We start from the raw sequence: 255,000 nt of genomic DNA, 5'->3' as shown, positions 1-255,000 counted from the left end.
ATGGTATCCCTTCACAACAATAGGACACAGACCAAGACACACATTGTATATAATTTTTAAAAACTGACAATGTGCCGTCACACCAGCATTACAGGGTAAGACCTTCAAGATGACAGACTGTAGGCTACAACAGGAAGAAGGTACTATCTCAGATGGACCAGTGGTCAGAGCAGGGAGCATCTGTTCTAGGGTGTTCTAGGACAAGCACTGATATCTCTCTCTCTCTCTCTCTCTCTCTCTCTCTCTCTCTCTCTCTCTCTCCCTCTCCCTCTCTATCTCTCTTTCTCATGCTGTGTCACACCCTCTGCCATGTTACAATACAGGGGGGTAAAGGGTAAGCAGGGCTTTACCAGATGCTGTAACCACATGGTTTTACTTCTCTGTCTCCACAATTGTGAGCCAAGTCAATTTGTCGATCACAGAGACCTGTCTGTGACACTTGGCCGAGCATGTAGTAATTTGACAGGTTGCTTTATATCTGTGGAAATATGTATTTTGCTTCTTGAGATAGCTAGGTGCTGGTGAATTATATTACTATAATCATCTATGTTTTTGCCTATTTCTGCCTGCAGCCTAGACTAGTCTCAAAAGTGATTATCTAGCCAAGTTCATCCACTTATGAACTCCTGATCCTCCTGCCTCTGCTTCCCACACACAGAGGTCACAGTCTCTTAGAGCCACCACTAAGTCATTTATTTTTAAGAGGTATATTCATACTTTATATGTCTTTTTTAGCTCTCACCCTGCTCTGTAATGGTCGTTTTATGTGCTTTTGTGTTCTGTTGTTAGGACATGCATACTCACTGTCATTATATTTCTTAGTCTTGTACCTATTTCGCCAATATCTAATGTCTTTGTTTCCCCTTCTGTTAATTTATGACTTGGCTTACTATTTCTCTGACATTAAAGTGTATCTACCATGGCTTACTACTTGGTGCTTGCCTTCCTAACTTCTCTACATCCCTTAGTTTCTAAAACATATCCTATCAATGTACTGCTGGATATTAAACATCTTTTTTGATCCATATTGAGAGCCACTGTAGCTTTATTAATGAGTGTAAACCACTTACAATGACTGCAATTCCTCCTTAATTAACATTTACTTCTGCTGCAGTCTGATGTATTCACTTCCCGTACTTTCTTTGTGTCCCCTTTTCTTCTCATGGCTTGCAAATTAAACATTAGCCTTCTCTTCTTGCTGGGGCTGCCCCTCTGGTATCCAGAATGGTCTTTGGGGGCTGAAGAGGTGGCTCAGCACTTAAAGAGTCCAGCTGCTCCTGCAGAGGACCAGAGTTCAGTCCCTGGCACCCATATCTACAGCCTGCAATACCTGTAACTCCAGCTTCAGAGAATCTGATGCCCTCTTCTGACCTCCATGGGCAATGTATTCATGCCCTTGCACGTGCGCGCGCGCACATACACACACACACACACACACACACACACACACAATTAGAATATATGTAATACAAATAGCCATCTAATGAGTCCCACAACTTGAACCCATCCCATATGAGAGAGCTGACCCCTGACACCATTAATGATACCCTGCTATGCTTGCAGACAGGAGTCTAGCATAGCTGTCTTGCGAAAGAGCAGGGCATAGAAGTTAGTGAGATGGAGGGGTCAAGGACACCACAAGACCTACAGAGCCAACTAACCTGGGCCCAGGGGGCTCGCAGAGACTGAATTACTAACTGAAGAGCATGCAGGGGCTGAACCTCTCTGATCCGTAGCAGATGTGCAACTTGTTCTTCATGTGCCCCCTAACATTTGGAACAGAGCTGTCCCTGACTTCGTTGCCTGCCATTGTATACCCCTCCCCCTACCTGGACTGCTTGGTTGGGCCTTAGTGGGAGAGGATGTGCCTAGTCCTGCTGGGACTAGATGTTCCAGGGTGGGTTGGTACCCAAGGGGGGATTCCCCTTAGGAGGTAATGGGGTAAGGGAATTTTAAAGACAGGGCTGGGAGGAGAGGAAGGAAGGGCTACAATATTGATATAAACTGAATAAAAAAATAAATTATTGAAGAAAAATTTTTAAGTAACTATATTTTTCTCCTCTTTAAATTCATTAAGATACTAATATGTATTTTCCCCATAAAAGGAATGTCTGCAAAAGTCAGGCACTGTCACGTGCACCTGTTGTTGTGGGGTGGACATAGGTGTGTCCTGGGGGTTTACAAGCTGGTGCAGCTGAAATGGTGAGGTCCCCTGAGACCCATCTCAAAAACTAAAGTAAAAAGTCTGCAGAGATAGCTCAGATGTTAAGAGCACTTGCTCTGACAAAGGACCTGTGTTCAGTTCCCAGCACCCACATGACCCTTAACTACCCCTAATTCCAATTTCAGGGGATCTGGTGCCCTCTTCTGGTCCCTATGGGTAGTGCATGTACATGATGCACCTACATGCAGACAAAATATTCACATAAAAAAAAACCTTTTAAAAATATGTGGAAGAGATATAATTGAGGAAGACAGCTTGACTTTATCCTCTGGCCTCGTGTGATGTCAAGGATGTATGTGTGCACACAAAAAGACCTACACACAAATGTCAGAAGCATAGACAAAACTTAAGAGACAGGAGTGGAGGGAAGGGGATAAAGAAACAAGAGGCTAATGAGGAAGAGAAAAGGGACAGAGAAAGATGCCTGATTGGCAAGAAGGAAAGTGTTGGGGTTTAAGGGAAAGGAGCTGAGATCTTACATTTGTAATGAGGCCAAAGTCCAACAGTGACCCTGATGCCTCTTTATACAATACTCTCAATCAAGAAAACAACCCAAGCTGTTTTGATGTTTACTTACAAATGGTCACTGCGTTCAAGGCCATCTTTCAGACCCAGCAACGAAATAAAGCGAACAAGGTTCTGTGTGTCCCACGAATTCCCAGTCAGGTGAGTAGCTCCAAAAACATCCCCACAGAGTGCGGAAGCGTGGTGCATCTTGGGAACATCCAGCAAAAGATGCTCGCCCTGCCTGTGGGGTCGGGGAACTTCTGTATAAAGTGGTATCTCAGCTAAGAGTCAAAGGGCACGACTCTGACACCAGCACCATGACAGAGCTGGCCCCACTGGTTCTCTGCATCTTGCGGGCTGCACGAAACCACCCTAGATGTGACCAGGGCATGGGGTTTGCGCTCCTATTGGTTTAACCCCTTATCACAGTCACAGCTTGGAAAAACCACAGAAGCTCCCAAGCCTCTGTTTCCTCATCTTTAAAGACACCACAGTAACTTCTCAGGGGAGTAGTGACAATTAAATGAGGCCATACTGGGACACAGGAAACACAGCCTGGGACTCAGTGAGGACTTTGCTGGTGAAGTGCTTGATTAGCATCAGGATGTGTGATAATGTTAGCACTGGTGTTGGTATTGCTGGGCAGTGGGCTAGTAGCTCTCATGGAGCCGATAGATAATGCCGTTATTTTCTCTGGTTAAAGATACATTCCAAGTATAAATTATCTATTGTTACCCAAAGCACAGAGAGAATGCCAGAAGTGGTTTCCAAGAACTATGTAATACCCAGCCAAGAGTATTTAACGCTCATTTCAAAATTTGACTTGAAGAATATAGCAAGTTCTTAGCCAGAAAGATCATTTTCTATTAAGGAAATTATCCTAGGTTCTTTATGAATTTTTGTGTTTTCCTAAGGTTTATTTAAGAGTCTAAAATGGTCACATTTTTTTCAGCTTAAATTTGTTCCCTCATTCATTCATTTATCCGTCCATCATCCATTCATTACCATTCATTATTTATTTACCAAATATGTCTTGGCTGTCTATCAGAGAGCACAAAGTTGGCATTTAATTAATGTAGTGATTTAAAGAAATTAATTACCAGTATCTAACCATATGTGTGTGTGTGTGTGTGTGTGTGTGTGTGTGTGTGTGTATACAGAGAGAGAGAGAGAGAGAGAGAGAGAGAGAGAGAGAGAGAGAGAGAGGATATTCACAGAGCCTGCACTAGGTCATTGTGGATATTGGAGGATCTGTGGCCAGAATTTTGGCAGCTCTGGTATATCCATGCCAAGAAGCCAGGCTATTTGCCCATTTCAAGTCCCCTCACACGGGAAGTCCATATAGTTTATGAGCCCTGAGCACTTCCTGGCACAAGCTCCCCCCTGTGGGAATCACTTCTCCTTTGCAGCTTGGCCAGAATTTGGGTTTCCCACTTAGTTCTCATTGAAGTAGCTATCACGGTTACAGCTCCCTAGAAAACACCATACAGAAACTATGTCAGGTTTTTATTTGCTTGGACGGATTGTTGTATTTCAGCAAGGTATTTTATTACCTTAGAGAGCCATGAATCACTCCAAAGGTAGATGAATGAGGGATGACCCTCCATACAATTTATACAGGAGGCTGCTCTTCCTACCACAGATCACATGTGATTAAAATGTGAGAACAGCTTCATTTCCTACGTAGCTTGGGAAACAGAAAATGGAACCCACCACGTGTCCATGTGTCCACCAGGGCCAGAGCTAAAAAGTTGTCTTCCAGCCATGGGAAATTGTTCACCACCAATGCAGGGCACTGATGGCCCCAACCAGGGCAATAAGAGGTTCTTCTTGAAGCTGTATCTTCCCGGTCAGAACCATGCCAATGTCTAAAGACCCTAGGAGGCTCAGGAATAACATTGAAAGGGGTCGTTTATCAGTAAAGAAATGTTTCTCTCTGCTGCTATAAGCACCAAGCCGATCACTTTCTGTGGTGACTTAGGAACCAACTGGTCCTTTGCAGCAGGAAGAAGAGAGGAAATAAAGAAGTTGGGGGGGGGGGCTCAATTGGTACAGTGATTGATTGCCTTACAATCCCAGGGAACTGAGTTCAATCTCCTGAATGTGTGTGTGTGTGTGTGTGTGTGTGTGTGTGTGTGTGTGTGCGCAAGAGAGAGAGAGAGAGAGAGAGAGAGAGAGAGAGAGAGAGAGAGAGAGAGAATATGATTGTTTAGCCCCAGTTCTGAGAAGACAAGAGATAGATTCCCCAGGGCTTGCTGGCTTACCAGTCTAGCCCTCTTAGTGTACTTCAGGCCAGTGAGAGATCCTTGTATTTAAAAAAAAAATCCAGAAAGCACCAAAAGGACAACCAAAGCTGTCCTCTGCCTGCCAAATGTGCACATGCACACACGAGCAAACACACACACAACTCCACCTACTTTGAAATGTCATCATCTTCACTCACACCTCCCACAGGCCAGAGACAAGTTCCTTGGGCTTTCCTTGAGAACACCTTTCCCCATGCCTGGATTCCATTTTGGCCTGCCATTACCTGGGACTGATGGCCAGTGGGATGCAGGTTTGCTCTAGCATGCAAGCAGACTGTGTTTCTATGGCTAAAGGAGAGTCTGGTTTTCCCCCTAGAAAGCCTGTCCTAGACACAGAGGCCAGGGTTGGATGTGTTGAACCCAGGAACACTGGGTCCACTTTCGGGTAGCTCATAGAATCCTCTGCATCCTAAATGGGCAGCCCCATCTGTAGGGTAGCAAGGAGCAGGTGGACCCAGCCCTGCCTCCAGAGCCATTTGCCCAAGGGTCTATATGGAGCAGCCTTGGTTGACACTAGCATAGCATCCCGTGCCTACACTGCTCAGGGTTTGGGGGGGCTGGGCAGCTAAAGTACCTGTTAGCCCAGACCTTAATCTCACTGGGCTCACAGTAACCAAAGTCTTCCTAGAAAAGTCAGACACAGGAGTATTTCCCCACATCCTTTAATTCTCCAATTAAAAGCAAAACAACAAAACGTAATTACCAAAGAAAAGCTTCTAATCCCCAGTTCCTGAACCTGCCAAGCTGCTAAGATATCATATTATACCATTAAGAAATTTACATTACAGCATCTTCAACATAAAGAATCCATTCTAGTGTGCAAGGTACTTTCTTTTTCTTTTCCAAAATCCTGCTTTAATTAGAAAAAAATTGATGGAAAATACAGAACTACCTCACCCCATAACTACTTTTAAAAAAATCTATTTGGGAGCCTTGAAAATATTGGTGAATTATAAAAGAAATTGAACTCTGATATTTTTCTCCCATTTTATTATTCCCTATTCCCCAGAAAGCCTCCAACATCGGATTTCTATAGCTGAGGAAAAGGATGTATTTCCCCCCTTAGAACCTGTAGATATTCTAATTATATGTAAATCAGTTCACAGAAATAAATAGCCGTGGTTAAAGGGTATTTAAAATGTTACAAGCTTTTTCTCAACTGTTGGCTGTTTTTTTCTTTTCTTTTCTTTTCTTTTTTTTTTTTTAAATGAAAGTCTATTTCTAGAACCCTAGAAGCTCAGAGGATGTGTTTCCCTTTCACGGACGCACATGAGAATCTTCCCAGGCAACATCCACTCCTGGCTGCTTAGTCTAAAAGTGCCTCAAGTGGGAACCACAGTTTGATTCCCATTTTGAAGCCATTCTGTGTTAATCTCCCCCTCTCAATGCTCGAAACCCTCCCTTCTTTACTCAGATAAAATATATAGCAGGGCAAAGAAACAGAACAGAAACTAATTCGTTTTGATATTGGAAGAGTATCTTACCAGATGTGTGGGTGGGTGGATGGATGGATAGCTGATGAGAGGGTGGGTGGGTGGTTGACACAGGTGGTTGCTCTTTAACTTGATGAACATATTTTTAAAGATGTTTTTAAAATTGTGTACGTGGGAGGGTATGTGTACAGCAAGGCTGGTGCCTGTGGTGGCCAGAAGAGAGTGTCTTGGAACTAGAGTTACAAGCAGTTGTGAGCCGCCTCTGACGTGGGTGCTGTGAATGGAATGTGACCCCTCAGCTAGAGCAGTAAGGAAGTTCACTCCTAAACGGAGCTGTCTCTCCATCCCTAAGACAAATACACTTTTGAATAACTGTGATTTTCTGATACCTGAACTACAGGTATCCTACTATATACAGATATTCCAGGCTCCTAGCTATAAACACTAGCAAAACGTTAATGCTTCCTAAATTCCCACCTCTGGGTTTCGATCCCCCCTGGCCATCTGTATGAAATCCCTACACCTGCCACTGCAAACAGAGAACATCAAAATCCAAAGTCTTGGTCTCTGGTTAAATGGTCCCTCCCCACCAGGCTCCACCTCAGAGAGTGGGCACCATGCCTGCAGTTCATTGAATCAAGAGTTGTTCTCTCTGGTTCTGCTTAACTCTGTCCCTTCTCTACAGTCCACTCTCAGGTGGTTCCTTGAGTTTTATTGGCCCAGATCTTAGAATACGTCCATTAGTGATTAGTCTTGACCATGCCTACCGAGCCACAGTCCTCAGGTCTTGACAGTGCTCATTCTGTCCTTGCTGTCCTGCTCAAATGTCAGCATCACAGCGGAGAGCTTCTTCAACACGAAGACAGTTTGAATCCTAAACCCTCTTTGATATCTCATCTCACCCGGCATTAAATAAAAGTCATCAAATGGCCCCTAACACCATCTTCTGCCTCATCTCCTACCACCAGTGCTGCTGCCCCTGCCGCCTCTGCCGCCACCACCACTACCACCACCTGGGGGCTTCCTCTGCTGCAGTTATGAGTTGGCTTGCTCCTTAAGCACACCAGTGTGCCTTCTGTCACAAGACGTTTGCACTGACCATTCCTCTGTCTGACATGTTCTTCCCCAGCTATCTGTTTGCCAACTTGATACAACCTACAGTCACCTGGGAAGAGGGAGCCTCAGCTGAAGAATTGCCCTGGTCAGATAAGCCCGTGGGCCTATTTATGGGCTTTGGTTTGACTGATGATTGATGTAGGAGGGTCCAACCGACTTCCGGCAACGTCATCCCTGGACTGATAGGCCTGTCCCGCTGTACGAGAACACACTGAATGAGCCAGAGAACAAGCCAGTAAGCAGCCTCTCTCCATGGTTTCTGCTTCAGTCTCTGCCCTGGCAACCAGGATACTATGTATCGAGTCTGCTCAAGTATCACTCTGCCTATTTCGAATCTCACCCGCATCACGGCTAGCCCTTTTCTTCTGTACTGAATCTTCCTGTGCTCTTGCCTCGGATACCCCTCCTTGTTTGCATTTGTTCATTATCATTCCTACTGGACGATAAACTCCACAAGAACAGAGTTCTGATTTTTGTATTTTTTGTTCGCTACCTCCTTGAAGAGCACCTGGCATATCACAGACAAAAAACACTTCCTGAATGAATTAAAAAAGATACAAACCGGGGTTGGGGATTTAGCTCAGTGGTAGAGGCTTGCCTAGCAAGCCCAAGGCCCTGGGTTCGGTTCCCAGCTCCGGAAAAAAAGAAAAGAAAAAGATACAAACTGTGCTAACTCCACGCATTTGGCTCACAGTCACCTTTTCTGCCAAGTAACATTTTTCAATCAAGTATTTATGGCTGAGGGACTCTTTGTGGCAGGACTAATAGGTGGCCCAACTTCCAGGATGACCTCAGTGACTCAGCAGGCCTTTGTGCTGTTTACTGCACCCTGGAGTGTAACCCTACAAGGAGCTGGCTATACGAGATCTGTCACCACATTAAGGACTAGGGGAGCCTAAGTCTGTCCCTGAGTTACCTTTTAGGAGATCACCCGTCTTTAGGGGAGGATGGTGTCATGAGCTATGTATGTGTTAATTAATTTTCTCATTGCTGTGACCAAACACCTGACAAGAAGCGACTTGGGAGAGGAGGGTTTATTTTGGTTCACAGTTTGACTGCGTACAGTCCATCATGGTGGGGAAAAAATGGTGAAGGAGCATGGAAGATCTGGTCCCATGGATCCACAGTCCGGATGCAGAGAGATGAACGCTGGTGCTGGCTTTCTCTCTTTCCCCTTCCAATCTGTGATGGCTTGTATATGCTTGACATAAGGAGTGGCACTATTAGAAGGTGTGGCCTTGTTGGAGTGGGTGTGTCACTGTGGGTGTGGGCTTAAGACCCTCACCCTAGCTGCCTGGAACTCAGTCTTCCACCAGCAGCCTTCAGAGGAAGATGTAGAAGTCTCAGCTCCTTCCCCAGCACTATGCCTGCCTGCATGCTGCCATGCTCCTCTTGCCTTGATGATAATGAACTGAATCTCTGAACCTGTAAGCCAGCCTCAAATATATGTTGTTCTTTATAAGGCTTGCCTTGGTCATGGTGTCTGTTCACAGAAGTAAAACCCTAAGACACAATTCCAGTTCCAGTTCAGCCAAACCTCTCAGAAACACACTCAGTCACACCAAGAGGTATATCTCTTAGGTAAACCTAACTGTAGTCAAGTTGACAATAACAGTTAACAATCCCAGGGTGGTGTGGCATAGAGCTCCTACCCCTGGACTGAGCAGGTCACAATGCAGACTAGTTTCATTTAATGCTGGCACACACACCTGTGGACAGACCACTTGACAGTGGAGAGAAGCAACGTCTTCTTCTATCCCCCAACCACACACAGCTCCAGCTACTCCAGGCTCAGTGAAATACAGGAACAAACCAGTTTGTGAACCTTGGACTTCCATTGTGTGTTCCAAAACACATGGAAGGGTCAAGAGCCTGAGCTATCAAGGATATGCAGGGCACTCTGACGTCTATCTGCCTTATGTTATTTATATGACTTTACAAGTGTCCGTCAACTGGTTTGGCCTAGGGACACTGGGACCTCTCCTAGGACATGTCAAATGGCGGGGCGTCGAAGAGTTGCATCAGGGTCAGTTTCCTCTGCCCAAGTGATTCTTGGACATGAGGTCCAGGTTCTCAGAGCACATGAGCGTGGACCCACTGGGCAATGATGCCTTAGACAGGTCCTGGAAAACTCGAAGACGTTCTGAAACCTGACTAACCATGCCCTGAGCAGAAAGGGCACGAAGGCCCTCCAGTGTTGCACTTGCCCTTAATGAAGTGACATCGACAGAGAAAATGAATCAGATAAAAAGGGAAAGGTAAATTATGATATTAAAAATTCATTTCCATTTAGAAAATTTGCTATTAGCATCACAATTCGGGATATTTTAATAATTATAGCCTCAGATAAGTGGCATAATTGGATGCCTCGCTGATAGGATTGAAGAGGCACCAAAAAAAAAAAAAAAAAAGTCCACCCACATAGCTTCCCTACCAGCCACCGAGCTCCCTCTTTCTCCCTGCTCTGGCCCGCCCAGGGATGGACCAGCCTGGCCCTTCCCCACTTCACTTCGAGACAGTTGACTTCTCCAGCTCAGTCAGCAGAGGCCCAGCTCCTACCGGTGAGAAAGGACACAAATGAGGACCCAGAAGTCCAAGACTAAGATAACCACAAGACGGAAAGGGAGGCTCCTGGTGTACCACCCCAAACTCCCAGGGTGTGCCTTCACACACTGCCCTCAGTTTGCTGGGACACAGCCCATTTTCATTCAGAACAGAGGAAGTTCACAGGGGAAAGGCAGGATCTGCGCAGCAAGCCATCAGTTAGCGGACAGCCGTCCTGCCATAGGGTGGCATCAGGAAGGCCTGGGCTGCACCCTGTCTTCTGTGGCTGGGCCTGATGACACCCATGCACCAGGTCCTGGGGGCCACCTGCCTGTATCTAGCATCTATGGAGCTTCTGGAACAAGTACAAGAGCCTGCTGCCCCTTCATCTCCAAAAGTTCCACACGCTTGACAGAGACCAGGCGATTCCAGAAGGAATGAATGCTTGGACCAAGCTGAGGAGCTCCAGCCTGCTAATGATGTCTAGGGGAGGGAGAGTGGTTTTTCTTCAGTGGTGCAGCCACTGGTCAGGTGTCCGTGCTCCCATAAATAACCCCTCACCCTTATCAGCAGTCCTAGCAGGACTCATTGAACCACACGTACACACAAAAAACGTGGAAGCAGGGAAGAGAAGGTAGGTAATGGGGGGGTAAATGTGAACAGAGCACATTATATGCCTGTACGGAAGTGACAAAATGAAACCCATAATTATGCGTAACTAATATATGCTAATAAAAGCTTCTCTTAAAGAGGAGGGAGGATGTTGGTGTTTTCCTGCACTCATTCGTCTCACTACCGTCACAGGGAAGGTGTCTTCCTCCAAGACTTGCCACCCTCCACTCCCCATTCATGGCCAGAATGATTATATTGTGGCAAAGAGCCGGGCTTCTGAAGAGCAGGCCTGAGTTCCGATCACGCAGCCAGCAAGAGCTTCCCATGAGGCACACGATAAAGATCTGAAGCCTGGTGCTGCAGACCAGGTGTGATCACCCGGGGTACCTCAGTCCTCCCATCAGTCCTCTCTCCCCACCGCTGCTCCGTTCCCATGGGCGTGTGCTTAGCTGCATGTTCAGCTCTTCAAACAAGCCCCACCCCCAACTATGGCAGGACTCCCTGGACTCCATACTCTTCTCCCTCTGCCCCAGTCAATGGGACTGCTGCTCAAGCCCGGCTCCAGAAGCACAGGAGGAAAATAGAAGAAGCTAAATCGTGAGAAAGTTTATTTCCGTTAAGATTTGTTCAGTCAGGTGTCTCTGCAGGAAAGGAACTGATCGAATGTATATACAGAAGAGGGAATCAACTCACCTACACAGCAGAGTCTGGGTAGGTCTGAAAACGGTTGTCTCCCACCAGAGAAGTTGAGGTTCTGGTAGATGCTCGATCCACAAACTGAGCACCCCAGAAGTCCCAATCTGGCACAAAGGGCCCAGAGAATCCCTGGAGATCCACTGGTCTTCCATCCATGCTGGAGGGCATAAGCTGGGTCTTAATATCAGTTAAGGAATATGGCAATGGCAACAACAGAGTAGATGAACTTGCCAACAAGAGTGAAGACAGCCAGGCAAAATCGAAGTAGCTTGACTTCTCTCATTGCAAATCTATCTGAGCTACCATTCAAAGCTTCTGCCCACATTATTTTAGGGTGGCCATTCTTAGCTTAAACAATCTGATCAGAGGGGCTGGGGCTAAAAAAAATCTGATCAAGGAACTCCCTGAGGGGAGTGCCCAGTGGCTTTCCTTTTAACTGATTTTAGATCTGGGCACATTTATAGTTAAGACTAAGCATTAGAAAATTCAAATATCCTCCTTTAATAAGCATTCTTTGTATTTATTTGCAAGCCTTACATTTTCCAGAGATGCGACAAAGCTAACAGGAACAAGATTTCCCAGAATTCCTGTTGTGGGTATATAGGAACAGACATAGAGGTGCCTTTTCTGCTAATCCAGATATCCCCTAGCCAGAGACCTAAGCCCTGACAAAGGTGCAACATGAATTCACTGGGTAAAGAGTAACCTTTCCAGAAGATGGTCTGGAACAATGGGAGGTCCATCTGCAACCGGCTCATCAATAGACCAATAGAAAGAACGTTGATCTATACCCTAGATCATAAAAAATAATTAAAATAAATTGATTGGCCCAAATGCAAAGCCATAAATCTTCTGGAATAAAATCACTGAAAATCTCCACGACCTTGAATATTTCTTCAATGCAACATATCCTTGGTGTAACACTAAACACATAAGAAGCTACTAAACTGGACTTCATAAAAATTTAAGACCGTCTATCATTCTAAAGCACTGTTGAGATCAAAAGGAGTGAAAAATGGCTCGGCAGTTAAAAGCACTTGGCGTTCTTGCAGAGGACCCCAGTTCTGTTCCCAGCGCCCACATCAGATGATGCACGGGACTCAAAGCCCACACTTCTATTCACCAATAAATGAGTCCTTAAAGACTTGGTTTTTGTGTAAAGGATACGACCAGTATTAGTGCCCTAAACGACAGCAAAGACAGAGATGAGAGAGATTTCAAACAACAGCAGAGGTCAGAGTTGAAAGTATCCAGGAAGACATAGGAGAGTAGCAACTTTGTTGCTGAGGAGTCTGTACACTCTTTCACCTCCCTCCCACAGAGTCTAGGAGAACTGACTCACAGCAGGCCCACTGGGGTTACCCATGGACACACCCGGCACTGCTAGTCCCGCTCTGTGAAGCTGGGGCCTCAGCAGCCACAGGCAGAGAGATAGCTCAGCCTTGGCCATTCAAAGTTTCTCCCTAACACTGGTCGCTGACCATTAAGGATTTCTGTCTCCTAAGTGATATGTTGCACACAGACCTCTTATACTCAGAAGAACCAAGGATGGTCCTTAATTTGACATTGAGAGTGTCCACCAGTTCTAATTGGATTCCTCTGTCTCTACTTTGAGCTGTTCAGCTCACTCTCCTCTTACAGGTATCAAACTTTAATTCTATGCTAATGAACAAATGCTTATCTGGGGCATATTATATGCTTGGAGATATGGCTGGGGAATCAAGAAAATGTCTGTTCTGCCCACTGGGACTCATGATCTAGTGAGAAAGAAAGATACAAGCAAAGGGGCCATAATTCTAGGCAGAACGTGATAAGTGCTGCATTAGAAAGACCTGGACAATAAAGACAGGGAAGGAGGGGCAAGATTAAACTCTGTAAGGTTTTCAGTGCCAGTCTCTCTCTCTCTCTCTCTCTCTCTCTCTCTCTCTCTCTCTCTCTCTCTCTCTCTCTCTCTCTGTGTGTGTGTGTGTGTGTGTGTGTGTGTGTGCGCGCGCGTGTGTGTGTTCTGTCTGTGAGTATGTGTGTGTATGTGTGTGTGTCTGTCTGTATGTGTATATGTGTGTGTGGTAGTGTGATATTCATGTTTATAGGTCTACCCATATTCACAAATATTCATGCATGTGGAGGTCAGAGGTCAACCCTGGGTATCACTCCTCAGGATCTATCTGTCTTGTTTGTTGAGACAGGGTCTCCCAGTCTCCTGGGGCTCACTACTAAGTAGGCTGAGATGACAGAGCAGCCCCAGGGATCCTCCTGTCTCTGTCTCCCTAGCACTGGTCTTACAAGTGCCCACTGCCACACCTGACCTTCTTTACATGTGGGTTCTGGGGACTGAACTCAGTTCCTCATGATTGTCAGGCAAGTAATTTATACCAACTGAGTCACCTCCCCAGCCTAAGCATGCGTTTTCTACAATTAATTGTTATTATTTGTCCTTTAATAACGAGTAGCCTTAGGACACAAACTTTGGAGGTGACTATTGTAATTACCCTAACAGCTAAGCGTGGCATAAGGCTGTGATGGACACCAACAAGGGCCACTGCAGGGAGTGCTGGCTTTCAGGAAAGCCCCAGGTCCGTACCCATCTGAGGCTTCCCATTCTCTTTCCATAGCTTGTTCTAGTTTGGTTCCAGTTGCTGTGATAAAAACCATGACCAAAAGCAGCACATGGAGGAGGAAAGCACTTGTTTCTGCTTACACTTCCAGGTAATAGTTCATCACTTAAGGACGTTAGAGCAGGAACGCAAGCCAGGACTTGAAGCTGAAACTCTGGAGGAAATACCATTTGCTGGCTTACTCATGGGTTTGGCTAGATTTCTCATGTATCCAAGGACCACCTTTCTAGGGATAGTTCTACCCACAGTGCACTGGGCTCTCCCACATCAATCCTCCATTAAGACAGCCTCTCACAGACATGACCACAGGTCAGGGCAGTTCTTCAAGTGAGACTCCCTCAAATGACTCCTGGCTATGTCAAGTTGACAGTACAAGATAACTAAGAGGAGATACCTTGTGATGTCACCTGACAACCACTTTTGTCACTGTTTGTTGTCTGAGACAAGAATTTCACATAGCCCAGGCTGCCTGTAAACCCTCAAACTTGCTATGTAGCTTTGAAATTCTGATCCTCCTGCCTCCAGCTGCCAAGCACTGGGATTGCAGGGGTGTGCTAGGATACTCGGCCCCCGATATATGGCATTTAATTTTGCACTGAGAGCTACTCTGTCTACCACTCAAGTGAAATGCATCCGTCCACTGCCTAACCACCACTCTCCCCTCTGCTAGAAACCTTTTCTCCAACCTACTTCAAAGCGTTTGGCTATCTTCTAAATGGTGAGGGTCATCGACATCCAAACCTTCAGACAGCGGAAGATTGCAGTGTCAGCATGGCTCGGCCAGGAGAGACCGTCACCAAGAAGCCGGGACAGGAAAGGGATCTTTATAAGCTATGACTAACAAGAAAAGCAAACTTTAGTAATTCAGAGGCTGAGAGACAGAATGAGACTTTGGCCAGCTACACAGGGAATGGAGCAAGCAGGAGCTGTGACACAGCCCAACGGTAGAGTACCTGCCAAGTACGAGGAAGTCCTTGGGTTCGATCCCCAGCATAGGAAGAGAGCCACACTTGGTTGTATCCACTCACAATCACAGAACTCCGAAGGTGAACGCAGGAGGCTGAGGAGTTTAAGGTCAGCCAGGACTCGACGAGACCTCTTGAGAACGAAAGGAAAGAAGGGGGGCCGAGGCATGAAGCAGGTAAGAGCAACATACAGCTTGGTTTTGGAGTCAAATATGTACATGGACCTGGACGGCACCACAGAAGGAAGGAGACGGAGCAGGGAGGGAGGGGGACGGAAGGAGGAGAAGGGAAAAGGGAAGCATCCAGACCTAGGAGCCTGCTCATAGGTTGATACATGCTGCGAGTTCCTAACACGTTACAGATCAGGAAGAGATCTTCCGCGTTCTGCTGCATGAAGGTCACAGCAAGTGTGTCAGGACATCGTAGCCGACACAAGTGGTGCTCAGTAGATGCAGAAAGATGCAAGACGTTGCGTGCAATCCTTGTGGCCATTCGAACAGAATACTGTGCTGGCTGATTTCTCATTGTGGTAGCCAGGTCACCGGTTCCGCATTCATGTTGTGTCCACACTATATATCCGGCAGCACCCGGACCTGAGTGGCAGAGATTAATTTCTGCCCCGTTGTATTTGTTTGGCAAGAAATATCTCATCCTAAAGTTAATTTTTAAAAAAGATTCCAGTACTGAAATTAGAGTGGAAAATGAGTCTCCCCTTGTTTGGAACCACCACAGACTCTGAGGTTCTTCGGTATTTTCTTAATTCCTTCCACAGGGGCGGAGAGAGAAAGCCTGTAACAATTCCCTTTGTCAGAAACACTTTATGTTCCAAGTATCCCGGCTCTCTGAGAGTAATCCCTCCTTTAACAAGACTGTTTATCAATTAGTTTCCTCTTCTAGACTCCTGTTCTCCAAGCTTGCTTTGAAATACAGCTTCCTCTGGACTGGTCCTCCCCACAGATTAGGCTTCTTCCTGGCCTTTGTACGAGCTCGGTAACAACCGATTTGGAACTTAACAGCAAGAATTAGTACTAATTCCGCCAATTTTTCTATGCTGTGCAGACACAATTAAATTTGATTTGAATTAAATCTACAAGCTAAGATGCCTTTTAAAAAATAGATCACTCTTTTGGGTTTCTTGGGATAAAACTGAGTCAAGTAAGTGTCAGCCTGGAAATTAAAATGTGAATATTGTCATAATGAAAATTTCTTACATTCATAAGCTAGTCGAGAATCTAGAAAGTGTGGGGTTGGGGGAGGGGGACCCTCTCTAGTCCTCTCGCCTAATTCAGTACTCTGTTTCGACTTTGCTGATAATAGTTTAAATTACTCCTAGCCTTTTTCCTGTAGGGAGGGTTTTAATTCCCTCTTCCAGATGCCTATGAATACAAAAACGTCATGCTTCCCCAGGTGCCATGAGAAGTTTTATGAACTCTTTTAGTGCCCTTCTCTGGAGAAGGTAGGTTTAATAGACGAAAATGTCATGTTTCATTAGTACATCCCCGCTCAGACAAATTTAGATTTCAGAAGAGAGAATGCTTGTAAACTGAACCCAAAATTGACAAATTGTGGCTCCATCTAAAAGCGGAGCTCCTCAAATAGAGGCTCATGCTCACACACACGGCAGCCTGAGTCCACACCACATTTACTTTATCCTGCGAAGACTCCCTGGCAGGCCAGCAAATCTCGACAGACACATCCAGGCACTGAAGGTCATCTGGTTGGATGCTGGGAGCTGGCACACTTCCAGCCATCATTTGTCACCTACAGGGATGGGGACATAGAATCGGGGTGTCTTTCACCTCATTTGTGATGTCTGAGGCCTTCACGTGGCCTTCAGGTGCCCATTCAGACAGTACAGACATAACTGGCCTGGCAGAGGTAAAATAATATTTAAAAGAGACACTTACATCCCTCAGTTTGGTTATCAAACTACTGAAACAATGGACCCCATGAAGCTGGAATTCCCCTAGGAATCTCATGCTGGGAGAGAGAGAGAAAAAAAAAAAAGCTTAAACCCCAAGCCTGGCAGAGAGGAAACTGCAGATGACCAATCAGAAGAGATGATGATGACGATGGGTCCACGGTGGGCGGAACCACACCTAGGTTCAGGTAGGACTGCTTAAATGCTCACATCTCTGCTCATATACCTACCTCAGGACCCTGGAGATGGATAACAGTATGGGTTCAGGGTATGAATGGTCTCTTCGTCCCTGTTCCCAATGTGGCCAAGGGGCTAAATCTCCCTTTTAGCTTCTCACTAATCATTCGGCCATCGTAATTGGCTTCTGGAGAATGAGTGGCTAAAGATGGCTGTGACCCAAACTCTGTCATGAATTGCCTCGTGCGGAAAGACCATAAAGTGAAGGAACAGAGAGACCCCGTCCACCGCAGACACCCACCAACAGGCTGTAAAATGGATCATACAACCGAACAGTGCTTCATCAAAAGGGATCAACTCCCTGAGCTTCTAATTCTAAGACCCTCATCTCAGGCTCTGAGCCAGCCTCGCCAGTGGTTAGTGGAGCAGCACCTGAGGTCCCGGACTCTGCCGCAGATTTAGATGCTGTCAGACACTTGAGAGAGCAGCCACCATGGACGAGCGTTTGCATCTTCGAGTTTTTATTAGTAATTAAGATGTGTTTATTCTCTTATTTCACAAATGATTACTGAAAGCAGACCGTGTGCCTTGGCCTAGTCTCGATACTGAGTAAACAAACACTGGCGGAATTCACAATTCATGATTTGATTTGACGTTTAATTACATGGATAGTGTGTGTGTGTGTGTGTGTGTGTGTGTGTGTGTATGTGTGTGTGTGTGTGTGTTCCTATGGATATATATATATGCAAGTACTGGAGACTAGAAAAGCCAGAGGAGGATGCCAGGTCCCCTGGTAACTATGAGCAGCTGATCAAGATGCTGGGAACCAAACCCAGGTCTCTTAACCACTGAGCCATCTCTCCAGCCCGCGTCCTTTATTTCACTTAGTTTTATATAATTTAATTATTAGCTCCCAGTCCCTTAGGTGCTGCTATGAGGGTCTTCCAAATCTGGCCCTTTTCTGTGTCTTTCTGCTCCAGGTCTTGCCATCAAGAACTGGCAGAGACGTTCTCCTCCCACTCCTGTCACCTGCATCAGAAATAACCTGATTACAGGCACACAGCATACATAACCTATGAACCACACCCATGCTCTGGAAGGTAGGACCTCTCCGCTTCCTCCGAAACCCTTATAGGTAAGTACTCTGCTCCCAGTTCCGCTTCAGATCCTGGCTGCACTGTCAACAGCATTAATAGCCCTTTTTATAACACTCTCACCCAAAGGCTCATCTACTTTTCTGTCTCTCTCTCTAGAAAGTCCTCTCATCTAAGAATCCAGTGTATCATTATCGTGAACACTCGGGCATAGCCAACTTGTGACCTGAAATGCACTGTGTAGTGGAGATCGGCCAAACCCCACTAGAAAAGACCCCCCCAACCAGATGAGGGGTGGGAGGATGGACAGGCTAGCAGAAATGTCAGCAGTGACCTTGTGACCAGACACAGCGCCAGGTGTACTCTGCCTGTGTCCTGCCTCTGGACCCAAACTTCCCTACTCCTCTTCCTCTTCCTCCCTATGCTAATTAACACGAGGGTTGACTGGTGATAAACCTCCACTTCAGTCTCTTATATGGCAGTGTCACTGAATGGTAAAAAATTATTAGTTTTTTTTTACCAGAGATGGATCCAGCGACTGCTGGGGCTGTGTTCTCCCTTCATCCTGACAGGGATGTATTTGTACAAGGGATAATTTCATCTTGGGAGGTGACCACACAAGGTAGAGTGTGAACGTTTAGATATGCACGTAGCTGTCGAGTCACCAAGGAGGTGGACAAGGCAAATCAGCTGTCCACTCGGTCCCCAGCCCTCTGGTCTAGATTCCTCTTTGGGATCTGGTTCCGCAACTGGAGGTGAGGCTTGTCTGCTGCTAACTGCAGAGGCCCTTTCGAGAAAGAAGCGGATCTAGTGGAAGGGAACCTCACCCCAGCAGTGGCCTTCACCTTGGTTTAGCAGTTGAGCTTACTCGACTTTAATGAAATCCATTGGGCAGACATGGTGGGGGCTGTGTCCCTGCTCTGGAAGACTTTTAATAACTTCGGTCCTGGTAAACTCCTCCTCCCTCCCTTTCCAGCCTTAGACCAGGGTCGCTTGCTGCTCTGACTGCTGGTGACAATAAAGTACTCTGTTAATGGATTCCACTTTCCCCACCTGACTAGCTAAATCTGACAGTACCAACCTAGCTGCTACATGAGGAAAGTTCCAAGAAGCACAGTGATCAACACTGTCATGCATTTTAGTGTGTGTGTGTGCATGTGCCTGTGTGTGTGTGTGTGTGTGTGTGTGTGTTCACACTCATGTGATTTTGCATACTTTTGGAGACTGGAAGACAACCTCAGGTGTTCCTCAAGAACTCCCCTCCTCTTCTCAGTTTAGAAAGGATCTCTCCCTGAGCTGGAACTCACTAAGTAGGCCTAGTTACCCAGCAAGCCTTAAACATCTGCCTGTCTCTCTGGCATGGGGATTGAAAGCATTCACCATCGCACCTGGCTTCTTCTTGTTGTTGGTTGTTGTTACTTTTTGTTTGTTTGTTTGTTTGTTTTTATGTGAGTTCTGGGGACTCAAACTCAGGTCCCCATACCTGCGAGAGGAGCACCTTACCAACTCCACCATCTCTCCAGCCTCCATCAACACCATCAAAGACCGCTCTGAATGAGTGTCAGCGGTCACCTCAGAAGCCACTCGAGCTGTTATACAGTAGAGACAAAGGGCTTAGCACAGGGCTCTCCCTACATAGAGCAAGTTCCCAGCCCCTGGCTGGCACTACGGTTTTAGATGCTTCCACTCTTGTCATTACTTTCTTCTGTGAATCGCCTTTCTCTGATCTCACCTCCTAGCCTCATCAGACTGGCCATCATCAATCAGACTCTCCGAGGCATGATGAGCAGTGACCATTTCCATGGTGTAGGACCCATAGGGTCAAGGGACAATGGCAAGTGAGATGCTTACAGTCTGGTGGGGAGTCTGTCAGTTGTTTCAGGGACACATGCATGCTCAGAGATGCACTTAGATTCTCAGTGGGAAGCTCTGTACTTAGTGCAACTAAGATTTGCTACAATACCATGGACAGGTTTAAGTACTACTAGACCACAAAATAAAACAGCCCAGACCCACAAGCAGAAGTCCACCTATTCTCCCACCATGAGGGGATCCACAACCCTCTCTCTGTGCACCCCGTAAACCCTATTTCAGCTCAGGGAAATTCGTCAGAGACAGAGATGTTCAGTGAAGGGCTGGTCACCCAGGCAACCTCTGCCTAGTGTGTATCAAAAGCCCAGGCTGTCGGGGAGAAAGCAGATGTTGGAAACCAATTGGCACCATTTGTACAAACAGCACAGGATCCCTCTTCTGAGCGATTATTGCCTTTTATCCTCTGGCTTCTTCTCCACCAAAATCTCCCACAAGGCAAGAGACAGCCTGGACATTCCTGTGACAGGAGAGCTCCACTCCCTTTGGACCATGAGCACATACCCGCCCAGTGGAAACTCCTCCTGAGGAAAAGGCCCCTCCTTACAGGTACCCTGTCCTCTCCCTCTGGAACAGAAAGCACAGGGTACCTGTCATTATCTGGCTCATTTCCCCACCCCCAAATAAATTCTGAATTTATGAAGCCAGCATTTGCCAGGAATTAACTACATCCTAGGTGCTCTGCTGTCTTTCTAGCACTCTCACCTGGTATAGGTGTGGAAAGTATCCATCGGAAAGACGAATGACCCCAGTGGCACAGCTGGTCATGGGTGGAGTCAGAAATGAACCCTAACCTGGGCATCAGCGGATTCCCCATCATGTGCTATGGCCTGGATGGATAACAGCCTAGGAAGGGGGGAGGGGCAGCCAGGTCAGACAGAGGTAAGCATGACACAGTCAAGTCTGGGTATAACAGGCTAGCCTCCCCCTCAGTGATCCCTAGGTTCTGGTGACATTTGATGAATGACTTGACACGTTTTCTAGAGCAGACGAATGTGATAGGTTTCCTCACAGAAGCCCCTGGCTTCATTTTCAATGCCTTGGTGTCCAGGGAAGGCAAATCCTGAGGCAGACCTTGGCAAATAATTGCTCTATCTACAGATTCCCTGCCTCCAAATGGTGTGAGGAGGGGTCAGGAGTGAGGAAGGGAGAGGGCAACCCCTTTACCTTGAGCCTAGGTTCTCCAAGCATAGACATCAATGGGGCAGTCCTTCTTCACTCCAAGACCCAAGACACACGCTAACATCTAGAGCCTCAGATGGACTTTGCCGCTAGCCCTATTGGGTCTGTGTGATCCATCCATGCCTGGGTATGTTAATATATTCTAAAGCCAGGGTGTAAAAGTGATTTCCTCATTGGAAATCAAAGGGGAGAGTGTCTGATGGTCCTATTACTGAGGGTAAGAAGAAAAAACTTGACAATTGTCCTTGATAATGGAATGTACTTGACTTACATTATCCTGGGGGTGATTATTGCAAATTGTGATTTCAGAGATGCTGCTAATCAGAGGGAATTGGGGGGAACAGGGGGAGAACTAAACTAGAGGTTACTCCCGCTGTGGGGACTTTGCACAACAGGAAAGCAAGAAAAATCCTCACCCACAGAGGAGTCGGCCTGTTCTCTGGGACTCAGTGGTCCAGATTTAGACTTTGGACTGCCTGTTCTAGAAGAGGAAGCTGGAAGCCATACTATGGCCATAGCCAAAGCCACAGCCAGCCCTGCTCTGACAGCCTTCCCTGAGTCAGACCCAGAATTTGAGCCAAGCCACACTGAAGAAATGAACTCCTGCTGTAGAAAAGGTAACAATTTGCTGTTTGGAGTGGGGCAGGGAAGAGAGGCCTCAGTCCTGCCTGCAGAATGGCTAACTGACACTCTTGGCACTTCTGTGCGAAGTGGGAGATATTCCCATTACATACCGCCTCTCCCATTCATGACTCCTGTGTCTAGAGGAAATGGGGCACATTGGGCTAGGCCTTATCCAGAAATGATACATTTCAGAATGGTTTTATTATTGAGCACTAATGTGTGTCTGTGCGAATTCATGCCACACGAGTGGGAGGTGCCTACAGAAAGCAGGAGAGTTGGATCCTCTGGAGATGGATATGCAGGTGGTTGTGAGCTGCTCAATGTGGGTGCTGGGAACCAAGCCTAGGTCCTATGGAAGACCAGCAACTGCTTGTAATGGCTGTGCCATCTCCCTAGCCTCTAAACTGGTCTTTGATGCCATGAAAACCTTTTATGGGCAGAAATATGAGTGCAACCTCTCAGGGAGGAGCATGAGAGCTTCTATGATCCTTGGGAATCTTCCAAGATCTGGTCTGGTCTTGAGCTTAGCTCCCATCACACTGCATGGCTATCTTCTACTTGACCCACAGATGTCAGGAACTGTCTTGAATTCACACCTAAAACACACACACACACACACACACACACACACACACACACACACACACACACACCTCTATGTGTATGCTAGTGAGCTTTCCCTCACTGCCTCACTGTAATGAAATACCCGAGCCTATTAGCTTCTAAAGAGAAAGACTTGCTTTGGTCACAGTTTTGGAGTGTTGATCCATGTTTGGTTGGACTCATTGCTTTGGGCCTCTGGTGGGTATGAGGGCAATGTCCCAGGGTACAGGACAGAGCTATCTGATCACCTCCTGGCCAGAAAGCAAAAGAGAAAGAGAAAGAGGGCTGGCTCCCCCGGGCTCCTTCAAGAGCGCATCCCCATGACCTCAATACTTCCCATTAGTCCCCTCATCCTGAAAACTCACAACATCTCCCCTAAGTGAGAACTACGCCTTTGGCACATGGCCTCTAAAGATGTCTGACATCTTGACTTGCTGAACTTCAGTGTGGTTACATGTACAGCCACATCTATGAATGAAAGATTGAGAATAGGATGCCACTCCCTCACTCCATTCTGACCACGTGGGCAGAGATGGAGCACAGTCCAGCTAGAGTGCCACTTGATCTGCCATGATTGCACCATACCTACCCACTCAATACATTTGACCCAGCCAGGGAAAGCAGGTAGTCAGGTGACCTGTTGCAGAAACAGAAGGTATGTAATAAATCCAGTGTGGGACCAGAAGACTTGGCACTCTGCAGAATACCTTCCCTTCTGCTGGCCTGTCTCGGTGCTGTGGCCCACATGAGGACAGAAGCCCCAGGAAAAAAAAACCATCAGGTCCTCCCACTAGCAAAGTCGGCAGAGAGCCATCTTGAGGAGGAATCCAAGAGACTGATGTCAAGTTGCTTGGAGGAAATTTGTATTCAGTCTTTGGGATGTGGTACACATCATGAAGAAGCAGAGAAAAGAGAGCTGAACACCATCCATATCGTCTTAAGTGGTTTCTAGGCAGGTTGGTTGAGGGAGGCTGGAAACATACAAACCAGCAGCCAAGGTGTGCATAGCTCGAGAATAGCTCCAGGCCCAGGAGAGCCCTAATGACAAAAGATGAATGCTATGTTTGCTATTCAGGGAGGGCACCAGCGGACAGTTACATATGCCATCCCCTAAATTAGAGCTATTTGTTCTCATAGAATTAATTGTAGAAATAAATAAAATTTATCTTCAATATTTGACACGTGATCCTAAAAATTAGAATTCATGAGCTCACGTTTTTCAATAACTCACATATAAATATAGACAAACGGATGTTTTAATGCAAATTTAATATACAGTAGTTAAATTAATGATTTTTCTCCGTTCGGTTTTAATTGGGAAAAAAACCCTCACTGCCACACCATATAAATCAAACTAGCTCAGCGTGTTGGCGTGATAGAGAAGTCGGCACGTTCTCGGCCATGTGTCAAGATCCGATTTGTTTAAAATAAATGGCTCCTGTTCCCAGTTCCATACACAGCACCATGTTAATGCATATTCATAACCGGGCATTTCTCTACCATTTTTTCTCTTTTGAGTTTAATATTTTCTGTATTAAAAAAAATAAGTACTAAGATCATCTGATCCCAGGGGCCGTGTAGGCCACGGAGGCCGTGTTCACTACTAGTAAAGACGTGACAGGGGCTGAGGAGGTGGCCTGATGGGTAAATGTGTTTGTCACACAAGTGTCAGGGCCTGGGTTAGAAACCCCGGAAGCCCACATAAAGCTTTGTGTGGGTAGGAGTGTGCATAATCTAGGTTGAGGTGGAGACAGGAGAAACCTATAAAGCCTCAGGCTAGCAAGCCTCATATTATGCAGTGCCTCAAACAAGATGGGAGGTAATGACTGACACCTAAGGTTGCCCCCCTCTTCTCTCTCTCTCTCTCTCTCTCTCTCTCTCTCTCTCTCTCTCTCTCTCTCTCTCTCTCTCAGTCTCTCTCTCTCTCCACACGCATGCACACACGCACAGCTTAGATAACATGTCTCCCACTGCCCTACCATTTCCTCCCTCAGGACTGGACATGGGTTACAGGGTTTCGTGTGAAGTCCTTCTAGGCTAAAGTGGGCCAGGTGGTGTGGGTGTCAGACATTGTGGTTAAAGGACAGGACCCAGGACACGCAGATCTGTTAATTGCTCCTACATTGAGCTCATCTCGTCTCATCTGAGGTGATTGCCTCTTGATTTCATGCTAGATGGCTATACTGCTACCGAGAGCCTCTTGGTGAGTTTGTGGACCGTACCAAAAAGGCATTTTTATCACCGGTTTAATGCCCCATAGCTGACAGGGAACAGGCGAGAGAGAGGAGTGATACCGGTACTCCGGCATTAAAGGGATCATTAAGCGCTTCGATGGGGAGAGGGCTTGTTGTCAGTTACATGGCCAGCACAGGCCTGAAGTGATGCGTAGGCAAAAGATAATGGGGGGGGGGGACATTCACCTTGCCTTACCAGCTGTGGCCCTGTACCCCCTCACTGTGTCCTCCAACCACTCTGCCAGGTCAGTTCAGGATGGGGGTAGCAACTCCCTTAACCGGCTGTACTCCCTGGGCAAATGACACAACCTGTCTCCTTTATCTAACCTGTTGCTTCTCACCACACTGAGCAGCCCAGAGAGACGGCTACTGCTCCTGACCTCTGTCTTACCACAGACCATTCATGCATCAGAGATTTTTGCAAATTCTTCCCTCCTGGTGCTCACAGAGGCCTCACTTTCCGGCCTGGCAGAGAGGCGTGCTGGGGTTCTCCATCAAACCTGAGCCCTGCTCTTTCTTTCAGCTCTCCAGTATCTAGGGACTCATCACCAGGAGGCAGAGTTTGTGGAACATAAGCACTCAACCACAGGACTGGAAGTGTTTCAAGGAGTGGGAAGCCATCCAGGTAGCAGAGCAACTGATGCATGGATATCGTGGATGGAATGACAGTGTGGAGAGACAACTTCGCACGAGAAAGAAAGAAATCAGGCAGAAGTAAGGGCCACATAATTTACTGACGACCCTGGGCAGCTGTAAATAACGAATATCCCCAAATTATTATTCATTGTTTTATCAGCCTGCTCCTTCCCAAAGAGAGGCTCCAGGGATTGAGACATATCTGTGACGAGATTTAAATGGCAGCCACATCTCCAGAGTCTACAGTCCTGCAGGGGCCCTGCACCAAAAGCTCATATATTGTGTCCTTACAAATAGTTGGGAGCATTCAACTCCAGACCATGTGAACAGAGGCTGTCCAAACTCTGGTGATAGCCCTGATTTTGAAGACCAGTGACTGTGCGGGTGCATTCAACTGTTAGGAACTTGCCCAAGGAGACCCAGCACTGCCTCTAGGATTGGGGGGGGGGTGTCTGTCTACTCTCCTAATAGTCACTGCAGTGTGTGTGTGTGTGTGTGTGTGCATTTTTTCTCTCTCTGTTTCTCTCTGTGTCTCTCTCTGTCTCTGTCTCTATCTCTGTCTCTCTGTCTCTGTGTCTCTCTGTCTGTCTGTCTGTCTGACTCTCTGTCTGTCTGTGTGTGTGTGTGTGTGTGTGTTGTGTGTGTGTATGTGGATGTTTCTGTGTATGCAGGTGGTGTTCAGGTGTATGCAGGTGGTGTTTGGGTGTGTGTAGGTACATGTACACCTGTGTGGATATGTGTGTGAAGATTAGCCTTGAGAATCATTCTTCAGTTGCCCTCCATCATGTTTTTTTCCAATGTCATGTATGTCTCTGTGTATATATGTTTTGCCTATGTGTGTGTTGGGGGGAGGGCTGCCCATGTGTAAACTTGCACGGAGAGACCTAGGCTTGATGTCAGTCTTCCTCGATTGCATTCCCCTACCTTATTCCCTGAGGCAGGCTCTCTCCCTCAAACCCAGAGCTGGTGTCTGGTTTTGCTGGCCACATGGCTCTCTCTCTACCTCCTGAGGCTGGAATTCCAAGCAGCCGACACACCCGCCCGGGTTCCATGTGGGTTCCAGGGATTTGAACTCTGTTCTTCGCACTCGGAGAGCAAGCCCATAAACATCTGAGCCATCATTCTAGCCTCCACCACGTTTTATATAGTTCATCAATTAGGCTAGGCTGGCTGGCCATTGATCCTCCCGACTCTGCCTCCCTCCCCAGCACACACCACCGACAATGCAGCTTATTTTCACACAGTTTCCGGTTGTCTGCCACAGACACTAGTGACCAGGTCACTGTGGGTTTTTGTGAGAAATTTGACCTTAGGATCGCAAACCCTGTCTCTTTCCTTTCTGTTCCAAGCCCACAAATTTTTTGCATATGGCAGCTTGTGTGGACTCAGCAACAAACACAGAGGTAAGGTCCTGGGTTTGCTGAATTGGGAAAGGAACAAAGAAATGGTCCAAAGAGACCATATCTTTCTGCACAGCAATGGCACCAAAGGCCTGGCACACACTGTGCCTATGGAGAGAAAAAAAGAAACACAAGTTTTAGTCATGTCCTTGGAAACAGTGAGACACCCCATGGACATAAGGGCCAGCTGCTCGGAGAACTTGGTGCTGATGCTGGCCCTGTCCTGGATGGAGCTGTCTTCCTTTCTACCATCCACAGGCTACTAGGTGGAATTCTCTAGGGCCTACCCCGTGGGTCACAGTCATAACGAAGCCTGCAAGCACTAGACAGGCTATAGCCAGCTGCAGAGCACCCTGGTACCCTGGCACCCAGTCTGCATCCTTCTTGTCAGGAATCGTCTTCCAGACACCCGTCCTTGCTGTGATCCAGCCATGTCCGGAGGCTTATCAGCTCTGACATACTCCCGACTCATTTATTTTTCCTACTCTTCCCACAATCACTTCTAGAGGGGCATAATTTCCCCAGCAAATGACGCAGTTGTCAGCGTCCCCTGATTAAGAGGTCTGCATTCATTACAGCAGAATATTGTCTACACCACGGTTGCAAAGAACAGTACCCAAGCCTGGAGAACCCTGTTTTCTGATGCCAGAGAAAGTCAACATTCAGATTTTCCCGTATGATTTCCTTGGCCAAGCAAGCAGCTCTGGTGCCCAGACCAGCTTGGGGATGTCTTATATGTCAAAAGCCACAGCGAAAGACCACGCAGCCAGACTCTGCCGCATACGCAGTGTTTTCTAAGTTCTTTTTAAAATTTATTTTTGTTTTTATGTGCATTTGCGTCTTGCCTGCATGCACGGGGGTGGGGCGTGCGTCAGATCCCCTGCAACTGGAATGACAGACAGTTGTGTGCTAACATGTAGATGCTGGGAATAGAACCCCGGTCCTCTGGAAGAGCAGCCAGGGTTCTTACCTGAGGAGCCATCTCTCAAGTCTTGTATGCTGTTTTTCTATCTCTCTCCAGATCCTCAGCTATCAAGTAAGGCTAAGAGAACAGGCTACCTGACTGGGAGGAGGTGATGGGATTAAGTGAGATAATAATATAAGAACACTTCAGTGCTGTCTGGCACACATTAGGTGCTTTGTAGGTGCTGACACATGGAAGTGGGGTTCATTTGTTTCAGCATCCGAGCTGACGACAAACCCCAGTAACACGCCTCCAGAGTCTGATACGCGTGACCACGGGCATACTGAAGGTGACACCCACTCGTGTTCCCTCAGGGTTGCAGGGGACTGGCAATAGAAACATCATTGCCTCCATTTCACACTCACAAAGACTAAGGTGGGAGGGGTAAAGGAAATGACGTACTCAGCATTACAAGGCACCATGTTTCAAATGTCAAACTGACCCTGAGTGCTCACATATTCAAACACTTGGTTCCCATCTGGTGCCATTGTTTGGGAAGGTGGGGGAACTTTTAGGAGGTGGAGCCTCATCAGAAGAGTGAGTTACTTGGGGCGGACCTTTAAGTTTCAAGACCCAGGCTCTACTCCCTGCTCCTTCTCTGCTTCCTGCTCACCATGCCTTACCCATGCTATCTTCACCACCATGATAGATTACATCCCCTCTGAAACTGTGAGCTAGAGAAAATCCTTTCTCCCCTAAGTGGCTTTTGTCAGGGTATTTATGGAGGCAACAGAAAAGTAGTGAAGACCCAAGGAGAGAACGAAGCCAGGCTCTCACCTCCGTTACCACCTCCGTTGATTTTAACACTCATACCCACATTCCAGGAATTCAGATGTAGGCAGTCCTCTCTCTGGCTTCAGGCAGCCATGGAAACAGGGATGGCTGGCTTCTACAGAAGCCCATCCTACCGTGGAAATCAGGTTGCACTGTGGGACGGCAAGGCACGGGAGCATGGAAGGTGGTTGGGAAGATAGCCTTATAAATAAGAAAGTTGGCCAGTGAAGGCCTTGGGAGTGGCACAGGGAACACACAGCAGCCTGATGTAAGTGATGGCATCACAGGCTGGGAGCCATAAGGGCACAGAGCCTGGGACTGAGGAAGCCGCTACATTCCTGCGCCCTTATATGCTGACTATATGCTGGATCGAGGGGCTCAGTTGCGTGAGAAAACACGTGCAACAGGCAGATGAAGGAACACGATGGGAAGGGCCAGACCCGGGAAGGGTAGTGGGTTATCTACTTCCCTCGCTGTTAGCAATACCTGACAAGAAATTTAAGGGAGGAAGGCTTTATTTGGGCTCATGTGTTGAAGGGGTTTGACCCATCATGGTGACTGCAGCCATTGTCAGATGCAGTGAGACGCATGCTTGCATTCAGCCAGCTTCTCTCTCTTCATTCAGGGTAGACATTTTTTTTTCCCCATCAGCTAAACACATCCGGAGACACATGCCATCAGAGACAGGGCCAGAAGCCTGTTCCCTAGATGATTCTAAATCAAGCCAAGGTGCCATCTCAGGAAATGCTCAGAGGCTGGGACACCAAGTTTGAGCCTAAAGACTGAGGCCCAGCTATCTAGATTCAAGTTCTTGTAGTTCAAGAAGCACTTGGTAATCACATAGTTTCTGCTGGATCCTCTGTGTAATGATAAAGCCACAACAAGAACAAGCACTCTGTCCCTTAGAGCTTACAGTTTATTAGCAAGAGGTGATCAGCCCTTCTGGCAAAGTAGGGGTCATCAGACAGAGAAGGACAAGCAACAGGTACACCTTCAAGGGGTGAGGGGCATCCGGAATGGAGGTCTTTCAGAACTCTGTGACCCTGCAGGTTTAGAAAGGCTTTCGTCCCTCCTTTCACAAAGGAATATGCCAAACCATACATTCAAATGTTTGTATGTGCATTTGTGTGTAAGTAAACATACAAGCATATGGAAGCCAGAGATCAACCTTGGTGTCTTTCTTCAAAAGTTGTTCACCTTGTTTTTCGAAACTTGGTCTCACACTGAGACCTAGACTTCCCCGATTAGGCGGGGCTGGCTGTCCAGTGAGACCCCATGGTCTGCCTTTCTTTGCCTTCCCAGCATTCAAATTCCATGTTCATAGCACCAAGCCTGGGTTTCGGCCTGGGTACCAAGGACCAAATGAAGACCATCAAGCTTGTGTGCAAGCACTTTTCCAACCGAGCCACCTCCCTAGCCCTACACATTCAAATATTCTTAAGTCATAAAAACCTTCAGGTGTCTTGTTTATACCCTTTCTGTTCTCTATCTACATTCGACTCTCAAAATTAAAAATACTGAGGGTCCAGTTATAGTTTCTGAGAACAGATATCCAAAATTTTCCTAGCTGCAGTTAAGAGAAGTATTCTGACTTTGCATGATTATGTGGCCATTATCTGTCCAGGCCGGTGTGGCAGCTATAAGTGTTGGGGCCCAGACTTTTGAATGTTCTACCCTCCCGAGGGCCACCACCACCCCAACCACTACCACCACCACCACCACTTCTAGATGAAATTGGAAAGAAACAGGGGAAGAGAAAGCATAGCCTTTCAGAGAACATCCTAGAAGAGCTCCCTCCCATTGCTGACCTTGGCTTCCATTGGCTAAAACTCAGAAAATGGCCTGATCTACCTCTGAGGATTAGAGAATGGAGTGTGGGCCCTGCTAACCACTGATGGCTCTCAAGAAGAGAATGGCTCCTGGGGACAATCACTTCTCTTTAACAACAAAGGGTTTCGTGCTTTGTCATTGACTTGAAAATGCTTTAAGACTTAGCTGAGAGCAGCCAGCCTTCTCAGCCTTTCTCTTCCTGGTCCTTCTGAAGACAGCAGAGAGGCTGTGGGCAGGACTCACACAAAAGCCAGATGCCCGAATTTAACCTTCAAGGGGGATAAATAGGTCTCTTGTGGGACTCCTTTTTTTCCAAATGCAATTACCCTGACTTCCTGTATAAACAGGTGACTGATGGGAACTGGTACGGGGCCCAGAGCTGAAATCCAGACTGAGTTACTGGCTTTCCTTCACTTTATGTTTGTCCCCACACATGGCCTATGATTTCAGTCTTAGTCCCAAGCTTCTGATAGCCTCTCTCACATGACTTTGTCCTTTTGTCTCCCGGGAATGGGTAGCGACCACTCACTTTCGTGTTGCTGTGGTAAAACACTCAATAACATCAACTTAAGGAAGGAAGAGGCTGTTATTTTTGTTATCGTTGTTGCTTGTTTTGTTTTTAGCTCACAGCCAGTGGCCCAGAAGTTGAGGCAGCAGGGGCTTGAAGCAGCTGGTTGCATTATGCCCCGAGTGAGAAGAAAGAGCAATGACTTCTAGCTCAGCTCAGCAATTCTCCACCATACATGACCCCTGCCTAGGGAATGGTCCCACCCATAATTAAGATGGGTTTCCCTACTTCAGTTAACCTTTTCCATCTCCCACAGGCATGCCAAGTGGTATGTCTCTCGGGACATTCACACCTCTTAGGGAGTCATATTCTGTCAAGTTGACAGTCAATGCTTAGGGTCACAAAAGCCCTGGCTGGAAGTAGCATCACTAAGAATATTGGTGTCCTTGCTCAGTGTCAAGACCACCTGCTTACCCTCTGCCCTCCATGTAGTTCTTAGGACTTCCATCTGCTATCTAGCCAACCTCCCAGCCTACTGCCTTCTTCTTCTCATAGTGGCTCTCCCCATAAGCTAACCATCCCCCATAACCCCTATGTCTCTAATTGTCCCTTGACTCCTCTAAAGTACTTCTCCAGAGTCTGTCCTGGGCCGCCACCTCCCTTAGGCACACATGCCCCAGAAGTACCATCCTCCTAAGGCAGGAAGTCCTCAGCCATAGCAGACTAACTCCTAGACCCCACGGTCATTAACTCTATTCATAACACGATGCTTGAGAGAAATCACAGCTTAGCAGCAGCTCCTATTGTCAATCTTCGCTGCAGGCCTGCATCTTCAGAGGGCAGTGTCTGTGAATCCGAGCGCAGCTGTGAGAACGCGTGTGAATGCCGCCACTCATCCTGTCTACCTAGGAGCTGTGTTGGGCATCCAGGTGAGAAGATGTTCTACATGAATTCAGCCACTCTAGGGGCCTCTCACTAACGGGGAAACTTGGCTTGAGGGTCTGAGCGTTCTACACATTCCAGCACGCATCCCCTTCTTCCCCAAGTTCAACCCACAACTGCACCAGATGACGGTTCGTTAATCTCGCCGCCCCAGTGAATATTCCCTCATGGCTCCCCTCTCCAAGTCATTTCCCTTCCCAGTACCACACCACTTCCCTTGTCTTGCACAAAAGGACCCTTTCCCCCATCCTAACATGGGAAATAGATCTAAGCATCCTTTCCCAGAAGCCCTGCTGGGTCCCCAGCCATTCTTGGATCCTGTCCTAAGCCCAAGAGGACTTCCCAGTTAAGGCAAGGAAAGACCCCCCCCCCCGTTTGGGTTATCCCATGCTTGCTGGTTCAGTTTCTGAAGCAAGATGCCTCTCTCTTGAAGTCTCGTACGGTGGCATATGTCACTTGTACTGTGCATATGGCTCACAAAAAGAGATCAATAAATACCTGATGGTTGATTATAGTTATTGACAACTTGCAAGTTGATTACAGTTATCAGAGAAAGAATAAATCAGTTTCAGTTTTTGTCTGGGCGTTATGGCTGGCCCCATGGAGGGGCTCTCAAGCATCTGGGCAGATGATAAATTCTGATGACAGCCCAGCTGTCTCCAAATACAAAAGATGTGCAGCCAACACTCACGGTGTGAACTGAATTCTTGACTTCTCATATGAATATTTTAACACCGAGTGAGCACCACTTAAAATCTTCTCTGGAAACCTTTGCCCAGAGAGATGGTGATCGGCAACCCTCTTCTCCAGCAATTTCCAAATTCAAAACTTTCCATATGCCTCTAATAATTTTCCTCTGCACCCCTGCCTGCTGCTCCATTGACAGAGATGACTAGGAAAAAATCAAGTCTGCCTTTGCTGTCCCATTTCTTCCACTTCAGCCAGCACAGTCTGCTCTGTGGCATCTCCCAAAAGGCTCTGTGACAGGGAGGCTGGAGCAGGAGAGATGGCTTAGTGGGTAAATCACTCATTAACTGTTGTGGTTTGTTTCGCCCACTAGACAGACTGTAGAATTACCTGAGAGATGGCTCTCTAGGCGTGCATGCCTGTAAGGATCCTCTGAACTATGTTAACTAATGGGTAAAAACTCAGCTTAATTGTGGATGGGACCATGCCATGGGCGGGGCATCCTGGGTTGTATAAAACAGAAACATCCCAGCTGAGCAGTGACCAGCACTCATTCACTGCTCTCTGCTTCCTGACCAGGATCCACTGTCTCAGCTGTCCTAAGCTCCTGCCCCTGTGACTTTTTGACCATAATAGAATAAGCCCTTTTGTTTCTCTCATTTGAGAGTTTATAGTAACATCTGAAAAAGCAACTAGGACACTAAACATGTGTGAGGTTGAGTTTGAATGTCCAGAACTCACATAAAAGGCAGTAGAGCCCATCTGTAATCCCGGCACTTCTACAATGAGCTGGGAGTCAGAGGCATGAGAGTCAACAGGCCAGCTGCCCTGACATAAGCAGGGGCCAACAAAAGACCCTGCTTTAAAGGAGATGGGAGGTAAGGACTGACACCTGAGGTTGCCCTCTGACCTCCACATCATGTCAGGTACATGCTTGAGTGAACACACACACACACACACACACACACACACACACTCAAACACACACCATGATGGGGGAGGAAGAGAGATAATTAAAAGAGAAAAAAGCTAAGAAGACTGTGGGGACTGGGAGTGTCCCAAGACCAGTCACAAATACACCATGTTCTGTGTCCAAGGCCATAGAATTGGGCCTTCCCTTTAAACCACTTTGGGTTTCACAATTTGTCTGGGAAAAAAAATCAATTTGGAAAGGCATTTGGGGGGGGGAAAGCAAATAAAATTTTGTTACTGAATTTTATTTAGAGAAAAAATGTAGTACTTTCCATAAAAATGCAATTTGATTATATTGCAATTTCATTTCTAATCTGTATTTCCTATGCCAAAGCATTCTTTAATGGATCAGAAGTGCATAACTGCCAACTACAGATTCTGCAGCAGCCTCCAGAAGCATCATGGTTCTCATGCCTTCTCTCCATGCTTTGTGCCACAGGCCAGGACCCATCAGACTCTCAAGAGAGTCCTGTGGGCAAGTCAACTGTGGCTAGGGGCTGGTTCTCAGATGCCCTGAGCTTACAGACTGGGGATTGGGGGCCTTTCAAGACATTTCCTTGCTCAATTGTGGATTGTTCAAGAAAGAATAAAGGCTGAGCCCCTGGTAAACTCCTCTTTGATGCTGCCACAAATCACAGCCATCCCTACAGGGTTGGACTCCTGAGGCCAAGGTCAATGGAGGGAACACTGCCCATCCTCCAGACTAACAAGAAGAAGAGTGTGGCACAGGAGCCATTCTGGAATTAATATCCACATCAACCGGGGGCCACAGCCTTTGCACAGCTAAGGGAGGATGGGGACATTTCCTGGAAGAAACCACTCCAAAGTGTTGGACGGCATCCCAGTGAGAAGGGACAGGTGAGCGACTCAACTGTGGCCTAACTCATGCTCTTATGTGTGTACATGTGTGTGTGTATGTGTGTGTGTGAGTGTGAGTGTGTGTGTGTGTGTGTGTGAGTGTGTGAGAAAGGGGGTGGGAGAGAGAATGTGGAACCCAGAGGGTGTTGTCCTCAGGAATACCTTTTACCTCTTTTAAGACAGATTCTTTCATTGGCCAGTGAGCCCTAAAGATCCACTTGTCTCTGCTTCCCCAGTACTGGGATTACAAACAGGCACATTCATGTAGGTGCTGGGGATTGGACTCAGGTCCCCGTGCTCATAAGGTAAGAACTTTATCAACTGAGCACACACACAAACACACACACACACACACACACACACACACACACACACACACACACACACACACACACACCAGCCCCTTCACTCTTTTCTTGTTGGAAACTTTCCCTGAGCCAGGCAGTGTATAAACACAAATATCACCCTTCACCATAAATAAAGCAGGTATGTGCTCGGCCCCATGCAGACTACAGAGCGAAAGCAGTAAACAGAGAAAAAAGACACAAGTAAGGGCTAGACTCACAGAGAACAAGTAACTGGAGAGTGGTGTACGTGGAGCTGTGGGAAGCCTCCCTGAGAGAATGGAAAGTGAGAGAATGTTTGAAGATAGGTGATAGAGCAGGAGCCTGTTGGGGCATGAAGAATGTTCCAGAAAGAATAAATGCCGGGCCACAGGCAGATGAGCTGGCAGCCTGAGCCTACAACCCTAGCCCTGACAGGCTTTGGTGGAAAAGTGAAAAACCGGGCCCACAACCCCGGCCTGGATTCAGAGCAGGGACTCAGCAGCAGAGTCAACAGACGGGCTGAGTCAGCTGGCCTGCAACTGTCTGTGCCCTGGCTGTGCCCTGCTGAGGGCCAGGATTATGTCTGTGGGACATGTTAATGGCTGAGGGCCATGCAGACCTCCATGGTCTGCCCTGCTGCAGCCTGAAGCCTCTTCTGTAGACTGTGTGCTTCTGGGAGGGGGCAAACTGATCTGAGTGGCCCATGCTACTACCTGAGGCTATGGTGATATCCAGGCCTGTGCTGCCACCAAGGGCCACATCTGGGTCTGAGGTCTGAGTTTCCAGCAAAGGCCATGCTATGGTCTGTGATCTGTGCCACCACTGGAAGCCTTCTCAGTATCTGTGGGCTATACTGCCACTGAGCGCCATACTGTGAGTGGCTTGGACTGCCACATGAAACTCTGTTGACATTTAGGCTGCCTCAGAGGGCTTTACTAGGGTCCTGGGTCATCCCTGCAGCAAGGGGCCATCTTTGTGTTCTGTGCTGTTGCCCGAAACTGTGTGGTGGCCCGTGATCCATGCTCCCTCTGACTGTGAAAATCAAGGAGGCCACTTCTTCTGTGATCCATGACTGCAGATGCACAGTTAAGAGGAAGGGAAAGACATGGACATCTTCTATGACAACCCTCACCACCACCACCCAAAAAAACAACAAGGGTGACCACCATTACAAGAAGTCGGGTGTCTAGAATGTGAGTCCCCGGGATTCAGGGAACTTTTAGACTGGCAGACCCTGAACAGGGGCTCCATTCTCTATCTGTAGGAAATGCTGGAGAGTTAGAACAGGACAATGGTATACTTAGATTTGCCCTATGTAAAGTCCCTCTGCATGTGAAGGAATGTTGGGGGCTGTTGTTGACTTTAGGTGGGATACAGTGAAAGAGGAAGGGATTCATGCATGTGTCAAAAGACCTGAGTTCAGTCCCTGGCTCCATACTTGCCAAAGTAGAGAGCCGGACCTAAGAATCCCTTTCACAGAGTGCTGATGAAAGTGGCTGGACTATGGTTGGGGGCTGGGTAGCCATACCTCCCTAGCAGAGTACAAGTTCTATGAGATTCTCACAGATCCAGCCAGGAGAAGGACCAGGAGAGCATGAAAAGGGGAGGGCAGACTCCTCCATCTGCAGGTTGTTCCCTTAGCCCATCCCATAATACCCTTTATTTGATGATGTCCTACTCATCTTTCAAGATTCTACTCACATGTGCTATCCACATTCACAGCCCTGTGCAGGTCACATCGAAGATGTCGTGATGTGCTGCTACTTAGTGAAATCGCCGTCTATAGGTCTCACGCCCTATACGTTGGGGAGCCCCATAGCATGGTGGATCTATGGCCAGGGTCCAGCATTTAGTAGGTGCTCAATAAATGTAACATTGCATGTGTGGGATGAGTACAATCCTACTATGGTTTAGATGGCATCTCTGGCAGGCAAGGGAGTAGTTCCATGGTGAAATGCTGTTGGGTTATGGGTGCTGTGTCCATTCCACTACAGGCATGGCTGCTTGGGGAAGTTTGACTGCACTTATCCCACGCTGCTTGGGCGGGTGTGCTGGGCCATCTGGGAGCCCTGAGGTACCACTAAACGGATGGGAAAGTTCAGTCTGAGACGTGCTAAAGCCAGAGCTGGTTCAGGGATCCCTGGGCCTGTGACGAGGCTGGGGTGTGGGGTTCTCAGGCTCTTGGATATCCAGGAGCCACTGGGAGTTACAGAAGAGCTGAGAACTGAGTGGGGGCCCACAGGCAGGGGACAGCTTCTAGCCTGGGGCTGAGGGACAAGGGGAGCTCTAGCTAGTCCCAGCCAGGAAAGTCCTTGGCTGATGGCAGGCTTGGTGGCTGCTGTGGCTAGGAATACAGAAAGGCCTACAGGAGACCAGGTTCTGTAGGCGAAGGCCTTCTCCATGGTTCTTCACAGCAGATCTTGATGAGAAGAGGCTGTCCATGGTTCCAAACAGTTTATCATTGTCATGGTGGAAAATGGATACGTAAAACCAAACCCCACTTCTCAGGGTGGGTCTCAGATTAAATACCGTTTTCAGGGAGGAATGTCTGGGAAAGGATGCTTTAGCAACATCCTCCAGGCCTCTAGGTACCTCACTAGCATGGAGAACCCTGTTTTGAGCCTATTTGACTGTGGTCACAAATCTTTTCCCCTTGTCTTGGTCTGAGATCTTAGGGATGCCTCATCTACATGTGAAGGACTTGGGGCATTGCCCTTAGTGACTGATGGCCACAAATCTATGGGGCGGGGTATGGTGTGTGTGCACACAGGGTTGGGGGGAGGCATATAGTGACAGGGGCCTGGTGCCTGGAGCAGGCAAAGCTCCTACCATCTCTTCAGGGTCTCCAGAGCTTCAAGCCTTTGGCTGGGCCTTACCAAGCTTCCCCTCATGGTCCACCACCCCGCAAGATGTCCCCACATGATCCTGTGGATGTGGCCATTGTCCCTGGAAAGATCTAGAATCACTGAAAAGCATCTGTCTAGCAGAGTCCAAGCTGTCTGCTAACTTTCATCAGAAATTTTAAACTGGGAAAAAAACTCTCAAAGATAGACCATCCTGGAAGGTTTTTTTTTTTTTATGTACTACCATAATTAGAGGATTAGGGAGTCTTTTATGGAAACAGAACTATAATCATCATACTCTATTACAAGAAATTATATACAAATTACACAATTATAAAAAATTTGTTGCTTCCTCCAAAATTATAACACCCTACCTACCTTCTGAGGAAAATTGTATCTCAGTTTCCACCCGGAGGGGAAAGGACATCTAATTTGATGTTCTGAGGAAAAATCATTTAGTTGGTGTCAGTAGGGGCAGTGGCTGACAGAAAGACCCACTGGGTTATGTCAGCTCTGTCCTCCAAAGGGTTCTGAGCTCCATCTTGATGTGTATAACCGCTCCCTGTGCCAGGCCTATGAGTCCCAGCTGGGATCTGTGTGGAGGTCAGAAGACTACAAAACCCAAACATTTTCGCCATAGAAGATTTTACAAATGAAATAGATGCCTAAGACGGCGTGTCTGGGAGAAGAGACCCATTAACCGGACCTCCAAAAGATGACACATCTGTGTCCCACTGTCCCCTTGGACCCAAGCGGCCCAACGGTGAGTGCTGCCAGATCTGAGATATGACAGAGAACCTACTAAACTCCTGGGTCCAGCCCCATAGGAATTCTCTGTCTTCTCTGAGCTAAGGACAGTCAACCTACTGTCTTGGTTTCCTTTTTGTTGCTATGATAAGATACCCTGACAAAATCAACTCAAAGGACAAAGAGTTTACTTTGGCTCACAGTCTCAGAGGGATTAGAGTCCACCATTGTCTTCTTCAGGTGAATACATTCAATGACCTAACGTCCCCCCCAAGTTTCCTCCAAAAGATTCCACCACATCCCAACAGCACTGCAGCTGGTGTCCAAACCTTTAAAACACTGACTTTTAGGGGTCTCCCAGACTCAGGATGTAGTCCATGGTTCCTCCTTCTGAGGGTTTACAGTCTAACATCCATCTGTGAGGGACAGGCTCCTAGTGCCTTTCCATATCCTCCTGGCCAGCTTTGCTTCCAGTCCCTGTCATTTTGACAGCTACCATCACTATCAAAGGCCCTGTTGCATTCCATGATCTCAGTTTCAACAAGGAATTTGGGAACAAACACACACTGAGCCCATGACATTTCATGTTGAGCCATCATTTTGTGACGTTGGAAGAGGCTTTTGGGAAGTGATTACAGGTGTCTATGGGGGGCAAGTGAGCACCATAATGACCTCTGTGGCTTGTAAAAGCAAGGAGACCTGAGATAGCCACACTTGCTCTGTCTCCTACATGATGCTTTGTATTGTAATGACGATTCTGGAAACTTGGTTTTAAAAAAAACACAAAAATATTATAAGAATATGTTTTCATTTTAATCTCACGTGTGGGATATGGGGCTGCTTCAGAGTGTCTACAGCAGCTGACTACGATTTGCCTCATGCTCTACAAAGGTGTGATGTTGCCAGCTGCAGATAGTTTCTGTGATTGTGTGATTCTGGGGACTTTTTCAAGGGTATATAAATGCTAGGGTCCCCAAGAGGTGGGGTGGGTTGCTGGTTGGTTGTTATTGGTTGATGTCGGCTGTTGTTGGTCATGGTTTGTTAAGTAGTAGTGGATGGAGAAGCAACAAGAAGAAATTAGATATCCTAGCAGTGAAGATTAACTTCCCCAAGGAACTTGACACCTCTAATCAACATCTCTAATGATAATGTCACCCCCTTACCAACCCTTCACTTTATTCAGGGATCTCTTCCCTTTCCTCTCTATCCTTTTCTGTCTCTTACCTAGTGTTGGGGGGTTGAAAGGGTAAAAGAAAATGGATGGAAAATGGTGAAAGAAAGAAGAACCCACAACATAGCAAAGACCAACTATACCGTGGTGTGACACAGGATAAAGCCTCCTCCAGATGCTGAGCAAATGCCACACCATGCTCTTCCCTTCTTACCACCCAGAACCTCAAAACAAGTGAAGTTCTAAGTTTATAAGTCTCCCAGCCCTGGGTACCTTGTTATAGCAACTCCTTAAAAATTATCAGTCAAAATGGATGACCGGGTGGATATACAATGTCTTAATAAGGGTTTTAATGCTATGAACAAACACCACGACCAAGGCAACTCTTATAAGGACAACATTTAATTGGGGCTGGCTTACGGGTTCAGAGGTTTGATCCATTATCATCAATGAAATCTTGTTCAGAAGGCAAACGGAAGTCTGGCTTCCAGGCAGCTAGGATAAGAGTCTTAAAGCCCACACCCACAGTGGTACACTTCCTCCAACAAGGCCACACCTACTCCAATAAGGCCACACCTCCTAATAGTGCCACTCGCTAGGCCAGGCATATACAAACCACCACATATGGATTCCTCGTGTGGCTATTGTTCATGTAGATCAGGCAAGAGAGACCATGGGGAGTGTATGAGTTACTTTTCTCATTGCTGTGACCAAATACCTGAAAAGAAGCAAAAGGAAGAAGGGTTTGTTTGGGCTCACTGAGGGTACAGTCCATCATGGTGGGGAAGGCACTGTGGCAAGAGTGTTAGACAGCTGGTCATATTCTGTCTGCTGCTGCTCAGCCTACTTTCTACATTTTATTCAATGGAGAATCCACATTTATGGATGGGGTCTTTCAACCTCCATTAACCTAATATAGAAACCCCTTCATAAACAGGTCAAGAGGTTGGTCTCCTAGGCGATTCTAGATCCATCAGTGTTAAGCATCCTAGGGAGAGAAGTCAGAAAGTCCACACTGAGGAACTTCCTCATCAAGAACTTCACCCCCAACAGTCACTACATTCCCTGGACATCAAATGAGTGTACATGAGTGTGCATGTACATACACACACAGGCAGATTTCTGAGCTTCAACTTGGATTCAACAATCTGAATAGTACTGAGCCTGCCCAAAAGGGCACTCAATGGAAGAGGATTCCCCAGCACCCATTGTAAGCTCCTGAGACCAGACATCACTGTGTTCAGCTGAAGGGCCTGAAATGCAAGATGATTAGGAGAAATTAGCAGAGGGCAAAAGGGGGGTTTGGGAAGCGCCATGGCAACGGTGGGCACATCTTTTGTACAGCTCTCCTCTTTGTCTCTGTCAATGAATAGTGAAAGCATCACATAAGGAAGAATGTGCTTCCTGCAGGGGCTGCCCTGCTGGACAGCCAGGGACTGGGAGATGTCCTATGAGAATCCTCCTCTTACTGTTCACTATGAGAAGGAAGAATGCAAGGAGCCTAGAGCCAAGGTCAACGTGAGCCAAGCTCGGGGGAAACCCTGCCTATCCAATGTCCACAGCCCGGATGCAGTCCCTCCATGACCCTGCTGGAGAGCAAGACTTGATACCAACAGCCTCCTCTTACCCAGATCACACTGCTGTCTACTTGCCCCAACAAATGCACACATTCTCCCTCTCAGAAGTAATGAAAAAGACAAACTCCCATCTCCTCCCTCATTTACATAAATTCACCAAGAAAACTCAAGCTTACCAAGGGCTAATGAGGAGTGAAAATGGGAGCCCCCAGTTGTCAGAACCTATTTCTTCTTAAGAAGCTGAATTTATCAACTCAATCTGAAGTGGGCGCCTCTGGCACTGCATAATTCATGCAGATCGGTTTTGGTGAGTCTCTTTGCAGGCTCTAGCTCCCAGGGCCAAGAGACAGTGTGGGCCAGCTGCCTATGCCCCAAAGGAAGGCTGCCACCTTCCAGGGACCTTGTGAGTTAATTCAGCAGCATGGACTTGCAGAGTCCCCAAGGCACCGGGGAAAAAAAGGGTGACTCTCACAGTGCCATTCTTACTGGGGAACACTTGTCCCTTGGCATCCTCCCAGCATCTGTCTCTGTCACTGGGGAAGAAAAGTCTTCAAAAACAAAAAAAGAATTCAGCTAGCTGCAGGACTCATCTCCAAGTCATTACCCTCAGCTCTACACAGATTTCTAATTGAGTTCTAGCACATTCTAGGTGGCAGGCTCTGTCCATTCCTTCGCATTTAACTCAATGTGAGCACGCACACACGCATGCGCACATGCACACAGACGCACATATACAGCTACATGGAAGAAATCGAATAGAAGTACGGTCTCAACCTTCCGATGACAAAGTCAAAGTCACAAAGGGAAAACAAGCTGCTTGTTATTTTTGTCACTATGACACATTCCAGGGTCAGCTGGGAAGAGGGGACCTCAGATGAGGAAACGACCCCATCAGATTGGCCTGTAAGCAAGTCTGTGGGGCATCGTCTTGATTAATGATCGATGTGGGAGTGCCCAGCCCACTGTGTGTAGTGTCACTCCTGGGCAGGTGGGCCCTCAATGTAAAAGAAAGGAGACTGAGCAAGCCATGAGGAGCAAGCCATTAAGCAGCATCCCTCCATGGTCTCTGTTTCAGTTCCTGCCTCTGGCTGGGTTCCTGCCTTGAGTTCCTGCTTTGATTTCCCTGGATGATAGCCTAAAACAGGAAGTGTATGCCAGGTACACCATTTCCTCTCCACGTTGCTTCCAGTCATGGCGTTCGCAGCAACAGAAAGTAACTAGAACACAGCTCTTCAAACCACTGTGTACAATGCTTTCCATGCTTGCCTACAAGGAGCATGCAGATATCACCATGGAACACCCCTAGGATGCTACTCCAAAGCCTAGAGCCTGAAGGAAACTTCAAGAGAAGAGGCCTATGCACTCATACTGGAGACTGTTCATACCCCTGCTGGCTAGTCTTATGTCAACTTGACACAGGCTAGAGTCATTCCAGATAAGGAAGCCTCAATGGAGAAAACACCTCCTTAAGATCCAAATGTAGGGCATTTTCTTAATTAGTGACTGATACTAGAAGGGCCCAGCCCATTTTGGGTAGTACCATCTTTGAGCTGTGGTCCTGAGTTCTGTAAGAAAGAGGGCTGATCAAGCCATGTGGAGTAAGCCGTAAAGCGACACCCCCTTCATAGCCTCTGTATCAGCTCCTGCCTCCAGGTTTGTTTTCTTTTGAGTTCCTGCCCTGACTTCTTTTAACTGGGTTGTGGAAGTATAAGCCAAACAAACCCTTTCCTCCCCAAGTTGTTTTGGTCATGGTGTTTCATGACAGCAATGGTAACCCTGACTAAGACAACTTTTATTTACAGAGAAAACAGAGGCTCCTAAGTTTGCGCCATGCAACAAGCAAAATCTTAAGACACTGTACAGCATTTTCTTTTCCAAATCTGGAGTCTGGCTGAAGTCTAGCTCATGCAGCTGGGGTTCACCTGCCCCAGACTGTATTCCACGGGTCTTGATAGGTGTACTTTTGTCCTTGGTCCTTATTCTGAAGACCCTGTGCAGGCTCAGCAGCTACCTATAGAACCTTCTAAACCACCTAGCCAATGATACAAGAAAACCCACACATTCAAAAAGCATACTGGAAGTTTCTGGTCACACTCTGCTGGCTCATGTTCCATTGGCCAAAGCAAGAATACCTGGAGAAGCCTTGTGCTCTGCTGAGCCAAGGATGGCTAACTATATCCCAGGATAGAGAAAAGACTCAGCCATGATACCACCATCTGCCAGCTGAAAAGAGCTCCAATATGGCTGTGCAGTGTCGTGTAGCAATTTCCTCTGAAACATTCCCTTCCTGGAAGGAAAGAAGAGACTCATTAAGACTCAGGGAGTAAACAAAACATAAAGGTGCCAGAAGCTCCTGAAATTGAAGGCCCCCCTCAAGGTTACACAAGAGGTTAAAAAGCAGTTGCTACACCTTTCTCGCTCCCCGGCCATCTTGGCGTCTGATCTTGGTTGGGGCTTGTCCCGCACCTAAGGCAAGAGGATGGTGGCTGCAAAGAAGACGAAAAAGTCTCTGGAGTCAATCAACTCTAGGCTCCAACTTGTTATGAAAAGTGGAAAGTACGTGCTGGGGTACAAACAGACTCTGAAGATGATCAGACAAGGCAAAGCGAAATTGGTTATCCTCGCCAACAACTGTCCAGCTTTGAGGAAATCTGAAATAGAATACTATGCCATGTTGGCTAAAACTGGTGTCCATCACTACAGTGGCAATAACATTGAATTGGGCACAGCGTGTGGAAAATACTACAGAGTATGCACACTGGCTATCATTGACCCAGGTGATTCCGATATTATTAGAAGCATGCCAGAACAGACTGGTGAGAAGTAAACAAGAAAGTTCTCCTTTAATAAAACTTTGCCAGAGCTCCTTTTAAAAAAAAAAAAAAGCAGTTGCTACAATGGGGATAAACCTCCAATGGAGCTGCCTTCAAGGTGTGCAGGGTGCTCTGGGGAGATTTCACGGGTCCTCACCCATGCTAGGGTGAGCCTTCTGATGATACAGCTGTTTTAAAGTGACCCAAGTTCCTGTAAATAACCCCTTCACCCATAGTTCTGGAAGTCTGGTTCACAGAGCCAGACCAGATATAGTTGTTACTTTGGTCTGTCTTTAGTGTCCTATCGGAGGTGAATAGATGTTTGTTCAACCTGCCCAGGGAAATCACATAACATAAAGCCAGGAAATGACCCCAGACATCTGCCATCATTCTGGTGACCCAGTGCAAAGGCAGTCTCTCCTGGCCTTAGTTTACTTATCCATGCAAACACTGGGCGCCAGATCTTTGCATGTACGAGTCATGCTCCAGAGACAGCTCAGTCAGTTCAGTGCCTGCTTTCCAAGTATGAGGACCTGCCCTGTTCCCCAGGCTTTCTGTGGGCGAGAAAAGTAGAATAGCTGAGGAGATCCAACTCTATTCTGGAGGGCACCACTTCCAGGCTTCATTTGTAAATTCTACTGGATTTTTGACTCTGTGGGAGACAGACAATCTCAGAGATGTAAGAGTGGAACTTCTCATAACCTTTGAAGGATGGGTCTCTCTGCAACTTCACACACATATGGATCCTGAATATATTCTGTGTGAATGAGAAATGTCAATGTCTCCATCAAGACTGTCAAGACTTGGTCTTGTTGGCATTCCACATTGAGTGGATGAGTCCTCATTCTGTCTCTCTCTCTCTCTCTCTCTCTCTCTCTCTCTCTCTCTCTCTCACACACACACACACACACACACACACACACACACACACACACACACACGTCCCAGGTTCTTTAGTGGCTAAGCACACACTGGCATTGCTGGGCAGTGCATTTAACCACAGAGGACACATCTTAGCAGTCTATGATGGTCTGTCACCACTTGTCACAGATGCTTAGTTCCCTTGCCCATATCCTCTGATTGGCATGCGTTGACACCTCATTTTCAGATCAGAATAAGAGCACAAGGCAAACGTCTAAGAAAGAATGGCGGTGGACACATAGAAAGCACATGCTTGCTTGGCGTGTTCACAGTGGAAACCATTCCCAGTTTAAGGTGAGAGTACAGGCCTCATTCTGATACACAACCAATAGCTAAGAGAATATGTTCTGTGGGATCCCTGCCTGGGCTCGGGTGACATGAAGATCCCCTAAGGATATCCATGTCAGCCACATGGTATGACTTCTGGCTCCTGGAAGCACTTGGTAAGCACTACCATCATCACCAATATCATTGTGGCCCAGTTCTAGGCAGTCCAAGAGACCAGCCCCCAAGCCCAACTTCTCTCCAGCTCGTACACATTCTGGGAAGCAGATACTCACACGTCCCTAAGGAGCCCATTTTAGTACTGAGCGCCCATCACTGCAATCTGATTTTAGGCATTGCTGTGTAAACACACGACCCTTTAATTCCATTTCAATTCAATTATGCAAATCTAATCACACATTCCGCTTCAAACCATTTTTCTTTCCTCTCAAAAATCTGTCTACCAATGGCTAACAGAACCTACTACCAGTCCAGGAACTCAAAGTGAGCATAATCTTAGCGTCTTAATTAAAAACTGGAAAATGCTATTGCTTCCTTCCCGAAGCAGCAAGTGCTAGACAAATGCATTGACAAGTCCAAAACTTCACGTGTCAGGGCTAGGGCCAGGACCAAGAACACTCTGCCAGGCACATTCCCACTCTGGTCCTGGGGTCTCAAGTGTCTAGGAAGTACCCTGGGACCTCTGTACACAGGAGCACTGGGGTCCTGTGTGAACAGGCAGGAATACAGGGATCCATCCTCTATTTGTCTGCCAACACCTCCATTTACCTGTCCCACAGACTGGGGCTCCATGGAAACCTTGGCCTGAAAGAAATGGTATGTGTGTGTGCACATAAATATGTACATGTCTGTGGTGCATGCATGTATTGTGTGTGTGTGTTTAAATATGCATGTACACACAAATAAAGTGGTCAGATAATGAACCTTGTTCTAGAGTGCCTGTTTTAGAAGTTCCAAGGACAAAAAGGAATAAGCATGGGTCTCTGCAGCCGGGGAAGCCAGAGCCAGGAATAAAATCCAAATGCTGCCAAATCAAAGGAGGGCTGGAATATTGGTGCCTCCGAAGGCAACAGAGACACAGCCACGATAGGGCACTTCTTGCCCATGGCTCCTGTCTCGTCTACATGGGGACAAGGAGTGGAAGGAGCTGAGGACAGGGCCTCTCACGTAGCCAAGCTTCTCAGTCTGCTCTCCCTGCAAGGAGGCCTGGAGGCAGGGCATCAGGACTGCTGAGGTGAGCCTGCAAAGTCTTAATACGACCTGTCTTAGCTTATTAACTGGAGATGGATAATATCTGACAAATGACAGGAGATAAATTGTTAAGCAATATGCAAATATGCCTGCAGCAGAAATGGAAAATTACTATACAGTAAAAAGCTTTTATGGCTGCAAGAAAATTCAGAGGTAATTTGTCTCTGCGTCTCCTCAAATTCCAATCTCGCTGTTAGCGGTGGTAGAATGCTCCATCCGTTACCACTCCAATTAGATCGCCATAAAGGGGCTCCTGCACAGGCTGCCGCTCGGATGGGCAGGCTGAGAGAAGATATTCACAAAGTCAGGGTCAGGCTCAGTCACAGAAGCCCGGGGCTCTATGGTCTCCTTGGACAGTCACTTACACCAGAGCCCGCATCAGATACCAGGAGAGTCTCTGCTGAATGCAGGCCTTGTGATCCACTTCCTAGCCCTGCAGCAGGCTGGCTGGACCATTCCCCATCAGACATTTCTGTAAAACATTAGATGGGCTGTGCAAACGACCACAGTCTGTCCTGACCACATGGAGGAGAGATAGAAGAGGAAGTGGCTGGGGAAGTTTCCAGAAGTGAAACAGCTTACAGAGGGAGGTCTCACAGTTCCTAAAGAATACACGGACCGAGTGATACAAGTCACAGATGAACTAGAACCCTGCAGGGTTCTGAGCAGAAGGGTGGGGAAGTCCAGGAGTCCTGCAAGGTCACTCATCACAGGACCTTCTGGAGACATGAGTCCCTGGGGAAGTGGAAGAAATTGTCTATCCAAACGAGAGGCACTGATTGCTCCAGAACATGGGGTTACACTAGACTGCTCTGCTCGTTCCAGCCTCTCTTGGTCTCCCACGGAAGACAATGTAGGGACAACATCTCTGCAGGGAAATAGCAGTATTCCACGTATGCATCTACATAGCCACCACTTACATGGGATTTGAGACAGCTGTCCTGTAATGGGCGCGGTGATGGGCAGAGGGAGAAGTACGGAACCGTGGCCAGGCGGAGCCTCAGGAAGAGCCACCAGAAGGATGCAGGGGGGGCTTGGGCTGGAGATCAGCTGAGTTCAGCTCTGTGGGCTTAAACAGAAGGAAGGGGGGAGTCTTCCTCCCCACCACCACCCCTATACCATAGCTCCCTTGTGCCAAGTTTTGTATTTGATTGTTTCGATATTTGAGCTTTGTTTTGTTTTGCATTTTTGTTAATAGTAAGGAACTGTGGTGGTGGTGAATGCCTTCAATCCCAGCACTCAGGAGGCAGAGGCAAGCAGATCTCTAGAGGTTTGAGGCCAGTCTGGTCTACAGAGCGGGTTCCAGGACAGTCAGAACTACACAGAGAAACTCTGTCTTAAAAAACAAAACCAAAAGAAGGAGAAGGCAGAAGGAGGAGGAGGAAGAAGAGGAGGAGGAGGAGGAGGAGGAGGAGGAGGAGGAGGAGGAGGAAGAAGAGGAGGAGGAGGAGGAGGAGAGAGAGAGAGAGAGAGAGAGAGAGAGAGAGAGAGAGAGAGATTGGCTCAACCAGAAGCCTTAGGTAAGTGACTGGTGGTTTGGGGGTTTCTATGAGTACAGCCCTAATAACATATCTAAAGCAATAGAGACCCCTCGAGAAAATCATTATGTTTTCCATACCTCCTTACAGTCACAGTGACCAAGACACAACACAGACTAACATGCAATATAATGCTAGCCTTAAATTCCAGGTCCTTACCAAAGAGAACACAAAATATAAAGTTATTAGTGTTCATATGAAGAAAGGCCATACCCAGATATGTCATGGAACAAATGCACAGATACTCAATGGGTCCTCTTCCAAGAAGGTCCCCAATGTAGCCACGGGCAGGCACCATCACCAAGGTTGTATACCTGTCGTTTATACCTTATGGTCACTGAGAAGGGGACCAGATCTGAGAGTGGAAGGCCCTGCTTCATGCCAAATGTGGTGTCAGATGGGCCACATGGGGCCCTAGTGGTACACATTGCCATCCTGGGATGTTAGAGCATTGTGAAGTGGTTTCCTGTGAGTTAAGTCAAAGCCTTCCATTCTGGAGAGAAACTCCACAAAAGTCACGGAGTTCTAAAGGGAGGTCCATTAAGACTCTTAGAAGGTCCCTAAAACTAGCCCTATACACAAAAATCCTCCCACACCAAAGCTATATAAACAGTAAGAACTGCTGATCCAGATAAGGTGGAGCAGCTTGAGAGACTCTCAGACCTATTGAGCTGTCTGTAAGCCATGCAGAGAACCTGGGGAGTCCAGGTTTTGTCCCTTTTCACCCTTGCTGGGGTGAGCTTTCAGGAATAGCGTTCTCTCTCTCTCTCTCTCTCTCTCTCTCTCTCTCTCTCTCTCTCTCTCTCTCTCTCTCTCTCTCGTCAGTGTTCCTGCAAGCAGTCCTCACCCATCCCTGTAAGTGCGTGTTCATGTTAAGACACATTAGCCATAGCTTCCTGAATAGGTCTCTGCTAGCTCTGGAAGTGAGGATGAGAACTAACAGACTTAAAATACGTGTGCAGAGTAAGGAATCCATTAACAGACCAAAGAGACAAGTTACAGAATAGAAGGAAAAATCTGAGCCAGCTTGTCCTCGTCGATGGATTAACACCAAGAGAATATGAAGAATTCAAAAAAAAAAAAAAGAAAGAAAGAAAGAAACACCAACAGAACAAGTAATCCATGTTTTTTAAAAATGGCAAATTAACTGAACCAACGCTTTTCAAAAGAAATACAAATGGCCAATAAATTCATGAAACTCTATGTTCAATATCTTTAGAGCTATAAAGAAACACAGCTCAAAGCTGTATTGGTAGGCTAAAGACAAGACACTGAGACTTCAAAGAATTGATTTTAAAAATTCAGAAGTTCCATTAAGAAAAATTCTAGGGGGCTGGAGAGATGGCTCAGTGGTTAGAGCACTGACTGCTCTTCCAGAGGTCCTGAGTTCAATTCCCGGCAACCACATGATGGCTCACAACCACCTGTAATGAGATCTAGTGCCCTTTTCTGGTGTGTCTGAAGTGAGTAAAGTGTACTCACACTAAATAAATAAATCTTAAAAAAAATTCAAGGAAATTTTTTTAATTGATATAAAGCTGGGTGAGTAAGAAAGGAGTATGGGGAACAAATATGATCGAAACACATTGTGTAAACTTCTCAAAGGACTCATGATAAAAGAAATGTAAATCATAAAATATATGTATATTTGTTTATTCTTTGAGAATTTTGTACACAACATACTTTGATCCTCTGACCCTCTTCCTCCAATCCTTCCTGGATTCTCATCTCTTTTATCAAACCCATCTCTCGCTCCCCCAAATTCATGACTTCTTTGTTATTTACAAACCACTAAGTTTAATTACTGTTGCCTATAAGTTCATGAGTCTAGGACCATAGAGTATGGTCAACCTACCAGGGACTACACCTTTAGAAACTGACTGCTCTTCTTCTACCAGCCATCAACTGTCAATATCTTCTCAGTTAGTACAAGGAGCTTGTGGCCCCTCCCTCATCAGTGCTAGAATGCTGACTGGCTAGATGTTATACAGGTCCTGTGCAGACAACCACAGCTGCTGTGGGTTCGTGATTACAGTGGTTCTGTCTTGATAGATATTCTCTTGCCCAGTCCTCCTCAACCTTATGGCTCTTACCAGTCTTTCTGCGCCCCTCCCCCTTTCTGGGACATTCCATGAGCCTTGTGTATGGGGGTGTGATATAGGTGTTCTGAGCAGTCCACAGATACTTGCTCTCTGCACTTTGACTAGCTTGGCTAATCCCTGTCTTCTTCACTTCTCTGTTGAGGATTAAGAGCTTCATTCCTCTATGTGGAATATAGATATAAAGATATAGATAGGTAGATAGATAGATAGATAGATAGATAGATAGATAGAGGTATAGATGATATAGGTATAGCTATCGATAAGATGATAGATTATAGATATTAGATAGATATAGATATATACATATATATTTAGAAGACAGTTTGAAACTGTGTCTATATAATGAAATAATATAATAGTAATAGGCTTTTCCCTAGTGCCTATGAACTTCTAGCCTTCAGTTCCCCCCCCCCCTGTGGAATGGCACTCAAATCCAATCATAAAGCAGTTGGTTACACTCATAACGTTTGTATTATTATTGTACCCAGTGGCCTATCTCGCCAGGCCACTTGCAGTATATTATAGGGGTTTGAATATTCCACTTCAGATTTTATTCTGACTCCACAAGCAACTGTCTGATATGCAATTGATGTTGGAAATAAATCTCTCACTTGGGAAAGAAAAAGGTACTGAGATTTCACTTCATCCCTGTCAGAGTGGCCGTCATGCTTATAATTACTTGTGTGGTGTTATTGTAATCAATACTAGGAAGTTGATTGGTAATATTTCATTTACTAAGTATGGCTACCAAAAGGATTTCCTGGTTGGTTAAGCATGTCAGCGAAAAGAAAAACACTAACGTTGATGTACTAGAATTACCAGTTTTCTAAAGAATAAAATAAAATAGTCTACGCCTTGAAGAGTGAACAATCTGAAGACAGTGAAGACTTACCTAAAGACCTTCACATACCATGTATTGTGTTGGTCTGTTGCTGTTGCTATAACAAGACGCCTTAGGTTGGATCCTTTATAAAGCGGAGAGGTTTACTTTGCTCGTGGTTTTGGAGGCTGACAGTCTAAGATATGGTGGCTTCAACTGTTTGCTTATGGCTAAGGCTTAGTGAGGGATGAGGGTGAGTAATGCCAAAGACATTACACAATAAAATAGGAAGACAGAGAGGTAGGCAAGGACCACCACCACCACCACCACCCCTTTAAAAAAAATCAACTGGCTCTGACAGGAAATAACCAGGGTCCCAAAAGAATTATACAGCACAATGGACCAAGTACTCAGCATGCCAGCCTTTGGGAGAGGGAACAGACAAAATGCACCTGGATCATAACATTGCCAACCATTGTGTTGGGAAATTTCCTAAAAGTCACTTCCCAGAACGTTTTATCGTTACATCCTGGTTCCCTGTGAGCATTACAGAACACACACTGAGACACTCATGAGCATAGACTGTTGGCCATTGCCTTTGGCATGTCAGGAAGCAAAACAGTTTAATCTCACTCTTCTCCCTTGGTCTGACAAAGCCTTTACATTTGGAAGCGATGTAGGACTCAGGGGCCATCTTTTAAAGCAGGAAGAATAGTTCCCAATGAATGGTGATTTCCATGATTCTCTGGAAGCCATTGTGGCTACACAGGGGCTCTTGTCAGGCCACAGTCACCCATGAAGGAACTGGGAGTGTCCAAGAAGAGTGTGGGAGGGGCTCATCAGCAGGTCATGACCACAACACCCTGGTTTTAGCAGGAAGTAACCATCTGGGATAGTTCCCATGGGAGAAGAGTTTCTCTCTTCTGAAAGGAGTGTGTCAGGAACTGAATTAGCATCCAGCTCCATAACAGACTGGCAGCTTCTTGATTCCCTGCCTTCTTGCTGCCACTCTCCTGTGCTCTGACCCCACATCAAGGCAGGATTTGTTCAAACTCTGTGGATGATTTTATGCCTCAGGTCCTCCACTGCAAGCTCCCCCCTTGCTGGTATCTCGCCCATTAGAGGAGCGCCTTGCTAGCGTGGATGCACAAGGCTCGCAAAATCCCCTGGAGCCCCGGAGCAGCAGCTGACATTTCAAAAGGTCAATCAATCACTCCATTTCATGAAATGTAATCATCTCCCAGGACCTAATGTAACAATAAAACCAAATAGAGCCAAACAATTAGGACAAAGCAATGATGCCCACACCAGGAAAGACTCGGAAAACAGCTCATACAGTTTGGTGCACACACAAGACCCTGGAGCCCAGAGCTCAAGGCTTGAGTCCCACCCCCTGCCCTTAGCTTTGAGAATCCTCTTTCCACAGAGATAAAATGAGCTGCCTTCAGGATGAATAGAAGTCCCTTCCTAGTGGGCCTTGTAGGAAACAGAGGGAATTCTGTAACTGTCTTTTCTAAAGATGGGATCCAAGGAGGAGCCCCTGAGCCCCATTTCACATGCTATGAAGAGCTAAGGCTCCCTGTCTGTCTGGGACAGGGAAGTAAAGGTAAACCAGCCTGGGAGAGGCTCAGAGCCAGCAGGCCTCTTAGCAGGAGACCTGGAAGTCAGGTGGGAAGGGGCCATTTACATCCTGTCCCTTCCCCGAGTCTACCTGCTTGGTCTAGGGGATATTCTTTCTACCTTGTATCTTTTGGGACCTTCTATATGGCACAGTCTATTACACACTGGACCTGGTATTACTCATCTGATGTAGGGTATCACCGTGATAAGGATCTGCTAGAGACAGGGCAAAATAAGAGTTGGTCTTGGCTTCTATGGGAAAGGGAAGCTGGTGATGTTTGTAGAATACATATTCCATGAGAATAAGAACCTTGACGTTCATAGTCTCTGCTACATCCCCCCAGGCAATCTCTAGCCCACAGTAGACGCTCAGTAAATATTGCCCATCATTATTGATCACAATATCAATGTATCACCAGATGCCTAGAGTGTTAAAAGAGATTCAGCTTATAATGATTTTAGACACCACATGTTAAACACATGGCTAAGCTGAAAGTGAGGATGGCTGTTACCAGTGAGCAGGAGGGACATCTGTCCAGGTGACAGAGCACCTGTGTCAAATTCATTCTGACCACATTCAGAGTCTCTGGGAAGACAGGAGGAAATGGTGAGTTTCTATGAAGACTGCATCAAACCCCGCCCATGAAGGAGCCCAACTATTCGCTGGGATTAGCTGGCCTTGAGATAGCAGCTAGTAGCTTTCTCAAAGCAGCTACTACACTCTCTTCCATATGCACAAACTCTGTGTTTGATTTCTGCTTGGGATATGAGCTCCGCTACACCTGGTTCTACTTCATCTAGAAACACAGGCTTCGGTTTATTTCCCCATTGTGGTACCAGAAAGAAGATTCTCAGAGATGATTATGCACCCTAATAAAATACAGCGAGGGTTGGATAGCTCAGTCAGTGAAGTGCTTGCCACATGAGCACAAGGACCTGAGTTGAACTCCAGACCCCACGTGAAAAACAGAAATATAGTAACACACTGTCATAACCCTAGAGCTGGGGAAGCAGAGATAGGTGGACACCCCTGGGGTTTGCTGGCCAGCCAACCTAACTGGATCAGTGCTCTCTGATCAGAAACTGAGAGACCCTACCTCAAAACACAAAGGAGAAAAACAGAGAGACACACAAGGCTCTAGCCTTTATAAGCACGCACACACACGAGTGTACAGATAACACCATCAGCCCTCTACACATTGCACTCAGACTACTCCATAGCGCCTCAGAGCAGCCTTGAGGCTCGTGTGTCCACATTCTTGATCCAGTAGATGTACGGTCACGCCATCTTTCCATCCTGTTCCACACGCACAGCCCAGATGCCTGAAGAAGTGGCATCTCCATCTATAGCTACCTGAAGGTCCAGAGACCCCACTGGCAATCAGGTTCTGGCGGATCTATTAGATATACACCTCACCCAGTCAGCTCTAAAGGAGCCATCTGAGAACAGAGCAATCATTTTTATGAGGGCCATCAATTTTATTTTTATTGGCTTGGCGATGAAGGGACTTTGACACATCTCTGTAAATTTTCAGGTACCCAAAGTGCTCTCCTTGGGGAATGCTCAGCAAAGGGGGCTAGAAAGACCAGAGAGTAATTCCCACAGAGCCTGGGCAGCTCATTCCTTGCTGACATGGTGGGGCTAGGAGGTGAGGGCCAGTGATCCAGCCTATCACACAGGAGATGAGACTTTTCCACATCAGTCCTCAAGGATGCCTAGTCCTTAATAAAAGAGCTGGAGTCTCCAGCATGCTCACTGAGATGGCCAACACTAATCATAGTTTGATGGGATCTAGAATCAAAAGTCTGGATGTGTTCATGAGGGAGATTCTAGATTAGGTTAATGGAGGAGAGAAGACCTACTTTAACTCTAGGTGGTACCATTCCGTGAGTATGGGTCATGGGATGAATCAAAAGAGGAAGGCAAGATGAACAATGGCAATTAGCCCTCACCACTTCCTGACTGTGGATAGACTGTGACCGGCTGCCTCATGCTCCTGCTGCCCTTCCTTCCCTGGCACAAAGGACTGTATACCCTCGAACTGTGAGCCCTCAACCTGTGAGCCACATAAGCCTTCCTTCAAGTTGCTTTTTGTCAGGATTTTGTCACAGCCACAGAAATGAACTGAGTATTCACCATCACAATTGTTTGCATGAGACCAAACCATCCGTCCTGGGGACTTGCAGCCGGAAGACCATATCCTGCCTCCATCAGACTCCACCTTCCCTAGCTGGATGGGAAGAGCTCATATTGAGTAAAAGTTTAGTTACCAGCTGGCGGCACTGTTGGGAAATAATTGAACCCCTTGCAGGTAAACCTTATGGAAAGAGGTTGACTCCTTCTGTCTCTCTGTTTCCCAGCTGTAATGTGGTGAGGAGCTTTGCTCTAACACATGCTATCTGCCTCCACCTACTATCTGCCATGATGATCTCCCATATCAACCATAAATCAAGAAAATGTCTCCCACAGACCTAACCTACAAGCCACCTGATAGTGTCGTTTTCTCAGTTGAGATTCTTCTTCCCAGATTATTCCATCTTCACCAACTCACACACACCACACACACCACACACCACACACACACACACACCACACACACACCACACACCACACACACCACACACCACCACACACACCACACACCACCACACACACCACACACCACACACACCACACACAGACCACACACAGACCACACACACACCACACACACACACACCACACACACACACACACCACACACACCACACACACCACACATACACACCACACACACACCACACACCACACATACACACCACACACACACACACCACACACACCACACACACACACACCACACACCACACACACCACACACACCACACATACACACCACACACACACACACCACACACACACACACACACCACACACACACACACCACACACACACACACACCACACACACCACACACACACACACACCACACACACCACACATACACACCACACACACCACACATACACACCACACACACACACCACACACACACACACCACACACACACCACACACACACCACACACACACACACCACACACACCACACACACCACACACACACACCACACATACACACCACACACACACACCACACACACCACACACACACACCACACACACCACACACACCACACACACCACACACACCACACACACACACACCACACACACCACACACACACCACACACCACACATACACACCACACACACACACCACACACACCACACACCACACACACCACACACCACACACACACACCACACACACCACACACCACACACACACACACACACCACACACCACACATACACACCACACACCACACATACACACCACACACACACCACACACACACCACACACACACACCACACACACCACACACACCACACACCACACATACACACCACACACACACCACACACACACCACACACACACACACACCACACACACACACACCACACACACCACACACACCACACACACACACACACACACCACACACACACCACACACACCACACACACACACACCACACACACACACCACACACACACACCACACACACCACACACACACACACCACACACACCACACACACACACCACACACACCACACACACCACACACACCACACACACACACCACACACACACACCACACACACCACACACACACACCACACACACTCACACACACACACACCACACACACACACACACACACATCACAGAGAGAGAGAGAGAGAGAGAGAGAGAGAGAGAGAGAGCGCAAAACAACAAAACAAGCACCTTCTCACACTTTCTCCCCTGAACCTGGATCGAGGGTGGCAGTCCCCTGTCTCAGTGACTTGTGCACTGCTTCACGGAACACAAATCCCCTCTCTGGATTTGGGTGTGCTTAAGGGAATGAACACAGCCTTCACCTTTGCCATCCGCTCTTTTCTTTGTATCACCAGCCCCATGTGACCATGTGAAATGCCCACAGAGATGGTTAAAAAGATCATGGCCAATGGGGCTGGAGCATTGGCTCGATGGTGAAGAGCACATACTGCTCTTCTAGGGAATCCGAGTTCAGTTCCCAGCACCCACATCAGGCAGGTGACAAGCGGCTGTAATGCTCATGCCGAGGAGCATGGCCTTCACAGGCCCATGCACTCATGTACACAGAGGCACACAAACACACATCTTTTCTAAAAAGCATGGTCAAGGCTAGAAATGCCACCCAGTTGACTATGTGCCTAGTACACACAGGGTTCCTGCCCCAACACAGTATCAGTCAGGTAAGGTGATGCCCATCTCAATCCAGCACTCAGGAGATAGGGGCAGGAGGACTGGGAGTTCAAGGTTATCCACAGCTCTGTAGCAAGTTCAAAGCTAATCTGGACAACATGAGCGCATCCGTTGTCAGATGTTAGCATCTGGCTGGCTATTAACAATAGATTTGAGGAAATAGCAAAAGAAGTGGACTTCTGAAGGCCAGCTTCCACATCTCTGGCCTGGAAGACAGCAGAAAGGCTCAGGAAGTCTCAACAGATGTGGGGTGACATGTCTCACCCCATCAGGACACCCTTTGTTTCAGCACTGAAATACTTTTGGGAATGCCCATTGCCTCAAGCCATGGCCACAAGGTTCACCTCTCTTCTGAGGTACTCAACTTCTGGCTTGGGCTGTCAGGTCAGGACCCCTGGAGTTCTCTCAGTCAAAACCCTCAGGTACCAAACCCACAGCGATAAACCTCTCTTGGGTCACTGATGGAAAAACAGAAGTCTGCATTTCCAGAAGGCTGCACTCCCAGAGGAAGGAGGGCAATGCTCCTGATGAGTCTTACCTTGAAAGCATTCAGATTTTTCTGACTGGACATTACTGTGATTTAAGTTGTAAGCTACCCCCGCACCACACACACACACACACATCACATCTCTCTCTCTCTCTCTCTCTCTCTCTCTCTCTCTCTCTCTCTCTCTCTTTCTCTCTCTCTCTCTCTCTCTCTCTCCCCCCACCCCCCACCCCAGCCTCCTGTGCTAACACCTGGTCCCAGGTGGTAATACTGTTGGAGGAGATGCTAGTGCCTTGAGGAAGTGAGTCTTAAGGTGTATAGCTTTCTGTTCACAAAGATCTGAGGAGTTCCAGCTACAATGTCCTGCCACCACAGAACCACCGGTCACTCTGCAACCAACCATTGGCCAGCATGGAACCACAAAACCACCTGACACCACAGAACCACCTCCCACCATTCCTTCCCTCAAACTAGGAGCCAAAATAAACTGCTCTTCCCCTGAGATGCCTCCTGCCAGGTGTTTGGTCTTTGGCGGTTGGGCAGATTGAGAAATTCTTGGCTTTTTGAGTGCCTCAGAGGCTATGTGTAAATTCGGCCCTCACACAAACACAGTGGGAACACCCTGACTCAGCACTGATAGGAATCCGGGAGGGGACTGAAGGAAAGCCAAGCAGACCTGAATGTGTGGTCCAGGGGCAGAGAACACAGCAGTCTGGACATATTCAGGTAAAGTGGAGCGTGCATTGTCTTACACAGTCAGGTTCTACTGGAGGCTGGCACAGAGCACAACACTGGGAGATTAAGGAGAAGAAAATGACGGCCTGGGGAGATGGCTCAGTGGGTAAAGCACTTGCCACACAATCATGAGAACCTGAGTTCAAATCCTCAGAGACCAAATAAAGCCAAACACAGTCAGTAGAGTGAGGGTTCTCTAGTGTCTCTAGTGTTCTCATGAGTCAAGATGTGAGTCAGAGAATAAGAGACAAAGAAGTTCCCAAGCAGCTAACCTGGAGTAGTCATGATGAAGAGGCCCTGTCTCAACCACGCTGGAAGGACTGGATCAAAATCCAATGTTATCCTCTGAACTCTATACACAAAGTGTAATGCATGTGCACACATACACACACACCCCTCACGTCTGCTGGCTAGTCTTATATCAACTTGACACAAGCTAGACTTATCTGGAAAGGATGAAACTGAAACTTCAACTGAGGGAAAAAAATTCCTCCATAAGGCCTGCTGTAAAACATTTTCTTAATTGATGATTGATGGGGATAGGGCTCAGCCCATTGTGGGTGGGGTCATTCCCTAGGCTAGGAGTTCTGAGTCTATAAGAAAGCAGGCTGAGCAAGCCATGAGATGCAGCAACCCAATAAGCAGCCCTCCTCCATGGCCTTGGCATCAGCTCCTGCCTCTGGGTTCCTGCCCTGCTTGGGCTCCTGTCCTGATTCTTTGATGATGAGGTAGAATCTTATGCCTACTAAACCCTTTCCTCCCAAACTTGCTTTTGGTCATGGAGTTTCATCTCAGCAGCAGAAACCCTAACTAGGACATCATGTTGGAAGCTTCACAACCATCCCCCATGCCCACCCACATCCCACAAGGAGGGAGAAATGGTGGAAGGAAAGGAGTGTTGGTTCTCACTGGGCTCAGGGCCTTAATTCTCCTGGCAACAGCAGCCTGAGATGTGGGTTTCATTGTCCAGATGGGAAGTCTGAGTATAGCTCAGAGAGGTTGCATAATTTACCTGAGCACACACAGCTACACAATACCCAGAGCCCAGGGCTTTGGACTTTTCCTCCCAGCTCCAGGCTTCCTCTAGGAAACTAGCAAGGGGACGCGTGCTAGTCAGAAAGGATGAGTGCTTCAATTCAGTGCAGGCAGTTAAAATACACCAAGGGCGACTTGGAGCTGTAACTCCCCATTGCTACTCATGATTTATGCAGGCATTTCCCATTAGCTCTAATGGATGTGGGGAGCATAAATCTCGGGGCGCAGCTTCAGACAGGCTCCTGTGATCTAAATGCCACTAAAATCAATGGCATTGTCCTGGTATTGATACGGCTCTGTGTTGCTTCATCAATGAGCCTGACGGGGTTGCCTGCTGCAGCCTGTGTCTGTAGTGCTCCTTTTGAAGGAGATGGTGCTCCAAGACAGAAAGACTAAGAGCCTAGACTAGGCGCATCATTCCAAAGCCAAGACACCAGGTTCAAATCCTGGCCCCACCTCTTGCAGTTACTTGGCCTAACAAGCTACTGAAGGATATGTGAGTGTCCTTGGGATGGGCATCAAATGCATAGCCCCTGAGGCAATTCCTCACCCCAAGGTAGGATTTGTGACAGCCATTCTCAAGGAAATTATCCGGCTTGGTCACAAACACAGTTGAGCCCAAAAGTCATTAGGTTCCTCTGGCCACCTTCCAGGTAGAATTTACCACCAAAGCCCAACTGGCATAAAGGCCTCAATTTACCAAGGAAGCCACTTTGAAGGGTACTCCCCTGAGGTTGTACAGTGCCTAGAAGATCAAGTGTGGGATGACCAACCACCTGGCTCCGTCCCTGAATGAAGACATGGGTGGCATGTGACTCTTACAGCCACTTGCCTCATTGTTTTTCTTTCTTGGGTCACACATCAGACAAAGCCTCTGTGTAAAGACCCTCTCATCAATAGCCACAGGAAGTATAGATCAAACCCTGCTTCTGATGTCAAAATCTAACAAATGCTTAAATATTTGAACAAGAAATCTACAGGGCTGTGGACAGAGTTCTGTGGACAGAGTTCTTGTGTGACTTGTGCAAAGCCCTGAATTGGACACCCAGCTCTTTACAAAGACCAGGAGTGGTAAAGGTCTGTGGCACCAGCACTCAGGAGGCAGGAGGATCTGAGTTGAAGGTAATCCACTCAGCTGAAGAGCAAGTTAGAGGCATGCTTGGGGTGTGTGAGAGCTTGTTTCAAAAAGGGAGGGAGGGGGGAAGGGAGGGGAGAGCGAGGGGGAGGGAGGGAGGGAAAAGAAAGGCTAGGAGGTGAGAAAGTACATAGTGAAGGAAAAGGAAGGAAGGGAGGGAGAAAAGGAAGAGAAAGAAAGAATAGAAAAGAAGGGTGGGAGAGAGACAGGCAGGGATCTACAAAGAAATCCTCCTTATTTCAAGGACAAGAGACTAAATCTAGAGGCCTCAGTGAATCATCTCAACGTCAACAATAAAGAGAACCATTTGTTATGTTTTATCTCTAAAAACTTAAAGCTAAAAATTCATGAAGAGATGCTCACTTCAGCCTTATTTTAAAATTTATGTGATAATTACAACCCCGCTAACTATCAGAACAAACATAATAGATTGTAGGTTGGCAAAACCATTCCCTAACCCATAAGGACAGCAACGCCCAGGGTATGAAATAGCTAAGGACCTCCTCTTCTGGCCTTACTGACCTCTAGACAGGTCCAGAACTCATTAATGTTACTTTACGCCATAGAAAACCACCCACAATGGGGATGTACACAAAGGTCAAAGGTGCACAAAACCCCACAGACGTACAGAATCCCCAAGAAGGAAGGATACATACACTGAATCAAGCCTTACCCTCCCTCCAAAAGTCCTCTATTTCCATAGCAGCCCTTTCTTTTCCCTCCCTCCCCCCTCACTCCCAATACAACCTCCAGTCAGCAAGTTTTCATCTGGCTGCATGAACCAAGCAGCTGGGTCCTAGTGGCAGTGACAAGGAGTATTCTATCTTTGGTCTCTGCCTGATTGAGATCTTAAGACTTCAGAAAAGAAACAACCAAGCTAAGATGTGATCTCTCTTCTCTCTTCTTCTCTCTTCTCTCTTCTCTCTTCTTTTCTCTCTTCTTCTCTCTTCTCTCTTCTCCTCCTCCTCCTCCTCCTCCTTCTTCTTCTTCTTCTTCTCTCTCTCTCTCTCCCTCTCTCTCTCTCTCTCTCTCTCTCTCTCTCTCTCTCTCTCTCTCTCTCTCTCTCCCCTCCCCCCAAACTGAAGTCAGGGACAGAGCTAGAGCCATGGTCAAGACATGTTGACCTTTGGTTGGTTTGAAATCCCCTTTCTCCTTCCCAGGCCACTTCATTTGAACTCTTGGTCCCTGACTGATGGTGCTGTTTCAGAACCCTTAAGAGGTGGAGCATTGCTGGAGGAAGAGGGTCACCAAGTTTGGGCCCCATTCCTGTCCACATTCTCCTTTTCTGCCTAGATATGAAGTTAAGTGGCCCAGCTGCACACTCCTGCCACCACAGAGCCACCAGCTGCCATGCCTTCCCCTCCATAATGGACTGGATCCTCTCAAACCGTGAGCTAGAACAAGCCCTTCCTCCCTTAAGTTGCTTCTGGTTGGGTGTTTGATAGTGGTATCAAAAAAATAACTACTGTATCCTTCCCCATGGGCATGGGAACTCCTTCCGTCCAGCTCCATCAGGCACTGGATGCCTTACCAGGTAGAATACCAGAGACAGAGTAACAAGGCAGTGGTCAGGGACATTTGCTTCTCCTAGACATACAACACTAGAGACCCAGCAAGACTCTAGACTGAGGACACACAGTAATAACATGGGCAGAGGCCATGCCACAAAACCCTCCATCTAGGTTGGACACAGTGTGGACCCAGCACCAGTAGCTGCAAAGACCAGTAAACGCATGGTCCACTTTATCAATGGTAGAGCACAGGTGTGGCAAGCAGCCTAGCCCAGATTCTGGCAGGCTGGCTCCGAAGCCCAGTCAGTCACCTCACGAACAACAGAGAGCTTTATATATCGGGTGGCTGCACAGTGTCTGGCCCAGAATAGCTGCTAAAAACTAACTGCGTGCCATTCCTAATTAGGCCACGTCTACACTTCCCAGCAGCTTAACAACACAGAAAAAAAAACATGGCAAGTGAGCTGAGGGCCGTAAAACTTTTGCCAAGCCTATCAACCTCAGCTGTGTGGTTTTTGAAGGTACGAATCCAGTCAGGTCTTCAGTTCCCCCTCTAGGAGTACCATGTGTCTCTCCTGCTCCGTGTTCTACTACGGCTGCATAGCACACTTCGTTGTGTCTGTTCCCCATTTGGGCGTGTTCTTCCCTGGTACTCTCTCAACGACTAGTACATGGTAAGCAGATAGTAGATACCATTGCAGGGAGACAGAGTGGCTGGACAGCTTAGAGGCTGTGAGACATGGCAGAGACAAGAGCCCTATGCCAACCTGTAGCTCTATGTCCCTTAAGGACTTGAGTTGTCCCATCTCCTTAAGGGTCTCTGCATGGATTCACAGCAGGGATAGCCCCATCTCTGCTCCTTAAGCCTAGACTCTATTCAGTCAAACCCTCAAAATGGTTCTCAGTCATTTTAAATATGGAAATTTTATCCCAAACAGAATAAAGTACTCTGGGAAAAAAAAAAAAACTACATTTTGCCTTTCAAATGAGCAAAGATTTTCAGAACTATGAAAGCAAACAAATTAGGGTAGAAGATTCCCAAATAATCGCATAAACTCCAATTTCCTATGTTTTAACATAAACATCAAAATAATAAACTTCAGGCATGTTCGGGGAGGGGAAAAAAAAATCTACAGCCTGACACTGTTGCTTCCTTTCGAAGCCGAAACCTAAATGACTAAATTGGCAGTTTATTAACAGGGAAATTATGCTAAGTAGCTTCGTGTTGATGTCAAGAATTTTATGCAGCGAGTTATGGCGCAATACACTGAGTGCCTCATTTGCATTTTCTCATTTAGAGAGAACAATGGCTGCAAATGAGTGCTGTGCTCACACCACACACCCAAGAACTTTGGCACAGACAGGGAGGAACAGCTCCATGGCGCACGATTACCGCTTCCCTTCATTATGCCCCAGCACGGACTTGGAAGGTTGGGGGTAGATGAATCTCCTCAGCAGGTACTCAGGGGAGTCTGGGGCCAGAGCTCTTCAACCTTGCAGAGAAAACGTGCCCTCACAGCCTGTGATACCTCTACACGGTTCGCTTTTGTACAGTGAGAATTGGTAGATGTGATGAGACCAGTAAAGAAATATCTACCTTGGTTGACGTCGTGAAAGGTCATTGGCCCCAACCGCACAACATTCTGAAATAATAAAAAAGGAAGGTCCTGGTGGAGCGTTTACCTGTCTGTTGAGCTGGGCAGGTTTGCTTTTCTAACTCCGCCCCTCCAGCTGCTTGCTCCAGTCTCTGGTTTGTTCGACTGATGCTCTAGGAAAATACAAATAGATTGAGTACTCACCATGCACCGGGTCCTCTTTATAAGATATCTGGTCTTGGGTATTTGTTAGGGTAAGGGTAAATGCATGAGGACAGCTCTAACCGTATACACAGTTAGAACAGGCCGTGAACCACAGATGGATCACTTGAAGCAGAAGAAAGCATGGGCTGACTCTTAATTTCTGGGCTGGGGAAAGAATTCCAAGGCAGAACTGTGTAGCAATATTAGAAACAGTGTGGATATACACAAGCATCTGGCAATGTTTAGTCTTGGTTGTCACCTTAATTGCATTTGGAGTCACGAGGGAGGCACCTCTGGGTGTGTCTGTGAGGGTTCTTCCACACATATTTAAATGAGGAAGAAAGACCCACTCAATGTGGGCGGTACCATCCCCTGGGCTGGCGTCCCAGACTAAAAGTAGAAAGTGACCTTGGTTTCTGCACTTTCTGACCCTTTCTGCTTCCTAGTGGCCAACACAACACAACCCCTACCCCACACTCCTGCTGCCAAGGTTCTCCCATGATGAAGGACAGCGGGTCTACAGACTGATCAGAAATAGACCTTCCCTTCCTTAAGTTACCTCTCATCATGTACTTGGTCTCAACAATGAGAAAAGTAGTTAATAACTGTCTGCTATGCTTTGGATGTATAATTCAGAAGTTCATGTATTCATCCCACATTCCTCTCTTAATGGTACTTGGAGATGGGTCTCTGGGGAGGGAAGAAGAATTAGCTGAGGTCATGAGGATGGGGCTCTGTGGCATCACTGATGGCTAAGTAAGAGGAGAGAACAGAGCCAGCATTCACTATCCTCTGTCATGTTACAGTGTCAACCAGAAGACTTTCACAAGATGCCAGCACCATGGTCTGGACTTTCCAGCTCCTGGATCCATAGGTCAAACAACCGTCTATTCTTTTGGGGTTTCTGCTTGTTTGCTCACTTTACTTGCTTATTTAAAACTGTACCTCAATAGCTGAGTGGTTAAATGATCTACCTTAACCTCCTAGGCTAATCTGGCTACCTCCCACCCCCATCCTATGATACTTGCATATCATTCTTGATCTTGCAACTTTCTATTCTTTATAAGGTCTGGTCTTGGGTGTTTTGCTATAGTGAAGGCAAATGAACTAAGAAGGTATCTAAGGTCATAGGCCAAGGACCATAGATGGATCACTGGAGGAAGTAACTCCTAACTAAACATCTAAGAATGTGCGTGAATTGATGTTCACCCAACAAGGAGATGGGAGGCATCCCAGAAGGAGGGCTTCGGATAATCCAAAGTGTATTCATAAACAAGCATCATGTCCATGTGGCCCCATCAGGAAGACAGGTTCATTTCATGCAAGACACATTTCTCTGGAAGCCTCAGGCCATGTGTAGATGTGGGGGTGATAGAACCTAATCCATGAGACAAAAAAAAAAATGGTGTTGGGCGTTCACGGAATCTCACCTGGCAGCCCTCGTTTTCTGGGAATGTGTAGAACTATAATTGTGGCCACCAATCTCAGCAGCCCCAAGCCATAGAACTAATTCCGTGTGACAGATACACTTTGGCCATGGAATCACACAAAACTGGAAGGAATGTTCGTCACTTACAGCAAGATCTACTTTATACTGACTGATACCTCGGCTAAGGCACGTGCATTCCTTAAACCCCGGACTCCACAAATCGATGCCATTATTTTCAAAGGTGTCACACCAGGGCCCGTTGTGGGCCAGAGACTGCACTTGGCACTAGGAACCAAAATCCAACAGAGGTTTGTACTCGAGTGGAAACAAACTCTGAATAATCACTTATTTATAAGAATCATAAGATCAAAACTCTGCTTTTAAGAAAAGCTAGGCACTTTAGATACAGTACTTTTTGACAAAAGTACCCTCCGAGCATCCTTAAATGCACGAGTCATCCATCTAAGCGTCTATCGCTCGGCCATTGGCTAGTCTGACTTTTGACATCTCCTGGTTTCTGAGAAACCCCCAACCAGAGTGTATCACAAACCAGAGGGACCCATTAATTTTTCTCTCACAAATGGCTTCTTGTGGCTCCCATCTACAAAGCAAGCTCTGGGGGGTTCATTATCACAGACAACCACTCAAAATAGTTGGAGACTAGAAATAATCCAAATACCTAGCACTAGGCGAATGGATGAGCACATTGTGGTACATCCCAACAATGGAGTACTACGCAGCCACAAAAAGGCCTAACAACTCCTCAGAGAGTCCTAACTACAGAAGTCCAAAGGAAGCCTGTAGGGGTAATATGGTGTTTTTCTTTCAGACTGAGTCTGTTGCTTCGTTAGGACAGAACAAACATGTTCTCACTGTGCTTCATACTGTTTAGGTTTGGGGATTAAGCTTTGATTTACATTAAAATTTTGATTTGGATTAAGTTTACATACCATACCTATTTCAGTAAATATTTCAATGAGTTTTGACAAAATTCTACATGTATATGTAACTACCAAATACAGTAAAACTATAAAAAGTTTCATCTACAGTGTAAATGTCCTTTGTGCCTCATCCGACTTAACCCTACCCAGGTCAACGCTCATCTGCTTTCTAAGACTCGACATTAGATTTGCTTTTTCCTAAAACTTCAAGTAAGTAAAACCATATCATAAAGGTTATCTTATGCCTAGCTTCTTTCATTCAGCATGCTTTTTATTTTACATCCATTTCCTCCTCACCTCCCAGTTCTCCCTACGTATACCCCCACTAGCTTCTCCTCTGCCTCTGCCTCTGCCTCTGCCTCTGCCTCTGCCTCTGCCTCTGCCTCTGCCTCTGCCTCTGCCTCTGCCTCTGCCTCTGCCTCTGCCTCTGCCTCTGCCTCCGCCTCTGCCTCTGCCCACCTCCCCTCTGCCCTGCCCCATCTACTTCTCTATTTTCTTCAGAAAACAACAGGCCTCCCACAGATATCAACCAAATAATGAATAGCAAGTTGCAGCACGACCAGACACTCCCTCTCATATCGAGGCTGGACTAGGCAACCCCATAGGAGGAAAGAGCCCAAAAAGCAGGCAACAGAGTCAGAGACAGCCCCTGCTCCCACTGTTAGGAGTCAACCAAGCTACACAACTGTAACATATATAGAGCCTAGGTTAGACCCATGAAGCTCCTGGCTGTTGGTTCAGTCTCTGAGCCCCTATGTACCCAGGTTAGTTGTTTCTATAGGTTTTCTTGTGGTATCCTTGACTTCTCTGGCTCCTACAACCCTTCCTCCTCCTCTTCCACAGTATTCCCCAAGCTCCACAGTTTGCTGGATGAAGCCTTTCTAACAACAATTGGTCTAGGCACCCATCTAAGAGTATAGGAGAATATCATTAGGACTCATTTTATTCACATTTGGTCTATCCTAAGACTCTGGGCTACCCAGCATCTAGGTCCTGGCCCTCAGATTAGCATGTTCTTTAATGTCATACATCCCATTGTACATCAAGAATTCGGTCAGGTGTTTGGGGGTTTAGGCGGTGTTTTTGGTTTTGTGGGGTTTGTTTTGTTTATTTGTCTGTTTGTTGTTTGTTCGTTTGTTTTTGAGACAGGTTCTCACGGTGTAGCTATGGCTGGCATATAACTCACTAGGTAGACCAGGCTGACCGTAAACTTGGAAATCCACCTGCCTCTGCCTCCCAAGTCCTGGGATTAAAGGCATGAGCCACCACATTCCATTGTATGAACATACCAAAGTTTGGTTTTCTAGGCTGATGGATATTTGCCTTGTTTCTAGCTCTTAACTGCTATAAATTAAAGTTTAACATATACATTTTAATATTAAAATTCATCCCCTGGGGAGACATAAAAAATATCTGCTGGTCTTTTCAAGTTCCTGATGACAAACCAAGGTTCAACCAAAGCTCACTCTGAGGAACCATTGGGTCTATTTGGTTCCAGAGTATGGGTGATGGGTTTCTCACATGAGCATGGGTCCACACCTCCTCCAAAGGTCACATAGGCAAGTCTTTCCCCAGCAGGTGCGATGACTTTACCACAGCGTTATAGACAGAGCTCCTCCCCTAGTCCTTCTCTACCTATACCTCTAGCTTCTCCCCAGGACCCCAACAGCCCAAGGCCGGATGCAATTAAAACAAAATTTCAGGGGTTGGGGATTTGGCTCAGTGGTAGAGCGCTTACCTAGCAACCGCAAGGCCCTGGGTTCGGTCCCCAGCTCCGGAAAAAAAACAAAACAAAACAAAAAAAATTTCATAGACAGGAAGCTGGATCTCAGGTGTGGGTAACCACTGTAACCCTCTCCTTTCATGAGGGAAGGTCAGCATCCAACAGGACAGGCTGGGGTGATCTTTCGGAAGCAGACACAGCAGAACTCCAGAAGGTGGGGTCAGTGTGACCCGGAGGATGTACAGTGTTTACATTTCATGTGGGTGTGTAAGCAGGAGAGGAAAACGGACGGGCCTTATTTGAAGTGTTTTGTAAAAAGTTTCCAAACTGGATCACAGTGTGTTCACTGTAGTCCATGCCCACCATGAAGGATTGACCCTTCTGTCACTCCATACTCTCTTCACATTGGGCATTTCTTAACTCTAGTACATGTGAAGCCTGATTCCCTGTGGTCTTAGCTTGTATTTCCTGATGACTAATAATATTGTGTGTTTTCTTGGATGTTCACTGTCCATTTGTATAGGTAAAGTATCTATCCAAACCTTCTGCCCAATTTGTTGATTGTATATTTATTTGTATGACTGAGTCATCAGTGGGCTTTTTTTTCTTTTTACACATTATGGGTACAAGATCTTTGTCAGAAAAATACATTGAAAATATTTTCTCTCAATCTGTCATTTGTTCATCTCTTCCATGGTGTCTTAAAAAGAACAGACGAGTTGAATATATTGATTGTTTTGAGGTTTATCTTTAATCGTGTGCATGTAGGGGTGTATGTGTGAGTGAAGGGGCCCAAGGAAGCCAAAAGAAAATGTCTGAAGCAAGAGTCACAGGCAGCTGTGAGCCACTCAACATGGCTGCAGGGAACAGAACTCTGACCTCTGGAAGAGTAGCACACACTCTCCAGCACTGAGTCATCTCTCCAGCCCCACATTTACTGAGTTTTTGCCTTTCCTTAATTTATGGTTTTGGTGTTCTAGATTCCTAGATGAAGAATCTTTGCCTATCCTGAAGTCACAATGACAGTCTCACATTAGATTGTTCCTGGAGGCTTTATAGTTTTAACACCTATATGTGGTTTGGTCTAACATACTTTCCAATGCTGTGATAAAAATACTCTGGCCGTGAGTAACTTAGGAAGGAATGGGTTTATTTGGTTCATATCTCTAGATCAGAGCCCGTCTTTGAGGGAAGTCAGGGCAGGACCTTAAACAGGAACTGGATATAGAAAATACAGAAGAAAGTTGCTCACTGGCTCTCTTAAAGGCTCAGGCTCAGCTAGATTTCTTATATAACCCAGGACCACCTGCCTAGGGATGGTACCACCCACAGTTGCTGAGCCCTGCTAAATCAATTATAAGCCAAGACAATTCCCAGACATGTTCACAGGCCAATTTGATCCAGACATGGGTTTGTGACCTAGTTTAATCTTTGTATATGCGGTAAAAATTAGGTCTCTTCTTTTCCCCATATGAGCATCCAGCTGCCTCAGCACCGTTTGTTGAAAAGATTATCCTTTCTCCCTCAAATTGCCTTGGCATCGTAGTTGAAAATCAATTGACCACATATGTGAGGGTCTGCTCCTGGACTCTGCTCTGTTTGGGTCATATCTGTGTTTCCATTCATGCCAGTGTCTTATCGTCCTGCTTACAGCAACTGGAGAGTGAGCCTTCAATCAGGAAGCATAAGCCCTTCAACATGTTCTCCTTTTAAATTGTTTTTAGCGATTCTTTGTCCTTCCTGTTTTATATAAAATTTCAAATACCATTTTAAAAGATAGTTAGAAGTACCGCAGATTTCATTGTGTTGACTTTGCCAGGAAAATAGAAAGAAGCTCACACAAGATCCAGAGATGAAAACTTAGATGCAAACTGGGGGTTAGTTAACTCTGTGCAGCGATGGGGAAAATGGCCTATTACTGAGACACAACGTTACCCTGTCAGTAAATGACGGTTCGCACAGAGCTGTGATCACCACCAGCCTCCCACTCCTTGGATCTGTGGTTCGTTTTGTTTGGGAGAGGAATATCTTTTAGACACATATGTCATGATTTTGAATTGTTAATCGAAAAGACAATCAACCTTCAAAAATCCTGTTTCTACTGCTCTGTCTTTTACCAAATCCTGGCTCCTAGCTTGGGTGCCCAGTCTTCTTGACTCTGGGGAAGAAGTCCTGGACCCTGTGACCCTCAGGGATGTGATCAGTGCAGCACTACAATGCACATAAAGGTAGAAGGAAGAAAACTGTATGCCAGAAGCAAGAGCTATGATGAATAGCACCTTCCATGAGACTTAAGGGAAGGGATGCATAAGTGAGACCAAAGCCACCTGCAGGACTCCAAAAATCAGACAGTCATGGTAACTTAGTGTTCAACTGACATCAGATGGACACCCATTTGTTGACCCTGAGAATGGATGCCCAGTTTGACAGAAACAAGAAATCTGGATCAAGACTTTCAATAGCACCCACCATGCTTGAAATGAAACTTTGAAGAATAACTGCCCTTCCCCATCATCCTCCAACCTCAATTTCTGTTCTGAAACACAAAGTCCAGACCAAGCCACGAGATCCTGTCTACACTCTCCTCTAGGGTACAAAGCAATTCTGTTCACTGTTGGCTGAACAAATCCCATGGGGAGATATTGTAGCCATGGTATGGGATCTAAGCCCGTATGAGCAAGGCAGTGGTCTTACACTTGACTCCAGGCTTGAGGGAACCAGGTTACTATGGTTGAGTGACCCAACTCAGCCGTGGCACTCATCAAAAGCTCACTGAAACCCAGAAGACTCTGGGTATACCAGAGCCCAGCACCGTCCCTGCAAATGTTCCTTTATTGATTAGTCATTAGAAGTGCAGCCTCCACGTGTCTGTGTATGCACATGTCAGGACCAGAGGTTGCCTTGAGACGTCTTCCATCTTTCTTCATCTTACTTTTCAAACAAGCACTCTCACTTTTCTAGTTTCATTTCTGTCACTGTGATAAGATACTCTGGTAACAAGTAACTTAGGGGACAAGAGACTTATTGTAGCTCAGGATTCCAGGTTACAAGTCCATGAATGTGAGGAACCCAGTGACAGGAGCTCAAGAAAGCTAGTCACATCGAAAGCACAGACAAGAGCAGAGAGAAATGGACTCATGAATGCTTGTTTATAATCAGCTCGATGTCTCTACTCTTACACAGTTCAGGGCCACCTGCCTAGGGAATGGTGTTGCCCATGGTGGCTGGATTTTCATACATCCATTCACTTAACCCACAAGTCTATGCAATACAGACAATCTCTCATTGAGAATCTCTTCCTAAGTGATCCTAGGTTGTATCAAGTTGACAGTGAAAACTAGCCATCACATTCACTGAACCTTGAACTTTCTGTGTTCCCCAAAGCTGGGGTTTTGATTACATCACATCACACCTGGCTTTTACGTGGGTGCTGAGAAACTGAACTGAACCCCTTATGTTTTCGCTACAAGCATTTTACTCAGTGAACCATCTTCACAGACTTGCAAATGTTCTTCTTGTCAAGACAGTTCTGAAGTTGGCATGTCCTCCTTCCTGTAGATGGGAAGCATCTCCATCCATGTCTTTCTTAGGGGAGCTGTACCTCACACAGCAAAGCCATCCTCCCTCTCACCCAGAAAATGTTGCTGTGGCTGAAATCACCCCAGCATCATATGCCACCAGGAAAAGATACAAAGGGTTATCTCTTGGGCTCTAAGGGACATCTCTTTCAAAAGACCTTTTTTCACTTGTGAGATTTCGCATACTTAGGCTCCATGAGATAAAACAAGGAAAGAACAGAGTCAGGAGGGGCAGTATCATTGGCTCCTAGGGTAGAAGAGGATCCCAGCTGACAAAGACATCTTTAGCTTCAAAGGGGTATGAAGAGATTCAACTTGTAAAACCAGACTTCAGATAATGAAAATAAGACCAGTGTGAACAAAATTCTTTCTTCTGCTGAGTGAAATTAAGAAAGACACATCTCCCTTGCACATGCTGGATGAAGCGCTGCTTTAAACAGAAGCAACTCCGCTCTGTTCAAAGTCTCAAGCCTCCTAATGTTATGGTTTGAATTATTTCCCCAAGCTGCAAATTGAAGCTGGTGGCTTGTCAGCGTGCTAACTGTGCATCCAAAGGCCAGGTGGCAAGTGGGGAAGCATAGCTTTCTTCTCAATCATGTCTTTGCATTGTATCAGCCACATCCCTACATTGAGCGATAACTAGAGCCCAGACAAAGAAGATGTGGGAACCCGAAGAGCCATCAGCTTTCAGAAGTAGCAGGACAGAAACTAATGGAAAAGTTCCAGCAGGCAGCACACTCGGCAACAACAAAAGACACCACAATGACCTGAAGGAGAGCTAGCTTGATCCTAGCAGAAGCTGAAATGAAGATGGTGACTTCCTAAGGGCTGAAGGAATTGTAGCAAATAATCCAAAACACTGGTTTAAAACCATAACCAGGGGCTGGGGAAACAGCTCATTGTTTAAAGTGCTTGCCTCACGAGCATGAGGACCTGAGTGCGCCCCCCCAAGTCCCCCCCCCGTATTAGCATTCCTTCTAGGATCTGCCCAACACTAGCTCAGCTGGTAGAACACGAGAAACTCTTAATCTCAGGGTCATGGGTTCCAGCCCCATGTTGGGCGGAGTCTAGAAGGAATGCTAACATCTAGGAGCCACATAAAGATCCATTTAGGGAACATACTTGTATGTTCTGGGAGGTAGAAAAACCCAGACCCCCTAGAGCTTACCAGTTAGCTTGCTTGACCAAAATGGTTAGCTCCAGGCCCCAGTGAAAGAGCCTGCCTCTACGACCCAGGTGGACAGTTCTTGAAGATGACCTCTGAGGCTTCCATGTATGTACACATGTATGTGCACAAATATACATGTTTGCGCACACACACACACACACACACACACACACACACACGATCACTTCTTCTGCTGTCAGCTTAGCTATTCAGTCAGTGCATTCTGCAGGCTGCAGCAGACCATCTGTTTCTCACTGGAAGACCTGGGGATCAGTGAAGATGGAGTGTGGTGTATGAATCTAGCTGGGAAGGGACAATCCCATGGGGAATCCCTCCCAGAGTTTCAGGACTGCAGAGTAGGAGTAGGAATCCCTTAGGGACAGAAAGGGTAAAAACCCAGCTGACATTGTAGCTGCTAAGCCAATAAGACAACTGAGAAGCTGGATATTTCCTTCTCCCTGACCCCTAACCCCACCTCTGGCTGTCAAATCTAGACCCAGGAACCATTCCCCACCTTGAAGAGGGAAGGTTAATAGGAATCTAATTGAAAGAACTGAGGCATGGAACAATGAAGAGGCTGGATATTCCCAGTGCTCACCAGTATCAAAAAAGTCAAGGGACAAGCTATCCTGCCCCAGGGGAGCCCTTGGCAACTGTGAAAGCCCCCATTAGTTGCTGTGGGAAGAAGGTGGTCATGGTGAGGTGCAGGTAGGCTTTGTGGCTCTTGTGCACAAGAGCAGAGAATAGGGAGGTAATAAGGGTCAGGATGAGGGTGGCAGATTGCTCTGGAAATTGTCACAGCATGACCTAGGGTAAGGAGAGGGCCTCAAGAGGAAATGACATCTCAGCACACTGGACTTTCTAGTCATAATGAAGATTTGTGCTATGCTCAGCCCATGAGCAGGTATTAGAGACAGAGGAGGGACCAAGATGAGGCTCATCAGTGGCACTCCATGGAGTGTGTGCATTCTCCAGACAACCATTATATAGTCAAATGCCCGCTGTGTCCTAAGAAACCCGTGGAGAAAAAAAGCCCAGGCTTCATTTCTGAGCTAAAAGGTTTTACATCTCAACTAGGACAGCAGTCCCCAAAGCCTTCTTGGGGGGACTCATGTAGCCATAGGACTCAGACAGCAGACTGTCTGGGTTGAGAATAAGATAGTCCCAGCTTCATCTCCTGAAGGAGGTCTCCGTGCTCCCTATGGGAGATGCGTCCAAGAAGGAGGCACAGGATGGGATGGAAGGTCAATAATGAGAACAGGCCTCTGTGTCCCTAGAGGAAAATCCTTTGCTTAAGGGAAGTGGAGAAGGGGGGGTAGGTTGGGGAGAAGGCATGCAACAGTCCTTATGGCATTTCCTTATGGGAATGGCACCATGGTATGAAGTAACATAGAGAAACAGTGGTCTGTGACTAGATGACCACTGGGGGGAAACAATGACAGAGAGGAAGAAGAGAAGGAGAAGGTGGGGAGGAGGAGGAGGAGGAGGAGGAGGAGGAGGAGGAGGAGGAGGAGAAGGTGGAGGAGAAGGAGGAGGAGGAGGGGGAGGAGGAAGAGGAAGATAAGGAGGATGAGGATGATGATGAGGAGGATGAGGAGGAGGATAGGTGGGGAGGAGGAGGATAGGTAGGGAGGAGGAGGATAGATGGGGGAAGAGGAGGAGGGAGATAGGTGGGGGGAGGAGGAGGATATGTGGGGGAAGAGGAGGATATGTGGGGGAGGAGGATAGGTGGGGAGGAGGTAGTGTTAGACAAGCAATGTATATCAGAAGCAAGAGAATGGGAAGTGTACAAAGGAAAAGAAACAGGAAGCTATTGGACAACCGTTCACTCAGAGAGACACAGAAAAGCAAAAGAACAAATAACTCCTTGGGAAGGGCAGGAATCACAGTGGCTCGAGCTTCCCTGGAGTGCTTACAATTAACCTCCTTAGGACACAGTGCCTGGGACAGCTGCAGTCTCCATGTCAAGTCCAGGGCTCTGTAGTCTCTCTTCAGCATGTGCAAGAGCCATGAGCAACAGTTCCTAGAGCATAATAAGGGAAGTCCATAAAGAAAACAGACAAAGGGAAGGCGATGATGCATACCACCTACGGCTCAAACATGAGCTGTCCTCCACAGGCTCCTATGTTTGAACGCTTGGTCCCCAGATGGTGGCGCTATTCAGGGAGGCTGTAAACATCTGTCAGGTGAAAACTTATGGAGGATATAGGTCACTGCAGGGATGCCTTCAGGTATGGTAGCCCAGTCCTGTTTCCTGTTCTCTCTCTGCTTCCTGACTATATTGGCAACATGACCAGCTGTCTACTGCTACCCCTGCCCTGCCATGAAGTCCTATGGTGCTGCCTGACCATAAGCCACAATAAGCCTTTAATGCTTTAAGTTGCTTTCTGCCAGTTCTTTTGTGACAAGAAGAGTCACAAATACAGCATCTATGATCAAGAACCTACCACAGGCAGCCCCTTGGCTGGCTGGCACATACACACCTATTAAACGAAGATCAAACACACACACACACACACACACACACACACACACACACACACACACTACCCAGACAACAGTGTAAGTTAAGGGCTTTGAAGCCAGAGACTCAAGCTTTGGATCCTGGCTTGATTAGTCCACAACCTTGGGAGAGTCGTTTAAACTTTACATAACTGTTCCCGCATCAGTAGAACAAGGACATCATCCCCATTAAGAGCCTGGAGAGGATTAAACAAACAATGCAGTCTCAGGCTTAGCACAGTGCCTGGCACCCAGTGAGTATCCAGTAGGTGTTGTTTACAGAGATTTCCGATAGAAGCGTCTTTCAAAACCTCCAGCTAACATCACCAGCTCGCTCAACTCTTCTCAAAGGAAAACAGCCCTGAATCATTTCTAAGTGCCTCCACCCGGCTTCAGACTCAAGATCCCTGGGGTAACCGTCATCCCTCCCACCTCAATATCCCACCACCTACAGGCTAAATGGTAAATTTACCTGCCACCAACACGCCCTGCTAAATGAGGGAAGGAGAGAAGCAGAGGAAGGAAATTTTTGAGAGGGGGTGATCTATAAAGCATGAGGAGGAGAGTTCTGGCCTTAGTGTTTTCTTCTTCCCCAGTTTATAGGCATCCACAGCTACTCTGGGCATCCTGGGTCCTACCGAGTAGAGGGAAAGGAGAGGAGATGGTATGGAGGCCCTCAGCCTGAGCCTGAGCCTGAGGACCAGCCATGGGCCTGCATGGTGACCCTGAGGAAGATGGCCACGCACTCAGGGACCTCACTGCTCCTAGTGCCGCCCGCTACTTGGGTAAAAATGAAGGAGCCCAAAGTACCACCTAGTCACTGCCTACGTATGTATCGTCATGGCCACCTCCACCGATCCTTTAACGCCTCTTTGTATCCCTAGTCCTGTTCCTATAAGAGAGTAAGAAGCTTCTAGAAAGCCCCTGTACTTAACCAGCCAGCTCTGTTCTTTCACCCACTCAACAGTCAGCAGCAAAGACCACCCCCTCCCACATCCAGTCACTCCCTTTGCACACCGAGCTTCTGTGCTTCCACTTGTCAGCTTTGGCTCAGCCTCTCCCTCCCTGCTGCCTACCCAGCTTGAGCCTGCACCGCACCGCCACGCTCTTTTTTAATCTTCATGTTCAGCCCAGACCTGCATCAGAGACCCTGAGCTCACGGCTCCCACCTCCAGTCAGATAGCTCTGAAGGTGGTGGCCACACACAGCTGCCCTGAATAATGGCCAGACCCGGCTGTTTTTCTGAGTGATGGATGACGGTGGCTTTGACTCCTCAGTGTGTATCACTGGTTCTAATTCACCACACGACCCCTTCATTCCATGGCTTCTCCATGCTCAGGCCCTTCATTACATCCGTCCCTGGGCAGTCCAAGCTCTAGCTCTGACTTTGCATATGCCTGGGCCTGTAGGAAGCCCTCACATGTCTGTTGTATTAACAAATGAATGCATGGATGAATGATGTCTACGTGAGGATACACACACCCTCCCTCCTTCATAACACATAGTGTACACACTTACCACAAGCTTCCTAACTAGATGTCCTTAGAGTTTTCTCTCTAAAGAGTCAATGCTCTAAACTATGAGCTTTCTGAAGTATCTTTGATGCTGTGGGTTTCCCTATGAGTAAGTCTTATGCCCCAACTCCATTCCCCTTCTGGGAAAGCTAGAAAGAAAGGTCTAGGCTGAGCTGTCTCTATCCACTCCTGTCTCCCCACACCTCTCTGTTCTATTGTCTAAAGATGGGGAGGGGATTGGGGGAAAGGGGATTCACTGATTTCAGTGATTCTATGGACTAGAGCAAGTGCTGTATGCTATCCCCTGCCTGCCCCACCCCACCATGCCCAGCTATGATGGTGAAGATGAAGATAGCTGTCCTTCACATCCAGAGAACTTCCTCTCCTTCTTGAAGTGGAAAGCTGGGTCCTGCTGCTGTCCCACAGTGACCCTGGCCTGGCAGCTCTGCTCTGCACTTATCCATGAAAGGTTAAAGCACTCAAGTGAGCCTGGAGGGAAGAGAGGGGACTTTATATCATGGAGGCCAGAGGTAGACAGCCAGAAGGTACTGGAATGGCAAACATGATATACAGGAGCCAAGGAGGCCAGCCCTACAACCACAGCTATAAGTCAGCACACAGTGAGGCACTTTGCAATGCTATTTTACTTTTTATTAAATGGCCTATAATCGTATATGCTGTGTGTCACCACAAAACTGGGCCCAACAGTAGACTCTGGGCACTAAGTAGTAGAGAAGGAACAACTACAAAGCCCATCTCCACCCAAAAGTGGTCGTTCCTCCCAGACGGATCTTTGCAAATACTGCCAGGTGTCCCTTGTCCCTTCAGAGTAAGGGTCAAGTCCAAGCTTGACTTTTGCCGACAAAAGAATTTCAGAGAAAAGCAGAAAGGAGACCTTTGCTGCTTTCCACATCGTTAAACCAGCCACCTCACAATGGAACCTGGGCTTTAAGGACAACAGCCCGTGGGAGGAACATTTATTGGGCACCAACCACATACCAGGGGCTGTGCTAAACCTTCAGCATACATGATCTCCTTTAACAAGCCATACTGCAGTGAGGGAGTGGGGTGGTTTTAATTGACAACTTGACACAACTTAGAATCACGTGGAAAGAAAATCTCAATGAAGTAATGTCTAGATTGGCCCATGGGCATGTCTATGGAGATTGTCGGGATTGAGGTGTGAAGACCCACCTACTATGGGTGGCACCATTCCCTAAGGCTGGGCCCTGGACTCTATTAAAGTAGAAAATGTGAGGTGAGCAAAAGTATGCATGCAGTCTCTGTCCTATGGACATAACATGGCCAGCTCTCTCGAGCTTCTGCCTCTGTGACTTCCTGTAGCCTGGAACTGTGGGCTGACCTAAACCACTCCTTCCCCGAGTAGTTGTTTTGTAAAGGTAGTTTAGCACAGCCATGGACATGAAATCAGAATAGGAAGGGGCAGTAATTAGCCCCTTTATGGAGGTCCTGAGAGTGCTCTGAAGAGCAGTATCTTGTTGTGAATAGAACTGAGATTTGTTCCAGCTCCTAAGCAATACATTTCAAAACATGGACGAGAGTCACTTCAGTCTATTTGCACCAGAGATCATCACATCTCTGGACTCCAAGGGAGTGGGAGGCAGTCTCTGCCTCCTGTCTGAAGGCTGTCCCTACCCTGTATCTAATCCATTAAGCAACCACATTCATTTTGTTAATGCCTCAATCTTGATATTGAAATACTTGTGTCACTCAAGCCCTGGCCCAGATCGTGTGTCAACCCAACCCATTCTCCACCCCCAGCCCCACTACAGGCCACGCAATGCTCACCTGCTGATTGAAATAATGCAATTAAGGGATATAGAAAATCCATTCTGCATAGTGCCATCTGCATGCACGTCTGACAGCTAATTTGATTGGTGCTCCATAATCAATAAAGCACTCATGTAGTAGCCAGGAAATTCACCTCTTTTTTTCCCCCTACACCATTTATAAGCAAAAAACACTCTCTGCTCTGCTCCTACCAGCACCCAGGCCATGAGGAGAGGCTCTGGGAAAACAACAGCCTGAAACACATAGGATGGATGGATGGATGGATGGATGGATGGATGGATGGATGAATGGAATTCTTCTGAGCTAGAAAATGATAGTCCTACTGCACAGCCTAGAAAGTTAGGCAGCACCAAGCAGACTTCATCATGGGACAATGTCTGCATCTAGATTCTTCTATTTGATTGGAGCATTTGCAAACAGCTTCTGGGTGAATGGATAGACACAATCATGAATAGATAAATGAACGGACAGATTATTAAGTGTTCTACAGGAATATGAACTAGCAAGAAAGTTAAAGGAGAAAAAAATGATAAAGTGATGGTTAATCTCATTTGTCAACTAGATGAGACCCAAGAGATGGCCTCTGGGCATGCCTGTGACAAATTATCTTGGTTAAGTTAGTTGAGGTAAGAAGACGCATCCACTGTGAGTGGCACCATTCCCCAGGCAGAGGTCTTGAATTGTATAAAACAGAAAAAAGTCTGAACACTAGCAAGCATCCATTGTTCTGTTTCCTGGTTGTGGATGTGATGTGACCAACTTCAAGCTCCTACCACCTTTGACCTCCTCACCATAGTACTGTACCCTGGAACTGTAAGCCAAGTTAAGCCTTTTCTCCCTGAGTTGATTTGGTGAAGTATTTTGTTGCAACAATGAGAAAAAATAAGGCAGGTAGTGAGGCAAAAGCTGGAGTGAATGGAAGAGGACCCTTTAGAACTGCTGTCTAGAAAAGCCTGTGTTGGTGACTCAGTTCTGGTTGACAATGGCCATGAATCTTAGACAGGGATCAGGTTTTATGTGTTAATGTTATTGTTGTTGTTTAAGCAAACATTCTCTGGAGAAAGTATATTTGGGTGGGGGAATCGGATGCAGCCACATCTAGAGTCTGGGCCCTTCCTTCGTCTGCAGCATCCTCTGGAGCACCAGCTGCCCCATGGTTGACTTCATCTTGAGCTAGTTAGTAGCTGGATCTGGACCGCCTCCCTCACTGGGGTAGGAAAGTGGCAACACTCTCTAGGCAAAGTAGGTCCTATCTGTCAGAAGGCAAAGCATGGAGAACTGCAGCAGCCACTGAACCATGGGATGGGAACACTGGCAGGAGGAAGGAGGGGGTCAACAGAGGTACCCACAGCATCCCCCTCATCGCATATGAACAGTAGTGCCCTCTGACCTCTAGGTAGTCCACATAGCACAAAAAGCGACTTCTGAGTCTAAATACAGACACATTCAGACACAGGGAGTCCGCCTTATGGCTGGCCCACCTGACACGGAGAAGCAAGCAGGGCTGCACTGTGGGGTGTGCCAAGCAGCTGAACATCAGAGGTAGACATACCCAGCTCCTGTCAGAAGTGTCGCCTCATGATCCCCAAGTCCCAGTTTCCCAACAGCACCAGGGACACCTGCTGAGCACAGCCATCCCCTACTTCAAGGCAAATGTATATAGAAGAAGAAAAATCCATATCCCCCAAACTACAGAGGGATGACATATACGGTAACAAAAGCTATTTTCAAGGCCAGTGACAGAGACCCAGAGAGGGGAGAGGAAACCTCAGAAGCGCAGACAGTGGGCACAGTCAGCAGTAATACAAGGCCAGTGCACAGAGATTAGCTGATCGACATAAAGCACCCAACACGTTGAACAATTGACCCCTTGGTCCTCAGAGAGACCCGTAGAAGGGGCCTCTCACTGCCAGATAAATGTGAGGGAGAGTCCGTGAGATGGCTCAGCAGGTAAAGGTGCTTGTTACCAAGCCCGAAGAGCTCAATCTTTAGAATCCAAATAGTAAAAGGAGAGACCAGACTCCCAAAAGTTGTCCTCTGACCTCCACAGGCATACACATACATGCGTAGACACACAATAAAAAAAAGTAAAAATAAATAAATGCATAGAACAAATGATGAAAAGAAGCTCCTGAAAACCAGGCTGTTTCCTTCTCTATAGAGCCTGGGCATGGAGAGGGGTCTCTCTCCCCTCCAACTATGTAAAGCAGAGGCTATAGGTTCTCCCAGTCCTGAAGAACCAGTGCATAACACGGTAGAGGTGCGGACAGGGTACTGCCTGCACAACGGGAGCCGCACAGCCGAGATCAAAGGCCGAGGGCTGCACAGTGACACAGCTCCAGTGGGTTGAGCATCATCCTGCCAGAGAGTCATCCTGGGGCTTGCTTTGTTTGTTGTCTTCAGATCCTCTCAGATTTGCAAGGGAAATATTTGAATATTCCTTTCACTTAAGGGCAAAACAAGAGCCCATTAAAAGAATCATCCCTGCCTGGGAGCAGCACATCAGAGGAAGAAGCCAGCCCTGCAAGCACAGCTCAGACTTGAGGGGTCCCGGACTAAATGGGAAAGACCCTAGACAGGACACAGTGGATGCTCTTGCTTCTGTGAGGATGAGGAAGGCAAGGACCATGATCAGGGCAGGTTAGTGATAACGAATGCCTAGAACCCAGGAACCGGGAGAGCGCCTTTCTAGAAAATCAGAGTGTCTAAAGAAGGCACCTGCCATTTGCTGGTAGGAAATCATTACTCTGCACAAAACATGGTGGTTCTACCATGAGGCCTTTAAAAGCAAAGGCATTGGAGCCCAAAACCAGTTCAGTTATGGGATCGTGTAGGGACTGACTCTCTGACTCATGCCTTTTGTGACCGTGGATAAAGTTACTTTATTTCTCTGTATTTCTGTTCCCCTGACTGTACAAAGAAATGAGCAGTTCACATCCGCACCCCTGCCCCAACACGCAGAACACAGAGGCTTGAGGAATGAGGGTTCAAGGCTAGCCTGGGCTACTGCGGGAATAAGACTGTCTCAAAAAACACTGCTGACGGCATGAATAACACCGTTCATATGAAGTGCTTAGCATATTGGCATCTTTGAAATCAAGCAGCAGATTCAGAAGTTGCTGATATTTGTAAACCTGGGTAAGTTACTATTACAGTTATCTGTAATCAGATATTGGCAAGATAAAGGATCATGAACTTCAGTCATTTGAAATTCTACCAGCCCTTTGTGGTTTGTTCTCCTGGGTGACTTTCCCTGTAAAGAGCTTCCCATTCTCATTTGGCTCCAAAAGCAAACTCTTGCTCCAAGGAGACCTAAGAGCACCTTCTGCCCACCTGTGATTGGTTCAGCGGTAATCATGTGACTTGTGTCTACCATCCAGGCCCGAAGTACAAACAATGACTGGCAGCCAGGTCTGGAAGGTAGAGGACAGAAACCGTGTCCTCAGTAGTATCATTCAGTCTCTAGGTCAGTCACTGCCTAAACTTATATCTCGATTTTTCTGTTGACCTACTCAGGGAATGCCCCCCGCCCCAACCCCTGGTTTCAGCCTCCTTTATTTTGAGGGAGAGACAGAGGGAGTCACTTGCAAGCTCTTACTTGCCTAAATTCCACCAACAGCCCTCTATTAAGTCAGAACTTTCCTAAGCACATTTGAAACTAATGTCACCTTAAAAACAAGCCACGGGGGGTCCCTTGGCTCCTCCAAGAACTGGCCAGGCACAATTCACCGGCTTCAAGCCCTCACGTTAGGGCTGAGCCCGACTCCCACTGTGTGATGAGTGTCTCACATAATCGGGGCTTTGATCTTTAGAAGCCCTTGGTCCCTGCTGTGCTGCAAGGTGCTAGAGACCAGGCTGTCACCAGGCAGCAAGACATCCCTTTATAAGTCCTGCTCTGCCACTGAGCTATGTGGGTGATGACACCTTCAAGCAGAGGCAGCTGTAACTGAACTCTGCTCTTCCTGGCAGTCAAAATCAAAGCCCCGGCTTTTCACCCTCGTTCCCTTGAAGCACAGTTGTTACACTACCAAGGACAAAAGGCTGTATTATCAGCTTTGCAAAACCCCTTTCCATCTGTATCTTCTTTTCTGTTCCGGCTGAAGGAGAGCAGGGGAGCAGCCATGGCCTGGCCTGAGATGCACCCATCTCGCTCCCTAAAGTGTCAATGGGATGTGGGAGCAATTTCCCCAGAGCGTTTGAAAGATTCCGCTTGGGTTTCCATGGTAATTTTACAGAGCTGACACTCAATAGGTGTTTGGTAGATTGGATTTATTGAAGGGAAAAGGCAAGTTAGATACTCCTAGGCCAGGAAAGTATAGAAAAGTCTACTGAAAATTCCTTAGATCATCAAAGAAACAGGGACAGAGGAAAAGTAGAGCAGTTCTGCCCACGATGGGGTCAAGGCTGCTAACTTTCAGGACTGAAGCCTCAGTCCTTGCTTTCTTCCCTCCTCTGAATCAGAAAAGTAACATTTTATGAGTTCCTTAGGTCGTAAACAAAAGAAAGAAAGAAAGAAAGAAAGAAAGAAAGAAAGAAAGAAAGAGAGAGAGAGAGAAAGAAAGAAAGTTTTAAAGATTTATTTTTATTTTATTCCTTACTATATAAGTGCATATGTATCTGTGTCCAGTCTCAACAAATAAAGTAAAAAGACACTTTGCCAGGGATAGTAGAAAAAAATCCGCAATCCCAACATTCCAGAGGTAGAAGCAGGAGGATCCTCACAAGTTCAAGGCCAGCCTGGTCTACATGGTAAGGTCCGCGATAGCTTGAGCAGCATAGTGAGACTCTGTCTTCAAAACCATTAGTTAACTAATTAATTATTTTAAAGTAAATAAAAGGACCCTCCCACTGCTGGCCTATACCATTAGGAACAGAATTTTTCTGGAGTTGAAAAGCCAGCTCCTCACTGCAGGCAAAGCCCCTTCCATTAGAAACACAGGGAAAGGGGGGCTCTGTGGGTTTGGCTTGCTGTCCAACGGGAGGATGCTCCGACTTTGCCTTTATCTGAAAATACTGTAGACCTAGATTACAGTTTAACAGGCCAAGTATCTGAGTAAGAGCAAAGTGAAAAGTCCCCAGCCCCCACGAGAGCCGGCAGCTCAGTGGACCCAGGAGGAGATACCCTCAAATCTCCGGGAGAGGGAGGACAGACTGCGGAGAAATGTAAATACCCACACAGAGTCTATGCAGATTAATGCTCGCTCAGCCAGAGCCGCAAACCAACTCGCACTGCTGCAGGTGGGCCGAACGCAAGGCAAATAAACAGACTCTCTGGCAGAGCCTGCTGCCCTGCCCTCTGACCCCTCACGCTCATCAAATCCATCCAGAGAAGCTTCATTCAGGGCCGAAGCTGCATGGCAGATCCCCCCCCCCCGCCCCGCGCCCCACGAAGCACATGCTAAAACCGCCACTCAGCTTGGTTAAAACTACAGACTGTCATTTTGTCAATAGGTGTAGCCCATTTCTGAGGGCGGATCAATTCCAGAACAAAGTTTTGAGTGACAGCCTCACCCCTGGAGGGGTTCCAGAGACTCTTGCTTTTTGCACTCCCCTCACGTTAATGGCAAACAAGTTCCCCCGTGATGGATGTACCCACAATTAATATTGAAGGGACAGTTAATGATTTCAAACACTGCTACATGGGCCTCATATTTCTGATTTAAAACCCTCCTTTCAAAGAAGGATTCATTTTCAAAGCCCAGGAATGAATGCTAATACATTAGGCAAAAAAACAAGTTTTTTAACACCTTGTAAAATAAAGCCAAGAAAATTCATCTGACGGCCTCCACTCAGCCGAGACAACCCCATTATCCTTGAGACACTCACAGTGGGGCTCTGCACTGGGAGCCCGTCCCGTCACTCTGTTTCAGGGGATGTGACATCTACAAATCACAGATCCGAAAGCGCGTGATCTGCGCCTCTTTCCAGAGAACATCAGTCAGCAGGCACCCTTAAGGATGCCTGTGATTAGCACTCTCTTTTTGAGCATGGAGATTATAAATGGAGTTCACGGAATGGTGAGGCGCTGTCCTCCTCTCAGAGAAACATCTGCTATCGGAACATTACTTCTAAAGGGGAAAAATTTTTTTAATTCACAAGGCAAAAGAAAAAAATTGTGTTTACTATTGTAAGAACCAAAACTTGGTTTGGAGGCTGGCGAGATGGCTCACGGTTAAGAGCGCTCGCTGCCCTTGAAGAAGATTGAAGTTCCGTTCCCGGCACTCACATTGGACAGCTTACAACCATCTGCAATTCCAGACCCAGGAGACCCCTTGACCTCTGTGTGCATGCACGGAGAAATACACAGAACTTAAAAAGAATTTCTTTTGAAGTCAGTTTGTCTCCTAAATATGGGAAGATTGCCTTTCACATATGACGTTTCCCCTTGTTATGTTTTGTGGGGAACACGGAACACATACATCTATTCAGGAACCCAGGATAGACCAAAGTAACTACTATACCAAGACCCAACTGGTGAGCCACCGAGTTTTTACTGGGGTTACTATTGGGAGTAGGAGTGAAGGGTCACTTCCAGGGGCAGGGATAACTCAAAACCAGCTGCATTGTGGGAAAGCCCACTATTGGCAGAGATCAAAACACTAGTCCCCGGCTAAATGAATAGGAACCAAAGCCAACGGGAAGCTGGTATTGCTAAAGACATTGACAGTATCCAAAGGGCTATTCCACTTCATTCAAGAAGTCAAAAAGAGGAACTGGAGAGATGGCTCAGCGGTTAAGAGCACCAATTGCTCTTCCAGAGGTCCTGAGTTCAATTCCCAGCAACCACATGGTGGCTCACAACCATCTGTAGTGGGATCCGATGCCCTCTTCTGGTGTGCCTGAAGACAGCGACAGTGTACTCACATACATAAAAATAAATAAATAAATAAATAAATAAATAAATCTAAAAAAAATAAAAGTCAAAAAGAAACACATAGGCATTTAGGCAATAAAAGAGCAAAACCAAAATAACAGTGGATCACTGCCAACTGCCAAATTGCTAATCTAGCCCTGAGAAACAAAACAAGGGAGAGAAGTCCCCACCCCTTCCAGAGAGGATAAAGGAAATGCTGTATTAACACCTCCTATCCACTAGGGGCACTGTGGAAATGCACTGACCCTAGAGCTCTCAGCCCATGTCACAGTGGCTCCTCCCTTGTTCATGTTGTTCTACTAAAGGAACCTTTAGGAACTGGGACCTGCTTCACCACTACCCCGGGAGTTGAGGCACGGAGGACAGACAACTCCTATCACCTTCACACACTTCAGCCAACCAATGCACTAAGTTTAACATCTAAATGATCCTGTCACAAAATAAAACCCTTTCCAACTTTCTCCATAGCTTTGGCAGGCCAAGGGAGCTAAAGGACCACCACCAGAGAGTCCTAACCCAAGGCTTCTGTCCAATCTGTGGCACCTGGAAACTTAGAGATTCTTTACTGAAACGCCAGCTGATCCTGATGACAAATCCGGTAACACAAACCAGCAACTGTTAACACCAACCTTTCAGTGTGCAGAGACCAGAGATCCTCCAAGGTTTGTGCTGACAATAAATTGCCTCTCCTGCCAACCCCAGCCCGATGCACAAATCTAGCACAAGACTCTCAAGACCTATTACCACCAATTAAAGAAACAGCTAAAGAGAGTCTGTAAATCGAGATGGATTATATAATCAGCTCTAATAAGAGCTGATGCTTACAGAATGGATCTGGGTTGGCTTTCTTTTCATTTCTGTTAGCACGTTGGAGGCATGGAGAAACGGACTCGGTGACGATCTCTGTCACCACCTTAGCCTCAAATCACCTCTGGGCCCTAGGTTGTCCAGGAGAGGGACTCCTGAGCATGCTTTTTAGATATTTAGGCTCAGTGGCCGGTGGACAGGTGAGTTTTGAGGTTTCGAATTCACAAGCCCTGCTTTCATCCAGCTACTTCCCACTCCTGAGAGAAGGGTGGGAAGAATTTAGGTTTAGATGGCAAAAGAAGTTTCCATTTGCTAAATAAGGGATTTGCTGTGCATACCGGAGGGAGTTGGATGGAGGGTAATAAAAAGGCCTTGTGCTTTGGACTAGGAATGGCAGAGTCAGTCTCCAGAGCATTTCTTCTGACACAGAGGCAAATTCAGTATCATGGCACAGCCAGGCCATCTAAAACTGGGGCAGAAACCCCAGCCCTGCCCTTCCACAGTCTCTGACACCCTCCTCAGGCCAGTAACCAAGATGAGATATCAAACGCCCAGGACCATCGCTGTGTCAATCTGAGCCTTAGAAGTGTCTTGGGGAAGTTCAGGGCACAAAACACTACTTAAGCCTGGTGCTATTAGAACTCAGAGGACCCTGTGGAAAATCTCATGACAAAATGTATTTAATCTATTTCTTTCTTAAGTATGTTCTGCAGAAGGAAACAGGGCTCTGAATCCCCTTCTTCCCTGGGGGTTCCCAATTCACATCTGTAGGAGTTCGGTCCTCCACAGCGTGGCTGACTACTGATTACTGAGACGTTTGCTGTTGTTGTTTTATGGGGTAATGGGAGTTAAAGGCAATAAAATCATATTTTGATCCCAGCCACGTGGAGAGGAAAAACTCTGGGAATGTACAGAGCCCAGAGGGACCCCTATAATCATCATTTTGGTAGGTGTCTGACCTACTAATTACCTACAAAATCCAGGGCAGATGCTCGCTCCACCAATTAATCAATCCTACAGTGGGGAATTAAAGCCAGGGGTGGAGGGAGAATTGTGGCACACTTTCTGTATCCATTTCCTCCCAGCCTGGTCTCTGGGGACACCTCCTGCTGTACAAACCAAAGAGCCTGCCCTGTCTCCAGCCTCAACATCCCTCAGAGTCTGGGTCTTCATGTGCAGACCTAGAAGGGACCAGTCAAGGCTAGTTCAAGCAGGAACAGCATTATGGGTGAGGGTAGATGTGCCTCTCTGGATCCCAGGCTAAGGTCATGGTTCCAGATAAGGGAGACACTTAAGGGTAAACAGAGGCCTAAAATGGGAACAAGAACGTCACTTCTAGAACATTCTAAGGAGCTGTGCTATTCCAAGATCCTATCATAGAAATCAACCCTTGGGATTCTTCTGTTAAACACCCCTAAGCACTGGACCAGTGCCCAGCCCACAACAGTGTCCACATCTGTTAACCCTTGCCTCTATGACCCCTCTGTGCTCAGCCCCTGCACTTACCTCGCAGCACATAAGACGTTATCTAAGACAAAGTTAGAATGCCCCAGCCCTTCCTTCCTTCAGTTGCTGTTCTTGTAGCTGGGACAAAATACCGGACAAAAGCGACTTAAGGAAAGAGGGGTTTGTTCTGGTTCCTGGTCAGAGGGGGTGGTTCACAGAGGCACAGGAGTCACGGCAGCAGGAGTTGAGGCAGCTGGTTGCGGTGCACCCCCAGTCAGGGAGCAGAGAGAGAGATGGGTGCTGGTGCTCCGCTGACTTTTATATTCAGTCCCAGGACCTTGGCCCACAAAATGGTGCCACTCACCTTTAGGAAGGGTCTTCCCACTTCAACTTCCCTGACCTAAAAACTCCCTCAGAGACATGCCGAGAAGCTTGTTCCTCGGTGGCTCTGGTTCCTGTCTGGTTGACAATATTAACCATTACACCCTCTTTCCTGCCAATTGAAACCTGGGTGGCGCCTCCCCCTACGCACCCTGCTACACTTTCGGTTCAGAAAATATTCAGTTGTCTTCACCTTTTCTGTTCTCACAGCTCTCAACCTTCATACCCTGCTGGGTGGGCCCAGCATCTCTACACGAACTTCCGTCCAGTGGACCTAGCTGCCCACCTGCACTCCGGGCTCTCCTTTCCTGGGAGCTTCTCCCTATCAATGATGTTTGTCCTAGTAGTCCTTACCCAAAGCTCTCAGACCTCAGGAAGTTGGGCACAGTCCTTATTTGCTCCTCACTAACACTCCTGCAGGCTCTTCAGACTACGAACAAGACACTCTGGAAGAACTCCATCTCCCAGAAGGCAGTGCCCATTCATCAGAGTGGGAGCCTCTCGGCATATTGCAAGAGCATTTGTCATTCTCATGGCCTAGTTACCAACTTCCCATGCTGTAAGTATATTCCCCCAGGAGTAAGAAGCGTTTCCTATCATTATCCGAGGAAATTGTAAAATACTAGTATTCAATGGAACAGTTGTCAACTCTGGCTTTGGAGTACCCCATCGAGTGGGAATTAAATGCTGGCTTCGTCTAGCCATATTGAGCAGCCGAGATTGCCACAGCCAGTCATCAGAGAGACAGATGCTCCCTCATTCACCGGGGCGGCTACAGCAAAAAGCACAAACTCCGGGCAGATGGAGGGGGAGGGAGCAAGGATAATCATAAACAAACTGGAATTATTGACTCTCTGAGAGGTGTCGGACAAAATAGACTATACCCAGGATAAATAGTCCTTTTGCAAAATGCTTTCAGGGGACGTAACAGCCATTTTCCCTTCCTCCGCCCAAAGCTATCTTTGAGACGTCCACCAACCACCTGTTTCCTCTGAAAGCCATTTAGGGTGGAGTGTGGGCTTGGGGATCTTCACCTTACCAAGTGCGGCGGTGTCGCTCGCTAATGGAATCAAACAAAAGAAGGGTGGGAAGCAGGTCAGTGACAGCAGACTTTCTCCCTCGTCTCTGCTGCTAATGGAGGCTGGAGTCTCCGGAGGTGGCAAAGGGCTGCCAAGCTCTAGCGGTCACTGTGCAAGTCGTATCCTCTCAGGCACACTCCTGAGATGGCTGTCCACCTGAGCTGCTGGGCCAACAGAGGGTTGCAAAGGAAAGTAAAGCACAGACTGGCAGAGAGGACCCTGCCTTATTTTAGTGACAGCTGTCAAACCAAACAGTTATCTCTCTAGCTCCAAGGAGCACACTCACCCCATGAGCCCAGCACCTCTGAGGGCCCAGCCAGACCATAGGCACCAGAAAGAAGCTCTGCTTGATGGCACTGTGGCTTTCTCATGACCACTGCCCATGATGCCTCCACTCATGATACATTTTCTTCTCTAGAGTAAGTGGGAGGTAACTGAGATAGAGAGTCAGGGAGCTTCCTCTAATGTCTACGTGACAGTGATGATCTGTCACTACAGAGGAGCTTGTGGGGCTGGGGGAGGGTGATGGGGGTCTGAGTGTCTGCACTTAACTCCACAGATGTTCCCAGAATAGAACATGGAAAAGAGCCACAATAGGCTGTGGTCCAGCCGCAGTTAGTGTCCCGATTAGGTCACCTGTGTGTCGATGGTGTCCTGATCTAAGCCCAGCCTCCCTGGCTTTGTGAAGAGGTGGGCACTCTTTCGATGAAGAGAAAGAGAGACTGGAACTCTGTCCAGCTCTCCCAGAATTATACTTGAACTAGGACGGTTGTCGTAATGGAAAACCGCACCAGGTTAAGCCAGGGTCCTACACAGAACCAAGAAAAATATGTGTGTTTTAACAGGACATAGAACAGGCCTCCCTGGGGGATCATTTCAGTACCAGATATGTCCACACCAAAACAACAGCTCTGACCTCAAAGGGAGCAACAGATAGCTTATTCTGGAACACGGATTTAGATTTACCCTGAATATTATGTTCTAACATGGTAACAGCTTCATGAGGTTTCTATAGTAACAGGCAAAAGTCATAAATCAAGATACTTTTTAAATAAAATGACAGTAACAGGGCTGGAGAGATGGCTCAGTGGTTAAGAGTAGATACTGCTCTTGCAGAGGACCAAATTTCAGTTGCTGGCATCCATTCTAGCCAGCTCATCCACTTTGATCGGGTCACTGCTGCATGTAACTCTAGCTCCAGAGGCACCTGATGCCCTCTTCTGGCCTCTATAAGTAATGGGCTTTATGTGCATATGTGTGCGTGCGTGTGTATGAGAGAGTGTGTGTGTGTGTGTGTGTGTGTGTGTGTGTGTGTGTGTGTGTGTGTACGTGCTTGCAGAATTTTAAAATAAAATCTTTAAATACATCTATGGTGGAGACATTAAACAGTGGGTCACAGCGAAGCAGGGAAGTCTCTCTTGGGAGCCTTGACACTCTTAGCTTTTGGGGTCTGTGCTGGTCTGCTTGTACATGCCAAGAGAATTTATCTGATGACCACAAAGATGTTAAGGCAAATATGGAGTGGGCAATAAGTGGGTATTTATATTGCTGAAGACATTTTGGCTCTGGATGTGTTGCTTTCCAAGTCTCCACAATCCTTGAGCTTCTAATCAATCAGACTGCCTTGGGGAACATTGAATGCAGGTGCGGCTCCTCTGGAAACTCGAGTGGAAAGCAGATGACATCCTGTGCGAACGTGTATTGTTGACACGAGCACAGCCATGTTAAGGAATCCAGTGCCTCAGAAGGACAGCAAAACCTTCCCCAGGTGAGGCCGAGGGGTGGCAAAGCTTTCCCCTGGTGCAAGTGTTTGTGACCAGTGACCTGTAAGGCTTCCTCCTCCCAGAGGACTGCAAGCTGAGACTGCTCCCCTGCAGAGACCCCTACTGTGATCAGCTAACTTCCCTTGTTCAGTGGCAGACAATAAACCAGTCTCCTTACCCTCCATGCGGTATAGAATAAATGCACCCAGGCTGCTGCTGGTGCAACTCCATCAGCAAGCACAGCCCACCTGGTTCCAGCTTTTCTGCACATGTCTCACGTTTCTTTGCTTTCTCATCTCTCCAGCCAGGCTTCCAGGACTGGACAGCCTGGTTCGCAGCAGATTCTAAGTAACTGAGTTCACAGTTCGGAGACTGTGGAGGCAGGCTACCTGGACCGCAGATCGGTGGGGCAGCCTTCTCATCTGCTCTCTGCTCAGCATCCTAGCACAAGGCCCAAGCTGTCTGGAGTGCCCACTCAGGGCACTTAGACAGAGATGAGACCCCCGCCTAGATCCACAGGTGTGGGCCTGGCAACTGGCTGATGAGACTGCATTTCTTAGACATTTTCTTCCGACTTCCCTTAAATAAACAAGATTAGAATCCTGGGGGCCTCTGTCTCAGGAGACTCACCGTGGTTGGCTTCTGAATCTAACTGGCGGCCCTGTGGGATGGTCAAATGTACAGGCCACTAGGTTAAGTCAGGAGGCCATCTCCTTGGCGGCTGGGATGGTGTAACAAGTGGTCCAACTAACTGTGCCACCAAGTGACTGTTTGACCCTGGATAAACCTGAGTTCAGATTCTGGTTCTGTCCCCTTAACTTCTCTAAGCTCCCATTGCGTGGCTCCCATCACAATGAAAAAGAACATGACAGTTAATCTTCATCATCAACTCGATTGCCTTTGGCGTCACCATAGAAACACACCCCTGGGTGAGACTATGGCAGCGTGTTGAGAAGGGTCCATCTTGGAGGGAAGACCCATGCTGAATGTGGGAGGCCTGATGCCACAGGCTGGGGTCTCCGAGGAATGAAATGGGCAACCAAGCTAAGCACCTGCATCCATCTCGCTCTCTTTCCTCAATGTTGATACAATGTGACCTCTGCCCCAGGCCACTGATTGATGCCTCTGCAGCCATGATGGAGGTGCTTCAAGCTGTGAGCCAAAATGAACACTTCCTTTCTTAAACTGCTGTTGCTGGTGTATTTTTGCTACAGTAACGAGGAAACTAACTAATGCAGGGATAAGAGAAATGGAGTAACAGAGCCCAAGTTAGAGGCACAGCCATTGGGTCAGCTGGAGAGCCAGACAGGGAGTCCTTCTGCTACATATTGACCCTGAGAGAATCCTAACCAATGATGCCAACGGAAGAGACAATTTGTACAAAGCACGTAGAAGACTCAGAAGCAGGTCAGAAGACTAGATTTACAATTCAATCAGCCAATCCTGGTCAGCAGAGCCAAGTGGAACCTCATAATTTTATAATGAGTCAGTGAGGAAATAAATACATTATCATATGTTATCCTAGCCATAACGGTTCTGATTAGAAGAAATAATATCCTCAAAATAGAGCTGATAATAGTTAAAAATTCACACTGACCAATCTGAGATACATATATAAATCTGGCAAGAATGAGAGCAACACAGAGAGATCAAACTGTCTTGATAAAATTTCAATCTGCAAATATTTGTCCAGGAAAATTGGATTTGACAGAAACAATGGTCACAGAAGAAAGCTAACAATGGCAGAAGTTATAATGGATACAACTTGATTGACATATTAAATCCTCTCTGTGCAATTTACAGCACATGGAATTAACTTCTTCAGAATCGTTTCAGTAGAATAAAAAAAGCATTGGAAATAAATTTACTAGATGGAATAAGAAACTGATCAAGAAGTTACATGGGATTAATGAGACTTGCTGCTTCTAACCTTACCTTCACAGGCACCAAGTTGGAGAGGCCAAGGCCTAAGCATCTCTGTACATGATGCCCAGTGACCACTAGGGTTAGTATCCTTGACCTGGTGGACCTAGGGCACACCCAAACAAGACCTGCTTGATTCTGCTCTTAGAGCCTACCATTCAAGATGGACACCACCCATGTTTTTAGCATTGCCCACCCCCCACCATGGGTACCATTCGTCCTCCATCCGTTCTTCCTCACCCTCATTTAAAATGGAAGACTTGAAGTCCCTGGTCCTTCACATAGCACCATCCTCGGCCAGCAGGTTTTCACACAACCCACTCCTCCTGACTTCCAACCTCCTTCTCAAGATTTTCCGGGTTTCACCTCCCTTCCATCCAACCTTTGCCCTCCCAAAAGCTCCTCCTGTCAAGGTCACCAATGACCTCTATGATGCCAAACCAAACTAATGGAAACTCCAATCCCACCATCTGTGCCCATCCTCCTTGCTTTCTGAAAGGATAAGAAACCAAAGCTGGGAGAAGAGTCCTGAATGCAGAAGCAGAGCTAGCTCTAGGCCATAGCTACCACACCTCAGCCTCAGCAGGATCCTAACCACTCTACTTCAGATGGTTCCCTGGCCGTCCTCATTCTGGTTGAGGTACTAGCCGCCTCCTGCCCAGGTATATGCCAACCTCTCTTGTTTGGCTCTCCCTCCAGCTCACCTGTCACAGTTACCATCTGCCTAGATCTTTAAAAATAGATAGTATTATTATCCTCCACATAGGGGCAGAGGGAGAGAGAGGCCAGGAAGAAGTAGGGAGAGTATCCTTAGTGTCTTGGATAAATTCCAACTTCCCTATCACACACGGTTACTCAGTTGGTTGGGGAGGTCAGTGCTTAAGTCATAACCCCAAAGGTCCTCCTTGGCTTGTCCAGACCCAGACAAGATCTGGTGTGTTCAGTATAACCTCGAGCCATGGATATAATGTGCCAAGTATCGATACTGTAGAGTACATAAGCTAGTCAGATGAGGAGTTACATGCTTGTTTTGATTGTGGTGTTGGGGGCTGAAACTTGCACATAATAGACAAGTGCTCTACCTAATCTCCATCCCCAAGCTTGCTTTAGCTATTTGTTTTCAGACCAGATTTTACTAAGTTGCCCAGACTGGCCTTGAACTCACTCTTTAGCCTGGGCTTGCCTTGAACTTAGAATGCTTCTGCTTCAGCCTTGCCAGTAGATAAATCACAAACCTTTGCCTCTAGACCAGGCTGCTAATAAGATTTTTTTTTAAGATTTTTTTTATTATTATTCATTTCATTCATGAGATTGGATCTCTCTACATAGTAGATGCTATGTAGATGAGGCTGGCCTCAAGCTCACAGATCTGCCTGTCTCTGCCTCCCAAGTGCTAGAACTAAAGGCATGCGCTTCCACACCTAGCTAAGATTCTAGTTTTAATTGTGTGTGTACATGTGCATGTGCACGAGTGTGTGTGTATGTGTGTGTGTGTGTGTGTGTGCGTGCGTGCGTGTGTGGGGTGGGTGGGTGTAAGTGTTTTTGTCTCTGTGTGTGTGCGTTTATGTGTTTGTCGAAGTGGAGTATGTACACATGAGTGCGGATGGCAGTGATGGCCGAAAGAGCTCACTAGATCCCCTGAGGCTGGAGTTACAGGTAGATGTGAGTCACCTGGCATGGGTGCTAGGATCCAAACTTCAGTCCCTTCCAAGAGCAATGCACATTCTGCCCCCCATAAGGGTTTAAGCTCATACCACTACTGGCCAGTCATCCAATGGGAACAGGGAAGCTGCTGCTGCCGGCCTTCCTGAGAGACTGCATTTACATGAGAGGGAATGAGACACAAAGAGCAGGTGAGCACTTCCTTGTGACGTGACAGAAATATGCAACACCCCCACTCACGCCCCCCCCAGACACACACACACACACACACACACACACACACACACACACACACACACACACGTACAGCCAGCCACCAAATTGTACGGAAGCTCATCTTTAAGGTCCAGAGTCACTTCCACTCTGCCAACACACGTTTCTGTTATGCTTTCATCAGATTACCACACACTTTGTGGTTTAGACAACCAATCTATCATCTCAACAATCAGAGGCCAGATACAGAGTGAGCCTTCTGAGGCAGTGGGGAGGAAAGTCTCAGCTGAGGAAGACCAGCTCCTTGCTTCTTCCAGCTTCTAAAGTCGGCTTCCGTAGCTCCTGGCCCCACCCCCTCTACCTTCAATGCCAACCATGAATCCACCTACCTGTCCATCATTGGTCCCTATTCCTCCATCACTACAGATCACTACAGATGCTTCTTCCCTTCTTCCCTCTCAGCCTCCCCAGGCATTTGTGATAGCTGACTCCCTCCCCTCATCTCAAGACCATGAACTTAATCCCATCTGCGAAGTCCCCTTGCCATTGGTGACATGATCACAGAGTCTGGGGATTGGAACAGGGATATCTTCAAGGGTTTCTCTGTTATTCAGCCCTTCAATGCCCTGAGACAGAATCTTACAGTAGATCCACGTTTATCTCTACAGGGGAAGTGGGAGTCATTTAGCTCTAGCTCCCTCCCCCTTCCTATGAGGCTTGGGGGAGGACTCTGCCTTACCCAGTGGTGCTACACCTAGTCTGGGACTCACGCCTCTCAACGGAAACTCAGTGGAAGAAGCACAAGCCTTAAATATCCTTAGCTGGTCCCGAATCCACTGAGAAGCATCCACTCTGCTGCCGGCGGCCCAGGGGAAACACACACGGGACACAGGGGAATCTAATGTAGTTCCGAGTGATCCCTAACAGCCCAGCCAAGGGAGAGAGCTGGACAGGCTGGGCTTGATGGATTACTTTATTTAACTCTGCATGTGAAGATGTCATCATTCCAATAAGCTCAGCATAAGTGTGTATTATGAGACATTTCCATTTCTCCTGTATTAAGTCCTCAAAATCCAGTGTGTTTCTTATACTCAAATAACCCATCTCAGTAAGGACTAGCAGACCAAACCCCTGCTACAATTCTCTTCCAGGCTCCCTGTACTTAGCTACACTCTGAAAAAAACAGAAAAGGTCTAACGTTATAAGGACTTGCTGAGTTGATGAAGCCCAGCGATGCCACCTTTGGGGAGCATTCAGCCTGGTAGGGACGAAGGATGATGTATTAGTGACTTTTCTGTTACTGTGATGAAATCCTATGACCTGAAGCAACTGAAGAACAGTTTGTTTGCTTGCTTGCTTGCTTGCTTGCTTGCTTGCTTGCTTGCTTGCTTGCTTGCTTGCTTGCTTGGGGGAGTGTGGTTTCAGAGGGAGAGTCCATAATGGAGAGGAGGGGTATGCAGGTCAATTCCAGTGAAAGTTTTCCCTGCCCCGGGCACCCTTGTAAACTTTGCAAACTTTGTAAACTTTCAAGGCACACAAGTGGCCAAGTTCCAATGCAAGGAGCTCCAGCAGTTAGGTCCAGCCCCTAGACTTCCCTAAGGGCCATTTTCTATGGCTGTAGTGGCCATTCCTAGCCCCAAGATGGGAACGTAGCCAGGCCTTGCCCTACAAGAGAAAAAAATCCCAGCAATCCCTGAGTTTGTCTAAAAATCAGGCCACATAATCTTTCTAATCCCTCCCAATCCCTCCCAATCCCTTCCAATCCCTTCCAATCCTAAAAATCTCTGCCACCCAAGAAACCCAATATAAACCCTGTGTTCTGCCCATTTCTCTGCTATGCAGAAGCAGCTGCCCTCGTGTGTGTGTGTGTGTGTGTGTGTGTGTGTGTGTGTGTGGTGTGTGTGTGTGTGTATGTGTGTGTGTGGTGTGTGTGTGGTATGTGTGTATGTATGGTATGTGTGTGGTGTGTGTGGTGTGTGTGTGTGTGTGTGTGTGTGTGTGTGTGTGTGTGTGTGTGTGTGTTTCCCCTCCCAATAAATCTCTTGTTGTGCCATGTAACTTGTGGTAATCCTTGGCTCCTGACTGCCTGGAAACCTTTCTGCTACAAGCTTACAGGCACAGTAGCAGGCAGCCAATGCAGAAAGCAAAGAGACCACACCTTCACCCATTCACACAGGAAGTGGACAGTGAACTAGAAGTGGGGTGAGGCTATAAACCCTCAAAGTTCCCACCCAGTGATGTCCTTCCCACGTCGAGGGAAGCTCTATCTCTTAGAAGTCCTGTCACTGCTCCTGCAAATAGCACTTCAAACTGGGGGCCAAGTGTCAGATACATGAACCTGTGGGAGACACTTCTCATGCCAACCAACAAAGGGAGGAATGGCTGGAGCTGACTTTCAGCAACAACATGGAAAGACCGGAAAGACAAGCAGACAAGCTGGGAACGCCAACCAGCAAGATCGGCTGCCTGAGCTAGGGAGGAGAGCTGGCTCTGGGTGGCATCAATGACATTTCTTCCACACAAATCTGAAGGTTGAAGTCAAGCTGCAGAAACATTACACACATGCAGAAAAAAAAAAGAAAGCTGAGGGTATAAACAGCCAGAAAGGATTCCAAATCTAAGGGCCAAATCATCTGAAGGACCTGTTGCTATGACACAAGGTCAGCCTGGAGACCCATGAGACATTGTGTATACTGTGTGCACACTCTCCTAACATACAGTTTGGTTCCTCTGTGTCTTTGGTCTCTCTGAGTAAGTTTTAGTCAGTGTCGTATTTGGTTTTATATCCTTTGAAGAACAATAAAAACAATATCAGTAAATATGCTGACCATAGACAGAGTCTGAACTGTACCCTGCACACATCTGCACAGATATCTGATTCCATCCTGAAACCCTCACTGCGAATGCAGTTATTGTCCTCATTCTTCATGGTTCTGGGGTTCAAATGCAGGTCTTTGTACTCAGTAGCAACTGAGACATCTCCTTAGCCCCAAGACCATATATAAATACAAATAAATATAATTCATATTATATATTATATAATACATATTAATTATATGTTGTTATATCATATATCATATGGTATATATCCTATATCCTATATCATAGCACATATATATATGTCATATGTCACATATGTGTGCTTGTGTGTATAAAGAAGATAAAATGCCTAAGAGCTTAGACAAATGAGTTTCTGCACACAGAGTATATAAAAAAAGATTCAAATCCATATTCCTGACAATAAGAAACAATAAAAGTAAAGATGCCACTTCAGCCCTAAATGATAATATAATTCAATGTAGAGTCATTAAAAATTCCAAGGGATATTCACGACATGTGTCTACACATAACTGATATTCTTAGTAAATACAAAACCCTTACCGTCATTAAGAAAAGACAGACATGTATCGTCATCTGTGGCTGTACGACGGCTCACCCCCAAGTTAAAAACACCAAGCACATTACTTCACGCAGTTCTGAGTCCCCAAACTTTGGGAAGAGCGGGATCTAGCTCAGGTCACCTAGCGAGGGATGAGGGAGGAGAGAGAGTATTTGTTAATAACTTAAAGCTCGACAATCGGGCCTAATAACATGATATATACAAATACCGCAGCATGAACATTTCTTTGAATTTACAATACAATCTGCTCCCATCATTCTCAGGGTACACAGTGTGCTGAACGAACTCCAGCGCTTCAACAGGACATATTAAACTGCGGGTGAGGGGGACACAGTTCAACTTCATCATCCTGGACACCGGGTAAGCGACTGGGCTAGACATTCCTTTAGTAGATGATGCATTCTTTGGCAGATAAAATGTTTGTTTCCCATCATGCCTCTCTTGCTTTAAAGGCTGGAGAAGGAAGGGGCTCAGTGGTTAAAACAACCTCTGCCCTTGTAGAGTACGTGGGTTCCCAACACCCACACAGGTGACTCATACCCACCTATAACATCAGCTCCAGGAGATCAGAGGTCCCCCTGGTCTCCACACTGGTCTCCACAGACATCACACACACACACACACACACACACACACACACACACACACATTCACACACACACACACACACACACACACACACACACACACACACACACACACCTCTTTTAAAGGACAATAGAAAACCCAGTCCTGGGTGTCTAGCTACAGAAAGCATGAGGCAGGCTGAGCCACAGCTGCCCTGAGTCTTACAGAAAATTGGAACAGACAAAAAGAGCAGGTGCCCCGGAGACTGCATGGGGCTGGCAGGGACAGGCTACAAAGACAGGCTGTTAGAGATGAGTCTACAGAAGGAAGCAAGTGTTCCAGATAAGACCGTAAACACCAAGATGACTTGGAATGGAAGCTGCAGAATCACCACTGTAAAGGGGTTCTAGATCATTCCTGCAGAAGACTAGGCATCCAGACATTGTGGTACCGAGGACTGAAGGGTAGTGGATGAATTCGTATGTTGGAGTAGAACAGGAAAAATAGTTTCTTAAGTACCCTGAAAGAGAAAAACAGGCTGGACATTCACTCAAGTAGCACCTAGAGCAGAGGTTTAGCCCATGGGTTGAGGGTTATATATCAGATATCCTGCATACCAGATTTTACATTACAATTCACAACATGTAGCAGAACTAAAGCTATGAAGTAGCAATGAGAATTTTATGGCTGGGGGAATGACCACAACACGAGGAACCGTATTAAAGGGCTGCAGCTTTAGGAAGGTTGAGAACAGGTGCTAGGCACCTAATGTTGGTACGCTGCCGTGTGCTGTTTGAGCTCACAGAGAAACTGGTTCTGGATGTGCGGTGATTCCCATACCTCAGACCCAAGCGTGTTTATGTCAAGGGTCTTCCAAGGCCCCTAATCTGAATGGGCTAGCACCCCCAGTTCTGTAACAGGAAGGAAAGAAACGAGCAAAACAGACTCAAGAGTCTTGGGAACCATGTCCTTGAGAAAGGAGAGGTCAGCCTTGGCCAATAGGAGTCACTACTGCTTGTCCTAAGAGAGAAAAGCGTCTGCCGTGGGAGAGAGGAGCTGCAAGTTCAGCGTGGGAGGTCAGCCATGGAGAGAAGGCTCAGCTGAGAACCCTAGCCAACGCCCTCAACTTCCCCAGTCAGCTTCTGCTGGACATCTACAAGCCTCTGATTCAATGATGTCACTTTTCTGCTGTCACCTGTTCTTTTACTTGAAAGCCTCTCCCAAGAGGACACTCTGCCTGGGACTCTCCCTACTGGAGACTCCAAATGTCTTCCTAAAAGGGCTTCCCAGTCAGCCTCTGCTAAGTGTTCTGAGTCTCTCCTTGATGATGTTTTACCTTCTATCTAGCCACACATTACTTGCTATTTACTCTTACACTTGGGCTTGCTGTATATGTAATAAACTCACCCCCACTCAAACCTGCAAACATGGCTACTGTAGGTAATTTTCTGGACCATACAGAAGAGTGAGAAGTATTTGCTCAATTGAGGTGAGTTTCATTGTGTGCCCTTTCCTTCAAAGGAGGGCGGTCCAGGTTGGCAAACCTACAGTTATAGGAGGCTTTGTATGAGCCACTGTATTGTGTGATTTCTAGTTTAGCAAACTCTACGGTGCAAATCAGGGTCACTCGAATAAGGATGTAGGAAAGTCCAGACCTGGTCAAAGGGTCATCGCAGAGCACAACAGCTAGCAGTTCAGGATTCCTGGCTATGCTTGTGGGAATTCCCCTATGAGGACAAGTTCCTGCCACAATGATCCCCCTCGCCCCCCACTCCCCACCCCCATCTCAACAGAACTGTATGAAATGGGGAGAATCTCTCTCTTTTGGGAACTTCTTATGGGCCAGTGACATCCTTGTGGCCTCTCTGCCTGTCTCCACACCATCACAGAGACATGATATCCTGAAGCTACAGCCCCATTTCTAGTGATAAAACTGTCCCTGGGGTTTGCCACCTCCCTTCAGGTTCGCAGACAGTGGGATCTCTAAGGGTGATAGGGGGAATTCTGTGGCTTTTGTCTCAGGCAAGGGCTTACTGTAGCCTGGCCCTGATGTCTCACTGAGACAACAAGGCCCTGAGCCTGCTGACTGCTAGATTGGGAAGAAGACAGAGAGGGGAAAACCTAGAGAGAGTTTAAAAAAAAAGAAAGAAAGAAAGAAAGAAAGAAAAATGGGTATCTCGATATATGACTTGGCCCAAGGGCAATATTTGTTCGGCCATGATGGTTTGATATGTTAGCAAGCCAGAGGTAGGTGGTATTTCACCCAGCGACCTTCAGACTCAAGCCACAGCATAAAACAGAGCAGTGTGGCGGGCTCCAGACGGGACTGTGGAGAGGTGACCTTCAGGCTCAGCATGGAGGAAGCTGGTCCCATACCATCCCATTAGCACTAAGCCACAATTGATCACCACAGCAAATCAATGCAAGCGAGGTCCCTTCCAGAGCTCTCTACAAATCGGCTGCGTCGTGAAATACGAGCTTGTGAAGTTTCTCATTTTGTACAATTCTGACATTTCTTGCCATGTGATTAAAATAGAATAAGATCAAATAGAAAATACTATTTGCTCAATCACCTGCAAACCCAACACAGTCAATACAGCAATTCCATCCAGGAAGTCCATTTCCGAGACTCCATAAAGAAGCCCACATTTAAATTTCATGTTCTCCGCTGTTACTGTGAAAAATTACATGTTTTAAATATAGGACAAATACAGGCCAGGCCAATTCTTGTTATAATAAATTTTATTTCAACATTCTCAGTAAATAAAATCTCCCAAGCCCTGGCCAATGAACAGCTGCTTCAAGGCTCATTCAATAATACATAATTTCATTCCAAATAATGATTTGTTCATTTCCTTTGAAGTCTGATTCAAGTCCTTTTCCCCTGAGAAAGCCCAGGTTTCCAACTATCATTTCTTCCTTCCATGCTTCTTAGAACACGGAACACCTTCGAGTGTGTGCCCCTTCTCTCCCTGCCTTGAGTAGGCAGCTCTTCAAGGTCAAAGAACTGTAACATCGGCCGCCACTGACCCGCATTCCTGGATACCTAGCCAGCGAGCGTTCCACAGGAAGCAGTTCCTCCACGGCTATTTCCTGATCGAAAGAACCATAATGACGGCATTTAACCCATGGCGGGTTTTCCACCCATCCATCTCCCACACTGCTAGACTCCCCATCACACCAGTCATTTCTAGTGAAGACATGATGTTATCCTAAGAGACCTCCACACACACAGTCATTTTACACACTGTCAGCTTCATCTATTAATTCTCTTACTGTCAGAGACAGTTAAGGGAGCCTTTGTGGAAATGTCTAAGGATTTGTAAAACAGAAGCATATTTGTTTGGCTTCCCCTGGTGCACGGGGCTTAGGAACTGCGCAATCATAAGAATCAGAGTGAGCTCTGTGGCTTTTCCATAATTGACTTGGGGAGGCAAGAATACAGTTCAGAAACAGAGTGCTTTCTTGGGACCCTAGTACTTGCCGGTCTACAGATCATTTGGAAACAAAAAGCAAACCTAAATCTTCAAGTCAGATGCTTCCAGATTGAGACTACCTGCAACCCTTAACCACAGGTAAGATTTAGCCTCTAGTCCAAAGTGTCTGACAATGCAAAGCCCCCACCCCCACCCCTGTGCTCTTAAAGGACTGTCAGAATGAAATTAAGCAGGTGCCTGGTCAGCTCTCAGACTCTGGGCAGGCAGCCTGGGTCTCTAAGCAGAGGAAGAGTCCTTGAGTCCAAGAAACAGAATCTGGTGGGCCCTCCTAGCCACAGGCAAGAGCCAATGAACGGTTCCTGGAACTTGGTAGAGAAAGGTTTCTACAGATCCTTTGAGAGAGCTGTCCCCCACAGGCTCATGTGCTCTAACACTTGGTCCCCAGATGGTGGAGCTAGAGGGAAGGTTGTAAACATTTACAAGGCGGAATCTAACAGAGGAAGAGGTAGGTCACTGTGGGATTCTAACTGGCCCCTGCCACGCCTTCTATCCCCATAATGGACAGCAATGACCTCTTAAATCATAAACTGAAGAAAATCTTGACTTCTTGTCAAGTGTTTTGTCATAGCCAAGTGACTAATATGGCATCTGTGACCAGGGGCTGGGTAGCCCCTTGGTGGCTTTGGCCCCAGGTTATAGATCATCAGGTTGAATAGAGACTTCTAGAACTAAGATAATCCTCAGAAACGGACTTGTCCTGGCCTTGTGGATCAGAAAGTACTCAGTTCGAGAATTTGGAAAGCCTACTCAAATTGGCCTGAATACAGGAGACTACAGTCCCATCTGTTCAGAACACCTGGTTCCATTCCCTGTGATCTCCTCTGAGGTGCCACCTCTGAGACATGCTGTTTACACAGCAGCTTCCCTCATGATCACAAAATGGCCGCCAACTGCCACTAAGATTCCACAGTTCTCTTTTCCCTCCCAAAGGAGAGAGAATGCCATCTCTCAGAGCACTGAGCTAAATTCCTGGGTTTTGTTCTCTCCAGAACACCCCTCTATCTCTTTAGTAAGTGGAGAGTAGGTAGGATTCTGTGACTATTTGGTCCAGTGAAGGCCACCATAGCATGAGGTTAGTAAACCTAGGGGAGTGTGGGCTGAGACCTGTCATTATAATGTCCATTTCCTCTGCTCCTGAGCAGAAAGGTTCTAGACTCCTAAACCTATCACAGGGCTTTCTTAAACCATCCAGGGATATAAATAGTGGCACAGGGTCTTTTTAATACTTTAAATCTTAGGTTTGAGTAGACTCCCAACTACTATATCTGGACTAATCCTGGCCAACATCCTCCCACATGGCCAGGTCTACGCCTCTGCTCCACTCTGGTCTATCTGTCTAACTCAAAGTCTGTGGGTAAATCTCCCACCTCTCAGTTCTTCTCAGAGTTCTTTTCTCTGCCCAGAAAATCTGCCTTCCACTTCCTGCTCAGCTATTGGCCACCAACTCTTTATTTAAACCAATCAGATACAATTCTACATTGCCTTAGGCAGGTGAGGAAGGAAGAAACCTTTACAAACGATGAGACCAGCGATGGGCCCTAGAAATAACACCACCAGATCCTGCCAGCCTTTAGATCTTTGCGGAATTAACAACTTGACAGAATTTACACAAGTAACCGTTGAATATACAGAGACACACCTTCTCACGATGTATCCCAACACAATCTCGTGTGATTCCTTTTGTGTTCTCTCCAGGAAAAGGTCTCAGACAGAGCCCAGGCTCACCTCAGGAGGAGACCCAGAAATATGAAGAAGCGTTCATTTCCTCCCTGGGACTGTGGATCATGATATCAGCAGCAGCCACTTTGGGTATTGAGTTCTCTATCATTTAGTCCATGACCAGGAGTTCTGAGAGAGGCCAAAAAGATTCCATTAGCAACCTAGTCCAGCGAGCTCCAAGCAAGTTCATTTCTGCTCACCTTCTATTGTCAAATGGCTCTAAGGAAATAGTCCTTACTATCAACAGACAAATGGAGCCCTTCTTCTTCTTTCCTCCTCCTCCTCCTTTCTCCTCGCCTCATGTGCTTGCCTGAATCACAGGTCAGGATCCACCACAGTGCCTCCCCAGGTCCCCACCAACCCCAACTGCCCAGACTTCCCCAGGAGCACTGACTTTCTTACAGCCTCCAGGATCAGCTAACCATATTCTGTGTCCATGAGGACCCGTCCAAACAAGAGGCCTGTCCAGGATATTCCTGTAGGTCCCTGCCTTCCGCACTTTATAGATTACAAGAACCCAGTCCCAACTCCTCAGTACCTCTGCCAAGATCCGGAGAAGACAAAAAGCAGGTACTCCTCAGCTTCCATAATGGAAAGAGCTGGTATCCAGAGGGAGGCAAGTGATCTATGTACGTCAAGAGCCAGACCCTGACCCCAAGCCCTATGACCCTCTCCTACCTCCATTCAGTGCCTCATTCAAAACCACAGCCATCTCTGACAGCATGTCTGGGACCGAAGCACCAGGCTTCGATGCACCTGGGCTCTGCTCTAGGTGACCAGGACCTTGAGCATGTCTGAGGCAGCTGCTTCCTGTAGCTTACTCTCTCAGAAGTACTCTGTGCTAAGGTCCCTGTCAGCCAGCAGCCGGGCAGGCCAGAGCACAATCCTTCCCTGGACTCTAGGGTACCGCTCAGACAGACAGCCTTGGAAAATCCAATTTGCCTCTCCCTTGCTTCAGTTATTGCTTTGAGATTTCTTTTGCAGTGATCTGGGTCTTTGATGCACAGACTCATCTTTGGTGAGTACAGATATTTCCTAGGAAACCAAGGAGCTCTTTCCTTCAGGAATATGCTGGACACAGCAGCCTTCACTTTAGGAAGGTGCTGGACAGAGTATTCCCTTCCTTCAATAAGGTGCTGGACAAAGTATTCCCTTCCTTCAGGAAGGTCCTGGCAGAGCAGCCCTCCATTTGGGAAGGTGCTGAACAGAGAGGACTCTGGAAGCAGAGCCACTGAGGCTCCCATCATGCTAAGGGCACTGTGCTCATTCACTTCCGGAACCTATTCAACACACAAGTACACAGCGAGTGCCTGAATCTCTGTGGTCCAGCTCTCAGAGCCTCCCACAGGAGAACTAAGCAACCAACCACACCTCCTTTGCAAACATTAGGAGGAGATAAAGGGGCTCTCTCCCCAAAAGAAGACGCATAGGTGCAGGCACAAGCAAAAACATCTGTCTTCTTGGGAGTTAGTGGGTCCCTGGTCCCTGAAGCTCACAAAGAGGAACCCCAGGGACCAGGTCACCGGTCTCGAGACCTCTGAGCAAAGAGAAAGGTGGTGCAGGGTCTGCTTCAGTTGCCGGAGCACCCCAAAGGTCCTGTTCAAATCCTGACATGACCTTTCAAATTCCTGGGATGGAGCCTAATCACATTCGACCCCAGGCCTCAGATCTTGACTTTCTTGTATCCCAACGGCAAACTCCTCCGTGGTAGTATCTTAATATAAAAACTGGAAAGGAAATCTGCATTCTAGCCTGGGAACTAACTGACCCTGGGGAGTTGAGGGTAGAAGATCGAATCAGACTTGCAAATGAGCCTTCCTTCCCTCGGACTAGGGCTAACAATTTTCTCCAGGTGCGCTCTAGAGTGCACATGCGCACTTTCCGGGAAAGTTCTTCCTGAATCAAAACCCTGCAAAGGAAACCACTTAACATGCACCGAGGGAGCTGGCTGCTGGGTGGAAGCTGCCAGTGAATTCTCTTGCAAGGCAGGGGACACTTCAGGATGTGCAAATTATTTCTCCTTTGTCAAAGCACATTTCTGTAGAATGGGAGAGGACAAGCCCGCGGGGAGGGGGCTGAGTGGATGAGATTCCTAACGGCCGCTGCGTGTCTCCATGCAAGAAGAGTGTTGCACTGATATCACTGTTATTAACTGGGGTTTGTATTTTGTCTTTAAGGTCTATTTTTATTGTTTTTAAGTCTGTGTGTGTGGAGAACTGGGTTTATGGGAGGATGTATGTGGATTCAGGTGTCTGTGGAAGCCAGAGATGTTGGACTCCCTGGAGCTGGAGTTAAAGGCATTTGTGATCTGCCCCTTGTGGTGTGGTTGCCAGTAATAAAACTCTGAGCCTATACGAGCATAGTACATGCTCCTAACCACTGAGCCCAGATGTAGCCCTGGAATGACCTCAAAACTTTTGATCCTCCTGCTTCCACACTTGTAGTATATGCCACTGGTGTGCACCACCACAGGCAACTGTTTCCATTTTTAGATAGGGTGACGAACTGCAGTTCTAGATAGCCTAGAACTCTCTACATAGACCAGGCTGACCTTAAACTTACAACAATCTTGCCCCTGACTCTGCCTCTGCCTCTGCCTCTGCCCCTGCCCCTGCCCCTGCCCCTGCCCACCCCTCCTCTGCCCACCCCACCCCCCCGCCACACCACGCCCCCCCGCCCCGCCCCGTCCCTGTCTCTGCCCCTCCCCCTTCCATGCAACTCCCCTTGCCCCTGCTCCCTGAAGACTGGGACTATCAGCAGTTACTACCACACCTGGTCAACAGTATTATTTTTGTTATCTATTGCAAAAACCAAATATGACTGAATCCTTAGACATGAAAGTGACCAACACTGACAAACTGAGTTTTCATGATGGCAGCCACCTTGGCAGAAAGAGCAGGACAGAACTCGAACACTCAGCAGTCTTTGGGTTACCACAAGTTAAGTGGGCCAGACTTAGGTGGAGGTCAGAGCCCGGGTCTTCTGAGCCTAGGAGCCAGCCCAGAGATGAGGAGCCCTAGCCCTCTGGACCTCCTCCAGATGTGCAGACTCCCAGATGGAAGTCAGACTCCACCCAGGGGGCTCTGCAGGGGGCTCTATGCACAGAAACTTGCTCCTCCCCCTCCCCTCAACACCGTGTGCTCCCTAGAAAACAAGAACCATGGCACCAGAGAGCCAACATGCCAGCCATGCTGACCTGCATGCAGCTGTAGCCCAGGATGGGATAGAAAGAGAGAGACCAGAGGCCTCTCAGGATGGATGCAGTAAAAATTTCCCTAGGCATTAAAGGAAGCCATCAGAGCTACGCAGCAATCTTGCCGATGCTGTAGGCATCAGCCGAAAGAGGCTCATCTTTGAGCAGACCTGCTCTTACTCCTGCCCCAAGCCAACAGCTAACCTGTCTTATCTGCTATGCCAGACGGAGCCACCCAGCAACATTCAAGATTACCCCTGGATCTCCCCTCAAAGAACAGAGAGCTTTTTCTCTTATGGAAAAGGCAAGTGAGAATAAAGCTTCAATTTTAAAAGGCTTTAAAGTGTGTTTCAAGGCAACGAAGTCAACTCGACTGCCCGGGCACCGTAGCGCTCAAGAAAGGCAGCCTGGTTTCTCTGTATTTTACACCAGACATCCAAACCTTCCTGGGTCGGTCCTATGGCAGCTCAGGTTGCTTCTCCAAGTCAGATATGCATCCCACTCCTAAGACATCAGGTCATCTGGACTTCTGCTTCCTGGCCTTACCTGCAACTTCTGGCTTCAGAGAAGACCCCATAGGCAACACTTTCTAAAGCTGGAAGAAAACCACAGGCGAACCCAAGTCTGGGTGCTCATCGGAAGCCAGGGTTTGAAATGTTGTTGAACCCTTGCTGTTCCCCTCATCCCAGCCCAGCACGTGTGAACCCTTGAGATCCTTCTGCAAGGTCACGGATGGCCGCACACAGTCACATCCGTAAGCAAGGATTTTCATCCCCATTCTTAAGCAGAAAAGGATACTGGAAATAATTCTTTAGAAGTTAAAGATCTTGATTTTTTTTTTTTTTTTTTTTTTTGGTTCCCTTTCAGACAGCGTCTTTGTATCCCTGCCTGGCCTTGAATTTGTTGTACAGCGGAGGATGACCTTGAATTTCTGATCCTCCTGCCTCTACCTTCTGAGTGCTGGGGTTTTTGACATGCGCCACCATACCTGGCTTATGCCATGCTAGGGAGCAAACCTAGAGACCCATGCATGCTGGGCAAACGCTGTAGTATCTGATCTCCAGCCCCATTGCCCGCAAAGTAAAGACTCTCTGTACATTTCCAGAGAGCAAGGAGAGGGGTTTGTGGAGATCAGACGGACCTGCTGACAAATGAGTTTTGAAATCGATTTGTAATTTAGCTGAACAAGTGTTAACTGCCGTAGTGAGTTTGATCATTATACTCCTTTTAAACGTCCTTATTCTCAGTCATACATTATTTAATTTACACTTACAATGGACCATTGGTTGCAGTCAGGAAGCATATGAGATACTGATGTTAAAATACAGCAAATTAATGAAGATGGTAAAAAAAATTATGCAAAATCTCCCCCAAAAGACTTTTGCCACATAGATTAACTATGACCATCTGATCGGAGATCACATATGGCACATCTATCCAGCAGTCTTCAGTGCTTCAAAATTACAATGTTTAAAAATGAAAACACAGTGACAATTATACCCTTTTGGGGTTTTCATTTGTTGGTAATAAAAACAGCCTACACAGGCAATATGTTATTCCTAGCAAAGTGCTTACAAAAACACAGCATGAGGCTCTTTCTCTTATCTTGTCATTTTCAAACGTAAATGCAAACATTCTGGAAATAAGTCACTGGTGGTCTTTTCCCCCCTTAGTGCAAAACGCAAGAGTGTAAAACACCAGGTCACAGAAGCAGCTGTTCTCTGCTTGACGCTGAACTATTCTGCTAAATTCCAATCTGCATCTTAATATGGATTCAGTCCCCAACAAACATGTCATAATTTATGTGTTGGCAAAGCATGCTTTTTCTTGCATAACTAATTAAAAAGAAATTAAATTAACCAGTGTCTACCAAGCACTTATTGTGGCATCTAATATGTAGAAAACAAAAATAAATGTTAGCTACCATTTCTATTATAAAATATTATCAGTTGTTAAACGAGGGAAAAATTCAATTTATCCTAGTATGTAATTAGTATTATTAAATACTATTTGTGGAAACATTCTAATAGAAACTTTAACAATACCGATCTCACTTTTAAATTAAAAATGTCTTTTATTACATATAACTAAAAAAGAAAAAAATTGCAGGGTTGGGTAAAGTGCTCGTGTGCAGATGTAAGGACCTGAGTTTGATCCCCAGAACCCATGTTTAAAAAAACAGAAAAAAAAAAAAAAGCCAGGTCTAGTGGTGTGTTTATAATTCCAGTGTTGAGAAGGCAAAGATAGGCTGAGCACAGGGACTCCCTGACCAGCCAGTATAGCCAAATCAGTGGTTTTCAGGCTCAAGAGAGATCTTGTCTCCAAAAGGAAAGTAGAGAGAAATGAAGGAAAATATAAGATCTACCCCTGGCCTATAAACATATGCATATACATACTCTCTCTCTCTCTCTCTCTCTCTCTCTCTCTCTCTCTCACACACACACACACACACACACACACACACACATATGAGATGAATGGGAAGGAGAGTGAAGGGAGGGAGAAAGAGAAATACACACACACACACACACACACACACACACACCAACAGTTGCAAAATAGCTGTCAACCCTGTATGCTATCTACTGACCTACAAGATGAGCCCATTTGTGCAATCATGGTATGAGCATTAGTGGGGTAACCAGCTGCTTTCTGAGTAGATTTGAAGTTCCCTAAACAAGAGGAAATTCATGCCCGCCTGGTACTATAAACCTTATCTTATGAAGTCAAAAGCCCTAGCGGGGAAATTACTGTCATTATTTTGCTAACTGGACACAATATACCTATTTAATGGCCTTCTAAATATTTATGCTTACTCTGTGGATTAGTGCTGCGGTGGGCTTTATTCAGAGAAGATTCTTTTTGCAGTAGGTGTTGGTTGCAACAGAGACCCTCCTGTTTGCAGTGCTGAGAATAAATAGGACATCTGTATCAGCCTCCTCTGAGGTTCAGGGAGCCACTGCAGAAAAGTGTCAGGGAGACTGACAGAGCAGGAGGAGGGGGTGAAGTGAAATGGAGTGCTGATTTCTGGACACATGGTAACTCTTACATCCTTGAACTCTTAAGTACCAGTGTGAGATTTGAAAAAGGCTTGGCCCGTGAGGACTGGAGAGATGGCACAACAATTAACAGCACGGACTGCTCTTGCAAAGGTCTATAGTTCATTTCCCAGTACCCATGTCAAGGTAGGTCATAACTGCCTGTAACCAGCTCTACGGTATCTGACACCATAATCTGGACTCTATGGGTACCTTCATTAACATATGTACACTCCCACAACACGCTTGTGTGCACATGCACACTTAAAAATACAATAAATTTAACATAAGACTGGATCCATCAATATTCTCTCAAGGATCTGTTCTTGCTCTCTGACAGCTTACAGGTGCTCAATGGTTGCTAAGGAGACAGAATCCAAGACCCCACCCCTCCATGGGGATCTACGGGCAGTCAACAGTGGCTGGAGAGATGTTTCCTTCAATGGTATAGCTCTGCTACATTTCCCATACCTGCTCATACTCTTATGAGTAAGCCTAGTCAAATTAGGCAGAAAAAGCCTAGTCTGTCAGTCTGTCTGTCTGTCTGTCTGTCTGTCTGTCTGTCTCTCTCTCTCTCTCTCTCTCTCTCACGCACACACGCAAACAGAGACAGACAGACAGACAGACAGATAGACAGACAGACAGACAGACACAGAGAGGAAAAGGCATGAAAGTAGATGAAGGACCAGGACCAGTTGGGAAAGGGAAGAGGATCAGTGGATATGGGAGGGGGTTAACAGGATGAATGTGATCACAATATAATAGATACCTTGTGTTATATTTCTGTTGCTGTGATAAAACTCCACAACCAAGGCAAACTATAGAAAGAAGAGTTTACTTGGGCTTATGGTTCCTGAGGTGTAAGAGTCTGTCACCATCACAGGGTGGAAGAGTAGCAGCACAGGCATGGCAACTGGAACAGTAAGCTGAGAACTCACATCTTAAATGACAAGCAAGAGGCGAAGAGCTCGCTGGGAATAGCTTGAGTCTTTGAACTCTCAAAGCTGCCTCCCTGTAGCGCTCCTTCTCTAGCAAGGCTGCACCTCTGAAGCCCACCCAAACAGTGCCGCCAACTGCAGACCAAGCACAAACATCTGAGCCTGTGGGGAACATTCTCACACATGTATTAAAACACAAAGAAACACATTATTATGTATAATTAACATATTAACAAAAATAAACCTCTGGGTCTGGAGAGATGGCCCAATGGCCCCTGTAGAGGACATGAGTTCAATTCCTAGCGCCCACAACTAGCAGCTCACAACCACCTGTAACTCCAGTCCCAGGGAACCTGATACCTTCTTCTGGGTACTAAGAGCATCAGGCACATACATGATGCACATATATACACCCAGGCACTCATATATACAGGTAAGAAATGTTTTAATTTTAAAGAAATTAAAAAAGAAAGAGCGAGAGATAACACAACTGACCAAGCTGGGACCTCTTAGTGCTCTAGCTGCCTGTTAGTCACCAAAAGGAATTCTGGGTTGTACCTTTGGGTCATTTGTGCTCCTCTAAGTAATCCTAATCAATTCACTGGTTCACCAAGTACCCCCAAAACATTATTGAGTGATTGGGGAGCATTTCCATTTATGCATTGGTTAGTTTGTAGATCTGGAGGTATAACCCAGGGCTTTGCGATTACCAGGCCATGCTCCCTTTAGCCATCACGTTACTAAAACTGGAACAATACAGAAAGGATTAACATGGTTCCTGTGCAATTACCAGGCTATAGCTGTCCTAGGAGGGTTCTCAGACCATTAAGTAATTTTGAAAGTTCTCATGAAGGCCAATGGGTGACCTTAATGCAAAGAAAGTTTTATGATCAAACAAAAAGTTAAGGAAGAGCCACTAAGGAAAAATAAAGTGGCTGGGGTGTGGTGCACATAGCTTTAACCTGGCACTCAAGAGGCAGAAGCAGACGGATCTCTGTGAGTCTGAGACCAGCCAGGGCTACAGAGATTCATATCCATTCTCTCCCCTCTTGCTTGTGCCTTAGGAGTTGACCTACATGGAAGCGACGTTTCCTCCCCGCTGGCTTCCAGTCCGGCTAGTAGAATGTGCCAGAAGATTAGAGAGAGGGTGGAAAGGATGTGAGACCTTAATCCTTCCTCCTCTCCTTGCAGGCATCAATTTAGCCATAATTACATTTCTCTGCCTAAAGCTATGGCATCTGGAAGGACCTCTCACCCTGTCCTCCAGCTTCTTCTGGGCTCTAGAAACTGCCCCTTCTCATGTATCTTCCTTTATCCTGGTCTCTGGTCTCCCTCTGTGATTCCCTTCAGCCTTCCCACGCCATTTTGAATGGCCCTTTCATTACCTCCTTCCACAAACACATCCTTTCGGGGATTCTGGGGATGGAACCCAGGGCTTCCAGCTTGCTAAGCCAGTACCTATCATAACGTATGCCAGCCCCAAACTCAACTACTTAAGGGCATCATTTTCCTCCTGAATTTTATAATGATCAATTACTAGAAGTGGCTCCAGGAAATGGGTCCTCAAAGTGAGGTTTCAAAATTGAGTGACTCGGGGCTGGGGATTTAGCTCAGTGGTAGAGCGCTTGCCTAGGAAGCACAAGGCCCTGGGTTCGGTCCCCAGCTCCGAAAAAAAAAAAAAAAAAAGAACCAAAAAAAAAAAAAAATTGAGTGACTCGTTTATTTGATAGGATCCTTCCATTTATTTTTTTTTCTTTTTTTTTTTTCACCTTGTTTCAGAAGGTCTCTTTCTTGCTGTCCATTGCTGTGTACACCAGACTACCTGACCCATAAGTTCTAGAGATCCTCCTGTGTCTGCCTCCCATATTCCAACAGGCACATTGGGATTATAGATGTGTGCACCTGCTCTGTCTGGCTTTTGTGTGGATTTTGAGATTTGAAACTCATTTCCTCAATCTTGCATGGCAAGTGCTTTACCCATTTAATCATCTCCCCAACCCCAAATTGCTTCTTTCTGAGGATAGATGGGATTGTCCTTTATGTCACGACATTCAAAGGATCACTGGGGAAGCCATGCAGTGTGATGCAGGAAGAAGACACTGTTGACACTTCACTAACTCTGCATGTCCTCATTTTTGTAGCAGTGGTGACCCCAGAATGTCTGCCTCTGACTGCTTTCAAGGGAACACATAAGAAAATCATGAACTTCTGAGCAAATGATTGACAGGATCCAGAAACACTTCATGACAGTGTCCCTAATTGCTGGATGTATGAGTCGGGGTTCTCTGGAGTCATAGAACTTACAGAATGTCTCTCTATATTGAGGGAATTTGTTGTAATGGCTTACAGTCTGTAGTCTAACTAATCCAACAATGGTCATCTGTGAATGGGAAGTTCAAGAATCTAGTAGTTGCTCAGTCCCATGAGACTGGTTGTTTTCGCTGGTCTTCCTTAGAAGTAGATTCCAACAGATGTGCCAGCAAGTAAGTACAAGCAGGTGAAGAAGAGTGAACCTTCCTTCTTCTAATGTCCTTATATAGGTCTCCAGCACAAGGTGTGGCCCAGATTAAAGTTGCGTACCACCACACCTGGATCTGGGATGTGCTTTGTCCCAGGCTGACCTTGAACTCAGAGATCTCTTTGCCTCAGTTTCCTGGGATTAAAGGCATGTATTACCTTGCCTGGGTCTAAGCTTTTCATGGCCACTGTGCCTCAAGATCTCCATGTCAAATCCAGGTCAGAAACATGTGTCTTCCAGCCTCAAGATCTGGATCACAGGTGAGCCCTCCAATTCTGGATTGTAGTTCATTACAGATATAGTCAAGTTGACAACCAGGAATAGCCATGACACTGGAGATACAGAAAAACTATAGTTTAGAGTCAAACCCAAAATCCAAGCCTAAATATCATAACATGGCATACTCAGAAACATGTGCCCTTCCGGAGCTCTTATTAACAAAACTCTGGTCCTCAATTTGGATTTTTCTCCTAGAGACATGAAAATGTCCACAGAACTGTTAGTACAATCAGTGAGAAGCCAAAGATGGTATAAACAATCGACAGCTATCTCTAACCCCCCAAATCGTCAGTGTAACATGTTAGTGGGTACCAAGGTTCAAATCCACTGTGCTAAGATCAGGGTACTACTAGAGAAGACATAAGACATTGACTCATGGGAAGAGGCAGTTGGGTCGTGTCTTGGTCACTGTCCTATTGCTGTGAAAAGACACCATAACCAAGGTCATTCTTACTAATGAAACATTAATTGGGAGTTTGCTTACAGTCTCAGAGGACTAGACCATTATTATCATGATAGTGAGCATGGTGGTATGCAAGCAGGTGGTAAAGCAGTAGCTGAGAGCTACATCCTGATCCAAAGGGAACCTTCCATAGTACCACTCCCTGATGACTAAGCATTCAACTGTATCAGCCTATGAGAGCCTTCTTATTCAAACCACTACACTCCATGCTCTGCCCCCCATAGGCTTGTATCAACATAATATTGCAAAAAATGCATTTAGTCCAGCTTCAGAAGTCCCCATAGTCTCTCACAGTCCCAACACTGTTTAAAGGTCCAAAGTTCAGAGTCTCTTCTGAGACTCATAGTAATCCTCTAACTCTAAAATCAAAATAAAAAAAAAAAAAGAAAATCACATACTTCCAACATTCAAAGACACAGAATATCCATTACCATTCTAAAAGGTAAGAAAAGGAGCCTTGTGAGAAAATGCTGAAGAAAAGAAAGACAAAAAAAAAAAAAAAAAAAAACAGGGAAAATTCTAAATTCTTCATCTCCATGTCTGATTTCAAACACATTTTAGGTTTCCAAGTAATTCTGTTCTATTGACTCCAACACACTCCTCTCTCTTAAGCTGGTTTCACACACAATCTACAGCTTTCGTTGGCAGGTATCCCACAACTCTGGCATCTCCAACATCTTGGGGGCGCCAACAGAATTCAGGATTCACCTTCAGAGCTTCGCACAATGGTCTTTCTAAGCCTCCATGCATAGACATGCCAGGCTTCTGTGGCTTTCCTTAGAAGGGAGCTTCACACAATGGCCTTTCAGGCCTCAGTGGCATTCCTTGGAAGGGAGATTCCACAACTCCTTTCTTATAGCCTTGACTCTAAAACCAGAACTGTGTCAGAAGTTGCCAAGTCCTGCTGCTTGCTGGGGCTGAAACACGGCCCCATTGTTCAGTTACATTTGCATTAGCTTTCCATTGTTGAGGGTTTCCCTTACTGCTTAAGCTTTTCTTTAATTCCTTTTCACAAGTTGAAAGCTTAGCTGAGTGGGGTCTTGTTCTGAGGTCACCACTCCCTTCATTCCGTTAACTTTAAACTTTTAAATCTCATTGAGCATTAGACTTGGCTCCAACATGACATTCCTGGTGTTGCTTTTCTATTCAAACGGCACATTTTGTATTTTCCCTTGATCAGCCTCATTCTTTTCATTATAGATCTGCATAAGATCTGCCACTAATAACCACATGGCACAGTCAATAATGGGCTTCTTGAAATCTCCTCTGCCAACACCATTGAGCCAAAATTCTTCAATTTAGCCTCAGGGAGATTTTTGAACAAGGGGAGAAAGCAGCCACATTGCTCACCAAAATGATACAAGAACAGTTTCTAGATCACTTACTAATATTCTTCCCTTCTGAGAACTCTTGAACCAGTCCACTGTAATTTGAATCACCCTTGGCACCACTGCCTTCTATGCTCCTACTAGGATGGCCCATTAAGCCCTGCTCAAAGTGTTCCAGCACTTTTCTAGTCCAAAGTCCCAAAGCCTTCCACATTCCTCCAACAAACAGCAAGGTAAGGCCTGTCATAGTATTACCCCGCTCCTGGTACCAGCTTCTATCTTAGTCACTCTTCTATGGCTGTGAAGAGACACTATAACCAAGGTAACTCTTACAAAAAAAAAGAATTGGGGGTTTGCTTATGTTAAGGAACAACTGACTATTTTCTTTTTAGTTAAATAATGTTAGATTCAATGGTTCTTTGGGGGGTCAGAAGGGTTGTTTGTTTGTATGAGGTTTGTTTTTTGGTTTTTTGTCCATTGGGTTTTTTGATTTGTTTTTCCTTAATAGTCATATGAATTACATATCATAAATTGTTTTCATTGTCCTAAGAATTGACTGGCCATTAAATGCTTCATAGTATGTTAACTATCTGATCATAAAGCCATAATGTATACCTTTCCCATAATCATTAAAATAACTGCAAAAATCTTTTTTAATCCCTTGCTCATTTGGCATAAGAAGTCCTTCCTGTTTCTGGTCTGGGCCACTTTCATTCTTCTCCTCCCGAGGAGAGCTACATCTGGCCCAGTCACAAAAGTAAAAATTTTACCTTGCAACATCTCAGTGTTAGTTCCTAGTTTTAGGCACCATAACACCTTATAGTTTCAGGTGTTTACCATTATCACTGTGGTGGGAAGCACAGCAGCATGCAGGCAGGCACTAAGAGCAGTGGGTGAAAACTACATCATAGCTCTGCAGAGCTGGCTCAGTGGTTAAGATCATTGACTGCTCTTCCAGAGGTCCTGAGTTCGAATCTTAGCAACCAAGTCTATAGAAAACTACATCATGATCCAGAGAGAGAGAGAGAGAGAGAGAGAGAGAGAGAGAGAGAGAGAGAGAATGAGAATATGAGCTTGATGTGGGCTTTTGAAACCTCAAGCCCACCTGCAGAGATACAGTTCCTCCAACAAGGCCACTCTTCCTAATCCTTATAGTGCCTTTCAAATACTGTCACTCCCTGGTGACTAAGTACTCACATAAATGAGCCTATGAGGGTCATTCTTATTCAAACTACCATAGATGGATAATTTTGAATTCCTAAATCTTCTAGAAACTTCTTTATTGGTTGAATGAAATTCTTCACTGAACTGGTTTTTGTTTTTTTTTTTTAACTCACCCTTGCTTGTTTAAAAACCTACCATTCAGTTATTGACCCAACAGATCCAAGTCAACTCAAATAATAAAAATCATTTGTTTGCACATGGCATGGACAACAGTATACCGCCATTGTCTTAGCTGTCAGCTGTGATCAACTTTCCAGTTCTCTCCCATAATACAGTCTGTATTTTGTCACAACACTGTATTAACTGTCTTGTTGGCCTATAGAAAAATCATGGCAGCCTGTTACATTTATCTCATTCTGCTAATTGGATCTATTGAGCAATAATGAGTAATCACAATATATATTTTAGCAAGACATGTGCATGCCAGAAAAGGATGAGTAAACCTCCAAAGAATTCAAAGGGCTTGTCATGTAAGTGAAGTTCCTTAGAGTATCATAATGCAGAACATATAGGCAGAGACCCTGTCAAAGCACAAAAGGGTGTTTTCCCCTCTACCATTTGCTGCATAGCAAGTTCTAGACCATCCAGTACTATATAGTGAGATCCTATCCAAAAAAAAAAAAAAAAAAACCTAGAAAAAAGTTACTTCCTACCTTGTTACAATCTTAGTTATATATTTATTTTTAAAATACCTTTAAGTATTCAAACTGTAATAGGAACCAAAAGTCTTCTTGTCAACGCTATATCTAGTCTTGATCTCTCCTAAGACAATCAGCTTTCTGTCTGCTTTATCTGGTTTCTATGTACACAAAGAAATAAAGTTATATACATAGGATGTTATGTGACTAACTCTACAGCTCCAAAGGGTCTTTTATATGTGTATGTATTATGTGTGGGCATATATATACAGGTGCATGTACACGTAGAGGGCAACTGTCAACCTTGGGTGCTATTCTGCAGCAATTGTCCATTCTGTCTGTTTCTTAGGACAAGGTCTCTCACGAGAACCTGGGATTCCAGCGATTCAGCTAATTTGGCTAGCCAGTGAGCCCAGGGATCTATTGTTCTCCACTGTAATCCACTGAGATTATAAGCAAATACTGCTGCATGTAACTAGCTTTTTACATGGATGCTGAGGCTTGGGCTCATGTCTTGTACTTGGTTGTAAGCATTGCATGATGGAACCATCTTCCAAGCATCAACTCCACATGTCTTTTTACTAAATAATGAAACTTGAGGATCTTTCTGCAACACTACATACACATCCAGGGTTAGGACTTTTTTTGTCTTTCATGGGAGGGCCTCGTATGGCTATTCCTCCATGGAGCTGTCCTCCTCCCAAAGGTTGTCTTGGAGTGTAGCCTTCCTAATCAGGTAGACCATATGTTCTTGTCTTGGCTAGCTCTAGAAAATAGTCTCTCCAGAATCAATAAAATATAGACTGTACTGGGTGTATGTGGGTTAGGGTCAGCCCACTTCTCAGGCTGTTTATAGCCTATATCTACAATTTACATATTTACTTAGAAAAATGAGTTCTAGAGTTCAACTCTAGAAGATGAAGCATGGAGAGTGATCAGAGGACCTGAATTAAGATGACTTCAAAGCAACAAGAATCCTTGAAGCTGGGAGCCACTTAGATGACTGCAGTGGGTCTTATGAGATGGCTGGAGAAGCTTCACACAAGATTGAGCGATCAGGCCTCTATAAACACCAGGAATCACATAGATGTGTAGACTGAGTTGGTGAAATCACAGGTGCAGGGGGTATACCAGATCTCCCAGAAAATAGTAACAAGTGCCCTAAGCACAGACAGGAGAGTTTCACCAGATAAAGGAGGGGGTAGACCAGGCTCACCGGAGGACAACCAGGAAATCTATCTGCATGGAGTTTGAGAGCCTGAACCTGCTTCCCCTTCTACTCACTCAGTGGGGAAAGCAGTGGTGGCTGTCATCCACCTAATGCCGCCTCAGTCCTGCTCAGAGACAACAGGTCCTGTCCAGGCTAGTCAGACCAGAAGGCTCTATGAGCTGTGTCTGTTCCCTTTCTCTCTGTTCTCGGGCTTCATAGGGCTTAGTTATTAGCTGTTGGGCACAGCACCCTGTTTTACCCTGTCCCTGCCTCAGCATAACCACCATCTCTCATCCTCCCTTTTCTCTCAAAGCCTTTTCCCAACCTGGGCCAAAGTAGGGCCTTTTCTGTAATTATGTTCCATAATTAAGTTCAGTTGTTTAGTCCCAACTTTTTAATCTTATTCTGATTTTTAAATATACTTTCATAACTGTTGCCTCCACAGGAAAGGGGAGAATCTATTCAGTTTGCAAACTTTCTTTTTATGTTATTGACTATTATTGTGTATGAGTATGGTGGGGGATTGTTTGAATCAGGGCTAGGTATTGAACTCGGAGTGCTGGGCCCATGAAGCAAGTGCTCTCACCCTCTGCTCCATCTCACTGCCCCCCCTATAAGATTTCTTTTGAGTGTTTGTAATGCCTCCTCTGATCTGGCCCCACATCCCTGAGAACAGCTCAGGTCATAGAGAACAGATTTCAGAGTGTCTACTGGCACTTCCCAGGAGAGTAAACTCTAGAAAACAAACAAGTTTCCATACACACACACACACACACACACACACACACACACACACACACACACACACACATTAGACTTAGACACCATTGACCACTTTAAGGGAACCAAGAGTCTTAGCTGGTTGTTGGGCCCAGGCTGCTGAGATAGGGTGTTTTAGATCCTTAGGTGGTGTCTTAATTAGGATTACTATTGCTGTGATAAAACCAAACCATGTGATAAAACCATGACCAAAAAGCAATTTAAGGAGGAAGGGGCTTACTTGGCTTACAGTCCCATATCACTGTTCATCATTGAAGGAAGTCAGGGCAGGAACTCAAACAGGGAAGGAACCTGGAGGCAGGAGCTGATGCAGAGGCCATGGCGGGTAGGGGGCTGCTGCTTACTGGCTTGTTTACAATAGCTTGGTTGGCCTTCTTCCTTACAGAGTACAGGACCACAGTATAGAGATGGCATCTCCCACAATGGGCTGAGTCCTCCCCCATCAATCACTAATCAAGAAAATGCCCTATAAGTCAAATCTTATAGAAGCATTTTCTCAATTGAGTTTCCCTCCCTTCAGATAACTCTAGTCTCTGTCAACTTCACATAAAACCATCCAGCACAGGTAGGCTTCCTAGCTCCCAAGAACACAGGCCCATCACTCCACTCACTGGATCAAGCTGTAAGCCCTGCCCAGTACCAGTCATAGAAGCTTCCTGTCCAGTACTTACACTGTGAGAAGATATGGAACCTGGGGAAAAGGCTTCTCCCAGGCCCAGTGTCCACTGCAGCTCCCCACAGACCTTCTATCCCATGTGGAAGGCAGCAGGTTTCTCTGAAGAGCCATACCCCAGGGTCCTGAGGGTCACAAGCAAGCATTTTAATATTTTATATGCTCGTTTTGTAAAACAGACCTAAGAGTATGGCTACCAGTGTTTCTGAGGACATTCTGCCAACACCTGTAGAGACAAAATGGCTCCCAATGCAGCCCAATCTCAGCTAATGAGTACCTTGTAGTCCAAAAACGGTCTTCAGGAAGGATCCTTAGCCTGAGGGAGGCTAGGTGGTGCATTGGTTCACACAGTTCACCTCGCTCAGGCCAAGCCCATGTTCTAGGCCTTAAGAATCCCACCCAAGCAAAGCTCTTTCCAAAACCTCCATTTGGAAGTCCCTAACATTGGCCTTGAAAGGGCCTCGGCCTTCCCCAGGCTGACTCCATGCATTCCAAAGCAGGGATCCAGGCCCAGAGATGGGCAGAGCTTGGCCCAGCAGAAGTGTAACTCTTTTAACAAGGTGCAGCCCAACAGGGGGAATGAAGGCGGGCTCTAGTGGCTTCAGCAAGGCACAGGACGCTATGAGAAGCTACCAGTAAGGATGTTCTAGGTTGGGATGAAGAGGCCACTCCTTGTGTCTGCAATGAGACAGGACCACCAATCTCTCTACCAGACTGTGTTCTCCACCTTAAACTCTCAGGCTTGCCATGTGCCAGGGCAACTACAAAACCATCCCCATGCTGTCAGGCATCCACCTGTCCTCCCCCCAGACACACTTCCTTCACCACCCTCCAAGTGTATGCCCATCACATGTGGCTGACAACCATATATGCTGAACTTCTCGCCTGTCTCCCTTCTTGTCCCACAATGGTCCATTCTCCACACAGTAACCAGGAAGCTCCTTCCTTGCAGAACAAATTACATCACCTTCTGCAGCTTCCAAAGTTGTGGTTCTGCTTCCCCCAACCCCCTCCACAAACACACACCTCCACTTAACCTGTCCAGGCTGGTTCTAGGCTCTGGGCCTGTCTTTAGTTACTTTGGAAGCAGGCATTGAGAAGAGGCTCATTTGGAAATGGCTTCTCAGGAAGATGCCCCCGTGAAAGCAGTAAAGCAACCAGACGGAAGACGGGGAGGAGAGGAAAGAGTGAACAACTCCTACCCTAATCCCACAGAGGGTGGCCGTGGCTCCCGTCCTCAGGGGAGCCCTGGAAGTGGTATGTATCACTCCTAGAGGTCACTGTATGAGGTGTGAGGGGACTGACAAGGGTGCCATCTATCATTGGTTGAGGCTGCCCTGGAAGGAAAAAGTTCCCAGGTACCTTCTGCTCTCTGCAGAGGGACACAAACCTGAGCAGCCTAAGGTTGGCCCACAGATGAGAATCTGTGGACCAGGGGAGCAGTGGAGGAAGAGTGTACATGAGGGAGGATGTGAACACAGGAGTCTCTCCACCTGCTGTGTCCCCTCAAAATGTCTCTGACTCCATCCCCCTAAAGGAACCACTCTGCCACATACAGCTTTCATCACCTCATCATGCTTCAAGGTTCTTCACGGTCCAAACTGCCATCCAAGATGATATTGTCCTTGGCTGGTCTTCTAGACACTGGCAATGTCGCCCACTGCAGTGGCAGAGTGAGGACCTGACCTGGCTTTTCGTTCTGTACAAAGAGGCATCCTGAGCATGTTGCATTGTGTTTCCCTGGCTGATATCACAGCGAGTTCCATCGATTTTCATTAGTATATTTCAGAAGCAGCTGGGCAATATTGACTACCCCACACTGCTCACCAATTATTTCATCTCCTAATAATCCAATGAGGCAGATCCTACTGGTGCTGTCATTTATATGTCAGGACACTGAACCTGAAATCGCTAACTAGTTCAAGGTCACAGGGTTAGGATGAAGCAGGCATGGGCGGGCCACACACCCCATAGCAAATGGCTCCAAGGATTATGCTTCAAATACAGCTGCACTGTCTCCAGTGTCTACGACACAGAAGTCCCATTGCCCTCTGCTGGGAATGGACTATGTACAGCTTGAGATGGACCAGAGCTCCCTGACAGTTCCAGATGGGCGGTTGGTGGCAGCAGGATTCTGATCCTGATGCCGTTTCTCTTACCGTGAACTTCATGAGTGAGTGGACATCCACAGGTGGCATGAGTGATCCTTTTCCCCAGGCTCCCCTCTGTAAGTTCTCAGCTCCCCATATTGGCCCCTGTGCTGATTTAAGTGAGAAATGTCCCCTACAGGCCTCTGTTTTTGAATAATTGGTCCACATTGGGTAGTGCTGTTTGGGGAGGTCAAAGAACCTTTGAGAGCTATAGCCTTATAGTTTTGCCTCACTTCCTAGTCTCTCTCTCTCTCTTCTCTCACTCTCGCTCTCTTGCTCTCTCTCTCTCTCTCTCTCTCTCTCTCGCTCTCTCTCTCTCTCTCAGTCTTGCTCTGTCTCATTCTCTCTCTCTCTCTTGCTCTCACTTGCTCTCTCACTCGCTCTCTGGCTCTCCCTCATTCTCCCTCCCTTTCTCTCTCCCTCACTGTCACTTTCACTCTCTCACTCTCTCGCTCTTGCTCTCACTCTCTCACTCTCACTCTCTCATTCTCTCGCCGTCACTCACTTCTCTTGCCCTCTCACCTCTCTCTCTCTCTCTCTCACCTCTCTCTCTCTCTCTCTCTCTCTCTCTCTCTCTCTCTCTCTCTCTCTCTCTCTCTCTTGTTTTAGATGAAGTGCGATCTCCCTGTCTCCTGCTCCTACACTATGCCTTCCCCCGCTATGAAGGACTCTACCTCTCTTGGACTGTGATTAAAATAACCCCTTCCTTCTTTAGATTGCTTTTGAATGTTGCATTTTATCACAACATAAAAGCAGTCAATACAGTCCCTGGATCATTACTTGTCTGCTTTTCAGGACTGAAGGAGGAAGTGTACCAACACTGAGGGAGTCTCTGGCCCTCCTACAAGCCACACATGCTGTGGGGTTCTCCTGGGCCACAAAAATGCTTCAGTCATCCTGGAGCCAGCAGCCCTCACTGAGGCGGGATAAGCTACCATGTGCCTAAGGGAGAATCAAAATGCCAGAAAGAAGCAGTCCGCTAAAAACTGGTTTCATACAGCAGAGGGCACAGTAACATCCACTGGGAATAGAAAGGAGAACAATCGTTTACTTTTCTTATTGCTGTGACACAAAACTGGACAGAAGCAACTGAAGGGGGAAAGGTTTTATTCTAGCTCATGGCTCAGGACGCAGAGTCCATCATGGCGGGAAGGGATGGCATCAGGGCCGTGAGGAAGCTGGTTAGTAATATCAACAGCTGGGAGGCAGAAAGCTCAGGCTGGAACCAGGGTGGGCTAGCACCCTGAAGGCCCACCTTGACCTTTTATCTGCCATCTAGGCCACATGTCTAAAGTCTTCCACTAACCCCCAAAACCAGCACTGGCTAGGGACCAACAGTGCCCACATATGAATCTGTGGTGGAAGTGTCACATTCAAACTGTAACGCACATAGAGGTGGGGGAGGGGTTAAAGTGGGGGAGAGTGCAGAGGACAGGTACCAAAATACAGTTACCGTGGGAGAGATAAGTTCAAGGCCCTTCAGAATAATTTACCGTACAGCACATAAAATGCTAGCAGAGAAGAGTTTGAAACTTCAATGCATAGGAAGCCATCCCTACATAAGGAGACACCAACTGCTCTCTTGGATCTTTACACGCTATAGACATGCTAAATCGTCCTACCGAGTCTTCTATGCACAATCACCATATCTTTTTTTTTTTTTAAGTAGAAAAGAAATAATCCAACATTAAGTGTTAAGCAATAGGGATCTAGACTCAGGTGGCTTCTCCCTGAGTCAATGGAGTTTGAGCAAAAGACTCTGTAGGGCTTCAGACAATCTACAGGCATCAAAAGTCAGCACTGGATTCAGGACTGGTGGAGAAAGGAGACCTCCTCCAAGTGGTGCAAAGGTGAAGTGGGGTCAAGAGTCACCAAAGTTTCTGCTTAACAAGAGCGGCCCCAAGAGTGGGTTGTCACTTTCTGACTCTTGCTTCAGAGTTTAACTGGAGACTATGGAGGGGGGGGCGGGCTAACATGAGCTGAGAGCCAGCTTCTGTGTTTTTCCAAGGAACTAGGATGTCTTTGGCTGCTGTGGGGAAATGCAAGCCCTCAGGGTCAGGACCCTACCCTGATTGCTTGATGGAGTGCACTTCTCACTGCAGTAGTATGTGTGTCCGTGTATCTATGACCCTGTGCTCAAAGTGTGTGTGGACACGTATGTGTGCGTTCATGTGCCTGTGTGTTGGAAGAGGAACTGGAGTAGAGGGACAGGTACTCGGCACTGATGGCTATACCACCTGTCTTAGGGTTTTACTGCTGTGAACAGACACCATGACCAAGGCAACTCTCATAAGGACAACATTTAATTGGGGCTGGCTTACAGGTTCAGAAGTTCAGTTCATTTTTATCAAGGTGGGAGCCTGGCAGCATCCAGGAAGACATGGTGTAGACAGAGCTAAGAGTGCTATATCTTTATCTGAAGGCTGACAGCAGAATATTGGCTTCCAGCCAGCTAGGAAGTGGGTCTGAAAGCCCACACTCAGTGACATAACTACTCCAACAAGGCCACACCTACTCCAACAGGGCCATTCTAATAGTGTCATTCCCAGGGCTGAGCATATACAAACCATAACACCACCTCTCAGGCTGGAGAACTTCCTCCATTCACACTGAAACCTCACTACCCCAGTTGCCGCTTCTTGGTGATAGAAGGATGTGGTACAGGCTCCCATGAAGCCGACCAGGGGATTCAGCACACCCAGAGGACCCCTGGAGACAGCACAGTGATTCCTATCACATTGAGTTTATTCTGCCTCAGTTCATCACCGACAAGGACACATGCATACATGCATATGCACGCACAGATACCAGACCACGCAGCCTACCCACCTCCCAGCCCAGCAGGCTACAAATACATCAATTCTGAAACTGCAGACAAGTCATTGGGGTTTACTCGCTACCTTCTAATTAGCATTACACACTGATTATCCAAGGCTACTGATATTAGCTTTAATCAGTAATTACAATGCTCACATAAAATATTTAATAACTATTCATAATACAAGAAATTTGATTAAGGGCAGGACAGAACATTTTCCTTGAATTTTCATACCGGTCTCTGAAAAGCTCAGCTGGGTTCATCCCAAGCAGGAATAAACACAGTCAACAACATGACCCACAAATGCAGAGGGAAATGGCTGACTCGGATTCACTCAGCCCTGCACCTGAAAAGACCCAGTATTGGCTAGGGGAAATGGGCTAAGGGATGGGGGATTCCAAAGGAGAGATGTAAGTGCCAACAAACTTACAGGGAATTTTGAGTTTCACTGACAATTAGGAAACATTCACTTAAACCAGACACCCAGTCCTTTTAGCACAGTGACTGACAGCTCACCCTGCCTGCTTTTGATTAAAATGGGTTCCAGGCCGCCACCATTGCCTCATCTGCCCCTTTCTTCCCTCATGGAAAATGGGGCCTTTGCAAGGTCACCTCCCACTAAGCCTTCTGCAATCACAGGGCAGGACACAGGAAGCTGCTTTGATTCTTTTTCTTCTTCTTTCTGGTTTGATCTGGTTTGGTTTGAGACAGTGTCCAGCTATGTAATCCAGCCTGGCCTTGAACTCACCACCCTCCCACCTCAGTTGCCGAGTGACAGGATGACAGGCACACACCACTATGCTCACTAATTTTCAGTCTGTTACCTCCAGCTACACCAAATGGCCAGAAGTAGCCCACAGAGCCAAGATGAGCCACCATAGATCTCTACCTCAAGAGCCCTCTGTAAGCGACCGGGGACAAGCATATGGCCTAGCCCTGAGATCTTGAGTAAGAGGACACCCCAGCGAAGCACTCTGCCAAGTGAACTGTGACACAATCACAGTATACACAACCCAAAACATGGAATAGCAGAGAGTCATGGCTGTGTGAAACACAACAGATAGGTAGCCAGACCACATGCCTCAGGCCCTGCTCCACACTGGCAGTTTTCCTGAGTTTGCTTCCTTTGCCCAACCATGAAGACAACTGAAGGGGCTACAGCAAATGTGAAGTCGGGCCCTGATCTTCCTCTATGGGAAAGAGGGAGGGAGGAGCCCTTCCCAGTCTCTCCTCCTGACCCCCGCCGGGGAACACCTCCGACTCACTAAAGCACAGCATTTAATCATGGCTTTGCAATGTCATTCCCTACACTCCAACCACAAACATCACCCAAAACATTAGGAGGTTTCGAGTATACCCAAACTCTCGAAAATGCAGGGCCGTGTTCTCAGCTACAAAGTTTACACCCAAGAACCATGCAATTGCATTGTGGGAGAAAAAAAAAATCTGAGAATGTTGTTTACAATTTTATGTTAGGCAGCATTCCTGGGTATCCCAGCCAACACATGGGCACGGTTTGGATATGCCTGGTAGATTCTGAAAAGTGATTTAGAAACGTCTAGAAATGCTATAGTTTGAACCTATGCTGAAGGTTTGCCATGTTAAAAGCTCATTCCTACCCCGTGGTGCTACTGCAAGGCAGTGGGACTTTTAGGAGGTAGAAACTTCTGGAAGGTTTTAGGTCATGGAGGTAGTCCCTCAAAAGGGATTGTAGGACTCAGGTCACCCTTCATCTTTTTATTTCTCTTTTCTGCAACTAGACTGTTGTGTTCAAGCACTGTCTCTCCTCCCTGCACTAGCTCTGTGACCTTGTGCACACTGTGCAGTGACCTTGTGCACACTGTGTAGTGTGTAGTGAACTTGTGCACACGGTGCAACATGTCCAATGGTGCTCAACATTAAGGGGGAGGGGTGGTACACTCAGAGCCCAGGGATTTGCACCATGAGCTTCTCAGCCTAAATGCCAGCTAATGCTATGAGTAGTCATGCCCAGGGTGTAACAGTACAGGCTTAACATAGGTGAGGAGGGCATGCCCTGGTGAGAAACGGCTTTAGCATTTGAAAAGGTGACTTGCTTGTATTTATGACTAACCTGGCTACCTACTGAGCTTATTTTAGGGATGCATGAACAGAAGTGTGGGGGCAGGAACGCCAAGTCCTTGCTCCCAAACTCCAACCTATAAAAGGCCAAGTGGGGCTCAAGGCTCCAAGCCCGCACCTCTACCCTGATGAGAACATGGGATGCTTTGAAGCCTCGGGGTCAGAGAACACGCTTTTGCGCGCAGCACGCAATGACGTCATCAGCTTTCCTACTCTGAGTGTAGGAGACTTCTCCCAAGTCACACAACAGAACGGGGATATTATCTCTCCAACCCCCACGCCTGCGACGCTCATACGGCCTATCGCTGTCTTCTCCTCTCCAAGCAGAAGCTTTTGTTCTCTCAGCCTGGCAGAATCAAACAAGCCCCAACCGAAGTGGTGACTCCGGGGGAGGAAAGACAGACGTTCCGGAGGAAGAGGGCTAGAGGGGACCATCACAACTCTACCCACGAGGAACATATTCTCACTGCAGAAGGGACAGACCTGCCCCTTGAATCCACCACCTGCTCTCCGCCTCCCCCTGTAAAACTCTTAGCTCCAGTGGCACACTCAGTCTCAGAATCCATGCTGGGCTCTCCCGCCCGCTGAGGGCCTGCTGCCCGGACTGTGAGTCCTGAAGTTACCGCTACTCTTCTCTGTCTCCTCCTCTGGCTGTCTGTAGCGGTGCCACTGTGGGAACTGAGGCTTAAAGCCAAGATAAAGCACCAGATAAGCCAAGGGTGATAGGACACAGGGAAAGAGAGCCTCGGAATGCTTGTCGAGACACACTCCCTTACCCACCCACCACCAGAGGTTCAGAGGAATTGCCAGTGCACCCAGATCGTGCATAGAGGGAAGAGGAGAGGGAAGGCCCTCCCGTACCGCACACCTCCCCATAATACAACAGTAAGGCACCGTCAAGACCAAGACGAGGCTGTAATGCTGAATGTTGACTGTCAACTTGGCAGGGTCTAGAATCACCTAGGAGACAAGCCTCCCAGCACACCTGTGAGAAGCTGGCTGATGAGGCTAATCTCTGGGCACGCCTAGGAAGATTGTCTTGATTGGGTTAATTGAGATGGGAGACTTGGGCTTCGGTCTCGACTACATAAAAAGGAAAAACTGAGCAGGTACGTCTTCCTCTGGCGAGGGACTGTGCATTGAGCTACCCCACCCAAAATAATCATCTTTAAGCTGCCTTTTGTAAGGGTATTTGATCACGGCAAGGGAAATAACAACAATTAGTAGTAGTAGTAGTAGTAGTAGTAGTAATAATAATAATAATAATAATAATAATAATAATAATAATAATAGTTAAGGCAAAGGCAGGATCCTGAGAGGATGATAGAATTGTGACAGGCAGAGGGGCAGGTAGTGTAGCTCGGGCCAAGGTTGGGATCAGCTGTGGTTATTGAAGCCTGGTGGAGAAAGGCAGTTTGTCCACAAGGTCACAATGACCTGTGCCTTCTCTCACAGGCCCACGGTCACTGGCAGCGTCAAGGTCGGGTAGATCTGCCAGGACCAGCACCAGTGCACCAGGGACAGGCTACACTGCCGCTGGGGAGAACACAGAATGAGCCTCAGGTGGTTCTTGAGAACCCTGGAGTCATCTTCCTCTGACCCTCCTCCCTCAAAGTTCTGACATACATCTCTCTATCCTGGGTCACGGGAGCCAGGGAAGCCGCCACCACCTAGGTCTCCAGCAGGTCGCAGTCCTAGAGCCTCAGATCCTTCTTCACTCAAACTAGCCCAGCCCCAGTTTTCTATACTATCCAGGAGACTTTTCAGGTGTCACAGCCAAAGCAGGCCATCATGTACTTCCCAGCATCCCTAGGGCAAGGCCAGCATCTGGGCCAGCCCACTCCTCCTGACATACTGAGCAAGCACGAGATGTTTTCTATTTTAATGGCCTCAGTTAAATGTTTCATGGGCAAAGACTGAGGCCAGATCACTTTATAACAATTCTTCTGGTTCCTGCATAATTGATGTCCCTTATGCACTTTTCATGGTCTAATTTATCTACCTCCTAAAATATTATGTAAAGCCCGAGTCCCATCGGTAATGATCTATGTCCGATTATAAAGTCCACCAAAGGATTTGCTACCCAAGCTGTGTTTGGGGACATAAACTAAGCTGTGCTCTGTGGAAGCAAGACAGATTCCAGGCAGGGATTGAAGGCTGGGGCAGAGGCTGAGAAAATCTAGCCTCAGGTTTAGAAAACGAACTAAGGACAGACAGCAAGGGGGACTGACCACCTTGAGGAAGGAAGAGCGAGATGGGGGAGCAGAGAAGACTTATAAAGCTCAGCTACGGACCACCATCGGGTCCCATCGGGTCCCATCGGGTCCCATCGGGTGATGACGATGACAGAGGTGAGGGATAGCAGCTGCCACTGTAGAGAGATGAAGGGTCAGGCACTAAGCTATCAGTTCCCAGGCACTGTCCATGGAGTCTTCACTCAGGAGCTAGGGACTTCTGGAACACTCCCATTTTACAGGTAAGAAAACTAAGGCTTGGGAAGGTACACTCCTTGCTCAAGTTCCCAGAATTAGGAAATAGAAGTGGTTTAGCTCAAATTCATGCAGTGGGGTACAGAGTCCAAAGTCCTGCTCCTTGGCAAGTCTCAGTGCTTTGGCACCAGCCATTACCCAACTGTGATGAACTCTCTCTCCGGGGGCCCAGCCATGCAGCACTAATCACAGCTCTGTGGCTTCTCCAAGCTCAGCCACCCCCGAGCCAAGACCAAATCAAGATGGATGCTCTCTCCCTCAGTAAATACAACCCCCTTAGTCAATCTCTTGGCACCGGAAGCAGGCTCATTGTTCTCGTGTGGAATTCCACAGATGCTTATAAACACTTCCATTACTTCAGAAGTTTTATTTATGGTTTTTGTTAAAGCTTTACTCTGAAGTTTGCCGTTTTAAACAACTCCCTGACTGAAAGAGATTTATATGGGTCCCTCACACTGAAGCCACCTGAAATGGACAGAACCGAAATCAATTTATAGGGCTTCAAGAGCGGTTGACGACTCATTTTTATCGAGAGAGAGGGTTTCTCTCAGGAAGGGGAGAGAAAACATTACCACCCCTAGAAACATCCACTCCTTTAACAGTCTGACTGTTGCCAGGTACCGTCTCTGCCTCCCTGTCAATACAAGCATCGTGAAACTGTATCAAAACATGCTGCTCGCCAGACTAGAGATGAAAATAAAGGTGTCAGCCCCCTCTACCCCCCCCCAGAGAGATCATTGCTTCTCAGGGTGCTCAGGAGAAATGCACACCAACAACTGAACCTGTTGATTCAGAGAGAACCAGGGATCAGCAACGATGAGAGAAGGGAGCCTTACAAATTCATTCAGTATTCTAAAGCCCCCATCCGAAGGGAGCAACAACGCACGTATTTTTCAGGCCTGTCAAATAAATTAGGAACTCTCTCCCTTTGAAGATCAATGGTATAGAGATGACTTTGAACTCTTAATATCAGGCATTAGCGACATAATGTTGGGTTTTATTAAGAATGAAAGGAATTTACCAATTTTCTCCTGGCGATCCTCTCTGGACTCTGCACAGAAGCTAATCACTAGATAATTGTTCAATGGCTCTTCTGGTCCATTCAAATCTATTGAATTGTTTAGAGAGGGAAAAGCAGAAGTCCCCTTGAGGGACCAATTACCAAAATGCAGGGACCCGCAACTTGGCAGACCACACATTTTTAGAAAAAAGGCAGCAGTTAAGAAGGCTGGTACCACAGCTAGCCGGGGCCATCATAACAATATAGCACAGGGGCTGTGTGCCTTAAATCTAAGACACGTATTTTCTTACACTTCTCCAGGTTACAAGTTCAAGATCAAGGTACTACCTGATTCTGTTTCTGCCAATGCCCCTCTCTCCCATACTCACCCTTTTAATACACCCAGGCATGCTGTGTTTGTGTGTGTGTGTGTGTGTGTGTGTGTGTGTGTGTGTGTCTGTGTGTCTGTGACTGTGTGTCTGTGTGTGTGTGTGTGTGTGTATCTGTGTGTGTATGGTGTGTGTCTGTGTGTGTATCTGTGTATGTTTGTGTGTGTGTGTGTGTGGTGTGTGTATGTGTATCTGTGTATGTTTGTGTGTGTATGTGTGGTATATGTGGTGTGTGTGTGTGTGTGTGTGTGTGTGTGTGTGTGTGTGTGTGTGTTATATGGAGGTACAGCAGCTGGGAGTACGTTGTGTACATGTGCATGCTTGTGCAAGAGTTCACCCGTGAAAGAGAAGCCAATGTCAGATGGCTTCCTCTATCTTTTTTTTTTTTTTTTTTTTGGTTCTTTTTTTCGGAGCTGGGGACCGAACCCAGGGCCTTGCGCTTCCTAGGTAAGCGCTCTACCACTGAGCTAAATCCCCAGCCCCTACCTTATTTTTTTTATGTAACTTTTATTCACCATATGTAATTATCATCTCCAGGGCTTACTGCTGAATACCCTCACCCTTTTTAGCTCTTTCTGATCTCTGGCTGGCTGGTTCAACTCAGCTAATTGTTCAAACTCCTCTTCAAGCTTGACTTATTCAAACTGGCTTCTCTTGGCTCTCTCTGAAATGATCTGCTTGGCCACAAACTAATTCTGGCCATTTCTTCTAATCTTCCAGCTCTTTCTCATTCTCTGGCTCTTTCTCTCTTTACCTGCAACCTGTCTCGGTAAAACTGCCCAGGTAAAACTGCTGACTTGCATGGACCTGCATGAACGTGTGAAGGAAGTACTCTGAACTGCAGGGAACTGACTAACTGTACTGCACTGACTCAACTGACTGAACTGAACCAAATTCAACTCCGTGCTACTGAGCTGACTGAACTGCCTTCACTCTCCTGGTGCTGCTCTTAAGTAGCTCTTTTCCTGAGGGTTGGGCGTGCCCTACCTCTGACTCATTCTGTCAGATCTTTCTCTGATTTGTCACTTTGTCTGCCCCTCAGTGAGACATCATCATTTGGGATTAAAGGTGTATACTAAAGGATTACAGCTAGGGATTAGGTGTGTACTAAGGACATGTCTGACTTCCAGCCAGATCACGTAGACCTAGAAGGTCTTTGGTTGTTTTCAGAGCAGCCATGTTGCTGGATTAAAATTCCCCCACTTTTTGTTTGTTTGTTTGTTTGAACTTTCACTGAAGCTGAGGTTTGCTATGTCACCTATGCCAGCAAGTCACAGGTATCCACTTGCATCCACCCCACCAGCACCGGGGTCACAGATGCATATTCCCACACCAGCTTTTGCATCAGTTTTAAGTATCCAAACTCAGGGCCTCATGTTCACACAGCAAGGACATACCCACTGAGCCATCTCTCCAACCTCTCCTGAGCATTTCATAATCAGCCAACAGAATTAATCATCATTAAAATAATTGAATTATTTCATCAAAGGTCCCTCCTCCAAACACAGTCAACTTAAGAGTTAGAATTTTGACGTAGGAATGTGGAAGGTACACATCCAAGTTCATAAACTGTGTTGCCATAACTTGAGTTTTGAACATTTATGAAATCCCCCTTGGGGATCCATCTCCCACCCACACTGGGAGCCCAGTTCAAGCTTTTCTTCCTCTAGTCTCTTCCTTCCTTCCCCAGCACAGTGGGGCCCCTGGGTTTCACAGCCTTTTTCCAAACCACAGCTCTGAGTCCTTTCTCTACTTAAACATAATCAACTCCCTCGTGCACACAAGTCAAGATGAAATTCAAAGAGACACCACATGCATGATGTTTTTTAAGTTGGAGTCGGGTAAACAGACATGTAAACTCAGGCTCTGGCCCTTGGTAGCTGTGACCGTAAGCAATTATGCTCTCTGGTCCTGAGGTTCCTCATCAGTAAAAGGGAGGAACAATACCTGTTACTACTCCATTGGGTCCTGGGGAAGAAGAAAGGAGAGGATGCTGGGAAGTGCTTCACAGAATACCTGGCCCTTGAAATAAAACATTAGTTATCATTTTCTCACTCCTTGGTGTGGATGTCTCATCTCATCTTCTGGTCCTTTGCATCACTTAGATGAAACTGGCCTAAATTTATAGCCCTAGCCTGAACCTTTCTCTAGAACTCCATACAAAGAAAGCTACTTACCCTCAAGTCTCCATATGTCAAAAGGGAGCTAAGCTTCATTGTGCTGGCTAGTTTGCTGGTAGTGGTGGTTTGAATTGTTTTGCTATTGTTGTTTTGTGTTTTCTTTTTCTTTTTTTTTTCTCTTTTTTTTTTTTTTTTGGTTGTTGTTGCTGTTGGGTTTTTTTTTTTATTTTGTTTTCTTTTATGTTTGTCAGTTTAGCATAAGCCAGATTTATTTAGAAAAAGAACGTCTCAATTGAGACAATGCCTCCATCAGATTGGCCTGTGGGCAAGTCTGTGGGGCATTTTCTCACTTAATGATTGAGGGAGGCGGACCCAGCCCACTGTAGGCAGTGCCATTCTGGGCAGGTGGTTCTGGGTTGCATAAGAAAGCAGGCTGAGCAAGCCATGAGGAGCAAGCCAGTAAACAGCACTCCTCCCTGGCCTCTGCATCAGTTCCTGCCTCCAGGTTCTTGCCTTGAGCACCTGCCCTGACTTCCACGGATGATGGGCTACAAGCTGTAAGCTGCAATAAACCCTTTCTGCCCATGGAACTTTTGGTAATCATGTTTCTTATAGCAACAGAAAGTTGACTAGGACACTCACCAAGGCTAAAGCAGCTCTTAGCCACGCCCATCTAATCCTGATACCTGAGGCCAAACCCACAGAGTCACCTCAAATTCTCCTCTCTTGACCCATGTTGTCATTTAGAAACCTTCTTAGGGACTAGGGACATGGCTTAGTCCATGAAGTTCTTGCCTTTGAAACTCGAGGACCTGAATTCAGTCCCCAGAGCCCACACTAAAAACCAAACCAAACCAAAAGGAAGATGTGATGACTTAGGCCTGTAATCTCAAAGATGGGAGGCAGAGCCCTTTTGACTCACTGGCCAACCAGATCAGCCTACACGGCAAGTTCCAGTCCAGTGGAAAACTTTGCTTCAAAAGAAGAAAAGGAGGACCAAGGAATAACATCCATTCCAACAAGGCTGAATACCCAGCCCTCACCTCCTCCACAGTAAGAGCCAAAGCTCCAGGCGAACTGTGAGAGCCTGGGGTGAGTGACCGTGGAGAAGCTGGGTCTCAGTGTGAGAGAGGCCAGAGACTTGTAAGATCCAGATGTCTTAAGACAACAGCATAGAAAGAGGAATGAATTGCCCCAGAAACGACTACACAGTGCCCCAGCTGTGGGTGAGCAGGGAAAGAGCAAAGCACAAACTCCCCTGCTGTAGTCGCTGATGATTGCAGTTCCCAAATTACTGCACAGCCACCCAGACCTGCAGCCTCACCAGAAACTGACCCGGACTCGATACAGATGCTTCGCTTTGTAGAAGAAGACCATATCCTGCCAACTTACAGAACCAGGTTACTGTAGCTAGATGGCAACCTGAGAAGGGAGCTGTGCGCAAGTACTCTTCTAGGATCAGAGAGCCCTGGAAAGCTTCATCTCTGCCCACCGTGGTCTCCCAGAGAGCTGTGCACCCTCATGAACCTATCATCTGACAACTGGAACTGCAGGACTTGGGTCGCCCAGAGCTTCAGAACATTGGTGCTTCAACACAGAAGGGAATGGGGGAGGTGGTCTCCCTCAAGGACCAAGAGACTTAGGTGCCTGTTCTGTAGGATGAAGAATGTAGCAAACTTTTTATGGACTTGTGGCAATACGTGACTGAAAGCAAGTGATCACATGGTCCCCACCATCATTCTGCCATCCTTTATTCTGTCTGTGTCGACTGCTGTCAGGGCAGGGAAGATATTGTACAGAAAGGATACTGGAGTCCCCAGGGCCACCTCACCCATGCAGTGTCTGTCTACACCTTGCCATCAGCACAGCCTGGGCAATGCCTGAGGAAATGCCTGACATCATTCCCGGTTATCAGAGTGACAGCACAGTAGGCGTCCGTAGGCATCCCATACACTTTGCTCCTTTCCACACCTCTAAGAGTTGACAGTGTGTCCCACTCATGCTTGGATCCCAACTGTAGCACTTACGGTGCCCAAAGTCATTCATTATAGACTAAGAATTCTAGAACACTCACCAGGAACCAAAGCCAATTTTGCATATCAAAATGCCCAAGACTCCTCTTTGGGAGAAAGAGCTACTTACGAGAAGACCACAAGACCACCCATGGATGGCAGGGACAGCTGGTCCACTAAATGTATAAATGTCCATGTGGGTGCACAAGCATATCTTTAAAACAAGTGAGGACTATAGCGAAAAAAGATAGGGACTCTCTAGCAACAGATCCCAAGGGAAAACCAAAATAAATGAAATGTGTGGTAAAGAATAAAAGCATTAACATGAAAGACTTCAGGAGGTCAGGGAGATGGCTCAGTGGGTAAGACCACTTGATGTGAAAGCAAACAGACGTGAGTTCAAATCCAGGGTGCCCACATAAAAGGCCAGGCATGGCCATGAGACCCATAACCCCAATGATATGAGACAAGTCACGACACACACACACACACACACACACACACACACACACAGAGAGAGAGAGAGAGAGAGAGAGAGAGAGAGAGAGAGAGAGATCCCACAGGTGTGAGTCCTTGAAGCAATGCATTATGTTGATCAGTTTCTTGCTCCCCTAAACAAAAATGAGGTGTTGTCACTCACCTCTACCAGCCCTGCCCTTCAGAAAAACATGTGACACCTGACCCATGACACTCCAGGGTTCATGTGTCCCCAAAGATGGTCTCATCCATGCTCGTCCATGCCGAGACTGGAAACAGGAAACACCTTCTGTTCCTCCTGCAGCTCCAGATCTCGCTAGCTTTAATCCCCACTCAGAGCTGGGGACAGACTGATAACCCTGAGTCCCAACGGAGGCCAAATCTCCATTGCTCTCACATCTTCTCTGTATTTGGCCATCTTCCTAGAGAACATGGTGGAAGTCAAGGAAAGTGGAGGAAGCGGGACTCTGCGCAAGGAACAGGTTCAATTAGGCATCCCTCCCCCAGCCAGCAGTGGTCCCACGGCCCAAAGCAGCAATCCAAGTTTTATTTGCTCATAAACATTAATGGGACCAAACCTCAGGGAAAGAAACAGGAAAAGCTAAATGCCATGGAGCATGCACGATGCCATAAAACATGGACTCTGCGTAGGAGGGGAAAGGTCGGAGCACTGGAAAGGGAGAACCTTCCCTCACAGCCACACGGACTGGCCTTGGTGATTTCTGGGCATCTATAGGGTTTTCCTATTCTTTGGGGTTCTAGAAGCACTCTTCCTGGAGTGCGAGAGAAAACTTTAGAGCAAAAAGTAAATCTTTTCCATGTCCAGACAAAAGGAAACAGGACTACTGAGGCCACTCAGAGCAGCCTCAGACATGCTCAGAGATCTCCTGGTGTGGGGACAAGACTCCTAAGAGAACTCAGAGGTCCCAGGCCCGGGCTTGACTTATCAATGATGACCCTAGCAATTTTCGGAAAACTCATACTACTTCCATAACTCTTGGCTTTGTTCTGTCCACGTTGGGGCAAGTCCTTGCTGAGGGGGCAGGGAACTGGTACAAAACATTACATCATAGGCTGGGGAGCGTGCATTCTAACCCAAGCACTGTACAAGCTCTGAAATGCATTATCCACTTGATCCTTTCAACAACCAAATCAGGATGCACGAGGCTCTGGGAGTAGAAGGTTGTGGTGCAGCCTATCATGGTCCAGTATCACAGACCAGGACTGGAGCCCAGAAACTCTAAGAGGTTATGTTTTTCGGAGAGGTGAGACAGACACACACACCCACATACTAACACATACAAGCATGGTCAAGTGTAAAGGTCAAAGTGTAAAGTGTCAGGTGCTGTCCATTGTAGGCTTATTTGAAAGCTGACTTTTAGTAAGGGTTCTTAAATGCTTTAACTTCCCTTCTAGCCCACCACCCACCAGAGGTAGTAGAAAGGCAAGGGTATTAGGGCGAAGGAGGATGTGGACCAGTTTAGAAATAGTCCTTTGGAGCAAATCCAATCTGCATTGTCAGGATATCAATAGATCAGATCACACAAATCAGCGGCAGCGGCTTGAGCCACTTGGAAACACCATTCATGAATCAGTAGCCCCAGTTCCATCCAGAAGATACCGCGAGGCTCTGCCAATAGGTCCAAGTCTGCAGAGGTGGCTAGCAGCTGCAAGAACACCACCGGAAGTTCTTTAGTGTGTTCCTCTCTTTGACGCCATGACAACTATGACCAGTAAAGAGTGGCAAGGCGAACCAATACCACGTGGCATCAACAGCAAAGACCAGTGCCAGCAAGGCCCAACAATGACCAGCAGAGAGTGGTAAAGATGTACCAATATCACACAGCATTGCCCTCTGTTGAGTTATATTCATGCCCTTTCCAAACATCATGTGTTCTCTCTAGCATCCACTTCAGCAAAACATCACATGCCCTTTTTCCAGGCTGCTTCCAGAAAAACACATGTCTGCTCTCAACAAAACATCCTCCCACGTATCTGCTTCAGAAAAAAAAAAAAATCCTCTCATGAGACTGTTTCCAGAAAAACATCACATGGCATAACTGGTTTTTTCTCCAAAGAAACCAGAAATTTCCGCTTCAGTCCATCTTCTTCATCTGAGACAGGGTGTCTCACTACCCTGGAACTGGCCCAGTAGGCTAGGCTGGCTGGCCAGTGAACCTCAGAGATCCATCTCTGCCTCCCCAGAAATGAGATGGGTTGGATTTGAACTCCGGGCTCTCATATTTGCATGGCAAGCACTTTACCAACTGAGCTATTTTCCCAGCTCTGAGCCAATATATATTTTTTGAACCATAAACTGTCTGGCCCAATTGTATACAGTATCAGTGCAGGACTTGAACATCTAGCTGCTTAAGCAAAGTCATGGCATTGAATTGAAGCCCTCTCTTTCAGTCTCACATCTCTTCACTCTGAAGTCCCTTACGGTCACCACCCATGTTACGCATAGCTCCGGGTTTGTTCTTTCTTTTTTGAGACAGGATCTTCTGATGTCCCCAAGCTGGCCTTGAGCTGGTGATGTTCCTGCTGCAGCCTCCTGGGTGCTGAGATCACAGACTTTAGCCACCACACCCAGTACCTTGTCTCCCTGAGGTTGGGAAGGAACCAAGGGATTTTGAAGATCCTCCTCTGATCAGCCTTGTATCTAAGGTTTGAACGTGGAAAAGAGAAACACAACCCATTTCCTTTCCTAACTTCCTCTCTCATTTGCATATTGGATTTCCACGTGGTGTTGGATTTTAGAAGCCCAGTTCCCTGGAGGAATTCCTAAGAAGCCATCTGTTCATGTGCTTCTGAGCCGCCTTGGCAAACTGAAACACGGGATGCTCATCAATCATCCAAAGGAAGATACTCATTCATTCTCAGGGAGACTCATGGGCATATGCCCTTGAACATGGTGGCTGCTTCACAGGAAGGCTCACATTCAGATCTTGCAGATGATCTGAGCATTATGGAATCATCTATGATTTGAAACAAGACAGAGACGTGTACAGGGCCAAAGCTGGAGAGACTTTGGAAGGGTTTGTGGATCGGGCCAGGAACACATCTGTGCCCAGGGAAGACCCTGTTCTACACAAAGGGATGCAGATACAACACTACATCCATCACCAGCTGAGTCATGAAGCTGTCCCTAGCTCAGACATGTAGCTGGCCAAGGCCACAATGCCCTTTAGTGTTGACTGTAGTGTCTATAAGCGGCAAAGCTGAGTTCAGTCTTAGTAAGGCCCATTCAAGTGGATCCTATGAGCTCAGGTTTTCTTCCACGGTAGTCAATGGGTTCAATTTCTCTCCCTGGGAGCCAAGGCAGGAATAGTGAGGAAAGTGTGTGAGGAGAGGGCTTTTAAGGAGAATCCTATTTTGCAACCAAGACACACTTCAGAGAACACTTAGTCACCTGTCTGCCTCAGTGAGAAAAAAAAGCTCAAGCCCTGAAAGGAACAAATCTGCTCAAGAATAACTTACTATAAGGCTGTTTCCAAGCGCTCACCTGAATGCTGACCTCCCAGACTCTGGATCAGAGGTACCCAGCTTTGTCAGTCGACAGGAAGAGAATGGATAAGATGGCAGCCTTTACGCCATCCCTGGCCCACTACTTCCTCTTATACCTCTGCTCCTCTCCCTCTCCCTCTCCCTCTCCCTCTCCCTCTCCCTCTCCCTCTTCCTCTCCCTCTCCCTCTCCCTCTCCTCTCCCTCTCCCTCTCCCTCTCCTCTCCCTCTCCCTCTCCCTCTCCCTCCTCTCCCTCCTCTCCCTCCTCTCCTTCCTCTCCCTCCTCTCTCCTCTCTCTCCTCTCTTCTCCTCTCTCTCCTCTCTCTCCTCTCTTCTCCTCTCCCCTCCCTCTCTCTCCCTCCTCCTCCTCCTTCTTCCTCTCTCTCTCTCTCTCTCTCTCTCTCTCTCTCTCTCTCCCTCTCTCTCTCTTTCTCTCTCTCTCTCTCTCTCTCTCTCCCTCCCTCTCTCTCTCTCTCTCTCTCTCTCTCTCTCTCCCTGCCCTCTCTCTCTCTCGTTCCAGGGATGTATGTCCCATCCTCTCATACCTTGACAGAAAGATTTTCAAAACTGGGAGAATTTCATTAATATTGTGTTAATATATGCAAAACAAAGCAGCCAACAGCCTGGGGGCCCGAGCTGCTTCAGGGGAGTGGGGACTGGACAGATGGCGTGCTTCTGCTCACATCCTGTCCTCCATGGGGCTTCCTGGCCCCAAGTGAGTTCCATTTGGCTGTGAAGGTGAATGCCCAGTCCGACGCTCCCACTGAACCAGGAAGCAATCTGCCTGCAATCACAGGTCCCTGATAAGCCCCTCAAAGGGGCCTTGAAGGCTATGTGAGCAGATGTGTATGTGACTCTAGCAGGCCTGCCCGAAGCTCAGAGAAGCCACAGCAGGGCAGATGGTACTGTCTTGCCTAAGGGTCACTGTGGGAGCTGGTAGGTGAGCCTATATGGTAGTTAGCATGAGAGTAGGAAGCAAAGTGTGTATACTCCCAGAGGATTTTCCTAGACTTTTTGGAACAAAAAGAATATGTGGTCACGGCAAAGTGTGGTGTCTCATGTCTTTTAACCACAAAGGAACCAGAGACAGACATACCTCTGTGAGTTCGAGGCCAACCTGGTCTACATAGTGAGGTCCATAACAGCCAGGGCCACATAGAGAGACCTTGTATTCCCTCCCACCCAACCCCTGCCAAAGATTCTGTGGTTAAACAGGTATAGGAAACACAGGATTAATGAGGTTTCTTTTCCTTTGAAACATCTGTACTCTTAAGAATCTTCTGGAAGAAAGGACAGAGCAGGTTGTTCCCAGTATCACTTGGTTGCCACAGGTAACTCTTCCGAAGCATCTTATAGGACCAAAAGGACCTTATGGAATCTGGGCTCAGCAGGTTCCAATAAGAGGAACTCACAAGGATCAAGCTTCTATGGGGGCTGGGAAACCCTGTCTCCTCTCCAGTGAGGCTCAGATTGGCCACCCAGAAATGGTCATGATCCTCACGCTGAGCCGACTTGAGCAGAAGGGAGTTCAGTTCACCAGAGTCCCTTTCCCCCATTGCCTAGATGGGAACTCAGAGACTCCAGACAAGAGATCGGTTCAACCATAGTCGTGTGCCCTGCCTGTATGCCTCCTGACCCCTGTTAAGAAAGCAGCTATGCCCCCATGTCTGCCACCAGACACAACCCCAAGAGCAAAGTCAAACACAAAGACACCCTGTGCTCACTGAAGGGAAGGTGTGTATAGTCCTTCCTCTGCCCACCTTCACCTGGGAGGTTATGTGCCCCACAGCCCTCCATGAGCTCATTTGTCTGAGGATGGTTCCAGTGGCCCAGCCATCCTGCTTGACTCCACGTTGACAATCAGAGAGAAGTCAAAGACCTCACACACGCACACATGCACACACGCATGCATACCATGCTACTCATTTTTCTTATTTGTATTGCTAAGATCGCATAACGCAGCCAGGACAGAGTCCATGGGTGCCAAGGGCCAGCTCTACTGCAGCACCCTGGCCACTCGGCAGGAAGAAAATCAGCTTTGTGTCGGCTGAGCACAAATCCCATGCCAGCACCCCCAGGTTCCTCCTCTCTCTGCATATGTCTCACCTCATTGGGTGGGGGGTAAACTGTAGACTTGTGTGACATTATAACATGAAGGGTTGTGGACATAAATGAGCCCATGAAGCTATCATGGGCCACAGAGGTTCAGGGGGCAGTGTCAAGGCAGTGTCATGCTGGGAAGAGTCCTGAGAGTCCTACTGAAGGGCAGGAACCCAGAGAGAAAGGTATCCATTTACAAAATGAATTGCTTTCTGGAAGTAAGGTGCTGTGCAAAGCGATTTTTTTCTAGACCAGGCAGCTGTGAGGGTGAGGAAAGAAAGGAATTCCTCAAGGTAGAGAGAGGCAAGAACTGCTTTCCCAGCCTAGGTCGGAGATGAACAGCCCTGTACCAAGACTCAGGTCCTTCTGTGCCACTCTGGACCCCAAAGCTGACATTATCCTCCCCACCCCTAAAAGGTTTTTTTTCCTTTCTCAAAACAACTACTTTGCAGTCCTTTCTTAGGGGCTTTTAATGGTTCTCGAAATACAAACCTGGAGCTGCAAATGCCGTCTGGACAATTTACCGGAACACTTCGCCTCCCTAGAAATTTCTCCTCAAATGGCTTTACTTCTGCCACAAACAGAGCCTCTGGGGCAATGGGCCTTTTAATCAACAATTATAAGAAGTCTGAAAAGTCACTTTTTAAAAGGCTGTCACGGTAGCGAGCCTGCTCAGCTCTTTGCTCTACTCCCGAGGGACTGCCTCTGTGGCAGTAGGAAGCAGGCACAGGCAGAAGGTGGGTAGGTGGGGAACAGCGTCATCCATCACCCTGCGACAGGTCCGGGGTCCCCGGGGTCCTCTGAGCGCACATCTGCAGTGGGTGTAGTGCAGCCATGATTTATCACAGGCAAGTTGGCACCTCCTGCAGTTGGGCTTATCAGTTTGGTGGCTGCTTCTTCTCTTATTGACCTCCAAAAGTGTTTGTGCCTGGAGACCCAGGCCTGGCCACACAGTTACCTAGGCCATGACCTTTGTGTTGCACCCTGTGTGTCCAGACTCCCCCCCAGGGGTCTTCTGAACTCAGAATTTCAGAGGGAAACACACATGAGGGAACCATTTTCCTCCAGTCACCTTTTCTTGGCCCTGTGTCTCATCAAGAGGCATGTCACCGCCACACCACTACCCAGCCATCCCCTAAGACCACAAGCTTTGCCACTGACCTATTCTCTATATGATCTGACTCCATCCAGAGTCTGCTTGGCTTTCTGAGGAGTCCACCTCCCATCTCTGCACCATTGTACCGCTAAACCCTGCAGGGCTCCTCTGCCTCCTCTCCCTTCCTCACCCAGCAAAACCAGGCATCACCCCACCTCCAACCAGTGCCAGGACATACATCTCAATATGCACCAAAGGGAGCCTGAAATGGAAACTTAAGAATCCTTTGGAAAGTCAGTTGGATGGTGTTTTGCTGGAGCAAACATGTGAAGGAGTGTTTTCCTGAAGTAGACATAGGTGAAAGACTAAAGCAGACTCATGAAGGAACGTTTCACTGAAGCAGACACAGGAGAGAGGATGTTCTGCTAAAGCAGACACGTGAAAGGACATGTGATGAAGGATTCTTTGCTAACAATGCACATGTATTGGTCTACCTCACATTGTGTAGTTGAGCAGCATTGTTGGGACTCCATGGACTGATGGGATGTGCGTGATGGGAAGACAGGTGATGTTTGGAGGGTATAATATAACTCAACAGAATGACAGAGACCGAGCTTGGCTTGCTGGTACAGCTAGCTGTGAAATGCTTGTACGTCTCTAGTCTTCACTGACCTTTGCTTCCCCGAGGCATAATCTAGAACTTCTCCTGGTGTCCTTTCTGGGTCCCTCCTGCTGACTCCAGCCAAGGCTGAGGCCTGGCTCTGCTAGGTCGTATCACCACTGTTGCTACCTGACTCTACCGAACTGGACTGCTGGTGTATCTGTGAAGTGTTTGTGAGTGGATCGAGCTGCTGCTGCTGACCTGTGAACTAAACTGCCGATTTCCAGACAGCACAGACAAGAGTTGCTCCAAAGCCCTTTCTAAACAGGTCCAGCTCCCCATATCCTTTCTTTTCCATTACCTCTGGTGGGTGGTGGGCTACAAGGGAGATTAAAAACCATCACTAAAAGTAAGATTAAAAAAAAAATTAAAGTTACAGAACCTCTCCCCGACGCCAGCTGGAATGGAGGCTGCAGAGATAGAGAGGGGATGGGTTAGCAGGCCAGTGGCCATTTCCCTCAGGTTCACTGTGGATCACTCTAAAGGGGCAGACTGTATTCTTACACTAGGAAGAACTGAGGTGGTAAGTGGGGACCTTTCCCTCGGACCTGGTGTTCCGCACTCAGGCCTTCTCTTTCCTCATTCCTTTCCCTCAGTGTCCCCAGTCTGTCCCATCCTCAGGCCCTCCTTAACATACTGGGCAGCCAGCTCTGGCTTCTCTAAACACTCCCTGCTTCCCCTCCGGAAGCGGGAGGATGACTCTTCATTGTCTTGTGGACTTGACTGGATTTGGGATCACCCAGGAGTCACACAGCTCAGGGTGTGTCAGGGAGAGAGTTTCCAGAGAGGTTTAAACCTACTGTCTGTGTGGGGAGCACCATCCTATGGGGTGGGATCCCAGACTGAAAGCAAGCTGAGCACCAGCGTTGACCTCTGCTGGCTGCAAGGCTGAGGAGGTCTGTGACTAGCAGCCTCATGCTCCTACCATGGTGACGTCCCCCACTATGATGGCCTGTACCCTCAGACTTTGAGCCAGAATAAAATCTTCCTTCTTCTGTAGACCAGGCTGGCCTTGAACTCAGAGATCCACCTGCTTCTGCTTCCCGAGCATTGGGATTAAAGACATTCATCACCACTGACCTGCATGAATCTTCTTTCCTTAAATTGCCTTTGTCAGGTACTTCGCCACACATAATGAGAAAAGCAACTGATGCTGAATCCTGTCAGCCGGCTGGGTGACGTCTTTGTTTTAGTCCTGTACCTGACTCCCCTGCTGGTTTTCAGCTCTGCTAAAGGACTTCATTTGTTTGGTTTGAGGATATACTCCCAGAGCACTCAGGATATGCTCAGTAAATGTTGACCGAAGAAATGTATGCCCAAGTAGGAAAGCGCTGAGCTGTAGAATATAGAACGGACAGAGCTGCTGGAACGTGAGTAGCCTCACATCACCCAATGGCCTTGTAAAGCTGTCAATTGTAGGACCTTCCTCCCAGACCCAGCCTATGACACAGAGAATGGGGGGAGCACCAAGATGAAACAATTACAGGACAGAATCTCCCCACTGCGGTGGATCTAGTTGGATACAGTAGAGCAAAGGCAATTATTTCCAGGCTTCTCAATTCACACATCTAAAGGTAGATTGCATTCCACAGGCATGCCAAGCTGGAAGTGGGAAACCATTGTCAATGCAATAAGACAGAACCCATCTGAATGAGGGGAGATTAATAGATCAGAGAAAGGGGGAAAGAAAGAAAAACCATGTGTCTGGATCCAGCCTTGCCTAAAGGAAGCTTCTGAATTGGCCTGCTCACTAAAAGTAAGAATCAGAGAATGTAGTGTTTCTCCATAGAAGTTGCCCAAACCAACCAAGGTATCTATGAATGAGCTTGCCTCTTTAATCCCTTGACCAATAATTTTAGAGCCTGTGATCTTTAGTGTTCACTGTCAACAAGATCCAGACTTGCCTAGGACACAAACTTTCAGGCACGCCAGTGAGGGATGGTTCAGCCTCTGGGCATACCTGTGAGGGATATCTTGATTAGACTAATTGAGGTAGAAGGCATGCCCACTATGAGCGGCCCTATCCCCTAGGTTGGAACCCTGCACTGTATACACAGAAGAAAATGAGCTGAGCACTAGAAAGCATCCGTTGTTGATTCCTGACTATGGATGCAACACGACCAGTTGCCCCAAGCTCCTGCTCTTTTGGCTTCTACACCGTGGTAAAAAAATTGCTTTCATCAGGGTGTTTGATCACAACAACTGGAAAGAGAACTAAGACAGAACCTGTGAATAGACCTGGCAGTGCCCAGGAAGGGAGAAGAAAGGTAATCACCATTATGACCAGGTATTGGATATAGAGATGCCTTAACCCACCCTGGAAGGAAATATTTCTCCCTGAATCATCTCCTCTATTCTAGAATCAGGAAGTTCTCCATACAAGAAACAGTTTCGATTCCCCCGGGCCTAGGGAGAGGGGGGAGGGGCTGCCTTCTAAACAGGAAGGGGAAATTCTCCACAGGCCAACTACTCAACTCCCGTGCGTGCGAATGGGGTGCCTCTCTCAGGGGTGCTCCTCCCCATCTTTCATCAACATGCCCCATCATCTTGGGCCAAGTCCTCCATCTGCAGGGTTCTAGAGAGGTTCTGCCAATGGGGAACACCCACTTACATGAGAGGAGCATTCGTGCTAGATCTGAAAAGCAGCCCTGGTTTTCTAGCAAGGGTTCCAAGTGGGTGGGTAGGGTTTTTGTCAGGAGCTTTCTGGTTTTCACTGGGCACTTCCCGCTCAGAGGTCTTAGGCCATTGGCATCAGGAGCTGCAGCCACCTCAGAGGCTCCTGTACCTCTGGGTTTCCTAAACATGGCTCCCTCATCTCTGTCCCCTCCTGCCCCACCTTGAGCACTTGGATAGGCCTCTGCCTCGCTTTACTCCATCCCTTTTCTTCTTGAAATGCCTCAAGTGCTTCTCGGTTCCATTTTTTAAAGGCGTGACAGGGTCCCAAAGCCAGGACTCCTCCCGTGCTGCCTGGGTAAGAGCTGGCTCCAGCCTAGAACTCTAGAGAAAAGCCCTGTGGCTGTGTTGGTCTCCTGGCTTTGACAAATATCTGACAAAAGCAACTTTGGAAAGGAAGGATTAATTCTGACTCACGGCCTAAGGGTATAAAGTCCATCATGGTGGAAAAGTCATGGCAGTCAGAGCTTAAGACCATTGGTCACATCCACTGCAAGTCTGCATTTAGGGAATAGATGGAGACTGTTGCTCATTCCAGCCTGCCCTCTCTTCACGCAGCCCAGAATCTCAACCTATACAACAGTGTTACTGCGTTTATGGTGATTCTTCCCACCCCAGCTAATCAAACTTATAAAATCTCTCAGAGACTTGTATTTGTCTCCAGGTGATTCAAGATCCAGGCTAGTTGACAACGAACATCATCACAAACCCACCTAACCCTGTCAACATGACACCTAAACGCTTTAAGCTACAACTTTCTGTCCACTGCTCCTGTATGCTTAGGCCCTCTCAGGATATAAAAATACCTTCCTTCCTACTTCAAAAGTCCTCACAGTCCTTAACAGTTCCGAGAGCATTCTAAAGTATGTGTTAAGTCTACTTTGAGCCTGAATCGATATCTTAACTGCGAGCCCCCATACAACTAAAAAAATAATCGTAAGTTGCATCCTTGTAACAACCAGTGGCACAGAGTAAGTGTTACAATTCCAAAATGGAAGGACTGTGAGATAAAACAAGGAGTGATCAGACCAAAGCAAGACCAAACTCCGCCAAGTCCTGTAGCTCCATGGCCGGCATGTGAGGCTTGTGATGGACCTGTACGGGCTCTAAAGAGCCATCGGCAGCACACACATCACCTCCCTGGAAGCAGCCCTATTTGTGCCCTCAACTTTTTTAGCAGAAATCCTATAGTTTTGATACCTTCAACAACCTAAGGTTTCTGTAGCATCTTGGGACTGATTCATTCTCTCTCTCTCTCTCTCTCTCTCTCTCTCTCTCTCTCTCTCTCTCTTCCTCCCCACCCCCCCTCTCAGCGCTCTTCCTTGTCATCTTTGAAGGGATTCTGCCCCACACCAGCTTCAGTGCCTCTCTGGAACTGTGGTCCAAGACCCCATGACGCCCTCAATGTTTCATCTTTTTAAAAAAGAGTTATCATAAGTTTTGTTTACATGCGTGTGTGTGTGTGTGTGTGTGTGTGTTCGTGTGTGTGTGTGTGTGTGTGTGTGTGGTGTGTGTGTACAAGTGTCCACAGAGATTAGAAAATGGCATCAGATCGAAACAATATGAAGTTACAGATGGCTGCAAGCCATGGAATGTGGGTGCTGGGAACTAAACATGGTCCTCTGGAAAAGTGGGAAATGTTCTCAACCACTAAGGCAGCTCTCCAACTCTTCATCTCTTCACCTTTAATGTTTATAAGACAAGGTTAGTACCAAGTGGGCAATATTGCCAAGGTGGGCTTCCAGCTTGGGATGGAGCGGGGTTGGTTCCTTTGAACCACAGTCTCAGGGGCCTTTGGGTGCTAGGAGGAAGTTCTTGAGCATGGAGCCCCTCCAGCAACATCTCCATTTAGGCTCTCTCCTTTCTAATCAATTTACATTTTTACAAGACTGAGCCTTCGTAGTAGAGTGGAATCTTACCCCCCAGGGCACCTTGTTGTCCCTGTTCAGAGTGACAGGTGGAAACTTTGATTCCATTGCTCTCTTTGTCATAATTTGCCATCTTTGTTCCCCTCGGCCAGAACTTTAAACTTGATCACACATCTCTTCTCACCAAAACTTGACATTTTCTTAACTTTCAGCTCCACTTTCTCATGTCTCTCACTGTAGACCCAATGCCAGCTGCCACTAAGAACCACGACACAGCCTAAATGCTAATCTGTCTGGGAACTTCTTCAGCCAAAGGAATTGGTCCACTGCCTTTAAATTCAACGTCACTCAAGCTCTCAAGCTCGGGACACAGACAGAATCTAGTAAGATTCCTTGCCAGTGTCACACCAGTATCTCCATCCTCTTATTGACAGAATCTTTGCTCCCCAGTGACGCGTCACAAGTGGAGCCCCCACCGTCCATGTTTTCAGTATTTCTGTCTTCTAAGTTCTCACCAGAATGCCTGGTTAAGTTCAATTTACAGCATTTAAGGCTTTTCTAGCCCAAAGTTCCAAACTCCTCCCCATCCCTCCTGAAAACCAATTTTAAAAGGCCAAGAACCACATGATCAGTTCTACCACAGAAACAACCTCACTTCTTGATACCAATTTTCGGTATTAGTTACTTGGGCTACAACAAAATACCTAAGGGGGGGGGGTTTATTTGGTCTTACAGTTCCAACGGACACAGTCGGGCATGGCAGGGACAGTATAGTAGCAAGAAGAGGAGGTAGCTGGTCACTTTGCGTGTGCTGGCTACTCCATGTCAACTTGACACAAGCTAGAGTCATTGGAGAGGAGGGAACCCCAATTGAGAAAATGCCTCCATAAGATTCAGTCATAAGACATTTTCTTAATTAGCAATTGATGGAGAAAGCCCAGCCCACTGTGGGTGGTGCCATCCCTGGGCTGGTGGTACTGGGTTCTATAAGAAAGCAGGCTGAGCAAGCCGTGGGAAGCAAGCCAGTAAGCAGCATCCCTCCATGGCCTCTCCATCAGCTCCTGCCTCCATGTTTCTGCTTTGTTTGAGTTCCTGTCCTGACTTCCTCCAGTGATGGACTACAATGTGAAAGTGTAAGCCAAATAAACCCTTTCCTCCCCACATTGCTTTCTGGTCATGGTGTTTCATCACAGCAGTAGAAACCCTAACTAAGATAGCATCCATGATCAGGAAGTAGAGAGCAATGAATGCTCATGCCCAGCCAGTTTTAGCGCAGTTCGGGACCCCAGCTCACAGAATGCTGGGTCTTCTCACTTCCATTGACCTAATCTAGAAAATGTGCTACAGATTGTCCCAGAGAGTTATCTCTCGGTGATTCTAGATTCTGTCAAGGGGACAATCAATATAAACCATCACGCATGGTCCTCAGGAGGTACCGAAACCACAACACTGAGGGAGTGTGTGCCCTCTACAGCAGTCAAAGCAGCATGACCGAGGCTGTACGGTCATTGGAAATACAGCAGAGTATTACAGGATCACACCAGACAAAGGTAAGTGAACTTGAATTCATAAGTATATTATGGCGAGGGGGAGAGAGAGAGAGAGAGAGAAAGAGAGAGAGAGAGAGAGAGAGAGAGAGAGAGAGAGAGAGAGAGAGAAAGGATAGAAACAGACACACAGAGAAACACAGGGAGAGCCCATGACATGGGTAATACCATGTGTTGTTCAGCAGAAGGCCCCTGCCTCTCATCTTCCCTTATTACCCAAGATCCCCTTCACCTGTCAACTATATATACCTCATAAGGGAGGCCTGTGCCACACTTCAGCCAGAGGAGGGGGCAGAGAAGAGGAGGAGGAGGAGAGGAAGAGGAAGATGAAAGAAAAGAAAGAAAGAAGAAAGAAAGAGAGAGAGAAAGAAAGGAAGAAAGAAAGAGGGAGGGAGGGATGAATCACATACATTATACATATGGAAAAATGTGTGCAGAGTGGGAGATGTTCTACCAGAAAGGTGTGGTTGTGGCAATATTTCTTTTTAAGATCTTCTGTCATTGTGCCTTGTATTTTAAAGGAAAAAGGAGAAAGAAAATAAGCAAATTGAAAAAGATTCTCACTCCCGGGTTTCTCAAGCTCGGCTAAATGGTACGGTGGAAGAAGTCCTTTCCCAGCCTCCTCTGTCACAGAGAGCTGCCCAACTTCACAGTGGCCCAGTGGAAACGGGGTCCCACCCTGTTGCTAGTATTTGAGCACCTCCTCCCCGGGCCTCGGTTTCTTCCTAAGTGTATTTTCCCTTAGAAGTCACCGCCTTGATTCACCTCTATGGGACTGAACACATAAGCTGAGCCAACATCACAGTCAAGCTGGGGTCCAGGCCCTGACATTGCATTTAGAAGGTCCTTTCTGATTGGCTAAAGGGCCTGCCTCCCCTACATAGGATATGCTGTCTGGTGGAATTTGCTGGAATCACCCCCAGACCACACGGCTAACTTTTCTTTTGTCTTCTGTTCTGAAAACCCGTCAAACTCATCATCACTGGCCCACAAAACAAATTTATTTTTTGAGTCGTGTAGAAAAAAAAATTGAAGTTGAAACGGTGCAAGGGGAGGAGGCTTTTTATATTGGTGTCAGGCATCTGTGAAACCTAATGGAGCTGTTCTTTGACAACATTATCTGTGTTTGGCTAATTTGGTAGAGTAGACAGCATCCTCTATTGAACAGGAAGAATAGAACACACAGTTCTAGGAAAGCAGAGAGTTGGCCCATTGTGGGTAATTTGTTCCCACTATTCATACTGCAGATAGGCATACAATTATAGAGGCGCTCATAGGTAAATTTCTATTCATTCTTTTATCACCTGGCAAATGAAATAGTCATTTTTAAAATAGCTTGAGGCAGAGATGTGTGTCAGTAAACAAAAGGGCAGGCTTCCTTATCACGGTATATTTTGCCCTGATTATTTTGTTCTTCCACCCCTTGAAAGCTGTACAACTCATTTGGAGATTCAACCCCCCACCTTGGGGACATTTGTCATCAGAATGCAGCCCAGATGGGGACAGTGACAAGAAACAACAGGAGAAGACTCTTCCTGAACTCAACCTTCAGTGCCAAGGACAGATGGAGGACGAAAAGTGCTCTTACTGGAGCGACCCTTAGGTGCTGCAGAATGAAGGCGTGGGAGCAGGACTTGGAGCCCCCTGCTGAGCACAGATGGGATGGCAGGTCTCACCAGAACAAGCCCTGTCTTTGCTGCCCGCCAGGTTGGGATAGTTACCCAGGTCTCCTGGAAACGCCTCAGGAATGGCCCCCTCAATCACACCCATATCATACATAATAAATATTCATGAGCACCCCATCAACTTCTCCTTACAAGAGAGGAAGTGCACTTCTCTGGTCCTGACTCCCAAAAGCAAGCCTAGACTAACATTTTGTTCTTATAGCTAACCTGCTCTGGGATGTGAGGAACTGGGAAGGTGTTTTCATTATCTAACCCAGAGGCCTGGTGAGATGGCTCAGAGGGTGACAATACTTACTGCGCAAACTTAACCATCTGAGTTCAACTCCCAGAACCCATGTGGACTGGCTGGTTTTGTGTGTCAACTTGACACAAGCTGGAGTTATCACAGAGAAAGGAGCCTCCATTGTGGAAATGCCTTTATGAGACTCAGCTATAAGGCATTCTCTCAACTAGTGGTCAAGGTGGGAGGACCCAGCCCATTGTGGGTGGTGCTGCCCCTGGGCTGGTGGTCTTGGGTTCTATAAGAAAACAAGCTGAGCAAGCCAGCAAGCCAGTAAGTAACATCCCTCCATGGCCTCTGCATCAGCTCCTGCTTCCTGCCCTGTGTGAGTTCCAGTCCTGACTTCCTTTGGTGATGAACAGCAATGTGGAAGTGTAAGCTGAATAAACCCTTTCCTCTCCAACTTGCTTCTTGGTCCTGATGTTTGTGCAGGAATAGAGACCCTGACTAAGACAGCATGTGAAAGTGGAAGTAGAGAACAGACGCCACAGATTCGTCCTCTGACTTCCACATGAGTCAGAGTGGGTGGGTGTGTGGGTGTGTGTGCACGTGTGCATACACACACAAAATGTAGAGCCAGAGAGATGGCTCAGCAGTTAAGAGTGCTTGCTGCTCTTGCAAAGGACCTGAGTTCAGTGTCCAGCACCCATATTAGATGGCTTACAATCACCTACAACCCTAGCGCCAGGGGATCTGATGTCCTCTTCTGGATCCTAGGGCAGCTTCATCCATGTGCACGTAACCACAGAGGGACACATACAAATAATTTAAAATAAAAATAAATATTTTAAGTAGGAGTAAGTAAAAGGTAACTTTATTTTAAGTCCTTGCAGTGGTTTTCTTGGCTCAGGGAGTGGCACTATTAGGAGGTGTGGACTTGTTGGCATAGATGTGGTCTTGTTGGAGAAAGTGTTACTAGGGGGTTAGGCTTTGAGACCCTCCTCTTGGCTGCCTGGAAGCCACTCTCTCCTGGTTGCTTTCGGGTCAAGAGGTAGAACTCTCAGTTCCTAACCCAGCACCATGCCTGCCTGGAGCTGCCATGCTTCCTGCCTTTGTGATAATGGACTGAACCTTTAAACCTGTAAGCCAGCCCGCATTAAATGTCCTTTATAAGAGTTGCCTTGGGGGGCTGGAGAGATGGCTTAGTGGTTAAGAGCTGCTTAGTGGTTACTGACTGCTCTTCCAGAGGTCCTGAGTTCAATTACCAGCAACCACATGGTGGCTCACAACCATCTGTAATGGGATCTGATGCCCTCTTCTGGTGTGTCTGAAGACAGTGACAGTGTACTCATATAAACAAAATAAAATCTTTAAAAAGGAAAAAAAGAGTTGCCTTGGTCGAGGTGTTTCTTCACAGACCAATAGAAATAGAAACCCAAACTAAGACAATCCTTAAAATATAATCATGACCCCAAGAGCTCCACCCACCCATCTTACCCAGCACATGAGACTGACATCTCTGTAAACAGCACTCTTTTTCAGAGGTTTTTTTAAAGATTTATTTATTTATTGTATGTATATGAGTATACTGTAACTGTCTCCAGACAAACAAGAAGAGCAGCCAATGCTCTTAACCGCTGAGCCATCTCTCCAGTCCCAGAGTTTTTTCTTAGGCCATCCCTTTGGGGCAAGCCTATATGCGGTCAGGCAGCTCCTTACTACTGGACAGGGGAGTGATAAAGGCTGAACTTTACAGGAAGGAGGCTCAACATCTAGAGAGTCTTGGCAGACCCCTCTCCCCCTTGAAACTTGGTTCTGGTTCTCGCCCCTAGCTGGATTTTATCCCTGGAGGTCAACAATGGATGGTCTGTAACCAGTTAAAAGTGAGTCTTTAAGGCTACCAGCCTCAATGCAACACCCGAAGACAACTGAGGGGGGCTCAAGTCATGAACTGAGACAGGAACTGCTTGTAACTGAGACAATGTCTCCCAGCTCAGATTATGATTTCTTCTTATGTTCAGGGTATCACTTTTAGGAGGACCATCTCCATCTCTACCCTGAAGCTCTCTGGTCTTCAGGCTTTCTGCCCCCAGTTCTTGGCACTTAAAACTCACCTTCCCTCCCCAGCCAAATGTTAACTGTTAATATGATGTCTCAGAAGCGAGCATCCAGGTACCCTAAGAGGGTTTTCCTAGATTAAGATTGGCCTCAGCAAATGTTCAGAGGGACTACCTTGATTGAGTTCTTCCATGCTGTATATTGGGAAGACCCATCTTAGCTAGAGGTGGGACTACTCCCAGAGCAGGGCATCCTGGGCTCTATAAAGTAGAGGGGACAAGCTAAGCACTAGCACACATTAACCCCTGCTCTTCTCTTCAAGATCTGCTGCTTTGACCTCCCTACAATGATGGACTGTAACCTGGAACTCTGAGCCAAATAAGTGCTTTCTCCCTTAAGTTGTTTTTGTCAGAATATTTATTCATAGCAACTAGGACAGCAGATTTTCCCATCTTTGTCTCTACCCACCAGACACTACAAATTTCTTGAAGCTTCTCTGCCACACAGTAGCAAACCAATCCTTGCTAGGTTAAACACTAACCTCTCAGCATGCATGTGTGCGAGCATACATGGGTAAGGCCAGAGGTCAATGTTAGAGGTCATCTTCTATCTCTCTCAACCTTATTTTTTTTTTTTTTTGTGACAGGGTCTCTCAATGGTACTTGAAGCTCTTTGATTCAGCTGGATGGCCCCTGGGATCCTCCTGTCTCTACCTCCCAAGCACTGGGATCACGGGCAAGCACCGTGGTGCCTGGCTTTTTACACAAGTGCTAAGTATCTAAACTCAGATCCTTGTGCTTGTAGGATAGGTACTTTACTAACTGAACCACCCCCCTGCTCCATGAACATCTGATTTTTACAGCGTAAATATGAGGTCTTTACTGAGGTTCAACTCCTTAATAGAGTCAAATATTTATGTCTCTCTCACCACCTCAGGAATTCAACTTCTATAAATGTTGTAACTGCAGACCCAACCCATCTCTAACTGAATGAGACTTGTGGCTTCTCCAAAGAGTCAGGGTAGAACCTCCAGGGCAGGATGCAAAGAGCATGGACAGAAACAGGGCACAGCCTGAGGCAAGGCAGGCTCGGACAGACCGCAGCTCTCAATCAGGAGTACATCTGGCAAAGCTCAGTGTCAGGTCCTGATGGTCCGAGCCAATTAACTGCTACCAGACACAGCTCTCATCTTCCTGTCCTAAAACCCATCCAGGCTTGAGGGCCAGTGTGGGGTGGGAACCAACGAGAACACCTGCAGCTGAAAGCCCAGATGTTAAGGGACTTCTGGGTGAACTTTGCAGTATTAAAAATAAAACGAAGAAAATTAAAGAGAAAAGTTACGCACACTTGTCTTGGCTTGTATCCTCCAGGATGACTTTGAAAGCCTGGTAGTGAAGCGGAGCCGTCTGGATTTTTTTTTTTTTTTTTTTAAACTCCCTGATGTTTCCCTCAAAGTCATTGACAAAAGGCATCCAGTAAAAAGTCAATAGGATCTCCCTCAGGTGCCCCCTCCGTGCTGAGAAGAGAATTTGGGGGGACTCAGGGAATTATGTGACAACCTGAGTACCACAAGGAATGAGCACACCCCAAACAGAGCTTGATCAGATGTAGAAACAAGGCTGGAAGCCCCAGGACCGTCTGGTCCCCAGCATACATAGTCACCAACAGCTTGCTTGTCACTTAAAGGGCCGTTGTTTTGAATGACCTTGAGCCTCCTTGGCAGCCGCTAAGATGACCTCAAATCCTAACAGAGGTGCTGCGCTGATGTGGGGTGGTAAAGGGGGTGCAAATGTATTTTGCCACCCCCAAGTGTACTGTGTATTATGTTCCTCCTGTCCCTGCATTGACACCCTAGATAGAACTGGCCTCAGTGAGTGTCCTAGATTCAGTCTGTTTGCTATGATTAAACACACACACACACACACACACACACACACACACACACACACACACACACACCCTGTGACCAAGAGCAACTTAGGCGAGAAAAGGTTTATTTAGGTTACACTTCCAGGCCACAGTCCATCACTGAAGGAAATGGGGGCAGGAACTTGAAGCATTGCTAGCTGGCTCTCTCACAGACAGACACTTGCTTAGCTATCATTCTTATCTGCCTAGAAAATGGTGTCACCCACACCATCGAGGGTGAGGCCCACGATACCAATTAACAATCAAGATGGTCCCCCACAAACATGCCTGTAGGCCAATCTGATCTCGGTAATCCTTCAGTTGAGACTCCCTTCTCTGACGACTCTCGTACGTGTCAAAGTGACTGTCGAAGCTAACTGGTGCAAGGCATAAGACCTAGAGTTTTAGAAACTCAAGGAAACAGTGTCCACCCCACACCCAGGAAGGACTAAAAAAAAGAGAGAAAGAGAATACTATTTGGAAATAAATCCCTGATGACCTTGTGTTCAGATAAAACTAATCACAAGAGGGAATCAGGAGGAACCCTACCTTTGGGGTGACACAAGGGCTCACAGCCACCCCAACATTAGTGTGAGACATTGTTTTGTGAGACTTGTACCCGGTTGACCACATCTAGGCGCCATGGTTGGTCCCCAAACAGTCCCTAGACGATCAGCAACTATAGCAGGCCAGGCTCAGAGCTGGGGTCTGGGACAACTGAGTGCCCAGAGACAAAACCAAGCAGACCTAATGGCACTGGACTGAGCTGTTGACACAGGGTGTCGTAAATCATCCAACAAATGGAACAGCATACACAGGCAGGACAGGTGCACCAAGGCCTATGGATTGGAGCCACTCCCCCTCCACAGACCCCACCCATTGTGGAAGACACAGATGGCTGGGGACCCACCCTCAGGGCCCTTCTGCATATGCCATCCTGGAGAGGCTTCTGGCCACTGAGGCTCTGAGGCCTGAGCTGCCATTGCTGGATGGTCCTTCTCGAATGCTGATCCAGAGCCTCCTGGTCATCACGGTCCTCCAGTTCTTACGACGTAGCCTAAGGACTCTGTCTCCAGCCCCACTCACACACACACACACACACCCCTAAATATGAAAGACATGGAGTTTGCCTTTTTCCAGAACTCCAAGCCAGGTGAGCCAGCCCCAAGAATCCTATATCACTATTCTGCTCCTCAGACATCCTATGCCGCTTCCAAGCCTGTACCGGTGAACTTGTGCCTGGACTCTCTTACAGGCCCATGCAAATACTCCACTTTAAAAATGTCATTGAGTTCTGTTAAAGATGCTGGATACATTGTTTCCTTTCCATAGTAGGCCTCTGCAGGGTCTGCCTCCTCTCCACTCCTGATTTCCCCACCCAGCCCTGAGGCCTCCCTACACCATGGAGCTCCTCAGACACGGTCTCAACCCTACAGCCAACCAGGCATTTTGGGTAGAGGTGCTTGAAGGGTCAGCTCCTCAGCCGTCAGTCCGCATTGCCTTTCCCAGCTTCCCTCTGTCTGCTGAGCATCTAGAGCATTCTCAGGGCTCTCCCACACACGCCCAACTACCCTCCCACCTCAGGTCCCATCTAAAGATAGAGCTTTAAAAACCACGGGTAGAGCGATGAATTCCATATTTACACCCCAGACTCAGCAGCAAAGTTTTACCCTACACTCTATACTGGACCACAGACTCCAGATCTTCCTCGGTGTCTCCCCCTGAAGCTCTAAAGGAACCTCTGAAACCACCCTCCCTGACTTCTCCACCTCAGCAAAGAGCTCCACCATTCCAGACGTCCACGTGCTCAGGATAAAGCACAGCTAGAATTCATGTTTCTTTGCCTTACATCTCACAGCACACACTATCAGCCCCATGGGCAGGTCTACACCAGAGGAAATCTAGACTTCAGTCCCATCTTTTCCCCTCCATGGCATAGTTCTGCTTAACTTACTAAGCCCTTGCCAGGAACACTGCTGGCTCTCATCTTCTGGTCTATACTTGTCTCTCTGAGGTCCACAGTGATCATGGAAACTGAGCAGGGTTTCTGGACTATCAGAACTCATCGCCACTACTGCCAGGGCCCTGCTGATAGACACCGTCTTAACACATCTCCTAATGTGCCCCTTCAGATGGCTCTTGCTTCTGGTCCTGATGGGAGTCCTGGTGCAAGCTTAGCCCTCTGCCTACCTAGAACATTTGCCTTTGTATTTTCAGGTGATGGACTCCATGTCATTCAGATCACAAACCAAGTGTCCCCTCATCTCGGAGTTCTTCCCAGACTACTTTTCCCATCCCCCTAGTTGCTATTCCATTTCCAAGAGTCGATCTGCATCCTTGGAAACCCAAGACAGTGCTCAAGTCACACAGTTTCACATCAGCAGGCCCTGCCCCAACTCAGTGGGTAAAATGCTTATTACGAGCACAGGATCTGAATCTAACTCACATTAACATAAAAATCATAAATGAGTAAGTTGGGTAGTGGTGGCACATAACCTTTAATCCAAGCACTCAGGAGGCAGAGGCAGGAGGATCTCTGTGAGCTTGAGAACAGCCAGGACTACACAGAAAAACCCTGGCAGGAAAAACAAAAACAAAACAACAAAAAAACAAACAGACAAAACAAGTCAGTTTGGAGGGGTGTGTATTTTATAGCTCGTCATGGTGGCCTGCACCTTTAATCCCAGCACTCAAGAGGCAGGGGCAGGTGATGCTCTGTGAGTCCAAGGCCAGCCTGGTCCAAATAGCAAGTTGCAAGTCAACTAGGGCTACATAGTGAGATTCTGCCTCAAAAACACTGGAAATGTCCATTATATTAGCCCTTCTGGGCTACAGCATTAACTCTGTAATGCTCTGTTTCCCAGGAGTGGTGAGCTCTGGACACAGCACAGCTTTTCTATCTCCAGTTTAAGTCAGCAGCCTCCTGCCCATCAGTGGGCAGCCTCTGACCCCTGTTGTCCCACAGAAGTGTATCATAATCCACCAGTGAGAGTTATAATGTAAACTTTTTATTTTTAGAAGCACGGTTTACTTTGCCCAGTGCATCTAAGGCAGCATTCCAGTCAATATAAAACGTTTTACTTGTTTCGTCTGGTTTCTCTGGGCTGTGCTTGAGTCGCAGTGTGTTTTGTATCTGAAGAATATTTCAACATTGAATGGGCCACCTTTCGAGGGCTCAGTAACCACACACAGCTGGAGGCTGTTATATGGGGGCCATGAATAAGCAAGCATTGCCTGTGACAGATCTGAGAGCAGCATAATGTCAAAGCTGGGATGCTATGGTGTTCATGTTTCACCTTTCTGTGAAATGGCTTAAGATTAAAAACACAGAGCTGTGTTTCTCCCCCCTGCCCCCATTCTCTCTTACAGGAACACTCACACACACACACACACACACACACACTCACACACTCACACACCCTTTTCTCTACATCACAACAAACTCCTTTGTGGTACCGTGAACTTGCTGCACATGCAGACAATAGGAGCCATCTTCCCCATAGCAAGAGACAGAAGCAGCATGGTTACCAGGCTCCAAACTTTCCTAGTGTCAGGTCCACATGGCGACTGTCACAGTCTATTAACTGGCTTTAATACAGATGTGTTCCTAACAGAACTGATGAGTCCTATGTACCAGTTGCATGAGGCAAAAGCAATCCCTTCTCAAAGAGACACGGTGTGTATTTGGAAACGCATCCGTGGGCTCCGATCACACACTTCATATTAACAAATCCCATCCTTCGGCAAGCTTATTGTCCTGGGGCAAACACCTGACAGCAGGGGCTGCCAAACCATGGCGTGTCACCAGCAAGGACAGCGACAGCCTGCTGAAGTGAGAACCCACAACCTGGCACTAATATCCCTCATACTTCCTTCCTAGAGAGACTCCCCCCAGTGACCCCCGTCTGGGAGAGTGAGAGCTTCAGCGGCAGTTAATACGGGAGTGTTTCCTGAGGCCAGCAGGGTCTCTGCACAAGGCTCAGGGCACGGTGGGGGAGGATGAAGTGGGGAAAAGAGGCAAGATGTGTGGGTCTCTATTTAGAAATTGTAAAGAAGCCATGCTGGGTTAGGAGAGGAAAACTGACCGTTTTCGATGTAAACAACGAGGAAGTCGAATCAGACAGACAGGCTGGGGGAGGGGAGGGGAGGGTGCAGGAGACTGACTAGTATGCTAAGGAGAAACCTTCGCTCCGGACAGGTGTCCTTCACACACCTTGGAGGAAGATTCATCAGACTGAAGAGGAATGATAGATAAAAACCACAAAATAAACCAGCCAAAATGAACCCTTCCTCCTTAAGTTGCTTCATGCCCTGTGTTTGTTCAGTGCGATGAGAAAAGGACCCACTACAGCGAGAGTGGAACTGTAACCAGTAAGAAGAGACTTAGGGCCAGATGTACAAACATCTGTCACACAGCTCTGAGGAGGGCATGGAGGAAGTGAGGGATGAAGAGCCACAGAGGTCTCCTTAGAATCCGGAAGAACAAATCGAATCTGTGTTCTCGGGGATGTGGGCATTCCTGCCAAAGTGAAAATAAAGGTCAAAATCCAGCAGAAGCATGGGCCAGGGGATGTGGTTTCCTCACAGAAACAGTCATGAGGCAGGTGGGCTCCCAGCAGAGATGGAGGACACAGTAGACAGCCCCCATAGGCTCCCCGGGAACCTCAGGAAAAGCCAGGCTGTAGCCAGGTAGACGGGTCTATACGGTGCAGGTATCTGCCTAGGATTCGAATCATCTGAGCCTTCCAAGGCTCACCAGTCTGAGTCTGTTCAGCACAACTCTCCCCATCTCCGGAGATAAAAACACCCAGGAAAAGCCATTTGCAGCGAAGATGCTGACCTGGTACTGTGCGGAAACCTGAAGGATGGCCCATCGATTGGCTCCCAGGCCCTGCAACTGTCAGATAACCTGCCAAGCAGGGCCAGGGCCACCAGTCCCCACCGGGGTTCTGAGTGAGCGAGTGCTAGAAGTTTGGTTGTCAAGTTGCAGATAAAATATTCTAGCTCTCTAAGTCCCGTGAGTGCCATTCCAATGGAAAATGACATTATAGGTTGTGTTGGGTCATTGGGTAATTAGGTAAAATGAATGGCTAAGTAGCTTCTAAAAGCCATGTGACCACGTGCTCCACAGACTGAGGCACTGACCTGTGCCCGTTTGTTTGAGCCCGGGGACTGAGAAGAAAAGGCCAATAGCACTCACAATGTTCTCCTACCAGGTGACCCCAGGAAGGTCCCAGTCCTTGGTGCTTAGCTGGCGCTCTGAGCTAAACAGGGAGCAGGTAGAGGAGGAGGAGTACAAGGATTGTTCCAGGTTACCCATGGTAACAGCTCCCTGCTGTCCACAGATACCCCAGCCCAAGCTTAGCGCCTCACCTGCTCTGTCCAGTGGCATCCTTGTTTAACCTGAGAAAGCAGCAGAACAGACCCTTCTAGAAGCATGGTCTCACGCTGTGCTGCTGCTCATAAGAATGTTGGGCTAACTTGTTTGTTTCTGCCCATGTCTCTATTCAGCCCAGCCACAACCCTACAAAGCTGAGGCTATTACTGTCCCCACTGTCAGAAACACAAAGGAAGGAGTGGAGTCCGCATAAATGAACTCTGCCTGGTGTAATTCCACAGCTCTTGTGATTAATGGATGGACTGGGCCCAGCAGAGGCCAGGCAGGGAGTGGACCTGGTCTAGGTCCTTCAAATGGGTGGTTAGCACAGTCAGCTGCTTACAAGGTAAGGAGGGGGAAAGGTCCAGAGAATAGAAAATACAAGAAGCTTTCCCAGAGCTAGAGATAACCAAGGGAGAAGATGGTGTCCAAAACACGGAGTGTAACTGTAAGTGCGAGCGGGCAGTGGGAGTGGTAAAGGTATGAAGAGCACTTCCTCCACAGCTGCCTGCTTTGAAGACATCACCTAAGAGCAAAGGGAGAAGCAAAGAAGGAAGGGAGAGGGCTTTCAATCCTTCTGGCCTCCTGGAGCAGAACCTAACAGGAAGTAGTTGAGAAATGGATGATGGGAAATGTAGTTTGGGTACTTTGGCCCAGCCTCATGGAGTGTGTAGCCAGGTAACAGAATCTGAGGGGAACCAAAAGAGTACCAGCACCCAAGTACCACAGTCAAGTCTTCCCAATGACCTCTGTCCCTCGGTGACTGTCCTTATTTTAGAGACAGAGAAAAGGAAAACTGAGAGCTTATATAACATGTCCAGGGTCATCTGGGAAAATCCAATTTCAACACACATCTGCCTGGCTCTTACACCCAGAAAATTGGATATTACGCACATGGAAGTCTTGCCTGGGAAAAGCTGGACCCAAGACTCTCATGTCACATGCCCCACTGGTGAACTGTCTTTCATATGATGTTGCCCCTTCAAAGATTTGAAATGTACACCTGGGTGACCTGCATCCCCCATCCATACTCAGTGGTTCTCAACCCTCCTGATGGGGCTATCCAGAGCCAAGAGCAAGCTATAGAATCCACTTCCCCCTCTGCAGACACTGTGAGGACCTGGCACGCACAGCAAGGCTGGCCAAGGCAATCTGTATGGAGGAAGCCTCCACAGAGCTCAGCCACAGGCAGGTCAGAAGGCCTATGGTTTGATGCTTTGGGTCCCTCCCTGTTTCACCCACATCCCAAACTGTCTCCTCCCTAAGCCCCATCTCCTTGCTGGTTGCGATTGCTAGTGAAAGGAGCCCGCTGTGTCACTGGGGAACTTAACAAGGCTAATTCCACTGAAACCTCCATTAACTTTACTACTTTTCTGTAAGTGCTTCATTGTAAATAACGATTCTGCACCACGGAAACACTGCTGGGAACTCCCAGCGGACAGAATATTAAAGCCGGCTTCCGCCGCCTGCTTGTAGAATGCACGGTGGTGGCTGCGTAAGCTTCCAAACCACAGAAGGCTGCAGACATCTCCCACTGATTCCAGGGGTGGCTCCTGTCTAATCTACCTTAATGAACAGATCTGTGTGGCACTACACTCTCTGTGACACCACATCAAATCTCACTCCCTCAGGCTCCTCTAGGGAGAAAGCATGGCCACGACTGTGTACACAAAGAGAACTCACTTATCTCGGGCAGCACGTGGCCTGGTGCTCCACCAGCAGCAGCAGCAGCAGCAGCCCTTCTAACAAATTTCAAGGAGATACAGGGCTGAGGACAAAAGATACACACACATGCACACACACACACACACACACACACACACACACATACACACATGCACATACACACACATGCACGCACATACACACACGTACATACACGCACATACACACACAGATGTGCACACACACACACTCCACACACACTCTTCCCAAGATGTATATGTACCCACACCACACACACTCTTTCCAAGATGTATATGTACATGCATGTGTGCACACACACATTTGTGACTATTCACACGTGTACACAACTTGAGTGGAAACCAAAGGTCATGCTGGTTTTACTTTGTTAAAGATTTTTCTTTTTTATTTATTTGTACATGTCTGTCGGGGATTGGTTCTAATGCTTTGAGTTAATAGGGAATCTGTGTGTCCAAACACTGAAGGTCCTCGTCCCCAATTGGTTTTTGATCGATCAATAAAGAGACAACGGCCATTGGCTGAGCAGAGAGAGAGGGTTTTCCACAGTGGCCACTGAGCACTTCCCCAACCAGGCCCGGGGTAGCAAGGGAAGGTTCAGGAGTCTCAGGACTACTGAAGTGGAGTATTTGCTAGCTGGGGAAGGTTTAGGAGCACCCAGCCTTTGAGCTAATTATAGTATTTCATAAATGAACTGACGTGTGTATATGTGTGTGTGTGTGTGTGTGTGTGTGTGTGTGTGTGTGTGTGTTTCATTCATGAATCCAGATTACTCCTTGGCCGGGTACACGCAGGCAGCCAGCCGGGAGCCAAAGCTGTGTGGCTTGACTAAACCCACTGCTGCACATGTCTGTACACATGTGAGTGCATGTGTGTCTGCGGGCACCCACAGAGGACAGCCGGAGTCATAGGCAGTTGAGAACTGCCTAGCATGGCTGCTGGGAACTGAACTTGGAGCCTTCAGAAGAGCAGCAAGAGGTATGAACGGCTGAGCCATCTCTCCATTCCCCCTCTTATTATTTGAGACACAGTTTCTCGTAGCTTGAAATTCTCCCCTGTAGCTCTGCTGGCTGGCCAGCAAATCCCAGAGATCACTCTGTCTCAGTGCCCCCAGCACTGGGATGGCAAGCATCCACCCCTGCACCCGGCTTTTTATGTGGCTGCTAAGGCTCAAACTCGGGTTTACATTTGTGCGGTATCTTGAGAAAGAAGGTAGCTATGTCTAGTTGGTATAACAAAAGTTCTGTTTTCTTATGCTGAGGGTCTTCACAGGAAGTTCACTCTAAGTTGCTAATCACAGTCCTAAGCCTATCTCTCCAAGGCTGCTCAGCTGTGTGACATATATCTTAGCTGATGGTCAAGTCTAATCTCTCATGGTAGTCTCCAGTGCCAGCATCTGGATCCCTGGGGAGACTCTCTAGTTGTAGGGCAGATCAAGGTGACATCCCTCCAGGAGTCCTGAAAATGTGCAGAGCAGAACGTTGTTCTCTGCTTATATACTGCCCAGGGGGCATCCTGGAGTTCTAATCGTGTGTCTGGTTATCTTGAGTGAGTGATGGCACTGGGTTCTGGCTATCAGGTGCAGCCTTGGGTGCAGTGGGGTTCCTCACAAAGCTAGTGTACATGTCTAAAAAGGCATTTTTACTATGCTCACTATATGCAGCAAATCTTTACTGACTGAGCCATCTCCCCATCTCTCAGCAGGAGTTTAGAGACCTACCCCAGCCCTTCACTCATATGCCTACTCCACAGACAGACACAGCTGCTATTCCAATCCTGCCTCTGTGCATCACCCCTAACTTCCTGTGTCCCTGTGACCCCGTGTCATATGTACAGCCTACAACTCCCTCCAGCCCTGGGAAGGGTCAGCACAGGAAGCTTTTAAAATAAGAACTACCTATAGCAGGAGTCGAAGTCAACCTCAGTCTGGCCCCTAGCTGCACAGGGACAGGGAGAGCATGTGCTGTAGAGCCCTTGAGAGGAAAAATTCTGACAGATTCTTAGATAACTGGTCCTGATGACACCTGAGAACTGTTGGCCTCAGCTCCCTACTCAGTGGCTAGAAAGTACATACGTGTCTCAGCTGAGCTCAAAGCAACCTTTTGCTTAGCTCTGGCCTCTGCACAGCCCTGGACCCCAGGCTGCAGAGTGACACCAAGTCTGAGGGCCCCCTTGAGTTGCAGGGTCTAATTTAAGTGTCTCTCTCTGCCTCCCACACTTGCTCGCCACATGCCTTGTTGGAGCCACAGACAGGTTTAGGTGACCCAAGAAAAATCACAACACATGCACAGATCAAGAGGAAATGTGCGGCTGCCCACGCACATTGTTCTAGAATCTAGATGACACCTGAAACAGCCTTCCAGCTTCAGCCTCCCAACTCTGATTATACACAGGAAAAAACTGTTTTCCTCGAAATGACAGGGTCTTAAACAGGAACAAATTTTTGGGGTGGGTAATCCAATATAAACTGTCCCCAGCCAGGCCCTCTTCGGTAATCAGATGACAGTGTGAAGCCCCACTCTTGCCCTCAGACCAATGCTTGTGTTCGATGTCCCCAGCAGCCTGGGCAGGCATTATTAGTTCCAGCTCCATTTGTCATGTGGTTGATGATCAGCTAGAGTAAATGGCAGATGGGAGACTCAAACCTGGCTCTCCGTGCTCTGGGTCCTTTTTCTTCTTTGCAACACTACATAGCTACCGTCCCAGAGCCCCTGAGGTTAGCAGTCCAAAGGGGTCAGTCAGTCCAGGGTCACGCCCCAGCAGCTATTTCCAAAGCCCTTCCTTTGGGACAGCTCTGCGGGCTGGGGGCAGCTGTCACTCTGCATTTTTCTCTACTGATGTTGGCCTCCCTCCTGACCTCAGTTTCATTACGACGTGCCTTTAAATTTGATCCCAGGAGGAACTTCAAGGCAAATTTCCCCATCCGTGATGTTTATAAAACTTGTCATTGTTTATGCTATTATGGGGCCATCAAACACAGGGCTGGGGAGGGGAGCAGTGTTCTTAGTTACAACATGGCTTTGCTTCCCTTCCGGCTGAAAGCACACCCCCCACAAAAGACTCCAGATCCTAAGGATTGCACCTGAAGTCATCCTTTGGCCTCCATATGTGCACAAATATGGACACACCCAGAGTCAAGGGAAGGTATTCCTCAGGTGTTAGGAGCTCTTGCTGCTCTGCCAGAGGAGTTGAGTTCCCTGAACCCACATCAAATTGCTCACAGCAGTCTACAATCCCCAGAAGAGGGGATCCAACCCTCTCTTCTGGCCTATGCAGGCACTTCACTCATGTGACATGTATGCACATATGTACATGCCTGTGTGGCTGCATGCTTGCACATGTGGACACACACACAAGTGAAAATAATGTTCCTTTAAAAAGAGAGGCTTGCAATAGTTGCACCAAGAGGATTTCTTTAAATCGTGTCCCAAGTAAAGATTTTACATAACATTCATACTCTTGGACAGAAGGAGAAGAGAAACCTATTAAAAGACACCGATAAGGCCATGCAGGTATGGTGGCACTACCTGTAATCCCATCTCTTAAAAGGTTGATGCGGCAGGATTACTGTGAGCTCAAGATCAGCCTGAGGAACAAAACCAACCTGGGCTACAGTGTGAGAGCCTAACTCACAGCCCTTCTCCCTCCCTAAAAAAAAAAAAAAAAAAAAAAAAAAAAGATGCCAACTAGATGACCAGTGAGTATTAAATTTGGTGAAAATTTTAAATAGGGGGCAGGACATGGAGGCCCACAGAGTTAAAAAAAAATACCATTCATAAGTTACTTGCTGTTGTAAAAGGGAAATAGTTTTTCAATGGAAGATTTGGGCAGTAACAAAATGAACCCACTGATGAAACTTTGTAGTCTTATGAGTTAGGGCATAGACATAAGGAGACTCCAGTTACTACAGGGACCAGGACCATGACGTCGCTGTGAAACAGTCTTGCTCAGTTACATGTGACTCTAATGAAGCCCTCCCAAGGTCACCAGAAAGCCAGAGAACAGGCCTAGCATCACATCACCAAGAACGGATCTCCACATGCATTCCAGACCTAGTCCCATGAAGCCACCAGCAACGTCATGGCAACCACCAACACCCCTTTAGGGTGCTATCAGTAGACCACTGCTCCTTCTATTGCCACTGTCCACACCAGTCTAGAGCCCAGATGGTGCCTTCCTGCAGCCCAGTCATAATGGGAGCTAGAAAGTACATACCAGGCATTTTCAACTGCATGCGAGACAGGCTTTGTTTGCTTTTATAAATGGACATTTTAAGGATAGGAAGATTCAGAAAGACTAAAGAATTCAAACATGCCGAGGACTGGCTTTGTTGGTAAACTGCTTACTGGACAAGCATGAAGAGTTCAGGTCCCCAGCACCCATGTAAAAAAGCCAACTATGCTGGATTATGCCTGTAATCCTGCCCTGGGGAGGCAGAGACAGGAAGATCCCTCTAAATTGCCCCCTGGGTAATAATGCCAAGTCAGTGAGCCTCGGATTCAGTGAGAGCTTGTCTCAAAAAATAGGATGGAGAGCAAATAGAAAGACACCAGCATCTACCTCCACATCCATGTGGGCACATGTGAGCATGACTATATGCACATGCAAACCACATGTCTATATCACATGCACACATGGAAGAGTTACCCAAACATACATCACTGAAGAACACTGTGCTCGTGACCCAGTTCCTGGTACTAAGTCCGCCCTCTGAATCCAGACTCCATTACCCACTAACCAGAAGTCACCCACTGAGAAGCACCAAGCTTAGGAAAAACACAGAGGCCCTGAGCTAGGCCTCACTATCACCTCAACTTAGAAGCTCACAAGTCACTCAAGAAAGCTTCCAGGGTAGAAGCCATGAATGATAGGTTTGAGCCAAGCTTACCAGCCTGGAGAAAGAGAACAAGGGCGGGGCATGGCTGAGGCGCCCAAGTTTTCTGAGAACACACTGGCCTATAATGAGTCAAAACTATTACATTAATATCGTAGGGACCTTTCTGGGCTCGGCTCAGATCATCTGCAGACGCCTGTCAATGCTGCATAGAAATTGAGGTCTTCAAAGGCTAACTTAACAATTAATCAGAGGCAACGCCAAATCCCTCAAAATGGAAATCACCCCACAATTACAAGAGGAAATCTACCTCAGGGGACCTCTTGATATTGAAGTTGTTCCCCTTGGACCTCTCTAGTGACCCTGGTGTGAACTCTGTTTATAAGGGTCCTAAGGGGCGGGGAGTGTTCATACATCAAAGACATAATTCTTAGCATTTTGTCGTATCAGCTTTCCTCTTTCACCCTGCGCCTCGTCTCGAAGGAAAGTCATTGCTGTCAATCAGAAGTCCAGCAGGCTCGACTTCAAAACGGGCCCGGGTTTGGCCCTGTGCTCCCTTGTTTGCAATCTTCCCTTCCCACTGAAGCCCCTCTATTTTCCAAAAAGACACTTGGAACCTGGTACTCCTGACTTCCACAGCCTGTCTCCCTGAACTCGCACGCACCTAGAATTCCTGCAGGTCTCCTTGCCGTTAGCACTCCACTTCCTCTCTGCGCGGCTTGCCATATTTGTGAGTATCCTACTTGAGAATTTTCAGCAACTCCCTGCTGCCTGTGAGATGAAGGAGGAGCTTCCTGGCTTCCAGCCCCTGTGTAACCCAGCCCGGCACTCCCCACAGCACCCTCTCCCAAGAACGTCCTCAGTTGCACACCCGGAAGACATGCACAATTTTAATCCTGGCATTTGGGAGGTAGAGGCAGGAGGATCAGGAGTTCAAGGCCAGCCTCAGCTACACAGTGAGTTGAAGGACAACCTGGTCTACCTGAGACCCTGTCTCGAGATGAGGTGGGGGAGGCAACACATGGTGAGGCAGCATGTGCAGGCAGGTACACACATTATTATCATGGTGACGGTGATGAAGAAAAAAAGGAAGAAGAAAAAGGAGAAGGAGCAGAAGAACCACCTACATGGGGCTTGAGAAATGGCTCAGAAGTTAAAAGCACTGAGGACTCTTCCAATGGACCTGGGTTCAATTCCCAGAACCCTCATGATTGGTTCACTAAACATCTGTAACTCTAGAGGGATCAAATACCTTCTTCTGGCCTCTTTGGGCACTGCACACACACACACACACACACACACACACACACACACACATACACACACACAAACACAGAGGGAATGAGAGAGAGAGAGAGAGAGAGAGAGAGAGAGAGAGAGAGAGAGAGAGAGATAAAACAGTCATATGCATAAAATAAATAAAAATTAAAAGAATAACGTATACTTTTAAAAGCGGTCTCCAGGGCTGGGGATTTAGCTCAGTGGTAGAGCGCTTACCTAGGAAGCGCAAGGCCCTGGGTTCGGTCCCCAGCTCTGAAAAAAAAAGAAAAAAGAAAAAAAAAATTTAAAAAAAAAAAAAAAAGCGGTCTCCAAGAGGCTATAGCGCAGTGAACACTACCGTAATCCCATCCCTCGAGTGGCTGAGACAAGAGGACCGTGAGTTTCGGGGCAGTCTGGGCTACATAGCAAGACCTCCCCTCAAAGAGATAAAGCAGAAAAGTCTCCAAACCAAGCTAAAGGTCTCTCGTGAGGTAGCAAACTTCAGACTCCCCTCACAAAGTCCTTTCCACGTGTTTTTCGGCAACAATGGTCCGCAAATATCGTACACGACTACACAAACTACCCCTTTATTTCCATTCCTCCACTCATGCAACCGTTTGCCTCCTCCCTGACCTTTGCTTCTAGGTTAATTATAAATAGTTTTGTCTATCGGAGAAATTGAGCTGAATTAGCTTACTTTTAATCTCTCATCAATAATTCAAGTGACCATTTCCCACAAATGGAAAAATAAAACCATTTGGGATGGCGGTTACTTCTTCACCAGGTTTCACTGGGCCAGACGGGTTATAGTCTCAAGTAGGTGCCAATAGCATCCTTCCAACAGCCCCACGCTTGAGCACCCTCCATCTGGCCTGGACCTGTGCCAGGGAGCATGCAGGATGTCCCAGGCTGGTCCAGTCCTGTCTGACAGCCCATTAGCCCCAGCTGTTGGAGACATCTGCCTGTTCCGATTAGCATCAGAGCAGAGGAGATGCAATGGCTCCCAGCGTCATGCTGTCTCCCCTGTGCTCAGCTGTCATCAGGTGACTGTGTTTCAACTTCCAGGCTCTCCGAGTCCATCCCTGGTTGCTATTTTTAAGCCTCCTGTGAGGTCAGCTGCCGGTAAGGCTGCCCGAAACACCACTAAGTTCCCGCCAATCCCCCCAGGCAAGAAAAGGCAACCTCCATGCTAAGCAAGATCCATTCATTAAAAATACATGCAACATCAGGTCAGCTTTCACTGTGCCGCACAGTTGGGGACCCCAGGGGTGCTTGAGAAGGACACAGACATTAGAGAGTACACTGTAGCTCCACATCCCGGCCGCCACCAAGGCCACCTCTAATGTTCAAAATGATAATGCCTTGGTTGTAAGGGGACAAAAATCCCCAGGTCCTGACACATGTTGATCCACTAGTAATGGTTTCCTGGGGCTGTGGTAACAAAATAACTGCAAGCTAAGTAGTTCCTAACAGCAGGAAGTTACTCTCCCTCAGTTCTACAACTAGAGAGTCTTAAATCCTGCAGGCTATGGACCAGGCAGGGACTCTCAGGGACAATCATTATTGACCTCTTCCAGCCTCCAGAACAATGGTTCTCAACCTTCCTAACGCTGAGACCCTTTGATACAGTTCTTCCTGTTGTGGTGACCCCCAATCGTAAAAGTATTTCATTGATACTTCATAACTGTTAATCTTGCTACTGTTTATGGATCACAATGTAAATATCTGATAATGCAGGATGTCGGATATGTGACGAATAGGGGTTATGACCCATAGGTTGAGAAGCCATGCTCTAGAGACAGTCAGCCCCCCTAGCTTGTGATTGCCTTGTTCCAACCTCTCTATGGTTACATCAATGCCTCTTTTGTCTGTGTCTTCTCCTTAAATCTCCCTTGACAGTGTGTGTGTCTATGTGTGTATAAATGTGTATGTGTATATGTGTGTATATGTGTCTGTATGTGTGGGTATGAGTATGTGTGTATATATATATGTGTATGTGTGGTTCTCTGTGTGTGTATGTGTGTTTCTGTGTGTGTATATATATGTACATGTGTGTTTCTGTGTGTGTGTATGAGTGTGTGTATGTGTGTATATATATATGTGTGTGTTTTTCTTTGTGTGTGTGTTTCTCTCTGTGTGTGTGTATATGTGTGTTTCTGTGTATATGTATATGTGTATGTGTATATGTGTGTGTTTCTGTGTGTGTGTGTGTGTGTGTGTGTGTGTGTGTTGGCCAGTGAGTCCAATGGATCTGTCTTCATCTTCCAACACTAGGATTACAGGCTCATACCGCCACACCTGGCTTTTTACAAGGGTGCTGGGGATCTCAACCTAGGTTCTCATGCTTGCACACCAAGTCCTTTATACACTTTATACACGTGCCTAGGCAGACCATAATTGGCCACAGACATTTGTAGCTACAACAAAGAGGGACAGTAACAGACCCAGGACCCTGTGTGACCTTCAAAGGCACACCCCTCATTGATCAGGGCTCTGCCTCCCAACATTTCCAGTTTCCCAAAATATTGCCAGTGTCCAGGAAAGAAGTATTCAGAACATGGGCCTATAGCAGACATCTCAGACTCAAACCATAGCAGAGGGACACACAGTCACCCTTTGGTGACCTGGACTGTGGAAGAAATGATAAAAGCAGAGTTGCGGGAGGGAAAGGGACAGAGGAAGGGTTAACCTCTTGCCTTGAGTCTCAGTTCTGCCCGTTCCTAAAGAGATTCAGTTTGTTCTTTTTTTGAGGGGACGGAGGAGTGGTTTTTCAAGATAGGGTCTCTCTGGGTAGCCCTGGCTGTCCTTGAACTCACTCTGTAGAATAGGCTGGCCTCAAACTCACAGAGATCCACTCTGCCCCTGCTTCTACCCCAAGTGCTGGGATTAAAGGTGTGAACCACTACCACTGGTCTTCAGTTTGTTCTTAGGATGTCCTCTAACACAGGGTTTCCTTCCATTATGAGAATCAGCAGGGCAGCGATCTAAGAACAGGCCATTCTCCCCATCTCTCTCACTCTAGAAGGCCAAATTGGCTCAACGTCATGCTCACACCAGACCCAACATCATGCTCACACCAGATCCAACATCATGCTCACACCAGACCCAACATCATGCTCACACCAGATCCAACATCATGCTCACACCAGACCCAAAGGGAAACAGAAACTTTGTGGGTCTAGAGAGATGGTCTATGGCATGGGCTGGGATGTAGTTCAGTTGGTAAACTGCACAAGCCCGTCAACAATGGGTGGTGTCATCCTAGCATTAATAAGGTGGAGTTCAAGATCATCCTCAGCTAAGCATTGAGTTTGAAGCCATTCTGGGTTATAGGAGAACCTGTCTCAAAAAAATTTTTTTTAAATTTTTAATAGCTTAATGTACAGCCAATTTCCCCACTCTGGGGTATTAGCACTCTCTGTTGCCTCTCGAGAGGCCAAGACTTTCTTGGCTCTGACACCTGGCCTGTTGCCCCTCTTGACTGCCTCAGCACCCCAACAGCATCAATTCATCCCTATCTAGTCATTGTTTGCTTTTAACTACGAGGACAACTAAGTAAGCCCCCAGGGTGGCCATGTGCAGACACGCACGGCCACCTCTGACAGGTAATGAATCCTCAGCCATGTTCAAGGACAGGCCGGAAACAATTGACTGAACAAAGACAGGGTGAGCTCAGAGGTCAGGGAGTATTGACTAGGGATTCATGTCCTCATCCCAGATCATCCTGCCTCTCCTCTTCAGGCCCTGTGTTTGATTTCTATGCAGATATGGTCTCAGGACAACATCTCTCTAACAGGAGGAGTACTTCCTGGGAAGATGAACAGTAAATACTGCATCAGTACCAAAATGGAGACCCTCAGCTTCTGTTGTAAGCGAGCTTTCCCTAAGGCCAGAGAGAAAGTGCACATGGCTGTAGATTCCACCTTGTACTGTTTTCTTCCCCAAGCTGTAAAGGCCTGCACAGCCACGGGCTGCGCAATAGTATTCCACCCAGATGCCACATTTTTGCACACAAGGCTGGGAAACCAAGAACACCAAGGCTATGAGAGTAAAGAGTAAATACCTTAGGACCTCTTCCCAAGAATGCCAAGTACTAGGGGGCCAGAGAGAAGGCTCAGCAGTTAAGAGCACTTGCTGTTCTTGCATTCAGTTCTTGAATTCAGCTCTCAGTACCTATATGGGGGCTTACAGCCACCTTCAACTCCTGTGCTAATGAATCTCATGCCTGGAAGAGTCTAGGTTTTGGTAGTGTTCTAGCCTAAGTCCCAAGGTTGGGATTTATTGTTGACCCTCTTTTATCTGGATGTTACAAATCCCTGCAATCTATATCATATTGTTCTTATCAGTACAGGAAAGAGATCTGCTTAAGATTTACAAATACAGACTGGCCATCTTTCTAACACTCATATTGTTCAGGGTAATATAAGACCCAAAATTCATTTATAAGCCCCACCTGCCCAAGGACCAGATAACTTCCTAGAATGCTGGGAGTTGTAGTTCTTAGAAAATAGGAACGCCACATGGGAAAATATGGTGGCCATGTGGTCTTGTCCTTAAATGTACCTACAACACAAGTCTTGTGGCTCCCCTCTGAGAAACCAAGGATAGTCCTGGTCAAAGTCCATCCTGTTCAGTGTTTAATTCAAGCTTGCTTCAAATCTGGAACTGTTTTTGTTGTTGTTGTTGTTGTTGTTGTTTTATTTTTGTTTTTAATCTCAGGATTAACAGTATGTGAAGAGAAAAACTCCCAAGAGTCCTAAATAAGTCGAATGGAGTCTTTATTAATCACATGTAGGACTGTCTCAAGCAGATTAGCTTGGTTTGAGTTCCTAAGGGCAAAGGATACAACTGTGTCATAAAAAGAAAGGGAGCTCTGGACATCTACAAGAAGCAGGTGTTGTTTACAGGAGCAGACTGATAACAGTTAAATGGTCAACCTTTAACACTGACACTCAAAGCAGTTAACCTTTAGTGCAAGAATTCTGGTCCAGAGACCAGTTTACCTAGGAATTTATGCTTGGCCTTAGTAACCAAAGGCCAGTTTTACCCTAGATGGATATAGCACTTATAGTATTCTTAGGGATACTTACATGTGATAGCATAACTATAGTTCCATAGCCCACTACAGTATTCCAACACCCACTGGGTAGGAAGCTGTGCCCTACATGTTGGTTATTAACAGCAGTTTTGATAATAGAGGAAATAGATCCATCGGCTATGTATCCAGCGGTCCAGAGTCTGTGACCCTTCAGGACCACTGGGGACTCAGAAGCATCGTCCCCTAATACAAACACTTGAATCCCAGCTCCACAGTTTATCCCACTTAAAAATAACCAAAAGAACAAACTTGATTTCATCAATCACTTAGGTTTTACAGATTCTTCCTCCAGGACTCCACAAACATGAAGTAAAGTAACAAGACAGATGTAGTCGCTAATACATAGTGCCTGCTTGGCTAAACAAAGAGTTCCTGATGCTGTAACTCAATTTACGCTTGTGTCGTAGGATCTGAGTGGAGCGGAGAGGAGCCACAAGACAGTAGATGGGCAGTGAGTAGACATTTCCTGGCTCCCCCAGGTAATGTATGTATCCCCCACCCCTCTCCTCTGAGACCTCCCCAAGGTTCTACTCCATCCCAGAATATTAAGAGCAATTCTCCTTCAAGGGAGACCCAGACACTTCTTGGCTGCTCTGGTGTCAAAAGACAAGCGGCCCTTTCTTTCATGTTTCTCTTCTCATTCATTTACTGAGCACCGACTGTATAATCAAGTGCCTGAGGTGTCCACTGTTAGATCTCAGACTGTCCAAATATCCAGAAACAACATCAAGTTGGACTATGGGCTTTCTGGGGATAAGATAAAAGCCAGCGTTCCTTAGGAACTTACAAAATCAGTTGCCATCTGCCAAAATATGTCATTTCCATTATCTCTGACAGAAGGGACACATGGCTCTCCAAAGACTTGTACCTGTGGCTGCCTATCAAAGCTCCTGCTGGCTTCCAGGCTCCCTCAATCCCTATTCACAAGTACTTGTTATCCATTTCAAAGCTCCCACACCAGTCTCCTGGCCATTCCTTCCCCCTCACACTCCTTATAAACCCCTACTCTTTGCTATTCTCCACCCCCCCCACCCCCCACCCCCGTTCCTCTCTCTCTCTCTCTCTCTCTCTCTCTCTCACACACACACACACACACACACACACACACACACACACACGCACACGCACACGCACACCCCTTCTCTCACCCCTTGCACTTCCCTAGCCCTGGCTATGTCCAGCCTGATGGCCAAATTTAGTTCACTTTTTTCTCTCTCTGCTCTGGATTCATCCAAATGCCTCTGATTGTTCTGTCTCTCACATCTACAGTTAAAACTTTACCATATCATGGAGAGGCCATGCTGGTTGTCTCTATACTAAGCCCCTGGCATGCATCCACCATGCTGAGTAGAGAGGACGTGGCTGCAATGCTTAGGAAGGAGTAATGGATGCTGCCAAGGGAGGCCAAAGGTCAAAGAGAAAGAATGGTGGTCCTGCCATCCCTCCTGTCCTCATCTTAGAAAAGAGCCTAAACCCTGGGAGCCAACGTTGTCCAGAGAAGAACCTTCATGGCCAGGCCTGATGAAGAAAGCCTTGCCAAAGATCAAGTCACCCCCACCTCAGAAAAATACAGGACAAATGGCATCTGAGGTGCCTATTAACACAACAAAGTGGTGGCTTGGCCCCCCAGGCTCACTGGGTATCTGTGGCTCCTGTCAGCTCTTATCAGCTCCCTACCCCAAACCTCTCCATCCTGGGGGCTTCTCTTTCCTGTATAACCCTGACATCTTGGCCAAGCATTTTCTTGATTCTCTTGGCTCCCTCTTAGTCTCTTCTATTCCCTTCCTCTCTCCTCTCTCCTCTCTCCTCCCCCTCCCCCTCCCCCTCCCTTCTCTCTTCTCCCCTCTCCCCTCTCCCTCCTCTCAGGCCCTTGTTCAGCCTGCTATTTTCTCTCCTGCTCTAGACTCTTCCAGATGCTCTCCCTCATATCTATGAAAAACCCTTCCCCTCAACCATACCTAGGAGTGGTCAGGTTCTCATTTTCATTCACAAAACATAACAAACTTGTTCCAGGAGCTGGCCAACCTTCCTCGTCCTCACAGCCAATGTCTGTCTGCCTAGGGAACAGATCACCCTGTGATAAGACAGGGTCTAGCAATTGCACAGGGAGTCTGGAACCAGACCCTTAGCTCCCCTGAGGAGCAGAGGGATGACTATGGTCTGCTCTGCTCCACCTTGAAGATATTATGAGTATGGCTCCCTGACATGTAAGCTCTAGGGACCAGATTGACAAGTATGGGACTCTCTCTGTGAACAGAGAGCTTAATGAGATCAGCAGAGTCCCCATGCCACACCTGTGGGTTTTATTTTGTGCCGGGCTTGAATTCTGAGAGGAGGCTCAGAGGGGTGGGAGGTCTGCAGCAGCATGCTGATGAGGTGGTTATGGGGTAAGCAGTGTCTTGGCTATAAGTCAGGAGGCTGCATGAGAATCCACCAAGCCAACCACATGGGAGCTTCCCAGCCTAGCTAGCTGGGAACAGCTTCCTAGAGCCCAGCTTCCCAGAGTCCCTGCTAGGAACCCAGGCTGGAAGGACTACCCACCCACATGGAGGAAGCAAGGGCCACCATTGCCAAGAATGGAGACAGCACAGGGAGAGCACAGCTCACTCCCTATGTGTGCTCTTCTCCCATTCCCAGCCTTCTCCAGCAAGACAAAGAGAAGGAACCCACTTCCCCACGAGTTCTCAGCAAGACCTCCGTGTGATTCCCACAAGTATGCAGGGGGATCATTAGGACAGACAGAATCCCCACTTCATAGAAGAGCAAACTGAGGCTCAGAGAGAGCCTAAGGACGAGTTCAGCACCCGAGGTTGGCCCTGCCTTCTGCTCCAAGGTAAGTTCCACTGTCCTTTCCTGACAATGCACTGCAGAACCTAGAAGAAGCTTTCATGACCAGAAGACACATCTGAGATTCCAGGGGATGGGGTCTGGGGGTGGTGTGGGGGGTTAGGTAATGGCAGGTGCTTGCTATCTTAGTGAAGGTAAGTGGGAAGCAGAGACAGGAGGATCCTTAGAAGTGTAATATCCAGCTTCTGGTCTACCCTACTTGGTAGAGATTCAGGCCAAATGAGAGATCCTGCCTCATTCAAACCCAACTCTAGCGAAATACACCGCCTGCCAGAGTCTCAGCTTTTTCTAATATAAAACTGGCCGGCAAACCCAGACAGTATTTACAGATCCCCAGTTCTCTACCACACACTTCTTAGGACTTCCAGGAAGTGTTCTGTACCTGTCAGCAGCCTAGGAAACACAGAACAGGGGTTGGGGCTCAGAGAGAGTGCACAAGGACCTATTTCTACACAGGCTATAAAGGCTACTTAAACCTCTGAAATCCTCTGACCATGAGGACCAAGGCTTTCCAGGAGGAATCCACAAGAGAGCTGGGCTTTATAGAAAGGCGTATCTAGGTAAGATAGGAGTCTCAAGAGCACAGTGGGTCCTGGACCACCAGGACCTATACCCAGATAAGGGCCCTAAATCTTGGCATTGCGATACGACTCCTGAGTGCTTCCTTACAACTTTCAACAAATCCACTGGCTCATCCCTATCCCGGAATTTCACCTACAATCTCATTAGGAGGCATAAGTGTTGGGAAATATTGATACTGCTGGCTAATCGTGTTATTAATACCATAACCATTCATATGGCCTCGTAAACAACTCTTATAGGACATTTAGCATGGCTAAGTACAAATGAAGATAATACTGCTGCTAATTATATCTCTATAAACTTTCCTTTATGGCAGCAACAAGGGCTCTCACATCCTCTGATTACTCAGCTGCCAGAACCAGGAGGAGGAGGAGAAACGTCGTGCAGACATGCCCTCTGGGGATGATTCATTACGAATAATTGTGGTTTGCCACAGTACAAGAGCTATCTGGAGATTCCTAGAAAGAGAGGAGTTGTAATTTGTGAGGGAGAGCACTGACCAGATCTCGGGCAGTGCCAGCCAAGTAGGCTGGCCCAGCAGAACCCTGGGCATGAGGCCTAGGCTCACCCTCTTGGCTCTGTGTGTCCAAGGGACAGAAAGTGGCAGTGGCAGTGTCAGAAAGTGGCAGCCGTCACAGGAGGCCAGGCTCAGTCTCCGTCCTCAACAGGCCAAAGACACTGGCAAGTAATCTCGAAGAGCAGAGAAAGGAGACGTATTTAATGCAGCCTTTTGGGAAGGGGAACAGAAAGGTTGGGTGAACCCCTCTCTTCCCCTCCCGCCTCTGTCTTCAGGATCCTGACCTGATGATTAGAGTCAAGCAGAAGGCAAGAGGTACACACGTAATTAAGCAGTTGTGCACAAGGTGTGGTCCCGACCATCATCGCTATGTGGGCTCCTGTCTCTGCTCCGAGGTGAGCTGACGAGTTGTCAGAACTGGATGAAGTCTCTTTGAGAAACATGGTCTACCTCAGCTGGCCCCTGGTTTCAGCCTTTTCCTTCCCCCAGCATGAGACCATGGGGGAAATTCTGGTTTCTGGAAGACCTTTGTTTTAACAGTCTGACAGGCCCAGGGATGTGTGTCTACACTATCTGCATGCCTGCCTTTAGGACAGGGGTAGGGCACACACGAGCTGCTACTGTTTGTCAAGGAAACACAAAGTAAGTACCAGGGGCCGTGGAGCACCAGTGAAGAAAGCCAAGCTTGAGCCTCATCTCGGGAGAGGCTCCGGACACTGCTTAGATTAGAGACTCTGGTTTAAGAAGCAAGGGGCTTGTCTGCAACCGTTGGGGGAGCAGGCAAGTGTAGAGAGGCATCTTACCCTGTCCCAGAGAGTTGTGCAAGCCTCACGATTCTTCCTTTGCACTGTTTGCAAAACTTAATTTTCATTTGAGGATCAAAAGCACCTACAGTGGGGCTGGAAAGCTGACTCAGCAGTTAAGAACACTTGACTGCTCTTGGAAAGGTCCTGGGTTCAGCACTCTGCATCCAGGTTTGGGTCCAATGACCATGTAAAGGCTCACTCACAACTGTCCAGGAGATCTGACACTCTCTGGCCTCTTCAGACACTACACACATATATACATACAGGCAAGCATTCACATGCATAAAAATTAATTAAATAAAAAAAGTGCCTGTCTGTGGATGAATAGGTAAATAGAAGTAAATATGGGAGTAAGTACAGCCTTTTGTCTTTGCTTTTATTTTTGTTACTTTTTTTTTCCTTCCTGGCTGAGCTCAGGCAATTTACAGTATTAAATGTCCCCTTACGATTTGGAAAACTGGAATTGATTTTTTTTTCCCCCTTAAACTGCTCACTGGGTTGCTTATAAATTTCTCCAGCTGTTCTTATCAAGTTGTAAATTGCAGTTATGAGCAGAATTACAGATGGATTAAGTCATTCAGAGAAAGGGCTGGGCCAGCATAGACAGGGGTAATTTGAGTTTTTGACAATCGTTCATGGCAAATCATCATTACTTCAATTCGATTATGAATGTGTAAGACCTCAGACGGGGGCTTTCAAGTACAGTCCCAGCCCAGTGTGCGTGAGGCCCTGTGTTCCATGATCGGGCAAAAGATACCAGTCAGCCACTACTGCTCCTCACCAGACAGTTCCTGATCCCTGGTTTGCTTCTGTACCTCTTTTAAACTCAAGTAAGGCCACAGGATTTGTGGCAGTTGAAATGGACATAAAGAATTACATGCCAGAGAACTGGGTAATGGAGTACTTGCCTCAAGTATAAAGGCCTGCTTCCATCCCCAGCACCTCATGAAGAAGGCATTTTGATGTACAGCTTTAATCTCGGCACTCAGAAGATAGCAGCACAAGCTTCAGAAGTTCACAGTCATGAGACCCTATCAGAAAGACGGACAGGAGGTAACTGGAGAGAGAGTTCCCAAATTATGAATGCCCACTGTTCTTCCAAAGACCTGGGTTCAGTTCCCAGCACCCACATCAGGTGACTTACAACCACCAGTAACTCCAGCTGAGCGGGGATCTAATGAGCTCTCTGGCCTCCATAGACACCTTGCACATATCTACACACACACACACACACACACACACACACACACACACACACACACACACACCACACACACAGTTTCCAGGAAGTTGCTTTAAAGTAAGGTATCAGCAAAGTTCCTTGGAAAAGCCAGGTGCCCGGCTTTATGGGCCAGACGATCAGAGTCGCAACTCTTCCACTGTGAGTCCCAGCACCTCAGCTACTACGGAACTGTGTGAGTGTGGCTATCTTCCAATGCAACTCATCTATGGATACTGAAATTGGAACTCCATTCTATTCTGACGTGTTACTGAAAGAATAAAAAATGCAGCTGAGAAGTCAGAAGTTTAAAAAAGCCCTAAATACCTCAAATTCCAGACCCTGCCCTCTACCTGTACTAGCTGACCATAAAGTTAGATTAAAATCTTAGAGAACAATCTTGAGAAACAGGGAGTTTCTCCTTGTGATTTTTCACTGGTATTCTTGTGATTTTCCAATGACGCCATCCCTGCCCCCTTGGGTGGTGGCTTCTCCCTTTAAATACCCTTTCTCCCAGCCTCTCGGGGTCGAACTCCACAGCCCCTGCGTGGGATATGAGTCTCGACCCCAGTGCACTGGTTCCTATCAATAAACCTCATGTTTATTACAGCAAGGGCGGTCTCACGTGAGTTCTTGGGGGGTCGCATCATCCCGAGACTTGAGTGAGGGTCTCCCCGCTCCTGGGGTCTTTCATTACCAAACACTATCCTTTCTATTTTCTTAACCATTTCCAAATGCAGGCTACATTTCTAGGTAGAAGGTCAGATTTAGCCCAAAGATCATAATATTAATATATATTATGTATGTATAGAAAATATATGTCATATATATGACATTATATATATGGCGATTTTTTTCTGTGTCCCCCCTGTCCTTTGCACAGCTGACCATATACCTCTGTGGAAATGATGACCTCCATTAACCCAGGTCCCCAAGTGCTTGTGAAGACCACTGGATTTTTCCAACAAACTCCCCACATTAGCTGCTTTTCTCACGGATGTAGCAGAATACCTGAAGAAACAGAAATGTGTGGAAGTGTTTATTTCAGTTCAAGGTTTACAAGAAAGGCATGGCATGAGTGGCTTAAAGCTGTGACAGTGAGGGCAGGAGGTTACTTCATCTCCATGCATGGGAGCCAAGCTGGGCTATAAACGTCAAGGCCCACCCCACCAACAACTACATCTTCTTCAGGTAGGTCTCACCACCTCATCAAACAGCACCCACCAGCTGGGGACCAAGTATCCAAACACGTGAACCTGCAGGGGACATTTTAACAGCCACACTGTAAAAGACCCTACCACTCTCCGCTGGCCACACAGAGAAATAGAATTTCATTTGGCTGCCCCAGCCTGCATCTTTGATCCCGTGATAAAACACTGAGCAGAAGCAACTTGGGGAAGAAATGATTCATTTCATCCTAACTCTTCCAGATCACAATCGGTCACCTGGGGAATCTAAAGGAGAAACTCAAGCAGGAACCTGGAGGTAGAAACTGAAGCAAAGACTGTTCCCAGTTATGCTGGTCACTGGAAGAGAGACTCAGACTGTGTAAAGGCTTCCTAGCAGCAGGGTGGAACAGTCGCTGATGGACTGAACTCCAAACCCTTTGGAGAAGCCTCTTTATTGTTCCACTAAAGGGACTTTTAGCGGGTCAATTTCCACATACCAAAACCTCTCATCTCATCTAGCAGTTTGTCTGAAGGAACCATTTCCTGAGCAATTCTCAGGTATAGGAGACTTCTGGACTACCAGATATGTCTCTGGACTATATTAAGCAAAGGCTCTGTGAATCCTTCAGCTCCATAAACCTCAGATAAGAATCACTATTTACAAAAGGTTTCTTCAATGCCTCGGCTCCATCACTCCAGAACTCACGTTAAATTTCCCATGGAGGAACAACATACCCTGGCTCGCTCAGCCCGCTTTCCTAGACAACTCATGACCACATGCTGAGGCGTGGCACCACCCACAGTGGGCGGGGCCCGCCCACACGAATCACTAATCAAGAAAATGCCCCACAGACACACCCACAGGCCAGTCCGGTGGAGGCCAGTCCGATGGAGGCACTTCCTCCACTGAGGTTTCCTCTTCCCAAATGACTCTTGCTTGTATCAAGTTGACAGGAAGTAACCAGCACAGAGGGTAATTAACTACAGCTCCTCGCTTCTAATATAGTGAAGTGTTTCCCTATGGATAATGGAGGAATAAACCCAAAAAGCGATATTGAAGGTGTGTTAAGGAAAGAAAATGATTTTAAACACCTTTTACAGTGCCATTTTCAATAAATTATGCATAAATGATTCTAGTCAGTTCATTAAAGCAAATATTAATATGCAAAAACATGGCAACAACTCTCAAGGCTACTTAGCATCACAAAGGGCTGGTTTCCAGTCGTGACTCTGCATTGTTTTAGCAAAGAAAGGCCTCAAAGGCCTTTAGACCAGCAGGGAGTGGGAGCCTGGGAAGTTCAGGTTCAGACCGGATCTTTCCAACTGCAGCCCACAGGAAGAGTAGGGAAACAAGATGTTTCCGGACAGAGTGAGCCGTTCCACCACTTCATTTGTTTTTGGATCTATATATATGTGCGTGTGCCATGTGTGTGTTCACATGTTTGTAGGTGCATGTGTGTATGAAGTCACAATCCCACATACGTGTATGTGGAAGCCCAGAGGTTGGCATGGGGTATCTTTCTCAATCACTTTCTCCCTTGTATGTAGATGCAGGGTCTCTCAGGCTCACAGCTTGCTCCAGGGATATCTTGCCTCCACCTCTTGAGTGCTGGGGTGACTGGCAGCTGCCACACTCTTCTTGAATCCCCTTACTTATGTGCTAGAGAATTCCAGCCCCTACACTTGCACAGCACGTGCGTTACCCACTGAGCCATCTCCCTAGCCCAAATACTACACTTTAATGATAAAGTGAGAAAGAAGTGGCAGACAGAAACAGGAAAGCATACCCTCCGACTTAGAGCTCTCTGGGCCTCAGTTTACCCATCAGGCAAATTGGGAGGTGGAACGAATGGCCTCTATAAGCTTTTCTTGCTTAACAATTCTGAATCCAGCTATAATTTCCAGGAGACAATTTTAAATAAACACTCCTGGATTAGACTACAAAAAAAAAAAAAAAAAAAAGCAGCAGAAAAAGTCTTCACACAACTCCCTCTGGTTTAAGAACTTTGCCTGAAGATGTCAGGAACGTCCTCGCTTGACCCCACAGGACTGACCTAGACCATGAAGCCAGTGAAAGCAGAAAGATGAACGAACATACTGAGAACACGCAAAAACTGTGCGGACACAGCAGGAGATGAAGAATCAGAACCTGAAGTTCTTCTGTATCTGTCTGCTTTGCAAAAACTTGTACAGTGAACCATAACCCAGGCAGGTGAAACATGAGCTAAAATGCGAAGGGAGTCACCATGGCTTCTCTAAAACATAGTATATCAGATGAACTGAAAACCGTAAACACAGGGTTGGGGATTTAGCTCAGTGGTAGAGCACTTGCCTAGCAAGCACAAGGCCCTGGGTTCAGTCCTCAGCTCCGGGAAAAAAAAAAAAAGAAAAAAAAAAGAAAACCATAAACACAGGTTCATCCTTGTGTTCATTTTTTTTCCATTGCTGTGACAAAATACCTGAAGGTAGGGCACTTAAAAGAAAAAAGGTTTAATAGTTACATGGTTTCCAACATCGCCTTTCCTGGCACTGGCACTTGAGGAGTGAGCGGAGGGGGTGGGGGGGAGTGGGAGAGAACAGGAGGAGGGAAGTGGGGAAGGGGAGTAGGGTAGTAGGGGAGAGGAGCAGAGAGAGGGGAGCAGGGGGAAGGGTGTAGAGAGAAGGGAGTGGAGGGGAGTGGGAGAGCAGGGAAGGGGATTCAGGAGAGGGTGAATCCATCTTGCAGGAGCATAGAGCAAAGGCTGCTCCCCTCACGGGACTCCTCCCTCAGAAGTCCTTTCTGGAAATGCCACCACAGATGCAGGCACAGGTAGGTGTACTCATCTCCCGCTGATCCTGAAGCCAATCAAGTTGACTCTTTTTTTTTTTTTTTTTTTTGTTCTTTTTTCAGAGCTGGGGACCGAACCCAGGGCCTTGCGCTTCCTAGGTAAGCGCTCTACCACTGAGCTAAATCCCCAGCCCCTCAAGTTGACTCTTAAGACTGACATCATTTTTTTTTTTAGAGAAAAGAAAGTCTGCCTTTGTGGCATAGCGTGTGGAGACACAAATGTTGGGTGAAACTGTTTCCAAAGACAAAAAAGAAAACGACAAGCAGCAAATGACCCAAAGTGAGGAGCTCTGTAAAGGAAAGAAGACAGCTTGCCCCAGCTAGCTCCACACATCAGTCATCAGAGCGCTGCCCTGGGTAGGCGTGGCCCGGCAAAAAGTGAGAATCGTCTCTGTGGACCAAAGAAGCTGGAAACTGTTTGCCACAAATGGAAGGTGCCCTTCTGAGAGAGGCTAATTTTCTAAACTCTATGTTTTGTTTTGCTTTTTAATTTTCAGATTTTTTCACACCGTTAGAGACTTAGAAAAAAAGTAAAACAGAAAAGAATACTAAAATCTTAAAAAGTATAAGTTGGAGCTGGAGAGATGGCTCAGGGTTTAGAGCACCAGGGCTCTTCCACAGACCCACATTTAATTCCCAGCACCCACACGGCCTCTTCACAAACCATCTGTAACTCCAAGTTCAGGAGATGTCCTCTTCTGGCCTTCGCGGGCACCGCATACATGTGGTGAATCACTACACATATAGGCAAAACAACCATACGTGTAAAATAAACCAAGAATATTTTCAAGTATAAATATATGTTTTAGTAAGGGTTTTGCTGCTGTGAACAGACACCATGACCAAGGCAACTCTTATAAGGACAACATTTAATTGGGGCTGGCTTACAGGTTCAGAGGTTCAATCCAGCATCATCAAGGCAGTAGCATGGCAGTGGCCAGGCAGGCATGGCGTGGGAGAGCTAAGAGTTCTACATCTTGTTCCAAAGACAAACAGGAGAAGATGTCTTCCAGGCAGCTAGGAGGAGGGCCTTAAAACCAACACCCACAGTGACATACCTACTCCAAAGGGCCACACCTACTCCGACAAGGCCACACCACCAACTAGTGCCACTCTCTGGGACAAATATATTCAAATCACAACAATTTATGTGTGTTTTCTTGTTTTAAAATATACCCTTGATACAACTGAAATATTTAATGTTTAGTTACACTTCCCACCTGTTTAATGAGTAGATCTTATCTAAATGTTTCCTTCCTTGAGTGTAACATTTTCAACGTTCTAGTTGCAAAACTAAAAAGCTATTAAATAAGATGTATTTAGATTCTGTCTTAAAAACTAAGAAGGCCAAAAGAAATGTAATAGCTATCCCGGGGTCAAGATCGTGGGTGACTCATTCTCACTGGTCTCTTTCTTCTGAGTTCTCTACACTAAATATAAATAACTCTTGAAATTTTTTTAAAAAATAGAATGAATTGTGAAAACTCCAGAACTAAATAAGCCACCTAGACCAGTTCCCTATAAACACATAAAACAGCGACCTCAGTGGTCCTGATCTGCATCGTCACTGCCTGGAAAAATAGTGTCATGGTTCATTTTATGTTGCTATAACAAAATGCCCAAGGCTGGATCCACCGAGAAAAAGAAGTCCGTTTGCTCACAATTCTGGTGGATAAAAAGTCTAATCTGCACGGAGACTGTATAACAATGGTTCAGATGGCATCCATGTTGGGCCCTCAGGGAGCAGAATGAATAATGTTCTGACCTAATTATCTCAAAACATTCACATCCTAACACAGCCATATCAAGGAGCTAGGCCTCCGTGTGAATTTGGAGAAACCAGCCATACTCAAACCACAGGACACAAGTCACCTAGAGGAAGCAAACAAGCACACTGGGTGCCCAGGACCTTCAAGAGACCGAGGATACGCCTTGGACTATTGCTACCGTCTCTTGCAAGGGTCCTGATCCTGATGCTCTGCCAGGGGGCACCTCACAGCCCATATCCCTCAGCACACATCTCTGTGTGTAAGCCCCAGTTGTGCAGACTCTGATATAAATATTAGACAGTAGGAAGAATGGGAGTCCTGAGGACACAGAAATGAAGGCTTGGTGTTCTGTATAGTACTTACCGTTAGACTGCAGGTCTGACTGCCCCTCAGCCCAGCTGTGTAGTGCCTTACAGCTACTCAAGAGAAATGACGAATGCTGCCCTACCCCACCCACCCCACGACACACCTACCCCCACCCCAACTGCACCACACCCCACCACACCCTACCACACCAGGCACACCACACCTCTGCCTCCAACATCCTATCTGTGAGTCTCCAACCTTATAACATGCTCTCTAGATGCCTGGGTTCCAGGAGGGTGACAGATACCACTCTAACTTTCCCAGGGAAGTTTCCAGACTTCAGGTTGCTAGGCCTTGCACAGAGGAAGAATCCCAGTCGTGACACATTCCCACCTGTATAATGGGTAGACCTTAACTACTTCCTGAGTGGCACGTTTCTTCCCTGAAGCTTCCTCACTCTTCTTCTCCCCACCAGGTGTTACTATTTGGACTTGTTATCCTGGGACCTTGACCCACTTTGCATCATGAAATGACGTCCTTATATCTGGCCCTCTGTCTTGCCTTCAACCTCTTGCTGTTCCTCTCTTACACTGGCATTTCTGCACTAGTGTTCAGCTCCCTTGCCTGTGGATGCCATGACACCAGCTGCCTCAGGTTCCTGGCACCACGACTGCCCAGCGTGATAGACCACACTTGGCAGTGACCCAAAGCAAATGCTTCCTTCCTTAAGTTGTTTTGAAAAGCACCTACTACGCTGCTCCCCAGACTCACTCAGCACCTGATTCCAGAAGGCCACCAGCAAGAGAAACCCACTTCTCACTACAGTCCGTCTCTGTTCGGTTCACAGGGTAGAATTGTTAACTCCTTGATCCTAACGAGACAGGAATTTCTACTGTGGGATGGCTCAGCCGGTGAGGGTGCTTGCCACCTAAGCTTGACCCCTGGGACCCACAGTTCAGAAGGAGGGTACCAACTCCAGCAAGATGTCCTCTGACTTCTACAACCCATGCTCTCACTACGTAAACATAAGACTTACAGAATTCATTTTTTTTTCTGGTGCTCAAATTTTGAATAGGATTTTCTCTTCTTCCAGATTCATGCTTCGTATTATCATGAAGATTCTCAAAGTTCTACTACAGAGAACTTTATTTAGCTTTGCTCCATGTTTTATGGACTTATTTCATCATGGGAAGTAACCCCAGCAAGTTATCTTTCTCTTAACGGGATACCAGTTCCCATTCTGTGGAAAATGTATATAGAACGCTCTAACACAGCACAGGCATCCTCAGGCTTCTGCTCTCAACAGAGCTCTTGTGGGATTCCAGGCTGAGTTGTGCACAATAAAACGTTCCGCTTGAAGTTGCCTCCTGGGAGCTAGGTCACGGCCCACCACCAATATGCTGAGCAGGGTGCATTCCTGAGTTTTCCAAAGCAACCCTGGGCCACGTTCCATTTTCCAAATTAGACTGATGGATGTATCAACCTTCCCTACCTGCCAGTAACACAACAGGAAGTTTTTTAAAAGGCTTTTTGTTTACTGTCTGCCAATACCCATGGGGCCATTAGCCAGTTGGCAGGCCTTGTACGTGCTTGGAGTCTGCCAGCTTGCACTGGGCTGCCCACCCCCTTGCTGAAAGCCAGGATCAATGCCCCTCTGATGTTACAGGAGTGCAGGGGGATCGATGGGAGGAGCCAGGTGATTTGAAGAGGGAGTGAGAAACAGGGAGAGAGACAAAGCCTCCCTTCTCACCTCCCACTCAAAGCCTCACTGTAGGCCTCGCTGCCTGTCTGTTCTACCAATCTCTTGGTAATTTAGATGGGCTTTCCCATTGAGCGTTGTGTTGTTTAATAAAGCAGAGACAATCGACTCTTCCCTGTGTTATAATAGCCTCTCCATGTGTTTACTTGAGAACAAATGCCGTTATAATTTCTTTGGGGGAATCAATATCTTCCCATGCATACGCACTGCCCTATTGTGGGCTCGGACTGTGAAAGGGGAGAAAGGGAAATTTATTGCCTTGTAAATGCTGGCAGAAGGTAGTAGGTTTACTGAGAGCTGTAATTATAGTTTTGCTGATAATAAAAATAGAGGCAATAAAGAATCACCCAGATTTTCCAGCGTTCGGCCCCAGAATGGCTGAGCTACTCAGGGCCCCAGATTCTTGATAACCTTTGATCAATTAATCTGTGAAGATGATGGTGTTACCTTCCCCCCAAAGGCTGCCAACTGCTGAGCCTCGAAATGCTCTCCATGGACTCCCAGGCCCAGGCAGCCATACCTTGGTATCTTCAATACCAAGGACAGCAGGCAGAAGGGCCAACTCTTATTTTATTGACATAAGATGGCTCCGCAGCAGACTGCCAAGTCACAAGTGTTCTACAGACCCTAGAAATGGAGAGCCCTTTGTGGAGGTAAGGAACTGGACTCCAAAAAATGTCAACTGCAACTCTTCCTACATGGGATTACAAACCTAAAACTCTGGGAACAGCCCTTCCAACTAGGGACCAAGTGTTCGAACGCATGAGCCTGGGGGACATTCTCATTCAAATCGCAACACTGGAGAAAGGAGGAGCACAGGAGAGAGAGGCAAGAGGGGCTTCCAGTGCCCACAGGAAGCTAAGAAATGCAGACTGTGTTCTTGGATACTAACTCCCTGCCATGACAAACGGATCTCCCCCTGAGATCTCCTGGTTACACCGCAATCTCTAAGGCTTGGCAGCAGGAAGCAGAGTGAGATTAAGTGTTGGAAAGAAAACCAGAAACTCTCTCCACCAGACCCCCAACCCATAATGAGCACTTATTGAGCGCCTACTATTTGATGCACATCATATTGCCAACATACAGCGCCAAATACTTGTAGAAAGAGCAAGTCAAAAACTGACCTCCTTGTTGCCAGGAAGCGTCAATGAGAGTCAGCTAATTCTTTCTAGAATTAACTGTATGCCCTATACTTAGTGTCCTCTATATGTCAGAGATGAAAACCTTTTATGTGTACTCATTCATCTATTCATTCATTCTTTTAATCCTTACTACCGTGGGAGTTAGACATGGTAGTCATCACTAACAGCTGAGGGCAGTAGGGCTTAAAGATGTCAATCACATGTCTAAGATGGCTATCATGTGGCCAGCCCAGTGACAAGCTGCAGGGTAGGCCAGTCATATTCCAAAGCCCACATTCTTTCTCTTCCTTACCTGTGCCCCAGGAGCTCCTCTCCTCCCAGAATGTTTTATGGACTGGCCATGGACTGAGTCCATGACTAGAGACTAGAGAGAGATCGGGCTAAGAAGGACGTTGCATAGGCCCTCATAGAAACAGTGAAAGGACCTGCACTAGAGTGGAATACATGTTGCTCAAGTGATCTGCTCTGGTCTGGAGAAGCAGGCCTTGCTTGCACTATTGACTGCCAGCCATCCTGGATTCTTTCCCTAAGAGATCGAACCTGGGTCTTGTGCTTGACAGGCAAATACTCTACTTCTAAGCTACAAACATGTAGCCTCAGCCCTCCCTCCTGACCCATAATCTAGCTTCTAAATTGTCCAGAGGATGAACAGCTTGCTAGGGTCTTAAGTAGTGTCCTCTTGACAGACCACATGCTTTACTCGAGAAAGCCAATGAAAACTTCATCATCCAAGGGCCCCTCCACTCAGGGGTCCTTGCACCCAGCTACCCTTCATTCCAAGGCTCATCCAGCCAATGCCTGGTGCACCCTCCCTCTCCAAAGCTGGGAACCTTGGCTACAGAGTCAGCTAGGCCCTGGATAAGACCAAGTACAGGCTGGCTACTGCTGGAGTATAAGGACCCTCTACATACGTAGCCCTCTTAGAGAAACAAAGTACCTGTAGGTATGTCCAGTTTTCTGGCACGGTGACACCATGTTGCCATCCACAAAGTTCACACTAGAGAACCACACAGTTAAGTTACCAAAAAAAAGCAAAGAAAGTCTCACAATGGGGCCAAGATAAAGCACTTGCTACACAAGCATAAGAACCCGAGTTCGAATCCCAGAATTCATGTAAAACACCAGGCATGGTGGCATGAATCTTTAACACCAGCTCACAGAGACCAGAGGGGCTTTGGAGCTCATTAGCTGACCAACCTAGCCAGGTTTGGAGAGAGATTCTCTCTCAAAACATTAAGGTAGAGCGAGATGCCAGAGGTCTCACACACACACACACACACACACACACACACACCCCTAAGTTAATGACTTTGTGTTGGCTGCGTTCATAGCCATCCTGGGCACATGCACCCCATAGGCTATAGGGTAGACATACCTGTGACAGGGTCCCAAGTCATCACCCCACTATTCTAACAATGGCTCCACAAGTTCTGTCTTCAGACACCCCAGGACTCACACTGGTTTTTACCTCCCTCTGCTCAAGGTGAACAAGGACTCACCCTGACTCCTGGCCAGGATCCACCAACAGGGAGGGTGGCTTGTGGGAGGGGCTTGGAGCGAGTGCTACAGTTCTACAGCTTTCTCAGGAAGCCCAGATGAGGGGTTCAGGCTCAGGCTGCTGTGGGGACCCTGAGCTGCTGATTATTCAATAAAATTACCAGCAGGCCTTAAATCTATCCTCAGTTAACACAGTGTCTTTAATAATAAAAAGGATTTTGCACTGGGGATAAATACAGTGTCTCATTTTCTCACTCTCCTGGTCTCCTGTCACCATGAGCTTTATTAATACAGTTGCTAATATACGGGTCCCAATCAGCCACTAAAATGCTGCTGTTATTCCTGCTAATTCAACAATAAAATGTGGCTGTGCTAGACATAAAAAAGTGAGCTGTCATGTGACTCCCAGGGGCTCTATGGGAGGAGTGTCACAAGACCACAGGGAACTGAGTCACCACAGCCACAAGGCAAGTCACATCCTGGCCGTGGCCCCTGCAGTTCACAACTGCCACACACCCAGTATCGTATAACCTGATAGCTGTGACCCCCACTGTAGTCAATGACTAGTGCAAGTAACAAGCTGACTGCAAACCCAGCAGGTTGAAGTCATCCATGTGAGTTATCTTGCAGTTCTGAGGCTTCCTGGATTCTCTGCTTCAGGACACTATAGACCACAGACACTGTTGATCACAGACACTGTTGACCACAGACACTGGAGGCCACAGACACTGGAGGTCACAGACATTGATGTATAGACACTGAAGGCTGCAGACTAAGGCAGTCCTGGGCTGTGTTCTCTGGGTTTGAGTCTCTGAGCTAGAGACTTACTCTAGCTGTTTACAAATTCAATTTGCTGAGCCCCACCTTGCTGGTGGCTGTTAGTGGGGTTCACTTTCAGCTCCAGGACTACCCCATCATCATAGCAGCTTAACCTCTTCAAAGCCACTAGAGGACTCTCCCTCCAGCTTTGTACTTCATGTCCGGGGATGGCTGCCTATCACAGCTCCTTGTTAGCACCTGACCTTAAATATAATTCCGGTTCCTTCTTCCCACACCAGAAAAGAACACAGAGGATCTGCCAGTAAATTACCAGGTTTCGACACCTGGCCCAGAGGAGAGGCAGATCAGAGAGCAGCTAATGGGAGTCATGGAATGTGTGAGAGAGTTAATGAGATACACAGAGGCAGTCCCTCACTGAGGAGGCTCAGCATGGCTGGGACATTACCCCATGCAGCCTCTTCCCTGAGGAACAACCATCCACAATCAACCAGAAGTACTTTCTCAGACCTCTCGGCTTCTGCTCAAAAGATCTCCCACTCCTTCTAAACCCTTCTAGAATGATAGAAAGGACACAAATCCCACCAACTACAGGGCCGTCTGTGTCCTTGCCTAGTCCCAGACTACCTGGACAGGTCTTCATAAGGATGTCTGCAAGGGTTCAATGAATAGTCCCCAGGCACTGAGGAAAGGTGGGTACATGCAAGTTCCCAGGCTTCCCCTCAGATCCCTGGACCAGCTTAGTAAATCTTCCAGCAAGAGTGCCCCCAGGGCTTTGAGGGAGAGGTTCCGTCTGCTATCATCTGCTGTAAAGATCTCTGCAACCCCAGGGAGTAACAAAAACCAGTTGGCTCTAGGTTTTAAAGATCCAGTCTTTGGCTCTAGGTTTTAAGGACCCAGTCAATGTAGAAATGAATCCATGAAAATTCAAATGTAGACCCAGATGGTGTCTAGTCCAATACACCTATACTCCTACCACTGATTCCCAGATCTGTACAGGAAACCTCTCACTGGCTCTGTCACCCAGAGCCCTTGACCCCTTAGCCTTTGTCTCCCAGAGCCCTTCAGCTAGAATGCCACACCCACCTTCTCTCTTTCATGTCTCCCTCTCTCCTGCTTGTCTGCTGTCATGGAGTCTGTGCTCACAAGTCTACTGTTCTCCACACCCACCCACTACAGAGCTGAGAGCCACCTCCGCTTCCTTGTGAGTTGGTGCAACAGGTTAGTCTTATTGGTCAACTTGACTGGACTTTAGAATCGCATCAGAGACACATCTCTGGCTAATGCCTGTGAGGATGTTTCTAGAGAGGTTTAACTGAGGAGGGAAGACTCACCCCGAAGGAGGGTAGCATGGGGACTCGAGTCTTGAACTGAACAAATAGGAGAAACAGAGCTGAGCAGCAGCATTCACCTTTCTGCTTCCTGAGGGTGAATACAATGCGACCCTCTGCCTCATTCTCCTGCTTCCGCCATGATGGACTGTACCTGCAAACTATAACCCAAAATGAGCCTTCGTGTTTCTGGTCACAATAATGAGAGTGTAACAAATACAGTTTGTCAGTGAGTCATTTCTAATGAGTAGAGGATAGGAAGAAGGGGAAAGAAGATGAGGGGAGAGAAAAAGGTTTCAGGGTAGCTCACCTTTGGACAATAAAGAGCGAGCCCAAGCTCTACCCTGAGCCCTGGTCTGGACACTTCATTAGTTTTCTCATTGCTGTCACCAAATCCCTGAGAAGAACCACCTGAAAGAAAGAAAAGTTCATGTAAGCTCAGTGTTTGAAGGGATTCGGTCCGTAACGGTGGCAAGGCATGGCGGCACACATCACCATGGTGTCAGAAGCATACATGTGCACGTGCTCCATCTTGTAAGGGTCCCACAATCTCCCCAAGGGCACCCCCTAAGGAGTTAGTCAACACTGGCCCTCACTCGTTCTGCCTTCACGATGCAGTTAGCAATGACTGTTTAACACCAGATCCTGAATTTGAGGAAGACTAGCGTGGGAGTGTAGGGCTTAGTAACAGGCTTCAGCAAAACAGAAATGGACTCCCCAGCAGTAATGCCAAGCCTTGCAGGGGTGGGAGCGCATACCCACCACAGGGCTCACACCGAAGGGTCTTCGCAGAGCCTACTGAGGGACGTGATCCCCCTCCGAAGTTACCCAAGCCATCTGGGAAGGGCACTTCACTGTCAGTGTAACTCGAGGAACTGCAGGCAGATAAAATTAGGGCTGCCCACCCATCCCAAGCTGTCAGTGGAGCTATTCTGAGCTCCCCCGCCCCCACTCCATTCCTCTTCACATCTTTTGCTCTGACTTTTCTGTGACAAATTCAAGAGCTGAGTCACTAGAAAGGTGAGTACTGGTGGGCGTTCCCTTCTGGATGCTCGCTCGCTGGGTCCCAGAGACCCTGGAGGGAGCTGGGGGAAGGAACACCGAGATCGATCGAATCACATGAGCGGGTGGGGACAGATCTTTTACCACACATCGTGTGAATGGCACATTTAATCTTAGCAACTTTATGGATGTCAGAGAGGACCACCAAAAAGGAGAGGAAGAGGAGGATGGCAACGAGGGTGAGAAGGAGAAAGAGTGTGTGTGGAAGGGTGCAGCTCACACCAGACTAGGTGGCCTGACAGCAGGACCTAGGGAAATGCTGTTCAGGGCCCAAGTTTTCTAACAGCTGCTCCTCCTGGGAGGTCACCATCCCACCAGGTCCCCAGTGAGCCTCTACCATCCCTGGCTCCTCCTTGGAACATTAAATGGGCACTAAGCTGGCCCAGCCTCCAGGGAGCTCCCCTCTCTAGCCCCAGACTACAACTCACTGAGAGAATAGAAAACTTCCTATCCAGGACCTGGACTCCTCCAGCCATAAGGCCAAGAAGTTTTGTCACTTTCAAAGGTAACACAGAGTCCAAGTCAGTCTCTTCAGACCCTGTCTGTCTCCATGTTCCTGAAGAAGATGCCTCTGGCTCTTGGCACCTCCCAACCCCCGCCCCCACCCCCACATCCACACCCACAGCAGGAATATATAGACTCCAAGTCCTAGAAAGAGCCACATCCATGTTCGACAAAAGAAAAAGAACCCCTGGGCCCTTGTATACCACATAAGAAGAAACCCTGATATCAAAGCCCACCTCCCCATAACCCCAGAGGGAGAGGAGGGTTCAGCGGGAGAGACACTTGGGGAGCCTTGTCCCTATATCACCCTTGATATGGGTTATTCGCTAACATTTCTTGGCTGTCGCAGTTAGTAAAATAATTGCTTTCCTTCCCAGCAAGCAGCACTTCTCAGCCAAGCTCTCCTCTCTGGGAGATAGATATGACAGCCATTTTCCCCACTCTATATTGTCCCCTAATTGGTCCAAGTGTTAAGGACAAGAAACACCCTGTCTCCAGCTCCTACCCCAAACTACCTCATCATGCCAACTGTCGGGTTGCCAGTCTTCTGAGATACTCAGGTCTGGCCACGTCCCCATCCCACTCACATTTCTTCTCAAAGAGCCAAGCCTGCATGAGACAGATCTGTGCTCCATGCAGGAGCTGGTCCCCATCTGTCCTGCAGGGCTCAAACTAGGCCTTGCCTCCTGTAGGGATCCCTCCCTTAACTGAAGAGGGTGTCCCTCAGCTCCATCCAAAGCACCCTTTACCTCCACCCTCCCCCTCAGCAGGATTGACCACTCCTCCATACTGGGAAGTGACCTGGCATCTGTGTACGGCCAGTGAATCAGATACAGTTTGGGTCTGTAAGTTCTGGTTTATAGAATCTCCGAGCTGCCTTCTTAAATCCACATGGCTCAGGGCACTCATACCCACAGACACAAACTCAACCAACACCCTCCTGAGTCACAACAGGAGAGACCTGCTGATGGAGCCTTTGAAGTTCAAAGAGAAGACTTGCAGGTCCCTCCAGCCTTATTGGGGACCAGGGGTGGAAACAAACCCACACAGGTACCATGTTTCCCCTCCCTCTCCCCCAAACACCCCAAGAAACTTAATACAGTCTTCTCAGAGGAAGAGAAGCCAGCAAAAACAGCAGCTGCCTCCCTGACAGACAGCCCAAACCCCCAGAGAGCTCTAATGGTATTAAAATAATCTCACCACAGTGCCCCAACCCCAAATAGGCACCATCGGAGAAAGCGGAGCCGCTAACTGCTGCTTTGAAGACTCTCTACCCAAAAGCTATTTGTCCTCTGTAAATGGGATTTTAGGTACACGGCTGAAAAACGAAGGCGATGGCCTCCAACACCTCAGTGTGTATTATACATTAGATAGATATTTAAAAATAAATAGCTATTAAAGAGAAAGCTATAAATGACGGACGAGAACTCCAGACCCTCCAAGGCCTTCATGCAAATGTCTCGCTGCTCTCTCAGCTCCGGAAATCTGGGACAAACTGTAATCATTTCTCTGATTTTTAAAAAATGTTCAGATCCAGCTGCTTTGGAGAGGCCGGGCTGTCTCAGATGAAGTCGGGGTCTGAGGTGGAATGAACGTAACAGGTCCACAGCACTGATGCCAGGGGGCTTCCCGGAGCCAGCCCGCCGGGAAGGCCAGTGCGCATGCTCAGCGACTCTCATTCCAGCCTACCACTGGCGTGCTGGAGATTGAACCTGGAGCCTTGCATATACCAGACATGCACTCTGCCCCTGGGTTACGTCTACTGCAACCTATAATGACTCATTTTTTAACATTGGCATCGTCATCATCATCTTCTTCATCACATCACTGGGCTGGTTAGAGCATTAGTCAGCCTTTTGTTCTAAGCCTTTAATCACCAACGTAACAATAACTCCGTAACTATCCCGTACTAACATTTTTTCAACCTGTCCTTTTTCAGAGAAACTGAACTTACCACTTTAGAAGACAGACACACTGACAGACAGAAAGAACGAGTAAGCCTAAGATCCACACACTTTATTCAGATTTTATTAGGTTTTGCCTAATGTGTTCCTGTTCCAGGGCTCAACTCAGAACACCAGTGACACTCAGCTGCCATATCAGGCTCCTTTAAGCTGTGAGAGTTCTCCTCCTTTCCTGTGGTGATGACCATGACAGTATGGAGAGGCACAGCTGGGGTATTGTGTAAAATGTCTTTTGAGGCGTGGCTGGGTGTTTTTCTCACGAGTGAATCATGTTTGTGGGCTTGGGGGAGATAAACCGTCGAAGCGAGGTCGTTTTCCTCAGAGTATGTCTCAGCCCCGTGGTTCTGCATCCTTGAGGCTGCCCTCGGTCACCTGGCTGACACGGTATTTTTCAAGTTTCTGTAAATTGTTCTCCTATTTATCTTCAGGGGGTGGGTAGGAGGAAGCCAGAGGGCAACCTGCAGAAATATGTTCCCTCCTTTGTTAGGTCTCAAACACAGGAAGAACAGCTAACTAAGGTGCTTATTAACATATCAAAGCTGATGCTGGCTGCCAGGTCTCCCAGAATCCCTTGGACCCCAGCGGTTATAGGATCCTTCTGGCTGGCATGCCCAACTTCCTCCCTATTCTAAACTCCTCCAGCCAGGGACTGGGCTGAGCTTTTCCTTCCCCCAGCCTTTCTGATCCTATGTAACTCAGCCAGGTTCCTTACTTGGCCCTTTTACCTTATTTTGCCTTTTGGCTTCTTGGCCACTGCTCCAGGTTCGCCCTTCTCACCTCTCCTCCCTTCTTCCCTCTCATCTCTCCCCTATGCTTCTTCCCTCTTTTCCTCACATGTTCAGTATGGACCCTTCCAGAGTCTCTGCTCTCCCTCATGTCTACAGTAAACCTTCTCCTGTCCATCCCTGGGAACATCACTGTCTCCTTTTTACTTCATCATTCACCTTCCATCACGTGGACATAGAGATCAAACTCACTGCCAGGCTTATCAGCAAGTGCTTTTGACCTCCTAAAGCCATGTCAACAGACCTAATTTTTATAAAATGTGTTCCTTTTAGCAACCTCCCCAGGTGTGCTGGCTGGTTCTGTGTCAACTTGACACAAGCTGGAGTTATCACAGAGAAAGGAGCCTCTGTTGAGGAAATGCCTCCATGAGACCCAGCTGTAAGGCATTTTCTCAATTAGTGATCAAATGGGGAGGACCCAGCCCCTTGTGGGTGATGCCATCCCTGGGCTGGTAGTCCTGGGTTCTATAAGAGAGCAAGCTGAGCAAGCCAGAGGAAGCAAGCCAGTAAGTAACATCCCTCCATGGCCTCTGCATCAGCTCCTGCTTCCTGACCTGCTTGAGTTCCAGTCCTGACTTCCTTTGGTGATGAACAGCAACACAGAAGTATAAACTGAATTAACCCTTCCCTCCCCAACTTGCTTCTTGGTCATGATGTTTGTGCAGGAATAGAAACCCTGACTAAGACACCCGGCTACCCATGGTTCTCAGCACTGGGTATGTCTCCAAGTGTGTCACATAGCCGTGAGCCCACGCTCCCTCATCTCCCCCTTGCAGGCTCCCTGGTGGCAGGTACTTCACACTCAGCATCTAACCTATAACATAAAGTGACTTCTTACCTGTGCTCACTAAATGCTTGGCCCATGCTGAGAGCCTCAGGCAATACCTGGCTAGAACCCAGGAAAAGCAGCGAGCTCTCTTGTGACCACCATCTACAGGTGAGAAAGTGGCTGGGAAGACTGCAGTCCCTTCCTTTCCCCTGGAAGAATTTAAGTGTCTACCCCTCCCCATCACTGGACTAGCTCAAGGACACACTATTGTGATGACAGAAAGGTGAGGGCAGGGTGAGTAGCAGACTCTAGAGCAGACTACTGTTATAGAAGGTTCAGGCTTGAGGTTCAAGGGGGACACTGAGGCTAGTTGTCCTTTGGGTAGAGATTTACTAGCACAGTTATTAATGACACAGACAGGCGGATGCCAGCATGACCAAGGCTGGGGAGAGCTCAGACCCATGAGGCAGAGTGGAAGGTCCCTTCTAAGGGTTCACAGAGGAAAGGAGATGTTTCATGGAGTCAGGCTGTCTTTGATAGCCTGGCCTGAAGCAGGGGAAGGGGAGGGACTTCTTGCACAACCAGAACAGAATGTGCAAGTAAGAGAACATGGGGGGAAAGACAGAGGAAAGGGCATGATGTACCCATTACAGGAGCTGCCATGTGATGTGCCCACAAGCCATCAACTGCCACCAAGCCTTCTACTTTTGACATCCAGAGGATGGGAAGTTTGGCTGAGCACATACCTTGCTTCATCAGCAGGAAGCGGAAAAATGTACTCGGAGCTGGAACCTCCCCTCATGCATCTCATTTTATTAAGTTTTTTTGTTGTTGTTGTTCTTTTTTTTTTTTTTTTTTTTTTTTTTTTTGGAGCTGGGGACCGAACCCAGGGCCTTGCACTTCCTAGGTAAGCGCTCTACCACTGAGCTAAATCCCCAGCCCCCAAGTTTTAAGCTTTAATAAAACAATTACACATGGCAAGTGCCAGCCCTGGGCTCCCCATCCCTGCTACCCCTCCAGCTCCAGTTTCCCAAGAAGCTTTGGGGCTTGTAGAACCTTCAATTTCCAAGGCTTTCTTGGGGTGTTGGCATCTGACACTCAGAGCCCTGAGTGGAAGATGGAGAAGAAGAGGAACCAAGAGAGGTGGCCCAAGAAAGAGTGTCTTAATCAAATTTATTGATGTGATAAGATCTCGGCCTACTGTGGGCAGCATCATTCCCTAGGCGGGGGTCCTGTACCATACAAAGGTAGGAAAATGGAACTGAGCGCAGCAAGTCTGAGCTTATATACACATTTCTCCCTGCTCCTGACTGAGGATGTGATGTAACTAGCAGTTTGAAGTTCCTGCCTTGATTTCCCCACTATGACTGATTATAATCTGGAATTATGATCCAAAGGACACCCTTTTCTCCCTTGGCTTTTTTGTCAGGATATTTTATCACAGCAACAGAAACAAAACAAGGATACCAACCTACTCTCAATTGGCAACATCCCCAGATTCCCCTCTTCCTGTCTCATGGTCCTGGCTCCTTATTAGTTCTTCCCTCCCTTCTCCCTGCCAGACTCAACTAAAACGCCCTCATCCCCAATAGTCCCCGTGTGGTTCCTGTTGAGGCCCAAGGAGCAATTTCTTCACCCCTAAAGCCCTCTGGATATTCCAGAAAGTCCCTCTTCACAACCTTCATCACTCCCTGCTAGAAGCACAGTCAGCCCTGGTCAAGCAACATTGTCTCTGCTAACAAGCAAGCTTGTAGCCACTAGAAACAGCACAGTCATCATTTTGTAATCCTCCAGCAGCCCCACACTGCCACGCAATACAAGGCAACAATATCCTTTAACAGGGAGGGCAAAATAGGTGGTTTGTGGGGAGCCAGGTTCTAGAAGAAGGACCTAAGAGCCACTTGCTAGGACTGGGCAGATGACAGACCAAGCTCCAGAGCAGTCTACCTTCCCTGCTTTCCAAAGCAGTCCCCTCTCCTCGGGCCCTGTTCTTATCTCTCTTACCTAAATGTAAGGCACAGAACAAAAGAATCTTGCAAGATTCACTGTTCCAAGCTTTATCTGTCCTCATCCTGCCATGGCGCTCTTGTCTGGGGAGAGGAGAGCACAGTTGCACTTAGACCAGGAACAAGGTAAGTGGGGTCCTTGTTCATGGAGTGCAGGAGAGCCTTCCAATTCACCTGTCACACAGCAAGTTTTAAGATTCCTAGGGCCTAATCCCCAAGCCCACCTCTCATCACACTCTGGGACGCACCCTTCTCAACTTGGATTTCTATGGATATGCCTTAGAATACTCAGAACAGAACAAGCTAAGGGTTGGTGATACGGTTCATTCAGTAGAGTATTTATCTAGCAGGCAAGAGGCCATGGTTTCAATTCCCAGGTCCACATAAACCAGGCATGAGAATATACTCCTATAATCCCAGCACTTGAAAAGTAGAGGCTGAAGAATCAGAAGTTCAAAGCCAACCTGGGAAGCATGAGATTCTATCAAAAAGAAAAAGACAAGGTTGGAGAGGGGGGAAGAGGGAAGGGAAGGGTTAATGAGATCAAAGACTAAAGCTAGTGTTGTAGTCAGAGTGCACAGCAGTAAGCCCTGAGTGCAAGCCCAGGTTTATAGACTCATGATCTGCCCCACATGCCCAGACTCCCGACCTTGTGCTCTTTATAAAACTCAGGGTTTTTCAAGCACTTCTTGCCACAAATGCTTTTTTCCAGGCCAAGAGTCTTGTGGAAAGAATGACAAAAGAGGAAGAGCTACCAGTCTTTGCCCTCACCCATGGTTGCTCCACACTGCCAACCTTCCATTGAACTGTACACTTCCATGGGAAGTCATATCCAGGCTCCCAACACACAAACTAATAGCTGGATCCCACCCACCTCCCAGAAGTCCTCCATGCTTGCACTATCTATCGACCGCCCACCACCAGGTGAGGTTTTAGGTGAGCCACTCTAGCTCCCTAGAGACAGAACTTCCTCCATCCCTTGCAGGCCAAGCTCTAAGGATGAGTTTCCTTCAATTCTCTATGGCTTTCAAGGGTAAATATGTTTTTTGTTTTTTCAAATTAAGAAAGGTCTTTCTCTGTTCTTTCTCTTCACCAAAGGGCAAGAATGTTTTACACTGGGGAGAAGCATGGGGGGAACGGTTCAATTAGATTTACGAGATAAATCTGCCAATCCCCCTCTTTTATAATTGGAAGTAATGAACTTTAATAAAAAATGGGGGGAAAAACAGCAGACCCCCTTCAGTGTGAGATCAGATGTCGTGGAAACTCATTTGATCGCTGTCTTTCAAGTTTTGCTCCTATAGGGCATTGTGAGGTCTGGGAGGCCCAGGAGAAGCAGAGGGGTTAATAGCTCTGAGTCTCTCTACTCCTTATCTGGACAAGATGCCAGGATCAGGAGCTTTTCTGCCTACCACACCCACACCCAGGTCTACACACACACACACACACACACACACACACACCCTAAAGACTTAGGGAGGCCAGACTATGGCACCTTTCCCTGTCAGTACCCTCTCTGACCTCCGGGATCCTTCCATCAACTGACATGCAGTTCCTAATGACCCCTCCATCCTCAGCCTAGCCCAGGACCTCAGGAATAGTTTGTAAATTCTCTCCTTACTCCCTGATCGCTCAACACAAGTAAATACACCCTTCTAGAATCTTCTACCCCAAAACAGCAGCTCCTCCTGATTTCTCTGGTTTTCTCGTCAGTGTTTTTATTATTATTATAAATGTAATGGATGCTCATTATAGAAAAATTCAAAAAAAATATAGATAAGCAATAAGAAGAAAATGAAAATACCTCATAACATCACTGTTCCAAAAATCGTATTAGCACCTTGGTTTATAGCCCTCCACACATTGCTCTATGCATATAAAAACAAAGTTTTGTTTTTATGGATTTCTCTTCCTTGTGCAAAGAACTGGGATCAGAATGTGAACTTTTCATCTCCTCTCTTCTTAAAGGAGACTTGATCCCATGACTCTTCTCCCTACTGAAAGCAACTTCTGGGTGTCACTGGACTTGGAGTGCCTCCTTCAAGTGTCCCTACATGAGCTATTCCCCTAACCTTGCAGAAGCATCCAGACCCATCCCTGGACTCTCACAAGGCTCTTTGTTTGTCTAAGTTCCAATCCCAGAACAGGTGAAAGAGGTTAATTAGTTCTGGTCACCATATGTTCACACCGTGAACACATCTGAACCAAGTTCAAGATTAATCCCCTCTCCGAGGTCTGCGGCCATCAGTCACAAGGACTGGCTGACGACAGTGCATCCAATGGCCCCACAGCCATGAGCAAACGGTCCAGATACACAATGTGCAAGACCCAGAGCAGTGTTTAACCAACACCACACAGAGCCAGTGTGATGGCTCACCTCGGAACTCCAGCACTTGGAAGGCTGAAGCACGAGGATTGCTTTGAGCTTGAGGCAAGCCTGTGCTACATAGTGAGCTCCAAGCCACGCTAAGCTTCAGAGACCTCAAAAAAAAAAAAAAACTAAAACAATAATTAAAGCAAAAATCTCAATTTTCTCAAACATTCTAGATAGTCCTAAGTCCATACACAGTAATAAGGAAGTAATTTTTAAGACATGTCAGAGGCTTGTTAGGGGTTAAAGAAAGAGAAAAGCAAAAATTATAAAAGTTCTGTCTGAACCAAAGTCATTGGAGAATATGAGGACACACAGGATTTGGGGGCCAACACTAGAGTTTCCAGTTCCGTAAGTGTCAGGGCAGGGGCTGAGAATGTGTCAGTTTAAGGAGACCCAGATGGGGTCAATGGGGCTGGTGCCCAGTCTTTGAACACTACTGTTGGTGGCTTCTAATTGATGGTGCTTATAAGCAAGGCATACTAGTATGATGCACCTCATTTATGTCACTACTATGGGGAGACCTCAACCCACAGACCCCTCTATCTGTCCCCCATAGGAAGAGGTCTCTAGATAGGACACTGTTTCCCTGACTTACGTCCAAGGGACATAGTGCCTTGGGCCTTGGAAACTTTCTTTTCTTCTTTTTTTTTTTTTGCACACTGAGGCATGTGACCATTCAGGAGATGAAGGGTTGTCAGGATAGCAGCCAAGCCGGTGAGTTTCTGCAGCCCTGGGGAAGTCAGTTAACTAACTTCAGGAAGCAGACATCTGTCCACGCATTTCTCTCTCCCACAGCGCCACACCCTGTGGCCCTGTGTCACCTGGGCAGCTCTCTCTCTCTCTTCAGCAACACGTCAATCATTCCTTCTTTCTCCCACTCTTTATCTTGTCTCACGTGCCAGCTTAGTGAGACGGACACTGAACCAAGCACAGTGAGGCTACGTGGTCCGTGCCAAGGCAAAAGGGGTGCACAGGTGCCATGGGTGCATCTAGGAGGCACCCAAGTAAGGCTCGAGGGTGTCTAATGTAGAACAGAGACTTCATCAAACAATACAGAAAAATAGTGGGTGATGTGGGCCCTGAGCCCCCAGAGCCGGATGCAGTTTCTTGCTGGACTTACCTAGCTCAACCTCTCTGGTCATCTGTTATTCAGATGGGCAGTGTAGTTCTCATGACTGTAACAACATATCTGACTAAATCAAATCAAGAAAGGAAGGGAGTATTTTTGCTCATGGTTTATGGGAAGAGTCTAGGACGGCAAGAGTGTGATTCAACTGGTTATACTGTATCCACATGTGATGGTTTGTATATGCCTGGCCTAGGGAGTGGCACTCTTTGGAGGTATGGCCTCATTAGAACAGGTGTGGCCTTGTTGGAGTAGGTGTGTCACTGGGGCTGTGGGCTTTAAGACCCTACTCCTAGCTGTCTGGAATTAAGTCTTCCACTAGCAGCCTTCAGATGAAGATGTAGAACTCTCAGCTCCTCCTGCACCATGCCTGCCTGGATGCTGCCATGTTCCTGCCTTGATGATACTGGACTGGACCTCTGAACCTGTAAGCCAGCCCCAACTAAATGTTGTCCTTTATAAGACTTGCCTTGATCACAGCAGTAAAACCCTAACTAAGACAGAAATTGGTAACAGGGACTGCAGTATTGCTGTGATAGGCTTGACTGTGCTTTCTTTTGGAAGAATGTGGATTTTGGGACTTTGGATTTGGAAAGCAGTGGAATGCTTTAAATGGGGCTTAATGGGCTATCCTAGTAGGAATATAAAGGGCTTTGTTACTGAGAGTGATCTGAACTGTTCAGGCCTGGCCCTGGTTCAGTGAAGAGGAATTTCAGTATGTGGCCTGGAGACTGTTTTTGTGGTATTTTTGGAGGGAAAATGTGGCTCCTTTTTGCCATTGTCCAAAGAGTCTGCCTGAGGCTAAGGTGAAGAGATTTAGATTAATCGCTTTGAAAAAGGAAGTCTCAAAACAGCCTGGTATAAATTCTGTTGTGTGATTACTAAAGTTCACTCTTATGAAGAACATTTTAATGAAAAGGAGCAAACTGAGAAAGGAAAAATATAAAATATATGGTTTGAGTATTAAAGAGACACGAGGAAGTGAAATGGAGCTGACTCCTATGTTCAGGGATATTAAATTAAATTAAGAAAGTAATGACCTTGGGGCAGGAGCCCACCCAGCTAAGTCAGCTCCAGGCAACTTAGCACAAACCTTTAATCCCAGGAGGCAAAGACAAGCAGATCTGAGTTCAAGGCCAGCCTAGAACAGAGCAAGTTCCAGGTGAAGAAAAACTTAAATCCAGGCTTGGTGGACCACACCTTCAATCCCAGTGCTTAGGAGACGGGGCCTGCAGATCTCTGAGTTCAGTCAGTCTACAGAGCAAGTTCCAAGAGAGCCAATTTTAAGCAGTGAAGGAGTTGGAAAACAGAAAGCTGGCAGTAATATAATAAAACAAGGGAGCCACATTCCAGCCCTAGCAAGCAATAGAACTGGGCAGTTTTGGCCACGTGGCTCTGGTTTTAGAGTCCAGAATAAAAGGAAATACTGGGAAAGTTGATGCTGGTTAGCTGGAGCTAAGAGATTAGTGGTGATTAAGAGACTAGAATGGCTGAGGTGAAATCTTCTGGGAAGTGTTTTCTGAGAGCACAAAGAAGCTATGTTCCAGAGATAGCCAAGGTTGTACCTCATGCTGCAGCTGTACTTGGTAATGTATAAGAGTCACCCAGGTGGTACTGGTTTTGAAGGCATGAAGGGGTCATGAAGAACAGCTGAGGCTTGGCAGTGTGAGAGGCCAGGGAAGGCCGTTGGTGAAGGTGCAGCCTCAGTTGTAGTTGATGGCCCAGGACTGAAGGGGTCATGCAAAGGAGTTGAGGCTTGGCACCATAAAGAGAGCCTGTGAGAGGCTATTGGTGAAGCCTCCTTGCTGACGAAGACCCCAGGGTATTGGAGATGCCAGTACCATGGGATGACCACCAAGAACAGCAGCAGAAGTGAAGTGGACCAAGCTGAACTTGAGTGCTACAGAGGGCAGAGCTGGAGAAGTGATGCCAGTCCTTTGGAGGCGCACATAAGATCATGTGTGGATCCCAGACATTAGAACAAGAAGCTGTAATATTGAAGTTGCCTTGGAGACCCCAAGGTGTTCAAGATGCCAGAGCCGTGGGCTATCTGCCGAGGAAAGCTGCTAACGGGGAGTGGAACCAGCCCAGGAGAAAGAACTTTGTTGCAGTCAACAAGGATGAAAAGGGAGTTGAAGATCTGAAGACTGCTTTGCCATCAGACATGGAGATGCAGAGTTTGGAGTCTGCCCAGCTGATTTCCTGTCTTACTTTGGGGGTTACAGTGAAGTGATTGGATGAATCTCAGAAGAGACCTTGAACTTTGGACTTTTAACATTGTTGAGACTGCTGTAGACTATGGGGACTTTGGAAGTTGGACTAAATGTATTTTGCTATGTGTTTGAACAAGCCTATGGGGGCCAGGGAGTGGAATGTGATGGTTTGTATATGCTCGGCCCAGGGAGTGGCACTCTTTGGAGGTGTGACCTTGTTGGAGTGGGTGTGTCACTGGGACTGTGGGCTTTAAGACCCTACTCCTAACTGTTTGGAATTAAGTCTTCCACTAGCAGCCTTCAGATGAAGATGTAGAACTCTCAGCTCCTCCTGCACCATGCCTGCCTGGATGCTCCCATGCTCCTGCCTTGATGATACTGGACTGAACCTCTGAACCTGTAAGCCAGCCTCAATTAAATGTTGTCTTTTATAAGACTTGCCTTGGTCATGGTGTCTGTTCATAGCAGTAAAACCCTAACTAAGAAACCACATTCAGGAAGTTTGGTGTTGGAGCTCAGCTCTTTTTTCCCTTCGATTCAGTTCAGAACTCCAGCCTACAGAACGGCATATGCACACAGTCATGGTAGATATTCCCCTTCTAGTTAAACCTCTCTGGAAAAGCCCCCAGGTATGCCCAGAGATGTGTCTCCTTAGCGATTCTAAATCCCATCAAGTGAACAGTCAAGATTAACAATGGCAAAAAGGTAGGCAAGTCTGCTGTGACATCTGCCCTCAAGGTTTGAACTCCTGTAGATCCTTTCCATATGATGTTTTGGAGTTTGAACTGTTTGATGTCATTTGTTACTCGGGCAGTAGCTAAAACAGGGTGACTAGAACCTTACTACAGAGACCTCATGAGGACTACACAGAATACTACAGGTAGAGCTCACTCTAATTTCTCTATGTACGACCAACTATAATCGTAGTAAAGAACACCTGTTTCCCACAAGTGGGAAACCCCAGCCTGACGGTGTCATTTGGAATAATACAGAGCTTCAGGGAGAAAGACCCTAGAACCTACATGACAGGCTCCCAATGTTACCGTAATAAATGACAGCAAATGTAGCTGCTTAAAACAATACAAATATATTCCCTTCAGGACAGAATGTCACAAGTCCAAAGTGGATTACGCTTGGCTAGAATGACAGATGGCCTGAGTGCAGCCTCATCCTTCCCGAAGGGGACATTCTGTCCTCCAGCTCCTCAGGCTGCCCACACTCCTTAACTCGCCCTCGCTTCACTCCAAAGCCTCCTTCTGATGCCACCTCGCCTCTGCCTCTGCCACTCCTGTCTCTCTCTATCCATCCCACTTCATGAGGTCCACCCGGAGAGAGCAGCTTCAAGAGATCTAAGTTAATCAACTCCGTCAGGGCCTCTGGCCCAGGCCAGGGTGAGCTGTGACTATAAGGGCAGAATCCCCCACCTCAGTCCACCAGGCTTCCAGGGAATGCACTGCCCTCGTCCACGCTCCCCTTCCATGTTTCCCAATCCCCTGCCACCTAATTCCATAAAAATCTAGGTGAGAGAGAAAATCTTGACACTGTTTTCCCATAGGACTGAATTTAATAAGTGAAGACTTGGATTCTCACACATTTTCTAACACTTCAGGAAAACAAACACCACTGCCTGCTTCCCCTGCTAACACCGTTATCGGCATAAAAACCACTTCCTATTTCAGTCAGTGCCACGTTGCTCACATGAAGAAAGGTGAATTATTCAGTGCAGTGTTTAACTGCCATTTAATATTTGATCCATTAACAGCCTTTGATCTCTTCCCTAACAGTGGGGTGCGCCACAGCAGGATGAACTTGCTGCTTGTGTGTAAGTGTGCCCATATATGCATAAGCAGAGGCTTGCACACCAAGTGTGTCTCTGTGTACATCCGAGACCCCTGGAAAGCACACACAGCACACAAAAGGCACCAGTGAGGACACTGACACTAGTCCTTCACAGCGGCCTCCCTGGGAGCCCTCACCATACCCAGCCCTCACCCTGTCACTGCCAGCCCTCCAAGGAATTCTAAGCACAGAGCCTGGCACTGGGCACTTCACCTGCTGGGTGAAGAAACTGACAGCTCAAATCTGGGGTCTCCGGGGAACCTCCAGTTCCAGATCACTCACAGGTTTGGATCCACTCAGAACACTGCCTTGCCTCCCACCCGAAGCCGCACAGGGACTGTGGGGGAGTTTTGGATCTTAGAGAGAATGTTCTTTGTCCTAAAAAGGGAGTTAATTAATCCCCCTCAGACGGACTGTCTTCTGCTCTGCCAGTTTATCACTTGACGGAACTGGATGCCTGGATCCCGAGTTTCTGAAATGGGAATTCTGCAAAAGGGGAGCACTGTGTGTGACTGAGCAGGGAGAAGCATGGCCTCTCTTCCACACACACACACACACACACACAGACACACACACACACACCACAGGTTAGACACACAGATATACAGACACACTTGGAGACATATGTGTGTGTGTACACATATATATTCAGATACACAGAGACACAGACATACAGATATATACAGAGAGAACACATAGGCACAAACACACACAGAGACAAATATGAAGATATAGTACACACATAGAAAAGACACACAGGGGGTTGGGGATTTAGCTCAGTGGTAGAGCGCTTGCTTAGGAAGCGCAAGGCCCTGGGTTCGGTCCCCAGCTCCGGAAAAAAAAAAGAAAGAAAAGACACACAGACAGAAAGAGACATAGACATAGATATACATAGAAACACACCAGCTCTGAAGCAGAGACACACACATATATATCATACACGTATGTGGGCACAAACACACATATCGAGACACAAAGTGAGATGCCATACATAGACATAAATGCATAGACATACAGATATATACAGATATACATATATACATAGGTAAATATATGTACACACAGGCACGTATGTATGCTGCATACCTACATAAACAGAAACATATATATATATATACACACACACAGAACATATACAGAAACAGTTATTCAAATATACAGAGATTCATAGATACATACAGCACACACAAGCCCACACTCAGACATATATATACAGATATATAGACACATACTTATATACATACACACATTCATTACATAACTATATTAAGAGATGTACAAAGATACAGAGATGCAAGGATATGCACACAGACAAAAATGCACATATACACAGACATGCATAGGTACATACATGCAGAGAAATACACAGGTATACAGACAGACAGACAGACATACCCAGGTTCCCCGGGCACCCACAGAGCCTCAAACTCAAGGCTTCTCATTAAAGGAGGACAATGGGTTGGGGGAGGTCAGAGGCGTCAGGTGGAGCAGGACCTGGTCCCGCCACCTGCACCCTCCTGTACCTTCTAACAATACCACAGTCATGGGATCTGCAGTGGCTGCTTAATAAACTGATTGGTGTGACGGCTGGCTCATCGCGCATCTTCCCACTGGGATGAGAATCTCTATGTGCCTGTTCATTTGTCAACTGCAAGAGGCAAGGAGGCTTTTGCTTGTTGGGTATCATTAAAACACAATCAACAGCTACCTTCTGCATGTGTCATTGGTTGAGGTAAATCAACTATACTTTTATAGAAAAGAAATGGACACCTGATTTAAGCCTCTTTGGTTCCACATTCTCTGTAGTAGAGGTGAGAGACGGTTCCTTGGTACCCACTATTTTAATTTACAGAGAGCAACTCTGGCGTCATTTTCAAGGGTTATTGAATTTTCATAGACTATCATCGGCTTCCGCATTCCCCTGTGTAATAGAAACCTGAACTCGGGAGGTTTTATGGCCTCCTCTGAGAGCCTCTTTCCTCCAGATTCCTTGAGAAACCAGACAACCAAGAGAGAAGAGGAGGAAGCAAGAAGTTAGCAGAAGGAAGGGAATAGAGAGGAGAGAAGGTGGGAAGAGCAAGCGACAGCTCCTGCTGCACCCTGGGCTGAAGCTACACCAGGAGCCAGCCCTGCACAGAGGTTTATCGATCGAGCCTTGGATTCTCTGTGGCTGTGCTGGGCCCAGCCAAGCTGAGGGCAGAGGGGGAGGCACGTCATCTTTTGTGCCAATGGTCCAGCCATAGGTCACTTTTCCTATGGGACAATAAACCCATAGCCTCTATTTAATGTGCCCTAAGAATACCCTCAGTGTGAGGACAGTCTGAGCCTCTATTTAATGTGCCCTAAGAATACCCTCAGTGTGAGGATAGTCTGAGCAATGGTTCCTTCAACAGAAGGTCCTCTCTGCCCTGCCTCCCACTCAAGTCCCAGGCTCCTGTGACCATTTTGCTGCCAGGACAGCTGACATGAGCCACACATTTTCTGGTGGTTGAGGGATATCGGTGGTCACAAAGAATGCATCTCTTTCCCTGTACAAGAAATCCAAAACACAGAGATAAGCTCCTTCCAGAGGCTAGACCACAAAATGCTGGTGGCTTCTGCAACTGGATCACTAGTAAATGAAAAGGAATCAAGGAAGTCCAGGCCCTCCCGGCACTGCTGATGCACTTACAAACTCACTGTGATTGCTTGCCCAAGACCCAGTCAGTCAACATTCCAGCATGTACGGGGCAGGGGAGATGAGGCCCCACCCTTAGCTGAGGGGCTATTGGTCACTGATGGCGACTGGGAAAGGAAGAGTCATTGTTCTTCAAGGATATAAGCCCTTGGGGATGGCATTACTTCACCTATAATCATCCTCATTGCTTCATGTATAGGTGTCAAAATTGGACTCCATGGGTTATTTGAAAAAAATCTAAAAGAAAACAAGAAGTTAGGAAGGTCATAGAGGGTACAGAAGAGGGAGGGAAGGAGTTGAGAGTTGACATGATTGAAATGTGGAGGAGGAGGAGGAGGAGGAGGAAGAGGAGGAGGAGAAGAAGAGGAGAAGGAGAAGGAGGAGAAGAGGAGAGGAGAAGGAGGAGAAGGAGGAGAAGGAGGAGAAGGAGGAGGAGGAGGAGGAGGAGGAGGAGGAGGAGGAGGAGGAGGAGGAAGAGGAGGAGGCTGGATGACCTCGAGCCCTCAAAAGCAACATGGCAGTTCTCTTAAAGCTGGGCCCTTTACAGTGGCCAAGCAGGCCAAGCTCTGCTACTCCAAAACCCAGAGGTCAAACCTGCTATTGTCTCTGTATTTCTCCAGAACCAGCCTATCCCAGGATGGCATGGCACATAGTCCATTCAGCTATCACCAAGCCACCATTCTGGTTCCAAGGCTGCATTTCTTCATTGGCCTAGCAAGAGGGTGGTCAGTGTTCTGCTCTTGGGCCTGCTTCCAGTTGGGAACTTGAATGCCCACCCTGTAGTGAACACTCTCTCTCCCTGCACCCTGCACAGTCACTGGGGCCCTGGACAAGGAGTTACTATCTATGTTCATGGGGACTCGTCAAGGCAGGGGTCTTGGCAGCCTAAACTTTGACCTTTGCTTGGCTTTGCTATTTCAGCTACCACAGTGTAGGCATCTGCAGAGCGGTTGCCATGCAGCAGAAGCTCTGACCTCTTTGGGGTAGCACCTTAGATTGTAGGCCTCTTTGCCTCTGCTCTGTCAACGCCACTCACCCCACAGTGCAGGAGAACAAAGAATAAGTCATTGGTTGGGAGAATGTCTTCTAATTACATGGCTATTTTCAGAATGTATCTGTTGAGGGAAAGGTTGGAGAGAAGTTAGGTGCAACTAGGCATAGCACAACTGGACATCCCCTGAGCTCATGCTGGCTTTAAGACCCATTTCTTGAGGAGAGTTCAACTTATTCCTATCGGGATTAGAGTACAAGGACTTCTTGGGCTGGGAGGGAGGGATTGTCCGTTCATGCATAAGACTTTGCATGGCATTGGGAAGTGCTCTCTTTGGAACCTTCCACACTGTTCAGCTGACAGCAGCTAACGATGGCTGTGTGTCTGGAGAACCTCGAATCAGGAGATGCTGATGTTTCAAATTACTGATTCTTTAAGTCTTGGGGAAGGAATCGAGGAACCATCGCTTCTCGGCCTTTTGGCTAAGATCAAGTGTAGGAATCGAGGAACCACGATTTTAATTTCAAGAGCGCTCCCCTTTGTAGGTGGGTTAAAATAGGACAGATTCCAAGCAGACTTAGTCTTCAAATGCACTTCATTTGTATAGAAATGAGCTGTTGACAAGTATAAGAGTAACAAAGTATTTCTCCCTCCCCCGTGGGAACTGCTAATGAGAAAGTGTACTCTGACAAAAGCAAAATTTGTAAGTAAAATACTATATGATGAGAAGAAGAAGTGGGAGGGGGACAGGAAGAAGGAAGAAGACAGGGTTGGGGACTTAGCTCAGTGGTAGAGCGCTTGCCTAGCAAGCGTAAGGCCCTGGGTTCGGTCCCCAGCTCCAGAAGAAAAAAGAAAGAAAGAAAGAAAAAAAGAAGAAGGAAGATGAGGAGTACAAGGAGGATGAGGAGGAGGAAAAGGATGAAGAGGAGGATGAGGAGGTCCAGGCCCACTGGTTCATGCTGGTGAAGACTACAAAGGTCTCAGCTATGAGTCTGTCTACATATGCGGCTGGGCACTTGTATTCATGTGCATGGATGTGTTCCTTCCCTTAACACACAAGGACCAAGCACCCTGTGTGCAGCAGGTAAGTGTGAGACCCAGAGGCAGACCTCAAGGATCCAACAGTAAACTAGACAACACCGGTCCCCAAAGAAGATAGTCTAGCTGAGAAAAGAAAAGTAGCTAGCCAGTAGAAAAAGAGCCTGAGGGAGTCAGGAGGAAACCGAAGGTAACATTAAAAAAAAAAGTAGGTACAGATAAAAAGGTAGGAAGAAAGGGCTGGAGAGGAACTCAGTGGTTAGGAGCCTATGTTGCTCTTGCAGACGGGGAGGGGAAGAAAGAGGGGGAAGAAGAATATGAGGAGAAAGAAAAGAAGAAGGAAGAGGAGGAAGAAGATGAAGAAAAAAGGAAGAAAGATGACAGATACCCAAGACACCCAAATATTGAATAGGAGAGACAGAGTCTCAGGAGGCTGGCCTATGTGGGGTGGGATGAAGCAGGATCATGTCAGGGAGAGAGCTTCAGCTGAGGAATTCTTTAAATCGGAGTGTCCTGGGTATATGTTTGTTGGGGGTTGTCTTGATTGTTAACTAATGAAGGAAGGTCTAGCCTACTGTGGGTGGCACTATTCCCTAGGCAGGAAATCCTGAACTACACAGCTCAGGGAAAAGCTAGAAGCAAGAAGCAGGCAACGTGGGTGTGTTTCTTTCTCACTGCTCTGGATGTGATGTAATTAATCACTTGAGTTCCTGCCTTGTCTTTTCCTTAAAAATGATGAGGGGAGCCCTGGTTGGGGTGGGCAGGAACAGGATCACCTGGGGGAAGAACGTCAATTGAGGAATTCTCTAGGTCAGATTGACCTTTGCCATGACAGAATGTGTCCCAGAAGTGTAAGCTAAAATAAATCCGTTCCTTCCCTGTTTGGTTGGGAGTATATCAGTTACCTTTCATTTCTTTGATAAGACACCAAACATGACTTAGGGGAGAGTTTATTTGGGTTTATGGATCCAGACGGGGAGGCCACAATGACAGAGGCAACCCCATGGGGAAGCCTAGAAACCACATCTTCAACCACAAACAGAAAGCAAAGAGAATGAACTGGCAGTGGCGGGAGTGGGGTCGTTATAATCAAAGCCCCACCCCCATCCCCCTGTGGCATGTCCTCTAGCAGGAAGACAGGACAGAGGAAGTAGTAGTGCAGAGTCTGGTCCTGGTACCTCAGGCACTCTGAGATCTAGCCTGGAAAGTATAATAGGTTCCCCTTCTTGCATCCCATGAATCATTCAGTCTGGATCACTCTGTAATAGGGGCCACATTTTCCTACCTCCCAGCCACTATCGTTATGATCGTGACAATCTACAATGCCCTTCCCCAATACATACAACAGATGATTAGCTCAACTCCAATTCACATCTTAGTCCCCAGTGTTCCCGGTTTGTGTCCCTGAGGACACAAAAGCTCTCGGGTGACATTCCTGATGTACCATTTGAACCACATGGCCCGACTGACTCTGAGCGCTGTTTCTTCCCCTGGACATGGGCACAAGGGTGCAGCCTCCCTGTCGAGCACACAAGGCCGCCCTTGGAGTCAGGCACAACCATTTCACAATGTGCAGGATGAGCACACAAGTGGGAAGATGTCACAGACCTCAGAGATACAACTGATGCTCTGTTTTCCTGCCCAGCAGCAGGGGAATGGCCTTTAAGAAGGGAGAAGAAGCTCCTTTGAAGAGAAAAGCCCTATGGATCTACATCGGGGTTCAGGGCCTGGGAGCCTGGAGACATATCAAGCCAGGATCCCCCTACCCTGCCTCACATGTCTTTCTACATAACCCCAAGCCTCACCCCTGCTTTCTGGCCTTACTTGTGGCCTTCCTCTCCCAAAATCATCCTCTCTTCTCTTTGTTCCGCCTGCCCCCTTCAGGAGCCGTCCTAGTGACTGTGGTCCAGGATGATGTTCCCTCTCCTCTCTGTTCTTACTAAGCCCTCCAAAACCACAGAGCTGCCCTCGAGTACACCCCAAACCTGGGATTTGCTCACACACCCCAAAGGTGGCCCATGTAGCAGAGTAGCACTTGGGGGAGAGGGGCTGGGTAACAAACACTCAGTGTAACCCTGTCTCTCTGGCTACTGTTCCCATAGGTTGACAGCCTCTGCTCAGCCAGGGGACCAATGCCCTCAGCGGTGCCCAGTACTGCACTGGCTGTAAGGGGACTATAGAAATCAGAACCCCTGTGCCCTAACCCATGAAGCCTATGTTCTAGCAAAGAAGGGGCTCCCAGCCTGGGACTTAGGGCAGGGCCAGCTGCTTCTCCTTCTGCCCAACTTGGGGAGAAGGGCAGTGTTGCAACCCCACAATCTCAGTCAGCTTTCCTGGCTTACAAGGCAAGTGCCTGAGACCCAGAAGGCTGCAGCTACACTCCTCAGCCAACCTGAGCTCATGAGTGTGTGGTGTGTGTGTGTTTGCACATGTATGCACATGCGCACACACACATATCCCTGAATCTTCAAAGATTTCTTTCAACTTCACAGAATAATGAAGTCTCTCCCATAAAAATAGCCCATCGGCTTCAATCTGCCATTATATTTTTCCTGGGACCCTGGGTTGAGCGCCAGTGTAATCTGTAAGATAATATAAGCACTAAGAATGTTTTCCAGAGGCACGGTCTTCAGCCTAACAAATGCAAACTGCTATTAGGGGTGCGTTTGTTAGCACTGATGAGGCCTAGATCACCCAGCTTTGGCAGCAAGATGAAAACAGGCTGATTTTTTTCCCCTTCTAAGCTGTTCAGCTTCTGAAAAAAAATTAGCATAATGTGTTGAATGTTCCACACAAGTCTAAATTAGTCTTAAAAACTCCTTTGTGATTCCTCTCCCATTAAAGACTTTAAATATCGTTATCCTTCTTTAATAGAACAATTCATCAATGTAGTCCTCTAAAAGGTAAGCAATAGAGATGGATTAGACAAGGGAGTGTGATATAAAGAACACTCCTGCAGAATTAATATGCTAATACTGTACCAGGCACTTAGTAGGTGCTTAATAAATGAATATTCTACTCATTGACTGAGATTCCTTTGTGTTTACAAAGTTAAGTCCTTTTGGTATTGTTTGAAGATTTTAAAAGTCAGGACTGCTCAATCATCATTTTCCATTTCAGTCGAGGACTCGGGAAGCTCCCACGAAGAGCCTTTCCTTTCCAGACTTGGGCCTCAGACTTTGACATAGCGCCACCTACTGCCAGAACTTGGCCATCTCTCAAACATCCCCAAAGCCCTTCAAGAATATCATGGCATTTGTTTGCCAACATTCTAACAGCAGCTACTATGTGGGACAGACCCTACTGTGTGGGATAGACTCTACTGTGTGGGGCAGACCCCACTGTGTGGAACAGACCCTACTATGTGGGACCTACTTTGTGAGACAGATGCTACTGTGTAAAACAGACCCTATTGTGTGGGATAGACTCTACTGTATGGGACAGACCCTAGGCATCTAAATATGTTCACTGGACAAGAAACATGAGCACAGACTCATGTGATACCCATCCCAGATGCAGGCATCCTGCATCCATTTTCGTCCTTGAGCAGGCAAAACCCTATACCTCTGCCACACACACCCAATACAGCCCTCAGGCCTCACTTGGCCCTGACGTCACGGTGTTGGTGCAACAAGGTCTGGTCTCTGGTCCTAAAGGCGGCTCCAAATTGGAAAGCAAACAAAGGCTTGGACAGGTTCTCAACTCAAGGTTGCTCTCCGTACTGCAAACAGGTTGTATCCCCATGTCAACCGGAGATGCAATTAAGCTATTGATCCAACTGCAAAATGGGCATTGATAAATCAATACAGTCAGATGCCATAGATAAACCACGCACATCATCAGGAGGCACGTATGTGTGAATGATCCGACATGGACTGGTGGGGGCGGGGATCTCCCACCTCAAAATGGCTGAGGATGCTGAGCACCATTAGGCTGTATAGCAGACTATTTTGCCCTAAATTATTGCTACTCTCTCACCCATTCCGTAAGTATTTTTTGTATGCCTGGCTATACACCTGACCTAGGGACATTGGGACAGCTGAGCCTCCCCACTGTTCCCAGGGGCTCATGACCTAGAGAAAAACTAGTAGAATCGTCTCGTGACATGGGACATACTAGTTAAGGGAAGCCCATGTGGGGCGCATGGGACACGAGCTTTTAACCTTGGTGGTATAAGCAGCCCCTAAGATAAGCCTTTGTCCCTGGCTCAGCTTTACAGCTGAGAACTCGGGGGCTTGGAGAGGCCTGGAGTGTGGGGGCAGGGAGATGGCTCTGGCCGAATATGAGGGCCTGAGTCCCGATCTGAGACATCCATGTCAAAAGCCAGGCACATAAACTCAGCCCCAGAGAGGTAGAGATGAGAGAACCCTGGAGTTTGCTGGCCAGCAAATTGTACCCAACTGGTGAGCGATTGCTACAGTCTGTGAGAGACCCTGTCCCAAAACTAAAGTGAAGAACCCTGGGTTGGCTCAAAGGGTAAGCATGGCTACCCTCAAGCTGACAACCTGAGTTTGAGCCCTTGGACCAACACGGTGAATGGAGAAAACCCAATCCTGAAACTTGCTCTCTGATCTCCGTGCAAATACTTTGGTGTGTACATGCGCGCACACACACACACACACACACACACACACACACACACATGCACACACACACACACACACACACACACACACAAAGGCTGGGTGAATAAACAGATAACAAATGTTCGATGAGAATTTGAACCCAGACTGCCAAGTTTTAAAACCTGTATTCCTCCATGACAGGGTCTATACAATATCTTGGATCTCATCTTGGAACAAACTTTCTCTACAACCTCAGACATCATCCCACCCCCAGGGCAGCCAAGAACGACCAAACACAGAAGAATGGGAGCTCATGAAGGCAGCCCTTAATAGCCCAGGTCTGAGGTAGCCTTTAACAGGCTGGGGGACTGGGGACACTGCCCGGCACCTACCCACCATCCATGACCATCACCTCATGATTAGAAACCCAATGTCGTGTAGGCACTATGCACTGGGAGGTCTGGCCCAGATCCCAGGCCCACCACAGGATGTAAAACCAGATTAACTTAAGACCAATTAGGGTGATTTTGTTCCTTCTGTTGATGGATGATTTAGGAAGAAACACATGACAAAATTCTGGCCAAGGAGACATTGCTCAGAAACACAGGACTGCTGGAGGAGCAGCCGGGAACGGTCTCTTAGCGCTTAAATAGAGATGCACAGACCATTTTCATCCGCCAGACTGGCAAGACACCAAGAGGCTGAGAACACATTGTGTTGGTGTGGGGAAGTGGGTCCTTTAAATATTGCTGACGGGAGCGTGAACTGTGCAGATCCCAGGAAGGGCAATTTGAAGATCGCTGTCAAGGTTACTAATGTACATCCCTCTTGCCGGAGCCGTTCCACCTCTGGGAATTTATTCTACAAGAATGCTAACATATTCGCAGAATTGGTTATAATAGCAGATTGAAAAACAACCTAAATATCTATCAAAAGATGACAGGTTAAACAAATAAGGTTATATCCACGGAATGCAATATGACACAGCTATAAAGCCATAGTGAAGGTACGTTTTATTCATCAAAATATTTTGATAGGCGATAAAAGTAAAATGTCAGAAAATGCATACAATATGCTATTGTTTGGGAAAATAGGGATAGGAGAGACAAAACTATACATTCATATTTTCTTGTACATCACTATGTAAAGAAGTTATGGGGAAATATCAAGCCCAATTTGTGAACAGATAAAGGCAGGAATAAAAGGGACACATTCTATTATGTGCCTTTTAGATTTGCAAACCTGTGTAGACAACACTTACTCAAACAATTAACTATCCTAGAAAGAGAGTGGAGGGGCTGATCCAGATGGCTTCATCAGAAAGGGCTTACCTTGCAAGCCCAGAGAGTTGGGGAGGCTTCATCAGAAAGGGCTTACCTTGCAAGCACAGGAGTTGGATCCCCAAAGGCCTGGTGGTGTAAGCACTTATAATCCCAGAAGTGGGGAAACAGAAACAGGTAGATTCTTAGGGCTCAGTGGCCAGTTAGACCTATTTGGAGAGTTCAGGGCTAATAAGAGACCCAAGAAGAGATGGGCAACTGTCTGAGAACAACCTCTGGGGTTGTCTTCTATTCTCCATATATTATACAACACACACACACACACACACACACACACACACACACACACAGAGGAATGTGCCAGGCATTGTGGTACACAACAGTAGCCCCGGCACTCAAGAAGCAGAGTCAGAAAGATTGTCGTAAATTCCAAGACATCCTAATTTACCCAGTAAGTTCCAGGACATCCTGGAGATGCACAGAAAGGGTTTTCGTCTTTTCTACCTGAGGGAATTCAATGCAAGAACAGAGACTAGCAAGATCAGCTGATATCTGCAAGAGAACGTGTCTTGCAGGACCTAACAGGGCCATCGCACACACGAACTTACAGCAGTATAAACTAGCCAGACACAATGCTTGCATGGGCAGAGCATGGCCTGGAAACGTCCCACCCCTAATCAAGGTGCTACTGGTAATTGATGACTGGAAGGAGGGATAGTCAGAGAGGTGGCCCCTGACAGGCTGCCTGTGTCCACAGTCCTACACCCATATACATGCAGGCATCACCAGGTGAATTCAAAGGGATTAAAAGAGAGAACACATGGAACTGGGAGAGAAGGGGGAGGAACTGAGGCATAATTAAGAAGGAGGAAATTAATTATTTGATCAAAACATACTACATGCATTTAGTGTGAGGCTAAACCCAGCGTGTCATGGATGCAGGCTGACTGAAAATACAATCTGGTGGCCTGGAGGATCAGGAGACTTAGACGGATTTCCATGTGCACAAAGGTGGGGCTGCCATACCTTGTGTGTGGGTGTCATGGAGCCTGGGCCTCTGACATAAAGTTGAGCTTAGAGTCAGCCCACCCATAGGACGGCTAATCTCTGGAGAAAACCTCACCAAGGGAACGTTTATTCCCTGCAAACAGGAAACTAATCCAAGGGCTTAGAGAGACATCACAACAGTTAAGAGCACTGGCTGGTCTCCCAGATGACCTGGGTTTTAATTCCAATGGCTTAGACCCATAAAGTCCAATTTCAGGGGATCTGATGCCCTCTTCTGGCGTCCATGGGTACTGCATGCACACAAAGCACAGACAAGCTTGCAGGCTGATGAGCAAGAACAGGTGACCTCCCAAGTTTTCACTGTTTCCCAAGGATGCAAAGCAGGATTGCAGCTTGGCAGAGGGAGCAAATGCCCACTCCTGCCAGAACCTCAGTGCGGATGATACTTTCTTAAAATGTTTTTCTCCATTAAGATTCTTTCTGAGGGGTGAACAAGATGACTCAGTGGGAAAAGGCACTTGCAGCCAAAACTGACTATTTGATCTCTGGGATGCACATGGTGCAAAGAGAGAACTGACTCCGAGAACTGTCCTCTGATCTCTACACACAAGTCATGACACACATGCGTCCCTATGTACACACACACACACACACACACACACACACACACAAATGGACTTTTAAAAAAGGTTTGTTAGTCTTTACTGACTGGTGTATATGTATTTTTCTTTTTAATTTTTTGTCTGAAACTCTCTCACCTCCTTCTCTCCTTCCTCCTCCTTCACCATGCTTTCTGACACTTCCTCCCCTCTTGTTCTCTCTCTCTCTCTCTCTCTCTCTCTCTCTCTCTCTCTCTCTCTCTCATATGCGTACACATGCATACATACACACAGATTATGACAAACTCACCAGGATAGCAGCAGATTTTCAACAGAAACTCTGATAGTCAGTTGAGTGTGGAATGATAGTATTCAAATCCTAGACGAGAATAAGTCCACTTTACATTGCTGTATACCAACAGTTATCCTCCAGAATGAAAGAAAGAAAGAAAGAAAGAAAGAAAGAAAGAAAGAAAGAAAGAAAGAAAGGAAGGAAGGAAGAAAGAAAGAAAGAAAGAAAGGAGGGAGGGAGGAGGGAGGGAGGGAGGGAGGGAAGGAAGGAAGGAAGGAAAGAAGAAAGAAAATCTTTCCAAGATAAACATCAAGAATGCATGAGGGCAAAGTCGATGCTAGAGAAAATGTTAAAGACCGTCTGCAGAGAGGAAGCAGATAAAGCTTGACCACGTGGCAGGAGAGAATGGGTCTCACTAAAAGAGTAAATAATCAAATGAAAATTTGGAAAACATCATGTATTAGGAGCGAAAAGTACATATGTTAGGAGAGAAAACATCGTAAGAACTGGTATATACTTTTCTGTTATATATCTGAATACGGATGTCCTTAATTCGCCAAATAAAAGGCGCAGGCTGAGCCCAGTATCATGGTATATATCTGTAATCTCAACACTTGGGAGGCCGAGGCAGGAATGCTGTGCATCCTAGGACAGCCTTGACTACACAGAGAAGCCATGTTAAAAAAACAAAAACAGGGGCTGGAGAGATGGCTCAGCGGTTAAGAGCGCCGACTGCTCTTCCAGAGGTCCTGAGTTCAATTCCCAGCAACCACATGGTGGCTCACAACCATCTGTAATGGGATCCGATGCCCTCTTCTGGTGTATCTGAGGACAACTATAGTGTACTCATAAATATAATAAATAAATCTTTTTAAAAAAAAAACAAAAAAAAAAAACAAAAACAAAAACGGGAGCTGAAGGGTTGGCTCCACACTGTGGTGACTTAAAGCAAGTTAGGGAGGAATGGGTTTATTGACTTCCAGGCCACAGTCCATCACTGAGGGAAGTCAAGGTAGGAACCTGGAGCAGAAACCATGAAAGAGCTTGCCCGCTCACTTGTAGACTCCCATTCTTATGCAGACTAAAAACCACTTGCCAAGGAATGGTGCCGCCCATAGTGGGCTGGGTCTCCCACGCCAGTTATCAACCAAAGAGATGCCAATCTTACCTGGGAAATCCATCTGTTAAAACTCCCTCTCAGATGACTCTAGGCTGTGTCAAGTTCAAATAACCAAGACACCACTACTGAGAGGCTATGGAACCTTTATCACTGGGGACCTAGTGGGAAAAAGTTAGTTCATGTGGAGCAGATCCTTGTAGGTATTCAGACCCTGTCCCTTTCTATGTATGGAATGCAGACCCCAGGGAATACCCCCCAAAGACTGTGATGGAAAAGTTCTACCATAAAAATCTGCTAGAGAACAACGGTCCAAGTGGGGAGACACCAGAAGCCTCTTTAATGACTGCACCCAAAACAAATAAGGTAAGCAGACTGCCTGGAGTATTTGAAATACTCAAGAGACTGACAGCTCCATCGTGGAGCTTGGGAAATAATCTGTAATTGGTACATAGGAAGCAATACAAATGAAAAAGAAACAGAGCAATTATTAACTTCTGAGAACATTAAAAATCGTAAGAGAGAAATATACTCCTAGTACTTACTGTAACACGTGACTCACTGTGAAGAACAGCTACATGTGCATAATAACGTAAACACTGAATATTGATTTGTTCTAAATAAAGATTTAATGTGCTCCAGAGGAGGTCGGGGGAGCTTCTGGGAAGGCAGAGAAGGCTGTCTCCTTTTCCACAAAGGGAAACGATGGATCCTATCTAAAAACTCTTAGAAGTCAAGAAATGGCTGTTAATTTAAGTCATAGAGAAATGTGGTGAAAAATGTAAACAGTGCAAGAATAAAAAATGTTTAAATATTGGAGCAGGTGTTTCTTGGAAACTGGAAGCAGGCACCTGACATCTTTCACTGTAAACCCAATAGCCATATTTAGGTATTCATGTACCTAGAACCGGATTGCTAAAAAGCAATGAACTAGAAAGCAGCAGATCTCAGAGTATGTGAGATGCATTTATATTTCCTGTCAGTCGTGACTGAAGACTCACCACCTGATCTCAGGAACTTAAAACCTAGCCAAGAATCAAAGGCGGGCTGCCCTCCCTGCTGTGTTGTGACATGGGGTGCAAAAACATTGTTGGACACACCTGTGAGCTAGAAGCAAGTTGTTTAGACAAGCATCTCTCTCTATCTCTCTCTCTCTCTCTCTCTCTCTCTCTCTCTCTCTCACACACACACACACACACACACACACACACACACACACACACACAATCTGTATCAACGTACACACCTCTTTTAGGTAGCCAGTCAGATTATCAGCAGGCTTGAAGGCCATTAGGATGAACCCTAACCCTCGTAATCAGCAGACTGTAAAACCAGGAAGGCAAACGACAGAACTTTGATTGATGGTCAAAAAGAGTGGAGGAGTTTAAGTCTTATCTCACCCCTACATGGAGACATGACATTCTCAACTGCCCAAAAGATGGTAAGAATGGCAGAAACTACTGCCCCCATTAAGAGTTAATCCAAATGGACCTGCCAATCACCCAGACAGGGTGTGATCCCCGGGAAGCTTTCAGAAGTTCCAGAAACTTTCAAAAGGTAGGATAAAGGCTAGCTGAAACTGCAGGCTGCCACCGTGCTCTCTGGTCACTAGCCACTCTCTGCTCTTCAACATTCCGTTGGCCATGCCTGCACTCATCCCTTGGGGATGTCCCACTGTGTACATCTCTCTGTCTCCTACGCTGCACCCTGTGAATTCTTTTGAGAGAGATCACAGGGACCTAGGACCTGAGGATCTACCACAGCAAATCCCAGTAGCAGGGGCTAGAGTGGTAGTGCACTGGCAGCTCACAACTGACTGCAGCTTCAGTTCCAGAGGATCCAACATCCTCACACAGACACACATGCAGGCAGAACACCATGCACATAAAACAAAAATAAAGAAGCATCCTTAAAAAACAAAGGTCCCGGGGTTGGGGGTTTAGCTCAGTGGTAGAGCGCTTGCCTAGGAAGCGCAAGGCCCTGGGTTCAGTCCCCAGCTCCGAAAAAAAAGAACCAAAAAAAAAAAAACCAAAGGTCCCAGTAATTCTCCAACCAACAGTCAGAGAAAAATTCTACATAGTCCCCACTGAGTCTTTCCTCCCCTGTCACCCTCCCCGCTCCTGCCTTTCTCCTCTTTTTTTGACACAGGGCCTCAGGTAGCCCAGGCTGACCTCGAACTTGCTGTGTAACCCAGAATGACCTTGTCCTCAATCCTCCTGCCTCCACCTTCTAAGTGCTGCCATTACAGGTGTGACCAGGACCTTGCATGCTAGTCAAGCACTCTACCAAATGAGTGGCATCTCAGCCTCCTGGCTCTCCATAGTAACCATCTCTCCAATGTTTGCTCAACCACTGACTGAAAGAATGGCATCTCTTTTCTTTTTTATTATTTTCATCTTAACAATTATTAGTTTACATTGTATAAATGAGTAAACACTGCTACAGTTCAAAACAAGAAGATGCTGTCAGGAAAGTTAAATCCAAGGGGTGTTATTTGGTAAGATATGCAAGTTGCAAATAATTGTATACTGTATCAGTTACTTTGCTATTGCTGTGATAAAATACTATGACCAAGACAACTTATAGAAGGAAGAATTTCTTGGAGGCCATACAGTTTGAGGGAGCATGGAAGCAGGAACAACTAAGAGCTCACATCTCAAAAACCTACAAGCAGGAGGCAGAGAGAACACACTGGAAATTGTGTGAGTTTTTTGAAACCTGAAACCCCATCCGTCCTCAAATAAGACCGCACCTCCTAATCCTTCCCAAACAGTTCTACCAACTGGGGATGGGTTATTCAAATATATGAGCTTATGGGAGATACTCTCATTCAAACCACATGTATTAGATTCAAATACCTCACACCATACACACACACACACACACACACACACACACACACACACACACACACGCACAGGATGTAGATCTAAAAATTTGTACTGGCTACCTTTCCATTGCTATGATAAAACACAAAAGTAACTTATAAAAGAAGAGTTTAATGTCGTTCATGGTTCCAAAGGGATAAGAATCCATCATGGCCGCAAAATGTAGCAACAAGCATTGGGCACAGAGACTGAAGCAGGAAGCTGAGACTTCACCTCCTTAGCCACAAGCATGAAGCAGAGAATGATCCGGAAGTGGTGAAAGGCTTTAAATACTCAAAGCCCTCTGTCAGCAACATTCTTCCCCCAGCAAGGCCATGGCTCCAAAACCTCCCTAAACAAAACCATCCAAGGCTTTGTTCAAATGCCTGAGTCTATGGGGAATATTTCTTTTAAACTACCATAAAATCAATCAATATCAAGCTGGAAATTATGGAAGAGCTTCGTTTGAGGACTTAAGAATTGCAGATCAGGAGATATGGATTTGGCAAAATGAAGGTGTATTCCAAGAAGAGAGCAAAGGTCTTGGGTTTAGGAAAAAGCAAAATCCTACGCTGGTTGCCACAGGCTAGGGTAGAAGTCTATGCATCCATAGCTGGACTAAACCGTGATGGCAGCTGCACACAGCTCAGTGGCAGTCTTCATTGCCTGCCAGACTTGGTCTTAAATGTTCTAACTCTGACCAAAGTTATTCCATGAGTTCATAAAACTCATGAGAAAAAGACTGAAGTGAGCTTTTATTATTATATGGATTCTGGGGGATCAAACTTGGGTCTTTGTGCTTGCATGGCAAGCACTTTACCAATTGGGGCTATCTCCCCAGGGCTCTTAGCTCAAAATATGTCTTACACCAAATTGGCATGTGGGTGGAATCACCTTCTGCTGCTTCACAGTACAGCACAGGAATCAGGTGTGTAGGATCAGGGTCAGTCTGGACCAGGCTCCGAGCCTGACCTCAACTGTGTCCATCTTGGGATCCTGCAGAGTATCAACACACACACACACACACACACACACACTCATTCACTCACTTATAACATATATGTAGACATGTGGGAAGGTCAGCCTGGCTCTCAAGGGAGAGCTCTAAAGTAAGGCCAAACACCCTCGAGCTGGGAGTTCTAGCCTCATCCATTCCTCTTTAAAGTCTTTGTTTTCTCTCTTGCTGTTAAGACAGAGAGAGTTAAAGCTTTAAAAAACAAACAAAAACAACAACAAACAAACAAACAAACAAAAACACTGACCACTGACCACTGTCCTGTCCTCACCTCCAAATCTTATCAAGTCCTGAGCCTTGGGTAACCCAACTGCCAAGTCCAGACACTGCTGTGAGTCTGAATCCTAGCACTGCCCCCCCCCCACCCTTTCCTGAGCCGGCCCCAGAACTTCTGCCCCCTCCCACGGTCATGTGAAGACTCTATACCCTCGGATCACCAGACCCACGGGCTGCCTTCCTTCCTGAGGGAGGCAGAACTGAGGGCTGCATGGCAGAAGATGAGTCAATCATTTCAAAGGCTATGGCTTTCAGAAGAGTGTCCCATCTGATCCCAGATGGGCCCCAGTTCCCTCAAAACCTCCACTAGTTAGCCCATTGCTCAAAGCCAGCATCTTGGCTCTGGGCCAAGTGGCAGCTTCCCCCACACACACACACCCCCACCATGAGCGGATCTCCTGAGGCTGCCACCCACCTTGCTGGGAACCAGGCTCCCGGTGGTGCCACCGTGTTTCAGAGGCCACAGGTGGCCACTCACCTTTCTCCCTCTCTTTAAACCACTCCACACAAAGCCGCTTTTATCTGGTTCAAAAAACAGGCCTTAAAAGCTTTAAAAGTCTTTGCAGTGGTTTCTCCTGTTCTGGTCTCTTTCAGATGATAATAGTTTTAATTATAACAATCATTATAGCATAATACCTTCAATTTAGGCAATCAGCTCCATTCAGCGTATTCAAATAGAGGAGGCTGAGGGTGTGGAACCGAGGCTTGCTCGGTATTGGTCCCAGGCGCGGCAGGTGCTAGCTGCTTCCTGGAGGCAGACGACTACTCCATATAGAAGCGCCCCGGGCCACCCCCCACATTGCACACCCCAAGAACAGACCTCCAGGGAACCCCCAGAGATTCCAAAACAGTAATCTCGCAGACCTCTGCAGAATAGCCCTATAGGCCTCCCTGCCTCCCTGAGAGCCAGAGAAGATTTTAGGTCCTCAGTCCTCTCCCATCAGGCTCTCTGCAAACCTTGCACGAGGCGCATATTCCATCTGCAGCTCGAACAGCCATGCACTCTCCTTACACTAAGACGTAACTGGGGCTAATGAGAAGGCTCGGCAGGTAAAGGTCCTGCCCCCATGCCTGAAGGCCTAAATTCAGTCTGCAGGACGTTCAAGGTAGAGGAGCAAATCGACCCCCACAGTTTGTCCGCTGACCTCCCCTCACGCACTGTGGCAAGCACCCTCCCACATACAGTAAATAACTGTAGTTAAAGAAAGAACCATAGTGGATTAGGGATTTAGCTCAGTGGTAGAAACGCTTGCCTAGCAAGCACAAGGCCCTGGGTTCGGTCCCCAGCTCCGGGAAAAAAAAAGAAAGAAAGAACCTTGTGCCAATCAGGAACCAGCTGGCACTGATAATCTTGCATGGTAGTTGAATAAGAATGGCCCCCAAAGGTTCATATTGAGTGATTCCTCATCAGGGAGTGGCACTAATTGAGAGGGATTAAGAGGTGTGGCCTTGCTAGAAGAAGTGTGTCTTGGGGATATTTAGAAGGCCAAGCCAGACCCAATGTCTCTCTTCCCGCTGCCTGCAGATCTGGATATAGAACTCTCGGCTACCTCTCCAGCACCGTGTCTGCCTGCACACTGCCATGCTTCCCACCATAAAGATAATGGACTAAATTTCTGAAACTGTAAACAAGCACCAATTAAATGATTTCTTTATAAGAGTTGTCTTGGTCATAGTGTCTCTTCATAGCAATAGAACACCGACTAAGACACCATGTTATCAGGTTGGCCAGTTGTACCAATAAATCTGCTATTTCAGTTTTAGCTCAGGGGTTTTTGGAAGACCCAGTCAAACCTAGATAGTTGGTCAGGTGATTTCTCAAGACACAGACATTCAGCTATAACCCAAACCTTCCCCTAGCTGATCAAGGTAGAGGATGAGAGGGGATTAACAGCCTATCAGACGCTATTAGGGTTATCTTGGGGTTTTAAGGATGCTAAAACGAGTTACCATAAACAGGATAATGGTGATAAGGTAATGGCTCAGCTGATAACATACTTTCCTCCCATGCATGAGGACTTGAGCCCAGAACCCACACCTAAAAAAAAAAGTCACACGTAGTAACAAGCATTAGTAATCCCAGTGCTGAAGAGACAGAGACAGGAGAAACTCTGGACTCACAGGCTCACTACTTGGTGACCTTTAAGCCAGAACCAGACAATGACTAAACAATGATGACAGCTGATGCTGTCCTCTAGCCTCTGCAAGTGCATACCCTAATACTGCACATGCGCACACCTGCACACATATACACAGAAAGAGAAAAAATTCGGAAATTATTCCCTCACATTCTCTTAGCTGAAGATGGGAACCAACCATCTAGATGCTCTGGGCTTTGGTCATATCACTCCAGTCTCTGTCTCCATCATAATCACCATCCCCGTTCCTCCCCGGGTCTCCTCCTCCATCTAAGACATGAGTTATTTGCTTTAGTACTCACTGCAAATCCTGAGAGGCTTTCCTCTCTAGATCCTTAACTAATTATACCCACAACAGACCCTGTTTTCAATCAGCTCACGGCCTAATGTTCTCATTATACATGGATTTGAAGGGACACCGCTTAACCTATTATAGGAATGAACTCATAAATGCCAGCTAGGGTGTTATAAAAGTCTAATGAGACTCCAAAGATAGAGAGGATAGATATGTCTTGATCATTCATTCATTCATTCATTCATTCGTTCGTTCATTGCATAAATGTTCATCTACTTTACCCCAGACCCTGTTTGCAGGAATCCCTCCACTTGAAAAGTGGGAAAAAATGATTAGGCATAAGGTTAGCTCTACAAAGGACTAATCAACAGGTTCCCAAAAACAGGACATGAGGAACACGAGGTGGCGGTGGTCACTGCAGCTGGGTCACGTCAGGATCCCGGAAAACAGACTGTAAAGATACTTGATTGTTGACTGTAGCTAGTTAGGCTTGAAGCCTTCAAAGACTTCCTCCCTAGGGAAGTATGCACAATGTTACCCTTCACCCTGTGACCTTCTCAATTTCAGTGGTACTTGAGTCTCTAAATGTATTTACATTAGTTTCTTTTCTGTTACTGTGATACAATACCTTAGCCAAAAGCAACTTAAGGGGAAAGCATCTGGCTTGTCGTTTCAGAGGCAGAGTTCATTACGACCAGAGAAGCATGGCAGCTGGGATGGGGGGGCAGGGAGAGCACATCTCTACTGCACACAGAAAGCAAAAAGAGAACTAGCCATAGGGCGGAGCCAGAAACCCTCAAAACCCATCCCCAGTGACAGTTCCTCCAGCAAGGCTCCACCTCCTAAAGACTCTATTACCTCCCCAAACAGCACCACCAAGTGGCGACAAAACATCCCAATGCATAAGCCTCTGGGGGACATTCTCATTCAAATAGTCTTACATCTCACACACGTACTTAGAACAGCCTGGAGCCTAGACAAACTGAGCGGAGAAAAGTGTAGTCCTTCCCAGGAGGCAGAGGTACATGAGGCTAGCTCGGTGCGTTCCAAACCAGCCAGAGTTATATAGTGATAACCTGTCACGAAAAAAATTGTGCTTGGTGTATGTGTATGGAAGGGAGCCTGGCCCTCAAGTGAGAAGACAGAGGAGGACCTATAAGGAGTAGATTCTCTTCCTCTACCATGTGATCCCGGGGATCGAACTCAGGTCATCCTTCTTGAGGAAAGCCCTTTTACCCACCAAGCCTTCTTGCCAGCCCTAGATGCGCTTTCTTACAAGTGGAGTCTCAGCCTCTCATCTCAACGAGACCCCTTAGGTGTTGCAATTCTCCATGAAAAACATGTGTTTCCAGTTCTCTGAACTCCATGCTCAATGCCCCAGACCCTGCTCTTCTCCGTGGGCTTGGTAAAATAATGCCCCAGCCACAGACCTTTTAACAGACTGCATACTGGGTAAAATGGGCTTCTGAGAATAGTATATCCTCTTTCCTGGGAGTGCCCACAACAGAGGAGTAGATAGCAGGAAGAAGAGAAAGATGAGCCTCATGCTTCTAGCTCCTGCTTTTGGCAGGTGAATATCCCCTTCCTCCCTCGCCTTCTACTCCCAAATGCATAGCAACCACGGACATATATACATTGTAACCACAAAGGAATCTTTCTGTCCTTGCTACCAACAGTTAGTTGCTCCTTATGAGGGGCAGGCAACCCAAAACTCAAAAACCTTAGGTCATTATCAGTCAACATGTTTCTTTCCCCAGGGCTGTAATCTTTCCAATAGCCACAGCTGGGCCACGGTGCCCTCCAAGATAAATGTGCTCAGCCGGGTTAATGCACCCACCGATCACAGGGTCTCAGGAGGGAGGCGCTTCACACATGTAACCTCCAGCTCTCTCTGGCCTCTTCTGCCATGCCAAGCCCAGACCATTGCAGAAGATAACGTGGCTTGACTTTCCCATCCCTCTTCAATCTGAAAACTGACTCCACCCAAGCCAACAGAGACCTACATGCATGGTACCCAGACAGAGCTGGACTTGGTGTTCTACCCTAATTCCAAACACTGAGTCATCAACCCGGGTACAGGAGAGTGGCCTCTTTCCCTTGAAGACATGGCTTATGGAAAAATGAATTGGTTTTTCTCCTCTATGTTTCCAACCCTGGCACAGCCTCCTGTGTCTTTAGACATGATTCCCCAGCCACCAGAGGCTGTATGAAAGGGAGATGAACCCTAAGAAAATTGGTACCTCCATAAACGCTTTGTACTCTTATCACTCCTTCTCACAGTCTAGCCACACACACACACACACACACACACACACACACACACACACACACATGCACATGAACATGCACAACATACCCCAGCACTCTAGGTGTGGCTTGGTGTCTGGGACGGTCAGGATGTTCAGAGTAATCCAGTTTACTGCTTATGCTTGACTTGTTAGCTTTTTCTTTTGACTTTGGTCTCTTCAGGAAAGATCGTGTAGCCCAAGGGATCTGGTACTTGCTATACAGCCCAGGCAGGCCTTCAAATTGAGACAATCCTCTGTTCCCAGCCTCCCAAGTGTCGGGACTATAGTTGTGAGCCATTTATCTCTTAAGAAGCCATAAAGGCCCATGTGATGGTGTCCACATGTAATCTCAGCACTTGGGAAGCAGGCAGAGCTCAAGGCCAGGCTAGTCCACAGAGTGAGTTCTGGTGCTGTATAGTGAGGCTTTATTGTTTCTTTTTATGTATATGAGTACACTGTAGCTGTCTTCAGACACACCAGAAGAGGACATTGGATCCCCATTACAGATGGTTGTGAGCCACCATAGGGTCGCTGCTGGGAATTGAACTGAGGACCTCTGGAAAAGCAGTCAGTGCTCTTAGCCACTGAGCCATCTCTCCAGCCCTATTTGTTTCTTTTTAAAGAGGAGAGAAAGGGGGGTTGGGGATTTAGCTCAGCGGTAGAGCGCTTGCCTAGCGAGCGCAAGGCCCTGGGTTCAGTCCCCAGCTCTGAAAAAAAAAAAGAAAAAAAAAAAAAAGAGGAGAGAAAGGGGGACAGGATAGATGGCTCAGCAGTTTCAAGCACTTGCTGCTCTTGCAGAGAACCAGGGTTTGAGTCCCAGGACCCACAAGGCAGCTTGCAACAGTCTGTGAATCCAGTTCCAGGAGATCTGATGAGCTCTTCCGGCCTCTGCAGGCACCAGACACACACACAGTACATAGCCATACTGTCATGGTTTGAAAAGGAATGCCCTCCCCCAAGCCTCATATTTGAGCATTTGATTCTTTTTTTTTTTCCGGAGCTGGGGACCGAACCCAGGGCCTTGTGCTTCCTAGGCAAGCGCTCTACCGCTGAGCTAAATCCCCAACCCCCAAGCCTCATATTTGAATGCTTGGTCCATAGGGAGTGGCACTAGGAGGAGTTGTAGCCTTGTTGGAGGAAATGCATCACTGGACTTTGAAGTCTCAGAAGCTCAAGCCAGTTCCTGTGGAACTTTCAGCTCCTTCTCCAGCACCATGTCTGCCTGCACGCTGCCTGCTTCCTGCCATGACAATGGACTAAACCTCTGAAACTGTGAGCCAACCCCAATGCTTGCCTTTATAAGAGTGGCCATGGTGTCTTTCCACAGCAGTAGAAACCTAACTAAGACTCATCCATTCAGACAAAACACGCATACTCAGAAAATGAAAATGAATTTTTAAAAACAATTGTTAAAAGAAGCCAGTGGTCGACAGCAGGGGTTTTATAGCTAGACTCGGGGTTCAAATCACAGTTTCTTCTCTCAGTAGTTCTCTGCCCCTGGGCAAGCTTGCTGCTCAACCTTGTTCCTCTGTCTCTGTGGTAAACACCTTGAGTAAACCCTACCTGGGGAAGAAAGGCTTATTTTAGCTTCTGTGTTACAGTCCATCACCAAGGGAAGCTAGCACAGCAGCTAAAGCAGAACCACAGAAGAACGCTGTTTACTGGCTCCCTCAGCCAACTTCCTTATAGAACAACTGCCCAGGGGCGATACCACACAAGGTGGGCTGGACTCTCCCACATCAATTATTAGTCAGGAAAATGGCCCACAGGCCAATCTGAGAGAGGTAATTCCTCACTTGAGGCTCCCTCATCCCAGACGTCTGTAGTTTGTGTCAAATTGACACAAAGCAAACAGCACACCTGCCAGTGCACAAGCTGAGCCTCTCTGTACCTGTTTCCTCATCTGTGAAAACAGCCATGCTCAGAGCTGTGACAGAGGCAAGGGGGTGGTGCGGTCCACTTTAGATGACTCGACTCATGCCAGGAGCACTGGCACATACCTGAAATCCAGTACGGGGAAAACTGAGGCAGGAGGATCACCAGAACCAATTCTAGACCAGCCTGAGCTACAGAGCCAAGACCTGACTCAGAAGAAAAGACTTTTTCAAAAAGTAGGAAAGAAGGAAGAAGTGACAAGGGGACAAAGGAGGGTGGAAAAGAGGGAGGGGAGGTTGGTTCTGAGTCATTCTTCTGACTATCATTTTATGTTTCCCATCATGCTCTTCGCTGGGTCTCCCCAGCACCCCAGACAGTTGGTAAGTGCCATCTGCATGAGGGTCATTTGCTGACCACTGAGGCACCAGCCCCATGAGTGAGCATAACCCAGTGCCTGGCATGGCGCCTGGCACACTCAATAATTAACACTTGTTGATTAAAAAGTAATAATCACTTGCTCTTTATAGCTTTAAGGGTCATTGTCCTGGTGACGGGGCTGTACAGGAGGTAGGCAGTGGGGACAGATTCAGCAGTGACTAGTTGAGACCCTGCCAAGGGCACAGGTGGGTTGGGCAGCTTGAGGCTCCCTTATGCAGCAAAGGATGCATTAAAGCTAGAAGTGTCTCACCCCATGCCGCCGCGGACAGGTTTCTCAAACTTCCTTTGCTTGTGTTTCTTCATCTATAAAACCCCAGCGGGATACCTCCAGTCTAGTTACAGCAACAGCCCCAGCGGGAAGTGCAGAGAAAGGCTGGACCCTTCTCTGGCGGCCCACAGCAGCTCCTGGCTGTACCTGGCATCTGCGGTGCCATCTGTAGCATATGTAAATCCACACGATTAATATTCCCCAGAATCTTACTGCAACCATTTTTCTTCGGGAATGTGTTTGGATGCAGCGCTGGCAGCATATTCTAGAGACACATTTACATTCTCTTATCTCTAGGAGCTCAACTGCCGTAACTAATGCTGGATTAATACATTGCCCATTGAACAACTACTTTAAGCAGCATCACTTGCACGGTCTAGGGGTGAGGGGAAAACAAGGCCAGGGCTAAGAAGGGCCATTTGAGATAAGCAGGGCTAACATCTATGTCTCCCTCGAGAGACTAATTTCTGTATCTCCCTCAAGAGAACCACTATATTGTTCTATCTGAGAAATTAAGTCTGAGCCAAAGTATCAATTTTCTAGGCCCCCAATAAACCTAGGTCTTGGCAGGTTAAGTCCATGTAGGATACTTGGAGGGGAGTTCCTGATCCCTGCTGCCAGCAGGGCCCTGACCTAACCAGGGTCTAAGTAAGACACAGATCCAAAGCTGTGTGTGCCAAGTTCTGGACAAGGTTGTCTCCATGTAACAACCTCAAAGGAATGGAAGTCAAGAGCCATCAAAGGCAGACACTGGCACAGAGAAATGGTTCAGGCAGTGGAGTGCTTATCTTGCAAATGAGAGGACCTAGTTCAATCCCCAGACTCCATGCTTAAAGCCAAGTGCAATGGGTTGCACTTATAATCCCGGGGACGGGGAGAGGGGAAGTAGAGACAAGCAGATCCAAAGTTCCAGGCCAGGCCAAAGAGAACTGTTTTATTCCAAACAAAAGCTGGGTAGTGCCCAATGGATGGGCACCTGAGGTTGACCTCTGAACAAAGGCACACACACACACACACACACACACACACACACACGTACACTTCTTTGTCTGGATGCTCTGGGCCCACCTCCCACAGGACAGCCCATAAGAAGAATTAACAAGCCAACCCCAAGCACAAGGCTCCTGGAAGCACATGCTTTAAGGATGTGTAGGCATTGCTGTATAGGAAGGTGAGGGCATAATCACATTATTATACAATCTAATAATATAATTATACAATATAATAATACAATTGTGCCCCAAGTGAGAACTCATTCTCACAATCAACTATCAGAAAAAGGGTAGGTGTCCACACATTCTCCCTAAAGTCCAGCCCTTCTGACACATCCCATGGTGCCCGGCATTTTGGCTCAGGCAGCTGATTGGGGTCTGGCTGCTCCAGCCTCTCTGGTTTGGGGAAGACCCTTCTCCCGCCGGATACTGGTCGGCTGTGAGGATGAAACTCTAGTTGATACAGGGGCCTTCCCTCACAAGGCTAGGCTATCTCAGACTCTGTGAACAGCCCCCACCCCTTCCACACACCACCTGCCACAGACCCTAGCTCGCCCTCCATAGATGAACTGGGCCTGCCCATTCTTGACCTTTGGCTCAGCCAACCCAGTGCCAGGTTTAGGGACTGAACTATCCCTTCATCCTTAGAACTGACATCGGGAGGAGCCTGCTTAGGAGAAAGAAGCCAGGCTTCCAGCAGCTGTGTACCACTAGCTGTGCAGGTATCCAGTGTCCTCTAGCCCAACTACCCACAGTTCTCTGGGCTCTCTTTGGGCTCTGGAATAGCACCAGTGCCCACTGCGGGCAATAGCTACTCAGAAATGCCTGGAAACTGAATTCTCAGGGGCATTTCTCCATCTCCCTGTAAGCAAGATAGAGTACCGATGGGGTCACACTCACGCCTCTGCCTGCATGGTGATCCTACAAAAGCTCACAGGGGCAGTCAGGAGCACTGCTGGCCAGATCCCCTTGCAATGCCTCAGCCAGGAACAGGGAGGTTAATAAAAACAGGACAAGGGGCTCCCAAGGGACAGTTCTTGGCCGCCTCTGAAGTTTACAAAGGCATGGCTTCTGATGCCTCAAAGGCGCCTGTCGAGGCCAGGGTGAATTATTACACTGCGGGTTAGCAGGACACTTTGTCTGCAGCGCCTTGGGAGTTGGCGTAATTGTATTTTATCTGTTTGCCAAGAGTTTTCAGTAAACTCTCTTAATGTACTTTAAACCTCAACAGCCCCAAATAGCAATGCGTGCCTTTCTAGTTTATGCACCGGGCACTGAATAAACACGGGGTGATATATGGGGCTGGCAAGGACACCATTTATATATTTACACCCTCTCCCAAAACACACATTCATCTTAATGACATGACTTACCACATGCCCAAAAAAGGAGCCCTGTGAAGGTCATGGTCACAGATACTTCTCCAAGATGGTCCCTCAGCTCTCAGAGGCCCCAGAGTGACTCCTCTCCCCAGTCAGCAGAGGAAATCAGGAGCCCTGCTGTCCATCTTTTCCTCTATGGGCCAGAACCTGGCAAGAAATTCATCTTAGACCTTACTCCCCCAGCCACAGGAACTAGATGACATGTGGACCAAATAATACCACCTATGGACCTCAGCAACAGGCCACCCCCATATCAAATTGGATTTAATTCTCCCCATACTCAGGACAAAGGGAGCGTCTTAGGGTTAGTGTTGTTGCATCAAAAACATCATGACCAAAAAGCAAGTTGGGGAGGAAAGGGTTTATTCAGCTCACACTTCCACATTGCTACTCATCACTGAAGGAAGTCAGGACAGGAACTCAAGCAGGGCAGGAACTAGGAGGCAGGAGCTGATGGAGAGGCCATGGATGGGTGCTGCTTACTGGCTTGCTTCCCATGGCTTGCTCAGCTTGCTTTCTTATAGAACCCAGGACCACCAGCCCAGGAATGGCACCACCCACAGTAGGCCAGGCCCTCCCCCATTGATCGCTAATTGAGAAAATGCCTTACAGCTGGATCTCATGGAGGCAATTTCTCACCTGAGACTCTTTCCTCTCTGATGAGTCTAGCTTGTGTCAAGCTAACACACAAATCCAGTCAGGATGAGAGGAAAAACTAGAGAGGAGGAAGAACACAGAGGATGGAAGGGAAAGTGGAACTATGGAGGAGGAGGAAGAAGGGGAGGAGGAGGGAGAACTTGAATCGTGGACGGCATATGAAGAGGAGATACGGAAAACAGACTAAGCAGAGTTTGTGTCGCCACCAGGCTGCTGCCCCAACCCTTTAAACCATGGGTCCCGACCAGTAGACACATGGAGAAGAAACACTGTCCAGTGACCAGAGGTAAGGAAAGGACCAGATCTCAGGTCCTATCTGGCCACCTGTCCTTGGAAGGACTTGACAAGGGTCTCCTCATATACCCACCTCTGCTCTCCATCTGAAGTACAGTAGCTGACCACATGACTTTTCAAGCATCCTTTACTCCCAACCCACCATTCCATCTGTCTCCCGTCATGGATCGCCCTGATCCGCCCTTACCCTCCCACAGCATGTTCTCCGAATAGGAGCCACAGAGATCCCAGTGAAATATAGATCGTCTGGTAGCTCAGCAGGAAGGTGATTGACTAGGATGCATGAAACCCTAGGTTACTTCCCAGCACTGCATAAACAGTGTACAGTGGTCCAAGATAATTATCCTATACTCTAGAGGGCCAGGTTCAAGGTGATCCTGGATTAAATAACACGCTGAAGTCCAGTCAAAATTATATATATATGAGTGTGTGTGTGTGTGTGTGTGTGTGTGTGTGTGTGTGTGTGTGTATTACTCAGAGTCTGTTGAGTCCATACCCAGATTTCTCCATTGCTCCTCCTTCTCTGTAAGGTCATCACAGGTCACCCCATGAGGCATCACCTCCCTTTGTGCTTTCTACTCTCTACTCTTGGGTTTATGATTGTGCACTGCTCCTATACTAAAAATTATTTATTACAGTGAGAGGGAGAGGAAGAGAATGTTACAGTGGTCCTGAGGTCAGAGGACAACTTCTCTCCTCCACTGTGTGGGTACCGGGGATCCAACTCAAGCCATTAGGGCTTGGCTGTGAGTGTCCTTTTCCCACTGAGACACATCACCACATCTGTGCCTACATTCTGCCCCTCCTAGATTGTGTCTGTCCTGTGGCCTGAACCACACTTGTGTAGGACAGCCTGAGCTGAAGGGAAATGTCACCTGAACAGTTCTGATCACCAGTGCTCCCCTCTCCTCCCTCCCCCAACCCTGCTGTCCCACCCTGTCTCAACAGCCTGCTTTTTCTAATGAGTGGCACCACAAGCAAGAAGGCCATACCCTTCTCTCAAGCCATGAGGCTCTGAGTAGCTCCTGTCCTCCTAGCTAGCACCTTGGATGCTGGCCGGAGGAGCCAGCCCTACCTGTTCAGCCGGAGGACCAGAGGCCACACAGAATCAGTGCCCCAGGCTGAAGAAGTCTCTACATTAGGGGGCTGAGAGACGATGACTCAGGGCCCAGAGCAAGCATCTCAGGATTTCTGACCGTGTCTCCAGCACTCAGTGGCAGGATCTAGGCTGGAGAACAGGGTGGTGTTGCTTGAGGACACGGCTGAGGTGTGAGGCACGACATCCAGAGATGTGGCCTTATTTCATCTTTTATTTTTTTTTCCTAAGAGTCCCGTGTTTCTGCTACTAATGACTCTCAGATCTGTCACCCTTAAAAATATCCCCCAAAGTCGCCCATTGTCGCTGCATTTTTAGCACATTCTGACTACTTCCGAGCAGAGCATATTGGGGTGAGGTGCAGCTGGAGTGCTGGGGTTCAAGTGCAACAAGGACCTGGAGGCTCGAAACATGAACCCCACCCGGAGGGGTCATCGCTGAACCGGCTGCTTCCTCTGGCCTCTCACCCTGGGCTCCCCAAGGCTACTTGGCTTCCAGAGCCACTGGAACTTCGAAAGCTTCCTCTTTCCTCTGAGACACTTGGACAAGCTTAGGGGGGAGAGTCAAAGAACGTAGGGAGGATGTATGACTCAGCCTCTCCTGCAGCCTAGTCCTCCCCAGTTAAGCCAGGGAGGACAGCAGATGCTGTCCTGATTAGTATTGAGTATGAACATGACAGGACATAGACTCATCTCAGAGACAAACTTTGTTGGGAGGTAGGGGATGGTGAGGAAGTTTCCAGATGGAACCAACTGAGTTAAGACCTACTCAATGTGGGTGGTGCCACCTCATGGTATGGGGCTCCTGACTGAATTTAAAGGAGAAAGTGAACTGAGTGCCAGCATCAGTGGATTCCTGCTTCCTGACTGCGGATGCAGTGTTACTGACCGCCTGCACTTGACCTGGCCAAGCCTGGGCAGTAGAACACCCCTCCCATGTCCTTGGGTCTCAAGGTCAGAAGAGAAAACCTCCAGTGTGGGCCACATACCCCACTCCCATGCAGCTTGGTTTATGGTTTTTCAGGGCCTCCCTCTCGTGGCTGAGGCTGGTCAGGTAAATAATTCTGGCTAAGGTAGACCTTCCAGGCCAGAAGGTCAGGGAGGACTTAGCCCCTCGGCTGCCATTAACAGAATGTGTTTCAGCAAAGGCCACTTAAATCGTGAAGGCTCTGGGAGAACTCGTGAGGTGCGAATACTCTCACTCCAAAGGCTAGAGGGGAACTGGAAATCAAAATGAAAAAAGAATGTGTGGTAGACAGAGAGGCTTCTGTCCAGACTCCTGCCAGCAGCTGCTCTGGCCAGCAGCCAGAAGGCTGGCACAGTTGGCCTTAGATGTCCAGTCTGCATATAGAGAAGAGAGTGGCTCAATTCACTCGCATTCATGTCTGTGTACAGTGTGCACGCCTGATACCCACAGAAGCCAGATGAGGCTCTCAGATTCCTGGACCTGGAGCCACCATGTAAGTATGGGAACTGGACCTGGATTCTCCATGTTCTTAACCATTGCGCCATCTCTCTGGCCCTTACATATTCTCCTTTCCTTTGGATGGAGTCTTACTGTGTTGAGTAGACTGATCTTAAACCCCTAGACTTAAGTAATCCCCCTGCCTCAACCTCTGTATTCATTACATACTTTTTTATTGCTGTAATCAAACAGTTGACAAGAAGCAACTTAAAGGGGTTGGGAATTTAGCTCAGTGGTAGAGCGCTTGCCTAGCAAGCACAAGGCCCTGGGTTCGGTCCCCAGCTCTGAAAAAAAGAAAAAGGAAAAAAAAATAAAAGAAGCAACTTAAAGAATAAAGGGTGTATGGGTGTATGTGGGCTCCCCATTGGCAGGAACACAGCCCGTGATGGGAAGAAGACATGGTGGCAGGGACAGTTCTCAGCTGTGGCAACATAATGAGGCCACTTGTTCAGCGTGGGACCGCAGGCCAGGGGATGGCTCTACCTGCATTCAGGATAAGTCTTTCCACCTCAGTAAAACCTCTCTGGAAATCCTCTCACAGACGTGCCCAGTTCCTGAAAGTCCAAGTTATTTCTAAATCTGGCCAAGCTAGTGATGAAAATGAACCCTTGCAGCCTCCCCAGAGCTGAGACTGTAGGCACACACCACCTTGTCTAGCTTGATCAATTTTTATGGAGGGTAGCTGAGGGCATCATCTCTGCAGTGACCCTGCCATGACCTTCCTGATAAAGAGCCATCACCAATGGCATTCTCTGGCAAAGTCAGGGACATGTGTCCCCAATGCTAATCCCCACTGTCTGTATGTCGTCATTCTTTGAAATTTTTCACGAATGAATTCTGAAATAAAATTAGCATGGACCTCTGCCTATGGAACCCCAACTTAAAAAAAAAAAAACAAACTTAATTCTACTTAATATAAACTAAAATGTTGTCTTGCTATTCCATGTCTATAAACTAAACTTTAGCAAGAATTATGTTACAATAAAATATAGGTGGAATAGCAACAAATGTTGTGAGAATCACAAAGTTGCAACCAGAGAGCTTTTACAAGTTGGAGCAGACATGTCCCAACTTTTCAGAGCATAGACTGCTCTTGCAGAGGATCTGAGCTCAGTTCCCAGCACTCACATCAGGCAGCGCAAAACCTCCTGTGACTCCAGCCACAAGGAATCTGATGCCCTCTTCTGGCATCCAAAGGCACTGCACCCATGTGCACATACAATTAAAAATAAATCTCCAGGCATGGTGGCACATGCCTTTAGTCCCGGTACTCAGAAGGCAGAGGCAGATGGAGCCTGGTCTACAGAGCAAGTTCTAGGACAGCCAGGGCTATGCAGAGAAACCCTGTCTTGAAAACCCAAAAACGAAAACAAAAACAAAAACAAAAAGTCATTTTTTTTTCTTAATGAAACAGTACTGTCAGGAGAGCTCAGAACCACAGCCACAAACAGAATGGATAGAAGTGCTCCTGATGGTTCTATTTTTGAGTAACAGAGGAAACTGTTACTGGGAGTGATGGAGACATCACAGACCTAAACGACATGATAAATGTGGCCCAATAGGCGACATGGAGAGGGATACTTTTCCGTGGCTGCCTTAGCAAAGTAGCAGCCTGTGTGGTTTAAAGCAGAGGTCCGGCAGGAAAGTAAGGTGCCAGAACTGTGCATCCTCTGAGGTCCTAGACAGGAGTCCCTTAGGCATCCCTGCCTTCTGCCACCTAGTGGCCAGCCCTTGTGGTTCCTTGGTCTGATGCTGCCTTCTCTCTCCCACTTCATACAAGAACACTGTCACACTGGGTTAGGGTCGCCTCTCATGACTTCACCTGAATCTGATTACTTTTTCGAAGGCTCTGGTTTCCAAATGAGGTGACATTCACAGATGCCTAGACTGAAGGCTTCAATGTATCTTTTGGAAGGATACAATTCAACCCATAAGAGAACCCAAAGGAGGGGCTGGGGATTTAGCTCAGTGGTAGAGCGCTTACCTAGGAAGCGCAAGGCCCTGGGTTCGGTCCCCAGCTCCGAAAAAAAGAACCAAAAAAAAAAAAAAAAAAAAAAAAAGAGAACCCAAAGGCAAAGTAAGAAGATGCATTTCCTTATAAAGAAATAAAAAGGAGGGTTGGGAAAGCACCTGCTTTGCAAGGATGAGGATCTACATTTGATCCTCAGAACCCCCATAAAAAAAGCCAGGCAGCAAGACATCCATGTGTAGTCCCAGTGCTGGGGAGGCAGAGACAAACAGAGTCCTGGAGCCAGACGGCCCAGCTAAAGAGAGGTCCAGATTCAATGAGAGAAACCAGGCCTCAAGATATAAGGTGGTGAGAAACTGAGGGAGTCCTACAACATCAACCTCTGCCTTCACATGCAAGCATAGTGTGTCTACATGCACAACATACCTACAAACATCTAAACACACATGCACACACAAAAAAAGAAGAGGTGCATTTCTCTGGAAGCCTGCAGTAGTATTGGGTGCAGTGGTTCAGCCCTTCTGCAGCTATTCAATGACACCCACATCTATAAATGAAATCAATTATCTTACCCAAGTCTTAACAAATCTCTTCTATAGCGCTTACCGTGGCTCGTGTTTCATTTCTGTTCTTACTTATTTCTATATTTACCCTTTCTTTGATCAATGAGACTAATGACTTTATAGGTTTCTTCAAAGTCCTAGTTACTGGTTTTCCCCATCGATTCTTGATGTTTTTTTTTTTCTGTCTTCTTTTTTTGTTTGTTTGTTTGATTGTATCTTTTTAATATCCAAATGGCATTACATTAAACTGCTTACTTCAAAAATACAGTGAGGTTCTCTACTAAAATTCACACTCTGTGTCTTGGTTGAATTCAGAACTAGCATTTCAAATGTTTGTATCTATGGCTTTTATTAACCTGTGCGTGGAACCTTCAGTCTCATCAGGGTGATAACAAATGAATATTATGCATTTCCTTAAATTCAGAAAAATTGATCCTGTTAATATTCACTGAATTTCTATCATCTATGAAACTATAGCTTTTAAGATTTATCATTTCATTGTGGAAGGGGAAGAAAAAGTGTATATGTATACATATATATGTATATATCAGATGGTATAATAATTGTTACCCATTATTAAGAAAGGTAAGCAAAGGGATAGGAAACAGGTGGCCTTTTAAGATTAGGCATTGCTAGAAAGACGACCATGGAGCAACATCTGAGAGAGCAGCACCATGCCCTGGCTATCTCTGAAAGCATTCCCCTTGTGTTTTATGTTTAGGCTAATAGATTCTGTCTTCTTTAAACGGCTTTATTATTTTTTCATTTTCTGATATCCCTGGCTTCTTTCTTGTATCTCTAAGACCATTAGAATCTTAGATTACTAACAGTGTGTATGTCTTCACTGGATTTCTTCATGTGTGTGTGTTTGTGTGTTTGGTGTGCATGTGTATATGCATGTTCACATGTGTGGGAGCGCATATGTGTGCAGGTGCACAGGCGTGTATGTGAACATGCATGTGGAGGCCAGAGGTTGGCATCACATGTCTTCCTTGAGCACTTTCCAGCTTGCTTGCTCTGGGGATTCCGTCACTGGCCCGGAGCACTGAGATTATAGGCTGGCTGCTAGACCCAATCAGCTTTCATAAAGGTTCTGGGGATCCAAACTCTGGTCTTTGCTATCGCGCAGCAGGTACTTTACCTACCAAACCATCACCATAGCCCTGTGCACTATGTTTAAGGCTCCCTAGAGTCATAAGGTTTTAGAGTAACATAATTTTGCTAAATGAATTGTTTTGACAATAGCCCATGTATTTTAATATAGTGTAGCTTTTGTGAAGATTTGCTTTTATTTTGAATTATGTGTATGTTTACATGTGGCTATGTGCAAGCAAATGCAGGTGCCCGGGAAGCCAGTATAGGATGCTGGATTCCCTAAAACTGGAGTCATAGACAGTTGTGAGCCACCCGATATAGATGCTGGGAACTGAACTCAGGTCCTCTGTGAGAACACCAATTTTAACCACTGAACCATCTCTCCTACCCCATATACAAACACAGTCTTCTTGAATCGTTCTGATTTTTGTCCTGGATTTTCCTCTTGGCTTCTGTGTCTTTTAAGATAACTTTTAAAAATGCCCATGTAGTAAGGTGCCCAAAATTATATCTTCCATTTCTGTCTAACCTTGTGTGTGGTGGAGACCTATGAGCCCACCAGCAGATATCTGGGAATCTGTGACCCCCAGATATCCCAGGTTGCAGCTAGCCTTGCCTCTGTGTCTCCTGTGGCATTCAGCTGAGCCATGCTTCTCAGAAAGCATGCCCTCTGGCTACTTGCTCTGTGCCCACCAGTTCCCATAACTACTTATGCATTTGCTCCAGTGAGGCAGCCCTGCCTGAATGTGCCACACTCTCACTCCCAGAGAGAGAAGAGCACAGGTGAGTCCCAACCTGAGAGAGAAGACCTTGGCGCTTTCTCCTGACTGGTTCTTGGCCCTGCATCACCTTACTGCTCAGACCACTCTCTGCCTTGGGCTCCTTCTTATTCATGCCTCTGGGAATAGCTTAACATCTGAAGTTGGGAGCAGGCACCAAGCTCCAAGCACCTCGCAATGACCTATAAGATGGTTCTCCCTCCCATTCTATAGATGCATAGACTAAGACAGCGAAAGCTCACCATCCTCAGTGTCCCAGATTAGGGAACAGGGTAGAAATGAAATCAAGATATAGACGCCAACTGGACTGGTTCACTCTCCACTTTTGCCACTAGACAAGGAGATTTCTGAAGGCAAAAAAAAATTACATTTAGGTTGCAAAAAACATAGAACTTAATATGAGCTCAAGAAAAAGTAGCTGGATTAATAGGTAAATGATGGGGGCGATGGGTCAGTAGCTAAATGATTAGGTGGACAGGTATGAGTAGTTGAAAAGTGTAGTGACAGGAAAACAAATGGGTTGGTAGAAAGATGGATGGATGGGTAGACGGACAGATGTATGGATAGATGGATGAGCGAATCAATGGTTGATGGACAGGTAGGTGGATAGAGAGATGAGTGGACAGATGGAAGGATGAGTGGACAGATGGAAGGAATAAAGAGAAAGGAGGGAAGAAGGGAGGGAGGAGGGGAGAGAGGGAGGGAAAGAAAGAAGGGAAGAAAAAGAGAGAGGAAGGAAAGAAGGAAGGAAGGAAGGAAGGAAGGAAGGAAGGAAGGAAGGAAGGGAGGGAGGGAGGGAGGGAGGGATGGGTAGATTAATGGGGTTGGTGAATAGGTAGATAGAAGCTAAATGCCAAGATGTGGACCGTGATGACACAAGCCTCAGGGACCTGTCAGGGAAGACAGACAGCAAGTCAAGAATAAGATCTAGTGCCTGGAAGACAATGGCGCACATGTCAGCTCAGGGCAACCAGCTGGTCAGAGGTCAGTTCATATGTGCATGCTCAGTGAAAGCTCTCTCCACAGGGGTCCAGATCTGGACCAGCCCTGAGCTGGATGTTTCTGTCTGCTCTACCCCTGAGAAGCAGAAGTGACCACCATGCCTTGGTCCCTTCTGCCTGCTCAGCAATCCTAACTTCAAGATTCAATTGTATTTGCTAAAAAACACACGGGCCCCAGTAAAATCTGCAACACATTCTGTAGGTGAGGGGAGAGAACCTTCCAGTTGCCATCAGACCAGCACCCAGTGGAGGGGGTGCCTTGGAGCCCAGGTTTGATTTAGCTGCAGCAGATGGGAGCAGAAGTAGTAGAGTTGACACGGCTAGTTTGGGGCCTTATAATTTTCACTAAAAGGAGTTGAGAGTGCTTGTAAGCAGGGAGATGCAACAAAGTATAGAGAGCAAGGGTTGCTATGGTTACCTGTATCTCAGGATGCTACAGGTGAGAGAGTGATGCAAGGCAAAGGGCAGGCGTGGCAAGTCCCTGGCTGGGCACAGAGATGCTGCTCTTGTCCTGGAGGGTGTGGTGTTCCTAACAAGTACCAGAAGCTGAATCCCCCAAGGAGCTGCTGCCTCTCTAGAACAAGTCTGTGGAAATGCAGAGAAAATCCTGGGCCCTCGGGTGGTAGGAGCTGGGGGCAGGTTGAGAGGATGTAAGACAGACAGAAAGTTACAAACTGTCAGAGAAGTTTTCTGCATAGTTACACTTTAGCTATTTGGATCTCCAACATTAATTTAGAATATTAATCACTTTGGAAAAAAAACACATCCACACGATTTTTTTCTCCTTTTAAACACCTGTCGCCAAGATCCTGATGAATGGTTTGCTCGGCAGTGCTGCTGGCACCCTAACTCCTGAGTGGCAGTCCCCTTTCTGAGGAATCTCACAGAGCTTGGGAAGCGCTCTGACAGTGTTCTCGGCAGGTCTGTCGCCCCCATTCTACCCATGACTTCCCCCAAAGGAGACAATGTGGCTCTTCAGCCACCTCCCCAAGACATCCTCCACCAGCCCTAGGACAAGGAAGTGCTAGGCATTGTCTGTGAACCATCCCCCAGCCAATGTGGCCAAGTATCCTAAAGATGCTGACCCTCGTTTCCCTGCATCCCTGCTAGGCTACACGTGCTTATATCTACATGTAATTACACACTACATACATCACGCATACTAACATCTCTCCTCCCAGAGGAGAGAGACAGTGGGGAAATTCTGGCCTCTCAGACAGGGAGTGATATGAGTATCAGGCAAGATGTTCGCCCAGTGGCCTCTGAAGGAATTGTGGTTGTTATGGGCAGTGTGTACAATTCTACCTCTACACCTTAGTCCTACCTGGCCGGGGCTCACTCACAAGGACAGTTCTGCCATCTAGAACAGCTGAGAAGGTTCTGGAAATTAACAATGTTCACACTAATGGACACAGTGCTAATGATCCTGCTAGGTAGGCATGGTGGTTAACACCTCCTAAGCCCTCCCCGCCTGCCAGGCCATCGAAGGCCTCATGGCGTGTAACCAGCACCACAGTTCAAGGAGACAACACTGTGTCTCCCTCCACTACACAGCTGAGAAAACAGAAGCCTAGGACGGTCACACCTCTGCCAGTTGTGGCATCAGGAATGAACCTAGGTCTGAACTGAGGGCTTGAGTCATGCTGCCCTCACCAGGTCTTCCATTCCCATGATGCTTGGCACCTCGGCTTAGTCCTGGCAACCCTGGCCAATGGTTTATCTTCCTGGCTGCCTTTCCGAGCACCTCCCATTCTGTTGCCCTGAATCAAGTGCCATATCTTCCCATGACCTCACCAGCAGCCCTTGACACCAAGATGCTGGTCTTACTGCCACCCCAGAACCCCTTCTAGCTACACTCATTTCATTCCTAAGCTGAGCCTGCTCAGAATCCACGTGTAGATAGGGGCCTCCTTCATTGGAGCAGGAGTGAGGGACTGAGCCATTCTTCCAAAGGGGACTGAGTGAATACACACTGTGGCCACTGACTCTCCTTGCTCACCCTTCCGGTCTGCAGATCCTAGGCTCCTCTCTGATGAAACCTCTTCTTCCCTCATCAATGGAGCATCTCAGACAGATGTTTATGTCAGAGCCACTTTTACACCAGGGGTCAGAAGTTACTGTCACAAATGTCACAAACGGCTAGAACCATCCTGGGAGCAGCATACCACGTTGGGGCTGAGGGGAGGGCAGAGGAAGAGACCGAGCCCCAGGCATGAAGCCTGGCACATGAGCTGAGACAGGGCTGTGTTTTCTTGGGTATTTGCTGAAAGGCAAGCACACATTAACCCTTCCATCTCCACAGCCCTCTGTGATTTGTAGAGTGTAATCTATCGCTTCATTTCCTTCTCCAAAAAGCAGGTACAGGAAGCAGACCCTGAAATCGTATGCCTAATTCATAACTGGGCAAACTGAGCCTGCGTAGCTTGTTCTGGTGGTGGTAGAAATGGCATGCATGCATGCTCATAAACACAAGAGTGCACATGTGTACACATGCATGTGGAGGTCAGAAATCAGCTTCGGATGTTGTTCCTCAGGACATGACCTTTTTAGGTTTGGTTTATTTAGTAGTGGTGGTGGTAGTAGTGTGTGTGTGTGTGTGTGTGTGTGTGTGTGTGTGTGTGTGTGTGTGCATGTGTGACAGAGAGACAATCAGACATACATACATATATACATACATACACACACGTTATATATATGGGCTATAAATGTGAAGCAACACTCAGGGATTGTTTTTTCTCCTTCCACTTGTTCTTTCTACCATGATGCATACATACTAGGATAGGTGGTCTGCTAGCTACAAAACAATTCTCCTATCTCTACCTCCCTTTTCACCATAGGAGTACTGGAATCACAGGCCCGTGGTACCTGCTCTGTCTTCTTTTACCCTGGGTTCCAGGAATGACACTCAGATTATCACTCTCCTGTGGCAAACACTTTATAGGCTCACACATCTTGACAGCCCCTCCCCCTGCCCTTTTTTTGAGGCAGTGTCCCTCACTGACCTGGAACATGCCAGTTCATCTAGGCTGGCTGCCCAAGGGAGTCCCTGGGATTCTCTTGTCTCCAGGCCCCCAGAACAAGTGTGTGTCACTGTGCCTGGCTTTCCTATGAGTTCTAAGGGTTGAACCCATGTCCCCCTGCTTACACAGCAAGCACTTCACGAACTGAGCTCTCTCGTGTGTTTTCAGACAAGATCCTGCCATCTAGCACAAGCTGACTTGGAACTTGTCAGCTCTAGTGCCTGACAGCAAATTCTCCTCTGTAACCTAGTTCACACAGTGAAATCATCAAAGAACGTTCACAAGCGAGGCGCACCCTTGTCCGCATCTGTGAGCCGTCCCATCCACGGCTTACCGAGCAGCCACGTGCATCTCTAATTCAGATCTGATAGAGAGAAAACCGATTGCCATTTGTGATCAGCCCACTCTCAGCTTCAAGTGTGCTCCTCCGTGACAAATGACAGTACCCGTGACCCCCAGCCCCAAGGCAGAGTTGGTCCCTTGCAGTTACGTCCTGAGTGCAACCGAGGCCTGTGCTGGGTCCCGTCTGCATGGCTAGTGCCTCACTCTGTGCCCCGTGGGATGAGAAGCTAATTTATTTGGATATGTGACAGCTAACAGGCTTATCTAACTACAGTCAAATTTTCTGAATTATTCATGTGATATTTGAAATCATGATTGTAGGAACAAATTAGCTACCCAAAAACTAGAAGTGATGTCTCATTAATAATGCATTGGGCAGGGCAGACGGGTACAGAGGACTCTGCCCGGAGCTCACTGATGAGAAAGCCTGGCTCCCACGGGGCCTCTTCCCACACAGGCATCACACACAGTCCCCAGCAGGGTGCCCGCAGCCTAGGCGACACACAAATATGGTCTCTTTGAGGTTGGTCCGCTTAGCCTTTGAGGGGATCTTTTTTTCCTCCCCTACCATGACCTGGACCATTTCCTCAAGGCTTTTCTTCCTAGCCAAGAGCACTCCCTCTGTCCTCTAAGAAGATGTCCCAAGTGCCAAGAATGCTCTAATGCTGGCTGTCAGAACTTCTGAGCTAAAGGTGTCTAGCTGAGAGGCTCAGCACCATAATTCTTTCCACTGCTGTCTTACTCTCCTCTTGCTCTGGAATATATGTAGGTGCACAGGGAGAACTGGGAGGGTAAGGAGATGTCTCAGTATTTAAAAGTGCACCGATGAGGACCAAAGTTCAAATCCCCAAGTACCCATGTCTGGCATGATGGAGTGATCCTGTGATCTCAGCACTGTGGGAGAGAGAGGCAGGAGGATTGATTGTCAGGGCTTAACTAGATGGTGGCCTAGCTCTAGGTTTAGGAAGAGACCCTGTCTCAAAACAGTCAAGTCCAGCAGTGATAGTCTGGGATATCCTATGTCCTCCTCTGGATACCACATGCCTGTATATGGACACACATGCAAGGGTATAAAACACACACACACACACACACACACACACACATACACACACACACACGCATGCACATACACACACATATACACATACACACACATGCACATACAAACACACACACATGCACATACATACACACACATACATACATACACACACATGTGCACACACACACACACACACACACACACACACTTTCTATATGTGTGCCAGAGACCGAACAAGACCCTAAAGTCACATGCATATGTAAGTGACCCTAGTAAAGCAAGATGGCCAGCACCAATGCCTTCTTCTCCCTTCCATGTTAGGTCTGGTTTTCATGGGCTTTGGGGGGTGGGGGGATTACATCCCTTTGCAACTCTGTGAAATAATCCCAGTCAGTCCAATAGCCTCTTCACCTCGGTTTCCTCCTTTGTCCAATGAGACTTGAGACAACTAATGTCAGGGGACCGTCATAGACAGAACTAATGAGAGCTCGACCAGAGAGGCTCTTGTGTAAGCACCAATGTACCATGGTGAATCAGTGTGCCCGGTTCATTCATTTACCTAATTATACCGTAATTGTCCCACAGCAAGCAGACAATTATGATATCAGTAATACCCTCTTTAGCCACAGTCTCTAGTGCCAAGTTATGGCTCATGTCCTGGGTCTCCCAAGAATCGTAGATGAGGGAAGTGGAGGAGGAGGAGCCTTCCTTCCGCCTCCAGAGGCCAGTTTAGAAAACTGTACGGTTCTATAGTCAGGACTGGATCCAGCCCTGCAAATGATTAGCCAGTGTTGGGTCCAGCTGTAGTGCAAAGAATTTGCAAGAAATGCCTGAAAGTTTCATTCAATGGACTAGCTGGAGCTCCTGCAGCCTCTGTGGATTGAGGGCAGAGAGCAGAACAAGAAAGCATGTGAAGGAAAAAAAAGAGGGGATGTGTGAAGCCATGGAGAGATAGTCACCACCTGGGAGCCACCTTCATGTTGGGGAGAGCCTCCAGGTCAGACAGACAGCCCTCCAGCTGTCCCATGGGATGGGGATGCTTTGTGTTGCTTGAGTGACACTGTCTTATCACTGTCATTTAATCTACAACGTCCAGGACCATGCCTAAAGGTCTCACCAGCCATAAGTCCACTGGCCACATGGAGCCACAGAGAATGTGAGACACAGAGTCTGGCCACAGCCCAGTAAGTGAAAAGTCTCCATCCACCCAGAGGCCGCAGACAGGAAGGAGTGACAGCCAGGCACAGGTCAGCCTTAGCTGTGAAGACCTCTCACTCTCAAAGCTGGTAAATAATCTGTGTTCATTCTGTCTTTAAAAAGAAAGAGCAGAGGGGTTGGGGATTTGGTTCAGTGGTAGAGCACTTGCCTAGCAAGCACAAGGCCCTGGGTTCGGTCCCCAGCTCCGGAGGGGAAAAAAAAAAAAAAAGAAAGAAAGAAAGAGTGGTCAAGGAGACCGGGGGATGGCTCAGTAGGTAAAGTGCTGCGGCTCAGTCCTGGGGAACCGAGTCCACACAGAGAGCCAGACAAGGGGGCATCCATCTGTAAGCCCTAAGCGCGGGAGCAGACACTGTAGGACTGACTGTGCTGGTCAGCCAGTCTACCCAGGTCAGGGAGCTTCAAGTCCAGTGGGAGGACTCGTCTCAAATATTAACAAAAGAAAGAAAGGAAGGGAGGAGGGAGGGAGGGAGGAGGGAGGGACGGACGGACGGAGGAAGAAAAAGAAGGAAGGAAGGAAGAAAAAAGGAAAGAAGGAAGAAGGAAGGAAGGACGGAAGGAAGGAAGGGAGGAAAGGATGGGTAGGAAGAATGGCTCAGCTGTTAAAAGCACTGGCTGTGGGGTTGGGGATTTAGCTCAGTGGTAGAGCACTTGCCTAGCAAGCGCAAGGCCCTGGGTTCGGTCCCCAGCTCCAAAAAAAAAAAAAAAAGAAAAAAAAAAGCACTGGCTGTTCTTCCAGAAGCCCTGCGTTTGGTTCCCAGCGCCCACATGGTGGCTCACAACTGTCTGTAACTCCAGCTCTAACGGATCTCTTGCCCCTTCTTGCCTCCACAAGTCTGCATATTACACACTCAGGCAAAATACTCATACACATAAAATAATAAAAAATAAGAAAGGAAGAAAGGGAAGGAAGGAGGGAGAGAAACAATAGTGATTAAGGAAAACACCTACATAAATGCATGCGCGTATACACACACACACACACACACATCACACACACAAGCACACACACACACACACTGAATATCAAGAGCATGTTTGAAATCTATGTCAGACGGTAGCAGCGAGTGAAAGCATTTGCCGCCAAAGCCACCAAAGCCACCAAAGCAGAGCATGTACACCTGTCAGCTCTTTCAACCTCAGCCAGGCATGCGACTTTGAAGGATGGCTGAGCTCAGAACAATGACAGACAGAACCCTCCAGTGTTCAGGAAGCCTACCGGAAATGGACTATTCCAGAATCCATCCTGGCTGGCCCTGTGGCACACTCACAGAGCTCCAAGGCTGACCGAGGGAGGGACGGGAAACAAACTCAGAGACATTGTCCCTTGCAAGTTCTGGCCCTAACTGTAACTATGGATGGATGGTTTCCCAGCGGCCCTTGCAAACATACTCATCTTCCTCAGATCTCAGTTCCCTCATCACCTCTGCCGAAGAGCCTTCTGCCTGTGTTCAGTGACTAGGCCAGCCCTCCACACCGTAAGCTGCCCTACATCCCTGTGTGCCTCCCGGTATCTCCCACCACCATAGATTTATGTCTGCTCAGGTTGGATGAAATCATTTCACAGATGGCTCACGGCACATGCTTAGTAAACACTCCTTGACTGAGTGAGGGAGAGCCGAGCAGATGTTTCTCAGTCCTTTGGCTGCGAATGTAGAAGAGGCTTCAGAACTGACTGTGAGTGTGAAATAACAGTAATGGGGTCTCATCCCACTGAGGCCTCAGTTCCAAGCATAGTTCCAACATCTGGAAAGGTCCCACTTGAGGAGATCCACTCTGATGATGGAGACAGAAGGAAACTCGAGAAGTTTCCACTTGGGTGTCCAGGGAAACTGGGTGCTGGGAGTCCAGCTGTGAGAGCCAGCAGCTGAGCAGGCTGCAGCTTAAGCCCATAAAAGACACTGGGGAGGCTACCACCTTTAAAAGTCATCACCCAGAGACACCCCCCCCCGGGGGGCTCAAGAGTAGGAAAACAGAAAGAAGCCTGGACCTCACCCTTGCTGAGCCAGTGTCAGTCCGTGAGGTATAAAGTAGGCCACTGGCTCCCTGGCAGGGAGGAGCTGTGTATTTTTATAACTGGATTTGAACATTGTCAGGTGATAAGCTCATAACACTTCTGTCCCCTAGGGTGTGGCCTGGATTTATGAGCCTTATTTTTAACTGAAGGAAAGAAGGGCTGGACTGGATGCCACTGGTGTACAAAGACCCCCTGAGACTCAGATTGTGGCACTAGGAAATCAGACAGATCATCAAAGTGGGTGGCCTGCTCAGTAGGTAACTGGACATGCTCCAGGCCACTTGTTGTCTTTAAGAACACATATTCAGCTGTGTCTGTCTCCCCTCTTCTCCCTCTTCCTCCTCCAGAGCTTATCTTTTCCTGGATCCTGGTCTTCTCCGGCAATGATTCCAAGAAGCAGGTAATCCCGCAAGGTCTGAGAAATGTGAAAGGGGAGGTCTCCCCCAAGGGTGCCTGAGCATCCATTAGGTTAGACCCCATCCCTTTTCCTGGGTTCACTACTCAGAGCTCCTGACTCTACAAAGATACCAGGGCCTTCAGAAAGGGGCTCATAGAGCCCAAGAGACAGCCTAACGGGTGGCAGGTGACACACAGGCATTCTGGGGCTGCAGTTGTTCCATCCCACGTGGGTGAAAGAGACGATGCAATGCCAAGAGAGGCCTCACTTCTCAATCCCCACTTATCACTCAATACATCTCCCAGCAGCCCCTGGAGGTAGGTGTGGCCACAATCCTGAATTCTGACCTATGGTTACACCTCATGGCCAACTTCACTGTATTTAAAATTGCCTGAGATACACGTGAAGTTGTTTCTAGGCAGTTTTAACTAAGGAGGGTAGGATCCTGGTCCTGCTCTCTGTGATGGGCACAATACTACTACAGAAAGTCAGAAGCCAGGAGCAGACATGACAAACTGCCCTATTGGTCAGAGCTGCCAAGGGACAGGCTGCCTAGTGGGAAGAACCACCTAGAAGAAGGAGATGTCAGAGTCTCAGTTTGGCTAGGTGCAGAGTACACACATATACACACACAGACACACACACAGACACACAGACACACAGACACACACAAGTCCAGAGGCCTCCCACTTCCTCCAGAGAGGTCATCATACTTCATACACTTAGCAGACTGGCTGCACAGCCACCAGCAGTGTGCTAAGTAGTTGGAGGTGAGGTCAGACGCCCACAGTATCTGCCAGCACAGGGCTCCAGGGATGCTTTCTTCCTCAACCCCGACCTCATTAAACCTCCAGAGGGGTCATCAGGACCAGGTTCATTGCCTGAGACATCATTACAGCTGCTCCTCTGTCCCATGATTCTGAGAAATTGTTTTAGTTAAGTGTGTGTGCACGCGCAGGTGCAGTACCCACAGAGGCCAGAAGACAGTATCAGATCCTCTGAAGAGCATTGCTCAACCAGTGAGCCATCTCTACAGATCCCTGGGCTTCATTATGAGCTGAGAACATCTCCACTCAAGTCGAGAAATAGTCCATGTGCCTTCACCCAGGCAAATAGCTTCTCTGCCTGAGACTGAACCAACAGACAAAACACTATGGCAAACTCAAAGGTCACCCTTAGTTCCAAACAAGCTGAATTAGGGACCATGGTCAAAGTATGAGCACAAGGGGCAGGGGTGAGATGGCTCAGCAGGTAAAAGTTTGATTTCCCCAGAACCCATGTGTCTTAGGGTTTGGATGGTTGGAAGAGACACCATGACCAAGCAATTCCTACAAAGGACAAAATTAAATTGGGGCCAGCTGGCTTACTGAGTCATAGGCTCAGTATATTATCATCATGGGGGAAAGGCAGGGCAGCATCCAGGCAGGCATAGCACTGGAGGGACTCAGAGTTCTACATCTTGTTCAGAAGGCAGCTAGAAGACTGGTAAAGCTTACCCCAGAGTGACACACTTCCTCCAACAAGGACACACCTCCTACTAGTGCCACTCCCTGGCTAAGCATATTCAAAGCACTATGTTCCACTCCCTGGCCCCCATAGATTTACGCTAACACATGAGTCTATAGAGGCCATACCTAGCCATAGCATAATGCAAAATACATAACGCAATATTCAAAAGTCCCATGATCTATAACAGTCTCAACAATGTTAAAAGTCCAAAGTCTCTTCTGAGATTCATGCAATCTCCTAACTGTAATCCCTTAAGAAATCAAAACAAAAAAGCAGATCTCATACCTCTATCTCATGCAGGGTTTACATTACCACTCCAAAATATCATAGTGGGGAAATACAGGACAAAAGCGAAACCAAAACCAGCAGGGCAAACTCCAAACTCTGCATCTCCTTGTCCGATGTGAAAGCGCTCTTCAGGATCTCCAACTCCTTTCTGCTTGGTTGACTGCAGCACAATTCTTTCCTTTCAGATGGTTCCACTCCCTGTTAGCAGCTTTCCTCAGTAGGTATCCCACAGCTCTGTCACCTTTAACATCTTAGGGTCTCCAAGTCAACTTCAACTTCACAGCATTTGTTCTAATGTCTGGAACCCACAAATGATCTTCTGGGATCCTCCAAAGGGCTGGTGCCACTCACTTCTCCAGCTCTGCCCTCTGTACCACTCTAAGCTCAGGTTGATCCACTCCATTGCCACTGCTGTTCTTGGCGATCATCCTGTGGTACTGGCATCTCCAATAAACTGGGGTCTTCGGCTGCAACTAGGCTTCACCAATAGCCTCTCACAGGCTCTCCTCATGGTGCCAATCCTCAACTTCCTTGCATGATCCCTTCATCCCTGAGCAGTCAACTGTAACTGAAGCTGCCCTTTCACCAGTGACCTTCCCTGACCTCTCTCAGTGTCCAGCCTCAGCTGCTCTCCATGACTCCTTTATGCCTTCAAAACCAGTATCACCTGAGTGATTTTTACACATTACCAAGTACAACCACAGCACGAGGTACAACCTTAGCTATCTCTGGAACACAGCTTCTTTGTGCTCTCAGAAAACACTTCTCGGAAGATTTCACCTCAGTGATGCTGGTCTCTTCTTAATCACTGCTAATTTCTTAGCTCCAGCTAACCAGCGTCAGTTGTCCCAGTATCACATCTATTTTTGATGCTAAAGCCAGAGCCACATGGCTGAAGCTGACGAGTTCTGCTGCTTGCTGGGGCTGGAACACGGCCCTTGTTCTATTACATTATCACCAGCTTTCTGTTTTCCAACTCCTTCACTGCCTAAGCTTCGACGTCCTGGAAACTTATTCTGTAGACTGACCTTGAACACAGAGATCTGCATGGCTGAGTCTCCTGAATGCTGGGATTAAAGGTATGTACCACCACGACTGGACTTAAGCTTTTCTTCGCCTAGAACTTGCTACACTTCGTCAAAAAGCTCTTTATGAGAGTAAACCAGAAGATAAAATCTATGCTGGGCTTTTCTGAGACTTCCTTTGTCAACACAATTAATTGAAATCTCTTTACCTTAGCTTCAGGTAGACACGCTTAGACAGCCCTTCAGACAAGGGCTAAAAGCAGTCACAGTCTCTAAGCCATTCTTCACCATTGAAACCTCTTAGGCCAGCAGGCCTACACAGTTCAAATCACCTCTGAACCACTTGTCTTCCATATTCCTGCTAGGATGATCCATTAAGCCCTACTTTAAGCATTCTACTGCTTCCCAAATCCAAAGTCCTAAAATCTACATTCCTCCAAACAAAAACATGGTCAGACCTATCACAGCAATACCCCAGTCCCTATCTTAGGGTTTGTATTGCTGTGAACAGACACCATGACCAAGACAACTCTTATAAAGGACAACATTCAATTGGGGCTGGCTTACTGGTTCATAGGTTTAGTCCATTATCATCATGGCGAGAACCATGGCAGTGTCCAGGCATGGATGGCACTAGAGGAGCTCAGAGCTCTACATCTTGTTCAAAAGACAGCTAGAAGACTGGTAAAAACCCACCCGACAGTGATACACTTCCTCCAACAAGGCCACACCCACTCCAACAAGGCTACACTTCCCTGGGCCAAGCATATTCAAACCACAACACCATGATTGGGTTTTTGTTTTGTTTTGTTTTGTTGCTTTTGCAGAGTAGTCACAGTACATACTGTCCAAGGACTCCTGTGTCCTGTTACCAGTCGGTGCAGCCACTCCTACACGTCCATTGGGAATGGGCTCCAGGACACCTCCAGATACCAAAGTGCAGTGTTTGTATATAGCCTCTTCTCATCCTCCCAGCACTTGATTGAAATCTCTCTGGATAACTTACGATGCCTAACACAATGTAAATGCAATGCACAGGGCTGTCACACCGAGCTACGCAGGGAATACTGACAAGACAGGAGCAGCCACAAGTTCAGCCAGGGGCAGTTCTCCCCCAGGAATCTACGAGCTGCGGTTGATTAAGTCTGTGAATGTAGAACCTACAGATTCAGAAGGGAGAGGGCTGGGGGTGTAGCTCAGTGGGTAGTGTGCTTGTCTAGGTACACATGAAGGTCCCTGAATGGTGGCCCACACCTATAACCCCAGCACTTGGGAGTAGACGAAGGATGATCAGAAGTTCAAATCTATCCTCAGCTATCTTGTGAGTTTGAGGCCAGCCTAAGCCATATGTCATATATATATATATATATATATATATATATATATATATATATATATATATGTATATATATATATATATATATAGAGAGAGAGAGAGACAGAGAGAGAGAGACAGAGAGAGAGAGACAGAGAGAGAGAGACAGAGAGAGAGAGAGAGTGTCTTAGTCAGGAACAGTAAGCGATGAGCCAAGAGGTATATGGGAAGCAACATGTCCCCAAACACAACAACATATGCAAAGCTAAACAAACTGGAAGGGGAGCGTGGTGGGGTTTGAATGAAAATGGCCCCCATAGGTTCGTAGGGAATGGCATTGTTAGGAGGTATGGCCTTATTAGAGTAGGTGTGGCTCTGTTAGAGGAAGTGTGTCACTGGTTGGGGGCGGATCTTTGAGGTTTCAGAAGCTCAAGCCAAGACCAGTGACTCACTCTCTTCCCGTTGCATTCTGATCTGGATGTAGAACTCTCAGTTCCCTCTCCAGCCCCACATCTGCCTGCCTGCGTGCCGCCATACTTCCCA

The 255,000-nt window shown here is 47.2% G+C and overlaps 1 protein-coding gene, 2 long non-coding RNA genes and 1 pseudogene across 4 annotated transcripts; 3 read left to right on the top strand and 1 right to left on the bottom strand.

The window, feature by feature from the left end:
* Window positions 1-14,510: 14,510 nt before the first annotated feature.
* Window positions 14,511-27,591, top strand: LOC102548961 (uncharacterized). 2 transcript variants are annotated; one of them, XR_015631605.1, is made up of 4 exons: window positions 14,529-15,194; window positions 18,097-18,251; window positions 25,246-25,436; window positions 27,337-27,591. It is a non-coding gene; the product is annotated as an uncharacterized LOC102548961 (long non-coding RNA). The 2 variants fall into 2 exon arrangements; XR_015631604.1 differs by lacking the exons at window positions 25,246-25,436; window positions 27,337-27,591 and adding an exon at window positions 18,370-18,684 and having other exon boundaries at window positions 14,511-15,194.
* A 15,775-nt stretch (window positions 27,592-43,366) lies between these two features.
* On the top strand, window positions 43,367-43,842 carry Rpl30l2 (ribosomal protein L30-like 2). The gene has a single exon (NM_001409110.1). It carries the CDS (start codon window positions 43,437-43,439, stop codon window positions 43,782-43,784), a length of 348 nt encoding a protein of 115 aa, NP_001396039.1. The 5' UTR covers window positions 43,367-43,436; the 3' UTR covers window positions 43,785-43,842.
* Window positions 43,843-100,855: 57,013 nt separating this feature from the next.
* Window positions 100,856-232,975, bottom strand: LOC108348219 (uncharacterized). Its single transcript, XR_015631606.1, has 5 exons — window positions 232,885-232,975; window positions 191,634-191,734; window positions 191,327-191,484; window positions 103,354-103,476; window positions 100,856-101,224 (listed from the first exon to the last, which is right to left on the bottom strand). It is a non-coding gene; the product is annotated as an uncharacterized LOC108348219 (long non-coding RNA).
* Sdhd-ps2 (succinate dehydrogenase complex subunit D, pseudogene 2) lies at window positions 209,157-209,615 on the top strand (annotated as a pseudogene).
* Window positions 232,976-255,000: the final 22,025 nt, after the last annotated feature.

The sequence above is a fragment of the Rattus norvegicus genome, chromosome 10 (assembly GCF_021556685.1).
Source record: "Rattus norvegicus strain SHRSP/BbbUtx chromosome 10, alternate assembly SHRSP_T2T, whole genome shotgun sequence".
NCBI classification, from domain to species: domain Eukaryota; kingdom Metazoa; phylum Chordata; class Mammalia; order Rodentia; family Muridae; genus Rattus; species Rattus norvegicus.
The sequence above is the reverse complement of the archived record's forward strand: the minus strand, read 5'-3'. Positions and strand labels throughout refer to the sequence as shown.

What these genes read in the sequence shown, in the direction of transcription:
- Rpl30l2 (NM_001409110.1), top strand. Translation starts at nt 43,437, where the DNA reads ATGGTGGCTGCAAAGAAGACGAAAAAGTCTCTGGAGTCAATCAACTCT.